The sequence below is a fragment of the Odontesthes bonariensis genome, chromosome 9 (assembly GCF_027942865.1).
Source record: "Odontesthes bonariensis isolate fOdoBon6 chromosome 9, fOdoBon6.hap1, whole genome shotgun sequence".
Taxonomy (NCBI): domain Eukaryota; kingdom Metazoa; phylum Chordata; class Actinopteri; order Atheriniformes; family Atherinopsidae; genus Odontesthes; species Odontesthes bonariensis.
The window spans coordinates 33288042-33576399 of record NC_134514.1 but is presented as its reverse complement, the minus strand read 5'-3'; the positions used below and the strand labels follow the sequence as shown (position 1 = coordinate 33576399).

At 41.3% G+C, this 288358-nt stretch overlaps 8 protein-coding genes across 16 annotated transcripts; 1 reads left to right on the top strand and 7 right to left on the bottom strand.

The window, feature by feature from the left end:
* Positions 1 to 11779: 11779 nt before the first annotated feature.
* LOC142388621 (unconventional myosin-Ic-like) lies at positions 11780 to 61635 on the bottom strand. 6 transcript variants are annotated; one of them, XM_075474087.1, is made up of 33 exons: positions 61534 to 61635; positions 61086 to 61328; positions 30101 to 30256; positions 29749 to 29864; positions 27792 to 27990; positions 27178 to 27258; positions 26642 to 26821; positions 25193 to 25291; positions 24389 to 24499; positions 23587 to 23658; positions 23300 to 23419; positions 22732 to 22805; positions 22419 to 22524; positions 21383 to 21463; positions 21205 to 21296; positions 20918 to 21012; positions 19300 to 19346; positions 19112 to 19192; positions 18503 to 18608; positions 17486 to 17603; positions 16934 to 17047; positions 16739 to 16815; positions 16596 to 16664; positions 16422 to 16506; positions 15968 to 16127; positions 15683 to 15766; positions 15504 to 15597; positions 15367 to 15422; positions 15158 to 15293; positions 14939 to 15009; positions 14744 to 14841; positions 14561 to 14660; positions 11780 to 14101 (listed from the first exon to the last, which is right to left on the bottom strand). In XM_075474087.1, exons 2-33 carry the CDS (start codon positions 61173 to 61175, stop codon positions 14075 to 14077), a joined length of 3195 nt encoding a protein of 1064 aa, XP_075330202.1. In that variant the 5' UTR covers positions 61176 to 61328; positions 61534 to 61635; the 3' UTR covers positions 11780 to 14074. The 6 variants fall into 6 exon arrangements, with proteins under 6 accessions (XP_075330202.1, XP_075330201.1, XP_075330207.1 ...); XM_075474086.1 differs by having other exon boundaries at positions 61459 to 61548; XM_075474092.1 differs by lacking the exons at positions 61086 to 61328; positions 61534 to 61635 and adding exons at positions 43041 to 43154; positions 57337 to 57676.
* Positions 61636 to 68449: 6814 nt separating this feature from the next.
* ywhae1 (tyrosine 3-monooxygenase/tryptophan 5-monooxygenase activation protein, epsilon polypeptide 1) lies at positions 68450 to 79007 on the bottom strand. The gene is made up of 6 exons (XM_075474076.1): positions 78778 to 79007; positions 77195 to 77394; positions 76370 to 76476; positions 73365 to 73571; positions 73008 to 73144; positions 68450 to 69623 (listed from the first exon to the last, which is right to left on the bottom strand). Exons 1-6 carry the CDS (start codon positions 78839 to 78841, stop codon positions 69571 to 69573), a joined length of 768 nt encoding a protein of 255 aa, XP_075330191.1. The 5' UTR covers positions 78842 to 79007; the 3' UTR covers positions 68450 to 69570.
* A 9726-nt stretch (positions 79008 to 88733) lies between these two features.
* On the bottom strand, positions 88734 to 103299 carry crk (v-crk avian sarcoma virus CT10 oncogene homolog). Its single transcript, XM_075474075.1, has 3 exons — positions 102728 to 103299; positions 101568 to 102151; positions 88734 to 91827 (listed from the first exon to the last, which is right to left on the bottom strand). The coding sequence occupies exons 1-3, from the start codon at positions 102945 to 102947 to the stop codon at positions 91690 to 91692; spliced, it is 942 nt and encodes a 313-aa protein (XP_075330190.1). The 5' UTR covers positions 102948 to 103299; the 3' UTR covers positions 88734 to 91689.
* A 3616-nt stretch (positions 103300 to 106915) lies between these two features.
* lrrc75a (leucine rich repeat containing 75A) lies at positions 106916 to 190724 on the bottom strand. Of its 2 annotated transcripts, XM_075474073.1 has the most exons (6): positions 190283 to 190722; positions 189382 to 189652; positions 174854 to 174982; positions 144110 to 144222; positions 109618 to 109891; positions 106916 to 108882 (listed from the first exon to the last, which is right to left on the bottom strand). In XM_075474073.1, exons 2-6 carry the CDS (start codon positions 189631 to 189633, stop codon positions 108277 to 108279), a joined length of 1374 nt encoding a protein of 457 aa, XP_075330188.1. In that variant the 5' UTR covers positions 189634 to 189652; positions 190283 to 190722; the 3' UTR covers positions 106916 to 108276. The 2 variants fall into 2 exon arrangements, with proteins under 2 accessions (XP_075330188.1, XP_075330189.1); XM_075474074.1 differs by having other exon boundaries at positions 106916 to 108810; positions 189382 to 190724.
* A 598-nt stretch (positions 190725 to 191322) lies between these two features.
* Positions 191323 to 211336, bottom strand: poldip2 (polymerase (DNA-directed), delta interacting protein 2). Of its 2 annotated transcripts, none has more exons than XM_075474071.1 (11): positions 211128 to 211336; positions 204836 to 204917; positions 204445 to 204542; positions 204242 to 204341; positions 201634 to 201709; positions 196899 to 197006; positions 195184 to 195320; positions 194891 to 194917; positions 194686 to 194811; positions 193272 to 193351; positions 191323 to 193104 (listed from the first exon to the last, which is right to left on the bottom strand). In XM_075474071.1, the coding sequence occupies exons 1-11, from the start codon at positions 211310 to 211312 to the stop codon at positions 192990 to 192992; spliced, it is 1134 nt and encodes a 377-aa protein (XP_075330186.1). In that variant the 5' UTR covers positions 211313 to 211336; the 3' UTR covers positions 191323 to 192989. The 2 variants fall into 2 exon arrangements, with proteins under 2 accessions (XP_075330186.1, XP_075330187.1); XM_075474072.1 differs by having other exon boundaries at positions 204836 to 204911.
* A 488-nt stretch (positions 211337 to 211824) lies between these two features.
* On the top strand, positions 211825 to 221870 carry vma12 (vacuolar ATPase assembly factor VMA12). Its single transcript, XM_075474070.1, has 6 exons — positions 211825 to 212236; positions 212413 to 212489; positions 216272 to 216361; positions 216609 to 216651; positions 219950 to 220062; positions 220309 to 221870. The coding sequence occupies exons 1-6, from the start codon at positions 212053 to 212055 to the stop codon at positions 220402 to 220404; spliced, it is 603 nt and encodes a 200-aa protein (XP_075330185.1). The 5' UTR covers positions 211825 to 212052; the 3' UTR covers positions 220405 to 221870.
* A 2719-nt stretch (positions 221871 to 224589) lies between these two features.
* Positions 224590 to 226550, bottom strand: sebox (SEBOX homeobox). Its single transcript, XM_075474262.1, has 3 exons — positions 226484 to 226550; positions 225751 to 225956; positions 224590 to 225324 (listed from the first exon to the last, which is right to left on the bottom strand). Exons 1-3 carry the CDS (start codon positions 226548 to 226550, stop codon positions 224626 to 224628), a joined length of 972 nt encoding a protein of 323 aa, XP_075330377.1. The 3' UTR covers positions 224590 to 224625.
* An 8976-nt stretch (positions 226551 to 235526) lies between these two features.
* Positions 235527 to 287131, bottom strand: smtnl (smoothelin, like). 2 transcript variants are annotated; one of them, XM_075474067.1, is made up of 10 exons: positions 287042 to 287131; positions 285758 to 286702; positions 249926 to 250007; positions 242327 to 242584; positions 242136 to 242198; positions 241970 to 242033; positions 241745 to 241891; positions 241533 to 241644; positions 238097 to 238248; positions 235527 to 236257 (listed from the first exon to the last, which is right to left on the bottom strand). In XM_075474067.1, exons 2-10 carry the CDS (start codon positions 286415 to 286417, stop codon positions 236131 to 236133), a joined length of 1665 nt encoding a protein of 554 aa, XP_075330182.1. In that variant the 5' UTR covers positions 286418 to 286702; positions 287042 to 287131; the 3' UTR covers positions 235527 to 236130. The 2 variants fall into 2 exon arrangements, with proteins under 2 accessions (XP_075330182.1, XP_075330184.1); XM_075474069.1 differs by having other exon boundaries at positions 241970 to 242030.
* Positions 287132 to 288358: the final 1227 nt, after the last annotated feature.

Here is a 288358-nt window from a genome sequence, read left to right as displayed (position 1 = left end):
TTGGTGGTCATCCTATTTGTTTTCCTGATTGGGAAAAAAATAATATTTGTACACTTGGTGATATTTATGGGGAGGAGGGATTGTTTACGTTTCAAAGCATATGTATAAAATATAATGTCCCGCGCACCTCCTTTTTCTTTTATTTGCAGCTGAGATCGGCTTTAAAAGAGATTGGTGTCCCTGTACAGGGCCCTCTCACACCACATCTGCTTCATACATTGTTCCACTCTGTGGGGAGCACGAGGGGCTTTGTATCAAAACTTTATTGGTTTTTGTTAAAGCATGCTTACAGTCCCCTGGCATTGGACGCGACGTGGAGGAGAGATGTTCCAGATCTGGACCCTGCATTTGACTGGGATAAAGTGTGGATTGGTGTGGGCTTGGCATCCAGAAACCCTGACCACCAGCAAATACATTACAATTATATACATAGGGTTTATTTAACTCCTAGGAAGCTTCATTTAATGAAGGTTATTAATGATCCTGTGTGTACTCTCTGTTCTTCCAAAGTGGTTGGCACGTATTTCCATATGTTTTGGGAGTGTACCCCAGTGGCTGATTTCTGGAAGATGGTGGCCACTAACCTCTCTAAGCTGTTTGATGTCAGTTTGCCCTGTTCGCCCGCCACACTTATTTTTAATGATTTGTCAAGGTTAGGCTTAGCATTAGACAAGAGAAAAGCTTTGTTGGCTGGACTTACGGCCGCAAAAAAACTAGTCGCTACACGCTGGAAACCTCCTCATTTACTATCTCGTCGTGTTTGGGTTTTAACATATATGGATATCACTTATTTGGAGTTGTCGACAGCTAGGGTCCACGGGGCTAAAGAGTCAGCGATAGAGGCTTGGCTTTCACTCTTATCAATCCTCCGTGGATTACAGATATAAGATGTGACTGAAATATGAAGTTCTGGATCCAGGGGATGGGTGGATTTTATTTGGGGTTGTGTTTTATTTTTGTCATTTTATTTAGTTGTCTATGTGTCTGTAAAAATGCATTTGGATTGGCATATATGTGAAAGCATATCTTATAATCTATTTTTGTAATTCACATGTGCCTGTCTATATTCTTTTGTAGAAATAAAATAAAAAATTGATAAAAAAACAAACAAAAAAAAACAATATGTTCAAGGCAATGGAATAAATATTGGTTTCCATATGTGGCGACCGCTGACTGGGATAAGGAATGAGATTAAATAGATCCTGGAACTTAGCCTGGTCTGGAGCAGGCTAGCTTCACAGAATAAATCTCCATGGTAACTTACGTCTTAACATATCCCACTTTTGTGCAACTGGATCACGGATAATTTGAGCCAGGATAGCCAACATATCCCGGCTTAATCCCTTATCTTAGTTTTGTGCAACGGGCCCCTGGTTTCCTTTGGTGTTTGCCTCACCTGCTGTGCATTTGTGATTATTTCCCTCAGTATATCTACTCCCAGCTTTCAGTTGATCCTTGTCAGATGATTTTCATGTTGCCTGTATGACTTCCCGTGTTTCTCTGTTTGTTATGCCTCAGTTTCCTCGAGTAATTAAAACCTTAGACACCATCTGCCAGCTTTTGCCTCACTTTCTTCTTAGTTCTCCACTTGCGTCCGCTCCTCCACTGTGACCGAGGGGCTTTGTAAAGTTTCCATTCTTTCTTACACACAAGATGTTCTAACATTGAGGATACCAAAGAATTAAGTGTTTCAGGTGTTATTTTGTTCCGCTCTGTTCTGAGGGCAGGCCAGTCCAGTACCCACTTCTTCCTCAGTCTTTGTTATGTGTGCAGAATGTGGTTTCACATTGACTTGTTGAAAAATGCATGGATGTCCCTGGAAAAGATGTGGTCTTGAAGGCAGCATATGTTTGTTGCAAAATCTCAGTTAACTTTTCTGCATTAATGCTGCCATCACAGAAGTGGAAATGAGCTTTGCCAAGGGCACTGATACAACCCCATACCATCACAGAGCCTGGCTTTTGGACTGGTTGCTGACAACAGTCTGGATGCTCCTTCTGCTCTTTGGTCCAGAGCACACGGCGTCCATCTCTTCCAACAAAGATCTGGATTATGTGGGAGAGCAGAGCCTTGACACTGCTTGAATTATACATTGTGCCTTGTTGTTGCTCGAACCATACATATTGTTTGAGGTTAGGATGAGCTCTCTCTAGATAATGGCGAAGATGTGGCGCCGGCCTCGGACAGCAGGTGCGGAATAGAGATTGGGTTTGAGCCACGTACGCACAGAAGGATTTAAGAGGTTGTCACAAACTGTGGTCATTGGGAATTTCCGTGTGTGTTGAAATGTACATGTCTTTTTGACCGTCTGTTCAATAAATACCCTAAAAGAGGCTGACCCGACAACTCTGACTCCTTTTTCTCCACAACAAGTACTGATTGGTCTGACCACAATTCACGTTTCCACTGTGTGATGGTCCACCCCAGATGACTCCGAGCCCTAAGAAGTGGATGCCGCCTCTGGACAAGGTTAACATAAGGCTTCTTTACTGCACAATAAAGTTTGAAGTGGCATTTATGAATGGAACTCTGGATTGTAGTGCTTGAAAAAGGTTTTTCACTGTAAACCCTTATCCAAGTGGTTCTATCAGCTATTGATGAATGACGGTTCTTGATGCAGTGCCTTCTGAGGGATCAGAGATCACGCTCTGAAATTTCTCCAGATTCCTTTAATGCTATTCTGCTCTGTAGAGGGAGAAATATGTAAATCTCTTACAATCTTTCTTTGACGAATACTGGGCCTCATGCTGGGCCTCTAGTACGAAACTATTTGTTCTTAAGTCGTGTGTACGAGTGATTTAAGATAACTTGTGCATTCACCAATTTTTTTCATAGTTGGAGTTTTCTTTCAGGTACGAACAGAATTTACGAGTGATCCAGACCTGTCATAGGAGTCACGTAAAATAGTCCGCTGTTATCCAATGAAGTTTGCTTGACTAATGGATTGTATATTTAATTACTTTGAAGCAATCATAAATACATACATTATACCCCATAATTGTGCTGACATTATTCTGTTGGACTTAAATTATGCACTAATTGAAGATTAATTTGACTGTATATAACAAGGTCAATGGGAAGTGTAACCAGCGGCTGACTTGCTACTTTTGGATGCCTTAGCACGTCAGGATTTTGGAAGAGAGTGATTGTTCCGAGGCCGTGAAGATATCCTAACGGAGACAGAGGAATGGCTGACATCACGATTTGGATTGCCAAGGACTGTGCTGCTGCAAATATGCAGCTTGCTAGAGACACAACTCCAGAGAGAAACACGCAGATCAAACCCAATTCCATCAGCACTAGTGTGCTGAAGGCCAGGTGGATGTGTCTCAATACAGCTGGGGGCAAACTGCTCTATTGCCCAAAGAAGGCATAACGAGGGTCTCCCACTACCTGAACCAGCCCAGGCAGACAACATGCCAGAAGACCCCTCATAGACCGCCCCATCAAAGTGCCATCATGATGAGGCAACAATTGATTGCACGGCTTTAGTTACAGTCATTGAGTGCCTGGCCATGGCGAGACGATTTTTTTTTTAAGCCATTTTCATATCAAACCATTTCTTCTTTATTTCTGTGACATTACAAACTACAGGGGACACGGAATTAACAGCACTTGTAATTTCTTCGGGTTTAGCAGGTCCAGGTAATTCCGCTGCTGACACTGCTAAAAATTACAGATTTTCCATTTTTGGATCTCTGAAAGCAGAACTTCAAGCCTGTAAAGTTGTTCTTTTTGTGCCTTGATGCTATTCTCATGAATCAACACTTCCTGGCACAGGAGATAGGAAGCGTAGCCTTAAATGGTATTATTTTGGGCGTGGAGTATGCAAATTTACTATCCTCGTGCACTTAAATACACACGGGTGGTATTCATCTTTTATGCAGGTCGTTTACACACTTTTCCAAAGTTAATAGTGTTTGTTGAATCTGACGTGGCGTGTTCATACCAGACCTTTATACGAAAAAAGTGAGAGAAATTTAGAATAAATATACAAAAATGTTCTTGCTTGAGGCCCATTGTTTTGAAACACTTTAATGATTTTCTCACATTTTTGGACAAACTGGAGATCCTCTGCCCATCTTTGCTCCTCAAAGACTCAGCCTTTTGTGGAGGCTGCTTTTCGACCAAATCTTGGTTACTATCCCCTGTTGACATCAACTGTTCATCTGAAATAAATCAGTGTAATGATTCTTTTGAATGACTTTCTACATAATTTTCATGTCAAAGTTTTGTGTGGATTTGATCAGCCTCAATCAATCTCCAACATGAATAAAACACTGAAGCACTTAACAGACCTGGACAGATTTAGCCACTAAAGAGGTCTTCGTCAGCAAAACTGAGCTGTTAACTCCAATTTTCAGTTTAATTGCTTCAGGTCCAGTCCTGAGGTGATCTGTGAGGTGACGATTTACGCTTGATACTTTAGGAATATGCAGCACAAAAGACTGAAATTATGTCTCAGAATTGGATTCTGATCCATGAGAGGTCTCTCCCGATCAAGTAATGATCTGGAGAAGGAGTGCATTTGCACCATCATGTCAAATAATTCTTGTCTTGTACAGAGCAGTGGTTCTCAATCTTTTTAGATCAAGTACCACACTCCAAGTACCACCTTTATGACTGATATTAAGTACAGAAGAGAACTACCATTTCTGCCCAGGTACACTTCAGACAAGAGGCAAGTTGGTTCCAAATGAAAATATTATTTATTGTTGACTGGTGGCAGCTACTGTAAAAGACCAGAACTGGTACCTAAACTTTAACACACAACTCAAGGGGAATCCGTAACCACAATCCTTATGTCTCTGCCCTCTCACACATGGACAGTGCAGGGAGTGAACAATATGTATACCAACCAGCTAATAAAAAAATACATCTGATCACTTCCAAATTGTGTGAAAAGTTGACCAGCACATTGGAAACTTGAGAGAGCCGTTACCAATGAGCATACTAAGAAGGATGCGCCTGCTTCTGTAAACACAGTCCTGTGATTATCTGGATCAGTCAGTATTAATGTCAGCCTCAGATTATGTTCTACATCCATCCTGCTTCTCTGTTTGCTTTTTAAGACGGTAAGTGCTGAAAAGGAACCTTACAGCCTTGTCTGAAAGCGTAGGATATTCACTGTGTGCCCCTATCCAAAAGATTTGATTGCTCCGTATTATGGAGCATTTTCTGAATATTTAAAATCAAGTCAACATTACTCAAGAAATTTTGGACCCTCCAGGCAGTTTTTGTTTGGGGACCTGTATTTCCTGTTACACTTCTTTGCTCATTGGGCATTAATAAAACTCTTCATCGACAGTGCTTCAATGTCCTCTTTTCTTTTTTTAAATGAACTTTCCTCCCCCAGCTCCACTTCACACAAGGCTTTGGGTGATCTTTGGTTTGGCTGCGGCTACACGAAAACGTTTTTCACACATCATCCAGCACGGAGCTGTTTTGGATCCGTTCATAGATCACATCATCCGGCCCGGAGCCGTTTTGTACGCCCCGGAGTCCACTGCTATCTGGGTAGCCTCTTGTACATGGGGCGCCTGCTGTATCCACTACGCCACAGACTGCCCCATGCTCAGACTTTTTATGGTTTCAGGGTATAACAGAACTTTTTTTTTAAAGAATTTTGTTCAATCAAATATTCGGGAGAGCATCTTTGAGGAATTTGACCATCTTGAATTTCATGACCGCAGTCAATCTCCTGACAAAGATTGAGTGATGCAACTGAGGGTTCCAAAACAGACAAGCAGCACCACTTTATGCAAAACTGCACTGGTTGAATGCAAGTGTACATAAGCCTGAATGCATTTGCACATCTTCCAGTTCACAAAATAAAACATTTAAATGAGAGGGAGAGAGAGGTGGGGGTTGGTTGACACGTGACAGATAGGAGTGATAAAGTAAGGACTGATACTGTAACGGCTACACGGAAACGAAACAAGTTTTTTTTTTTAAACGGGTACGAAAATTCTTGCAACCACACGGCAACGCTGCGGTAAAGACTCAGGTCCAGACGAAAACGGATGAAAACGATGAAACGATGCAGTACACATGCCACTGTGTCACGCCACGCTGTGAGACAATAGAGAAGTCTCACAGCGTCAACGTTTGACTGACGCAAAAACGTTTTCGCTGTAATAATGGAAACGAAACGACCTCGTTTTCAAACTTTCCCACTCTGGAACCCGTTCTCAAAAACTATCGTTTTGGGGTAGTGGGAACGCCGGCTCCGTGTGGCCGCGACAGCGAAACGATAAGAAAAAGTATCGTTTACAGTGAAAAACGTTTTCGTGTGGCCGCAGCCAAACCAAAGATCACCCAAAGCCGGCGGAAGTGTTTATTTTTCAAAAAAAAAAAAAGTGTATGCAAGATATGGATCTGGAGTTGCTCGACATCGAAGAACAGCTTCTTTTATTGGAGTTGGCGAAAATGCAAAGGAGGAAGCCACACAGACAACCGGAAAGGCACACCGAGGACCAATCACAGCCGCTTTTGTCTGCGCACTTCCGTTGGTGGTGTGCGTGCATCCGACGTGTAGTCAGGATTTTTCTGAGGTGCACGACAACGCGCGCAGAGCCTCTGCGTGGGGGAGTGGTCAAGATTTTGACGCTCGCAGAGGCTCTGCGTCCGAGCGTCAGAGGCTTTAAGAATCAGGCTTAAGGGTAGGCTCAGGAACAGATCCGCAAAACGGACCCGGATCGGGGTCCACTTGCACACCGGAACGGATCCGGAACAGATCCAGATCACGGATCCACACATTAAAGTCCAATTTATGCCCTACGGAACCGGACGAAATTCGTCTGTCCGGTCCATACGTTGCTCCCGGAGCTTCTGTTTATGCCTCCGTCCGTATTGCGCACGTCCGTAAGAAATCCTCTAGAGGGCGGTATATATTGAGTCATTGTCGGCCGCGGGTTTGAGAAACATGGCGTCAATTGAGGAAGTTGCAGTCATACAAATGTATATACCCCCTGACCACCTCACAAATCCTCTCCTCCATTACCTGGCATTTTTAAATCTTAAAAATTTTTAATCTCCTACTCTTCGTTCTTCTTCTTCCTCCATAACTTCCGGAGCCAACACGCTCCTGACTCTCTACTGCCCCCACGAATTCCTCTGGTATTGCTCTGTTTCGCCCGGAGCACAGTTTTGCATAAAGTGGTGCTGCTTGTCTGTTTTGGAACCCTCAGTTGCATCACTCAATCTTTGTCAGAAGATTGACTGCGGTCATGAAATTCAAGATGGTCAAATTCCTCAAAGATGCTCTCCCGAATATTTGATTGAACAAAATTCTTTAAAAAAAAAAGTTCTGTTATACCCTGAAACCATAAAAAGTCTGAGCATGGGGCAGTCTGTGGCGTAGTGGATACAGCAGGCGCCCCATGTACAAGAGGCTACCCAGTTAGCAGTGGACTCCGGGACGTACAAAACGGCTCCGGGCCGGATGATGTGATCTATGAACGGATCCAAAACAGCTCCGTGCTGGATGATGTGTTCTATGAATGGATCCAAAACGGATCCGGGCCGGATGATGCATTCTATGAACGGATCCAAAACAGCTCGTGCCGGATGATGTTTTCTATGAATGGATCCAAAACGGATCCGGGCCGGATGATGTGTTCTATGAACGGATCCAAAACGGATGCGGGCCGGAGGATGTGTTCTATGAACGGATCCAAAACGGATCCAGGCCAGATGATGCGTTCTATGAACGGATCCAAAACGGCTCCGGGCCGGATGATGTGATCTATGTACGGATCCAAAACGGCTCCAGGCCGGATGATGCGTTCTATGAACGGATCCAAAATGGATCCGGGCTGGATGTGGCACTAAAGGCCCATTTATGCCCTACGGTAAATACGGAAACGGACGCTTTCACCCGGTTCCGGGGGTCGTTTCATCCGTCAGTTTGTCCGTAGGTCAAGAGCTTAGCAATCCGGTGAGCTCCGGGCAAAACGGAGCAATACCAGAGGAATTCGTGGGGGCAGTAGAGAGTCAGGAGCATGTTGGCTCCGGAAGTTATGGAGGAAGAAGAAGAACGAAGAGTAGGAGATTAAAAATTTTTAAAATTTAAAAATGCCAGGTAATGGAGGAGAGGATTTGTGAGATGGTCAGGGGGTATATACATTTGTATGACTGCAACTTCCTCAATTGACGCCATGTTTCTCAAACCCGCGGCCGACAATGACTCAATATATACCGCCCTCTAGAGGATTTCTTACGGACGTGCGCAATACGTGCCCAGTAATATTGTTGTAATGTTTTAAATACTTGAACGCAGTTTTTCTAGAGAATATAATTGTTTTGTATATGGGATTATTCTCCATCGACTCTTTTGGGCTTTCACATGCGCGAGCCTACAACTACCCGGTGAGTTACATGCTGTTTATAAAGTTGTTTTGTAACGTCCCCATGCCAGTAATGTGAGAACCATGCATATGGTTTTGATGGTAAGGCTTGTGACTTTATTGTCGGATGGGTTATAAAGTGGTGTGACGTTTCTGCAGTGTGCAAGTTGTTGTTTTACGTGAAAGGGTTAGCGCTTGCCCCTTAGCCACCACGTATTAGCCTCGCATGACAGGGTGTGCGAACAGAGCGATCTCCACACAGGGAGCGCAGATTTGCACCTGTCTGTGTCCTACTATCAGTATTTGACAACCTCTAGCAATGGAAACACGCTTCAAATGCCCCGGAGTTCCCCTTTAAGCCTGATTCTTAAAGTCTGAAGCATAAATCAGGCTTAAGCCTGATTTATGCTTCAGGCGCAAAGCCTCTGACGCTCGGACGCAGAGCCTCTGCGAGCGTCAAAATCTTGACCACTCCCCCACGCAGAGGCTCTGCGCGCTCGTGCACCTCAGAAAAATTCTGACTACACGTCGGACGCACGCAGACCACCAACGGAAGTGCGCAGACAAAAGCGGCTGTGATTGGTCCTCGGTGTGCCTTTCCGGTTGTCTGTGTGGCTTCCTCCTTTGCATTTTCGCCAACTCCAATAAAAGAAGCTGTTCTTCGATGTCGAGCAACTCCAGATCCATATCTTGCATACACTTTTTTTTTTTTTTGAAAAATAAACACTTTCGCCGGCGCCCCCGAAGTTCTCGTCACCGCCCACCGAAATTCTCGCGAGGGGAAACTGCTGTGCGTCCCGAGAAATTCCAGACCGAGGTTGCAGAACCATAACATGAAAAGTGGTTCGCGACCAGAGCAAAGCAACATGTCAAGACGATAGACGCAGAACTATAATCCACCCTTTACTCGGCGCAACCTCGCTTTGACCCATTCTTACTAGCTGGTCGCAAATGGCGCAAACGGTCACGTGACCCAAAATTCCGCCACGCTCCCCCGTTGCAAGCTAAAAAATCCTCGCGCATCGCAAGGGCGCGCACACAACTTTTTTTCTGACTTCGCGCGAGCTCAACCGGAAACAGCTGACCAAGAGAAAGGAAACATGAACACTGCAGAGACCACGGTGACCGAGAGGGTGCGCCTCTACAAACATCTGTACGACACGTCTATGAAGTTACACTGGGACAACGTTGTCCCAAAGGACAAAGTTTGACAACGTTTGACAAAGTTCGTCTTGTTGCAAAGGACGAACATTCCACCTTCTCTTCTGTTTTTGCCAGCAGCCGCTTAGCTCTGAGATACATATACAGTTCTACACCCAGAGTAAATACATTCCGCATCAGATGTGCCAGCCTCTGCTGACGTGACACCACAGGTGGCATTGTGTATGCTTTCTTCGTATGCTTTTCTTCGTCCGGTTCTTCAGCTTGTTTCCTCAACAGTGACGCCCGCTGGTCTGGAGAGAACTGCAAATGTGACGCATACTCGGCGCAAACTGCGCTTATGAGCTGAAGGAACTGTGAAGGGGCTGGCGCTTTCGATGACGTCATTAATGGTTCTCGAGCCAGAACAGTTGCGCGGTTGCGCCGAGTAAGAATCAGGCTTTTTTTTTTTTTTTTTTTTTTTTTAATACAACTTTATTTTGCTTTACAAGATACAAAAATAGTGCAAAAACATGACAAGTATCATTAATAATAAATGAAGAACAAATAAGCATACCAATAAAAATACAAACATAAGTAGTTTAAATAATAAATGAAGAGAGAGAGAGAGAGAAAGAAAAATATATAGAGAGAATATACCAGGGGACATGAACAATGAGAATTACACTGAGTTAAAAATTTCAAATTGGGAGACTAGATTTATAGTTTTGATTGCTTTCTTATTATTAGAGGAGGAAATTGACTTAAAATATATCTGGAGTTCTATCATGAAATCTTAAAAATTGGGTTTCACTTTGGCAAATTTACATTTGTGAATGTAATATTTAGCAAGAATTAAAATGAGATTAATTAAAAAATATTCTTTTTCAGCAGGGGCATCACTCTTTATAAAACCAAATATTATATTTTGCAGAAGGAGCTTAAAATCACAGTATATATGATCTAAAATAAATCTACAGATATCTTGCCACAGCTTACGGGTATATTCACATTTCCAGAACAGAAGAATAATGGATTCAGTGTGAGTGTCACAAAAGGCACACTTCAGATCAAGATCAACAAATTTGAATTTAATAAAGAATGATTTAACCGGGTAACATCTATGGATAATTTTGAATGACACTTCTTTAACCTTATTAAGCACAAAGAATTTTTGAGGAAGAGACCAAATTTTATCCCAACATAAATCATTTACACAACTTTTCCAGTGAAAAATTACAGGAGAAACAGATCTGATATTACTTTGGAAAAGAGCACGAATTTTACAATTTTTCTTTTTGCTAGAAGAAGGGACAAAACATATTTTCCCAACTGGTGAGTTGATTACCTCAGTGAAGGGAGCATCAAGTATAGAGGTAGATGTGTTGCTTTTAAATAACATTATTACACCAGGTGGGATTGCATCAAAAATGATGGCAAATTGTTTTGGTGTTACGGATATTCCATAAAATTGAAGGAACTCCTCATAAGAAAATAAGCTACCATTGCTATTGAATAGTTGTTTGACCCAAATTATATCATTGTTGAACCACTCCCTTAAGAATAACTCGCCGGATTGGATGCCTAGTCTCGCCGTGTTGCTACTACAGTGGGTGTGTACAGAGGGGCGTGTAGAATGGCTCCGGGGGAAAGTAAATAACTTGTGATTTTAACCAACCGAAGTTTCTCCCTCTAAAAATTTGAGTTTTGGAGGGAAATTAATGTGTATAAATCGTCAGCAATGGAACATTATTTCATATTGCACCATGGATCCGGATCTGCTAGCGAGGAGAGCTGCGAGGAGAGCTGCTGCTGCTGCAACACAGGAGATCACATGATCTACTGTCATTGGATAACGCACTCCGTCTGCCGTGGCAAATTTGCATAAAGTTCGAGCGAGCCCAACTTTTTGACGTGCCGCAGGTCCCCCGCTCGCCGTGCCGGAATCCCCGCATGCTTTGCGAGCACGGCGACAACGATCGGCCGGATTTCTTTGAAAATGCATTGAATGCGTTGGATACGGCTTGACGTGCCGGAATAGTGGACGGCTACCGTAAATCCGGAACGGATCCGGTCCGGAGTCCGTTTGCTATCTGGGTATGGTCTTCGCTGCAGCTGGTTCCGGTTCGAGTCCAGCATCTGATGGCCCTTTTTGCTGTGTGTTATTCCCCCTCTCTCTCTACCCCCTGCTTCCTGTTTCTCTACACTGTCCTATCTAATAAAGACATAAAAAGCCAAAAAAAAAAAAAAAAAAGACTGAGCATGAAGGAAGTAACTCACTCAGCAGCCACTTATCAGTATGTATTAACTTTTTCAATTTTATTTTCCAATTTTAAGAATTTTAGTGTGTTGGCAAAATTATACATTTATTTGGTGCATATTGTAAGTCAGTACTGACAGAGGAGTGTGTCTGTAAATCAGCAATCATCAGACTTGGTTTGAATAAAGCTTGTTCACAGAGAGGAGAAACCTTTAGAAATAAAGACTCTGCTCTGACAGTCAGAGAGGTATTTCTCTCAGCACAAACATCTCATGTCACTGTCCAACAAAGGCACATGAACAAATTTGCAATGAGCAACATTAAAAGCTTTTTCTCTCCTTTCACATCACCAAACCTCACTTGACTTGAACTGCTCAATTATAACACAGAACACAAACTATATATATATATATATGTATATGTATATATATATATATATATATATATATATATATATATATATATATATATGTATATACATACATCTCCCCCCTGTAAACTAAATATTCAGCGCTAACACAATTATACCATATTATCATAAAACACAGAATCATATTTAATCAACAGGATCTTTGGTTGGTATGTGCAGCCGCACAGTCCTACTTCTCCACCCAGAGGAGGAGGAAAATTTCTATCATCGACGAGTTCGGGGAAAAGAAAAAGAATATTGGAGACATTTTCAGGCTCCTCAAAACCACTTTTGTCCACCAGTTTTTGGTCTCATATGCAGGCTTAAAGGGGTCGAAGTTAAACAGAGATTTTTGTTGTAGATTTGGTCTGTTGAAGGTCTGAACCAGGAGACCTGCAAAGGGAGTTACTGAAGTCTTTTAGTGTTGTATGACAGCAGGTTTCCTTCTCACTGCTCAAACAAATGTCTTTCAATAGGAAGCTGCAGCCAGAAAACAGTAAACTTCATTTAACCTAAAAATGAGCAGCTATTCATCTAACTGGTTCTGCTGGGACAGAAACTACACCTGTCAAGACAGAGTGGCATCAGTCTTAGTCATTTTGCTAAAGTCTTGGCAAAAAAGCGTTCTCAAAAATGTCAAATTACTCGCTTATGGAAGAAAAACATCTGCACAATAAAGCTCCAATCTAAAAATCACTGCTTTTGGCCTTCATGAACATTTGAGGTAGTACAACCTCTGACACATCAAATGTAGCTTGAAATGAGGACTTTTAGTTTCACAAGTAGTCTGAAATTCAGTCCCACGGGTTTGCCATTGTAAAAACTGAGGCTCTTTCTATGCTAAGGACAAATAAACTGCTCTAATAGCTTTTTGGCTAAGTTAACTCCTATTGGTCAAACTCCAGTTAGATGTAGACATCAGAGCAGTTTGGGAGCTGTGATTCTTTGGGACAGAAAACAGGCAGATGATGGAGGCAGCAGGAAAAGCAGAGGAAAGATGGACTGATGTCGTGGCTGTTAGTTACGTGTTCAACTCATTCTGGCATTGAGTATCATGAGTTTCATATATCTTTAAGAGCTCCTAAACAAGTATGAAAATAGTTAAGCAAAAAGGCAACAAGCACGGGGTATTAAGGTAAATGACTGCTGTGCTTTTCTATTCTTTCTTTTAACCTTTCTTCAGCCTCTACCACAAACACATCTCACATACTTTGTTCATCATTTTGCAGCATTCAGGGTTTAAACTAAGCCACACAAATGGCAGGTTTTTCATCGAACATCAGCTACGGTATTTATCCAGATGTAGCGAGTCACGGTGTGACAGGAACAGCTTTTTGAGGGCAAAAGCATCAAAGTGACTCCTCCTCTTCCCTGAAGTTCTCAACAGCCACTCTACATGCTGTCAGCTCCGATCTCCACACCTTCACCTGTCCCGGTTAGAAAAGTGCCAGGAAGACAATCAAGTCCATTAGTAAAGGGGAAAAAAAGGAAAGAAGAGGAAAGGAAGCGACAGGCAACAGCTTACCCTGATTTTCTTCGACAACTTTCTCCTTCTAATTAACTCTGATTCTAACTTTTCTATTCTAACCTCATTGTTTTCTTGTTCCCGAATAAAGCACGATAAGTGCAAGAAAAATGCACCACAAATATTTGTTATTCTTTGGTTTCATATATAAAATCAGAATATTCAAACAGCAACAGTATTAATCCCAAAAATATTATATATAAACATAAATATATCAATTAGTTTTGCTGGATTTTTATTTTTTTTTTCCTATATTTTGTGTTTATTCTAAATTGAAAGCGAAAGCCACCCATGTGGTTACAGCTGGTGTCTGATTGGCTTAGGCAGAGCGTGGTCTGCGGTCGTGTGATTGGAGGATGGCAGAGGTCAGGGGTTCCTGGTGTGTGTGGTCATCATCTGGAATTCAGTCTGGGAGCCGTCTGGAAGAAAGCCGCCAGGTCAGAGTTCAGCAGGACAGAAGCAGAAAGTAACACAGACAAACAGTAAAAATGTGCTTAAACCCAATCCCAAACAGACATTTCTGTGTGGTCACTGAGCAAATCGTACATGATGCAAAGTCATGTCAGATATAGTTATTATAAAAACATTAACTTTAAATAGAACAAGCACAGATGAGGGCTGCATTCCATGAAGAGGAAGTTCTGCTTTTATGCATGAATTACAACTTATCAGCATGAAGCAGAAAAGCTTCAACTCTTTAACAACATGTCAACCACTGGATCCTATTTAAAGAAAAAAATGTGAATGTGATCTGAAAATAATTATGTCTTCCAATCAGCTTTTATGTCATTTCAAATTGAACAAATAAAATAAAATCTGTATAAAAGTTGTATTTCTGTAGCTCACAGTTTATAAAAAGGATGACCAAGTCCACTTACCACAGACAAGTGTCCGTTCTTAGCCTTGGCCACCAGTAGTTCTGATCCAGGCGTGAAGTCTATGACCCCTTCTTTCCCCTGACCGGCTGTAAACTTTATACTGAAGGGACAACACAGCAACAGTGAGACAGTGGTAGCAGGAAACAGCATACACTAAAACAATCCGTCTGTTCTGCTTCTCACCTGCCCTGGTTGATGTTGACGCTGTTGATTTTGTCGGCGCAAATGGCGATCTTGGTCAAGGTCTCAATCACATGGTCGCTCTGCAAAACCACGTCACCCTGGGAGGAAACCACCAGGCGGAACAGTGGATACTCACAATCAAACAAACCTACATGAAAATGTGCAGGACCACTTGTGACATGCCGTTGGCCTCACCTTTTGTTTGTTGTCGTCACTGGGCACGTGCAGAACAAACAAGCCATCGCTGAGAGAGCTGACTGAGATTCCTGCAGGGAAAGAACATGAGTGATGTAACATTAGCAGAGCACCTGTGATGATGCTAAATCAAATAACTGGTCAAATATGTATGATTCTTCATATAACCCTGAGATTTGTTCTCCTTCATTTAACTCAAACATGGCACTATGTTTGGACCTTTCAGGGCTCCGTAATCGATGCGCTGTTTGAGTTTGCCCTCCTCTATGATGACGGCACTGTTGGCGGTGAGCAGTAGCTGGCGGGACCGAGCCTTGTAGCCTTTCCTGTCATACTTGGTGACTGGCACTGCATACTGAGATCAGAGTAGACGGAGTTCATCACACTGTTCATGGTGGACTCAAGACAACAACTTAGTGTTCACTGACCTTCATCTTCTCACTGCCCAGAGCCTGTAGCACCTTGGGGTTGATGTCCTCACCATCTGAGCAGAATCAAACTCATTTAGTTTTTTAAAGCGCACAATATGAAGTGCAATGTTGGAGGAAATATGTTTGAGTCTTACTGAGCCTCGTGCTCACGAACAGTTTGGGCACGCTTTGTGGGTAGTTGTCCTTCTTGTCCTTAAAGATCTCACTGGCGATCATCTTCTGCTCCATCTTTTCAAACAGATTGATGACAGTAAAAATGAAGATGGAAGCAACAAACCATACAGTCAGGTTACGAATATGGGACATTTCTCACCTGATGTTTCCACTCAGGACTGATCTTCTTGCAGTAACTCCACACCATGTTCTGCATGCACATCTTACGCAAATGCTCTGATGCCTAAGAACACAGATAGTGTTGTCACAGTACATCGAATCACTATGTAGTTGTATGAGTAGAAGTTACTAAAGCAGGTGTTCAGTTCATGCATTTGTACAAATTTTTGTTTTGTGATAATTATAAGTGGAACTTCAAGTAAATGCAAAACAAAAAATACAGGTATGATACACAACAATCCAAAAACATATGAACCCCTCCCACCTCAGTGAGAGCAGCAGGAGGTGTCGGCCAGCTCTTGTCCAGGATGTTCTTGGGTAGGTTCCTGCGCAGCTTCATGAGGAAGGAGTAACGCACGTAATCCAGGAAATACTCGTTCTCTGGACAGCGCTCCTTGTGGCGGTAAATGAAGCCTTTGATAAACCTGAGGAAAGAAACAACTTGAGGATTTAGAAAAGGTTGAAATAATCCAGAAAACACATGGAAGTGACCATCCAATTCATACCAATAAACAGTTCCTTCAATGGACACAAGTCAGGAAAATAACATCTGAGGTTGTGTTCATCAGATTAATATGAGGAGATGTAGACAAAGGGGAGATATGAAGTAAGATAAGGCTTTCTTTCCCTGATGTTTTCCAGTCAGATGTGGGCCTAAACTTATGTTCTAATGAAGCAGCATAGTCCATCATCTGCTGGTCAGCCTTGCTGGTCCATACCTGCGAATAGTATCAGCAGCCTGCCGTCTGCGCTGCGCCCTCCTTCTTGCCAGGATGCCCCTCCACCACGCCTGGATTGCAATTGCTGCACCAGACAACAGACAAGAAGTGCTGATGCATTTTGTTTGACATGGTAGTTATACATAAGATGCTAGTAAACGGTAGACTCCTCACCTGAGATTCTGAGTTTCTGATATTTGGACTTCTGGCTGTAGCCTTTCCATCCGGCCTGGAGCTTGGTGGCTGTGAGGTGACAAATAGTTAGAATCTGCAGCACCGCAGGTGTTAACATCTTAACATGACTCACTGATTCATACCAAGACTATGTTTCCTGGTTTCCAGTGCTTCCTCAGTGGCAAACAAGGTCTTTGGGAAACGAATGAAGATTTTGGATCTGTATGGTAAGAAAAGCCAAATATATCAAACACTGAGTGCTTTGTAACAGCGCTCTGAGAACAGAGTCAAGAAAAAGAAAGACGGCTCCTTGTTTGAAACATCTGTGTGCTGCCAACCTGCCCAGTTTGTACTCCTCAGGCTTGTATCCAAGGTGTTTGACCAGGGTGGACACTCCATCAGCCAGCTTCCCCTGCCAATTGGGCCACGTGTCTGGACATAGCGACTTGTACCTGCGCATGTGCAAGCCAAACACGACGTACACAAACACAAGTAAATACTAGAGCGTTCTCTGGTTCAAAGCCTGAGGTTAAGATACTCATCACTAAAAACAATTCACACATGAGCCTGCAATTACATCTGCACTGGCACAACACCATATCAAGGAGCAACAGTAAGTAGAGCCCTGGTGATAAGACATGTCAGGCGAAGAAAAACTGTTAAAAACATCTCTGATCACTAATTTTAATTCTTTCAAAGCAAAAACAAAGAATTGTCCCAGCCTCCAAAGATAAAAGATTTTCTTTGTCTTATGTGACTTTGTTCAAGATTTGAAGTGTTGTTCAGACAAGAGTCAGTGCGTGTTTCATGATTCTGCACCACAACACAAGAAAAAGTCATTATTGTTTGTGACTGGAAGCTGTGACAGACCCTGGCGCACGATACATCACCTCTGAAGGAAGATCTCGTAGCGCCGTCTGTAAGCAAAGCCGGCTCTCCTCACCCTCAGATTCTCCATCAGTCCCAGGTACTTGACCTGGTGACGGATCAACACCTCATCAAATCGACCTGGGGCAGACGATAGGGAGAGATCAGGGTCAAGTCACACTGAAAAAAATGGAACAGCCTGTTGGGAAAAATGAACCAGAGACCCAGTAAATGCTAATCAGCAGCAGTAGGAGTGACTGAAGACAGAGAAACAGTGTGAAAGCAACAAAAGGCAGAGTGTGGAGGGAAACAAAGGCCGAGCCGATATACTGACGACCACACGGAGTTACACTGCGGCTCCTGATGCAGCAGAAAACAAACTGTCTGGGTTAGAATTAGTGAAAGCACAGGATTAAAATTTGTTGGAAACAAATTATCTAATTGAAGCTGTTAAGCTGCTTCTACTGTGTTTACAAGAACTGTTACATTAAGCTGACAAGAATCCCTTTAAAACAGCCTTTATATGGGGGCATATAATAAAACAATTCAAACCTCAGGGAATATATTAAACTTAAATATTTTATCAAGGAAATCAGAATAATTTTCATTGTAATTTTTCCTTAAATAATATGCTTATTGAGCAAATTATCAAAGCCATAAAAGCATCCGATTGTTCAAATACAGACATTTGTGATTACTTAGCAAAAGCCAAACCACATTCATTCAGGTTTTCAAGCTGAAACGTTTTCATGCTGTAGGGATATCAACTTTTCAACATTAACAATTCATCAATAGTTCAACTTTACAATTAGCGCCAGTGACTGTATTTATCATCCCACCAAAACTAACTCCTTCTCCTGGTGTCCAGCCCAGGGATAAAAAAAAAAAATTAAAAAAAGATGAGGTGTTTTACTGCTGAAGTTCATTCATGACAGTTTGTTTATGAGGTTGAAATCCCTGACAGCACACTCTGGAGTTCTGTGCAACTTTTTTCTATGATAACAAAAATAAATATACAGATACAAATAAAGCAGTACTACCTGCTTGCTTGGAGTCATTGGGCTTGATGCAGCGGACGTACGACGGCTCCTTGGACATGAGGATCTCCATGAGTTTCGCCAGACTAGCTTTGAACTGGGTGGCTGCCTAGAGAGGCAGACAGAAACGGACAGAAAATGGATGAAAGCTGGTTAAAAAGGAAAGGAGAGATTAAGTTTAGAGGGTGGAAAGGGATGTCAGTCAGTACGGGAGTAGAAAAGAAGAGGTGAGGAGGCAGCTGAAGCCTGCGGGCAGAGGTGATGACCTAAGAAGAGCTATGTAAGCAGAGCAGTGGCTGACGCGACTGAACACTGGGCCCAGTGTGAAGGACTGGGACGCTAACTCGCCAGCCTGTGACAGGACCCCGCATCAGTGTGTGTCTGTGTGAGTGCTGTGTGTGCAGGGCATTCCTCAGTGAGTGGGCAGCCGCAGAGAATCCCCATTAGATAGCCCACTCTACAGCAGAGAGGGGAAACACAACACTGTTTGTTGTGCTGTGGGAAAGTAAGCTGGAACGCATGGAGGGATTTCTAAGGGTGGAAAACCAGCAGGGAAAACCTTAGAACATGAGGAGACACACACACGCACACACACACAAGAAGGTTTCTCACCGTGTCGGGACGTTTTTTGTCACTAAGCTCCTCCCTGTCAAAACACTGCGTCAGGATCTTGTTCTCTGACATACACATGACCTGCAGGTGCACACACAGCACATGCTGAATCTCCACACAAGACAACACAACATAGCCTTTAAATGTTGCAATGTGTCTGTTCCTATTTCATCCAAACTAAGTCTCACCTCCTTCAAGTTTCTGAAGAGCAGGTCATTGTTTTTGTCCAAAAATCCTGAGTCAAAAAAGAAGTTTTATTTTCATACATGTGACAAAAAACAGCAGCCCTCAATATCACCGGTCACTGGCAGATCAAGCGATCCTGTTGTTCTATATTCATATAATCAAAAGTCATTTTTCACTATGGGACATACCTACATAATATAGGTTACATGCCATTAAATTATCAGTTGATGGGGTTTGCTCTAAGTCCACATCCAACAATTTCTCTAAACTGCCCTGCTGCATTGAGGAGTGCAGTCTAATATTCATATAATTCTGTTCCCATTCTACTGTAACTCTCTAACTAATTTGAGGAAGCTTCAGTGTTGCTGTTTTTTTAAAATGTTGTTGAGTTTGAGACACTCAGCATGCCTGAACAGGTCTATGCTTTGTTCATAAAATCCTGTAAGCACTTTAAAAGATCATTCTTTCAACTTTCAACATTTCTACAGCACTTTACTTTGAGTTTCCACAGAGATTTATCACTCATTTTCATACACTATTCGACTGCAGACAAACATAACCAAACATCTTGTTTCTCAGTTCTAAATAGTGACTTCATTTTATCAACTTATTTGCTGTAAAGAAATATCTCTAGTTGTAGTTTGGTAACTAACTGAGCAAATGTAGGTTAGTCGAGGTGGTTGAAAACAGTCTTCAGTTGACATATGGAAAAAAAAAGGGTCTTAAATAATAACGTGACGCAACCAAATATATTGTTCTTTAAAACGGCTAAAGATCTAGCTAGCTAGCTAGCTAACTAACTAGATAATTCAGTCATAGATGTGACTGAGGATTTAAGGGTTTACTCCAGAGATTTGTCCAGTTTATTATCATACACCTAATAATTGATGTCCCGCACGTGGTAACTACCCTCCTCCTCTTTTTTCTTGCCATCCCACTGACAGACATTATTATGTTTGGAAGAAAAAGATATTTTCCCACACAATCTTTTACAGAGCTGTGAACCTCTCCCCATCTTTACTGACTCTCTGTCAGGCTTCTTTAATAATCATTCATGTTACTGTTGCCAACAGGCCTCATAAACTGGGAATGTTTTTAACTTATTTTGCCCTCCAGGTCCCAACTTTAAGAAAGTTTATTTATGACATCAGATTCAATATGAGGACAGATAATCTAAAAAATAATAATTTTTAAAAAAGAGTGAGTAATTATTTTGTTCACATTTCACCTATTTCACATTTCAGCAACCTAAGTTAAACTGACAATGAGCTTATATATAAGAAGGGTAAGAAAAAGTAGATAGGCAGGAAATTAGATCAGGTTAGGAAACTTTGACTGTTTGAGAAAAAGCCTTGTAGAGACTCAGAATAGCAGCTAATGAAAATAAATTCATCATGAGAGCATTTAAAGCACAGATAAGTGTCTTCGGTATTTTATTAACAACCTGCTTGACCTGATTTGTATGGATTTATTCATACGTAAGTGTTGATTGTAACATCCAGAAAACAGTGATGGTGTTTAGAACTGGAAAGGTGTGTGACATATGCACCCAAGTGCCAAATTAACCACAACATCAGACATAATAGACGTGCACACACACACACACACATACACACACACCGTTGACATTGTAGTTGACCTCTCCAGCGTAGTGCAGCAGTCTGAATTCCTCTCGGCCCATTACCTTCCGGGTCTTTCCATCAGCCAGCTTATGACTGCAGGGAGACACACACACACACACACACACGCACACGCACACACACACACACAGAGTGTGGATTCATCGGTCAGTCAAACAGACACAGAGTCTGTGGTTCACATTCTAAATATAAACAAAGAGCTTCAGTTTAAACACTGTGTGATCAAACTGGGATTGTACGAGGAGTGAAGGCGAGTATCAAACTAACGTGACAAAGTGTGCATGTCCTCCAACAGTGTTCTCCAGCTTCTCCAGGAAAGTGAAATCACTGGCGTCTCCAGGCCTCAGACATTCCTCATCCTGTGTTCAGAGGAAGGAGATAAATGGTCTTACAGGAGGACACCCAGAGGGGAGGTTAGCTCAGACGGCACATTGTGTCTCCTCACCAGGATGGAGATAATGCCTTTAAACTTCTCCTCCACCAGGTCACAGATGATCTTGTTGTTAAAATACTGGACTGGCTCCCACTGGAAAGACACAAATACTACTTTGGTTGGTTACAATATAAAAGAAGCTACCATAGTGAACATAATGACATTGATTGCTGAGGAGTCCAAAGCACAGCTGGGCCAGACAGAAAATGCATGAACAACACCGACATTACCAGCCTAAAGCCACCAAAAGCATATGAGCAGTATGCTTCAACACAACATCAAAGTGTTGATTTTAATCTGGACTCTCATGAGGATGGACAGCTGTTATAGCATCATATATCCAAACATCCACAAAATGCCAAGAATCCTGGCAAGCAGACACACCCCTCACCCTCTAAGATGTGAACACACACATGAACACAGTGCTCCACAGGCTGACTTTTAGCTCATGTTAGCTCTGTCACATAATTTCCACAGAAATGACAGAGGGAGCGGCCCACGGTCCTCATGTCTCCTCATAATGGACTCTTTGAGGGGCGAGTCCAAGTTTCTCCCACAACCTGTTTGCTCTCTGAACACATGCATTTATATGAGACTGAAAACAAGAAGCCCTTGTTCCAGTAAAGCAAAACAAAACAACATTAATGCAAGGAATACAAATGGGGAGTAGAGAAAAGGGTATGGAATCATCTTCCAATGCCGACCTGTGTTGACATGTACTAAACAGTTCTTAAACGATTTAAGATTTTATCTGAGAATGAATGGTTTAAAGGTTTGCTTTCTAATGGAGGGCATCTTGCAAAAGCTATAAGCCCTTTGTGGAAATTACTTTGAGCTGATTCAATTAATAATTTTACATTGCAAAACACCGCAATTAAAATCATGTTAGGATCTCTTTGGAAAGATCAAACTCTGACTGATGACAACGAGTGAAAAGAAAATATGTGGGAATATAAAGCAAAACAGACAGAAGAGCTGAAGGTGGCTTTAAAAAAGTGGAGAGGTGGAGAGTGAAGGAAGGGCGCTGAGGTAGAAGGTGGAGTCTGACCGTGATGCCCTCAGCCTCGTATTCATCCTGTTCTGATTTGAGGGTGAGTTCAATGAAGAGCTGCTGCAGCTTCTCGTTACAATAGTTGATGCAGAACTGCTCGAAGCTGCAACAGAAATCACATCAACTGATCTTGTGCCGAGAAAACCACAAGAACATCAATATGTTACTGATACTGGTTTGCTGCCTCACAGTGTTTTAACAGTATCAACTAACAAAGTAAAAAATAAACATTGTGCTCAACCAACTAACATTTAACATGTATCTATTTGGGAGTGCAAACCTCTCTATGTTTTAGTCTCAATAAGTGTACCTGTTATGCTGGAAGACCTCAAATCCATAGATGTCCAGCAGGCCAATAACAGAGTAACTCTTGTGAGAGTCGTCCTGTTGGAGAAGCAGAGCAAAACTCACATTTGGCTCCAAATACAAAGGACAACATTAAATCGAAAAAACAAGTGGGTGTTGTGGTTTAGTTGAAGTTCCAAGCAGGTTTTAGAAAAAGATTCTGAGCAGCTCTATTAAACACAATACATATTGTAGAGCTGAAATGTAATGATAAGAATATCTTTGGTATTAATTTGGAATTTAATAAAGGTTAATTAGTTACCACTATTATGTTACATTATATTATATCATATTATTATATACAGAGCTGCTCCCACAAGGTGGAGCTGTGGTAACAGAATAAAAACTGAAACTCACACAATTTAATGATTTGGTGTTATTCAGTAAGTTATTTCAGTGTGAGTGTTCATCTTGATTAGGAAACAAAAGCTGACAGCACACCAAGTTATGGGGTTGATCAAAGTGCGATCCCCATGGGTGTGTGTGTGTGCGCGTGTGTGTGTGTGTGAGTGTGTGTGTGTGTGTGTGTATACCGTGTATGCAAGAGAAGCATTGATCTTGTTAACTAGCCAGGTGAAGGTGCGTCCATAAACTGCCTTGGACAAAGCATCACGGGCTGATGACGCCTGCTCCAGGTTCAGTGGGCTCATTAGCTGATGAAACAAACACAAACACACAGTGCCAAGTGGATTCAGGCAAAAACAAAATAACAGTTACAAGTTATAATTTTGTCACACTGGACAAGAGCAGACATTACACAGAGAGGAAAGCTTTGTATACAAATGCTTATCACACAATGACAGTCTGTATCCAAACTTACCTCCTCTCCTTTGGCAATTATCTTTTTGTGTGTGAGTGCCTCTGTCAGCACCGTCACATTCACTCCTAGCAACTGGAAAAGAACAACAACATTAGGACACTAATAATCCCGCCAGAGACAAATACTCCAGCCCAGTAAACAGACAGACGTCATGCCAGTCAGCAGCTCATCCTGATTACACTTTCTGCTTATTATGTCTGGCATTTGGTATAACTGATGCAAGTCTGAGGAACAAATGAATGAAGCCTTCAAATAATCAAATCAAATGCTTTAGTTTATCAAAAGGAGACTGTATTTATCTATCTATACATATATATATTTGTACATAAAAAGTAATGCATAATCAGTTATAGAGAGAAGGACTTTAGCATAGAGTGCAAGCAGTGGTTACAATGTCCTGCCTGTGTCTTTGTCGGTGTAAGGAAGAGGACAGGACATCAAAATAAGCTCAACATTTTATTGCTTTTGGAAAGATCTTGTAACAAAATCAACATTAAAATGCTGAGCCAGTTTGAATCAATTCAAATGAACACACTTGAAAACTCGTGTGAGTGAAACACGAGACGATCAGTTCAGGGACCATTGAGTGTGCTTCTTGTAATCATAGTTCTATCATAATCGTTAAAGCTCCACTCTGGCACTGAGAGCTGCCAAAGCTTCATAATGCGTGTCCCTGGGTCTAACCTCGGCTGTATTTCCTCATGGGGACATTGAGTCGTTTGATAAATATGAACTCAGGTCCTCTATTTCTTAATTTTCTGTAAGTAATGTTTATCATAAGCTACTTGATGCTGAGTCTTACCCTGGCCAGGTACTTTATCTGTGTGTCTGAGGTGATGCAGGCACTGCCTTCTTCCCCACCATACTGCACATTGCCAAGGTGAAGCACACTGGCTATTATGTTCAGCAGCTCCTGCACAGACAAAACACAGTGGAAGGAGGGAATTAAAAAAAAAAAAACAGTGAGTAAGGCAGCAGGATAAGGAGAGAGAGAAAAAAGGAAAAGAGGAGAACAAAGGTGAAAGGATAAGAGGCAGCAGAAAAATAAGACCAGAACTTAAAGCTGAGGCTATCTTTGACTGATAATCCTCGCTTTGATTCAAATTAGGATAAGATAAGAACAGGACAGGAATGTAACAATCTGCAAACCAAGTACCACACCTGGTGTAAAATCTGTGAACAGTGTGAGATCTAAGAGAGCTCTGGAAGCAAGCCCAGGCTCATGAACATGTAGGAAGACTCCCACGCTGAGCATAAGTGAGTTCTAACTATCTAATAACAGCTACACACACAGTTCTGTCTAACCAACATCCGCAGTGAGACAGACAAAAAGCCCCCTCAGGCACATGCGTGCTCTGGTGTTTGTAAGGAAAGCTGTGCTTGAGACTGGTGCGTGGTTAATGCACATCGTCCCAGTGCTAATGATTATGCCAGCTTTATTTTGGGGGTCAACTTCAACTTTTGGTTTCAAGACTTTGGGAGTAGTTTAAGCAAGAAATGCTGCTTAGAATTGCCTCCCTATATATCCACTTCATGGAAACAGAGACCGCTGCTGCTATTCCCACACCACCTGAGGTGACAAAGCAAATATGTCGGGTATGCTCACCTCCACCTCATCCTCGTTGAAGCCAATCACAGTCAGCGCTTTTCTCACCACCTTCCAATCACTGCGATCATTTATGGAGCTCACTTTGGGACAGTTACCCTGTGGAAAAAACACACACACACACACACACACACACGCACACACACGCGCACACACACACACACACACACACACACACACACACACAAAACATTTGTAAACAAAGTCAAGCATTTTGTAAGGGCTAATTATTTTCCATACAGTTTAGCTTTGTAGACTGGACTAACACTGTGAACATGTCAGGCAAAACCCACAAAGTAAGTAATTGCTGGTTGCAGGTAAACACCCACTTATATGTGACGTAAACACCTATTTAGTTAAACACATGTGTAAGGTGTTTTTGTTCAGAAGCCGTTGGAGAGTTTGTCTGCACGTTCACTGAGAGGGAGATTTCAGCAAGTGCCTGAAGGCAGATTTCTCCCCTGAGGAAATTTCCTGCTGCTGCACTGAGAGTCCTCAGCTGAGAGCATACTAACACACTCGTACACAGAATTAGCCGGGTTTCCATTCACCATCGAAGTAAATTTGAAGTGAAATTGAAGAGCTGCAGAAATTAAATCGCAGACACTTCTCGATCGACTGGGTTGAATGCACAGTGTCACCAGAGGGTGGCAGCCTGTTGTATGTTTATTGTGGCTTATTGCACCATTGTCACAGTAGAAGAAGTAATTGTCCAAACTCGAAAAAAATACTGCAGTGGACATCCACGAGAGGAAAATGGAGAGAGCACTTCTTCAGGAATTACTTTCTCTGGGAATATTATATCATATCTGGGAAGACAGTGGTCAGTGGCATGAGTTTGTTTTGAAACTCAGACCTGAAACAGCTGGCAAGTCACATCAGTTTAATCTCTGTCAGGTTGGACGAGATTCACAAAGTTCTGTCTATAAGCAGCACCATGTGAGTCGAAGGGAAACAACATTTCAGTACACTGTATACTAGTACGTGGCTGTATTGACAAATAAATGCTTGAGTCTTGAAATGAGTGTATAGCTGTTCTTAAAGTTTCCTTTCACATCATCTTAAAATGATTCATAAACAGCAACGGAAACACAGAGATTGTTAAAAACACATGAGCTGAAGCTTCTGATGATACTTTTCGTGACATGAATGCAGTTCAATAATGATGAAGTTGAATTAACTGACAAACTTTATGTTTATGCATGTGGCAGAGGCTTTTATCTGAAGCGACTTACACTCATATCCCAGGTAGACAGGTAGCGTAAGGGGGTCTTGCCTAAGGACCCCTTCTGGAGGTAGTACCTTTCATGCAAGGGGTGAGGTCAGGATTCAAACTCCGGTCATCCACATGAAGGGCAGCAATTTTACTACTACACTATCCAGTCGCCACTGCAGGCCTGCACTGACCAGTGACAGAAACTTATTATTATTTGTGTATTTTATTCTTACTTTGACCAGGTACTGGTACTGTTGGGGGTTCCTCTCCAGGCCGAGGCGTCTCAGCAAGTCATCCTCTCCTCCCTCGATCAGCTGATAGAAAATGTGGAAGTTCCTCTCCCCATGATTCTGGTGGACAACCCTGGACTTCTCCAGCAGGTAGTTGATGATGTGGCCTCCCACAGGGGCACCCTGCAGACGGTAGAAAGACCAGGGGTGGAGGGGTAAGGAAGGTGAGGAGGAAGAGGAGGCAAGGGTAAGGCTTGGGTACTGAGGTGCCATGTGGGGTTGATAAAACATGCAGGTTCCACAGGGACATTGTTGTGAAATGATGACAAAAACATATAAAATAGAGTGTACCCACAAATGGGAGAAGTTCGAGGTGATGTATTTAACTGTGTTGAGTGAAATAAAGCATTTAAAAAATGCATGTTCTTAGCATTGCTGTACTACATTACCACCATCATATAGTTAATATGCAATGTTAATTATATTTCAAACAGAAACCTGGTTGAGTAGTGTTGCCTGAATAAATGACTGTTCCTCACCTTGAAGTCAAATTGAATGTCCATGTACTTTCCAAAGCGGCTGGAGTTGTCATTACGCAAGGTCTTGGCATTGCCAAAGGCCTGGAAGGGGGGAGAGTTGATAAAGAGAGGAGTGCACAGGTGGATTAAGGAACAGAGATAACAGGAGCATGTAGAGGGAAAGGTGTGATTAAGATGGGAAAACACAAGAGGGGAATGGAGTGAAACAAAGAGAATCCAGAGGTGTTACAATCCTTGTAGTGTTCGTCTCAGACAGTAGTGCAGATTACAGGGCATAGTGTACACACGCACACATGACAGCTTTAACACATCTGGACAGCATCTGCTGAAACAACCAGACACCTCAAAAATCACTTTGGTCAACTCTAGCTCCTTTCTGCTGCAGTCACTCTTCACCCAAAAACAGAAACATTCTGCTACTTTCTTTACAAAACCTTCCAAAATATCCTCAACTGTATTCTGAACAAACATGTTTAAAGATCATCCAGGTGTTTTGTTGGTCTTTGAATGGATTTTTAGTCCATTGTCAGTCCACAAGTCAACAAAAGGACATGAAACAAACAGAACGCTTTCTCTCAGAATGGACCAGATGGTAAAAAGATGTGTCTTCTCACCTCCAGGACAGGGTTGGACTGGAGCAGGCGGTCTTTAACGGTCTGCACCTGGTCACTGGCCGGACAGGTGACAGCGTAGTACTGCAGAATCTTCTTGGATGCCTCCGTCTTGCCGGCACCACTCTCTCCAGATATCAGAATGCACTGGTCCTTCCTCTCCGTCCTCATAGAACGGTAAGAGTTGTCTGACACTGCATAGCTGGAGAAATAGTGGAAGCACATGTGCTATTTGAACACATTATACATGAGGTCTTGTGCAGAAAAGAAAAATAGATTGGCAAGGGCAAGGCTAGCAATGTAAAAAAAAAAAAACCTGCTCAATAGGGTTTGCAAATCTAAGGCAAGACTTGTTTTAATGCAGCTGTCACAGTGAATCCTCCCTTCTTCATGCTTCTAATGTTCACTTTTCACTGATATGGGTTAAGAGGTGTTTCTGTCTGTATTTAGAAATCTGGTCAGTAGCACTGTTGAACGTAGTTGTATTATAGTATCAATCAATAGTTTGATACTAGTTTTATGGTACAACAACCAAGCAGTCAGGAGAAAAAAAATATTAATTTATACTAATTCAGACATTAGAATCATGAAGTAACCTTGAACTCAACAGTAAAAAAAAGAAAAAGAAAAAGATAACTAAATACATAAGGTCAAAGGTAATGTGCTTCATTTAAAACAGTGAAAATAATAAAAAATTAAAGTCACGATCTATGAAAAATAAAGTTGCTCTTGGAATTTGAAAAACTTGTGTTTGGAATGTGACATATGATAGTGTCTCTCAGAGGGTGTGTACATGCTAAGATATTTGAGTCTCGTTATAAATCAAAAAAGGCTAGAGGGAAATACAGTTACTTTTAGTTGCAGTATCATTCATCAGGCCTGCACTACTATCACCCCAGCTTTGTTGTTTCAGTGTGTTTGGACACATTTCTGACACCAGACTAATTGCTGAAAGATAAAGAGCAGCAGCTTGATCGTAACAGCATTGTGTATGCGTGTGTACTATTCATGTCTGATAGTTGAGGTTGAGAGGGTCATGTTTAGCTCAGAGGAATTCCCTCTCGAGGAAGGACATCTTTCTCCTGGTACCATCATCTGCTTGCTTTCCAGCTCTTCCTCATGTTTTCTCTCCATCCACCCTCTTCACTTTCCCAAAGTACATATCTTTCCACTCAAACGGAGAGAAAACATATGGCCACATTCTCAAGAGCTGAAGTAAAGAGGACAGAGGTGGTAGTGGTGGTAGTGTGTGTGTGTGTGTGTGTGTGTGTGTGTGTGTGTGTGTGTGTGTGTGTGTGCGTGTGTGCGTGCGTGTTGGGGGGTTCATTCCAGTGGCAACATTTCCAACACGTACTCTGTCTGTAGCAGTGACATCCTGCTGACTATATGACTGATAGATAGCAGTCATACCATGTGAGCATTCTGTAGACGGCTGACTCTGTGAGAGCAGCACACAGTGCAAATATTCCCATGCACTTATGAGCAGTGTAACAGTATTTGGAACAAAGTTATGTCATTCCAGGGAGAAAACACACAAGGCAAAAGTTAACATACATGCCAACAATTATTGATACATCCAGTGTTTGAGCCAATTAATAAAACATGTTCCAGCTGTACAACCAGTGAATAATTCCTCCCACCTGACCATTGATGCGTTTCTGTGGCTGTGATGGCCAATTTGAAAAGTATCTCACTAATTTAGAAATGTATTCCTACAACACCGTCAAAAACTCCTACTCTACTCACAGTGCAAATCAACTATTAAAGGTTTAGTCAGAGCTTGAGGCTGTTGCATGTTGTAATGACGCATCAAGCCTCTGGCTGCTACCCTCAGACTCAACCAACACCGGCAGAAACTACATCACTTGAGGATATTGATCAGCCTATAAGTGCAAATAGTTGTGCAGTGAATGTGTATCTGAGCTGTACTCTGTGAGGTCCAGAGAGGCTGTGCACCTACATGTGTGGTGAGACCTCATAGAAGTTGACCCCGCGATATCGTTCCATGTGATTCTTGGTGTAGATCTCCAGGTCTTTGTATGGGTTAACTGACACCAGCACTGAACCGATGTAAGTCTGATAAAAAAGGAAACATAACTGTCACATTACATCCAACAGACTCACTGAGTCACAGTTCTATATCAGCCCGAATCTACAAAACAATGTTCATGTGATTTTTCCTGATGATGAAAATGTACATTTAGAGAAAGCAGGGTTAATCTCAAATGTCAGTATGAACTGCATAAATCAATAAATCCAGAATCAGGGGGCACAGGTCAACACGTTTAACCCTCCTCACGACATTCACTCACATAGATGAGGTTCTCTTTGAAGCGTTTGCGCAGGTTTTCTATGAAAGCTGCTTCACTGGTGTAGTTTTCCAGCAGGACAAAGTCCTGCACGCCCACGCGGTCTCTGGCTGTCAGGGCCGACTCCATCATAGCCCGCACCCCGTCACTAGCCACCACCTGGAAGAGGACAAAGATGGCGAATGAAACAACGATACAACCAATGTTGAGTAACAGCTCATATGTTGATTAATTGCTTATCATAAAGTGTGAGCACCTCTATAAAAACAAATAATTTATTTATCTATTTTTTCTTCAATAATAAAGCTGAAAAGGACCAAATGATTTTTAAATGATGTCCTGATATGTAAAACATCCCAATTAAAGGAGGGTGTCCTTTATTTGTCACGACAGTAGTTAAATAACAGCACCTCACCATTAGGGTGGCATTATGTTTGGAAAGACTCAAACCCAAAGGCATTTCATTTAAAGTAATATAAAACAAAGAACAGGGGAAAAGAAATCTGAAAACATCACTTGTATTACCAAAAGATTCCCTCGTTTTTTTCCACCCAACAATAGAGGACATTCATAGCACTCCTGAGAAGAGTTATTTCATGTCTAAAAGCCACTTGCAGACCTCAAATTCATCCAACCGACAAAACAACATCTTTTTTACAACATCCAAAGTTTCCTTTACCACAGACTTTAAGAGATCTTACCACCTGTATGTGTATGTGTGTGTAGCGAATGTATCACTTAAACCAAAGTGAAACAAGCCACATGTTCAAAAATATACATGACAAATTTAGTATCAGAGGTGAAGTCAGACAGCAACACTTACATGTTTCAGCTCATCAAAGCGTTTGCCCAGGAAGCCGTGTTCTAAAATAGAAGCTTGAGTTTTGTGCATGAGACTGCAAATGTTACTGACATCCATGTTTAAGATGTACTGAGCTGGATAGAACTAAAAAAATCTATCAGCAGTGATAAAGGGTAGAGGAGGTGGAGGCCAGTGTGAGGACAGGGCAGGGCAAAGACACACACAAAAGTACAGCAGCTGTTGTTGTTATGTTAGGCAGTGCAGCAGTCTTATCCCTGAGGAGATGACAATAAAGACATAGAGTAAGATACAGAAGGCTTCAGGGAGGAGAGAACATATTAATTAGAGCCAGGTGAGTCAAGAGGGAAAATAATGAAGAGGAGGAAAAAAATCAAGCAGATGATATGATAGATTATGACTCCAGTCCTGCTCCATCACTCCATTTAAACTACTGGAGAGTTAACAATACTCCCTGAAATTCCACACCTCAACAACACAACACCCAGACCATTAAATCACTGCAGTGCTTGTGTTTTCAGTGCTGGGCAGGGACAAACGTGCACAACATCTTGTGTGAATTTCACCCAAGTATGCAGGAACATGTGAAATCCCTGCATCTAAAGAGGAGCTGTAGTGTCCCATTGAGCTTCATGTGTGAGGAGAAAAGAGGATGAGCCACAGTACAGCTTTAGGAAAACAGGTGACACAACAGCAGGCTCCTTAACCTAAAAACATCAGCCAATTACATTTGTACTCTTTAATGAAACCAACAACATTTATCTTTACAGCCTTTCAGAAAGGAAAGTTTTTGGCTGGGAAGGAGGCTGTTAGAGCTGACTCACCTCACAACTTTATACTCTGATGTTGACTCAAGCTTTCACCGACGGCCCCTTTTACTATTTAATTAAAGCTGTAAAATGACTCTGAGAGTTTGGACACATGTCCTCACAAGGGCATAAGAATGGCAAAACACCAACGTATAGACAAAAACGAATTTATGAGTTTCTGGTAGTACACTTCAGCTGGAACACTTATCCAAACTTGAATTTCAACATTGCTGCACATAAAAAAAATTGTGACAATCGCAGTAATAAACTTCATATACCAAGATTAATATCAAACCTCTATGTGTAAACATACTGCCATGGTGTTTGTTGAAATACAGCAAAATGTCTTATCATCAGCTGGCATTACTAACAATAGCTTGTTGCAAATCCTCCTGGTTTTCAAACTTGCAACTGGAACACAGTAAAGTTATTGGTCACAAACCATGAGATTTGAGTCCACACCTCTGGGTATTAATGTTTTATGTTAATACAACGATGAGTTCACATGTGACTTTTGTAAATGTGGCAACATAGCCCTGTCATCCATCCCTGTCTCTCCCACTCCTCAGCTCTCCCTGGATGCCATGAGCTTTGCTGACCTGCTGTTTCACACGTCTGTAGAAAGCAAAGTGACTGCAGCTGTCAGTGTGTATGTGTGGCATAAGATCAGAGTCTTTGTTATCAGTAATTGCTGCGACATTTGCACATTGCTCTTCTCACCTGTTCGTAAAGGCATGGTCGTATTTAGATCTCAGTGGAGTTTCTGCTGATCACGATTTGTTTATCTTATCAACTACTTCAATGATCCAGTCAGTTTTCTTCATCCAAATATGCTGTGGTTACTGCAGCTGGAAATCCAACTTCCTACCTAGCAGCAGACTTTTCTGGGATAGACTGCAGGTGTTCAGACCAAACATGAGGAAAATTTAATCTGCGAATGGGTTAAGTTACTGTAAAGGCAAAAAACTGACCTTCGTTTACCTTGCAGTGTTTCTGGTTTATTACAAAAACCTTTAAATATTATGGTGACTGGGAGGAAAGAAAGCAGAGCCTCATTTCCCCACATCTCCCCTCCTCTTCCTCTTCCATACATCCTTGTCTCTCATTCGCTTTTACTCCTTGTTTCAGTCTCTCTCTCTCCATTACTTCATTGTTCCCAATGCTTATTTCACTATTTGGCTTTCCTGAGGGTTATGCCACACTATGGACCTCCACCCGGTCTCAGGAACACAGAAAGTACGTGCCTACCCGGCTCCCACATGTCGTCATGTTTTCCAAATCTTGTGCAGCAAACAAAGCAGCTTGGAGCCAGGCTAGCTGGAGAAGAGCAGAGGAAGAGGTACAACTCTCCACACCAGTGTTGTAGGAGTTTTTTTGGACAACACTGTTGGTTGTTGGATTGACTGCTTTGATTTGGACAGAAATATCTCAGTATCTATCAGACAAGGAAGATATCTTTGGAAAGATGTTCATAGTTTAAGACACTGAACCCTTGATGATTTCTTTATATTGTGCCAAACTGAAAATGACATCTGTGGATTTGATTGACATGTCTGGATGGACTGTAATGAATTGTAATAACTTAGATTTTTCTCTGACCTGGTCATCTTGCCAACCACCATCAACCACTCGGATAAACTAGTTTGTCAGAAGACATTTAATCTCATCATCCCACTGCTACATAATACTTGAGTATTAAGACACAGTAGGTAATACAAGTTGTTTTTATAACTTTAATCCAAGTAGTGTAAATTGTTTTCTTTAAAGCTGTCACTGTATGCAGAAATATGACTTAATTCTGGAACTCTGTTAGAAAAGAAGGTAAACAGTATGAAATCTGACCGAGACCTCAGAGCTAACTGTTATAAACACAAACAAGAGCAGCATGCCAATGTTAATTTTTGCTAAAACAAGACCAAGTTTCACAAGAATTGGGTTGGTAGTTTTTGTATAACTTTGCTAATTTATAAGTTTGACATGTGGGAAACTGAACCTCCTTGGCGCAGTACCCGACCCAAACACACAATTGACATTACATCCTTCTTATTCCTATGCACCCTTTCCTCCTTAAAGGACCTCTATTCATTCTGATATAACAGACTGAACAAGTGACCGCATCTAAAAGAGGCAGAGAAAAGAGGAGAAAGCAGCCGGATTTGAGCATCCAGCCAGCCTGGGAACAAAGCAACACTCTACTTGACCTTTACATCGCCCTGCGTATGCTCACACAGCTCAGATGTCACATCGTTTATGTAAACCTCATCTCAGCTGCTGCTTTCCATGAGGCATACAGTGCACATTATGGAAGCATGGAGGGAGAAGGATGAGAATTTGAGACGTATCACAGAGCTAAACATAAAAAAATCAGGCTTGAAACAAGACAAGTCGGACAGCATTTCCACTGAAAATAATTATCCAGGTGGCGACTGCACTGTCTCGTGACTTGTTGGTAGATACTGAGCCCCGATCTGAAAGACGAGCATACCTGCTGACAAGAAGCATTCACTTTTTGGTCGAGGTTTAAAATCCATTAGAACATTTATGATGAATTTCAAAGTGTATTTCCATGGCAACCACATTTAAAAATGTGGCTGTGGCTGTGGATGCTTCAGATGTTTTATCTTCATCTTTCTTCATCATCAAAAACGTTCAGCTGAAATATACAATCTGCTGTTTCTCAACACGAGTTAATACCACTGACCTTCTGAAGGAGCAATGTTAGTCACTAGATAGTTACGCCCTAAATTTTAGGCCAAATCAAATGGTGGACATTGCCATACATTTGAGGGAATCAGAGGAGACAGATTAACATGAGTATGATCAAAAATGAGCACCAGCAGCACTGATTTATTATTTCAATTACCATTATGATAAGAGCTGTGCAAACACTACACAGGGTTCATACACTATTTCATCTGTTTTTTTCTCCATTGGCACTATGGCTCTTCATTGCTGGAAACTTTCTTTTGACAGCCACAGATTATTAAAGCTACACTTCCCCGGCATACTGTAACATCGCCCAGCATCACGCTAGACTGCGCTTGAAAACATTTCCACCCAAGACAACTCGTGACAATTTACATTTTATTACGGCGCATCAATTTTATTAAGATAATCGATTAAACACTACTGTAGATATATTCCATGACTTTTCCAAAACTTCTCAACAAAATATTTTTTTCCATAACTTTTCCAGGGCCTGGAAATTTATTTTTAAAATTTCAAAACTTTTCCAGGTTTTTCATGACCGTACGAACCCTGACTACAGCAGATCATACATTTTCCATAGGAAACTGGATTACTTTTGTATACACCTTTATTTATATACCACATTTAAAACAACTGAAGTAGACCAAAGTGTTTCACATAAAAAGCACAACAATAAAACAACAAGAAATAAAGCATCCCTCCGCTGGAGAGGAAGGCTAAGAAAAAGAGATGTCTCTTTAACATGTATTTAACAATATTTTCAGAGCTCTGAAGACATGCTCTCACGGGGTGAGAGGATCTGAAGATGATAAACCTGAAATTTTTTAACGAAATCTATTGAGTGGCCCTTTAAGAACTTCCTTAAAACAAATGTAAAGTCATGTTACTGGAGAGAACAATATATAGAAAGGATGAAAATATTTTTGGATTAAATAGTTCTAGAAGACCAAAGCTACAAACTGTATGTCAGTCTGCATGTAACGTATTTTTTGTGCATGGAAAAGATCCTGCTTACACATGCAAAAAATGAGAGATTATGAGCAGTCATTTCTGTCAGAGACGTCTGTTTCACATGATTTGTGACAGTTTTATGACAACCAAGTGAGTGGGACAAGTGGTTGCGATTAAGTTAGCTTCAACAGAATGCTTTGCCATTTTTCTACATTTTTCCGCTATGAATCTGTTTATCTGGCACAGATTTTTACTCTTCCCTCATCTGGTTCAACACTAGCTGGTAGAAACTAAGAAATACTGATCCGATTTTGAATCATGAACATGGCTCATGTGAAAATACAGTACAGCCATAATGAAGTGTGACACCAGAGGCTATGCCCGAGCTGATTAATGCTATGGTAGCTTTGTTGGGATCACAGGTCAACCCCAGATTTTATTAAACAAAGGAAGTGGTTGATAACTGGAAACTAATGTGTTCATGGGGGTTCTTATTAGTCAAAGCCTGACTTTCACTGAGATTTAAAGACCAACTACATGAAGGTAAAGCATACTCCATGTTTATACAAGTCTGTGCAAGTAAAACTGAAAACAAATTATACAATGTACATCAATGCTGCAAGCATTCTCCCATTGCTCATTTGAATTATTATCACCATGGCAACGCATGTTTATAAGGTTTATTTCTCTCTAACGATGGTGAAACTGTTCTACAGAGCAGTCAGACAGGTGGGACGAGCTGCTGAAAAATAAATAAATAAATCACCTGAAGACATGAGGGCCAGAATAACACAACTTGCAGCTGGAGTACTCGGTGTATCCATTTCAATCGCTAGCAAAGGGACAATGTCACCAATCTGGACTGTCTTAAGGATCACATTTTTATTGTTTTCTTTATCATTCTGTCAGACAGTGACATGTCTATCTTTTTGCAAGACTAAAAGAACATATATAATGTGTTCAAATCGGCTTACCCAACCGTAAAAGAAGCCTATTTTTAAAGCACAATTTGCTGCAAAATCCAAAGCAGAAACTCACTTAAAACTATTAATAACAAACCTTTGTGGAGGCTGGTTACTGCTCATTTATCAGTGTTGAGCAGGCAGATAAACGACAGCACATGTCTTCTTTTAAAGCATTCAGGTAAAAATTCAATTCTACTCGCCGAACACTCAAAATTCCAAGAATTGTTACCTTCCCTTTTTGAGTTACAAGTTAGTGCTTTTGCTTTTACTCTACAAGTTACATTTGACCATTAATTACGAGCCATATATCAGTCAGTCCACAAGAATCTGCTAACTAACTTACCCGACCCCAACGATACTCCATGTAGAGACAGCTTTGCAGTTTTTAAGTCATTAGTATCCATGTAGAATAAGTTGGTTTACTGAGGAGTTCAAAAGCTTTTTACTTCATTGCAACTGAGACTTGCTTCTTGCTGAGAAGTGATAAGAGCAGGAAGTCTAAACAGAGTGAGACAAGCCCAACATAAACTACCTACTGAGTTCAAGTCAAATGCCCTGTGGGCAACAATGACTGTGTCTGTGTCAGGAACTGTGTCAGGAATTTCTTCGTGCATTGCACCATTCTGACTTGTGTCAGTCATCTATCCTCCACTCACACTGCTGAGTGCATGAAAAACTCTGGAGATGGGGATGAAATCCTTATCAGTGCATAAGCTTGTGCAAAACATGGAGGTTCTCCTAAACAACTCCATCAACCACAATCCATTAATCGGCAGTTATAAATACCAAAAAGCTGATTTTTCATTAACATGCTCACTCTTAATTTCAGTGAATGCCAAAGAATGCAGCACAGCTACACAACAGCAGTGTGTGAGTGCCTCGCCCCAGGCCAGTGCAAACACACACCCACAAACACACTGATGAGGACACACCTTTGCAGATATCAAACAGAAATAACATCAACGTGACAAATACAGAGGCAAGATGTGCGAGGATGCTGAGATCAAGGATGAGACTGACTAAAAGTATAATATATATCAGACACATGTCAGGTGAGCGAACAGCCAGCCACACTGCAGGACTTCACTTTCACCTGTGCCCTTCAAGTTCAAGAACGCACCATTCAGGTTTGTTATGCAATCTGAATGCCACCGTGGGGACTCATTACTGGAAGAATGGCTCCCAAAAACTCCCTCCACCCCTGCAACTCTAGCCTGACCAAAAGTAATCTATGCCAGAGATTTTACCTCTTGCTCCTGAAAGTAAACCTGCAAGTCCAAACTTGTCTTCTAAGGTAACAATGAACCGTAAAAATGTGTCAACTTTTTCTCAAAGATGACCATGTGTCTGGGTGTCTTACCACAGGTCTGTACTTCATGGCTCCTGCCCTGCGTTCCAGCAATTTGGACAGGGCTTTTCTGTCTCCCACCGCTGTGATACTCCGGCTGTAAGAATGTGGCCTCCAGCGCTGCGTCACGACCACTATTTAGCCAAGAGTTTGTTTTTAGAAGCTCGCCCCTCCGTACTGAGAGCCAGCTGCCATAGCTTCTCCTCTTACTGCTGCTCACACTTCACTCTAACTCTCTTACTCGCCACCCGTTCACCCAGTTTTCTTCTCCCTCCCATCAGAGGAAACAGTTTCTCTGCTGGGTGACACACAACCCCCCTCCTTCCCCTTTTCTTTCAGTGCCTTTTTTCCCCAGTTGCCCCTTCCTCAATCCAACAAGCTCTTTCATTCTAACTCACTTAAGAAACTTAGTTGTCCGTTTTTTTTTTAGCCTTTAAAAGAAAAGAAATGTAACAAGAGATATTGTGCACACACACACACACACACACACACACACACACACTCATCTCAAACACAACACCTCTGGAATAAGAAAGGATGTATTTGCCCTGGGTCCACAGAGGTAAAGAGTGTGTGTTTGCATGTGATTGTGTTAAAAAGGGAAACTCTTAAAAAGGTAAATACAGAGCAAGTCAATAAAAATTAGCCATTCAAGCCTTTGATTTTTCTTTTCCTTCCCTCCTCCTTGCTTTTCTCTTCCTTCACTCCCTTCTCTCCTCTCAGATTTACAAGCTGAAACAAAACCCGGAGAGGCCCTCTCATAAATAGATTTCTTGATGCATCTACCTGACATACATTAAACACACACTCACACATACATGTATGCAGTGATACACGAGGGCTTACCATCATTAACCCAGTATCATTATAGAGTAATGACTCCAGACCAGTGTGGTATATACACACACACACACACACACACACACACACACACACACACACACACGCAAACACACAGACACAGCCGGCCATTGCAGATCAAAGGCCTCAGCAGTCTAATGCATCTGCTTGTTAACACTAATAACAACTGACATGTTACAGGCACGGGGTGTGTTGCTGTGAACAAAGACCAAGACAAGTTTCCACTACACTTGCTGGTCTAATACACTGATATCAAGGGCTTGTTAGAAGTTTGACGGTGATCAAAGTCTTAAAATTCTTTGTTAGTTAGTTTAGCATGTTCATGAGCATAAAAATAAATGTCTGCTTAATTGCAGACTAAGCAGAGGTTTTTTTTTTTTTGATTAAGGAAAAGCAAAAAAAGTGATAAAAAGGTTATTCAACTCAATTCTGTTTTATGACCCAGTAGAAGTTTGTGGTGGTTTATTGTCTCTGCAGATACACCAACAAATGAAGGATGTGAGGAGTAAAAAAAAAACAAAAAAAACACAGTGATAAGATCAGCACATCACCTCCACCCTCGCTCCTGTTCTCTGTGTAGGAATACAGGCATGTGAAATAAAAAAAGTACACACTTACAATTCTAAGTTTTTATTGTATCAGGTCAAAATTTTCTAAATTCACCTGGGGTCATAATTCATCGGGTCATAATAAGAGGTAAATACAACACCAGAGAAAGAAACAACCCATCATTGGCAAGCAAAAGCTAAGAAAAAACACAGAAGCAGAAGGTAAGTAGCAGCCAGGTGCTGCTGATCAATGCACCAATTGACTGATCATCAGTAGGTGTGAGCACCTCTATAAAAGCAGAAGTTTGCTGGTCTGGAGCATGCAGGTGCGTGTTAACACAATGCCAAGGAGGAAGGAAAGACATCACAATGATCTTAGAGAAGCAATTGCTGCTGCTCATCAATCTGGGGAGGTTTAGAAGGCCATTTACAAACTATTTGGAGTCCATCATTCCACTGAGAGAAAGATTATTCAGAAGTGGAAAACATTCAAGACAGCTGTCAATCTTCCCAATAGTGGACATTCCAGCAATTTCAAAAGCAAAAAAAAAACAAAGAGCTACATCTCAGACTCTACAGGCCTGTTAGCATGTTAAATGTTAAAGTTCATGACAGTACAATTAGAAAAAGACTGAACAAGGATGGCTTGTTTGGAAGGGTTGCAGGAGAAAGCCTCTTCGCTCAGCTCATATCAGCAAAAAAACACCTCACACCAAGTCTCAAGCATGAATGACTTCTTAAAATTAACAACTGGTAATCTTTTGTTTTGTTTTAAGGATTTCTCTTTAAATGCTTGATTTTCATGTGGTATTAGACATCTCCTGAAGAATCATTTTCAAAAGATTAAGTTGTCAACAAATAAGTGTAGCAAAAACACAGGAGGGATGGATAAATGGAACATTCTGGTCGATACTGGAGGAAGCAACAAGTTCAAAGAGAAGCGCAGCAGTAGGAAAGCCAGGTTTTATAGTCCTCATTATGGTGACTCGCCCTTCCTGAGGATCTATGAGAATACGCCTGGAAATCAAAAGAATTAACACTGTTTTGTATATCACATGTCTCTACACCTGAGTCAGGTGAAGTTCTGGTGAAGGTGATGTCTTTGTCAAGGTTATTCAGACTTTTCCTCTAATTACTTTTACTTGAAACTGCCCAACACGATTCTTCATGGCTGATTCAGGAGGTACAAAAGCTCTTTTCAAAACTTGTCAATGGAGCAAAAGAACTTAACTTTGAATCACTCCCACAGTTCTTGACAGCAGCGTACACCATTACATTATCAACACAAGTGGAATAGGCTGCAGCAGCACAAAGGCCAAGTTTGGTCATTTAGAAACAACACATGGGTCTAATCAACTTTTTTCAAAGAGAAAAGGGGCAGAGTAGAAGAGTGCAACTGGGGGACACTTACACGCTCTCCTTTACACTGCCCTCTGCTGGTCACCTCGTGACTTTAAACTAAGGGTTTTAAAACGTGGTCAGTGCCAGGAAATAACCACTACCTGTATGCTCAGTGGTATTAAGAGAAAACACACACTTCCTACTTGAGTCACTAGTGTCTGCATTACAGATTAAACTTGCCGTCTTTAATTCCTCCACCCAAAATCTCAGTGAGGTTTTCCAGACGCTCTCACTCTCTCCCCATCAGTGTGTTTCACTCTCAGCACAGTCAGAACTCACTGGACAGACAGCAGGAAGCAGCCAAAGATACAAGAGAAGATACAGGGTCTCAGCTGTCTTTAACACCCAGGCCAGCATGTCACTACATCCATTCATTTCTTCATGCGAGCTAAATGCCTCTGACTCAAACCACTTCTGGCAAGTGTGGGGACTGTAAAGGTGTGTGCTTCACTTTGTGTGTGTGTTTTATGTGTCTGCAGGTTCATGCTGAGGCAGCATGTCTGTGCTGAGCTGGAGGGAGGAGGGGCAGTATCTTGACTCAGCCGTCACACTTTAACCCGTCCTGTTTCTTATCCACACTGACGCCGCACTTCACTTGGATCTCAGCCTAAATTCTACCTGATGGCCCCTGCTCTCCCACACACATATACAACATATTCACTATCTCCTTTAGGACAAATGATGTGACATAAAAGCATTATGTGGGACAAAAATCCATGGAAACAATACAAACACTGCTTTATGCCTGCAGTTTGATGATGGGTGGGACTTTTCAAACACAGCACCATGGCAGGTGCATCCTATTCATTCCAAACTGTGATCACTGCAGGGTTAATCATTGCAGGGTTTACCAAGCTCTTTATGTGTGTGTTTGTGTGTGTCCTTCCTTGCTTCTTCGAGCAAAGCCAGTGTTGATTTGTCAGTTTTAGGGAAAACACCAAATCAAACATCATGTTGTTTTGGACATGGGAATTAAAAAAAAAAACACACACACACACAAATTCCCAGCAACGGCTTTCGGGCAAATGCACGTGATCTCGACTTCATGGGAAATCACAAATTGGAGCTTGGCTTTCTCCTCGAGCTCACCGCCTCTCCCTCCCCCGCACCCCTCCACTTAAATTCTTCTTTCCTCTCGCATTTCCTCTCCACCAAAGTTTGCTCTAAATTATCTTGGATATAAATAGAAATTTTCCACTCTTTGCATTGCCCATTGAATCCAGAAATAAGCTTGGGAATGTGTAGCCATGCAGCATTATACAGTACACAGTCATCTGCCATGAGAAGCTAACCCCACACTGCACTTTACTGCTTATCTGTTACCTGAAGAACACACATCAGCTTGATTGTCCTTTTAGGTGCTAATGCAGCAAGAGTATGTTTCCGGTGAGTAATTTTCCCTCACCTTGTTAAGTTACTTAAGTCTCTTTGACTTAGTCATTCAACCTTGAAGGGGTGGGGGTCACAACACAAATCAACTCAAGTGTAACTGACAGAGATGTCATCCCACGACTGCATTGCGTACGCAGCATCCTGGATGTGCTCAGTTGAACCAGGCCAAGCTCTCTGCTGGGATAGCTTTTGTACACAAAATCAAAAGCTGTGTCACGAGGCATGCAACACACAAACATCAAATATGCATCATCCTTTTTTTTCAAACCAGTTAATAATTTAATAGAATTGTATTTTCTGTACTATTATTACAGTATTATCTATTTTTGTTACATTCATGCAGTCACAGCACTCTGTGAGTGGGGTGAGCTCACTGTCAGTGTTGTACTATTGCATCACATTATGCTTAGCACACCCTGGACTGTGAGGTTGCACAGCACTTTTCAAGCCAAGCTGTAGAGGTTTCAACATCATGACTCCTACACAGTAAGAATGTTGATAGATACTAGGCAAAGATGTCAATAATATGACTTGGGATCCTCATTGTTGCTAAATAGCACCATTAACCAAAATCAGGTCTGATCTCAGGGAGGTAGGTCTGAAAATCAACAACAATGTTTGAGCAGCAAGATTAAGAAGATCATGTTTGTGCTGCTAACATGGTCAAATGAGAAGATGGATTTTTACATTTCAGATCAACAACACAAACACTCCTCTACAGTAACGTCCTCCATCAGAACCACATACAGTCTATATGGTGACCCCACCCGTCTCCCTTACAGGGCCATCTGAAACCTCAGTCCCAGTGGGCACAATGATGTTATAGCTGGCTTCCAACCAAGAGCAATACGCCTGCACTCCTCAGCTGACTGTTAAACGTCTGTTAAAGGAACACACCGAAATTGAGGGAATTTGTCTTGCTGGTAAAGCAAGCTGTTATGAGATGAGAGATTGTCAGGTGATCCCCCCAGAACTCCCCATTGCACTTGAGAGCAGCACTCAATGAAATACATTACAAGAAGGAGAAATGTACCATGAGTCAACTCAACTAAGGGGGAAAGGTTTGGCAACTTTAAGCCTCCCTCCAAGCAAAAAAAATTGTTGTGTGCACATTTTACACCAAGTGCAAACACACTCACTGTGAGTTCAGACTTCTTCCATGTGTTTCTCTGCTCGTGTCAGTGTCGTTGCATTCAGGCAGGCTTGGCTTTTTCCCTTCATATTCCAGTTTCATCCACCTCAACGGAGCAAATCTTGTAGTTGGTACCAATATAAGTAATAAAAAAAAAAATTAAATTAAAAAGCAAATAATACATAGTCTTTCACCCTGTCTTTTAAGTTTTATAGACCCACCAATGCAATCTGCAAGACAAAAGCCAGAGCAGAGTCAAACCCCAACTCACTGTCAACAAATGATAGAATGTGAAAACCCAAAACTTATTCACATGCACATTTAAACCATTACATGTCTGCTTTTAGTCACTGTAAGACTGTTACTCCACCAACCAATATGCACCCAAATAAACAAGACTTTCACATTAGCAAGACTGTTCTTTCTTCATCATGCCCCACCTTCAATCTTTTACTTTCCCTCTCAGCCATGCTCCTCGTCTTACTTTCCTTTTTCTGTGTGCCATTTCAACTTTAAGGTAAAGATAAACACAGTCTCCTGAAAACCGTTGTAAAGAATTATGATCTATGTAAAATTCAGGTTCTTCAGCTGTGATCCCACCCAATCTGGATGGCTCATTACAAAAGATTACAGAAATACTGTCTAATAGCACGATGGAAGGCAGTGAGTGATCCAGGGCTGACAAAGGAGGCACGGAACCAAAGAGAGCAAGACTGAAAAAAAATCAATGCAGGGCAGCTGTGATGTCAGAGCAAAAGAATGTAAGCCATGTGGGCGGGAAACGAGAGTCAGGAACCAGAGAAAAGAGGGCTGAAGAGTGATACGATGATAGAGAAGTATGAATTATAAAAAGAGGATGAGAAGCAGGAAGTTGGTTACAGATGGTGAAAGTGTCTAAGAGTGAAGGCTGAGTGTTATTTAATGAGGGCGAATGTGCAAATGCTTGTTTTGCTATCCTTGTGGGGTTTGAAACCTGGAGCCCACTGTACCTGTGGGTTTAAAACCCAAAATATGCAAAGAATTGTTTGAGGGGCAGAACTAGTTTAAAGTCAAGATAACATTTAGGCATCATGTCAGTGAAGAGTCCCTGCAAACATAGTAAGTCAATGTGTGTGTTTTTTTTAAATATAAATGGAGGTCTGTCAGCCAAAGGGAGGCTAGCACTAGTTTGACACAAGGGGTTTCCCAGGGGGCAAAAACATTCAAGCTGTTCCTGTTTCTCTCTCTGCCTCTATCTACTTAGTATACCACTCTCTCGTGGCCTCACTGGTGTGGGTTAAGTGAATCATCACAGTGGGTGTGTTAGTGTGTGTGTGTCCATGTGTACCAGACCATAGCACTGTGGAATGTTGCCAATGTACAATGAAGTAACAAAAGAAAAGAGCAGGTTTGAAAATAAGTTAATATGAGAAACTGAGCATTTTTTTTTTTTTTTTTAACATTTCACACACACCCTTTATGGAGGCACTCTATGTCCTTCGCACAGAGACACACCTACTTTTCCACTGTTGCAGCTCTTTGGTCATGCAGGCATTTCCCTAATGTCTCTGATGTCTGTCATAAAAGCAAAACCCTAAAGAGAACTGAGACAGAGATCCGGCAGAGAGGGTTTCTGTGTGAATGGAAGGAGAATGTTTCCATCCAAATCACTAGTAAGAGCTTTAGCTAACACCATCACCACTTGGTGGTTGTTGCAGCTGCCGTTATCAGTGTCACCTAGGCGTGGCACGAGGCTTCATGGAGAGGCTGTGTATGCACACATGAATGCATTAAGAGCAGGGTCCACAGCTGACATCAACCAAGGGACACATGCAGGCTTTTACGTGGCGCTGCTGACACAAACATGTCCATCATAAACACTGACTGAAAGTTGAACCTCGGAGGAAAAGAGAAGCTAATCAAATCCATGAGTGCGGTTTGGTTGGCCTTCTATGATACTATTCTCTGCATATTAAAAGAATAAACCGCTGTTTTGCATTAGCCTACTGGTGTGAAGTCAAGAGGACTGGTATCTTATCAACTGAGATCTATCTCTGGTTAATGATTAGCTCTCCTTGTCAGTCTTTACAAGTACACTGGAATTCAACCGGATTTCAACTCAATGCCTTTAAATTTACAGACCATAGTGTATAGTTGTAATAGCCAGGACTGGCCCTTATGAAGATAAACAGGTTGAAAAATAAAAATCACACACAGATTTTGCTGCAACGGTCAACAGGGCAGGTAGTGACTTGTAGAGAAGAAACCGCTTCAACTATCACTCCCACAACACAATGTAAATCACTCCTGCTTCTCCTCTTTTCTATTTTGAACTGCCACATTCTCCATGGCCCACCAGCTCAATCTGTCTTTATCACTTTTACCACCTTCATCTTTTCTATTCACTCTCTTACACACCTCTGCTCTGCCTCCTGTCCTGTATTGACAGAGGCATATTTATACTCAGCAGACCTTGTGTGGAGAAGAGCTTGTAGTAGTGTAGCTAAAAACAATGCTGCCTGCACTGTTGCTGCTCTATCATGACAAGTACCACCATTACAGCTACAACAAATACAGACTTCTTATAGACACAGCACCGAGTAGTCTGAGGTCTCAGTCACTTCATTTTCAGGCTAATAGTTTCCATTTTCATATTTATATACAAAAACTAAATCTGAAAACTCACCCTGTCATATTTCTGATGGAAACATGAATGAATTTGACTTAATAGTTATGCCTGAAATGAAGCCCATTTGCACAGCTATAACACATAGATTTAAAAGAAAAAAAAGATTAAATCACCTTGTTATTTGCATCTCTTAAAAAAACAAACACTGGAAAGTCTAAATATGCAGGAAACATGGCCGCAACAAGGGAGCTGTGGAAACTATAGAAAGGATTCTAAAACTCCTTCAAGAGCATAATTCAACTCAGACTGTGGCAGAAGACATTGGAACTGAAATTTGGAGCAACGACAAAGAAAATGGGAAGGATGTAAAAGGAAAAATGCAGGTCGACCAAAGAAGACGTCAAAGAGACGAAAAAACTCAAATTATGTCTGAAAATTGAAAATATCCAACAAAGAAATTAAAAACAAATGGGCAGAAACAGAAGTCAATGTTTGTGAGTGAACTGTAAGAAACCGGCTGAAGGAAATGGGATAAAAGTAAACCATCACTAACACCTAAAGAGAAGAAGACCAGGTCACAGTGGGCTGAAGAGAAGCAGTCATGGACTGCGGATGGTTGGATGAAAGTGATATTCAGAGATGAATCACCAATCTGCTTTGGACAAGGAGATGATGCTGGAACTTTAGTTTGGTGCAGGTCCAATGAAACGCAGAAAGATGACGAAGATGAAAACGAGCACATTTCCACCATCACTGATGATATGGGGTTGATATCAGGTAAAGGACCAGGGAACATGGCAGCCATTACCTCTGAAGGGAATGCACAGGTGGACTCTGACATTCTGGACTCTTTTCTCATTCCATCAATCCAAAAGAGGTTTGGTGATGCTGAGCTCATTCTTCAGGCTGATGATGCATCTCTCCACAGAGCAAAGAGGGTTCAGACCTTTCTTCGGGAAAGACATAGTAGCTCAGTGACATGGCTGCTGTACAAGAAAGTTGGAACCTGACTGATGAAGAATGTTGTTTTCCATCATTGAAGTCCTCAAAGAATTCAAGCTGACTGAAAAGACAGACGAGCTGGAACTAAGGACTAATTAGACTTTTTGGGGGTTCATTATTCCATCATTCATTCCACTGTTTCATCTGAAACAGTTATTCTGTCGTGTTCTCTGTGTTTTTTCACTGAATTAAAAAGTGTGGTCCGATTAATTCCTGTTGTTTTGAGCCTTCTGGGTCCCCCAACACAAAACTACATGAAACCATGTAGTTGTTTAGACTTCATCAAATGAATCAGGAAGCATTTCATCAGATTTGAATGATAGAAGAAAAATGGAAATATCAACATGCCCATAGTATTTGTAGAGCATTATAACAGCTTGGGCTAAATTTCCAAACAGTGAATTTCCTGTTTACTCTGAGCACTTCCTCTGTGCTGATTACGCATTAATACTAGCGGAACTATGGGACAAAACAAAACTAGATGAGATCCAATGCACATTACATCACATTGCTTTCTTTCCCTGTTTGATTTGTCCTGCTTTTATCAGTGTCCCTATTTTTCCTCTCGAATCTTTTCCATTTCATTCATTTTTCTTATTTTGCATACACACACTAATTGTAATGTTTTCTGGGAGCTAGATGTACCATTCAAAGAGGAGACAACCAATGATGAGGCTTTTTTGGGGGGGATAGAAACGTGGGGAAAACAAGTTAAAATTTGTCAGAGTGACATTGAGCACATTTACATGAAGCTTGACAAAAAAAAACTATTATTGTGTTGGTCTGACCAAAACTGAACAGTTAAAATGCATGTGAACATGTAAGCCCAATCAAAGTTTTTCAAATCAAGCTTCTCAAACTGGACTAACACACCCAGATAAAATATTTCCTATAAACACTCAGCTAGACTCAAATAGTCCTAGATGCTCTATCAATGCATCATATTTTATTTAAAACAGTAAAGTGTAAGTGTATATTAATCCAGCTGAACTCCCAATAAAGCTGCTCTCATATTTGTGTTTCTTTTGTCAAAAACTGGATCTGAAAAGCAGCCCATTAAGACCACGTGTCAACTGACAGTCACTTAAAGCATTTCCAGACTGTCGCTCCGCTCTAATAAAATCCTTATTTTATAACTGCAGCCTCATTGGATAAAATCACCATTCAAGTAACTTAAAGACCGCATCTGTGCAATGAATTCCGCTGTACTTACATGTGCCATGATCTCCCACAGAGGAGGTTAGAAGCAGCAGAATGTCTTGAACATTTTCTCACACAGTTCACAGCATCAGACATACTTCAGTCAATGACTCAATTCTACATGTAACAGCCTCTCAGAGGGCACCAGTTTCTTATCAAAGACAAATGACTGGAAATTTATGTGTGGGTGCCTCCACTGACTAAACGTGTTTCCAAATTTAGAAGCTTCAGTTACACCATCCTCTCATTTCCATCTACATGTCCACTTACACAGCACCAAACACTCAGCACCCAGTGAACATAATGAAAATAAGCACCCCATTGCTGTGCACACACACACACACACATTACTGGTGCCCAGGATGTAGCAGGTCATTTGGTTACAGTCAGCCAGTGATGACCATACAGCTACACAACCCTCATGACACACACAGTCCTAAAAGCTGAGCCTATGATGATGATGAAACGTTACGTACTGGGAGACATGACAAGTGTCTCAAAAATAGACACAGGAAGGCATTCTGTGAATGACGGTGGGGGCGAGAGTCTGGCGGCATGTGGGGGCCTGAGGGTATGAGAGGATGCTGCCATAACAACTAGCAGGAGCATATCTTAAGATAAAAGACTACTTTCATACATCAGCATAAGAATTTCTGAGTAATTTAGTGTGGGGTCCACAGACTCAGAATTTACTCATGTCGCACGTTGTTGAATACTTGTGATTATGAAGTCCTCAAACATAAACGATCTGATAAACAGAGACTTCCATTTTACATAAAGAGTCGGTGGCGTTAGCATCGTTCTGTGAATGTCCTGTGTAGATACCCCCACTGCCACACCCACAATAACTTAACCTCAGCGAGGCTAGATCTAATCAAACACACACACAGAGAGCGGACAGGGCTGTTGGAGTTTGTCAGATAGTAAAGGTGGTCATTTGTGTTTGTTTAAAAGGTATGCGACTCAGAGCAGTTTTGATGAGGAAAAAACATGCCTAACCTCAATTATAAAATTACTGGGAAACTTACATTTCACTTTTTTTTTTTACCTTCATGTAATAATTGTGTTAATTTAAAACGATTTAAGATGAGGCCGAAACAAACAAAAACAATGATTTCCAACTTTGGGTTAAAGTATTATTCGGCTTCATTTCAAATGTGACAAACTACTCTAAGATCATTTGGACAGCATGGTACACACCTGCAAGATCAGCAGCTTTCTGCAAGGGCCGGCCTGCGTGACAGGATCATGCATCATCGCAAGAGTGTGGCCAGTTGTTTGTATATAAGGCCCATAGCATGGCTATGTGGCCAAGAAGGACCATATTGACCGGTCAAATGTGAGGCTTTGCTTAAGATAGCATCATCAATGCAAAGGGAAATGCAGGCTGGAAAAATCTAATCTTACTAAAAATTTAAAACAGAAGCTCAGATCTGAGAATATTGAGGGTTTGATTTTTTATTTTCTCCAAGCCAGATTTTTTCATTTGGCCAGATGTTAATTTGTGGTTATTGTGACCACAAATTGGGGTGATGTCCTTGTTTTAGAAAATTGAGGGCAAAATGAATGGTGTTACAGTGCCGCCAATTGAATTCCAATTGGCTTGAATTGGACTTTATTATCTAAGTGCCTTGAGATGACATTTGTTGTATTTGGCGCTATATAAATAAAAATGAATTGAATTGAAAAATAAAAACATACGTGTGTTGGTCAACAGAACAAAAAGGAAGATTACAAAAGAAAATGGTAGTTAGTGATTCAACTGTCCATGATTTATCAGTAACTATTGAGTGTCTTTATACTATTGTGAAAATTACTGTTTATTGCATGCTTCTACTGTATTGTAGTAGATTCTATTTAATATGTGAATATTTAGTTGATGCTTGAAATAAAGACATTTGACTAAATGCTTTTGGTTCCAAACATGAAGCTGATAGGAACAGGAAATAATTAGAAAAGGGATAGAAAGCATTCAAACAACACCTAACCCTTTAGAAAACGGCTCAAATAAGGTTTTTCGTATTGGATAGAATAATTGTAACAAATATTTTTGGGGTAAGCTTGGACATTAGGACATTAACCTGAGGAAATCCATTGTACTCACATGCTGTTAGGTTTGTACAGCCCAAATTACACAGAGTCACATTAGAACCGACTCTGGACCAGGTGAACCCAAAGCTTACAGTAACTTGGTTATCATCAGTGTGTCACTGATGTGGACTCATAGTAACCATAAGAGCCAAGAGCGTTACTCTGCTGTCTGATGCCCAATGCATGCTGGGACATATGTGAGCATAGTTTACATTCATAAGCTTGGAGCAGTTCAAGGCCAGGAGGGGATGAGTGTTTATGGCTCAGATATCAGTATTAGACATCAGAAGCCTATTCAGTTAAAGGCTGTTCTAATCTCATCCATCCAGTGTTGTTTACATTCCTTCAGGCTCTGCAGCCTGCTGTAACTGCTTCATCCCTTCTGTATGTGCCTGCCTTTACTTTCTCACCACATATAGTTTTTCTTCTCACAGCCTCACCATACAGCTTCATCTGTACACTTTGTTTTCTCTACACATTTCTACCTCAACAGCCACCTGCTCAAACTCTTTTTCCGTACTGCTCCCTCGTTGACTCAGCCCAATTCTCTGTTCATGCCACATCTGCCTGTACTGGTATTGACATTACTCCTCTACAAGAAAAGACTCAGTTAAATATTAACCAAATGGTCCGGAATGAGAGAGGAAGTCTAACCTAAGGACACTGCGTCTTCACCATAGTACATATTCTAATTGAGCTTGGGTCATGCCTATCTTCTCCCGGCTCATTTCCAGTCAAAAGATTTCAGTTTCTCCAGATTTAGAAAAAAAAAAAAAAAGATAACAATTTTCAACTTCTGCCTTATGCTCGTCATCAAAGTGAACGCAACTGACCCAAAAAGGGACATGCAATAAATTGAAAATAGGAAGAATTGGTTGAAACTGGGTTAGGGCGGTTATTAGGTGATTATTCTGGATTGAATTATTTTCTAAAAGCAGCATTAAATGTTCCAATTTGCTCCAGAGTCGTCACCAGCCCTCACAAAGAGAAACCCACTAAATGAACCCCAGTTTCGACAGACACTGAGATTTGAGTTGAGCAGGTGGGGGTGTCTCAACTCTCACAGTAAAGTTAGGGGAGACAGTCTCACACACACACACACACACACACACACACATACACACACAGAAGAAAACTAAAGCTATGAGGTTTAATGTGCACTCTTTATGGAAGGTGTGTTTGCTCTGAATCATGAATTAATCCATTAAAATGAGTTAAAAAGCGGTTCTCCTCGTTAGAATGTTAAAAGTACAATTACGTATTTCTACAGGTGACTTAGGGCTATAATCAGATGGCGAACACCATTCAGGGAGAGTTTTCTTTCTCCTCAGCCCACCTATCCTCACCATGCATGCGAAGCAGGGCTGGAATACAATGACTCATTCAAATAAACATCTATTATTGGTCAGATTATTGTTGTAACATGGGGATAAGTACTTAAACAGTCATACTCTAATGACCCAGTATAAGACTCAACATGTTACAACAGGATTAGACAAACCTGCTTAACAGTACAGACCCGGAGCACACACTAACACAGACAGAGCTCCCCTGCCTCTGGCCCAGCACTGAGCACCGACCAAGTGCAAGAACAGATTAAATGGGATTACCTGTTATCATGTATCATCGGGTTAATCTGAGTGTACAGGTGAGTGTGTGTGTGTGTATACAACAGAGCAGGATTAGGAGGAGACTTGGTCAGCACTGTGGTAAATAAACATTATTGAGCACCTCTGGCCTTAACTGACATTGACTTGACTCTGCAGAACAAAGCCATTCAGAGAGACTGATGAAGTGGACTGTAACATCCTCTGAAACACGTTCAATGAGCTACTGAAGATACAGTTGTATGTCAGAAACCACGAGAATAAATTGAACTGTGTTGGTTACATCTCTGGCACCGCACGTCTGCAAAAAACTCTAAACTTCATTGCTTAGAATAACAGAAACAGATAGATGCCTCAGGTCAAAGACACATTAACTGTGACACAAAAGGAAAACGGGGAAAATACTTTCCTGTGTGGTGTTTCTGAAAGCTTTGTTACAAGCAGTCTAATTCAGGTCATTTGAGGACTTCCAATCTTTACCAGTACATGTACAAAAAAGGCAGTGAAGCTGGTGTGCATTTTGACTCATGTCCAGGGTGGTTTCCAGTCCCACAGCAGTCAAGGCTGTAATAGTGGGGAGAAGCAGGACACAGTCACTCATGACATTTATTCCTAGCAGGGCGGTGCTCACTGTACCACTGGGCTGGTTTCAGGATGTGGGAAAGAATTCTGTGGAATAGCTGAAGCAACTGTCCACAGCAGCAGACACCTCACGTTCTTTATGCACAGTGCATAGCCTCCATCAACATACACATAACACATATTCTGACTTGCTATCAGGCACATCTTTCTAATTACTTCCAATCTATTGGAATGTTTCTGCATAATTTCCAACTCACTCTGCATCAGTCTGTCAGCTGACACGCGAAGAAGCACGAGGATCCTTGGAGAACTGCAAAGTGTAGTGGTGCTACAGTAGAAAGGACAATGCCCTGTACTTCTGATGCTATATGTTCTTCCTTATTAACCTAACTAATATAAATAATTACTGGTATTAAGTCATAAACCTCATCTTGTGATTAAAACCTTAACCTCATCATGATGACTAATCATGACACTGCAACAGAGGTGCAAATACTCAGATTTTTCTCAGGTCCTCACCTCTGAATGACAAAATAACTAACTGAGTTCTTCTAATTCTTTCACAGCTCTTCAAAAGGCTTTCAATGTGAACACTTTGGCTGACACTTTAACTGACACTCATTTGAACTGGCATCAACAAAATCTTGACTGACACTGCAGCTTCTGTCGGGACTTGAACTTCACCTAAACTCTGGAACACTTCCATTCCTCCAGAGTTGACACTAAAACTAAAACTCTCCTTTAACAGTGTATGTATTTCAAATACCCCTTCAACTAGAGCCGCTCCATTAAATCAGAGACTTTAAAATCTGTCAACCACTAAATTCAAGCAACAGCAAGCACAGGGAAATTTAAAACTGTCGCTCCAGGTTTGGTTGCGCAAATGATGATGTAAAATTAATACATCGTGGTGAGATGACAAACAGAAAAAGTGAAAAGCGTGCTGAATTTTTTTTGTGAGAAAGTTGATGAATATTACTGATTTTTGGTGATGAAAAAGATAATGATAAGACTGATTAAAGAATTCTAGGTAGCGATGTTTAATTTGATTTTAGTCGACATTCTAAGGCCTCAAATATCTCCAGTGTCTCCAACACACTCCAATTTCAAGGCCTGACTCAGTTCACACCAGCAGCAGTCATCATCTAAACAACCTCCCACAGACACCACAAACTTCACCCACTGGATCCATTTCATTCCCTCAGTTTAATTATACTTACCCTTTTAATAAACCTATTCTTCATTTATCCAATAAATGGAATGAAAAAATAATTTATCAGTCCCAAAGAGAAATTGCAATCAGTTTGCCCACATCAGATTATCATCAGATATTCGTTTGTGTAAGTCACCCATCTCTGATAGAGTTCTGCATAAACCTGAGCCGATACCAACCTGGTGTTGCTGAAAACGTCTCTCAATACATGACTAGAAGACAATGTTTCATATGTGTGGTAATCAAAAGTTCAAAAAGCACTATCTGGAGAGGAAAGCTTGATTCAAAATCTAACCGCCATTTCATGTGAGAATCTGATGAAGTAGAGAATAGTGGTAAAATTCTGGTAAATTCTGGTAGTGGTAAAAAGATCTTGAGATTGGCCATCAATAGCCTCCCATAAAAATACATTTTGGCTCTAAATGACATGACTCTGTCCCTCCATGTCTTCAGAAATGAGTCCAAAGGCTGTGAATCCACTCGAAACTGCTGTTCCATTCGGACCTTATCAACCTTATCGCTGGCATAGTCTAATCCGATAGTTGAGTTTAATGTTATCAAAGCAAAAGTCCAAAGCCCAGGCCGTATCTTGATGCTGGGGTTCATACTGCAGTGACAGATGCCAGCTTTGAAACGAGATATGATTGACTTCAAGTGGGAGGTAATTATTAGCTGGCCCTAAGTTTGTGCAAAAATGCAAGTTTAAGACTTTATCTCCTGATCCATTCTGTAACAATAAAAATGTATATGCATTGCATTTTAAAGGAACAGTTTTGTCATTTCAAGCAAATGATGCTTTGAAGTCAAATATGAAGCAGCTTGATTTCACAAAAAGATGGAAGCTGGAGGGAAAAAGCTGCAGTGGCCTGCCTCTGTCCACAATAAACTGAATTTACTCGTGTACCGTACTAAATATTTAATTAAAGAATTAAATACCAGTTTCGAAGAAACACTCTCACAAAGATAGTGGAGCTCTAATAGTCTCGTTTTGTTGCCACTGCAGGGCTGACACAAGGCAAGAAAACTAAGACTCCAGAAACACACCAGCCAAGAAGCAGCTCCGCACATGACAACAATGAGTTTCAGCGCAGGTCAACTGTCCCACGTGACGTATACAGTTTACTGACTGGAGAAAAGGGACAGTCTGACACTCTGACAGCATCAATTAGAGTGGCAGCGAGAAAGCAAGCAGGAGTATCGCCTGAAAAGGCTAAAATACTTCTTTACAATCAATGAATGACTCACATTCTGTTAGTAAAATAACTATCAACTAGTCAATAACTAACCAGGCAGTCCCGTCTTGAAAACCAATGAACTTGAAATGAACCAACCAACTTAATTTTGGATTGGTGGAAATCCTTCAGCTTGGCACAGCAGGTGCTCTTTTTCCACTTGAACACTAAACTTTTCAACTTTTCAGGTGAAAGTTAACTTTATCTGAAAACAAAAAGCCAAATGACAATAAATAAATGTTTTTTTAAAAAGCTACAACCCCCTCAAAATATATGCAGTTGATCAGTGGCATGGCCACGGTCGCGCCCATCTTCACACCCACAGACCAGCGTTTCGCCCATTTCTTCCGATTATGTTCAAATTAAACGCCTTGACAGTTTGGTGACAAGCTTGACAGCAATGTCAAGACACAGCATGACAGCCCTAAGAGTCCCTAAGAGCCATGATATTAGCTGAAATTCACACATTTCAAATAAAACATTGTAAGGTCGGTAATGTGGAAATAACCCCCCTCTGAACATTTACTACACAGCCACATGTGACTGTTTGTCCTGCCGTGGAGGTGAGGGCGGTGATGTGGCTGACAGCCGATCCGGTGTGTCCTATGGGTTCCTCCCAGGAGCCACCTGACATGTAGCGGAGACTATATGACTGGAAAAACCTTCACCCTGTCAAAAGCACATCTACCATAATAAAGTTCTCAAAGTTGGGTCTAGGAATCATGTCCATTAATATCCAGGTCATTTGGGAAACACATTTGGTTTTACTATCAACTCTTTTCAATGCTGATCTGGAAGACAATCATTCTAGATTAGAAGAATCTATTGTTATGACAATATGGAGCAGTAGAAGACTGGTTAATCAGATAAACAGTCAAACAGCAAGCCAGGACCAGTAAACTGACTTCTTTAGCCCTCCTTGTGAAAGCTCCATGACAGAAATGAGAATGTGGGCAAGATAAGCTCACTGGCATTTGTTTTACCATCTATAATCATCGTAATCATCTAAAATAAACACATAGCTATCTCACAAAGCCTTGTAATGTGTTTGCATTTAGATAAGCAAACTGAGGCGAAGGGAGAAGACTAATGCCTGCAGAAACAGGCATTAATTTCCAGAGGGAAAAGCTGATTCTGACCCAGGACTATCTGTAGCCACTCTCAGCACAAGCTATGACTGCTACAAACTAGAAATATCACATAAAAGGGTTGAATAACTGCCCTTAGGTTTCTGCAGCACATGGCTCCACTGGAAAACACAGCTAAATGCTTCTCACGACACAGGACAGCTGGGGGACTGCTTTGGAAAAATGTATTGACAGCAGCAGAGGGACATGTTTTTGTCCCTGGTTGTATAACAGGGAAGAAAGTTCACAATGAACATTTTTGCAATAATTAGTCTCCTTGAAAAGCCACAAAGCCTCTAAACATTATACACAATTAAACCATGAAGGTGAACACAACACCACTGTCAGTGCTACTACCTTCATCCCTGACACACACTCATCACAAGCTGTCAGTTACACGAGCTTGCATCAAACTGGCAGCAGAGTGAGGAGGCAGATGCAGGCACTGGGAGGCCCTGACCTCCACGTCACCTTCAGGCAGCAGGTCAGCCCCTCTGAACAAATGGTCCCTAAGAACAACCTCCCCATGCAGGGTCCTTTTCCAAACTTCTCTCTTCTAGTTTCCCTGCATGTACATCTTTCTAATGTTGAGCACGAGGTTAGTCATTCCTCCCCACTGGGTGAGTAATCTGGCTAACTCATCAGGATGAAGGTCATCAGCTTGTACATCCAAAAATAAAAAAACAGAGACCACCAGAGTAAATGAAACGAGCAGAGTGAGAAAATAACGCTGGCTGTCAATCCAACATGTGTCAACTCATCTTGATTAACTCACTCACAGGATCAAATCTCTCGCCCCTCAACATCCTCTGACAAAAACAGGTTGTGCTACAGGCCAGGTGCTTCCCATGTTTACAAAGCACACACATTAACAGGTGGACTGGCTTGTTGACTCATCAACTACAGAGATGGGGGGCACCCAGCTTGTGTCCAGTCAGCTGAAGTCCGACCAGCTACAGACAACTACCCACAGCTCTGCTACACGTCAGCCACTCAGGGCACTGCACGGCTCCTGTTAGGAGGGGTCAGATTTACCTGGATGATCAGACCTTGTCACCAATAACTTTCAGGAAAAACAGCCCTCGAGTTAGAAGTTGATCCATGAATAGAATTACCAGGGGATCACCACAGTACGACCGCTGCTCTGCATCCAGCAGTGTGCTCGAACACTTAGAGACTTTACAGCACAGTATGTGAAAAGTCTGTGGGGTTTAATGAATTATCTTAGTCAGTTTTAGTTCTGACTGGCGTCTATAAAAAGACAACCCCGACCTGAAGGAATGGATGTTGTGGCCACACGCCCAATCAGATGGTGGTGAAAGGTCCACAGCCCTGCCTGCCCCAGCCTCAGTCCGCCAGCTGGCAGAACGTTTCTTTTTTCCATCGACAACCCGATGGGATACCGACTGACGTTTGGCTCGCGGTTTTCTCCACACGGCACACACGCGGCCAACTCGAGCTCACATGCAGCGGTGTCACGTATTATAAAGCAGACACTCTCAAAATGTTACTTGGAGCCTTGAACGACAGAACCATTTTAATGTCTGGTAGCCAAATGAACGTTCACAGACCAGTGAGTTGAACAGACTGCGCGGGAAGCAACTTTTTGTACTTCTTGAAGTTTGTGTACAGCAAACGTACCTTAAAACGGTCGAAGGTAAAAACAGCGTGCTCTTCTTGGGAGAAACTCAGCTCAGTCGCCCTGCTGTGGGTGTCAGCCCGGTCAGTGTGCTCTCTGTCAGCTGGTATCGCCTGCCGGGTTTGTCCTGACCCTCCCACCCACCAACACCACCACCACTGTGGGCTCTGCTACAGCTGTGGCTTCTCCCAAACTGCTGCCTCAGCACAGGGCTTTTCCTACTGATCACCCGCAGTCCAACCACTCACACTTATATCACAGGTTGGATTTAATAAAACTGTGTTCATCTGAAACAGACTGTCTGTGGTGGGCGGTTTTGTTGAGTCTGAGTTCCCCTAAACCCGCTATGGGAGTGGTGTGATAATTCCCCCCCTTCCTCTTCTGTCATTCAGGGCAGCACACCCTGTAATAACCAGGAAGTTCACAAAAATCCATCCCACAGCGATGCGCCATGTCTTCGTTCTTACTTTATCTGTTGGATGGAAACGCAGCTGTCACATCTCCTCACCACTAAAATAAATGAATGCTGGGCTAAAAAGTGCCTTTCTCCCTACACACAAAAGCCTACACGCCTGATATTTGTCCGCAATCTGACGAAACTTTAGACGAAACACTAGATGCCACAGGACTGGGTCAGGTAGGGGCAAACTTTCAATTTGTACAACTGTCGCGTAAGGATGAGGAGAGAACCACCGGGGTTCACATAAACATAAAACAAACATCAAATAATGAGTTTGAACAGAGTTCCCTTTCACTGCGGGTGTAGCCACCGTGGTAGAGAGCACTCTGCTCTCATCACCAGCCGCATCTGTCTGACAGAACTCTCACACCATCTGCCGTCAATAAAGGCGCAGTTGCACCTTCCTGCTTCCGCTGCAGGGCCTCTCCTCAGTCTCCTCCTTCACTGACAAGATGTGCTCTATTTCTATTTAAATTTTTTTACATATGTTTATTCAGTTAAAGTATTTGTCTCACAGTTTTTAACTGTCAACGTTTGAATTGAAAGGGAAAAGTGCCAGAATCAGGTTATGAAATAGCCAGCATGTGTACATTCTTCATTAAGGACACTACTCTTTGCTAAAACCCAACAAAATCCTTCCGTAATAACTGAAGGATATGATTTAATACGATTAAAAATGCTTGGAGGACCTTCACATCACACACATAGCTCAAACAGAAACAGTCTGTCAGATACCACGCAGTTATGTTACATGTTCACTGACCCTGTGGAGGTGACCTCTACCAGCTGGACAGCGGGGTGTCCAAGGCCTGCTGGACTGTAATATGGCTGCACAGCCAGAGGGGGGAGTGATCGATTCAGAATAAAACAACCTACAGCCAGCAGCATACACTGAAATACACACACACACAAATTGTGTCCTGTTGACAAGGTCATGTTAGTTACAGTCTAGTACTACCAGACAGAAAGGCTGGTTGTGACACCTACCCTCCACCTCCAGACCCAAGCATTTCTCCTGTCTCTACATTCACTTCTGTGGAGTCAGCGTCAGCCAATGTACACACAAAAGACACAAGCTTTCCATGTTTGTAACACCATATTTTCCTGGTTTAACATAACAAACTTCACCTAACCTCACTGGTATAATGGAAGGACAAGATCAACAAAACACTTGTCGAAACCGTTTTTGGAAGCTAAGATAATTATACGTAATCTTCATGGCAAACGTCTGATACCAAATGGCACAAGTGACAGTGTCAGAGACCCTAACATACACCTTTCACACAAATCCAGAGGGTGATCTGACCCTGAAGGAATGTGGGAAGGGGAACAAATGAAGCTGTGTACAGGAATGTCTTTGTCGTTTCCTCTCGTCCAGGCTACAGTACATTCCACACCTCCCCAATCATAACTAATGAGGGTCACAGCAGGCTACATTCACCATGTCACATTCCTTTTACTGTAACTCAAAATCCTGTCAATTCCTGCTTTAACTGTACCAAATGGTGCCTTATACCAAGGGAGGACTGCTCTTAAAAAGCTACTCCCTTCATTCCTTAGATGCTGTACATACATTTATTAGACAGCAGCTGTCTTTAATACTGCCATCCTACAGGAGCTCAGCACATACAGCAAGCAGCACAGAATGTTTGGAACAGCAGATGTTTGGTCTCGTTTCTGCCCTGAAACATCACTAAGGGTGTGTTCACACTTGTATTTTGGTTTTCAAAGCAGAAGTTTGGTCCTGGTTCACCTGGCCTTTTTTATATTAAACCACCAAATGGCTGATAAAAGACACACGGACAAGGTCACACCCTGAGTGGAGTTATTCTCTGACAAATATTTCATTTACAGAATTCGCAAACTTTCAGACAGGTGCTATGTGTCAGGATAAATGCACACTTGTTAGCTATTATGGTGATTTAACAGTGGAAATGTCCCAAAAACCTTTTTAATGTTTAACGGGAATCAAATAGAGCCAAGAGGCCCTATTTGATTCCCGTATATACACTGAGACTCATACTGTTAAACTGGCCTCCCTACAAATCTAACAAAGTAAACATTAAGATGTGTGACTGCTTATTTCATTTGAAAAAGAAGTTGATTTTACATATTTGCAAAAAGTTGGTCCAGGACTACAGTATAGTATTACAGTATTAGTCCTGGTTTATTTTGATGTCCATCTTCAAAATAAACCAGGAAAGTTCCAATATGTCTAGCCTTTAAGGTGAACTTGTGGAGCGGTTCTGTTGTGAGTGTTGTTATTGTGGCTCTTTTTTGGACTAAGTTGTTCCAAATATATCCCCTGATTTCTCGCAGACTGAAGCAGGGTCTTGCAAACTTAGCTGGGTCTTACTCATAATATCAATTCATTACTCAAGAGAAAAAAAGGCTTCTTTTCAAGATTGAGTTAAAATGGTATTTGACGCCCAACTTCACATTACAGTGTAGAATTACGATGTCAACTTGACATTTTTGGGAGAAGCATGGACGAGCTGTGAACACAACACTGACATGGTCAGTTTTTAAGCTGATACAACAAACTTGTTAGCAATCGGCGTCTAATTTACACATTTTTCAGATCTGCACTAGTGTTTGCTGTCATTTCAAATCACGACTCTGGCTTTTTACCTGCACGATGGTTCATTTTGTTCAGCAGCTGGTCACAAACTTGATTGATCTAAAAATGTTGCGATGAGCATGCAGTGAACAACTGGTGTTTCAAACACTGGCTTTGAAATACAGCATATCCCCTGTGGATGCAGATGGTGCAGAGAGCAGCATCTCTGCCTCTTTTACAGCTCTTTAATTGATCATCTAAGACTGACATTTAACCTGACTTTAAAAGCTGATGTTTTGCATTTTTACCTCAGTTATAGTTGCACTAAAATTTCTTGCTTTGATGTGAATTTCATCTTCAGTCATCAGTTTGAATCTACAGAAAAATAATATATATGGATGTATATGGAGCTGCTTAAGGTTATGCATTCATGGTTTGAAATTAAAATTTGATGATCTCTTGTCTTACTGTTTTTTTTTAAACAGTCAAAACGTTTTAAATTTATCAATGCGATTCGCTCAACTGAGTGTGAATTCTGAGTAATTTAGACTTGTTTAGACAGGTGCTGAATGTATCTGCTCCAGCTATGCAGGAGCATGAACCCCTATAAGTTCAGCTGTCATTAACTGCTGCTGTTAGAGCTGCATAAAACACAGGGAAGTGAATAATGAACAGAAATAAAATCTGACTTCAGGTCTGGCCTCAGATGTGGCTGCTGTGTTTGGACTGACCTTGCAGTTATGGCAGTAGTTTTCTCCATTCTTCCCTGGAGGAAGGATGATTTCCCCTGTCGGGATCAGCTGGATCCTCAGTTCCATCATTGTTCTCTTCTCTCCCGTAACTTCTTATCTTCTCTTGAGCAACCCTGTTTTGTGTTAAACTCACTATTCCTCTCCAATTGTTTTTAAGAATGTGAAATTGAGAATATTCCAGACAGAAAGAAAATGTGGCTGGAAGATCGTCCTCAGGGATGACTGAAAAGCAAAAATGTAATCGTCAAAGATCTTTACACTCATCACAAAAGCATCAAAGTACATGACAAATGTCTCCCCTAGATATGTGTAAAGAGTGAAACTTCATCTTTACGCATTAGAGAAATGTTACCTCCTGACATCAAGCAAAACGTAGAGACTGAGTGTTTTCAAGCTGTGGTGCGGAGCTTTGCAGTTGGGGTGTTACCTGTTGAGAGTGGAGAGTGTCAGTGAGGCCAGCTTCCCCTCACTGCCGCCAGAGGATGTTGCCTCTCTGGCTGAGGGATCATGGAGAGGATATGGAGCTCAGCCTGTCTCGAGATGGGTGTCACATGCAGAGGATATGAGTCTTTTGTCTAACAACTGTGTGTATGTGTCTTGGCAGTTAAAATGTGTGTGTTCATTGGAAGTTTTAAATACATTTGTGTCTTAAATAAAACAAAAACAAAGTATGCCTTTATAAGTGGACTCATTTTCTCAGACTACTATGGTTGACTTTCTCACTGTGATAATTCTGGTAGCACCATCTCCACCACCACACACACACAGGGCTGGCGTGTGTAAACAGCATCCTGTCTCAGACATTTTCAGTGGCCACCCAAAGATTTAGCATTTGTGATGCACATGCACAATACGTGTATGTGCATGACGGAACCCACTTGCATTTCCTAAAGGATATACAAGCCAGAGGCATGCGTAGCACCACATGCTTTCTAAAAGCAAATCTGGAACTTGTGCTCACACTTCCTGTCCTGAAGTACAAGATAAACAAGGGCCTTGACACTCAACACACAGTTATTAATCCAAAAACACATCATGCTGTCAGTGGGTTTTTTCCAGAGTAAGTTGCTCACTGCTGTCTGTGTGACAGAAAAACATAAACAGCTCCCCTCAGAGAAACAAACTTACATCACAAGGATGATCCTCCTGACAGGTCTGCTGAGACAAACCCCCTGCTATCAGTACTGGGTGGGGGGACAAATCCACTTAATACTGCACTTAATGCATTTAGCTCCATCATAATTTGTAAACTGAAATACATTCTAACTGTTATAAAAGCGCTCCATGAAAAAAAAAAAACAGCTTTAGGGCACAGCTTATGCTATTTCTGTAAAATATGAGACCGGACAGCATTCTGTTCCTCTGCTGCTCGTTGTTGTCGCTCTCAGTGCTCTGACTGTAAAAATTTTTACATAATATTAAAAGAGCTTTGAAGAAATGTTATTTCACTATTCAACAAACAAATGCGGTTCAGTATTGTGTGTATTGTGTGGAGTGGGGGAAGTGAAAGAGACACACATCCTTTGACCCCTGACCTCTGCTGGAGGTTTTCTCGACAGCCTGGCATCAACAGGAAATCTGTGGCCTTCACACACTGGCACACACAAGCGATTACACATAGTTTTGGAGAACATGAGACTTCTCTCCGTACTGTTTTTAAAAAAGAAACCACATGGTTTCACTGTGATTGACTTCCAAGATGAATGCCCTCTTGTTGTGTAAGGTAAATGAAAGTGAAATGAAACAAAGCAGGGGCTACGCATGGTCAGTCAAGGGGGTGGAAACAAATGTCCATGATGAGAACCTCAAACTCATCTGTAAAGTAACTCTCTGTCATTGACTGTAAGTAGATAATAACAGCAGAGGACATGAATTTATTGTTCGGTAGCTGTTAGATAAAGACGTATGAATGGACACACCTACTCATCTACAGGTTTTTTTTAATTTAGACAATTTTCGAAATAGTGGAAACCACCACACTTTCTCCTCAATGCATCACATTATAGTTCCTCTGTCCTGCATCTCACAGAGGTTGAAACAAAAAAATCCTCAAATTTGTACTCAGATGAGACCAAAGCACAGATTTCTACTAATAACCTAGTGTCCATTCTCAGTGTTTCTGAGCTCAAGTAATTTTTTCTTGTTATTTGCCTCCCACAGTAGAATTGTTCTTTGCAGCAATTCAACTGCGAAGGCCTGATAAAATCATGTAGACTCTGATATCAGGTGCTACTAATTAGTGATTTCAGAGGTTGTTTCCTATTTAACTCATTCTTGGTCTTAGTCTTCCAGATGAAAGGTCAGATGTCCTAGGATGGTCCCTATGAGAGGCAGTTTCATCATGATATTTGATGGCTTTTGCAACTGTACCTAAAGACACATTCTTGGATTCACATTCTTGGACTTTTCAATATTGACAGACCCTAATGTATTTAAGTAATGATGGACCAATTTCTCATTATTCACAACTACCCGATCGGCTCTTAACAAAGTGCAGATAATTACAAATGTTTGAGTAAACCAATGCGACATTGATCCATTTCAACTCATGATCTCAAACACATTGTACAAACACAAGTAGTATCATATTAACTGAGAAGCATTGCAAGTGAGAATAAAGACTGAATTAAAACCTGTTAACAGAATAAATGTTAGCTTTAACAAGAGTTAGCTGGATACAGAACTGGATTTTTTTTTTTTTTTAAATAAATTTTTGAAATACCTATCTAAAAGTTATGTATTACTGTTAAAAAAGCTTTTAAAAACTCTCCTACACCTGAAAATATCATGGTATATTTACAATAAAAATGTTTTTTCAGTGGGAAGTTGAAATATGTTCAATAATTTACAAAATTTTCAAAATAGACTGGGTATTAATTGAAACATTAATTGAATGCTCACATTATGTTGAAACAGGTGCTAAAAGTAATGGATCAGTACCTAAATTAGTCAAGACTGAAAGGATGAAATGTACAGGGTTACGTTTATGACAGTGTGTGAAAACTTATTGGAACAGCAGCCACTTTTATATAATTCATACCATTAACATCTAGTTCAAATAAGCACTCTTGGGACATTTTAGGTGGCGCAGAGGGAAGGAGACTTGAGATCTGAGAAGACTTGGATAAATCAGCCAGACGAGTTTGGCACCCTGAACCGTGTCACAGACAATGCCCCTGCATCCTTAACTCTACAGAAAACTACAATTCTGAAATTGGGTATGTAAATTGGTTTAACTCATATATTTCCTGGCAGATGCCCATGTTTATAAGTGAAATAAACTGTGTGAACAGCTTGCTGTGGTGCAAAGGTACTGTAACACAGACTTATATACAGTATATGTATTATGCAAATGAGCACTGCCGAGCAATCTGAGGGTATGGGCAGCACAGAGAAGTCTGTGGTTTACGGCTTCATACTGCTGTATATTTGTGGCGCAGTTCTGTAACCAGAACCCACATGGAGGCTCAGCTCAGACCAGATCAGACCAGGACTGAGCAAATCTCCCAAGTGATGCCTGAAAATAACCCTAGCTATTAATAACTGCTGTCTCTGCAGCAGGAGAGGAAGTTCCTAATATTTCATTGACGTTTGTACCCTGGGACCCACTCTGCAAGCGATAATCTTGCTGTGATAACAGAACACTGTGGCAGCTTCCAGTTTCCACAGGAAGCTCCAGAATGTTGATAAAGCTGCAGATGTTGAAGAGAGAGCCACTGACTCTTCAACCAAAACACACCCTTTGGAGAACAGTACAGTGAGTGGAAAGTTGCACTCTGTTTTGTACACCTCCAGCACTTCCCACAACCATCATATCCTGTGGAAATATGGATATATTTCCAGCATGAGTGATGCACAGTCTGGTTTGTTGGAACTTACTGCCCTCTTGAGGTTTCACATTACAACAGGATGCTCAGTTGAGGAGACACCACAAGGTGTTACCTGGCAGTAACAAATCCTCAAAAGGCCCATAAGAGTACATTTGTAACATTACGTAGGATCTGCTACAAAACAGCTTTGTGCTGCTCAGACAAATGTCTGAGGAATTGGTTTTAAGGCTGATGTACCTTGCCCACAGACAGGTCAGTAATATACAGTTTAAAATGTATTTAATATTTAATAACATTGAACTGTCAGTTGAGTTTTGTCAAATTCATCTTCAGAATTTGCTGAAGCTGGATATCTCACCCATCAATAATTTTAAGCTATTTAAGTCCTTTTAGTCCTTACGGATCATTCAACACCTAACCCACTGCTTACCTCTGGCTTTAGACATAAACTGGCTTACAAATAACCTGCCATGTGCTCTCAGACAGATACATGGTTTGTGTCAGTATGTAAGGATTGGTGCAGCGTGTGTACACTAAAATGAATCAAAGTAACCCTAACTACCTCTAAGATAAAACAAGAAATGTCTTTGTTGGACTAATGTGTGAAAAGCAGAGCAAGTGTGCTGTGTTGTATTAAACTGATGCAGAGCTCAGACCGTAGGAAGCTGAGATGATACTGATTCACAGTTCTGCTGCTGACCTCAGTGTCTGGCAGCAACCGTCACTATAAAAGGCAGATCAAAGACAGATGGGCAGAGATTTGGCTTCATTTCAGGACCAACTTAAGTAAAAAATAATAATAATTTAAAACTTCGGTCTCAAATTAAACAAAATAAAGAGCATCTTCAAGTCAATTTGGACTTCAAGACTAGTGACTAAAGACTGCATTTGGATTTTAGCTTTTTGACTTCCAAAAGACAGGACCCTTACACCAAGCCCAAACACGAAGATATATTCCCAACAACTTAACATTTAATTCCCAACAATCTCCAGAAGTTGGAAAGAATGAAATATTCATTTTCTGTTGTGTAAAATTGAAAGAAAATAAAACTAATCTACATTTTATACATTTAACTATTTTCTTATGATAGAGCTACATTTGGTAAAGAGTACATTGTGACTTGTGTGAGAGCCAAAATTTAAAGCTTCACATTCAGAGCTGACTTGTGACTTGCAAAACATTGCTTGGTCTTACCTCTGCTGGCGGAGCATAAACATGAATGCTGACACATCAACATATTAAAAGATAATGTATTCTACTATAGTGTGATCACGGACATAACCACTTTTGAGATGATGAGTACTCTGTTAAGGCAGGCCACAAACACATTTTGATTTGCTAAACTGGATATAGATGAACTACTAAAAAATGACTTACATGCCCAATGTAATGATAGTTTATTGTTATGAGTAGTGTTTGGTGTCTGATCCACTATAACACAGCTGCCAGCCATAGTGTAAGAAAGGAACATTAGCTACAGAAGCAGTAGATGTTTAATTTATGACTTCTCAACCCCAAAACTTAACTAACATCAACACTTTTCAACATTTTGAAGTGTTGTCAGAATCTCTTGTAGGTGACTGGTTTGACCTGCAGAGGGCAGTCATGCCTTCATGCCCATCTCCACCAACAGCCTCTACTCAGGAAAACATGCTGTATCTTGCACACTTTGCTCACATTACAAATTCTGTTGTTTAACAGAGAATAATTCAGCTGGCGAGATGAAGAGGCAGGTGGATGGCATTTCACATTCACACTTTTTTTGTCACTTCTTGCCCAACTGCAAGTCACCATTATCAGATCTGGCCCCCATGCCGAGGAAAGGAAGGCACAGCAGTTTCACATAATGATCCTAAAAATCATTCACCATCTCTTACAAAAGCAGACCAGTCCACTAAATATGACCATCAATATTTGAGAATCTGACATTCCTGCAAATCACACAAGATGACATCACAGGATTATTAGGATGACTCCTAAAGGGATCTTTGATTGACACTTTGAGACTTTTCATTGAAATCATTTTCGAGGTCCTTTAGATTTGAAGATGTTTACATTTCTTGTGAACTTTTGGCCTGCTACTTTAGTCTAATAAAAGGCTAGTGGACCATCAAGTCAATTCAGGAAAATAAATATTCACAGCAAATGCAAAGTATGTAATGCATGTACGTTGTTGTGTCCTGGTACAGGGAAGACATGAGTAAGAGTGCACCGGTAGTGTTAGCTCAGATGTTTGAGCAGGTTACCCACCTCCGTGTGTGGAAGCGTCTGTAAACAGGACATTCAACATGGACTCTTCCCCCCTTGTGACGGCCAGATCAGTGCTTGGAGATCTGCTTAGAATACAGACGCTACAGTCTGATGCACCTCTCACTGTAGGAAGGATGTCACTTTCACTGGCTGATGGTGCTTACTGCCCGTTTTCTGTCTGACAGGCTCCTCCACTTTCAGCTGAGAGTCTAAATAAAGGCCAGCCAGTTCAGGCCGTGATGGCTGACGTAAGAGTGGCACAGAGTGCAACTGCAGCAGATGAAACTGAAACTGAGGAGGTAAAAGGTTAAGACACCAGTGTGAACATGCATGGGTGAGGGCTTGGAAAAGAAATAGGGGTACGGAGCAGGGTTGTACAAAATTCAGAATTTAATTCAATTCAAGGAGAATTTGAATTTGAAGACTCCGCCCTACAGGATGTTGAATTGAATTTGAATTGGAATTACAGGAGGTGGAATTTAATTAATTGCAATTCTTTCTTCTCACATATCAGTGAGAATGTGATACTTTTAAACATACAATTTTCTTCCAAATGGAAGTAGACACTAACATAAAGCATAGATTCCCTTAATATTGAACAATTAGCAATATCTTCATTTTCAAGTAATCATGTTATATGTACTGTAAAACTTCATTGTTAAATACACCTTAATTATGTATCATGAATTTCTTTGAATTTGATGGAATTCCAATTCAACTTCCTGCAATTCGAATTTGAATTGCAATTCCGCTTCCTGTTTGCAATCTCAATTCAAATTAAAGAACTGAATGGCAATTTAGGGGTCATTCTCAATTTAATTCTGAATTTTGTACAACCCTGGTACGGAGGGGTCGTATGATCACACACAACCAAGACTTTGTCACATTCAAGGCGCTTCCACTAGAAACGCTGGTCACACGGCAACTCTGTTCATGCCATTAGACCTCTGACCATCATCTCCATCAGCTGCTCACACAATAAGTGTAAATACACTCCAGAACCAAGGTATGTTTCACGAACACTACAAACAGAACTTATGCATTCATGATTATACTCGGTTGCCAACTCAGATGTCAGTAGCAACATCTGCTCTGTGTGGTGACAGTGCGCAGGGTTTAGAAACCTGCGCATTGTGCGTTTCGATCGTTAGAACAAGGCTGTAATACAGGGCCAGTTAAGGTATAATCAGTAAAAAAAAAAAATAATAATTTAAATCACCGCCTGACAAAGGTATGCCTGCAAAACAACAACAACTAACAACTCAGTTTGTATTTTTTTTAATTTAGATTGTTTAATGTTAATTTCATGCTGTGTTTCAGAAAGAACAACACAGATTCCCTGTCTGTGGCTCCAGTCAGATATCCAGTAGTACAAATCAGCTCCAAATTACACATAATGAAGGAAAATCAGAAGAGCAACACAGAAAACCACAAAAGAAAAAAAAAAATCTCTGATCGTAGAGGAGCTTCAGTAAAAAGCAGGGGAGTTGGAGCAGAAAGTAAGGTGTGGATTCATACAAGCTTTCGAGCTCTCCGTCCAGGAGCGGGGCCAAAATGGGACTCGTCTGTTACACAAGAAGGAGATCGCCCAATTTTTCTTTTAGTAAATTAAAACCACCAGTGAGAGATGAATCAGCCTTCAGAGATTCAGCATGTGTGCATGATTACAGTATTTCAGCACATAATACAGTCCAAGGACGACTACAAAACATGACGATAGAATCACTATGGTGTAAAAGTTAAGCACTTCTTTGCCCCACATGGATATCACAATTTTTGCCAACTTCCTCTGAAAAACTACATTAACAAAAAGGGCACCTGTAGTTTTTAAACTGCCCATAAAATGGTAAAATAATCTGCTTGACATTTCACTAAAAACAGATAAAATAGCTCCCATAACTAATATTCAACATTATCAGTAATAAAAGTTAATTTCTGTAATTACATTAAGAAAAAAAATCTCAATACATCCAGCAACTGATAAAAATATTGAGGAAAAAGCACAAACAAAAATACAACAATGAAAACAAAGATAACATTTTCAGAACTGCTTGTACCAGGACAAAAAACAGCTAACAATCCAGGGACCTCCGTCTTTATCTTTGTCTTTCTAACATTGTATTTCCTGTCTCAATTAAGTGGTATTTATTTGACTGATGTAAGGGCTAATACAAAAATAAAAAAGAAAGAACTTGTTAACTCCGTGGCCCTGCTGGGCCTTGGATGTGCAGAGGTGATGAAAAGGAACAGGAAGGGAGGAGGAGCAAAAGAAAGGTGACTCGCCAAAAGAGAGGAGGGGGAGGATGAGGAAGACAAAGGTGGAGGGACAAGGAGTGATAGGAGGGGGGAGGGTCTCAAGTAGTTGGCTGTTGGTGGCATAGTCTCACTGGGCCTCGTCCTCAACGTCTTGCAGTGCCTCTTTGTTCTGTTCTTCACCTGATGGACAGAAAATCTGCTGTTAGCTCGTAAAACAACTCAAGTTTTAATCTTCACAGACCTGCAGGCAGGAGTACAAGGCGACGTACACAAGTGGAACGCATCAGAAGTGGCAGGTGTCAAGTGCTTGTTTGTTGTTCAATTATGAGTACATTCTCTCTAGCTAAACCACTGGATTATTCTTACTAATGCATAAGAAGCTTCATAATATGAGAGATGTCAGTGAGGGGGTTTTGAACTAATTTGTGTTGTGTTGGGAAGCTTCAATCGCAAACTCAGAAAAATGCTGTGGACTTCAGAAAAACCAAAACTTCAGCTAACCTCTGTAGCTTTTTCTAATTAAATCCAATTGTGTTAAAAATGTTGCAGAAAATGGCGCATGTGGTTAAGATTAGCAATAATAAGGCACCTGTAGGATCGTCAGAATTGACAGTTTTTCACAAAAAAACAAAACAAAAACAAGTTGATTTGCCAGTCCTACAATAACAGTACCACCTTTCAAAACTTTTGGGAGGTAGGTAAAAAAGCAGCAGAGAATACACAGAAGACACCACTATTTTTTGTAGTGAAATGATGTTATTCATTTAAATCACCTGGAAAGCAGCGTAAAAACAGAGCATAGTGGGAGGAAAATGCAAACCAGACAACAGATGTCACACAAAAACTTTGAGATGCATTTACGTCAACTAATTCGACTCCGTGTTCTTACAGGAAAATAAAGAAAAAAGAAATTCCATTAAAAGCTTCTGACCAGCACTTTACTTTGGCTGCACATGTTGTAACTGCATGTGGACACACAGTGTGCAAGCAGTCACACATGCCAAGAACATGGTCTACATTGCTGACTTGGTGTAAATACAAGTCACATAATAATAATACAACAGGCAACCATGTCAACGCAGACACAAACATGAGTCAAGCTGAGCTGAACTATCCAAACTCAATGGCGCCACTTTTCACAAGACTGTGGTGGAAGATCAAAGATTACAGCCTTCTACCAAAAGTTCAACCATCCCGATGAATGATTGACAAAGCAACAGGTGAGTGGACTCAAATTACGTCATGAGTGAGCTGGTGCTGAGGGGTGAAAAAAGGTAGCCACACACACAGAGCAAGGCATGGCTGTGCCACACTTACAAAGTACAGTTAACTTGGGAAATATCCTTTAGGACTCTACAGCAGGGGGAATGAGAGAGACATGAGAAATGATGAGTCGATGTAAAATAACCAGTCTGGATGCTCAGCAACTGCTGGAATGAACGGAGGGAAAAAAAAAAAAACTAAATCAAACAGGGCTCATTGGTTTATTGTTTTTAATATGAGAAAAATATTCTTTACCTTAGATGATTAATAGTCTCTTTCAGACGAGCACTCCTTTTTAAGAAGCCGACAGCAACTCAGTGAGTCAGCTTCTTTTCTGATTGGACAACACGGACACTTTTCCATAGAAGCTGCAATCTCTGTCAAACTTGATTACAATTAGCCATCCATCACTTTCAATATGCTACAAGTTTGAGCTGCACGCAGCAGCAACACCAGACGGGCTCAAACACGTGCGGGACGACCTCAATACGGTCCATGATCTGCTTTTAAGAGGAATCCTACAGATTATGTTTAAAGATGAGCCAACTGAAAACATTAAAGCATATTCTGATGTTCCCTTCTCTGCTGGATCTATAATTAATGCTACTTTTGACATCTGTCCAAGTGAAGAAAAAAAACTAAATCTTGAGCACAACAAACCATTGTGGGAAGTTGATTAAGGATCTTTATCTTCTATCTCAATAAACAACAAAAAAAAAGTGCTCCATCCATCAGTTTTACATAACCACAGTACCCTTGTTAGTCTTGTATCGAAATGATGCAAAGCATTATGACTGAAAAGGTATAAAAATATACTTTTAAAGTTTTTTTATTACTACTTATTGATGTACAATCTGCTGCCTAATGGAGGCTTAAAGAAGATTAATGAAAACTAATGCGATTGTGTGCTTTACTTAAAACTGGTGTGTGTGTGGGGGGGGACGTTTCTGCGCAACTGCCCTCACTCAACATCTCCCTGTGAGATGCAAAGAGATGTTACACAGGTAAAGACAAGCCTAGCTAGTTAGCCAACCTGGATATCTGAACAGCACAGTACACAGATGACGTATTAGTTCTTTTTTCTTTTATATATATATATATATATATATATATATATATATATATGTCTGAAAGCGGCTAATGTCTGTTACATGTAGAGAAAGAGAAACCCACCTAAATAATCTTTGAGGTTTGAAAAAAACCCAATTATAAATAAAAATTATAATATTGTTATTCCTGCAAACATAGCTGACAAGCAGGTGGCTAGCTAAACTTCATCAAAGAACATCAGGCCGTTTTAAGACAAAACTACAGAATCATCTCGTAAAGCTAACATCAGCTCAAACGGCTGCAATGAAACTGTGGACAGTAGCCAATCATGAAGACCTCAGATCAAATGCAGGAGATGTTTATTAAAAGGGGATGACTAAACTGATTCCAGTTCAGCCACACATTCACTGTGTGGACAGGAATACTGCAATGAACTGATTCTGCAGCTGGGCACATGCACCGTGAGCACCATGAATGCAGTCCTGACAGAACTCTTTTTTTTTTTTTTTTTTTTTTTTTTTAAACCTCCGCTGCAGAAACACAAGGTCATTTGATATTATTTCTTTGAAAATCTAAGTTATTGAACTTCTGCTAGAAAAGCACCTTTCGACCAGAAGACGGTAACCTCTGATCATCTGTGGCTTTGCAGCTTTCTAAAAGCTGGAAAACAGCTTAAGCAAGCATAGCATAACAATTTGGCCAGGAAATATATACATGATAAGCACACAGCAGAACTGATACTACATAGACTAAAAAAGGAAAAAAGTATTAATTTACAACATAGCGGTCGGAACTCGTAACCCGTTACACCTGTGGTCCAGCACAGAGCTGATAAAAAAAAAACTAAAAACCAGACCAGCAAAGATGTCATAAGGCCCCATGGTTTGCCTTATAGAACGAAGGCTATTATGACTTCAATCGAGGAATATATCACATGAAATTTGTGGACAAGGACATGAAAGTAATTTCAAAAAGTGAAGAAAAGCAATACATGCAAGACATTAGAGTGACAAAAAAACAGAGGATCAATCAACCTAATCACAGTCTGACTATATGTTATAAATCCACAGTAACAGAAGAAGCTTTTAGGTGGGTAACGGCATCAGTGTTAGTCAATCAGTGTCAACAGCTACTCCCAGAACAAGAGGCTCTGTGGTAAGAGTAGTGCCGCTATAGGAAGACTTCTGAATTAGATTACAATATAGACACTGCACTAGCGTTTTGAGGAGGATCACAGTGTAAGACTCTCACCTTCTCCCTGCATATCTGAAGTCCATAGTGTCAGGTTGTCACGTAACAACTGCATGATAAGTGTGGAGTCCTTGTAGCTTTCTTCACTCAGTGTGTCCAGTTCTGCGATGGCATCGTCGAACGCAGCCTTTGCCAACCTGAGAAAACACGCTCTTTCTTAAATAGCTTCAACATCTACGTTTGAGTGGAAAGTCTTTTTTTTCCCCATTTAAAAGTGTTACCGGTTATTTTTCAAGCTAAAATTTGGCACATAATCAATACATTAATGCCTGCCTATTAAATAAAAGAGTAAAGCTCTGCTTTACAAATGGACATTAGGAAACAAACACAGTGCCACTGTTTTGAGGAGACAGTCACCTGCAGGCGCGGTCAGGTGAGTTAAGGATCTCGTAATAGAAGACGGAGAAGTTGAGGGCAAGGCCAAGGCGGATGGGGTGTGTGGGTGGCAGCTCTATCATGGCCAGATCCGTAGCAGTTTTGTAGGCCACCAGACTATTCTCTGCTGCCTCCTTTCTGTTGTTGCCAGTGGCAAACTCTGCCAGGTACCTGTGGTAGTCACCCTTCCTATAGAAGGAAAAAAATAAAAATAAATGAAAAATCAACTTTCACAGGTGTACAGAGAGATCATAATTCAGTGTCTGAGCTTTGATGATCTTCATGCAGCCACCTGTTACATGTGAGCTTTTAGTATGAAAGCCTATGTAGTGTCAGATATCAGCACTGATAATGACGTTACCTTGAAGAAAGTCACACTTCTTGACACTTCTCGTCAGGACACTCTTATTTAAAACCGAAAAAACTACAGGTCGACTACAGGTTTTTAAAAAAACATTCCGACTCATTCATTGAGGGAAACATCTGAGAAATTGTGATTCCTCTAGTTCTGCCACAATAACCTACAACATAAAAAAGTCACGATTTTGTCTAAAGCAAGCTGACCTTGATCGCTTGTAAAAAAAATTGTTTGATCTACTGCAACACAAGAAACAAACAACTGAAAAGCAGAGAAACGGTGACACTGGTCCACTGAAAAAGAAAGATGACCGGGTCAATAAATGATTGTGTCTACAGCTACACAGAGTAAAGTGCAATAATGAATGAGAATGGTTAGAAGCACTGTATCTCTCTTGTTGAAAATATCAATCATAAGATGCATTAAAAATCTGTGGTTGTAAGAGTGAGTCTTCGCTTGAAGTTCAAACTTTAGCTATTAATAGCCACTGGCTCCAGAGCCTACCTTAATCAACTTGACTCCAATGGAGTGAAGGGCTACGAATCTTAGACAATACATAAAGTTAATTACTACGATCCACTGATCGTGGTAACACAGTGACAGCTATGGCTGTCAACTGACTCATGTCTGTGGGATCATCAAGGAACATAAATGCACATTCTTAAAGCCAATGATAATTAAGTCCTGAGTTAATATTTGCAAACGTATTTCTTATAGCAATAACGAGTGTTACCTAAATGTGACAATGTCAGGATGGTTGCATGTTTACAAAGTGTCATCAGCCCTGCAGTCAGAAGGCAGCACAGTGGATGCAGCAGCACCTTCAGTTACAGAAAGTTGTATTGTGTTTTAAGTGTTTTGTAACATAATTACTTTCTGGCACACAATGTTTTATTGTGTTCTCCAAAACCTCACCAGGCTACTGGAATTTTTCTTCCATTCATGAAGCCCATCTCAAAATGAAGTATTACTAGTTATATAACAGATCCATATGATAATAAGTTTCTATCAAATCCCACTTAATCTAACGTAAAAGAAAGCAGAGGGCATCCATTTTCAGTTTTGTAGCGTGTAGACAGCCACTGTTTGCTCATGTCACAGCTTTTTGAATGACTGACTCGGGCAGTGCAAGTGTGTATAATAAAGAAGGTGCAGGGCTCTTCATGCTTCAGAGGGAGACTGCACAAACTCTGCAGATACACTAAGCAAGCACAAATAAATTAACCAAAATGTCAGAACAAATTGTGAGTTTTGTGCCTTCTTAACTCGTGTTGAGGAGCTTCCGCGGTGATGTGTCAGTGCGAGTGTATATCTGTCAATATGTTGCTGACAATATATCGCTAAGCAAATGCAACCAGGCACATGATGTGATCCAAGCCGTGGCAACTGACTGGCATGGAGTCAGTTTTTTCTGAGTCCGATGGACAATTGTGCTGAAAACCAGCTGACCAATCAATAAGTGCATTTCTATTAATAAAACTACTGCCACTGTGGTGGGACGACAGCCAAGACTGTAAGAACAATGGACCTTGTTCACCAATATCTTAAGAATTTTCTTAAATTCTGTCTTAAGTTGCTCTTAAAAAAAATGTTCTTCAGAAAAGTCTTCATCAGATTCATGAACGTATTTTTAGACCATGAAATTGTTTGCATCTTTGCTCTGAGATTGATGAATGCCAATCTCATGAATGTTCATGGGACTGAAGGGCCGTGTGCACACATCAAGCATTCTTTTAAGATGCCTATGGTGCGCTCCATTGTGGTGCGAGCACATGTGTGCATCTGATAAAATAAAACCTACTGGTGAGTCTGAGGGTTGGTCAGTGGAGGTGTAAGCCAGGGAGCCAGGGCATATCCTCGATCTCCCAATAAACAATAACAAAAATCCACTGTTGTAGAAAATTTTAATTATCAAAAGATATGGACCAGTCATCAGCTGCTCCTTTTTCATGCTCACGGAGCTGTTCTATAAGATAAAGGAGTCTGTGCTCCTCCTGGGAAGCAGGAGACCACATTCATTAGTTGGTTCTGAGAGTCCAAATGAGTGAGACATTTACGGCATGATACAGAATGCGGTTAAGGTATGGAAATGGATCTGGTGAGAGTGCTTTAATGTGCACGTGTGTGCATTCTATGGCATCAATGGTGTTAGGAAGACCAGGAATAGAATTAAATCTCGTCATGACTATGACTTGTTCTTCAGCTGCATGTGGACAGTTTATGTTTTGTGATTCACTTAGTTGCTGTGTCAGTTGATTTACTGCAGCCATGATTCGCGGGAGAGCGTGGCTGATGGACGGCTGCGAAAAAGTGCACAAGTAGGACTTAAGAACAAATTTGTTCTTAAGAACTGTTGGTGAATGAGGCCCAGTGTTTGGCGAGCTTGTGGCCAACTGACCATATTGCGTCTTGTTACTATCGATTTCAGAGTCTTGTTGTAACAACAAACATTGCTTTGTCATGATGTAAATATACATTTAATGTCATCCTAAATGACAGGACCGCTCCTGGCTTCTCTGTTAGTTTTTTTCTTTAATTTGTGAGTTTACATCTGAACTTTGAACATGTTCAGCCCTCAGTGTGTGCACCAGAGAGGATTTATTTGTTTATCTGGGCAGAAGGTCCTTACATTTTGTTGTAGAAGACCTTAGACTCTCCCATGACAGCAGAAGGGAGAAGGTGCCTTTCCAGTGCATCCAGAATGTCACCACAGATAGACTTCAGTTCCTTCTCAACCTGCCAGAAAAGAGTCAATCATGTATTCAGTCGGAAACATCACTTACTAATTAAACTGTCCTTCAAAAACAAATTCTTCTTCTTACTGCTGCTAGGTTGCAGATGGCAGAAACAATCTACATGGCGTGAATATAGCATTTTGCCCACATTCACAGAGGTTCATGTGGACCATCCACAACCAGAAAAACAGCCATCTCCACATGGATAACATGGACATTAAGATATCCATGAATGCTGACATCCACTGTAGCTATTTTATTTGGACCATTATCTCACTCTTTAACCATGCCCACAACAATTTATATTTCCCCTTGGATTTCCATCAGGGGATACTGTATCCCCTGATGGAAATCAAGGTGCACTCATCTATGCATACAATTAGATGGCTGACTACAGTCCAGCTGCCTCTCCCATCCCTAACACACTCTGGCCTCTCCCAGAATGATAACAGCTCTTATTTCCCTTCATAAAAGCAAGAGAGAGTGGAGGGAGGACGAGCCAGCTATGACTCAGATGCAGTCTGTCTGGTGCTCAATGGTGTGCACCATTAACAAAAGCTTGTGATCTAACATTCACAAAGCAAATCTGAGATGCTCTGAAATAAGAAAATTATTTCAGAAAACAAGGCACTGAGGAATAATTAGAAAAATTCAAAGTCTAAACACAGATTCTAATCTTGATCATATACAGTGTTATCAAAAGACTTTGAGTGCTTTACCGTTTGCCTGTATTCCCGGATCATCTTCAGTTTCTCTTCCCCACCCTTGCTCTCTTCCCTCTGTTCAATACTGCTGATTATCCTCCAAGAGGCTCTTCGAGCACCAATCACATTCTTGTAGGCCACTGATAGTAGGTTCCTTTCCTCTACTGTGAGCTCCACATCCATGCCTGCCACTTTCTTCATAGACTCCACCATCTCTGTCGAAGAGACAGAAGTAACACGGTTTTTGAGCATTTAATTTTGCAACATTTCATTTTAATCTAATTTCTACCACATCAAAATTGCATCATGATGGAAGACTTAACAATTAGATGTGAAGTCCGTCATTGTGTTGACTGACCACATAACAGTAAAAAAAAAATGGAACGATATGATGTCCGAAGTATAAAGTACTGATTCTATTATTGTCCATTGGATCTAGCTTCACATAATTACTTCAAATACTGGTATATTATAAGGATCTTTGTCTAACAAAACCTTGCATAATGAATAAGGTATTCTGGTGTCCAGAATATCGGGTCATATTTGAGAGCTTACAGAACATGAGACAGGTTTGAATGTGACACTACAAGCCCTAAACCTCCACCAAACTACAAACAAATACTCATGACCATCATTGCTGGCTAGTGGGGTAAAGTGGGATTTGCTAATGTAATTTGTTCTATATCTGACTTTTCCCTCACAAATGTATCCTAAAAGTTCATCCTTCTGCAACATGTTAATATATGGTCACTCACTGCTGAGAAACACCAAGTATTCGATGACATTCCAGTACCGTAACCATTTAGAGACTAAACCATAAATCCTTCGAGGTAGTCTGGGTCCAAATCTCATGAATGAGTCATGGTGCATTCACTTAACGTTACTGGGCAACATATGACCGGTGACAAAGCCACTCGTCTAAAAACAGCCTCCACAAGGCCTGTAATGGTATGACAGTGACAGGAGTGTACGAGAGATGAAGAGGGAGTCATTTTCGCCAATCGATCTGTGCAGCCTCCTTGCAGGGGAACACCCCACCAAAATGAACAGCTGCCCTCCCACTAACACAGCAGGCTTCAAACAGCTACTGCCTCAGTGTTTAAACCTACGTGCATCTGTACCAGAATCACACAGAACTTGTCAAGTTACTAGAATTACAAAGCCAATCACGTCATATTCAATGTTGCTCATGGTTGTTCCGAAGAAGTAGCTCAAGTCTTCAGCTATAGAGCTAGCATGGTGCAGGGGAGGTAACTCCTGACAGCTCACGCTTCACTAATCCGCCATTTTGTTGTAGCACCAGCGCTAACGTTAGCCAGTGTCTACCACATCCTTACAGTTTCAGTGCGACAAGGACACCTCCTTGCACTGGTTATTGATTTTACGTCACGATAGTTTCTTGTGACAAACAAGCATATGTCATGTCAATAAACAATTAGCTCAAAAACAGCTGTGGTGGCCAGGTTAGCCTATTAGCTGGCCACAGCTAACACTAACACTGCTAGCCCTGCTCTGTTAATGTTAGCTTGCTCACACAGGGAAAAAATCCGAGCGGCTAAGATGTCCCACTCCGAGCCGGTCCTTAGATTGGGACTTACCGTCATATCGCTCTGCCTGTTCGGCAAGTTTAGCCTGATAAACTAGGTCTTCTCGTTCTCCCATTGTGGATCAAGATGCAGCTAGAGTAGCAAACTAACAAATCAACGTGACAGATCTTTAGTGGGAAAACACGGTGATGTGCCAGGTCTGTCGGTGGTTCCTAGAAACCAACTGGTCGTTTAGTGGCGTTCCGCCCCACCAGCAGCGCTGTGTTAGGTTAGAGTAAAGATGGCAACCGGTCTCATCCGGGTACTGAGCATACGCACACGATTCACCAAAACGTCTTCCAGTATGTTTTTATTTCATAATTTACTACAACCTCGTTCAGGAGAGATTACACGGTTGAATATATATTGAGTTTGTTCGTGCCACCTGACGTTTAAGAGTTGCTCCGTCAGTTGTTTGAGGCCCCAGTATAAAGTTCAAATAAATTAAAAACAAGTTATTCAGTCTTTTCAGAAATTAATAAAACACACAAACTGTTAAGAAGCAGGATCCAATATCGTGCTGTAAGAAGATCAGAACCGCACAACTGTCTGTCAGGACAATAACACTTTGTATTCAATTAAGTTGGAGGAAATAAACACCTGGATGAGAGAGAATTTTCTACAATTAAATGAAGACAAAACTGAGATTATTCTGTTTGGTAGCAAAGAGAAGAGGGTCAGCGTTGGTAAATATCTTGAGACTTGGGACCTTACAATCACTGACCAAGCTCGTAACCTCGGAGTGTTGATAGACTCACATCTGACTTTCAGCAACCACATCAAAGCTGTCACCAAGGCAGCTTTTTACCATCTCAGAAACAGAATTAAAGGTTTCCTCTCCCAAAAAAGACCAGGAGAAACTCATCCATGCATTCATCTCCAGTAGACTCGATTACTGTAATGCTCTTTTAACTGGACTTCCCAAAAAGAGCATAAACATCTGCAGCTCATCCAGAACGCTGCTGCTGGAGTTTTAACTCGGACTAAGAGAACTGAACACATCACACCAGTTTTAAAATCTTTACACTGGCTTCCAGTCAGTCACAGAATAGATTTTAAAAGCCTGCTGATGGTTTACAAATCCCAAAACGGTTTAGGCCCAAAATACATAGTGATTTGTTCAGAGAATATAAACCTGGCAGAGCTCTTAGATCCAAGGACTCATATCAGCTGGTCCAGTCCAGAGTCCAGACTAAACATGGAGAAGCAGCATTTAACTGTTATGCTGCAAACAAGTGGAACAAACTGCCAGTAGAGATTAAACTTTCACCAAATGTAGACATTTTTAAATCCAGGTTAAAAACATTTCTTTTCTCATGTGTCTATGCATGAAATCTGCACGATATCTTTTAATTTATCTAGACTGTTGCTTGTTTTTAAATTCATTTAAATGATTTTATTTGTTTCTCTTTATATTCTTTTATGTATCTTTAATGCTTCTTCGACTCCCTGCTGCAATGCTTTTATTTTATGAAAAGCACTTTGAATTGTTTTGTACATGAAATGTGCTATACAAATAAATTTGATTTGATTTGATTTGATAAGTTCAATTAAGTTTTATATAGAGAGCACCAGATCATGATTTAAGATACCTCAAAGATGATCAAATTCATCCTGTTGTCGCGAGTTCCGAGTGTAAAACTTGTCTCCGTGTAATTTCGGAATGAAACTGCAGTGTCCTTCAGTCTCTTTCCCGCTTTTTAAATCCAACCTCAGCTGCAGAACACATTTAAAGTTTTTCTAAACCGCTGAAAATAATAACACGGGCTGAAACTTTTGACAGAAATCCGTAAAGATTCGTCCAAACAGTCCAACTCAAGCGAATCACAACCCAATTCATTGTAATAAAATCATAATCCAATCAAACGAAATTAATCAAAAATTCCAAATTAGTCCAATTCATACAGAGCCAGTTTTAAAAAATTGTTGACTGGGTAAGGAAACCAATAGATTGCATAAAATTGATCCGGTCCAACATCCTGAGCATGCAGGAGGCAACGGTAGGAAGAAAAATCCCCCTTTTAACAGGAAGAAACCTCTGGCAGAACCAGAACTAGGAAGGGTGGTCACCTGCCTTCACCAGCTGTGGGTTGAGAGGACAGGAAAGAGACCAGGTATACCTGCTGAGAAAGAGAAACATGTTAAACAACAATAATGTCATATGTACATGGAGAGTAAATAGAGTTGCATTATAGGAGGTCCCCCAGCAATCTAGGCCTATAGCTGCACAACTATGGGATGTTTCAGGGTCACCTGAGCCATCCCTAACTATAAGCTTGATCAAAAAGGAAAGTTTTAAGTCTAATCTTAAAGGTAGAGAGGGTGTCTGCTTCCTGAACCCAAACTGGCAGCTGGTTCCACAGAGAGGGGCCTGATAACTGAAGGCTCTGCCTCCCATTCTACTTTTCGAAACTCTGGGAACCACAAGTAGACCTGCAGTCTTAGAGCAAAGTGCTCTGTTAGGAAAATATCCAACTATGATATATCTGTGGTATGATGGAGCTTAGTCATTAAGAGCTTTATATGTGAGGAGCAAATTTTTAAATTCTATTCTGAATTAACAGGGAGCCAATGAAAAGTAGCTAAAACTGGAGAAATATGATCTCCCCTGCTAGTTCTCATCAGAACTCTGGCTGCAGTATTTTGGATCAGCTGGAGGCTTTTCAAAGAATTTTCTCCAAGAATTTTGACAGCCCAATCATAAAGAATTTAAGTAGTTCAAACAAATGCATGACGCAGTTTTTCTGCATCACTCTGAGACAGGATGTTTGAATATTATTAATATTACGAAGGTGAAAGAAGGCAGAAACCTGCTTTATATGTGCGTCAAATTATAGACTCTGGTCAAAAATAACTCCAAGGTTCCTCAGTGTAGAACTAAAAACCAAGGAAATGCCATCTAGAGTAACTATATAAAAATATATATTATATATTATATATAAAAATAATATACTATATTTTTGTTTTTCCTTAATTACAAAGAAAGCTACAATCAATGGGCCTCATGCAACAACCGTTCGTACGCACAGATTTGTTCTTAAATCGTGCGTACGATTTATTTAAAGTAATACTATGTAACATTTCTACCTTAAAATAACAGCTTGAAAAAAATTGTGCGGCTAGAATGAGTTTTAATATTACGATTGGCCTGTCTCCTATGCCCTTCGGAGGTCTGAGTTGGAAAAACTGCGCCATGTAACTTTGCTGGACCGGCCCGGGAGCTGAGCGGAAGTACTTCGACTTGCTTTCTGGCACACCTACCGCAAAAACAAATAGACCCCTCTCACGCTCCCAGGTATAAGGCTAAGCTAGCGCAACATTGTCAGTACGATCATCATGGCTGAGGCACCGAAGAAACAGAAGAAGACGTTGACTGATGAAGCAAGGAAGAGAAAGAGAGAGGCCGACAAAGCAAGAGACCGGACTAGAGTTGCTCTCGGAACAGCCTGTAGGGGGAGCTCCATAATGGGCTTTTTGAGAAGTTACATTGTATTGCTTTAAAGCAATACAATGTAACTTCTCAAAAAGCCGGCTTGGAGGTAATGTACGGTTACACTGTCGTAAATACAACACCCTTTCGCTTTCACGTTTCACGTTTGTTGACAAACCGGCGAGGAGTCAGAAGGTGCAAGCTATGTTGACCGAGAAGGTAAGAGTAATCAAACGTACCTGGGAGCGTGAGAGGGGTCTATTTGTTTTTGCGGTAGGTGTGCCAGAAAGCAAGTCGAAGTACTTCTGCTCAGCTCCCGGGCCGCTCCCGGGCCGGTCCAGCAAAGTTACATAGCGCAGTTTTTCCAACTCAGACCCCCGAAGGGCATAGGAGACAGGCCAATCGTAATATTAAAACTCATTCTAGCCGCACAATTTTTTTCAAGCTGTTATTTTAAGGTAGAAATATTACATAGTATTGCTTTAAGAGAATTTGCGCATTCACCAATCTTTTCATATTTTACGTTTTCTTTCAGGTACCAACAGAATTTACAAGGGATCCAGACCTTTCGTAGGAGTTTCGTAAAATAGTCCGCTGTTATTCCAATCAAGTTTGCTTGACTAATGGATTGTATATTTAATTACTTTGAAGCAAACATAAATAAATATATACATTATACCCCATAATGATGATGACATTATTCTGTTTGACTTAAATTATGCACTAATTGAAGGTTAATTTGACTCTGTATATATAACAAGGTCAATGGGAAGCGTAACCAGCGGCTGACTTGCTACTTTTGGATGCCTTAGCGCATGTGTGCTCCGAGACCGTGTAGACAGACAAATGGCTGACATCGCGATTTAGATTGCCAAGGACTGTGCTACTGCAAAAATGCAGCTTCCTAGAGCCACAACTCCAGAGAGAAACACGCCGATCAAACCCAATTCCACCACACGTCCAGGTCCTCACCATCCTTGGATTTTTGGCCACTGGAACCTTTCAGAGGGAGATTGGAGACAGATCGGGTGTGTCCCAGTCCTCTGTGAGTCGTGCGCTCCCCTTGGTCTACAAAACTCTCATCAGTTTATCACCCATGTTACATCAAATTCCCATACACCGCTGTCCAAGAAGTACAAATTAAGAGGGACTTTCATGCCATGGCTGGACTGCCAAACATAATCGAAGCTCCTTCTACCTGAACCAGCCCAGGCAAACCAGAAGGTGTGGTGCCAGAAGACCCCCAAAGAGCCATCATGATGAGGCAACAACTGATTGCACGGCTTCAGTTGCAATCATCGAGCGCCTGGCGAGATGTTTTTTTTTTTTAAGTATTTTTTTGGGCTTTTTATGCCTTTAATGATAGGACAGTTGGAGAGAGACAGGAAGCAGGGGGAAGAGAGATGGGGAAGACATACAGCACAGGGCCGCTCGGTGCGGGAGTCGAACCGGGGCCAGCTGCAGCGAGGACTATAGCCTCTGTACATGGGGCGGCTGCTTTAACCACTACGCCACCGACTGCCCGGACGTTTTCTTTTTTAAAGCCATTTTCATATCAAACCATTTATTTTTTATTTCGGTGACATTACAAACTACAGGTGACACGGAATTAACAGCACTCGTAATTGCTTCCCATTTCTTCGCTGTAGCAGGTCCCCTAATTCCACTGCTGACACTGCTAAAAAAGTTCTGAAAGCAGAACTTCAATCTCAGAGCCCGGTGCGTTCACACCAGACGCGGTCGGGCGACGCGATTACATACAAAGTCAATGCAAAGACGCGATTAGACGCGGATTCGAGCCGGCGGCGCGATAAGGCGCGGTGGGGCGGCGCGGTGAGGCGCGGTGAGGAGCGGTGAGGCGGTGCGGTGATGCGGTGGCCGCCGCGCGAGTGAAAATATGCGATTCGCGCGAGTTCAAAAAATCCAACTTTGGCGAAATATTCGCGCCAGACAGCCTATCAGCGTTGAGATTCTGGACGACAGTGACGTGGAGACAGATGGACAGGCGCTGTCTGTGACATGCAGATGGGACTGCAGATGGAAATTAGCTTCTAAGCTACAATCTGGTGCAGGTCATCTCTTTACTTTGTAATTAATGTACTTTGCACATGGTCCCTGACAAAATAAAATAAAAAAATTAAAGTACCGATCCTCCCGAGCAGGCCACCAAACTGGGTCCCGGCGAGCCCGAAACACCGCTGGAAGCGGCCGCCACGGGAGGATCGGTGCCGTGATCTCTCGGCGGGACGCCGGCTGCAGGCGCTCCGCAGCTGGGCCGCGGCTCCGTTTCAGCTGCGGGGCGTCTGTGGCATGGTGTCCTGCCGAGAGATCGCGGCGCCGGTCCTCCCGAGCGGGTCGTCGGGCTGGGTCCTGGTGGGCCTGGGGTGCCGCTGGAGGCGGCCGTCATCCAGACGGAACTCATGGAGGACCGGCGCCGCGATCTCTCGGCCCAGCTGCGGAGCGCCTGCAGCCGGCGTCCCGCCGAGAGATCACGGCACCGATCCTCCCGTGGCGGCCGCTTCCAGCGGTGTTTCGGGCTCGCCGGGACCCAGTTTGGTGGCCTGCTCGGGAGGATCGGTGCCGTGATCTCTCGGCGGGACGCCGGCTGCAGGCGCCGGTCCTCCCAAGCGGGTCGTCGGGCTGGGTCCTGGTGGGCCTGGGGTGCCGCTGGAGGCGGCCGTCATCCAGACGCAACTCCTGGAGAAGGCGATGAAATTATCCGAGCTGAATGCACCACCGGATGATGTCACTGATCCAGACACGACGGCGTGTGCGTTTCAGACGAATCTCGGACTGCCACAGCAGGTACAAGGACGCGATCAGCCATGGATAGCCCCTTGAGCTATTCACTCGTTTTTTACTCGCGCGAAAGAGGCGTTTGAGGCGATGGAATTTAATTTACACCTGCGGCAACGATCGCGCGATGAAGGCGGTGCGAATATTCGCATCGCGTTTGGTGTGAACGCACCCTATTCTTTTTGCGCCTTGATGCCATTCTCATGACTCAACACTTCCTGGCACAGGAGAGAGGAAGCACATCCTAATATGGTATAATTTTGGGCATGGAGTATGCAAATCTACTATCCTCTGCACATAAATATGCACGGGTGGCATTCATCATTTACGCAGGTCGTGTACACACTTTTTCCGAAGTTAAGAGCGTTTGTTGAATCTGGCGTGGCGTGTTCGTAGAGACCTTCGTACGAAAAAAGTAAGAGAAATTTAGAATAAAAATACGAAAATGTTCTTGCATGAGGCCCATTGTCTTATTCCACACATAATTCAGATAATCTTTCATTACACTTGTAGATGGGAAGAGGTTTTAGTTAAACAGAGATACAAATTGTGGCAGATGTTTCCAGCTGTAATTTTCTTTGCAATAAAAGTTTTTCTATTATTTTCTATTACACAAAGTGTGTGTTCAAACATGTGTTTTATTTTACAGGTATGTCAGATTGTGCTTCATCACTCCAGTGAATATATCAGGGATATCAAAATTCAAATTCAAATTCAAAAATACTTTATTTATCCCAGAGGGAAATTAAATGTTGATGTAACTCAATTAAATCAAGGAGTTATTATAGATGCTGATGGCTGTGGGCAGGAAAGATTTCCTGTAGCGGTCCGTTTTGCATCCAAGCTGAAGAAGCCTTTGACTGAAGAGACTCTGTTTTCCGATAACATGGAGTCTCATGGAGAGGATGTTCAGGGTTGTCCATAATTCTCTTGATTTTATGCAAAATCCTTCTTTGCATTATTGTCTCCAGAGGTTCCACAGTCGTCCCCAGAACAGAACCAGCCTTCCTTATCAGGTTGTTGAGTCTTTTTAGGTCCCTGGTTCTGATGCTGCTGCCCCAACAGATGATGCAAGAGGAAATGACGCTCTCAACAACAGACTTGTAGAAGATCTGCAACATCTTGTTGCAAACCTTGAAGGACCTTAGCTTCCTCAAGAGGTACAGTCTGCTCTGTCCTTTCTTGTAGATGGCTTCACTGTTGTGTCTCCAGTCCAGTCTGTTGTCCAGATGAACACCAAGGTATTTATATTCCTCAACCACCTCCACTTCTTCTCCCATGATGGAAACAGGGTTTGATCTGACCCTGTTTCTCCTGAAATCTACAATCATCTCCTTTGTTTTGTTAACATTCAAGATGAGATGATTGTTCCCACACCATGCCACAAAGCGGTACACCAGCTCTCTGTACTCAGCTTCTTGTCCATCTCTGATACACCCGACAACTGCAGAGTCATCTGAATATTTCTGTAGATGACAGGAGTCTGACTTGTACTGGAAGTCTGAAGTGTACAGAGTGAAAAGGAATGGTGAGAGTACAGTCCCCTGTGGTGTTCCTGTGCTGCTGATCACCTGGTTAGACACACAATTCTTCAGTCTGACAAACTGTGGTCTGTTTGTCAGGTAGTCATTAATCCAGGTGATTGTTGAGGCCTCCACCTGAGTCTTCTGGAGTTTAAGACGAAGCAGATCAGGCTAGATTGTGTTAAATGCACTGGAGAAATCAAAGAACATGATCCTCACAGTGCTGCCTGCTTTGTCCAGATGACAGTGGGTTTGTTGAAGCAGGTGTATGATAGCGTCTTCAACTCCAACTCCATGGCGATAAGCAAACTGCAGGGAGTCCTGATATGTGCTGGTTTGCTTACACAGGTGGGTCAACAGGAGTCTCTCCAGGACCTTCATGATGTGGGATGTCAGGGCAACCCATATAAAGCAGGGCATTATATGAATAATGGCAGACTTTTCTGGCTGATTTTTCTCTTTGCCAGAAATAGTATCCCCTCTCTATAATGGACAGTATGTGTGTCAGCATCATGTTTTTAAAAACAAAACAAAAAAAACAAACATATTTTAGATCCTCCTTCATTATATGAGTACATGTGGGAAAGTTTAATCCTCTTTATTAGATTTGGAGGGGATAAAATGTTTGGCAGATTGGATTGCACAGTTTGCGAGAAGCTGTATCCCTGTCTATAGCTAGAGCCTCCCTAGACCATATCCTCACCAACCAAAGTGTCCTTATCTTCTCGTTCTCGATTAATTGAAATTAATACAGTTTGATAACATATACAGAAACAGTAAAGCATGTATTTTGCAAAGACCTACAAGTGAACTTGCAAAACCTCACTGACAGAATATCAACACTCAAACAATTCATTAAAAGATCTAAACAAGCTATTTTTTCAGTTTATGTGGGTGAAATCAAAGCATAGTTATGTGGATCTAACTCTGAGTGGGTGTGTGCCCCCGCGTATTGGGGATACACTTCTTATTAGGGATAACTACCTTGGCACAACACCAGAATTTTGAGACTCAAAACAAGAAATTAAGAGATTAGAAATTTGTATTTCAAACTTTTGAGCGACTAACTCAGAATTGTGAGATTCTAAAATGAAATCTAAGATTGTAAATTGGACTTTGAGATAAATCTGAGATTGGTGATACTAAGTCAGAATTTTGAGATTCCAGAAGTGTGAACTGAATCGCACAAAGAGGAAGATGCGTCCCTGTTTCAGACAATCCCTCCACATACTCACGTGTTGTACAAAGTGTACCGACTGAAAGAGAACTGATGTCTGATTCTATATGTGGCAAAGATGTGAAAGGAGCATTCAGGCTGTTATCAGAGAAAGGTGCAAAAGCCACAGCTGTGTTGCTTTGGGGGTGCATCAGTGTCCATGGCATGGGTGACTTTAACATGTATGGAGCATCATGAAGAGGAGAATCAGACAACCATTGACTGTTGAGCAGCTGAAATTTTGTATTTAATAAGAATGATCACAGATTCCTCTGAAGAACTGCAACATTTAGAATCCTCAGTTCCCAAAAGCATTAACAAACGCCATTAAAAGGAAGTTGATGAAATTCAATGGGAAACACGCCCGTTTGACAACTTACTGAGTGTGCTGCTGCATCCATTTCCAGATTTGTTTCGATGAAAAAAATCTCTTTGGACTTGTGTCTGTCGAATCAAGGTTGACACTAATTAAAAAAATTACAGATTTCAGTTTTTATTGCTTCTTAGAAAAACCTCCCAACCTTTATGGAAATGGGTTTTGTAAATGAGCCAACAGTTGAAAAAGTAGAATAATGCTTGAATACTAACTTCACTGTGTGTTTATGTTTACACCTGAAATCTAATATATTTGACCCAAAAAGACCAATAAGAAAATCATTTTTTAAATTTTTTTTTGCAGGCCGCACTGTAAATCTACATTCTTATATAGCACTATATAAGCTTCACATGTTTGGATACACTCCAATTGGACACTTGATTCAGTGTTACTAAAAATATGACAGTACTATGAATGGCAAACATTTCTGTTGCTAGGCAACTGCCATGAGCAGCATGAATAAAAAAAAAAATAATAATAGTTTAACCATGAAATGTGGTTACAACTACAAACATAACAGGTGCCAGAAAAGTCAACTGTATTTGAAGCGATGTTGTTTTCTAGTTTTTCTCAATTCATTTTCATCGTATTTTAAGAGCATCAAAAAACTCCAGCACATAAAACAAATCACTTGTCATGGGTTGATTTTATTTACTAGTATATTAACACGTTACATGCTACAGAAAATAAAAAGGTAATCTTAATTGTCTTGAAAGAATATAGTGTTATAATAAAATGGCACATTTCGATCTTACATCATTTCCACTGGCATTGTGCCATCCATTTCTTTATATGAAAGGAAATGAATGACTTCATGCAGTGCTACTAAAAAAATACTTCTTGGTGGTTTCATTGGCGACACAGTTTATAGGTTGATTTATGGAGCTGAGCACCTGCTGTGTGCAGTCTAAGTGACAAAGAACCTGGTTTGATCATAACTACACAGATAAAAATGGACTGTGTTAAAAACTAAAAGCTGGCACCAAAGAAATTTTACTCTACTGGACGAGATTCTTTCCAAGAATGTCACCAAATGTTTTCAGAACAGTAAAGCTTGGGTTAAAGAGGTGCGCAACGAGAAAATTGATAGTACAGGCAGGACAGAGCACATGAGGCAAATGTATGAGGTCAGAGACTTTTGTGAGGGTGCATCCAAGAAGATAATTACCACACTAAAACAGAGAGCAAACATCAATGTAAACTCCATGAAAGCAATAAGTGCACTCTGGTTAAAATCTAACTTCACCTTCTTTAAGCTCATCAGCACTAGCAGAACACGCTTTCCCATCTTTCTGAATGCTGTTGCAGTGCCACCTACAGGTGACATGCTGAGCTGAGCGTGACATCCGAATGGAACCCTTCATTTAGAGGAGACTGCGAGTTCTCTCATTTTAAGTGTCATCTCTGGTATGGGTATGCACTACATACCAAACCTGCTTTAATTCAAACTAGTATGTGTTATGATACATGGGGTGATGATTGTCAGGTGATCACAAGCAGATTGAGTCTGAAGAGAAAATAACCTTTTGGAGGAGAGATACACCATCAACAAGATTAAAGAAAGCAGATGGACTAGATAAAACCGCTAAGAAGAAAAGCCCATCTTGGCTTCTGCATTGTGATTGGACAAGATTCTGAATAAAATAATAGTGAAGGATCAAATGAGAACGCACAAAAGGAAACCGGATGTATAAAAATAAACTGACTGGTGCAAGGTGGTAAAGAAGATTATAAAAGGCTTCAAAACAATGACAAGTTTTGGACACACAGCAGTCTGATTAGCTAAGGTATATTCAGTCAGCTGAATGGAGAGCACTAATATGAGAGGACAGTACTAACTAGCATTGTGGAGACTACATTCACTCTGTTCAACTTCAATCAATCATGTACATCAGATGCAGAATGAGAACACACGTGGTCTTGAAGGGGCGAACAAATGTGCCCAATCTGCAGTTGGGGTCAGTTTAATCTGCACCACACCAAGCCACTCTCTCCCAACACGCAGCAGTAAAAAATATGCACCTCTGGACAAAACCAGCTAAGGAAAATTTCAAGGACAACATAAACAATATTTAGCATGAAATGATAATCACACAGTACATCATTTCATAACAATATGTTCTATTTATCTTACAAAAGACTACTTGGTTGGAAGCGATGGGTGGATGGGGGCTGAGGTGACAGGATGTAGTGTTGCCTTTTTCGCCACCTATTCAACCGTCTTGCAGTTTCTCTGGGTTGCTGCTGGGTTGCCGCTTGATGGCTCCAACTACATAAAGTTGCTCCTGGCAGCTGGTCTAGACTTAGGTTTATGTTCTCCAGCTGATACTTGGTGAAAAGAAGGGGAGGACTGGTCCTTGACAAGAACTGTACACCTGCTACGGCTATGTGCGACTATCTCTGTTATTCATCGAGTCGGCCTTTTAAGACGCAGCAGCTGCATTCTGAGCCCTGCCGCTTCACTCTTTCACAGTCTTCGGTTCACTCAAATAATGCTGCATTCAGGTCAAGGAAGATACGATGTTTTCCAACTGCAAAATAGCATATACCTCAACTCAGGCCAGAGAATACGGTTCACTCCAGTTGGTTGTGCAGAAATCATTCAAACCATCTGTTAACTTTATTCAGCCCTCAAATCTTTAAAATGAAAGGCTGATGTTGAAAAATAATGTCTGTCTGGCTGACATTAGCTGTGCTCACTACATGCATGCACTGTGAGATGAGCAGATCAGGATTAAAGGAATACTTGGGCATTTAGAAAAAATTGCTTGTTTACTTGGAAACAGATGAGAAACCCACTCTGATGCTACATCCTGCATGCAGTTAGCTTAGCATCAAGAATGGAAACTGGAGCTGGCATTACTCCGTCCAAAGGTAACGAGAGGTAAGTTTGTATTTACCATCCTGAAGTTAGAGATACCAATCTTCTATATAATTCAGTGCATGATAGGAAATAAGCATTTTCAATTGTTGAACTCTTCTTTAAAACAAGGGAGTTTACAAATAATTCAATGATGGCACCTTAACAGCTTCAAAGAAGACAAAACACATTAACATCGTCAGTGCCCAGCTCATTGCTGTATTCCCATGTGACATGGATGCAGCACGAGTGACCATACAGAGTTGTTGCTATGGTGATGGCTGAGGACAAGGATGAAAACAGACAGCTCTGAGCAGTTATCTACTGGCTCAGACAAAGAAGGAGGAAGTGGTTGAATGCTGTAGCAAAGAATTTGCTTAGTGAGAGTTGATATTGTGTCCATGGAGGGGACATTGCAGAGGGTGGTCTAAGAGCTGGAGTCAAATCCATGGAACAGGAGGTTCAGTTAATCTATGCTGTTGCTACCAGTCAGAGCAGAAGAACAGGTATGATGATTGAAACAAGTACAAACAGATCACCTGGGTCTATCGAGGGCTTGGTTTGTTCTCAGTGATTCTCTGAAACTGTACTTGGTGCAGGTAAAAGCTTGAGAACACATGAAGGAGGAGAAGGGGGGGTGTGACTGGAAGAGTGAGGAAGAGAGGAGGAGCAGGGGTGAGGATGGGTTTAATACTAGTGTCCAAGTAGCCCAGCTGTCCGCTCTCAGCTGAGTTCGTCTTCGGCGTTGTGCTGGTCCAGCAGTTTGACGTGTGTGAAGGGAAAGTGGCCTCGCTTGCCTTTACATTCGCCCTCCCACTGGCCATTCACGTTGATTTTGGTCACTTTTACCATGTCGCCCACCTGGGGAGGGAGAGGAGAGAAGATGTGAGAGGCCAAAAACATGAACAGCAGAATCAGAGACATTGACATAATCCATGTTACTCTCAGAAGTCATGTTGGCAGATCAATCCAGTGACAGGAAAATAATCAACAATTGAGGAATCATTTCAGTTATTTGCCATGAAAAAAGTACCAAAATTCAAAAGCTCCTACATTAAATTTACTGCGTTTGTTCTGTTCACTAGCTTAATTTCTTGTTAAATTGTTTAGCTTGTTGACTGTGAAGATTAAAAATGTCTTTCAGAATTTCAATGGACCCATGTTCATATCTTCAGTTTGCATTAGTTGTGGGACTGCTGTTTGGTGATATCATGTTTAATGACAGTTGACCTGCGCAGGAAGAGGAGTGGCTGGTCCTATGTCAATGAACCTGAGCAAACAAGGACTAACAGGCAATTCCAAAGGTCAAGTCAACATGGACAATGCCTGAACAGTCAGCACTGGGTCAGTCTGATACTAATGATGACAAAGCCACCTCTGTTACATGTCTGACTGACAGCATTTGCAGGATAAGATTTCATGTATGTAAAAGGACATGTATAGTGGTATTTAATTTATTTGCACTTTGAGAAGTTGAACAATAGACATTTAAATAAACATATCTGGAAGGCTCCAGCTACAATATATAGTCTTTTCTTGATTCATTGTTGCTTTTTGGAAAAAAAATTTTTTGAGAACCCTGAAAACCATTTGTTCAGTAAACTGACTTCAAATTGAATAGCCAATGTTGTCAGATCTCAGAGAAAGAGACAAGGAAGCAGATCCATTGAGAACAAGCAACTTACTCCTAAAACGGAACAAGTCAACCACTGTGAGGGAGACAGGCCATAAATTCTTACATATTCAGGCTTAATGTTAATTTCTAATTTCTCTCATTTCTACCCCCCTGTAGAATTGCCATCTAACCTGGTGGAGCGGTTGGAGTATCCCTATGATCCTGAGAGCTGTGTGGTTGGGGATGTTAACCCCTGATAGGGTCTCCCATAGCAAACTAGTCTCAGGGAAGGGGTCAGACTAAAGCTGGATTTACAGTTGACGCGTCGCTCACGGCGCAGCCGACCTGTGACTTTTGTGGTTGCAGAGTAGCGGTAACCTTCACGTAGCAGCGACACCTCTGTGACGGAGAAAATTGCAACTCCTGGCGCATCGACATCGACCCACTATAAATAGCCGGCACGAAATGGTGACGTCATCAACACCGCTCGTGCAAGCTGACGCAGCAACCATGCTAGAGGCTTAAAGGGATACGCCACCCCCAGGCCAAATTAAGTGTATCCCCGCATTCCCGAGACATAAATAAGTGTGTGGGAGCGTTTTCCTGGCGACCCAGGCATTGTCCGAATCTCACAGCACTGACCACTGCTTGGTTGCGCGTAATACATACATGCTAGCGTCGCCAATCGAAATATTTCGCCCAACGTGAATTAATTTACTTGATTTACCTTCTAATTACTGTGTGAGTGGTGTACTTTCACATCGAGTGAAATGACTGTGTAAATCAACACGAAAGGCTTGGTTTGCTCATGTCGGTTTGGGAACTAGTTTCCGGTGTGGAAAACACAGCCGAAGCACACTCCCCGCTACATCATTGGGAATTCCCACCCCCTGGCTGCTTCACGCTGGTTTGTTTGAGGAAGTCGGAGGTGGGGATTCCCAATGACGGAGCGGGGAGTGTGCTTCGGCTGTGTTTTCCGCACCGGAAACTAGTTCCCAAACCGACATGAGCAAACCAAGCCTTCCGTGTTGATTTACACAGTCTTTTGCACTCGATGTGAAAGTACACCACTCACACAGTAATTAGAAGGTAAATCAAGTAAATTAATTCACGTTGGGCGAAATATTTCGATTGGCGACGCTAGCATGTATGTATTACGCGCAACCAAGCAGTGGTCAGTGCTGTGAGATTCGGACAATGCCTGAGTCGCCAGGAAAACGCTCCCACACACTTATTTATGTCTTGGGAATGCGGGGATACACTTAATTTGGCCTGGGGGTGGCGTATCCCTTTAAGAGTGATTTGCAAACCTCGATGGAGCAGCACCAGTGTAAAGGTAGCCCTTTCGCTCACCCTTGAGAATATCAACACCGAGGTACTCAGCCAAGGGCTTGAGAGAAGACACCTTGCTGGCAAGCACCTGGGGGCCAAACCATGGCTCCTGGGGCTCGGCCCCAATAAATAACAGGAAACCACCTTCACGTGTGCTCCCCAGATGCAGGGAGGAAATTCGAGTCGGGTACGATGTGAGCTGGCACTCCTCACTGGAGGGGAAAAGCCTGAGCTGGTGTACGAGGTGGAGCAATACCAACTAGATACAGTTGGGCCCACCACCACACAAAGCGTGGGCTCTGAAATCAAACTCCTGGAAGAGGGGCTGGACTCTCTCATAAACCTTAGTTGCCAAGGCTAAAGGCATCAGGCAGGTGCGGGGATTCTCTCAAGCCCTAGGCTGAGTACCTCCGTGTTGAAGTTCTCCAGGGTGAGCGAAAGGGCTACCTCACTGTGGCTTCAAGTGGCAGGAGGGAAGGTTGTGACTGTGCGTATGCATCAAACAGCAGCTTTAAAACTACATGCCACATTTACCCATTCACTCACACTGATAAAACGTATCTTAGTCCATATAGGCTACACAGTAGCTTCCAAGCATTCACACACTGATGGACGCATCAGTAGGTTTATTGGTCTATCTTTGTTCTAAGATGGTGTGGTGGTTAGCACCGTCACATGACAGCTAGAGGGTTCCTGGTTTGAATACCAGCTAGGGCCTTTCTGTGTGGAGTTTGCATGTTCTACCCATGTATGCGTTGGTTCTCTCCAGGTACTCTGACTTCCTCTCACCGTCCAAAAACATTCATGTCGCCCGTGACTCTAAATTGTCACTAGGAGCGAGTGTGAGCATGGATAGTTGTTTGTCTCGTTCGTCTCTATGTGGCCCTGTGATGGACTGGCGAACCATTCAGGGTTTACCCAGCCTCTTGCTCGAGGACAGCTGGGCCCGAGATAGGCTCCAGCTCCCCGCGACCCTGAGTTGGATTAAGCAGGTATACTATATGGATGGGTGGATGGATCTTTGCTTCAACCCCCACCTAAGGTCATAGATCTGATTAGTGACTACAAGAATGAGGTCACGGATACAAGCGGCTGAAATGGGTTTCCTTTGGAGGGGGGCTGGGCTCAGCCTTAGAGATAGGACAAGGAGCTCCACCATCCAGATGGAACTCGGAGTAGAGCCGCTGCTACTTCACATCAAAAGGAGTCAGCTGAAGTGGTTTGGGCATCTGGTTAGGATGCCTCCTGTTCGCCTCTCTTTCGAGCTTTATTAGGCACGTCCAACTGGGAAGATGCCCCGGGGCACACCCAGGACTCGCTGGGGGGATTATATATCCCTTCTGGCCCCTTCTAATACATTTGCATCACAAAATCGTTTTGCATGAAAAAGTCAGACCTCGCATCGCTTGGCGCTATTTTTGCCTCCCTTGATATCAATGTGTCCAATGTAAACTGTGCAGACCGAAGAGCAGACCGAGCACTCCCCTGCTTCCGAGCAGTAAACACCGTAACAGGTGCAGCTATCGCTAGGTGGCTGGACGCATTGATATCAAGGGAGGCAAAAATAGCGCCAAGCGATGCGAGGTCTGACTTTTTCATGCAAAACGATTTTGTGATGCAAATGTATTACTCTTTTGAACGCATATTGTTTTGACAAGCAAGACGCTTTATTTGTTTAGCCCCAGCCAACTAGCCGGACTACCTTTGTCAGCTCCATAACTCGCCTGGAACTCGGCTCACAGGACGCAGCGGGGGGTAAGTCAATGTTCATAAATTATATTGCTAATATTGGATGTCATACAGCTTCATGTCAAAAGAGGCGAACTATCCCTTTAAAGTAAAGTCAGTATAACATCATTATCATAATTATTTTTCAGTTCATATAGATCACATTATTGTTGCAGCTATGGCTGAGTTACTTTTTAATACAACAGGGTGGTTTAAGAACCATTCAAATTAAAATGATCAGTAAATATGTATTTATTTTTAACAATCTAAATGTGTGAGTGAATTGTGAAAGGTTTTCACTCGTTTATATGAGAGCCTTTCACCAGTGTGTGAGGATTAGGATGCATGCAAGGTCTTCAATATGGTATGTGAGAGTTTGACTTCATAAGTGTGTATGTGAGGATTTGAGTTGATGTGAGCATTTCATTGGTATGTGTGTAAGGTTTTCAGCTTAGTATGTGAGAGAGACCGATAACTGATATTTGTAGGTAAGCTAATTCTGAATAATGTCCCTGGCTCGCCTAGCCTGGGAATTCCCATGCTGCTTTGCGCTCGATTTCATTCTCACTGCAAAGTCAGCCTGGAAACCACCGCCCTTATTTTTGCTAGAGTTTGGGAACCAATCACAGAACGGGGGGGGCAGCAAGACGATGACGACGTCTATGCGCTACACCGAAGCTTGTAGAGCGTTAATCCAACATGACAGCGGACACAACGTTACCGTTCAATGCAGCCTTAGAAAGTGTTTCGGAGTAGATTCACCCTAGGGTCATTTGAACCGTGACATCCAGCCAAGTAGCCCACCCGAAGTTTTTCCGATATTGGCTGAACATCAGCTGAGTTACCGAGTTATCCCGGATAGCTTAGTACAAGCGCTAACGGACCCTGGCAGTATCTCCAAAATTACCACACTAGAATCACATGTCATGACACCAAACTTCTACAGTTGTACAAATATGGTCTGTACTCACAAAACGATGCATTTGGAAGTTTGTACATAGTCCAGGAGTTTATTATTATCATCAACACAAGCCTGATAGCTTTTCTGCTGCTAAAGCTTCGTTGACGTCACTTCTGGGAGCCGGGAGCTTCAAAGTAAGATGAGGGTTGATCTACTACTGTAGACAACAAAGCAAGGCTGCTCAATTTCTCCATTATTAAAATAAATTCACAACTCTACAACATAAAAATTCATGTAGAATATAGCATATAGGCCTACTTTGTTAAATTTAAGTAGCTTAGAGCGCAAGTTTACTTTTATTTTCCATTTTTTTCTTCTTCCTCGTCGAATTTCTGTCGTCATCTGGTATAAGTGATACAATTGGCTATGAATCGCGCGCAAAGCAGCATGGGAAGAACCTGACGTCATTTGATAGACATTCGTAGCGCCCAATAAACGGCTCTAGGCATTCGTAAACCACGCCTCAAATACGAGAAAACGCACACCTAGTTCCCAGACCACCATCTCATCGAGATTGTGGACGCGTCAGCCAGGCTATGGCTCGCCATGAAATCTCATCTTTAAATCCACTCTCTCTGCCCTACTTGGCTGTATGTTTTCCACACTGTGTCCAACAAAACTTCTCGACAGTGTTAGCAATGTACAATCAATGACGTAATTTTAATTTACCTCATTGATGTTACCTGTGTACAGAAGGAGCAGACGGAGCAGGAATGAGACAGAACTCTCAACAAATGACCAAACAATGCCATTTTCGTGACAATCTACAGGTATAGATGACAGGGATACGAGACATACTATACTGGCAAACAATGGTGACTTCATTTTAAACTGATATTAAACAAATGGCTTGATAGAAACCAACACAAAATGAGCTGCTGTCTTCTACAGTCAGTAACCTGGAATACTGATCAGAGTCATGTTGATTTTACATTAACTAACACTGGCAGCTTATCTATATGATGGAGTGACTAGTTCACTGTCGTTAACATTAGTCCAGTTGCTGTAACAGCAGCTCAGCTGGAACAGATGAACGTAAATAGCACTGGAAAACTTTATTGGTCCAGGAATTCTGCCAGTATTTACTGCCACCTCCTCCAACATGTCCTTATACCACGAGCAGCCCATTTCTTCATCTTCATTGTTTTGCATTAAGCTGGAGGCACATTGGAATCAAGAGGCTTGCCATCTGTGAATGTTAGCAGCATCTCTTAGCTCTCGGCTTATATTAGCATTTGAAAATCTTGGTTTGGCATTAGCATTAGGCCTCAGGTAGCCAGCTTAAGTGGTCAGCTGCCAGATAACAAATCAGAGGTAATTTTATAGCTTTATTTATGTGCTAATTAACTTGTCTGCAGCAGTCAGCCACAACACACGGGCTACTTATTTCACTTGGATGGCAGAAAGCTGTGTTTGTTTCATACTTTATGCAGCTCTTATTGCAAACATATTCTAATAAGCAAACATATTCTATGTCATAAAACAACGAGAGATGCTGCTTGATGTCAAACGAGTACTTGACAGTTAAAGTGCAATCCCCTCTTCTGCTGCCTTATTAGGTAAACAATTTTATCTAATTTAATAATTACCGGCAATTAACAGATTAACAAGTAATCATTAACGTCACATTCGATTTGTCCTGTAAACCCATTCACTACAGTATCTCCAAAGATCTATTGACTACCTCACTGGTCAATGGATGGCACATTAGGAACAACCTCAGAAAAAAAACAAAGGAAGACAAACAGTTCATGTTTTCAACTGATGGGGCGATGTCAGACTAAGAATACAGTGCAGTTCTTCACCTCTAACTTGCTTCAACAGAACATGTCCTGCTTAATGCTGTAGAACTCAGAGAACAGGAGCAACAACTCATTTGTCAAACAAACTTCTCATCATCTCTTTGACATTTTAAACACTGAACAATTTGAAAGTTTTACCAGACTGAGTGTATATTAATACAGCTTTGACCACAACTCTGTAATGCTGGATTTAGTACTAATTTAGCAGACAACCACCAAACACTTAAAACCACATGAAACTAATTAGTTAACGGAAGTTGGGCTTAGTTATCCAAGATAAAGGAGAGATCTTCAAGATCAGCGAGTATTCTGAGACACTAAAAGTAAGTTAATTATCAACGGTTGATTGCTACTATGCTGAGTCTCTAATGGCCAACTAGAGTGAAGAAATCAGACCACTTCTCTTTAGTCAAATAAAAAAAAAAAGGAATGGAAACAACCTTTCAAACTGAGTCTGGCATAAATTAAAGTGGTGTGACCGACCAGCTGTTGCTGGTCTGAACCAGCAAACAATAAACTCAAGACAGACTGAAGTCTTCCCAAATATAAAGACCCACATATTACTAAAGATCATAATGATTCCTGAAGAAAAGCTCTCTCCATTTTCCTAATGCAGATGTCCACCACAGTAAGAGCTCTAGTTTTATAGGTTCTAGTGGAGAACTTCTTCTTCTCTTGAATTATAAACACTAGCAAGGTATAGGGTGACCAGATGAGGTTGGCGCGCGCGCGCATGCATATGCGCGTGCGGGCTGACTTACATGTACAGTAATAAAATGCTTTGTCGTCGGTGTTCTAGTGTAGATTGGGTATAATTGCAATAAAAGACGCACACTCCGGTAATATCATGGCAAGTTCCAGTGTATTGGTATAACGTACACAGTCCAAAATTCTGGGGTTCATAAAATTAACATGAAAGTTAAAATTAACTTTAATTTTTAACATGACGAACTGAACATACAAAACATCAAAACGCATTATAACATCAGATTCTCCTCTGTGGGAAACGCCAAACTCCTTCCTGCACACTTTACAGAACGCCTTAAATTCATCTGTCAATGCATTTGTAAGCCATGAATATTTGCCCTCCCATTCCTTCCTGTACCTGCATTGTCGCTTTTGTTTTTTTGCTTGGTGGTGTGGCTCTTCGTCTGCCATTTCGCTAGCTATTGTGTGTCAGTGAAAGTGAATTTTCGCGCCGGTCATTGTTCGCGCTTACTGTTGCAATGGAATGGAATTAGAATGTCCTAAAGATAACAAAATAGATACATTGTAGCCGGGGCAGCACGCAGCCACTTAACATTTGGGGCTGCGCAAGCAAGCAGCCTCTAGGTGGCACAGACGGCAGTAGCATTAGTTTGAGATGTGTCCTTTACCTGGTGTTAAAAAGTAATTATTTGGCATAAGTTTAATTTTCGGGACAAGTACAGCCAGATTCGGGATTCGGGACAAAAGCTTAGAATTCGGGACTGTCCCGAAAAATTCGGGACATCTGGTCACCCAGGCAAGGTAGCTTTTACTGCCACCCTTTGGCGACACTACACGGTCTTGTTTATTTGCTTCCAACCCATCAATGGAAACATGTCTGATTAACATTTCTTATTTGTGGCTCTTCAAAAGTCTTCTTCAGATTTGCTTTGCTAGTAAATAGAACAAGAGGCAAAAATCTATTCAAATAAATACGTTTGCCAACTAAACTGACAGTTGAGCTGGAGAAAGAAAAATCATACAGCAGCAGCAGCAGCAGCAGCAGCTTCTTTTTTTTGTGGGTAGACAAAAAAAGACAAACACTGGATCTGTACTGGTGCCTTTAGCAGTACTGTGCAGCAGTATGGTAGGGAAGACAAAGGAAATTTAGGCTGGTCCACCTCCTGATTCCAGTCCTGGCTCAGCTGGATTTTTGGCTTCACAGAGACCAGAGGAAATGGTCCTGTTCCCAAACACAAACTATTTCCTTCCCCCAATGATCTGCTCCGTGGGAGCCCAGCTCTCACTTCCGGATAGTTTCACACCACAACCACAGTGCAGTCAACCGCAGCCAAGAGCAGTTTTCATATTTTGGTACGTTTACGTTCAAATCGGGTTAAAAGACAGAGTTCCCTCAAATCAACAACGTCCACATAAATGAAGCCAGCCAGGCTGTTAACAACCATTATGGGCAAACTTCAAGCAAGTAAACCTGTAATGTCAGTGGACAGATCTCTGCAGACAACAAATTAAATGGCTAGTTCATCAAGAAAAGTGAGAGCTGGCAGAGCAGTTTTTTTTACAATGATTCCTCTTCACACACCTCAACAAGTATAAGAAACAACCATGAGCACAATGAGGAAGGACAGTCAAAGAATGTGAACTCAGTCTTGGGTGCTGTTTACACATACCCGGGTATTTTGATAAACGAAGACCTTTCCCTTCGTTTGTGCCTTCCGTATATACACAAACGGAGTTTTTTCCTCCGAAAACGAGGCATAAAAAAAACTCCGGCAAAAGTGGAGATTTTTTAAAAACTCCGTTTAGCGTTTGTGTATAAACTGGTTGAAAGAGACAAAAACGGAGTTTTGGGCAATTGAGAATGAGGAGTTGTCGTCATAGTACAGAGCCCCGCCCCTATCCGCCATGTTGGCAGGATGCTAGCGTGAAAACGCCATTCTCTCCGTTCGTTTACAGTGTACGCGTGTTTTTAATTCAGTAAGTTTAAACAGTCCGGAATTGCAAGAACATGCCTGGAAATCACTGCTGTGTGAAGAACTGTACAGTACCTCACATAATACGTTTGGGAAACATAGGAACAACGAAATACATTTTTTCGAAGTTCTTCCTGTCAGCGGTTCTCTAATAGGCTTCTGATTAGCTTGTGTGGAATTCTCATTGTTCTAACACTGCCACCGTCAGGCTTGGCGTAATTTAACAGCTCTTGATAGCGTTTTTATGCTGATCAATGTAGACGTGTTTTTTTTTTTTTAAACGGGGCTGTGTGCACCTAGTTATTTTTGCAAACGAAGGTTAGACAATATGCGTTTATCAAAATACCCGGGTATGTGTAAACAGCACCTTGATAAGCTTAAAGGGATGGTCCTACATCCTTCTTCCTAACCGCCTCCTGTCCTCCAGAGCATGCCAAAAGAATGCAAGCGGTCAATAAAAACAGTACATAAAAATAATTTACCTCTAAGGCCAGGGCAGTCTTGTCGTATGCATTGGGAACCCTCTTCTGTATGGCCCTGGCATAGACAGGTCCATTCTGGAGATTTGGTAGAGGGGTGGGCTGGGCATACTGACTGGGGTCTCCAAGCAGCGGAGGGCAGGACTGGGTTGCAGACCCATCAGAGTTCCCGTGCACTGCCATGCCACCAGACGGTCCCCCAGGCACGCCAGGCCCCGCCACCGAACTTGGAGATGCTGGTCTGTACTTCTCCACGTACGGCACTGGGATCATCCCTGTTCGGCTTTCTGAGTTCTGGGCATTCCACCACTGCTCTTCTGGCTTCTCCAGAACTCTTAGAATATCTCCCTTCCTAAATGGAAGATCCTCCTCGTCGTTGCCGGGGAAATCAAAAATTGCTCTGACATACTCGTCCTCCAAGCGTGTTGGGGGAGCTGGACCGACACTCACGAAAGAGGCATGTTTGGATTTGTTGATGGGTTCTATCAATGTGGTGGTATCCAAATAGTGGATTTTATAAAACTCAAGCAAAGCATGAAGAGCATCAAACTCCTGGTCACCAATACGGAACCTTGGATGTGCCAAACCTGGTCAAAAATGAAGGAGGAAGGAAGAGGAACTCAGAAACACAGAATTAACTCCTTTCGTACTGAAACACTCGACATGCTGTCTAATGTGTTCAAATCTGGGAGCTGTGAACTCAGGCTATTTATGCTACCAGGCATGACAGTGGAGGTGATTTCCAGAATGAGGAAATATTTTAGTTTATTTATGATTTTCCCCAATTTGTTGGGGAATCTTTGTTCCCATCAACGTAATCTGAGAGGGCACAAAAAAAATACATATGGAAAATATCATTGCTGCACCAGGTTAGAGCTTACATGAACAGTGTGTTATATGAAAGCTCAGCGTTGGAACCTATTATCAATTTACGGTTTCACTGCACAATGTTAGGCACCGAAGTCATGACCAGGTTTATGTGTGCCTTGAACTGGGATTACGCTAACCTAAAACACGCCTCACTGTGTCTGGCATGCATTAATTCACCATACTGGAGAGTAGAAAATGACCTATTGCGCATCTTCTTTGGTGCAAGTCATGCAAGAATGGTCACATCAGCACCAGCTTACAATCGGGCCCCTCCACGCCCCCTTTATTCTTACCTGGACCGGACTGTCGGTTGTTGCTTATGCTGTTTATTATGTAATGCGAGACTTTGGAGTTCTCTGATACCGAGAGCACGTAGTCACCGGGGCTGGTGATGGAGTCCCGTACCAGAAACACGCCGTGCCTCTGCCCCTGCAAAAGAGACACAGCCTCCTGCCTGCTCAACCGACCCCAGTACCAACTGCCACGGTCCTCTGCATCAAAATTTCCGGCCATGATAACCACTCCAACGCCGAGGCTTCACCAGGCCTTCCCTGCTCTCCCTCCCGTTGTCCGCAAGCAAAGCCTTCAACTCATACAAAAACTTTAGCGCCTAGAGCACGCTGAGTAAACAGGCGACATCCGCAGCTGGCCGTTTGGGCATCAATTCGGCGACACACAAGATAAGCCTCGAGGTAAACAAAAAAGAAAAAAGAAAAGAAAAAAAAGAACTCTTATTTGGTTTGTGGTTGGACTTCACAACTACCAATTATAGAGTTGGTTTAAGAGACAGAATTGCAGCTACAAACCAGCCACCGATGACAACTAACTTCAAAAACTGAAATGGCGGATACGGGAAAACAAAAAGGCCCCCACTCACCGGATGTTACGTAGTAATTACACGCAGAACGCCCATGTGCGTCAAGCTAAGTCTAAAATAGCAGTATAAAACTTCCGTTTGGAGCAAAACGTTATGTTTAACGGACACAGCTATCTATCTAGTCGCAGGGTACACCATGGACAGGTCGCCACTCTATCACAGAAAACTTATTTATGTTGAATAGAATGTGGACGTTTTTTCTGTTTTAGAGAAAGACACTGGTTGCATGGTTTTATATGGGTGACATTCAGCAAAGTACGTATCTACAGCCTAAGAGCTTGAAAATCAACATAGCCTACTGTATCTACTCTTGACGGCCAAGTTCACGGTGTTAATGGCTTGTTATTCAACTTCAGACTCACCTCGTTGGTGCGACAGATCAGGGAAGATTTTTCCTCTAACAGATGAATAAAATCTTGCAATGCAAAATGAACGCAACGTGTTAGTTGCAATTGTTATCATTGGCCACTAGGTATCAGTAAAAGATGAATAAAATATTCACTCTCATCAACATCAGCATTGTCACAGTTGTGGTTTGATATAAACTCTCAGAACCTTTGTCTTTGGTCGACATTTTAAAAATGTAATTATATCTGAAAAAAAAGGCAACACAACACAATTCCCAAACAATCATCAAAATTCAAAATTACTTCACAGACTGAAAGGCAGCTGCTTAGAGGATTACATAGCTAGATTGTTTGGGGAAGTTTTCAAGTGCCAATATCAATATTGCTTTGAATTTAGCATTGACTGACAACGAGCCATAGCCTTAACAAGCTAATTACAGTCTGATACTTTGGTAAAAGTTACCTGTGTTTTCTCAGACACAAAACAATATATATATTTATATATATATATATATATATATATATATATATATATATATATATATATATATATATGCTTGGCTTCCTTTTCTCTTCTTTTCACCCTAAAAGTGTACAAAATAAAGAAAATAAATCGATCTTACTTAAAATATTGAAAATAATATCCTATGATTAAGGCCTTTTGAGATCAGTTCATCTTCAACTCAAATGTTTCCCAGCTCCAGAAATTTAGTTTAGTTTGTGGACAACTTTGATATCTTTTAAACATGGATCATAAAAAGATAAACTGAATTGAACTGGACTGATTTGATTTGAACTGGATCATAACTATGGGCTCTACTTTTATTTAACTTGTTTACTTTATCTGTAAAGCACTGTGGGATGACTTAACATGAACTGGTGCTATAGAAATCCAACAATTGTTTGTGTCAATATTTATTGATTGAGTTATTATGGTTGCTATAGGGAGAAAAAAAACTTTTAGTATTACTTAAATGTGAATGACTCAATAGCAAGAGAGATTTTGTGACAACCTCACAATTCCAAAACATCAGTTCATGTATACTATAATGATATCATACAAAAGAATCAAAACAGCTGTGCAAAGGCACATTTTACATAATGTTAACCTGTTAGTGCAGACAAGAAATGGCTGTCTTGGTGTGACAGCTACTTCTGCTTTTGGACAACAAAGTAAAACAAAGGCTGGATGTCTTATTTCTTTTTTCTTTATTGTGGAATTTCTTGGTTAGATCCATGGTAAAACAGCAATCATAAGGTTTTACAATTAATCTGGAATTGAAATGAGTAAACTTTTAAAGTAATCAGATAGACAAAGTGGAAAAGGGGTAGTACAGAGAATATTATAGAGGGATAACATACATTGAGCAATATACAGAAAAAAGAACCAAGGATAAAGAAAAGCTTCAAAGTGACATGCTTCAGATTCTCTTTTCTCTTTTCACATCTCACAATATATCAGCAGAGTCCTTGAGCAAGACACCCACATGGTCTTCAAGTGATCTGGTCACTTAAAGCATTTATATACCCTCCTGTTCTGTAAGTCCAAGGTGAAGACCATGTAGGTATTACTGTAACATGTGAGTACTCGTCATTCTGCTAGTGTGGTGATGAGCAGAGAGAACTGACCAGAGTGCTAAAAAAAAAAATTAAAAAAAAAAAAATGTAGCTACAACTTTAATTTTACTTTATAGAACGGACACAAATGTTTGACTAACAAGGCAACTGAGAGGATTAAGCCATTTTTCAGTATCATTGGATATCACTGGATTACTTTTACAGGGGCAGCTGTAGTTCAGGCGACTGTAACTCAGGAGGAAGAGCAGTCACCTGCCAATCAGAAGGTCAGTGTTTTGACTCTCGGCTTCCCTCAGCCACATGTCAAAGTGTCCCTGGGCCTGGTAGCCACCCCTACCGATGTGTTCACTAGTAAATGAATGTGTGAATGTCTGGAAGAAAGCACTGCGTAGCCTATACAACTATATAGACTAAGATGTCTATGGGTGTGTGAGTTGATGGGTGAATGCAGCATGTAGTGTAAAAGTGCTTTGTGTGGTCAGCTATACTTGTAAAGTGCTATACCAGTACAGACCATTTATCATTTCAAGATCAAATGTTTCAATTAAAAGTCCACGTTTGTTGATATATCAGGCTAATTCAACTAGTGAAACTTTCATTTATTTGCCATGACATTACCTTAACATTAAAAGCAGACATATGCACAGCATCAGCTCATCATAACACACTTCTGATCTCTAATGTTTGCAGTCTGATGCAGGCTGCTCACAGCCATCACAACAGTGATCCTGAATGTTTGACCTTAAGAATCAAACCCAATTCACTGACTGCATGCAATCACTCTCAGTGACAGCAGATGGTATACAAATGTTCACACCTCAAAGTGATGCATTGATCCATACATAATGTCAAAGAATAGCTTGACAAAATAAAAAAAATAATAATAATGTGTCACCTCTGTCAAAAGGATTCATTATGATTTGTAAAACTGATTTGACAGACTCAATGGAATACTAACTTATAGTAAAGGAGGGTTAAAGGGAGGTTTCTCTTTGATATTAGTTTTTTGAGCAATGCCACTAAAAATCAGCTGGTATTAAAGAAGAGGAAGGGGACAATTTACTGTGTGGAGTGCTTTAAAATTACATGTCTGTTAGCAACACAATGTCATGTTAATTCCATAGACCACAGCACGATTCTTGTGACACTATAAGGACTGAGTGAAATAGATTTCTGAAAGGCTTGAAGCAGACTCGTAAGACTTTACTGGACAAAAATATAAGTAGCCTATGTACATACATATATATATTATCTTCTTTTTAGTTTTTGGTGGTGTTAGTTGGCCAGGTCTGAGACCCTCAGCATTCTACAAAATGTTTTCATTCAGGTTTGCTTTATTTCTTCGGCATTTATCTGTTCTGACTTGTCACCCAAGCGGCACAGAAACACAGTACCTCAGCATCATGCTGTCATCACCATGTATGACTGAGGAGACACCTTTTCAAAAACCTATGTCAAACAGGTGTAGTAACTTCTTAATTATTTTATACTGTTACTTAGCTGTGTTTCTGTTATTCTGTACCGCTTCTCTAATTAGGGAGTATTCTATACAGCCAGGAAAATGAAATACAACCATAATGGAGACTGCTGTATGCAGTTAAAATGATCATCCAACGGCAGAACCTAATTTCTTATTGACACAGCTTCAAACGAGACGTGGAGAAATACTTATTTAACACTTTTTTCTTCTTTACAATGAAGCTTTATTCTATTCCCATTCATCTCTGAACCTCAAGTCTTCTTTTCTAGGGCAATAAAACCACTCCATTTCAGGCATCATTAGAAAATAACTAATTAATAGTGACATTCAGCTCATAAAATCTACTCTTCCAAACCAAAAACACAAGAATAAGTTTTTATTCACTGGTATTCTTTCTCTTGTAGCTTATCTACACAGTTGCAGCTGGACAGATAAAAACAATATATGTATCTATATTTATATATAATGTACGTCCAAAAATACAGTTTATTGTTAAAGCTTTTCATGATGGACTAAATGTGACACATGGAGGAAAAAAAACAATCTGGGTGAAAACTATATACTGCATAAAGAGATAATTTGAGCATTTTATAACTGAATGTAATCATAACAATGGGTTTTACATAAACACAGTGTTGTGAGCATGTGATGTAGCGTTTCATGGAGTGAAGCATGACCTGGATTATGTGAAAAAGGCTACTAAATATTTCATATTTGCTTTGGGAAGTATGGCATTGACATGACCACACTGGCCTTTTGTACATAGACGCCACATAGTCTTTTTCCTTGCCAAATAAGATTCTCTTTACACTTCTCACTCAGCAATCCAACAATCATCAGCTCTGTGCAGCACTGATTTCTTTATCAGCTCTTTCACTTGACTAATTTCCCCAGCTCTACACCACTGTGCATTTGTTCATTTCTTAAGCAGGAACAGATTTCCACAAATGGCTTCACCTTTCATTCCTGCTCATCCTCTTATCCATCTGACCAGCTGTCAGTGCTGTATGTGGGAGGGAGATGTCTTATACAATTTCTACAGATACACATCTCTTCTACTTTTTGGTAAAAGCATTATTTAAAAAGTTTAGGTTAGTGTTACTGACTAGTTAGTGTTTAACTGTCTAGTTTGGTTTATCTATAAGGATACACTTTAAACCAGTAACTTGAGGTGTTACAGGCACATGTAGGTACTACCAAGATTAACAGGAGGAAGGACCTCATTAAAGATTAACATTCTGTACATAAAAGCCTCAAGTGTTCTGATAAATCAGTCTATTCTATGCATCCTCAGTCACAGATCTTTATGACAAAATGCACAGCCAGTGGGATTGGCCTCTCATGTTACATCTGGGCTCAGCTATCATTGAAGGCTGTAGTAGATGGTTGGTCACAAATCAGATCATTGGAGGGAGTATCAAGTGGCATGTTTACACTGATTACATGCAAAGCTGCAGCCTCTTTATTTAGTTAGCCACAGTCTTCTGTAACCTCCCTCCACAGGACTGCATACAGGACGGAAAAACACAGGGCGGAAAAACACAGGGCGGGGTGCAGCAATCAGGTTAAATGCTCTGACTGCTCAGTCAGGTCATTTTCCGCCCTGATTGGTTCAGCTGCTCCAGAGGAGTGTTGTGACTGGCTGGAGCAGGACAGGTGGGAGGAGTGGCTCTGCGTGTCATCGTCATCCTCTGCCATCACCGGCCTCCTCCTCAGCCGGAGGTCTCTCTGCTGTGTCTCCATCTCTTTCTCATTTTCCTCTTGCCTCTCCTTCCTCCTCCCACCTGCTCTCCTTTGCTCCCCCACTGTCCACATGCTCTCCTCCTCATCATCCTTTCCCTGTATCTCCCTGTCAAAGTCCAGCAGCTCCTCCATCATTTCCTCTATCTCAGTCTCTCCATCCAGCTCCTCCTCCACCTCTGACCGGAGTTCCCCCATGCTCTCAGTCCTGTTGGTGTCGTCTGTCTCCTCCTCCTCCTCCCCGAGACCCCTTAGCCTTTCGGGGGGGTCGCTGACCTGGCTCTCTCCAAACTCCAGGATGGTGGGCAGGTTTCCCTGCTTAGGACAGCGCTTCCTCAAACTGACCAGGAAGGGCTGCGGTAGCGAGAAGATGTCCACATTGTTACCTAGGTCAATCCACGTCACACTCGGGAAACTGATTGGATCCTAACATAGAAAAAGTTGATATATTAACTGTAACAATACGTTCAGCAACTCAGTTAAACTGTTTTACTTTGAGGAGGGTACTGCAAATAATAATACAGAAACCAGCACTCACCCTATAGGTTTTAAAACAGAACAGACTGGATAAAGTGATTCAAAGCCAGAAATGTTTCCAGATGGAGGTCTGAGTTTCTACTTCCTAGTTTAATTTATGAGTTAATTTCCTCTTTGGAAAAGGTTTTGTCAACACTTGAGACATTTATAACACATTATGTTATATATGTGTGTTTTAAATATAGTGTGTTTTTGTAAACATCCATCTGACTCAAACTTATCTGATCCTTTCTTGTAAAGTAGTTTGTAACAATAATAAAAAAGTGCTATACAAACAACATTTTACTGATTTTACTCTCCATCATTGGTCAAATAATTTCTTATTGACGTGCCCCAAGGAAATGAAAAATGGAAAAAGAGCATTTCTTTTTTCTCAGTGCTGACATTAAAGAGTTGATTTAGAAAGTCTTTTCAAAATTAATACTTTTCCTTTGCTAAATATTAACTTTCTGGCTCCAGTGAAAGATTAAGCATCTGGTTTAAGCAAAAAAAAATATGTGGTTGTAAAAAATGATGGGGGGGATCCCAAATGTTTGTTCTCATTTACTTTCAGTAACACTGCACTAATTAATGCACTATTAATCAAATATATAGAAATAATGAAAAGATAGACAACTTTCTGACCTTTAAGGCATCAGTCAGCTCCTTTAAAACAGCTCTGGTCAGCCTGTTTCCGTTCAGGGCCAGGGTCTCCAGGTGTGGTAGCGCAGCCAGGGTGGGGAGAAGCAGGAGAAAAGCCTCATCTGTCAGCTCAGTGAAGCCCAGCTCCAAGCTGACCACAGTGGATGAATGACGCTGTAGGTGTGCACACAGGCGCTCCATGTCCCGAGTTGACAGAGGTATGCCAGAGAGATCCAGAGCTCCGCTGGACAGGGGGGCCGACAGCACTGCCTTCAGACTGGAGACAGAAGTGTGAGAAAGTATTTAAACTATTGCTCTTTAGTTTTGGCTGCAGTGAGAGCTTACTATCTTAAACAGTCAGTCACCGCCCCATCTTATCAAATTGACAACCTCAGCATGGCAATATGGTGATGTTGAAGTTTCTGTTTTTGAATTCTATTGCCTACAAGAATCTGAATCTGTGCAGGTCTAGCACAAAGCAGGTCAGAGGTTTACTCTGAAACTACTGACTGCCGTGTAGAATGTAGGTTTCAACTATTATTATTCGTTAACAGCTAAATATTTATCTGGTCATGTACCAGAGGGACTTCATAGGAATCTAGGACAGAGCAGACCAAAGCCAGGCAGTGAACATAGGTCAAATTAAGCTCCCCAACAATGTTTGACTCACTCTCCCACCGGTCATAGACTGTCTCTTTTCACTGAGTTATATTTTTGGTTTGATTAGGAAGGGCAAAAAAACTGCCACGGAGCTATCAATGTCAGCTCAGATTTGGTGAGGACTCTAACTCTTCCTAAATTTTTACATCTCTGATCACCTGGTTCCTAAACACTGTCTGAATTAAGAAGGGACATGTTATGAGGAGGGCACATGTGGTACCCCAAGATCTTTGTATCTTGAACTTTTTGATGAGACACAGCCAAGGATGTTGTTCAACATTGCTAAAAAAATCCCTGTGTTGGATCTGAATTCTTGTACATTTGAAAATTTTTATAATACAGCACCTTACTGCTGCCCTCAAATAATGCTTGTCTTCCTTTACCATTTACAAGAGGCCAAACATTAAAAAAAAGTCAACCATATGCCAAAAAAAACTATTAATCTGCTTCTAATTCATTTCCAGTGTTAATTAATTTCCATTAGTTTCCAGACACATCGCTTCTATGCTTGTCTTCCATAAAAATATAAAAAATGTAGGTGCAATCTCTTTTGTTATTACTTACATAACCAGTTATAATGTCACAAAAATTAAACTCAAGTAGAGGTTTTCTGATAACATGTGTAATTGAAATAAGTTACAAGAACTATTTAGGGCATGCTACTGCAATAGATACCTTTTAGTGGAAAAGTAGAGCTGGTCACAATGTAAAAAGTTGGAGAGAACATGCCATAGAAAATGTGTGGTAATATTCTACCTATTATCAACAAATAACTAAACAGTCATTGTTGTCCAGACACTACAGTCTACCTAAATCGATCACACCTCGTTCTAGTGCCACATGCTCAGTCTAGCACCAAATGTGTACTAATCTGCTGCTTAAAATAATACACAAGAGAGGTAAGATGTACACTACTCATTCGTCAGGGTGGAGGTGACAGGTTTGCCAACACAGACCCCATATATTTGAAACGGCTGAGGTCAGGAGATTTGAAATGCCAGTCTAAAAACTTTTTCTTATTCGGAGGCTTCTTCATTCTACATCCAGCTGGGACTTGCATTTGGGGTAATTGTCCTGTTGGAAAACCAACTAACTGTGTCCAAGCATCAAACTGTCTACTTGCTGGATTGGCGTTACTCTGAAAATTTCTGAGGGAGGCTTGCAGTTCCATTTGCTGCAAAGCAGCCTCAGAGCATGATGCTAACGCCACCATCACACTGAACAGATGTTACAGCATTCTTAAAGTGGAATGAGGCATACTTTCTGGTTACCAAGGCCAAGCAACCCAAACTGTGTCTCATGTGTCTATAACACTCTCTCCAGCGGGCTTTCCCTTTGTTGCTGTAAAGTTTATTCAAGCTTGTAAGTGTTGATTTGGAGTAGGGATTTCTTTCTTGGATGGGAGTCTCTGTACCCTGACTGTAGACAGTGGTTTTCCAGCAGCTTCCAAATTGTCGTAAGCCTGAACTTTAATGCTTCCAGGTTTGTTCCTGACCATTTGGACCCTTTTTCCCCATTAGTGGAAGACAGTTTGTGCCTTCTCGAAGACCTTGGCAAAGCGGCTTCTTCTCCCAAAGACTTATAACGACTTTGGACTTTCCAAGTGTACTGTATGTTGGTGAACCAGTGAGTGCTGTCTAACCCCAATGTGGGGACAGAGGCCACCAGCCTAACTAACAGGAATTGAGGTGAATGTGGCAACCTAAAAGATATTTTCAAACTTTCAATACTATTCTATTTAGACCTAGTCCCACAAATTCTTGTCTTTTCATTATAATAGATGATCACTGAAACCAGTGTAGAAAGGACATTCGTGTCCAGTACAAGTTTACGTAAACCTCTGACTAAAACTGTATATTGATGACACAGAACCTGTCGATGAGTTTCACTGACAAAGAATAACATATGGAAAAGATGAACACATTAAATTATTTGTATTAAGCTCCAGTCAACAGGTGCTTTGTTTGAAACCAGTGTTGAAACTCATCAGAGCTCAGGTGAAGCATGCTACCGTATTGTATTTTTTTCCATCATCACACAGCTTAAATGCTTCATTACAATTTCTCTCTTTGAGTAACACAGCAAAAGAAATGCAAATCTTACAGGTGGACAGAACATTGCAATTCTGCCCTATCAGGTCTACTAATAACTTTATAAATCTGTAACAATCGATTCAGATCTCACCAAATAATTATTTTAGTATATCTATGGTATAAAATATTTAATTCTTTCTCAATAATTTGATCTGTCAAGTAAATATATAATAAATTGTTTCAATGTTTTGTTATTAGTCCAGCGAAGAGAGTTTCAAAGTTTAGGAGCAACAACCTCAAAAGCAGCATTTTCTTTAGTTCTGAGCCTGGATCGATGAACAACCAACAAATCCTGATCAGAGGACCGCAGAGTCGTGTTGTCTGAATAGGGCTGCAGTTGATCTTTGACATTTGAAGGAGCCTGACCAAGAACTTTGAACTGGACTCTGATGTTCAATGTTATTGTTCAAGCTTATTTGAAAGTACAAATGCTGTCATTTATGCAAGGGGGAACTTGGCTGTTTTTATGATAGCGACTGTATCTAAAACAGAGAGGCAGTGGTCATTAAAAGACTGTACTTACCTATTAATATCAGTGTCTGAAGACAGAAACTTGACAGGGCTCCTACAAAAGGCAGCAAAAAACTTAAAGGCTGACAAATGGTTGAGGATGCGAGAATGCAAGAGTGAGCACTGAGTGCTGCATATTAGCAATCAAGGGACTTCTGCCTTGTATGTTCAAGTAAATACCATCAAAAAAAAAGGGCCAGCGATTCCAGAAAACCCACATTATAATTTCTGCAAGTTGACTGCAGTCAAGTATGCAGACTAAGAAGTCTGCTAAAACAACCAGATGTCATGATCATGCTTGGCTGTGTTCTTGTTATGGTTTCTGGGCCTTAGGTGGGGCTGAGCAGGTTTTTAGGAAATCCGGGGGAGAGTCTGGATTGCTCCTGCCTTCACACCTGTTCCTCGTTTGTCCTCATCAAGACACAGTCTTAAGGAGCTGCAGGAGCAACCAGTCTTCGCCAGATTGTCTCACTTAAGCTGGGCATACACTGTGCGATTTTTTCAATCGCGGTATTCAGCTGCTGCTCAAACTGTACGAGTGAATCGCAAGGGTTAAAACGTCACAGCTCACGATTCCTGTTCTCACACTGTACGACCCGATGGTCTGATGCGATCTGGCTGCTCACACTACACGACACGTCGGACTCGGTCGCTGCCATGCTGTTCTGTTGTCTTCTTCTTCTTCTGTTGACAATTTTCTCTTCCGTACCTATGTTCGCGCATGCGTAGTGTGTGACAGGATGAGGTAAATCGGCTCGTGCAACTGCTTCAACTGTGCGAGAGCCTCACGAGGGGCGACCAGGATTTCAAACAAGTTTGATTTTCATCCGATCGATCGGGAGGTGGTCGGGAGGGCTTAATCGTTTGTCGTTACCCCATGTATACTACACGATGCGAGACGCACGATTGAGCCAAAACTCGGCCCGATCTCCAAAATAGTCGCACGAGTGAAAATCTTGTCGACATCGGGCCAAAAATCGCACAGTGTATGCCCAGCTTTAACCAGTGGTAATTAGGCCGACTCCTGTGGTCCATAGAGAGTTATTTTGTGGTACTTAACTTCCCTTTTTGTTTTTTTTCAGTACCGCCACCATCCTTGATTCTCCTCACTCTGGATTCCCATGCTAAGGACTTAGCATTTATTGTTGGATTCCTATGCCGCCGACTCAGAACCGCAGTACCACAGCCAATATACTCCCCTTCCGTTCTGGATTCCCACCTGGACCTAATAAGAACTGATCACTACCTTCATCTGGACAAATTACCTTATCGGTTCCTTACTAACAGCCTCCCTCCTCTCTCAGAGTTACTTTTTACTTACTTTCATGCTCAACAATCACGAAAGAAAGGTGATAACAAGGTGATACTGATGTCATAAAATGGAAAAAGAGGTGTCAAAGGACCAAACTGATGGTTTTACATGGTTGTATGTTATCTGCTTTGAGATTCTATAAACATTCTATAGGGGCTCTTGCTTAGAACAAGGGTCTCTTGACATCATACCCAAAGGGCTTGCTGCCCTAGGCTTAATTGTCAGTCCATTCCTGTGTGTTTTACTTCAATTCTAGAAGCCAACATTAAGAATAATTGTTTATATATCCAATGTTTTAACAGAATTTACAAGTTTTTGGTCATGACCGGTTCTAATGTGTCTTTGTTAGCTCAACCCGCCCAGTCTCACAGAAAAACTTGAAATAGTTACGTAACAGAATTTTTTATTCATTCTTATGATGACATCTGTTTTCTTTTCTTTTTTTCCATGACATCCAGTACATCTTTAATAGTAATGTATTTCAACAGGAGTGTGTGGTCCTTGTGTCCAGCACTTTTTGTATGTTTAGCCGAGGGGGTGGAAAGTCTGCCATTAATCCAGTAATAGGATATTTTGAAGTCATATGTCCCTAGAGGGTCTGCTTCAAATCTCAGAAAAGGAACTTGAGTCAAACACAGAGAGGAGACCAACTCTCCTTTCCATATAATCACTGGTTGTTGTTCAGACAAAAATGGATGACCCCAGTTTCAAGCAGGGGTGTATTTCACTGTCTGTAGCGTGGGATTCTGGTCTGAAGCCAAACACATCACGAGCCCTCTCAGCATCTCATCTGCTTTTCATTTGCACACAACAAACCAGGCCTGTTTTGTTTATTGCTTTAAACTGAAGAGGGCAGACTGGTGTTGGAGGCTGTGCTATAGATAAAGATGAGCCATTGGGAAACAGTCCTTGTAGTCCATGGAGGAAACACCCCGTGCCTGTATCACATCAGAAAATCTGATTGAAGATAGCCCTCAGTTTTAGATATGTGTAATTCTACTATCCTAATGTCATGCAGACCCAGATGTGTTTTTCTTTCCTTTTGAGTGTAGAGAAACAAGGGAGGAAGGAAGGAAGAGCTGAACATTTGAGGAGGGAATATGGACTGTAATGATTAGATCACTAATCCCAATCCTTGTGTAATGGAGAGCCATGGGCATCACTGCAGCAGCTGTGTTAACTAATTAGCACAATTCTGCTAAGACAGGAAGAAATGGTCTGTTGCATAGAGTTGGCTTCATACACATACCTCCAAGGGCTGTTGTGGGATGTGGTTTGAGACCACTTACCCAATCAGTGAGGGGCAGCTTCATCTACCTCAGTGTATTTTTTTCACTTTAAAGGAGTCCATGTTTTTATATGTAAATATGTCATGTATTTATATTTTTTATTAATGTGTGGAGGAAAAAGATGGGAAAGTCTTTGTCAGTAAAGGTTGTTAGAAACCTGCCATAATCAAGACGGTACCGTGTGTTGTGAACTTCGAACGTAACACTATGTGTGAAAGTTGAAGTATATCTTATGACAACTTGAGGTCAACATCCATCAGTTGGAGATTAAGATAAGAGATAAACTGCTTGAGAGCTTTCCCAACTGAACCGAATGCTAAGTGGGTCAGGGTTAGAACCAGACCCAAGACTCCAATCTTCGAATGGCCATTATCCTGGTCTGAAGTGGTTCACCACTTCAATCAGTAGGAGTCATCGTTGGGCAACGACATTGCAACCCTGTCTGAAACTTTCCAATCTTGTTTTATCTCTTCTCTTTGAGGCCCACCTGATGCTGTTGAGGTCCCATTGTCAGAGTGGGCGGTGATATCTTTATCTCATAAGAGTGTTCCACAGGGTGCTCGTCATTCATGCTTGAATGGCTGGAATTGGACCAAGCTAAAGGACACCTACTAAACTCCGGCCACTGTTCTCTCTATCAATACTGATTGTCTATGACTCTAGAATCAGGAACGTGCGCTTCTTTAATAAAGTCACACACTGTTTCCCTGGTGCCACAGCCTCTGATATTCTGAAAAAGCTCCCGGATTTAATGCCATCTCTTCCATCTTTTATGATCATGATCCACGATTTGGATGGGTGGTGGGGGTCTGGATTGAGGGTTCAAGTCAGATGTAGAAACAGGCTTAATCTGAGAAATATGGAATGTGTGATGAATTCTTAGTACAGTACTGCTTTAGAGATATAGGAAGACCAGTAACAAAATCTAGAGTGATGTGAGACCATGGAGAAAGACTTCTGCAAGAAGGCGAGAGTTCAAATACCAGGGTGACAGGTGAGATGAGATGAATGACCCCATTGCAGAACCTGAAAGCACATGGAGGTCGGAACGTACAACTTATTTGGATGATCACCTCAAGGATCTGGTTTTCCCTGTTGAGCTAGCCTAATCTTGGTTTCAACGAACAACTTATTTGGGGGATCCCCTCTAGGATCTGGTTTTCCCTCTTGAGCTAGCCTAATCTTGAGCCCCTTTCACACTGACGAATAACCCGCATTTAATCCGCGAATTTAGCGTGTCCGCTGTTGCGTTCACACTGCCGACCCGGGCTGCCGCGTCAACTCGACTCACCTTTCGACCCGCGTCGGACCCTAGTCTTTTTGCCGAGCCGAGTTTGGTGTGAACGCAATCGACGCGGGTCGGACGTGGGCGTGGCGTGACGTGAGGAGTTTAAAAGACAGAATGGACAGCTGATTCAGAACAACAGCGACAGGTGAGGACAAGTTTCACTCGGTTTTAGCCTACATCAAGTTCGAGACATTTTTTAATATGGCAAACTGGGGAGACAAGGAGGTCCGCGAACTCCTCAGCCTCCGAGCAGAGGACATTATTTACCGCCACATTTCGGGGACTATAGTGCTCTTGTATTCTCTGCATATGTTCTTCGGCGGCATTCCACGTTGTAACCATCCGCACCCCGTGAAATAACATCTCCATGAACTGCATATACAATTGCAAAAACGAGTCCTCAAGGTGTATTTAACCCTACCTCCGACGCATGGCTTATGCCTACGTCATTGTACACGCCCAGCATTTTATGTGTTTCTTGTGACGCTCTGCCACTAGGCAACACCCCCTGAACTCGGCTTCAGGCGACACGGGTCACCTAACACGCCAAGCGTTCACATTGCTCGACGCGGGTTGAAGATGCAATTTGGACCCGCTAAGATAGCGGGTTGCAGTGTGAAAGGGGCTCTAGGTTCAATCTCTCCAGTTAACATTATGACAGAGGTCAATACAGGGACGCAGGGTACTATCCTTCTTGGCCATGAAAAAGAAGCTTGCCCCGAGAGAAGAGAATGACGGACGAATAATGACGGCTGTCCAGGAGTTGGTGATGTACTTCTACATGGCAGCTTGCTGGGGACGGGCAAAGTAATAGAGCCTGGTTAAGGGGATTGAAGGGCTGGCAGAGAAAGAGAACTGATGCATCAAGGTAGCCGCTATAAACAAAGTGGGGTAACATAATTAGGAGTAGTTTTGCTCATCAGGGCCCCCATGTTTACTGATAAGTGGACTGTTTTAATAGAAACAAATGCTTAAAGGGATAATCCGGCGTAAAATGCACTTTAGATCAATTTACGGGATGTTGGGAGTACATACGTTGAGTTGATATTGGTTTGAAAAAAAAAGACACCTTATTTCCTTATTGTGAATATCTGTCGAATATCCAATATCAAACCAACTTCACCATGGTCTTAAGCGGCAGCTGCAGCAGCAACATTTCCGGAAAGGTACTGGCTTGATTAAATTAATCCTGGACTCTATATCCGACCACATGAAGACCTCGGGACACTTCGGTTTGGCTTTAGGGACCCTCTACTCACTACCACGTAAGTGTTATGTTGTTTGGAGCTGTAGAAGAGGTATAAAAATAGCGTTTTGTAGCGGCGATACTCGATGCCCTCATCACTTCCAGGCTAACTACTTTTGGCTAAAAACGGTCAAATCGAAATTCTCAAAACACATCCGAATGACATGATGATTTTGATGTCAACTCAACGTATGTACTCCCAACATCCCGTAAATTGATCTAAAGTGCATTTTACGCCGGATTATCCCTTTAATACAGTCTGCAATGCGATGCCCTGGTTGCCGGCAGTACAAACACTCACCCGTCCGTAATTGCTGTTGTCTCTTGTCTGGGGACATACAAGTATATCCAACTTGCATGGACTCCATGGTAGGTGGTTATGGAGGCAATTCCAGGGTGGTTGAGGGAGTACAGAATTAAACAGATGTACAAGATGAAGGGAGCTTTTGTTGTAGTGGTGGGTGACACATTCTTTCGTGTCTTTTCTCACGCAGACCGTTATCTATTTTTATGGGCATGGAAATCAGAGAATTCAGATCAGGAGAGTGATGTAGCACAAGCTAATATTTGAGACTTTCTGACAAAGAATTAACAAATACTCCCTGTAGAGCTGCATCATTCCAGCCAGAGTCGGCAGTGAGGGTGCAAAATATTCTGCTATGCTCCGTGAGCATTGTTGTAAATAGAGTGACATGACATGTCTGTGCGTTAAAAGCTTCTGTTCAAGCCAATGTTCTCGCTTGCAACAGTACCATAGTATACAGAATCTTGGATTTGTCTGAAGAAAATGTTACCAGTCTCTCTTTGAAAACCCATGGGCACTTTGCCATTTGTCCAAAAGGGTTCAGGCTCAGGCATATATGATTCATGGGGTTGAGGGATGTGGACAGGAGTCACAGCAGGAGTCAGTTGTGGAACCAGTGGAGTAGCTGTTGGATTTAAAGAAGCATTCTCAAGATCTTTCGTATTCACTCTCTGCAGAATCCATTTTAACCTTTTGGCCAGTTTGTACTGTTACGGTTTGTTATCAGAGGTAGGACCCTTGACCAGAGTCCTAAAGACTGATATTCAAAGAATTTACTCACCAAGTGTCAAAGATAATCAAGTTGAAGTTGCCAAAACGGAGACTTGTGGATGATGCAATCCACAAGGAAGCGGTGAGGAAGGTGACAAGTTTTTCTAAAGAGCATCGATTTACAACCATCCAGAGGAGATGGCAGTGGTGGTGCAGAGTAGTGAGAAAACAGGTGAGTGACTCCAAGCTGGCTGATGTCTGGCGAATTTTCCACAGGCGTGCGAAGAATCTCTGGCCTGTTCAAATCCAGGCTAAGTGTTTCAAACAAACAGAAGATCTAAAGTCAAAACAGGTACAGTTTGCTAGAAACGAGATGAGGAATAAAACAAGTTTATCTTTCAAGAAATCTTCACAAAACACAGGACTCAAGGTTTTGGCTGTACAATACCACATGAAAGCATACGAACTGGTGGCGACTGAAGACCAGACACAGGCTTATAACGAGGAAGACAGTGCAGTCACAGGCGAGTCAAATGAGCAATCAGGCAGCATTGGGTAGCCACTCCCATGGGAAAGGAGGATCAGGTAGAAAAAACAGTAAGAAAAACAAAAACACAGAAAAAAACCCACAGATCCTAAAGGCCTCGTTATGCTACTCCGTCGCGATCCGTCAATTCGACTCCGTGGTCACGCAGAGGGTATTAAACCTTTCGAAGTTCTCCATCGGGATGTCGGATACGCAAGGCAATTCACCTCCCGATCAGAAGGCGTCGCTACGCTAGACGACCCAATCTCGCGACGTCTATCGTGAAAGTCGTTGATTGATTGTTTACCTTCCGGGCTCTGTTCCACTCCTCGCAGTGAATGATGGCGACCGAGAGAGAAAGACTGTTGGAGTTGGAGCTTATTGATATTGAAATGCAAATAATTTTGATCTAATGTTTACCGACACACAGTAAACTTTCAAAAATGGCGGTGTTGTTGTTGTGACAGGAAGGAGCTAAACCGTAAAAAAGTTATTCCGGAAATTTTGTTAGCCGACCAATCCCAACCCTTGCGGTCTCCGCAAGTCTCTGATGCCTCGACGGATAGATAGGAATTTTGGCCGACGCACGCAAGCAACGGAGAGCGTCTCCGGGAGGGTATCCGTCGACGGAGAGTAGCCTTTCCCGGATGACCATAAATCAGGCTTAACACAGGGACACTGTCATTGTCTTAATTTTGCATCTTGGAGTATGCCTCTTTTGCCATGGCTCATCTTACAGAGCCTAACTGTATTTCAACCCAATTTTGGCATTATCCTATCCGTTTCTTTCTTGATGCTTCTCTCAAAATGATCTGATATATATACCATCTCAACAAATCCACCTAATAAATGCTTTTTTTCACTGCTTAATACCTTCCTCTGAAAGATCTGTAAAAAAGTGAACAGTTGAAATAAAAAAATAGAAAAAAATAAAGAAACTGAAATTCAAACTGAAATAACTTTTGCTGCAGTTTTTATTTTGAATACATATATTTTTTATTTTCAAAGTTAAAGTTCAAAATTAGATTTTCAGTTTCAAAACATGTTTTTTTCATTTCAATATTTGCTTGAAATTAATAGACATTTTGACCCTGAATTGGCTCCATACACCAACATTAACTGATGCCATAATGAATGCTGGTTAAATTTTTTTCTGCGAGCCACATTTATCATGAAAGAACAAGTCTTGATCATACTGACTTATTCATGCCATTTTTATGTAATGCCAACTCCAACCAGCAAATGTTTACCCTTCCTTAAAAAGATTAGCTCATCCCTTACTGCTGATCATCACTTAATCCTCCAGTTTACGCATCAGCAATGAGTGAATCCTGTGCAATAAGTTTTGAAAGTATGCACGTTATGGCGTGCTGCCTCAGTAGTAATGCTCAGGTTGGTATCTGTCTGAATTAAACATGAACTATCCCTTCATATCAGAGTCAGTAGTACCGAATGTTAACAGTATTGATAACCCTGCTGGTATCTAGAAAATCCTAATGATGCTCATCCATGTCTTCATGTCACCTACCTAACTGTCAGGGTTTCATCCACTATATCACCTAGTCAGCTGATGTGTGTCCCTTCTTTGTCCTCTTCTCCTCCACCATGTAACAAGTATGGTGACAGATGTAAAACCTTTTTCCTTTAGCCTCTTATTTGAATAGTTTTGCAGAGGTTCTTGCAGGACAGACGTTGTGAACACTTAGATTTATGAAAACCTCCCTGCATTTTCAAGGGACATCATGGACAATTATCTTGCTCTGTTTTATCAAATCATTTGCACTCAGGAGCTGTTTCTAAGCAGAGTCAAATTCAAAGCAATCACTGCAGCATCTTATTACACTGATTAGGCCAGTTTCATCCAGAAGGGATGTGAAAGGGTAACAGCTGCTGGCAGGTTCATGCACAAGAAAATACTGCAAAAACATGACTCTCATTGGACACCACTTTTCCCAGCTGTTGCATCATCTGAGCAAGCATCAGTGCTATTGTTCCATCTTGTTCAGGCAGCACACATGGGGATCTCTGTTGTGTACTTTACCAAGTGGCTGAATCCTGGATATTTGCCAGATAATTTGTTTGTATGTTCAACATCATCTTATTACTGTATACTGGGATAAATTATGTTACATGACTATAGAAATATCATTAAGTACAAATGCAATCATTATATAGGTTCTTTGTTCCGACGCATTGATTATTACTATGAAAAGCACGCAAGGAATTCAGCAGATAATAATATTTACCCTTGTTTCAACGAGCACAGAAAGAACTTGGTTATACTAAGCTGAGCTGAGCTATAGTTGCAGTTCAACATCCTTGTCCCAGTATACATGCACAGGAAGGATATCAATTGAATGAATCGTATCCAACAGTGTAATGCTGTGGACTGTGTGAGAAAACCTTCAAGACATTCTGCTGCTTCTCGCTTTCTCTGTGGGAGATCATGGTATACGTAAGTAAGGCTGAATTCACTGCACAGACGTTGTCTTTAAGTTATTTGAATGGTGATTTTGTCATGAAGACTGTTAACCCTGGACTATTCCTCCTCTGGAGTTAGTTTTAATAAGGGGGCTTAAAAGAAGGGAACTTCTAGTAGGAAATAGGGCACAATGTTTACTACTTCATTACCCTGGCTTTTTGAAGCTTGATGGGAAGTGTCATTTACTTTCACCTTTTCAGATTGAAATGCTGAGTTCAGTTGTTGGTGCTTGGCTTAATATGTGATCTGTTGTTTGGATTTATATAAAGGCTACTTTAGTCTTTTTTTTAGAATGGTCTCTTAAGGTACTGAGGGCAGATGATACTACGTTGAGTCTGTGAGTCAGAATGGTATTAATATTGCTTTGAATATTATGAAGGTTACGTTGTCATCTTGTGAAGTTTTCAATAATTGTGTGGGTTTTGTGGTTTTTAAGAAGCTTACGTGTGCACACAATGGCATTTTGCATAGTCTGCCTTCTCAGTTACAAATTGTGTTTTTTATACTATTGGTTGACAGTTGACCACTACATCTTCTAGATGATTACAAACTGTGACTGGAGCATATAGCTTTTCATTCACATACTTTCAGAATACACCAAGATCAACAACAAAGTGTCTTTATACGTCAGACAACAGTGAGGCTCAGTGGGTAATACTGTTATTCACACAGCTAGAAGAGGTCACTGGTCCTCTGGGAATAAACATGAATCACAAACAGATGACGTGTTGTATTGTAGAAGAGGCTGTTCTAGAAATGGAAATGGCAAAACATGAGGCCTACTTTATCTGATTCAAACGTGCCTATGTATTCAGCCATACAACTGCCTTGAGAGTGTCCCAACCGTGGCTCCATGACACAATATTGCAGCTGGGTTTACATAATAGATACAGATAGGGAAGGTTACATTTGGATTTCTCAGTTTCATGACAGTGCTTTGTATGACTGTGGTGCATAATGCAAGAAAAATGATCAACTTTCTAAACCATTATGGTTTGTTTACCTTATGAAAGTTTCCAACTTTTGCATCTTTTTAGTATTTTCAAGGGAGAGGAAGGTACAGGACTTGAGACATGAGCACAAATAAAAAAGTGTCAGTGTCTTCTAAGGCCATGGAGCAAATTATTAAGACTTATTGGAAGAATGATACTGAATCGTACTGGAAGTTGTATCTTTTGCTGATCTTACAGTGTTGTTGCTGGTTCGGTTAAGACCTCATGTGTTTTTAGAAATGGGTCTTTGATTCTTTCCTGTGTCGTTGTTTGAATGCTATGAACACAAAAAGTCATTGTAAAGTGTGAAATGGCCTCTGGGTTACTATGCAGTTCAATGAGGACAGACAGAAGTGAACAATTCTGCATCTGTTATAAAGGGCAGAGAGAATGATTCAGAGGATGAGTCAGGGGGAAAAAGATTAGGATTAAAATGGAGAAAGAAAATGAGTCCAAGTGCTTTTGAAGCCAAGAGATTAATTTTGAAACTTCATTATCCCCTGATTGTAAGTTATAGCCCGCATTAATAATTCATGACCGAAGTAAAAGTTTATATTCTGGCCAGAAATTGGAAGCAGGCAGCTCAAAAAAGGTCGATAGAGAAAAAAAAATTGGAATAATTGTCTTCTTTCATGATGACTTCTCGCTTGAAGCTGTTCTTAAGGGCAGACGGAAATAGCCCAAAAATAATCACAAGGTACTCAATTGATACAAATTCCTAAAAATCTCATATATGGGCAAGGCGACAAGATTTGTACTTATGTCTTACCTGCAGTAGACAGCAGTCAGAGTGCTCTTACTTGGGAGAATCAGAAGCTTTTCTAATGGCTCAGTTAAAGAACAGAGACCTGGGGCCTCATGTACAAAGACTTGCGTGGATTTCCTACTGAAACATGGTGTACGCTCAAACCCAAATGCCCTCCTACACACAAAAATATCCGGATGTATGAATCTGTGCGTACGCATGAATCCAAGCACAATTCCTTTGTACATCCCAATCAACGTGGAATTGAGCGCACATGTCGGAGTACCCGACTCCTCCCTGTTCACGCACCTACTTAAATATGCAAATTATATTTAAATGAGCCCTGCACCTACGATTCCCCTCTCTGCACGATCAGAAAATAAAGAAAAAAGAATGAGTAAGACGGAAGAAAAGAACTTCACGGAAAGCGAGATAGAGGTGCTACTTTCTGAAGTGGAGGCCCGCAAAAATTTGCTCTTTGGCGCGCTGTCTTCCAGCAGCAAACGTAAGAGGAGTGGATGGGAGAGCGTGTGCGAGGCTGTCAATGCTGTGGGGTCTAAGAAGCGCACACAAGCAAAGGTGAAGAAGAAGTAGTCCGACATTAAGGTGGATGCGAAGCAGAAACTGGCTGCCCACTGCCGAAGTGTGGCCAAAACAGGTGGGGGGACAGGAGAAAAGGGGCCCACCCTGTTTGAACAGAGAGTCAGCACAACTATGGATGATACTGCTCTCTCAGGGGTGGTGGAAGCACATGTGGGTGACTCTGATTACCCCCAAGGTAAATATCGATGTTTTTATGTAGCTTACAACAAACGTGTTCATACAGTAACCTTGTGCAGAAGTGTGCCGGGGAAAAGGTGAGGCTGATTAACACTTTACACACAGAGTTATTAACATTTTCAAAGAGACAATCAGGGGCTTGTTAGAAAGATCCTAAGCTGTAGTTTAACCAGCAAAAAAACAGCAAGTTACGAACTTTAACCACCAACTAGTAATGATGCTGTGAAGACGGGATAGAAATTGAGGGGGGGGGCACATGCTCAATGCACGTCACGGGGAATAATATTAGGACAATTACACGAATAAAGTTACTCACCACTGTGCCAACTTGTAGTCTGTTCCCAACAATACTGTTACTTACTCAGAATGTATGAATCATGCATTGAACCAGGCCACCTCGCCACAATGTAGGTTAATTGCATTTGCGCAGCACATATGATCTGTACATTGATGAATGAAAATGTTTCCTGTTGACATATACAAATTCATCATGTGATGGTGCTTTTATAGCAATGTGTGTGCAGTCGATAGCTCCGATTACATTAGGAAAACTGGCCTTCGCTTCAAATTGTGCTTAAATGTTGGCCTGTTCAACTGCATTGTATGGGAATTTGATATACGTGGCTGAGATGCAAATAAGCATACAGATAGGTCAACTGGCACAGTCCCAATCGGTTGGCCAGCTCCCTCTGGAATGCCCGGTTATTAGGAACCCCAGTGTGCACATCACCTGTGGGCACAAGCAGTGCATGGCTCTTCGCTGTGTTGCACTCCAACACCGGACGCAGCTCTGCACACAGTTCCAGGAGGATTGCCCTCAAAACAGCGGATGAGCCAGTTGACATCATGTGCCAGCAAATCCTCTCTGTCTCTGAACACACGCTCTCTTCAAATTGCACCATTTGCAATGTCTTCCATTGCAGAAAAAATAATTTCACATTCCATATGATTATCATTACATAAATGAATGTTTACTTCATTTTTGTAGCATCTATCACAATATAAACTTATTCATTGAGGCTTTTTGTTTTTAGATTTATTTTGGATTATGGCTTTTTCAGTCCCTTCCTACAGCATTACGCTAATACATTGCTAGGGTTCCAAAGACTGTTTAAAAAACAGCCAACATACCATTATCCATCTGTATATCTGCATCTTCCTCGTGATCACCTCTGTATTCTGTACAGGCTCTCTGTTCATCCATTGGGAGATTAAGCAGTAGTTGCTCGTCCTCCATCAGTAGCTCCGATGCTGTCTTTGACTGAGCTGTTATCTCTTCTTTGTAATGAGTTTGTGATATTTTTTTTTTCAGGAACCTTTCCTTATAACAGAAGCGAGTTGATTGTCTGTTGATTGACCGTTAGTTTTTTTATTCAGCAGTTTTTGTTCAGTTTGTTTTTCCAGAACTGAGTCCTCCAAATAAGACCGATTGCATTTACTCTACTTCACTGACGCATGTTCCATTGTCACTTTTAGCAAAACTGCGCTTCTTCTTTGCTCATATGTATTTAATGATGGTTCAAATAATGTTTCTTAGATGGCTAATGATTGATTAAGGGAGTGTCTGCATCCCATTAGGGCTAAAAAATAGAAGAGCTACAGTAAATCAGGTTTGTGCACTTGCGTATAAGTTCCTTGATAACTAAGATTTATAAAAGAGAATCATATAGTTTTATAGATCTGTAAGGAGGAATATATATGCACAATTCTGCATTTGTGCTTCCAGATAGTTTCATGCATTTGGTCACAGAACTCACCTCATGTATATATGAAATCCAACATGCTGGTATTCTGACATTAGAAAATATGTTGTTTAAATATTACCAAGGAAAGAAAAGAAAAACTGCACTTTTTCCATTAGAAATGATACGTCTTATTGGAAATTCAACACACACACACACACATACACACACACACACACTTCTTCACTAATCAGCACACAAAGTCAACTAGCTGTTGACCATCATGTAGCAGCTAAAGACCCAGACACTGTATTGCGCTCAGGAGTTGGTGGTAACCCTTGTTTTAGATGCTGTGGATTACAAGTTGGCCTTCGTAAAGCTTCCGCTGCCTCCCCATTCTTTCATCAGCACTTGACCTCAAAAATCTTGAACGTCTCTCTTCAGTCAGTGCTTGCAACAAAGAGAGCAGTGATTGTGTGTGTGTGAAAGGATTGGTGATGGCAAATCAAAAGTCTCATACAGGAGTGAAAAATGGGTTACAAACTAGTAATGATATATTTCCAATAATTCTCTGTATGATAGTGCTTTCTGCCAAAACATGCAATTTATTAAAATATGAATCATGATGCTACAAAGTTGCTTTAGAATATCAGAATGTAATTTAATGCACAAAAGGTAAACATAATGAAGGTATTCCTCATACCATACCAAAAAAACTCCAGCTCTATTTAAAGATATACAGTTCTATATATCTCTTTCCCCCTCTATATCCAATAGGGAAAAAGTTTAGCAGTCCAGCGTTGAACTGGACCAAGTTGTTAAAACAGTTCGATGAAAAGCGGTTGCTGCACATGCACCGTCTTTAGCTAACTCTGCTGGAACAGTACCCTCAAATATAGTTTATCCACTGGACTCTTACAAGATGCATACTCCTCAGCACGAAGCTGGCTTTGTTGGTTCAGTAGGATGGAAGCCAGTGGGCAGAGCTCAGAGGTTGAGGCTTAGCAGAGGAGGTCGAGTGATCTTGAGAGGTGACTTAAATTTGACTGGAAAATTAGAACAGAATGTGGAACTTTCAATCAAAGGGGAACTAAAAATAAGGGTGAAAATTAAAACACTCAACCATATGTTAAAACAAAATGGGAAAGGTAAGAAGGAATAACTATATTTAAGGAAGAATTAAATGAAAAAGCTTATTTAAATGGGGGGAGTTTATTTGGAAAAACTTAACAAGGTATTTTATGAAACCCTCACAGAAATTTCACTATGATAGAAACCTTGCTTGTTACAGACAATGTGAAAACCAAAATGCATTATCTAAGACTGCCAGAGACAGATACAAAAATGCCCTACTAGATGTTTTTATTTTGAAATGTCACCAGGAAATAGAACTATATATTTAGGGGTATTTACCTCAAGAACTGCAGAAAAGAGATACATATTTAATGCTGGTGGCCAGAAAATAAATCTTAGAAGGAAACAGTTATAACATAAGAATAGAAATCACAATGGACACTTGTAGAATGTCATAGACATGAGTATTTGTAAAATTGCACAATTTTGGAAAAAATTATTTACTCTGTAATCTTGATTTGTGTATATATTAAATATACATAAATATTAATATGAACTATAGAATGCACCTTATATAGGTGGCTGTTTGATGTTCACATTAGATAATAAATAAATTAAAAACAACAACAACAAGGTAAAAAACAGAGTATCACATAGTTGCTATATATATCACCAATTTGCGGCTTTAGATTAATTAGAGACCATTGATTTTCTCTGTCTTAATTCGTCATGTCTCTTGCACAGACACAAAAATTTGAATATATATACATGGTCTAATCTGCTTCCCGCCTTGTTATGATGGAGGGGAAAGGCAGAAAAGAGAAATGAAGGGGACAGAAAGAGCAGAGAGGCACAGACAACCTGAGTCAACACTCAAATTCTCTCTGGTGGCTGTCAGAGCACAGGCGGGAGGCCGCCAATAATTCTGTTGATGAGGCAGCAACTGCCAGGCAGACAGCAGGCAGGCAGAAAAACAGACGCTCAAGAAAAGCTGCAAAAAGAAGACAAGACACAAGGTGTGGCAGCATCTGAGCTAAAAAAAAACAATGTGTGTGTGTCTGTGCGTTCATGTAACAGTCTGCCATGAGTTTCCATGGCAAACAATGTTGTTGTCAAGCAAAACCTTAGCGAGACCTCATTATTTCCCTGCCAACATCATGAAAGCTAAATGAGCCATTTGGATAAAGCAAAGAGATGCAAGACCCAAAGGTGCCTACACACTCACACACACACACACTCAGAGATTCAAGTCTATGGCCAAATGATCAACAGAGGCAGTTGTTTACATGCTGATGAAGCTTTTGGCTTGGTGCTCCTACAGACTGGTTGATGTACAGGAGTCCGTCCTGCTGCTCTGTTCAGTGCAAACAATGAGGATGCCACTTTATGTGATACTTCTTAGCTGCACCACATTGTAAACTAATGTGTAGTTGCATTGTAGATCATAGCTGTAGTAATCTGCAATTATAAAGCTGCATAGATTTTTACTTTTTGCATTTACAGTGATAACATGAAAGGTGTTGATTGGAGTGAAAAAGCCAGAAAATTTTGACCTTCTTCAGCTTTATTTTTGTTCAGTTTTGTCTCTATCAACATTACATAGCAATGAGTGTTTTTACACCAGAAGCAGTATGTTAAAACAGGTTTTTTTCAGTGTGGATACACTTGCTAAAAAAGTCAAATCCTTTTCCTTTGCCAATAGCTTGTTCACCCTTACTGTTCTGGTGTTCAGTAGGTTGCATTCTATTCAGAACCAGTCCGGTAACTACCACTACCTGCCTGGTACAAGCTTCTAAATACCACAGCATGTAGGGATGGCATTAAACTATATGCTGCAGGTTGTGTCAGACCCAGGATTAGTCCTCATCAAACTGGGGCCCTGAACAAAATTTTGTTTTAAGGCTCCTTCCCAGGTATATACACATCAACAACATGACCATTAAAAAATCCTGACCAACTGCCATTTAATATTATCACTTTTATCATTGAACAAACATGTAAATCAATTTGTCTCAATAGATAGATGTAAAAAAAAAAAAACCAATCCCAAAACAGGTTATAAATTAACACTCAAACTGAAACCAGATGCTTTCTATAAAAAACTAACTTCAACCTAATTAAAATTTGGAAAAGAGAAATCCAACATACAAACAGATTTAATATAATTTTGGTCATAATGCTGCAGTACAGGATAAAATTGTTTTCCTGAATGAAGTGAGGTGGAAAAAGAAAAATCCAGCTGGCGACCAGATGACGGCCAATCATCTACCTACAAACACCTTCTGTCAAAGTCAAGATTCTGACATGGTCAGACACACAAACTCACACAAGGTTAACACGCCAAACTCACTGTGCATTTCCATGCTCACCAACGAGAAAAAGGGAAAGACCTCAGGGTTGTGACTCAACATACCCCCCTTCACATGAAGCCCAAGCAGCTTCTTGTTTATTTTTTTCCCCCTCTTTCTTGATTCTTTTAGTGTCCATCTCTTCACCAGCAGTCGTGTTCTGCTCTGTGCAGTGATGGGTCACATGTTCAATGTCAATCATTGCAGCACTGTGTGCTATGTGGTAAATGACTGACCTTTTCCCTCAAACCCACTCAGCTCATGTGAGTAAGGGCATACAGGTATCGAAAGCGATAGCTTGGTACCATCAGTGTGCCAGCAACACAGCAGACAATGTCATTGCTCCACATTTGTGCATAAAATGACACCCCCATTGCATCATAAGGATTTTTACTAAATAGCTTTAAATCTAAGTACAAAAAAAATATTACAAAGCAAATATTTTCCAATCTTGCACTAAACACACAGAAATAATAACATGATAATATGTTTGCTCAAGGAGCTGCACGGTGGTGTGGTGGTTAGCACCGTCGCCTCCAAGCAAGAAACCCAACATTTCTAGGGTCCATCCTGGCTGGGGCCTTTCTGTGTGGAGTTTGCATGCTCTCTGTAATGAAGGTAATGTTCATTACGGACGTTGGGTCACATGAGTAATGTCTTAAATAACGAGGCACAAACAAATTGTCATGTTTTATTGAATATGTATTGACAGCATGTGGGTGTGCAGGTCCTGTGTTGCCCTCAGCAGGGAAGGAGGGGGGACCAGGCCTGTAAAAGGGAAACATCCAGTTTGTTAGTAGCCTGAAGGCTCTGATAAGTATACATTTAGCTGACGGATGTGAAACTGTGAATATGCTGTCTTGTAATTGAAATGTGTGTAAGTCACTCACCTATGTCTCCTCTCCAGGGTGCTCGGGCAAAAGAGTTCCTGCAGCAGTCTGCAGCATTTGTACGATCCGGGTCATACCATGTGCTGATTGGTGTAGGGGGGAGTGCACCAGAATCAATGATAGGAAGTATAATTGATGGATTTAGTACTATTGTTTCAATATACTAGGAAGTATAACTGATTGTTTTTTATAATAGAGGGAAATGTATTTTAAGGTTTTTGTGTGTTGTTTTATGGGGATGGATAATGGGAGGAGCAGGAATCCCTTAGGGGTTCCGTTGGTAGAGCCTGAGTAAAATATAAGGCTGCCAGTGGTACCACACTCGGGAGAGCTTCCCGATTGTTAGTAATGCTGCTAGGACCACAGTGCTCCTGGTCCGGAGTATGCGTCGATGTCCAAGTCTGTCTGATATAAATGTTGGTGAATAAAACACTCGGTTGGTCCAGCACGACCTCTGCCTCAAGCCTCCTACCTTGCATATCCAGTCGCTACATGCCCATCCTCACACTCTCCCTGTGTATTATCTCCAGGTACTCCAGCTTCCTCCCACCTCCCAAAAACATTCATGTCATTCGTGACTCTACATTCACCCTAGGAGTGAGTGTGGATGGTTGTTTGTCTTGTTTGTCTCTATGTGGGTCTGTGATGGACTGGCGACCTGTCCAGGGTGTACCCCACCTTCTGCCCAATGACAGCTGGGATAGGCCTCTGCAATTCCAATGTAGCTTCCCTGTATTGGGCTGCATAGGCTATCCAGATCACCGATTTGAATCAAAGTTTCAACTCTGATGAGGCTAAATTGCCCACAGGCCATTACAAATTCTGCATTAAAACGTCCTGTGCCACTCCTTGCTAGATGCAGTATGAGACCATTTCTAAGCTTTGAGTATTCCCAAGAGCACAGAAGCCTCAATAACTGTAGCATGAATTAAGTTTAAAGCCATAGATTTTTCTTTGAGTTTGAGTCAAACATCTCAGCATCTTAAAATCAAACAGTCTTTTATGGTAGAGCAGTTGGAGGGCAGCAGGTGCTGTTAGGAGATGCACCTTCAATTTATATGGTGCACTACTAACCAGAGCATCCCATATTCATTTACAGAAAAGGAAAGAACATCAAGTTTATATTCCACTCAGAAAGTAGGGATTCAGTCAGTCTTGCTTTGCCAGCTTGCACTTACAAGCTTTTCAGTTCATAAAGAACCATTGGAGCAAAACCTGCAGCCTAATTGTGGTGTCATACAACTGCAGTTTGTTTTGAGAGAGCTTTTACTCAGCAGAAACGCAGTGTGGAAAAAGATGCTGCATGGACTGATCAAACACAGACACAGGTACTTCTCATTTCCTGACAGTTTAATCCCAGTAACTAATTGACAGGGCTACTAACATGTGGTGGGTTAAAGATCATAGAAGATGTGAGATATGTTCCCCTGTGCCAATATCTGCATCCGTTACTTAAGGCTTAACTACCAATCTTTCTTTAAACTATCGGGCATTTTAGCTTTATAACGAACATCTATTTAAAGCTGTAGATGGTATTCACTTTCCATTAAAACTCTGAATGAACCTGTAAAAGAACCGTTACTGTAAAATAATACAGTGCTATCCGTGATGTTTAGCAGTAAACCAGCAGGTGTAGAGCAAATGAAAGAAAAAAAATGATAAAGCACTGCGCTTGGTTAAAGTGAACAGTGACTGTGTCCCTTTGTTATGGCCTGACTGCACCAGCAATTCTTTAATTGATTCCAGAGTTTGAACATAATCCTTCCTAAGTTCTTGCCTGCTACTTTCAAACCGATGATTGATTAAACCCTACCAATGAATCTTAGAAATTTCTTAAAGTAAGGAAAGATTTGTCCAAAAAAAGTACACAATTTACACAAAAATGACACTTCAAAGGTTGTAATTAAAGATGATTGTAGCATCTCAAAAACACAGACTGAGCACTGATTTGAAACTCCTTATCATCTTCTGACAATAATTTTCTGTCATAAATTCTGTTCTTCAGTGTTCTTATTAAATTACTTAAAGGATAAGACCGTTTTTTTTACATTGGGCCCTTGATTTCACATTATAACATGATGTTCTACTCACCCCTGCTTGTTGTTGGTCATTTGGAGCTGTTCCGAAGATATTCGAGAGGCGTCTGGCTGCTCTCTTGAGATATTCGGCCATGAAACGGTTTCCTATGGGCAAGCTTAAACAGGCACAAACTATGCTGTTTATAATGTATTAATTACTCTACACTAGCACTGATAACGTGGAGGTGCGTCGCTTCCTTAAAAAAAATCCGGGTTACTAATTTTGAATTTTAGCCGAATTAATAAATAGGCAGCAGGTCTGTGGGCTGTCTGTGGTAGTAGCACGATGATGAAGTCAGTAACACCCACTTTACGACAAAAAAATCTAAATTACAGTAACCCGGATTTTTTTAAGTAAGCGACGCACCTCCACGTTATCAGTGCTAGTGTAGAGTAATTAATAAATTATAAACAGTATAGTTTGTGCCTGTATAAGCTTGCCCATAGGAAACCGTTTCATGGCCGAATATCTCAAGAGAGCAGCCAGACGCCTCTCGAATATCTTCGGAACAGCTCCAAATGTTCAACAACAAGCAGGGGTGAGTAGAACATCATGTTATAATGTGAAATCAAGGGCCCAATGTAAAAAAACCGGTCTTATCCTTTAAGGGGCAGACACCTCCCCTTTCCCCTGCACATCGGAGAGACAGCGGTGGAAGTGGTCTCCAGCTATAGGTACCTGAGTGTACCCATCGGCTGCGGAGTATTAAAAACAGGACCACCAGACTGAGGAACAGTTTCTACCGAGAAGCTGTGAGACTGTTGAACTCTGGAGGACCCCTGTAGTCCCTGCTGCCCCCCAAATTTTGCACAACTCTGAACACTACAAATTGTCTTTACTGTCACTTTAATTCTACTTGCACACTACCTCAATGCTACAGGGGTCCGTTTCACAAAGCAGGTTCAACCAACTCTGAGTCTATTCCTGATCTCTGAGTTGATCTACTCTGAGATAGAAAACCCTGAGTTTTCGGTTCCAGAAACGGTGATTTGAGTGAGTTTAATCAACTCTGAGTAGGTTCACCTTGAGTTTTGCGTGTGCGCCACAACTTTAAAAAGCCAGCATCAATGGAGCCCCGATTCGACGAGTCACCATGGCAACGGGGAAGAGGAGGGGCTACGTTTTTCACCAACCTCGAATTGGAAATATGCGCTCATACGGTGAGTTTCAATACGTTTTTAGAAATAAGTGCAACACCGTTGCAGCAGCAAAAGTGTAAGTTTAAAGCAATACAATGTAACTTCTCAAAAAGCCCACTATGGAGCTCCCCCTACAGGCTTGGAGGTAATGTACGGTTACACTGTCGTAAATACAACACCCTTTCGCTTTCACGTTTCACGTTTGTTGACGAACCGGCGAGGAGTCAGAAGGTGCAAGCTATGTTGACCGAGAAGGTAAGAGTAATCAAATGTACCTGGGAGTGTGAGAGGGGTCTATTTGTTTTTGCGGTAGGTGTGCCAGAAAGCAAGTCGAAGTACTTCCGCTCAGCTCCCGGGCCGCTACTGGGAGCTGAGCAGAAGTACTTCGACTTCCAGCAAAGTTACATAGCGCAGTTTTTCCAACTCAGACCCCCGAAGGGAATAGGAGACAGGCCAATCGTAATATTAAAACTCATTCTAGCCGCACAATTTTTTTCAAGCTGTTATTTTAAGGTAAAAATGTTACATAGTATTGCTTTAAATGTAGTCCTTTGCAATCACAATAATATTACTGGGGAAACTGCTTGAATGGTAGCAGTTTAAGATGATCTCACCAAACAGGTGAGACCTCGGCATGCAGGTACCTCATTTTGATCATGTTTTACACTGTAAAATAAATATTAAGTGGCTATTTGACTGTGCAGTTATTCTATTCCCAACATAATGCTGTTTTCACACACATAAACTATGTCTTCTCATCTATATCATGTTCTGTTAAATAACTAAGCCTAATTAAACTAACACAGACTTCTACTGAGCCAACAGAAAGAAGGCAGATGCCCGTAAAACGGGTGGTGCCCAGCACTGCCACCTCTAACGGAAGGCCAGTGGCTGAGGGAATCCCTTGGAGGGAATCCACCCCCAAGACACGAGTGTCTTTATAAAATATAATAGGCCTATATATATATTTTTAAGCCTATTCATACAAATATTTATTTGTCTTTTATGTCTTTTTTTTCTTTTGTCCCAACAAAATTATGATGGTGCCGCTCAAAAAGATAATTGTCTGTAAATGCAAAAATCTATGCGCGGTCTGATAACCATCTCCGACGAATATTTATTTCTCTGCGCAATAATGCTGCACCTTCATCCACGGATCGTTGTCAAAAGGACATGCCATGTTCGTGAAAAAAAGTAATCTCCTACTGTGCCTAATGGACTTCTAGAAGTAGAAGAACTCGCTCTGCTGACTGAATGAATGAGGAAATCAAATGGCGTGTGTGACTGAAAGAGGGCGGAGACAGAAAGAAACTCAAGGTTTCTTGAGGAAAACCTGGTCCCGACCAGGTTAGGTTCAGAGAGTCTGTTACTACGGTAACTGACCGCGAGGTTAAGTTACCTCTCTTTGTGAAACAGGCTAGAGTTACCCCTCTTTCTCAGGGTTGAGTTACCTCCCTTTGTGAAACGGAAAACTCAGGGTTTCCCTCATTTCAGGGTTAATCAACTCAGAGAATGTTTCTGCGAGGGTGGTGGGATAAGCAATATATAGTATAAAAAATAGACAGCTAATAATAAACAGAGCTCCAGTTTAGAGTAATTCAACAAAATGAAATTAAATAAAAAAATTACATCACAGGAAACCATCCATTAATTAAATTTTGTGTTTTTGGGTTGTGTAACTATTGCCTGAAGACTAGTCTGTGGTGATACAGACTAGTCTTCAGGCAATAGTCACATCAAGGTCAGATAAAAAGAAAAAAAATCAGAAAATTTTTTTGTAAAAATTTGGGCTTTGGGCGAGATTTACATTACATGAGGACCAGTAAATTCACCCCCCCAAAAAAGGTAATTGCAGCTGGAATGATAACTGGGTGAGAGTGAAAAACATATCCATAAATGTCTCAGATGGGATTAAAACCACTAACATGACCCACTAAACCTGCACAGTCAGCTGAGGGAACTAGAAATAGAATGAAATTGTAGATATTTTCATGTGCAGAGAAACAGTTTTCATCCTTTTTCTTGATACTGGGAGTGCTGATGTAATAGAATAGAATAGAATAGAAAAATACTTTATTCATCCCCCAATGGGGGAAATTCAAATTAGTCAAGTAGCTCAATTTTTTTTTTAATATTTACAATGATTGTATTAACAACAACAATAATAATACCAATTCTAGTAAAAATACTACTACTAACTAATAATAATAGTAAATGACTAAATAAACAAATAAATAAAAAAATCAATCAATCAATTTGAGAAGAACTCAGCAGTCACTGTTAAAAAGCCTTATGGCTGTGGGAACAAAGAACCTTCTCAACCTCTCAGTCCTGCAGCGCAGAGACATGAGTCTCTCACTGCAGCTGGTCCTCTGTCCTGCCAGAATGCTGTGGAGAGGATGTTTATTATTCTCCAAAACAGAATACAATTTCCTCCTCATCCGTTTCTCCACCACAGCACCGAGAGGGTCCAGCCTTCTGCCTACAACAGAACCAGCCTTTTTCACCAGTTTGTCCAGGCGCCAGTGTTGTGCCAGTTCACAGCTTTTCTGAACTAGTTCAAGTTCAGTTCATACATGCTCAAAGTGAACAGTTCACGTTCAAAGTTCACAATTTTAATTCTGAACTAGTTCAAAGTTCAGTTCATTTTACTTTTTTCGTGAGATATTCAAATAAATACTTTTTTTCACACTACAAGCTAGAAATCACTATACGTTCTTTGAAACTGCTCATTGTAGACATTTGCTCATGACACTGCAATTGTGGGTTTCTTACCAGGTGATGAAACTTGCAGCAGTACAGACAAGGTAGACCAGTTCTATACTTAGTGCAATGAAATCTACCAGCATTTAATTAAAAAAAGAATATATAATATGAAATGCCGTCGGGGTCTTGGTTTGCAAGAGTGTAAAATTGTTTTAAATGTTCATAAGGAGAATCGGTGTCTGTCTCCGTGCCATCACTTCCACTAGCCTTTTGTTTTTAATTGCAGCGCGCTCTCTCTCGCTCGCTCGCTCCTCCAGCCCTCCGCGCTCTCGTCGTTGCATGCTACGCGGCGTTGTTATGGCTGCCCCGCTCTGCTGCAATTCATCACAGGTAAAGTCGTGCGGAAGCCAGTATGTTATTAAACTATTCTCAGCCGGACACTACGTTGCCCGCAATGCATTGCGCACACTATGTCAAAACCATTTCTGTCTGGTGATACATGATTTAACCAGCGAGAATACAGGAGGGAGGAACTTTCTCTCGTTGCGTTTCAAAAGAGAAAACAGATGTCACTCAGTTTTCAATGGAAAACAAAACGTTCATTTACAGAGATGTCTGCCGTTCATGACACATAATGTGAACTAATTCATGTTCAAGTTCTTTATTAAAAAATGTGTTGCGTTCAGTTCAACATTCACGAAAAAATCAGCGTGTTCAATGAACGCGTTCTTTTGAACTCGTTCACGCACAACACTGCCAGGCGCCTACAGTTTTTGTCTGTAGTGCAACTCCCCCAGCAGACAACAGCATAGAACAGTGCACTCTCAATGATAGTGTGATAAAACATGCACATCATATCACTGCAGACATTGAAGGACCTGAGCCGTCTCATGGCCCTGTCACTCTGTTGCATATGGCACTAGCGTATGCCAGCGTATGAAAATTATCATTCATACGCTGGTATATGCTGACATACGCTAGGGGAACGTTAGGCATAGGTTGTATACGTTTCAAGCACGCTGGCATACGTTGGCATACGCTGAGGCAGAAATAAATTTTTGAACATGCTCAAAACGTTTGTGCGAGCGTATGGTTAATACGCTAAGCATACGCTAGGCATACGCTGAATACGCTAGAGGTACGATATAGGTACGTTACTGATCGAGAACGCTGGACATAAGTTGCCATACGTTGGTATGAAGGTGTCCCTTGTCATCAGCCAGACGGACGGAGATGGAGGCGGCAACTGACATATCTGAGGCAACCGACGATTCACGGGAGCGGTCGGGAGGAGGAGTTGGGGATCTTGATCGCTCAGAAGCATGTAACTCATCAGCCGCAGGTGCATCAGGCATTTCAGCAAGTTTGGGTGAGAATGATTCTTGTGTTTTTTTGCCTTTTCCTCGACCTCGGCCTCGGCCCAGGGCCCGGGCAAACGACGATTGCTTCTTGGGAGGCATGATCGAGATGAATGTCTCGAGAGATGTTGATAGCGCGTCGTCTACTGCAATAATGGAGCAATGTGGAAAGGCTGAGCAACGTTACCCTCTCAGGCTTTATCTTTATTTTGCATGTATATGTATATGTTGCCCCTGGCAACCAATAGCATCTCCTGCCAACATGGCCGACCGGCCGACCGGAGTCACGTGACTCCTCATTCTCAATAGGTGCGTTGAAACGTATGCTGGGCATGCGCAGTTCATATGCTACTCATACGCTAGTCATGCGCAGAGTACGCTGGTTATACGTTGTTCATACGCTGACATACGCTGGCCATACGCTGACATTTGCTAACATTCGCTGTCCATACGCTGTCAATACGCTGTCAATACGCTGACCATAAGCTACTCATACGCTACTCATAGGTTCAATACGGTAAGTATACGCACAATTCTTTATTTTCAAGGACTTTTCGTGCGTATGAAAATTATATTATTAATTTTCATACGCAACTCATACGCTTCTCTCATACGCAACAGTGTGACAGGGCCATCAGGAAGAAGAGACGGCTCTGGCCCCTCCTGTACACTGCTTCTATGTTGGCAGACCACTCCAGTTTATTATCCAGCACCACCCCCAGGTATTTGCAGGTCTGAACAGTCTCTATCTCCCCTCCATCAATGCAGACTGACTGGTATAGGGTTTTAGATCTCCTGAAGTCCACCCCCAGCTCTTTGGTCTTGGTGGTGTTCAGGAGCAAACAGTTCTTTTTGGTCCAGTCAGTAAAGGCCTCCACAAGGTCCCTGTACTCCTTCTCCTCTCCACCATGCACACATGCCACAACAGCCGTATCATCAGAATACTTCTGTATGTGGCATGACTCTGAGTTGTACCTGAAGTCTGATGTGTACAGGGTGAAAAGAAAAGGAGCCAAAACAGTACCCTGTGGAGCACCAGTACTGCATTCCAGTGTTCCAGAAACACATTTCCCCATCCTGACATACTGTGGTCTGGCAGACAAATAGTCTATAATCCATGATGTCAGGGAGGGGGCCACACCCATACCTAGCAGCTTGTCTTTCAGTATGGGAGGCTGTATGGTGTTGAAGGCACTGGAGAAGTCAAAGAACATGATTCTCACATATGAACCAGGCACATCCAGATAAGCATATGCCCAATGCAACATGTACAGAATCGCGTCTTCCACTCCAATGTGTTTCTGGTAGGCAAACTGTAGGGGATCAAGAGCCTCAGCAACCTGCAATCTCATGCGACGAACAAGGACTCTCTACAAGGTCTTCATGATATGAGATGGCAAAGCCACCGGTCTGTAGTCATTCAGCTCCACCGGTTGCCCTAATTTGGGCACCGGTATGAGACAAGAAGTTTTCCACAGTACTGGGACTTTTTCCATCTGAATGTTCATATTGAGGAGCCTCTGAAGAGGAACTGCTAGTTGACCAGCACAGTCCCTCAGAAGCCTTGGACAAACTCCATCTGGGCCTGAAGCCCTCCCTGACTTAAGTCTCCTGAGCTCAGCTCCAACCTCCTCTATAGTTAGATACAGAGGTTGTAGCAGAGGGATGGCGACAGGAGTGATGTTGCTATCAACCATAGAGATGGGGGTGGGGGCGCAGTTGGACAGAGGAGGGCAGGTGGTGGGAGTTGCTGCAGAGGTGGAGGTGCAGCTGGACTGAGGAGGCCAGGCGGTGGCCAATATCTAATTGGCACAGAGATATATGTGTTTGTCTGTATCTGTTTGTAGGAAAAAGCATTAATGGTGTGTGCTCCATACATCAATCTTAGATTTGTACTGAATTAATATTTCTTTGTAAATATACTCCTGCACTGGAATGCAAGCTGTTTGAGAAAGGAGGTGACACCATGGTGTTTATTCTCACAGCTGAGGAGAGATTTTTATTCCTATTGATTCTTTTTTCTCACAGCAGTCAGTTTTCTACCATCTCTTTAACTCTCAGTAGTGATGATTAGTGATGGGCATCCGTTAGTAATAACGGATCCCCCCACTGACATGACCACTGCAGCTACCACATCCAATGGGTGTCACTCTTGCCTGCATTTAAAACTTGAGTACGACATAATGGTTATTATGCTTATTATTACTAAGCTATTATGTCAATTCTATATGATGGAATATGCAGAAAGGTCTATTGCTTTATAGCGTACTCAGGTCATCATGTTTTTGAAAAGTAACTAAGTAAAGTAATCAGTAAAGTAACTAATTACTTTTGAAAATAAGTAATCAGTAAAGTAACTGGAACATTTGTTTATTTTATTTTTTATTATTATAACAACTATTATAAATTTCATAAATAAATTCATCATATAAAACAGGTTTCTAGGACTGCCTTCTTTCACCTTCGTAATATTCATAATATTAATAATATTCATACATCCTGTCTCAGAGTGATGGAGAAAACTACTGTTTGAACTACTGTAATTCTTTACTATTGGGCTGTCCAAAAAAAATCTCTGAAAAGTCTCCAGCTGATCCAAAATACTACAGCCAGAGTTCTGATGAGAACAAACAGGAGAGATCATATTTCTCCAGTTTTAGCTTCTCTTCATTGCTCCCTGTTAAAAATTCAGAATAGAATATAAAATTCTTTTCCTCACATTTTATTATTTTTGCCAACAGAACACTTTGCTCTAAGACTGCTTGTGGTTAAAAGTAGAATGGGAGGCAGAGCCTTCAGTTATCAGGCCCCTCTCTGAGGAAACAACTGCCAGTTTGGGTTCAGGAAGCAGACACCCTCTCTACTTTTAAGATTAGGCTTAAAACTTTCCTTTTTGATAAATCTTATAGTTAGGGATGGCTCAGGTGATCCTGAAACATCCCATAGTTATGCAGCTATAGGCCTAGACTGCTGGGGGACCTCCCATGACGCACCTCTCCTACTCTGTTCTCTTTACTGTCCATGTACATATGACATTATTGTTGTCATTAACTTGTGTTTCTCTTTTCTCAGCAGATATCCCTGGTCTGGTGTTATAGTGTTAGTTTCTCTTTCCTGTCCTTTCAAACCCCAGCTGGTCGAGGCGGATGGGGATCCTTTCTGAATCTGGTTTCTTCCTGTAAAAAGGGAGTTTTTTTCTTTTGCCTCGTGCACAATTGCCTCATGCATGTTGAGATCAGGGGATTGGATCGAAGAAAAGTTAGTTTGTTAGTTTTCTTCTTCAAATTGGCTTTGTATGAATTGGACTAAGTTGGAATTTTATGAATTAGATTTGATTGGATTATGATTGTGTTACAATGTATTGGATTCTAATTGTCTTGAATTGGATTGTATCTTTGTATTCATTTGTTGTAATTTGGCGCTATATAAATAAATTGAATTTAAAATTGAATTTTAAATTCAAATTAAGTCCAAAGTAAATACTTGGCAACAAGCAGGGTTGGGGAGTAACGGATTACATGTAACGGCGTTACGGTAAAAGGATACAAAATAAAAGTAACTGTAATCCGTTACAGTACAAGCAAAAACGATGTACTCAGATTACAGTTACATTCAGTGAGAATGGGGGTTACTTAACAGGATTACAATTTGTGCGAGGTTGCATTGACAGAAGTAGAGAGCGGCAGGGTCGGACTGGGGAAAAAAATCGGCCCTGGCAATTTTCCCCGGGACCAGCCCCCCCTCAGTATTAATTAGTATCTCCAATCTAATTAAATAAAAATAACAAAAAGGAGCACAGACCGCTCAGTCAATGGCATGTACCCATAGAAAAAATACACACTCACTCGCACAACCTGACTATCGCCTGCTAACAACCATGATCAGTAACCTACACAAACCCAGACACATAATGGCTCGGCGGCCAGCAATCGGATAAACCAATGAAGTGAATCAATCCTGTGAAAGAATGAAAACAAGTGAATGAAACCTGCACTCACCCATTATGAAGTTAACTCTGCCAGCCCCATACTCTTGCCCCTGCTCAGCCAACTCCTTGACGTCGGGTATGGTTGGTAACGTTACGGCGGCTAGCATTAGCAACGAGGCTGCTAGGCTTGCTAAATCGGTAAGCATTAAGCATCAAAGCTACTGAAGAAAGCTAGTCTATTTAGCTACGTTATATTATCATCTTTCTTCTCGGCTATAAGTTAACCTTTGTTTACGGCCACTGGCCCTAACCTGACGCGCTAGCTGTCAAATCACCGGAAGTTTTCACCGGAAGTACTGGCGCACACACACAAGCAAGGGTGTGCAAAGAAAAATAAAATGTGATGTAAAAGTCTTACTTTGCTTATTTATTACTAAAGTAGAGCACTTCATTGTCATTCCACATGTATTAATGAAATGCAGTTTGGCATCTTATCAAGTATAACGCGTGTAGATTGTATAGCATGCAGTATTTAGAGATAAAATGCAGTTATTTACTAGCCTGGGAATTCCCATGCTGCTTTGCGCTTGATTTCATTCTCACTGCAAAGTCAGCCTGGAAACCACCGCCCTTATTTTTGCTAGAGTTTGGGAAATATCTCCAAAATTACCACACTAAAATCACATGCCATGACACCAAACTTCTACAGTTGTACAAATATGGTCTGTACTCACCAAACGATGCATTTGGAAGTTTGATCATAGTTCAGGAGTTTATTATTATCAACACAAGCCTGATAGCTTCTCTGCTGCTAAAGCTACGTCGACGTCACTTCAGAGAGCTGGGAGCTTCAAAGTAAGATGAGGGTTGATCTACTACTGTAGACAACAAAGCAAAGCTACTCAATTTCTCCATTATTAAAATAAATACACGACTCTACAACATAAAAATTAATGCAGAGTATAGCATATAGGCCTACTTTGTTGTCAATTTAAGTAGCTTAGAGCGCAAGTTTACTTTTATTTTCCTTTTTTTTCTTCTTCCTCGTCGAATTTCTGTCGTCATCTGGTATAAGTGATACAATTGGCTATGAATCGCGTGCAAAGCAGCATGGGAAGAACCTGACGTCATTTGATAGACATTCGTAGCGCCCAATAAACGGCTCTAGGCATTCGTAAACCACGCCTCAAATACGAGAAAATGCACACCTAGTTCCCAGACCACCATCTCATCGAGATTGTGGACGCGTCAGCCAGGCTAGTTATTTACAGCTAGTGTAAGGAAAGATGGTTAATAGATATGTGCAGAATAGATCAATTACCTAGGGAAATGCATGTATGTGCAGAGAATGTATAATGTAGTTATGGCAGTACAATGAAAAGAAAAATAGCATGGTATAAATAAATGTGATAAATAAAGATTGAATCATACAGATAATATACAGATTATCCTATACCATAAATAGGTAAAAGTAATCCAAAAGTAATCCAAAAGTAATTAGTTACATTACTTTTTTTAAGTAATCCAAAAAGTTACACTACAATTACATTTTAAACAAGGTAACTTGTAACTGTAACGGATTACATTTTTAAAGTAACTTACCCAACACTGGCAACAAGTAATATATACATATAATTTTAACCAATAAAATCAGTGTCAGATTAACCTTTATAACATTAGTGATCTAAATTCAGTATATTCATTCAGACAGACACAGGAATAAAAGTATAAAACCTTTTTGAGTCTTAACACAATTCTGTAAGATCGGCATTGGATCTCAGCTACAGAAGCAAATGGATTAGCAACTTGCTTTGGCTCATTTGCATATTATGGAACACTAATGTATATTAATCAAATCCTGTCAGGATCTCACAACTTTCATATGGCTGCGGTATTTAAAAATGAGGTTTCTGCATAATGCAGGTGTGAGGAAGAGGAATGGGGAGATAGCTAACCACTGAAATTCAAATAACCCCATCAAAAACAACTTAAACTGGGTTTTTGATTAGGACTGAGAATCATACTGAAATCCATGTGAAACTACACAAAATAAAATGAATTCAGGTAATAATGTGTGCATAGAGACATAGAGAGGGGCACCATATGAACGTAAAAAGAAACAAGCAAAGTGAGAAAGATTTAATCTCCAACAGAGTATGTGAGGAAAAAATAAAGAGGCAGAGACATTTGAAGATTTTTTTTTTGCCCATAGGGGCAGCAGATGATGGCAATTTGGTGACATACTGAGATGTTAACAAAACCAGAGACACATACTGCACCAGTAGATTCACGTGCACTCACAAACACACACACACACACACACACGTATACACACACATACACAGCCTCTCACCAGGCCTGAGGTTTCCTCTTTAGCAGGCCCTGTCTCCTCCACTGAGAGTGGGGGCTGAGATGGTAGGTCAGCTGTCGACAAACCTTCTCCATCGCCCCAAGAGAGTCTCCCTCCTGTTGGAGACACACAAACATAGGCATAAATCTATCAGTTCAATTACAGAGGACTGCAAGGAGACAAGAAAAACACTGCTGGTGGCCTTCATATTTACAGTGTCAGTGACATGAACAGCTGGTTGTATGTTCACATGTTTCCACAGAACTAATTTGGTTTTCCCACATACATCTGACAGTTGTAATGCTGAGTTTGTTAGCTGGGTAACCAAAGTATCTTTCTATTAACACACCAATAATCATACATTCTAACAGGTGTCTATAGTGAGATGCTACTTCAAACTGCAGACAGCTGCTGGTGTATTTCATGCTCTACTTGTAGCTCTTCATAAATATGTGATAGATATTCACATTTACATGTCACACAAACACCAGCAGGATAGGCTGCCTTTATTTTATTTAGTTTTATCGTTGTTGTTTTTTTTGCTGTTTAAGGTTGAGAACATGTAGTAACTGACTCTCTCCATAACATTGACTGTTGTGATCAGGAATTTTTGACGGATAAGAAAATGGCAATAACGAGTTGCTGACATTAGCATTAGCATACTCTGTCCTGGCTCCAGGCATGATGGTCCATGTGGACCAATGTAGTCCACAGCTTTTGTGCTCTACTTTTAGTGTAGTATATGACAAGACCAATGAAGACTGTGCTGATAATACCAGTAATACCAGCAAAAATCCCAGTTGGATTGCTGTATAATTCCAAATATAAAAAACAGACATGCTTGTGAACCACACCAAAAGACGAGTTAAAATTTTGCTATATGTGATGAGCTATAGTTGAATTTCGACCAACACCACCTTGAACTTAACCACCCGGGGCCTTTTTTCTTGAAGGTAGACATATATTTCAGCCCTGGTCTGTGGCATTTCCACTAAGCTCTAAGGTTCAGAGTAGATTTAGCCAATTAAGTCTGCTAAAGTCTCTGGCTCTGCTCTGTGGCTCTGGCTGTCTGTGTTCGCTGAGGTGTCTTTCGTCCTTCTCAACCAAAAGGACAGTAAAACCAAAATTTCTTACACATTTCTGGGGTGGTGGATGTTTTTATTAGAATAGAATACAAATAGAAAAATACTTTATTTATCCCCCAATGGGGGAAATTCAAAATTATTAGTATTAGTATGATAATACAACATGCTAACATGTTTCAGGTAACTTGTTTTTGTAGATTATGATGCATTGTCTTTTATTTGGCTTCTTAATGAAGAACTTATGGCTTCTGCCACTACAGCTTCTAGAGCTACAGATTAATATTGTGGGTCTTAAAGAGGGAGAATTATCTGCTCTCCCTCTTTATTATCTATTGTAACGTAATGAAATGTTAAATGTTAAATTGGCGATTATACGGCAAGGTTATTTACTTGTTTTTGTCTATTTCAATGTGTTTTCTGAAGTACAGAAATTTTGTACTCTCTCAGCCACTGTAGATTTAAGAACTACATATTTCCTAAGAAAAGGACAAGCTGAGTCAGACTGATGCCACTTCAGACTCTCTTTGTAGGATTACTGTCCAGATCAAGCTGTGCCTATATGTCTAAACTAGGAGAGACCATCACATAGAATGCACTCTCACACTCTGTCCTAAGGTCAAATTAGAATCATCAGTTAACCGAACATGCATGTTTTTAGACTGTGAAAGAGGCCTGAGTACCTAGAGAGAAAACTAAGCACGCATGGTGAGAACATGCGTGCTTAGCTGAGATTCAAACCAGGAACCCTCCAGTTTTATATTAACAAGGGCAATTAAGAACTATCCAATCCATTTTTTCTGATTCATGAAGTACCAAAAATGTCTGATTTCCTGGACTTTAAATACTGTAAATTTATTTGAAGGTAGCTTACCAATGCCACATTAAAATAATGTACTATTATCATTTAGAATAGAATTACTCTATATAACAATAGATGATGATGCTTGAATCATCTCATATCCCAAATATCCAGATATGTATAAGATTGTGGTCTAAGGGAGAGATACACACCCCTACTTATTATGCTATTTTTGTATAAAATTTTATTTATTCAGCATTAATGTAAATTTAAGACAATCACACAAAAAGTGAAAGGGGACATCAAATGGAAAAGTTACAACATGGTTCAGTGTTTAGTACTGTCACACTTATGGATTACTGGAGGAGCGGAGTCAAGCGCAGACAATGGAAAAAAGAGCGAAGTGTCGATGGTGGATGGTATTGTTGGTTTTAATTAACAGAACTGAGGCAAGAAAACACTACAGAGAATCCAAGGGAAAACTGAACAACGTGCAACATTAAAATGATCGGACAAAGGAACAACTGAGAACCAGGTGTATATATGCAGAGGGAGTGATGAGGGGGGCTGTCATTGGGCAAGAGGCAGGGTACACACTGGACAGGTACACAACAGTAATGAGACAAGATATTTTCAGATGTGAGAATTTTATCTTTCAAATCAAATCAAATCAAATCAAATTTATTTATATAGCACATTTCATGTACAAACAATTCAAAGTGCTTTACATAAAATAAAAGAAATAAAAGAATTTCAGCAGGGAGTGTAAGAAGCATTAAAAATACATAAAAGAATATAAAGAGAAACAAATAAAATAATTTAAATGAATTTAAAAACAAGCAACAGTCTAGATAAGTTAAAAGATATTTCATGCATAGACACATGAGAACAGAAATGTCTTTAACCTGGATTTAAAAATCTACATTTGGTGAAAGTTTAATCTCCACTGGCAGTTTGTTCCACTTGTTTGCAGCATAACAGCTAAATGCTGCTTCTCCATGTTTAGTCTGGACTCTGGACTGGACCAGCTGACCTGAGTCCTTGGATCTAAGAGCTCTGCTGGGTTTATATTCTCTGAAAATATCACAGATGTATTTTGGGCCTAAACCGTTCTGGGATTTGTAAACCATCAGCAGGCTTTTAAAATATATTCTGTGACTGACTGGAAGCCAGTGTAAAGATTTTAAAACTGGTGTGATGTGTTCAGATCTCTTAGTCCAGGTTAAAACTCTAGCAGCAGCGTTCTGGATGCCTTGGTGACAACTTTGATGTGGCTGCTGAAAGTCAGATCTGAGTCTATCAACACTCCGAGGTTACGAACTTGGTCAGTGATTGTAAGGTCCCGAGTCTCAAGATATTTACTAACGCTGACCCTCTTCTCTTTGCTACCAAACAGAATGATCTCAGTTTTGTCTTCATTTAATTGTGGAAAATTCTCTCTCATCCAGGTGTTTACTTCCTCCAGACACTGACACAGTACGTCTGCTGGGCTGCAGTCGTCCGGTGACAGAGACACATAAAGTTGTGTATCGTCTGCATAACTGTGATAATTGATGTTAAAATTCTGCAATATCTGACCCAAAGGGAGCATATACAAGTTAAACAGAAGAGGTCCAAGAATTGACCCCTGGGGGATTCCACAAGTCATGGCCACTCGCTCAGATTCATAGCTGCCAATTGTAACAAAATAACTCCGGCCTTCTAAGTAGGACCTGAACCAATTAAGGACCGCTCCAGAAAGTCCAACCCAGTTTTCCAGCCTGTGCAACAGGATTCTGTGATCTACAGTATCAAACGCAGCGCTGAGGTCCAACAGAACCAGGACTGAAACATTACCAGAATCAGTATTCAACCTAATGTCGTTTAACACTTTGACCAGAGCTGTTTCAGTGCTGTGATGACGTCTGAAGCCTGATTGAAAGTTATCAAGACTTCCATTTTCATTCAGAAAGTCGTTGAGCTGGTTAAATACAACTTTCTCAATAATCTTAGATATAAAAGAGAGACAGGTCTGTAGTTGTTCATCATAGAGGCGTCTAGAGTTCTCTTCTTTAGGAGTGGCTTAATGCCAGCTGTCTTTAGTGACTTGGGAAAAATGCCTGATGCCAGTGAGCTGTTAACTATTCGTAGGAGATCACTTTCTACTGAGGTAAAAACAGTTTTTAAAAAGTCGGATGGTATTATGTCCAGAGAACAAGTTGTTGATTTCAGATGCCCAACTGTTTCCTCTAGGATTTTTAAATCTGCAATATTTAATTGTGACATAACGTCAGAGTTATTTCTAGGTTTTAGACACAGATTAGTTTTCTTGTTTGTCTGTGTTGCGTGAATGTTTTGTCTAATCGTTTTGATTTTTTGGCTAAAAAAGTTGGCAAATTTGTTGCATTTCTCAGTGGAGAGGAGGTCTTGGTTTGACTGTTTAGGAGGATTTGTGAGTTTTTCAACCATAGCAAACAGAGTTCTCACTGCAGTATGAATTTAAATTAAAAATATAATTTGTCCTTGAAATTTCTTTCTCCAGGGTATTCATAATTGCTTAATTTATAGCCAGGACAAAGCAATAACTTCTCTAGGCTTCCCTGCTGGAAGAAATTATTTGACTTTTACAAATGCTGTCTACTAGAAAATTGTTTTTCTGCTTTACAGTCCAACATGTGCCCCTGAGCACTGAGTAACAGAGAACACATCCAGCCACCTCACAGTTGAGGAAATACTGAATGCCTTTAGTGATACAACTTTTCCCCCCTCACCATCTGTTTTTGACTCTGAACCAGGGGATCTGCAAACTTGACTCATCACCTGAATTAATGTGTTTCAATATCGACGGAAGCCTTACATACACATGCAGTTATGGTGTGTTGGAGGATGACACATCAGGGAGTCAAAAACTATGTTGTTGAGTGTAAAATGGTACAGCACACTGGAGGAGATTTTCTACTTACCTTTTTTCTGAGAAACGCTTTATTTTTTACATTTTTTTCCTTGCTGGTTTGGATGCTGTGTTGCTGGAATGATATCTGATGTTAAACTCTGGCACCTTTTAACATTTGTTAGGATGTATAACCATGACAACAGGAAATTTGTTATTAAAGCCCAAGTAATCCCTGGTATAAGACCCCTCGATGAGTGGCAGAGCAAAAAGAAAATAGCAAGGAGAAGGATGCTTAAACCAAATCTTCCCTTGATCATCATGAGAAATACAAAATGACTATCAATTAGAATGGATGAGGTCAGAGCCCTGACAAAGATGCAGCAAGAATATCAGTTGTTTCTGCTGCGTCTTGTTCATCTATGAAGTCTAGTTGAGCTGTTTTGATGATTATTTTGTCAGTGCATTTCCATGCAACAGACCTTCAATATCAAATTATTAAAAAACGCATCACCTTTTGATTACAGGATTATTTTTAAATTAATACGAGTATTTTCTCGTGTGAACAAACAAGATTTCATTAACAAATATATAAGCCCAAAGCAGAAATGCAATGCAGTAAAAGTGAATACGCCTATGATTGCTAAAAGGCAAAAGGCAAGGAAAACAATAGTGACAAGAGTTTTATTTTATAGCAAAATCCGTATTTCTTTGTGTTTCTTTACAAGTTCATTTAAAGACGTTTATGGTTGAAACCTGCCTAAATATGGATAGATATGAAGGACAAAGCAGTTTTAACTTGGTTTGAGTGAAGGAATTTATTTTATAGTAAAATCCGTATTTCGTCTTATTTCCTCGAAACAAGGTTATTGCTGACCACTAGTGTGATAACACAAGAGTGTTGCTGGGGAGAGGGATGTCTGCATTTCCCTTTTGCAACTGTTGCCGCTGCAACCCAATCTCAGATAAACAGAAGACAAGGGATGAATGGGTGAGAATTGCGGTGTCCATCATCCTTAAATGATGCGAAAGCTCTGAAAAAAATACCGGTAGATGCCCCAAGAATATCAAGGAAGATCATTCTAATGTTCTGACAAAAATAAGACACTGTGAAGGAGATTTCATAATGTGAATCATTAATAAAGTAGTGAACCAGGAAGGTGGCAGTGTGATCTTCCAGGAGGATATCAACTGCCAAAAGATAACTACCCAAAGCACACGGTCAACATTATATCAGTGCTTCTGAAGGAGAAAAGGTTGCCTAACTTTTATCCCACAACATTCCTTTGGGTAGGGGCAGGATGCTATATGTTTAACTCCCAGAAGGCACCAAACAGAATGCACATGCACATATATAAGAATGCTTTGTGGCACACATGCAAACACACACAGGAATCATACTACCTTTTCCAAAGCTATCTAAGCACTGTGTCTGTGGTGGCAAGTTTAGATATATTAATCTGTTTTTATTGTTCACACAATTATATTATGTACTATAGACCATCTGATAATCTTTGTGACTCATCAGTGTCTGCATATCAAAAGTAAAATCCTTTATAGGACAAGTGGTAACTTAAAATCATCTCAAAACCACTCCTGCATTCTAAGTCTACTTTTTTAGTGATGATTCTTTTATTGCAGGGGTTCCCTACCACCAAGTAGTCAAAAGAGAAAAGAAAAAAAAAAAGAAGGAAAAATAACTTGAATCAAGCTTTATATTTCATATGGTACTTGTGCTGTAATGATACTGAACGCAGCATTTTATGCTGTATTGATTTGAATACAACATAGGCTTGTGTCACATTCACTGAAAGATGTAATATGTAAGTTGCCATCTCGCACCACTTTCCACTGATTCAGTGATATTGTTGAGTTTCATGTTTATTCACATACAGAGAACACACAATGTTTATATATTCGATGACAGTATAGCTACAGTGTTGAGAAATAGCTCTTCTAATGCAATATACAGTATATAAACATGCTAACTGACCATGTGGTAGTAGTCCTTTTTTTTTACAGCTACTGTCATACCTTCCCAATCACCACAAACTACACAACATGTTCTTAGAATGACAACAAGTCCTCCTTGAAAAAACAGGTTGGGTACAACTCTTTTAGTGCAGATATGTTATTGAATTTCAGACGGATTATGCATTCAAGTGATTTAGTCCCTTGGACGAAAAAAACGTGGCAGAGGGACATTCCCACAGTACCAAAACTACGTATTTCTATTCCTTTGGGGTATTTTAAAGAGAAAATTGAAGCAACAACACAAAGACCATGATGATACTTAGACATGAGATTGAGGCTGCGGCTACACGAAAACGTTTTTCACTGTAAACGATACTTTTTCTTATCGTTTCGCTGTCGCGGCCACACGGAGCCGGCGTTCCCACTACCCCAAAACGATAGTTTTTGAGAACGGGTTCCAGAGTGGGAAAGTTTGAAAACGGCCTCGTTTCGTTTCCATTGTTACAGCTAAAACGTTTTTGCGTCAGTCAAACGTTGACGCTGTGAGCCAATTTTAACACTTCTCTATTGTCTCACAGCGTGGCGTGACACAGTGGCGTGTGTACTGCATCGTTTCATCGTTTTCATCCGTTTTCGTCTGGACCTGAGTCTTTACAGCAGCGCGTTGCCGTGTGGTCGCAAGAATTTTCGTACCCGTTTTCAAAAAAAAACCTTGTTTCGTTTTCGTGTAGCCGTAGCCTCAGAAGTACTGGTGTCACAAATATTTTACAGAGCAGAGACTTTTGTTGTGAACTATGTTTACAGGATCCCAAAGACACAAAACAACTCTATGCCTTGAGTTCCTGCTCACTGGTAGTTGGGCATTTTGGTTTTACATCAGTGGTGTGTATCAAAGCATTAAGAGTTATCCAACAAAACTGCTTGGGAAAAAAGACAGAAAAAACACTTTTTATAATGTTCGATGAAAGATCAACTGCTGTGGGACCTAAGGGTCCTGTTTTTATCAAAAAATGTATCTCCGATTGTCTTTTCCTGAGCTTTTTTCCTTGACCTTATTGGTAAATGGCATGAGGTAGAGTCTTTGATTTACTAGTTGGTCTAAGTCCCTAGTCCTACATGTGTCCATGAACTTTGTGGAGTGACCAAAATAACTAGATCACAAATACAGAGACACTGTTGGAGGGATTATATTTGGAGCTGTAAAAAGTTGCTGGAGGCAGAGACACAGTATTCTCCATTTCCCTGTTGCTACTGAAACTCTGAAATGGACCAAGTGCTTGGAAAATAAATGGATGGATGAAAGCTGATATAATGAAAGCTGAGTAATAGCATGTGTAAATCCTATAAGAAAGTGACTTATACCCCATTGAAAAGTCATTAGAATAAGTGGAGAAACAACTAATCACTATCAATGCTAAACAAAAGTTAAATATGGGAGAACACTAAATGTATCAATTTTTTTGGGCAAGATAATATCAAAGTTATGTTAAAGAATGTTAGTTTTGGTCCAAAATGACATACACTATATTGCCAAAAATGTTCACTCACCCATCCAAATAATTAAATTCAGGTGTCCCTTCCATGGCCACAGGTGTATAAATTCAAGCACCCTAGGCATGCAGACTGCTTCTACAAACATTTGCGAAAGAAAGGGTCGCTTTCAGGACCTCAGTGAATTCAAGCGTGGTACCATGATAGGATGCCACCTGTGCAACAAGTCCAGTCGTGAAATTTCCTCTCTTCTAAATATTCCACAGGCAACTGTCAGTGGTATTATAACAAAGTGGAAGTGATTGGGAACGATAGCAACTCAGCCACAAATTGGCAGGCCACGTGAAATGACAGAGCAGGGTCAGCGCATAGTGTGCAGAGTCAATTGCTACAGACCTCCAAACTTCATGTGGCCTTCAGATTAGCTTAAGAACAGTGCATAGAGAGCTTCATGGAATGGGTTTCCATGGCCGAGCAGCTGCATCCAAGCCATACATCACTATGTGCAATGCAAAGTGTCAGATGCAGTGGTGTAAAGCACGCTGCCACTGGACTCTAGAGCAGTGGAGACGTGTTCTCTGGGGTGACAAATCACGCTTCACCTTCTGGCAATCTGATGGACAAGTCTGGGTCTGGGTTTGACAGTTGCCAGGAGAATGGTACTTGTCTGACTGCATTTGCATTGTACCAAGTGTAAAGATTAGTGGAGGGGGGATTATGGTGTGGGGTTGTTTTTCAGGAGCTGGGCTTGGCCCCTTAGTTCCAGTGAAAGGAACTCTGAATGCTTCAGTATACCAAGAGATTTTGAACAATTTCATGCTCCCAACTTTGTGGAAACCGTTTGGGGATGACCCCTTCCTATTCCAACTTGACTGCGCACCAGTGCATAAAGCACGGACCATAGAGACATGAGCCGCATTCGGACTGTAGGAACCTTTGGCAGTTCCTATAACCTTTTAATCCACAGGGCCGTTTTCTCCCGCATTCGGACATACAGGAACTCGGGACCATCGCCCTCAGTTCCTATAACCATTTTAGCTCCTTCTCCGAGGCTGGGTCTTTTCTGGGTTCTATAGGAACACATCTGACGTAGGTGTTTGGTGGTCAGTAGCTACGCCCCATGTCATGCTGTCACGGCTGAAATGTTTACTCATACGACACAGACACAACCTGCGCGTGTTTAACAAGTTAAACTCACACGTTGTCTCCTTTGTCTGCGGCGCTCTGCTCTCCTTTCTTCCTTCATGAAACAAAGAAGCATCGCCTGCGCTCGATCCTGACTGTCTGTGTGCTCTTCCAGCCTCGATGTTAGACGCCCGATGTAAGCTCCATCAGCTCTCCATATTAGCTTCTTGGTGGTGTTTTTTTCTTCTCTCCTTACTTTTCGCGGGTTTTGTTTTGTTTTGTTTTGTTGTTGAGTGTGGCGCTAAAGTAACACGTCACTGTCGCAGACGGCTGCGCCGCATCAGTCCCGACCTGGTCCCGACTCATGTGCGAATGCAGACTGAAACAGTTCCGCTGGGAAAGGACAGTTATCAGAACGAAATTCGAGGAGGACCGTTCTTACAGTGCGTTCAGACCGGACGCGGTGCGAATTTTTCGCGTGACGCGATTACATACAAAGTCAATGCAAAGACGAGAATAGACGCGAATTCGAGCCAGCGGCGCGAATGACGCGAATTAAGCGAATACCACCGCGCGAATGACAAGACGCGAATTCGCGCGAGTTCAGAAAATCCAACTTTGGCGAAATATTCGCGTCACGACAGCCTATCAGCGTTGAGATTCTGGACGACAGTGACGTCATGCGTCCCGGGATCTTTTTAATTGATTTATCTGCCACTCACCGGAGACAGATGGACAGGCGCTCCGCAGCTGAAATGGAGTCGTGTCTGGGTCAGTGACATCATCCGGAGGTGCACTCAGCTCGGAGAATTTCACCGCCTTCTCCAGGAGTTGCGTCTGGATGACGGCCGCTTCCAGCGGTATTTTAGGCTCACCAGGACTCAGTTTGATGACCTGCTCGGGAGGATCGGTGCCGTGATCTCTCGGCAGGACACCAACTACAGGCGCTCCGCAGCTGAAATGGAGCGCCTGTAGTTAGTGTCAGTTCCTCCAGGCGCATCCAGACGCAACTCCTGGAGAAGGCGGTGAAATTCTTAGAGCTGAGTGCACCTCCGGATGATGTCACTGACCCAGACACGACGGCGTGTGCGTTTCCGACGAATCTCGGACTGCCACAGCAGGTACAAGGACGAGATGGTACTTATATCAGCCATGGTTGATAAGAGAATGATGTTTACTCGCGCGAATAACGCAAAACTCGCGCGAGTAAAGCCTGATTTATACCTCTTTTAACTGCCCTTGTGCTTGCGTCTTGCGCTTGCGTTAACGGCTCGAAACGTTTATGCTTCATTTTGCTTTGTCGGCGGTTGCGTGTGCTGCATGGCGATTCACCGCCAGGACAGTAGGTGGAGCAGCGGGTTTTTTCAATGACGACCTTAGAGAAGCCTACTACGATGAAAGGAAATTCACCGCCAGGACAGGCGGTGAACGCCTGCCAGGACAGGAAATTCATGCTTCTTCTTCGCTTTCTACCTTGGCGTTTGAAAACAGCGGTCTTTTATTAGGTGATGAAACCGGATGATGAACACGCCGCCGGATGTGATGTAGATAGTGGCTTGCGCTCGCGTCTTGCGTGAAGTTTAGAAAATTGAGGTGACACACGCAAGCAAGGGCTTGTGTCGCGTCTTGCGTCGCGTCTTGCGTCGCGTCTTGCGTCGCGTCTTGCGTCGCGTCTTGCGTCACCGACCATAAATTGAGCTTAACGTGACGCGAAAATTCGCACTGCGTCCGGTCTGAACGCACCGTTAGAACGGCTCTGTCCGAAAGCGGCTATGGATGAGCGAGTTTGGTGTGGAAGAACTTGACTGGCCTATACAGAGTCCTAGCCTCAACTCGATAGAACACCTTTGGGATGAATTAGAGTGGAGACTGATGTTGGCCTTCTCGTCCAACATCAGTGTCTGACCTCACAAATGCGCTTCTGAAAGAATGCTCAAAAATTCCCACAAACACACTCCTAAACCTTGAGGAAAGCTTGCCCAGGAGAGTTGAAGCTGTTATTGCTGCAAAGGGTGGGCCTATGTCATATTTAACCCTATAGATTAAGAATGGGATGTCACTTAAATTCATATGTGTGTAAAGGCAGATGAACGAATACTTTTGGCATTATAGTGTATCTGGATGGATTCCCACCACAGAGAAACAATTATTTCTGTCTCCTGTCCCGACGACCAGGGGTGGAAAGTAACAAATTACATTTACTCACGTTACTGTAATTGAGTCCTTTTTATGAGTAATTTGTCATTTTCTGAGTAGTTTTTGAAATGTGTAATTTTTACTTTTACTCGAGTACATTTTGACCCAAGTACTTTTACTTTGCTACATTTGAAACCCCTCACGTTACTGAGTAAAACAAATATTGATGGTGAAAAATGAAATGCGGGCGGAAATTTAAACAGCTGTCCCGGAACTGAAAGTCAATTGCGTGGCCTTGCCTTGCGCGCGCCCTTTCCATTGTTAAATAATCTGGTGTGGTGGATCTAGTAGGCTACATGCGCTTTGGAAGATGGCTGTTGCTAACCTAGACGTGGAGACTTTGGAGGAGGAAAGGTCCGAAGACGAAGAGGATACACATTCTGGAGGAGACGAAAGGCAGAAAAACCCGTGGCCAAATTTAGAAAAAATATTCGTTTTCAAACGCACGAAAGGCAATACTGTGATTATGCAGTGCAAGATGTGCCTGCCAGCCAAAACAGAGCTTTCGGCTTTCAGAACATCGACTTCAAACTTACTTCTTTAATACACCTCAAAATCGATTAAAACAACTTGTACTGAATTTGATTCATGACTCATCCTTTTTTGCATTAAGAAACTGAAAGTAATTAAGTAACTTTTACTCAAATTACATTTTAAATGAAGTAATTTTGTCCTTTACTCAAGTAAATTTTGAGATGGGTAATTTTACTTTTACTCTGAGTAGAATTTAGGCAAAGTAAAGATACTTTTACTTAATTACAATTTTTCAGTACTCTTTCCACCTCTGCCGACGACATGCATTATACTCTTGAAACAATGACAGGGCAGTGTCTGATGTGAAAGATAAACGAGCTTCAGTACAGATGCAGTGATGGAAAAGATTAAATGTAGTGTGTGTGCTCTCTGTATCCTGTCTGTTTGACAAAGCGGTGTTGGGAACTATGAGAAATTAATAACTTGTATCACTTATTACACACTTACACAAACATAGTTAGTTGATGAGCAAGGGTGTGGTTCATTTTTAATTAAATTGCATTATGTAATCTCTGTCCAAAGCTTTGAGAACTCCAGTAAATAAATCTCTCTGCACCCATCTCTGCTACTGAATTAGAACGTCAATATTAGAAGTTTTAGAATTCAAAGAGAACAAGAACAGGAAAGTAAAGACAGACTTACAGATAAGTTGAGTAGTGAATCATTGCAAATCACTCTGTCAGCAGAGCACAATTGATATAAAAGCTTATTTGCTCTCTGAACTAAATGTGTTGACCTGTTAGTACTTCTTTTTGGAAATTTTCTTGGACTAGTCATTTTGGATGTACCTAAATAATCAAAACATCCAGTTGTCATTTTTGCCTGTTCCTGGTTTTAAAAAGTGCTTCAATACAGTTTCTTGTCTTCAACGGACAGTATCTCCAATCTTTTAATGCTCTTTATTATCATGTAGAAAATTAATTGTTGTGATGTGTGAAGATGTGAGAGACTGAGATGTAAATAAAGATGTGAACAGCTTGGAAATCATTGTATGTTTTATGTGGATATATGAATGAGTGGGCAGATATTTGTTTGTTGCCTCTCACATTGGACAATTGTGTAACTTGCTATGCTTGATGTGAAAGCTTGATCATTGTGGCATTTCTATCCAAGCCACAAAAATTCTGTTGTTTAAAAAAAAAAGAAGATAGAATGTGGTTTTTATTTGGAAACAATTGTGAAACCACATTTTTAATACAGCTTTAATACAGAGGAACAGGCTTGAGTTTGGATACTCAGTGCAACATCTACAGGGCATTTCACTGTCAGGTTTCTTTAAAAAAAATAATAAAACAAAAAACAACATTTGATTGCTTTTAATGGTTAAAGGGGAGAATATCAATGTATCAAGTCTCCATACAATTCTTATGGAACAAATTGGTTATTTATAAAGAGGTAGGGAAATGGTTGCTTTTGATTTCCAATGGATTCATAATTTGAGGTATTAAAAATAAAAAAAGATTAGTCATTGGCACAAATGAGTAAAAATTAGTAAAACCCAATAGGTAATGATTACAGAACTGAGGCAATGCACTAGTAACAGTAATAGCACAATGAACCTAAGCAACAGATTGGTTAACAGTATCTACAGTTTTATAGTGACTTAGATTAGCAAATCAGGCCCACACTCTGAACTTAATGACCACAGCAATGCAGGATGTATACTTACTGCAATTTACTGGTTCAATTCATGATAATTTCCATTACACTTTCTATCCTTTCATATGTTTAAATGAAAGCAATTGTACCCGATAATTTTAATAATTAAGTTAAATTATTTAGATGACATATGATCTGAGTTGCACTCGAGACACAGGAGCTATCCTTCTACACTGAAGTCATGCTGCAGGATGGATAGACATTGGACTTTCTTTATAAAGGCTGCTTTGCTACTGCTGTATGACATCAATGTATAAGAAAAAGTGTGTGTTTAGCAAAGGTGTGGGATGTCTGCAGGAATGGATATTTCACATATTTCTGTACCCTCAGAACGTTCTGACACCACTCACTACATGACGTTTGCTTTACTGACGACTCATTAGGGTGAAGGGGGACAGCTGCTGATGCATCTCAAGCACTACATGAATGCTGTGGTGCCTCATAATGATGTGCCAGATATTCACAGCTAGGGGTGGCAAAAAAAACAAAACACCAGCAGGATACGTTAAATCATCATTCATTCAATCAAATCAGATACTTTTGAAGTAAATAATTTCCCTCTTTGAATTAATTAAATAGTATTCAGCTCAGTTCAATACACACCAAATGCAAGGTGATGGTGATGTTTTTGATTGAAAACATGTAACTGAAATCTTTCCACAAAACTGACAAAAAATTTTAACAGTAACTTTTTTTGATTGTATTACATTAATTTACGCGAGCATGAACTACAGCTGTAACTATCTAATAATCTTCCATGTAAAATTAAAGGTGGGGTATGAGATGTTTTCTGGAGCATTTTTTATCATATTGTCTGAAAACCTCCTCACGACCACTGCATGAAAAGAGGGATTTGTGGATGTATGTGGCCCCTTACATGTCCGCATATGTTAAGCCCCTGCATTTGCGGTGGTAAAAGTGAAAACTTGGCCCAAGTTGTCGCAAATTGACCTGGCAACTGCTCCCCCATGCCCCCCTCCCCTCCCCTACTTAGGAGAGCCTTTAATATGTAAATGCCAGTGATCAGGTCAGGAGCTGCCACAGTCATTTTCAAGTGGGGTGGGGTGAGGTGAGGTGGGGGGTGGGCAGGCCTGTTTCTACACGTTCATCACTATCACCTCCAACTCCAGCCAAGTTTGTTGCTGTGTTGTCTTGAAAAAGAAGAGGTGCACGCTGTCTGCTGGTGACAGGTGATGCATATCTGTTTTTTTTTCTCCCAAACACCTCTTTTGTAATACCGCTTTTTGTGGGCAAGATTCAAGGATTCAAAGGTTTATTGTCATGTGTGCAGTTAGAAACGTGTTTCCCTGAACAATGAAATTCTTTTCTTTGTTGCCCGCACTGGATGTCCAAATGTATAATAATAAAGATAAGATAAAGATAAAATAAGCATGCAACAGCAATATTCTAAAAGGTTTCTTAAATAAAATAGAAATATAGAAATAAAAATATAGAAATCTGGCCTGTATACATAATGTGCAGTAGTGCGCTCAGTGTTTTATTGTGTATGGCTTAATTCGGTGTCACAATGGTCACAATATCGCCGAGGTCTTTTCTTTGTCCTTGCAGAGTCCATTTTTGTGTCAAAACAGTGCAAATTGCCAGCTGTGGTCAGACAACATTAAATAGCAAAAGGACGGGAGGTTGTCTCGCGAGTATTCCGTGTAATGACGTGTACGCATATGATTGGTGGAGCTTAACGGCTCGCATAAGCTCTCGTTCAATCACGTATGAGAAACATTGTGTCGTGCAGTGTAAACAAAAAGTTTAAGGAGCAGATCTGGCGGCAGAAAGGCAGACAGAAATCGCTGAGGTCCAGTGCTGTGAAAACTGCCCTGGTTTGCGGAATACAATGGCTGAAAGACGACTTGCTTTCAACTCCCCAGCAACTCTCTGCGGGTCTACAGGTTTGTGTGTTTTTTTCTACTTGCACATGACCATTTGATTGTTTAATTTTAGTCTTGTTGACACTGTACAGCACTTGGGACAGTTCTCGCTGATTTTAAATGTGCTGTATATTAAACTTACTTACTCACTTGCTTACAGGCAGATCAAATGAAAGTCCTGTTGAATGCTATGACCGGGATGTCTCGTATGGTGGCCAGCACTGTGGATACGGTCGTGGAGAGGGTTCTGGAGGGAATCGACCAGAGATTCGCTAGGTTGGAGGCAAGATGGCCGTCGAGAACGGACTGGAGTTACATTCCAGAGAAGTTGAAGAGCGCACCCCCAAGAGAAGGCGGATACAGAATCCGAAAATCGCGGTAAGAGTAGGTTGTTGACTGTGGCTTTAGGCTAAACTCAACTTAATTGTGTCCATCACGTGAAAACCAGTGTGAGTTGCTTTATTTAAAAAAATGAATTTCGTGTTTTCAATTTATAGGAAGCAGTTCGCCGCCTGCATAACTCACCGTGGCATTATAATCCAGGTCAAGGGTAAGAATAAGTGAATGTTCTCCCAATATCTAGTTGAGTTGGACCCGATGTTACGTTACGTCAATGCAGTTTTTTTTAAAATTTTTTATTAACCATAGGCCTGTTGTTTTTACAGGCTACTGTCACCTCACAATATGGATGTAACGAGTCGCTTGAAGGAGGCGGTGTCAAACAGTCCAAACTTCAGAGAGGTAGACGGGGACACTATCGAGGGTGAGCGGCGCTGACTTTTACCACGGCTCTGGCACTGACACTTTTAAGCACTGGTCATTTTATTCATTCCTCTTGTTGTTTTTTTCAGCTGCGTGACGGACCTGTGTGCTGTGCTACAGGCGCATCTTGAAGCCAACCCGAAATACTCTCAGTCTCACCACAGAAGAGTGAAAGAGAGTAAGAACATATACGCTGTCAATATGACTTTCGTTACTTTATAGACAAGTTGTCAATATGCTGTGCATGGATAGACTATGTTTTGATTATTTATTGGTTATTCCAACAGCTCCCAGAAGCCAGCTTCTGATCCAGGATGAGGACGTCTGACAACTCCCGCAGACCCTGCAGGGACCGGAGTAATGCGAAGAATGCGGATTCCAAATGGCGGCGTTTAGGCTTATTGTGTATATTGTAGGCTACAGCAGTGTGTGTGTATATAGTTTTCAATTCTTTATTATCAATATGGTTCTTATTACAATGTAAGCTATGTACATTGTGTGGTGTGGCAATAAAAGCGCTTTAAAAAAAAAAGTGTCCTTTTTCATTTCCTCAATAGATTCACGTCATTCATGCCTGCATTAGCCTAGTCATAGTGCAGCTTATAAGAATGACGTGAATATATGAAGTACACAAACATCCCAGGAATATTAGTAATCATAATCACAATTATTAATCATAATTGCTGAGTGATATGCCCATATAAAGTATGCATATATTAACCTTATTGGCCAATGGGCGGTCAGCTTTACAGGAGCTTTTTTATGTAATCACGTGCCTTTTTCGTCCAATACCAGCGAGGCCAGTGAGAGGTCCAGACACTCTCACAGCGGGGTGCTAATCGCTGGGCCATTAGCACCCCGCTGTGAGAGCCCGCCGCGAGTCGGGTTCGTTTCCGACGATTTTCTCGCTCAACAAACTTAAAGTTTGTCTGCCTGCAAGCGCCCAGGTGCGTCCGAAAATTAGGCAAATTCGCGGATGTTCACTGCCGTCCACAGTGACACAAATCCCTCTTTTCGTGCAGTGGACCCCATTGCACCCACTAAAATAGAATGTTTGGGAAAAAAAAATATATTTTAGTCCATTGTAGAGGGTGTAGCAAGAGGAAATGTCTGACCAATAGAAGTAATAATGAGAGTTACTTCTATTGGATTCTGACACGCCAATCAACCGTCAGCCCCCCTCACCCCTCCCCCTTGCGCGTTCACAGACGCGTGACTCGTTTATGTTTTTTGAAGGCGTGGTTTCGAGGGGTGGGCTGAAGGGAGAGGCAAGGTTGTGTATTTTCAAAAATATAGCTTGCAGGAACTGTTTTTCCAAGATCTCAGACCCCACCTTTAAATGTAAAGAAGAAACACTTTATTTGTCCCAAAAGGAAATTATATTAATGTTGTGGAAATAATCCGTCTCCTGTCTCATTAAATAATAATGAGACAGGAGACGGAGGTGAGTAGAGTCCGTTTACTCTCCACAAAACAATAATAATAAACAACAACGGTAACTCTGTAACTGGCACCGTAACTAGGCAACATGAATTGTGCTCCGTCATGAGTGCAGAGGGTCACCGCCATCAAGCTGTGAAGAAGGAGACGTTCATTCAGTTGGCTACCTTTTTTTTTTGACTCAAGTATTGTCTAAAAGACGCAAGATCATACGTGTGTGACGCTTTGCTTTGCGGTAAGACGTTGCATCACTTCCTGTTACCTTGCTTGTGTACTGTGGAATTTCTTGCTCCTCTTGGATAACTGATAATCACTTTATTTCTATCTATAACTTACACAATTTTGCATAGTTAACTCTATAGCTTACCGTTCTGTTCTACACTCCTACAGATCTTTAATCTTTATTCTCACTTTTTAGCAGTGTGTCTGGTTCTCTAGCTTAGCATGGCTACCAGTTCTCTCCCTCCATCTCCTGCTTTCACCTGCTCCGTGTGTCAGATGTTTAGTTACTCCTCTGCCTCCTTTAGCGATAATGGTACATGTAACAAATGTAGTCTTTTTGTAGTTTTGGAGGCGAGGTTATCTGAATTGGAAGCTCGGGTCTGCACTGTTGAAAATCAACCGATAGCGAGCCAGGTCCCTTTAGCCAGTGTGGAGCCACCTAGCGTAGCTAGCTCAATTAGCCTCCCCCTAGCAGAACCTGAGCAGCCAGGATTACAGGGTGGCTGGGTGACTGTCAGGAAGAGGCATAGCTCTAAAGTCAAGCCTGTTGTTCACCATCGACCTGTCCACGCTTCAAATAGATTTTCCCCACTCAGCGACCACACGCTGAGGACAAAACCCTGGTAATTGGCAGCTCTAGCCTATAGTCAGAAATGTGGCATTAGAGGCACCAGCGGCCATAGTCAAATGCATTCCAGGGGCCAGAGCGGGCGACGTAGAATCCTATTTAAAACTGCTGGCTAAGGATAAACGTAAATACGGTAAAATAGTTATTCACGTCTGCAATTACGCCAATCGGAGGTCACTAAAATCAATGTTGCATCAGTGTGTAATTTTGCCAAAACAATGTCGGACTCCGTAGTTTTCTCTGGACCCCTGCCAAATCTGACCAGTGATGACATGTTTAGCCGCATGTCGTCCTACAATCGCTGGTTGTCTAGATGGTGTCCAGCAAACAACGTGGGCTACATAGATAATTGGCAATCTTTCTGGAGAAAAGCTGGACTGATGAGGAGAGACGGCATCCATCCCACTTTGGAAGGAGCAGCTTTCATTTCTAGAAATATGGACAAATTTATTTGTCACCCTAAAACATGACAACCCAGGGTTCAGACCAGGATGCAGAGTTGTAGTCTTACACACTTCTCTGCGGCTTCCCACCTGCTGCTACCCACCCAATCAATTAACACAAAAGGAGCAAATCCTCTTTATTTTAAATTAAACCAAAAACTTTAACTGAACAAAAACATCAAACTATTAAATGTGGTTTGCTGAATTTCAGATTTCTCCTTTCGAAGTCTCTGTTAGTGAATGAGTTGATTTGTGATCATCATATTGATATATTTTGTCTTACAGAAACCTGGCTGCAAAAGGAGGATCATGTTAGCATTAATGAATCAACTCCCTCTGACTGTTTAAATGTTCATGTTCCTGGAACCACAGGCAGAGGAGGAGGAGTGTCAGCTATTTTCAGATCAGGGTTACTAATCAGTCCCAGACCCAAGATTAGTTTGAGCTCTTTTGAATCTCTGATTCTCAGTTTTTCCCACCCAAAGTGGAAATCACAGAAACCTCTTGTGTTTGTTGTTGTGTATCGTCCACCTGGCCCTTATTATGAATTCTCAGAGTTTTTATCCCAGTTAGTGCTGAGTACAGATAAAGTCATTGTAGTGGGTGACTTTAATATTCATGTAGATGTTGAAAATTACAGCCTAAATATGAACTTTAATTTTATATTAGACTCTATTGGATTTTCTCAGAGTGTTCACAGACCGACTCACTGCCTTAATCACACCCTTGATCTTGTGCTGACTTACGGCATTGAGAGTGAACAGTTAACAGTGTTCCCTCATAACCCTGTCTTATCTGACCATTTTTTGATAACCTTTGAGTTTACATTACTTGACTATACAGTTTCTGAGAAGAAATTTACATTTAGAAGGTGTCTATCAGAGGATGCTGTAAACAGATTTAAAGAATTAATTCCATCATTCTTTTCTTCACTGCCATGTGACAGAAGACGACTTCCTAAATTTTACTCCAGCAACACTTGACTCTCTTGTTGACAGCACTATAGTTTCAATGCGTACAGCACTGAGATGTTGTTTTTTTTATCAGTGATGTATCATCAAGTACAGCAGCTTTAGAAGTATCTTTAGAACCTGATTTGTATTTAGACGGCTTCTGTCCAGTTGATCTCTCTGAACTAACAACAGCAATAGTCTCTTCTAAACCATCAACTTGTGTTTTAGACCCAATCCCAACCAGACTGTTCATGGAGGTTTTCCCATTAATTGACACTTCCATATTGGATTTGATGAATCTGTCTTTGTTGACAGGATATGTACCTCAGCCTTTTAAGGTTGCTGTAATTAAACCTTTACTTAAAAAACCTACTCTTCATTCAGAAGTGTTCGCTCATTATAGAGCTATAGCCAATCTCCCTTTTATGTCTAAAGTTCTTGAAAAAATAGTTGCAGCTCAGCTTTGTGATCATTTACACAGAAATAATCTGTTTGAAGAGTTTCAGTCAGGATTCAGAGTGCATCATAGCACAGAAACTGCACTGCTGAAAGATACCAATGATCTCCTCTTAGTCTCTGATAGTGGACTTGTGTCTGTGCTTGTCCTGTTGGATCTCAGTGCTGCATTTGATACGGTCGATCACAGTATCTTATTAAAGAGACTTGAACATGTTATTGGGATTAAAGGAACTGCATTAGGCTGGTTTAAGTCATATTTATCTGATAGATTTCAGTTTGTTCTTGTAAATGAAGAATCTTCCTCACACACCAGAGTAAATCATGGAGTTCCTCAGGGTTCTGTGCTTGGACCGATTCTTTTCACTTTATACATGCTTCCATTAGGTAACATTATTAGACAGCATGGCATAAATTTCCATTGCTATGCTGATGATACCCAGTTGTACTTATCTATAAAACCAGATGAACCCAATAGGTTGGTCAGACTACAAGCATGTCTCAAAGACATAAAGACCTGGATGACTCAGAACTGTCTGCTTCTAAATTCAGACAAAACTGAAGTCGTTATCTTTGGACCTGAGTGCTCCAGGGAGAAATTGTCTAGCTATATAGTTACTCTAGATGGAATTTCCTTGGCTTCTAGTTCTACAGTGAGGAACCTTGGAGTTATTTTTGACTTTGTTGGTTAAGCAGCCGCCCCATGTACAGAGGCTACAGTCCTCGCTGCAGCTGGCCCCGGTTCGACTCCCGCACCGAGCGGCCCTGTGCCCTGTGCCGGTCTTTCCCCTCTCTCTGCCCCCCTGCTTCCTGTCTCTCTCGAACTGTCCTAACATTAAAGGCATAAAAAGCCCAAAAAATACTTAAAAAAAACACACATATAAAGCTCTTAATGACCGAGCTCCATCATATCTTAAAGATCTCATTGTAAGATATTTTCCTAATAGAGCACTTCGTTCCCAAACTGCAGGTTTACTTGAGGTTCCCAGATTTTCTAAAAGTAGAATGGGAGGCAGAGCCTTCAGTCATCAGGCCCCTCTCTTGTGGAATAAGCTGCCAGTAAATGTCCGGGAAGCAGACACCCTTTCCACTTTTAAGACCAGGCTTAAAACTTTCCTTTTTGATAAATCTTATAGTTAGGGATGGCTCAGGTGATCCTGAAACATCCCATAGTTAAGCTGCTATAGGCCTAGACTGCTGGGGGAGCTCATCTGTCACACCTTTCCTCACTTTACTCTCTTTTTCCCCTGTTTAATTTCTCAAATGACATTATGTATATGTGACATTATTGTGGTCATTAACTCGTGTTTCCCTGTTCCAACAGATATCCTTTGAATGGTGTTACAGCGTTTTTTTTCCCCTATTTTCTTTCTTCTCAAACCCTAGCTGGTCGAGGCGGATGGCCACCCTTCCTGAGTCTGGTTCTGCCAGAGGTTTCTTCCTGTTAAAAGGGAGTCGTTTCTCTCCACAGTCGCCTCAGGCACGCTCAGGATGGGAGATTGGACAAGTTTCGGTGCAATCTGTTGGTTTCCTTAGCTAAGAAATTGTTTTTGAATTGGCTCTATATGAACAAATTGGATTATTTTATAAATAATTATGATTACAATTAATTGAATTCCAATTGGCTTGAATTGGACTTTATTATCTAAGTGCCTTGAGATGACATTTGTTGTATTTGGTGCTATATAAATAAAAATGAATTGAATTGAATTGAATTAAAATAACAGAGACTAAAAGAAAATGTCCACGTAAGGGCTCAGTGTATTTGTAATGGTCTGATGTCTTAAAATACACACGTATGGAATAACACAGTGGCAGGTGGAAGTTAAGCCAACAGTGCAGGAAAGTGTGTATTGTGTTGGAGAAAAGTGTCCTTCCAACATGGTCCCTCTGCATAAAAGCGATGAGTGTTAACTTCAAGCAGAGAAGGTTGTATGTTAGGTGTAAATGATTGCTGAGAATACTCATTGTGCTTTTATGGCACTACATGATGGAAATTTCCTCTATTTAGTAATGCTGTGAAACAGTGTGTGTGTACGTATGGAGTTGCAGTTGTTAGGGGCAGCGACAAATAAGGTGTAAGGGTAAAAAGAAAAGAAAGAGAACTACTAACTTACATGACTATCCTGGCACATCACACTTTAATTTGAGTCATAATTTAATGCCAAATGAACCCCTTAACATTCCTACGATATTTGCCTGAAACTACTAAAAAAAAAAGCATACCCAAATCAAATTGAAAGCTGTTCTTGAACCATTTGGAGTAGAGGCCTGGTTGGGGTCTCTTTTGAAAGAGAACACTGAATTTTCACCCACAACAGTCAGAATATTGGTAAGTGATACTGTCACAGAGTAATATGAACTTGAATACACTGAAAAAGATGGATTTTTATGTCCGCCTAATTTTTCTTCCCAAATATGTGCCTTAAAAGTGACTTTAGCATAGGGCTGCAGAGTCAGACTGGAAAACACAATGGGCCTCATGCAAGAACATTTTCGTATTTTTATTCTAAATTTCTCTCACTTTTTTCGTAAGAAGGTCTCGTACGAACACGCCACGTCAGATTCAACAAGCGCTCTTAACTTCGGAAAAAGTGTGTAAACGACCTGCGTAAATGATGAATCCCACTCGTGAGTATCTAAGTTCACGTGCACGAGGATAGTAGATTTGCATACTCCACGCCCTAAATTATACCATATAAGACAGTGCTTCCTCGCTCCTGTGCCAGGAAGTGTTGAGTCATGAGAATGAGATCAAGGCGCAAAAAGAACAACTTTAGGGGCTCTTAGACTGAAGTTCTGCTTTCAGAGATCCAAAAAGGAAAATCTGTCATTTTTTGCAGTGTCAGCAGTGGAATTACAGGACCTGCTAAAGCGAAGAAATGGGAAGCAATTATGAATGCTGTTAATACCATGTCACCGAAATAAAAAAATAAATGGTTTGATATGAAAATGGCTTAAAAAAAACCGTCTCGCCATGGGCAGGCGCTCGATGACTGGAACTAAAGCTGTGCAATCAGTTGTTGCCTCATCATGATGGCTCTTTGATGGGGTGGTCCATGAGGGGGGTCTTCTGGCACCACACCTTCTGGTCTGCCTGGGCTGGTTCAGGTGGAGACCCTCGTTCATGGCGCAATATTGCCATGAACGAGGTATCGAGACACACCCACCTGGCCTTCAGCTCAGTGCGCTCCACGACAGCACGGGTGTTTTGATGCGTATATGTGTCTTGTGCTCCAATTATGATTGGCAGTCCAGCCACGGGATGAAAGTCCCTCTTAATTTGTACAGCCGCTGGTTACGCTTCCCATTGACCTTGTTATATACAGATTCAAATTAACCTTCAATTCGTGCACAATTTAAGTCAAACAGAATAATGTCAGCATAATTATGGGGTATAATGTATATTTATTTATGTTTTCTTCAAAGTAATTAAATATACAATCCATTAGTCAAGCAAACGTGATTTGAATAACAGCGGACTATTTTACGAAACTCCTACGACAGGTCTGGATCACTCGTAAATTCTGTTCCTACCTGAAAGAAAACGTAAAATATGAAAAGATTGGTGAATGCGCAAATTCTCTTAAATCACTAGTACGGACGATTTAAGAACAAATCTGTGCGTACGAACGGTTCTTGCATGAGGCCCATTGGGACTACAGCCTGAAGTCTTATCTAGTCCCACTTCAAATGTGACTGTTATACAACAAAAAATGACTTTTTTGTACAGGTTTTTCTAAGGATAGGACCAGGGTGCGACAAAACTGTGCCATTTGGAGACCCTTGGAAAAAAGGCTGCTATTCTTGAACGCTTCAACATATAGTCATGATCTTGGGCTCAAATGAAAGGTTACACTTGGGACTGTCCTATCCCACATCAAGATCCACTGTCAGTATTACTGACAAAAAGTAACGGAAGCACAAACACATTGTTTCTATAAACAGAGCTCTGTGCATACAATAAAGAAAAGTCCAAAGAAATAGTATGGTCTAGAATCTAATTATTTCAAATAAAAAAAACATAGCAATCAATCAATCAATCAATTTATTTATAAAGCACATTTTAAATAAACACAAAGGTTACCAAAGTGCTGTACATTAAAATAAACACAATAAAAACATCATAAAACAAAACTGTGCACATAAAATAAACAACCTAGACGGTGGTAAAAGCCAAAGAAAAGAGGTGTGTTTTAAGACGACTTTTAAAACAGGAAAAGGAAGGGGCCTGCCTAATGTGCAGCGGCAGCTCATTCCAGAGCCTATTGGCAGCAATAGAAAATATTCGGTCCCCCCTGAGCTTCCGCCTTGTTTTAGGAACCCTCAGGAGCAGCTGATCAGCTGACCTGAGGGTTCGACTGGGTGCGTAGGGCTGCAGAAGCTCAGAGAGGTACACAGGTGCAAGGCCATGGCTGTCAAACTTGAGGTACGCGTCCACTTTTACCCCCAGATCACTAATAACAGGTTTGGCGTACTGCGCCAGGGAACCGAGATCGATTGAGGGGGACTCAGAGGTGCCACCAAAGACCATCACTTCGGTCTTCTTTTCATTAAAATTTAAAAAGTTTAGAGCCATCCAAACAACACTGCACCGGCAAGAAATGGTCCAGATTCAGATTCCTGCCCCCTCTTTTCCCTCAACCACTTGCTTTTCTTTTAATTTACCTTTTCCAGGAGAGGGGGGATGGGGCTCCTCTAAACTTTTAATTTGTTCCAATCTGCTTTTAGAGAAAGTAGCGGGTGGGACCCAGTCCTTGTCTGAATTATCTTCAGATGTTGTATTATGTAAAACAAAGAAAAAAACATAGAAATGTATTTTATAATACATGAAAGACTGAGCTGTTTATCTAATAATTAACACTACTTTTTGCTCTTTTTCGATTTTCGATTTGCTTTATTGATGAGAATGCTGCTGAGTGGTAATGCTGAGTCCACAATTTTCTTCGGGAACAATAAAGTATCTAACTATAAAGTATCTATCTATCTATAAGTATAATAATATTAAGTAAAATAACAATAAAATATAAATAATACTTACTTGTCGAGAGCAACGTTTCCCTCTTCAGATGCTTCTTCCAGTCATAATTACTGTCCTCCTATGACGTCAGAAGCATCACTTTCCCGTTGTAGATAAATCTCCAAGGCTTCCTCGATACTGTATTTTGTTTTTGAAGTCCATTTAGCCATTGTCACACCCAGGGAATGGAGGATGCAGGAGCAGGAGATGTTATATCCAAAGCTTTTGTTTTAGGAGCAGATGTTCTCAAGTCTCTCCAGAGAGAGAAACAAAACAGGCTATAGAAATATTATTTACTTTGTGGACGTAAGACTTGTTGTAGACTAACTATTTTACTGGAGTACATTTACTGGACCCTTGTCAATGTAACAGGATCATTTTTGTTAGAATACTGTGAGGCTTCATAGGTGAGTTGGGCAATTTTTTGTTTTTGCGACTGGTTTGGCATAAGTGTTTACTGTGTCTACAGTTATGATTGTATCCTAGATTGCCATACATCATTCGAATCTCAAGACCCTTAGCTTTCCAACGGTATATAACATGTTACATGTATAACATGTATAACATGTATATATAAAGGGGAGCTGAGGAAAACTCCAGATTTGTCCTGAAATATGCAAATATGCAGGACATAGGAACGTTAAGGGGTGAATACAGTTTTATATTAGCAATTTCTAAATGAGCATGCATCATGTGAAATATTTACTTATATTGAAGACAAACTGAAAATGATTGCTTAACTTGACAGTATCTGGAAGTTTTCCAGGTTTACTGATTTGGTTTACTTTCACAGCCCTCATCACATTAGCTCTGATAAACCCAGTCACTGTTTTGTATCCAGCACAACACAGTAGACACACAAATTCCCTTTTCTGACCTAAGATTAGTTTCATTAATGTCTTCATTAATCTGTTAAAGCAAAGGCATTCATTCTGACATTGATCATTTTCACATTAATGTTCTTCACGATTTCAGTCAGACATACCTCAGACAGAAAGATACATAACTGAAGTCATGGGGATTTAACTGCACTACACAAATAATTATCAGTTTAAGAAAAATGTTGTATATTCTTTCTTCACTTGAGGAGCATTGTCTTCATATTTGCTGTATGTAAGATTCCAAAATGCTATTGAATTCTTTTTAGCCCCACACAATTCTTGCATTGCATTAAATAAAATGGCGGTGGATGAGAACAGTTGAATTATCCTATGTAAAACCATGGAGTTGGAAAGTTTGGACAGTGCTTTTTATTTAATTAATCTGTTGGATTTCCTCTAAATAGCCAATTATACTGTATGTCAGATTAACCCAAAGCTTTTGTTTGGGGTCTATCTTTAAATATGGCTACAGCAGTTCAGACTTAAGCCATGTTGAAATGGTCCAACCTAGTAGAATTGCCATCACAAACTATAGAAAAGCCCAGGAGGGTCACAAACACATGAAACTGAGATGTCTAGCTGCAACTGGATTAATGGAAAGCACCGCATATAGAAATAGAAATAGAAATAGAAATAGAAAAATACTTTATTCATCCCCCAATGGGGGAAATTCAAATGAATCAAGTAGCTCAAAAAATTATTAATATTTACAATGATTGTATGTTAACAACAATAATAATACCAATTCTAATAAAAATACTACTACTAACTAATAATAATAATAAATGACTAAATAAATAAAATAAAAAAATCAATCAATCAATTTGAGAAGAACTCAGCAGTCACTGTTAAAAAGCCTTATGGCTGTGGGAACAAAGGACCTTCTGAACCTCTCAGTCCTGCAGTGCAGAGAGATGAGAGGGTCCAGCCTTCTGCCTACAACAGAACCAGCCTTTTTCACCAATTTGTCCAGGCGCCTACAGTTTTTGTCTGTAGTGCAACTCCCCCAGCAAACAACAGCATACAACAGTGCACTCTCAATGATAGTGTGATAAAACATGAACATCATATCACTGCAGACATTGAAGGACCTGCGTCGTCTCAGGAAGAAGAGACGGCTCTGGCCCCACCTGTACACTGCTTCTATGTTGGCAGACCACTCCAGTTTATTATCCAGCACCAACCCCAGGTATTTGCAGGTCTGAACAGTCTATCTCCCCTCCATCAATGCAGACTGACTGGTATGAACTTTTAGATCTCCTAAGTCCACCACCAGCTCTTTGGTTTTGGTAGTGTTCAGTAGCAAACAGTTATTTTTGGTCCAGTCAGTAAAGGCCTCCACAAGGTCCCTGTACTCCTTCTCCTGTCCACCATGCACACATGCCACAACAGCCGTATCATCAGAATACTTCTGTATGTGGCAACATCACTCCTGCAGAGGTGGAAGTGCAGTTGGGTTCAGTAGGCCTGGTGGTGGAAGCTGCCGCAGAGGTGGAGGTGCAGCTGGGCTCTGGATACCTGGTGGTGGAAGCTGCCGCACAGATGGGGGTGTAGCTTGGCTTAGGAGATCTGGCGGTGGAAGCTGCTGTAGAGGTGGAGGTACAGCTGAACAGAAGAAGCCTGTTGGTGACAGTTGCTGCAGAGGTGGAGGTGCAGTAAGGCGGAGGAGGAGGCTTGGCGATGCGGGTTGTCGTTGAGATGGAAGTACAGCTGGGCAGTGGAAGCAGTATAGAAGAAGCAGCTGTAGTGGTGGGGGTGGAGGGAGCAGTAGCAGAGGTGGAAAAAGCCACACTATCAAACCGGTTGTAATATTGGTTGAAAGTATTGGCTCGGTCCACATCACCTTGCACAGACTGAGAGTTCTTCAGTCTGTATCCAGTGATGGTCCTCATGCCTCTCCACACCTCCTTGGTGTTATTGTTCTCCAGGTGTCTCTCTACCTTTTTCTTGTACTCCACCTTAGCTCGACATAATGTCTTTTTAAGCTTGTGTTGTACACTCCTCCGCCTTTCTCCATCCCCATTCTGGAACGCCCTCTTTTTCTGGTTCAGGAGGTCTTTGATGTCACTGGTGATACATGGTTTATTATTTGGATAGCACCTTACAGTCCTCACTGGAATCACAGTGTCCCTACAGAAGTTAATGTAGTCTGTGATGGTGCTGACCCTCCTGTCCATGTCAATGTCTATTTCTTCTTCCTCCAGCAGTACAGCCCAGTTTGTGACATCAAAGCAGTCTCTCAATGCATCACTCGCCTCTGGTGACCACTTCCTGAAAGATCTGGTAGTAACAGTAAGTCTTTGTACACAAGGGGCCTCATGTACAAAGACTTGCGTGGACTTCCTACTGAAACATGGCGTACGCTCGAACCCAAATGCCCTCCAACGTCGGATGTATGAATGTGTGCGCACGCATCAATTCAAGCACATTTCGTTTGTACATCCCAATCAACGTGGAATTGAGCGCACGTCGGAGCACCCGACTCCTCCCTGTCCACGCCCCTACTTAAATACGCAAATCATATTTAAATGAGCCCTGCACCTGCGATTCCCCTCTGTGTACTTTCAGAAAATAAAGAAAAAAGAATGAATAAGATGGGGAAAAAGAAGAACTTCACGGAAAGCGAGATGTTGGTGCTACTTTCTGAAGTGGAGGCCCGCAAAAATGTGTTCTTTGGCACGCTGTCCTCTGGCATAAGCAGCAAACGCAAGAGGAGTGGGTGGGAGAGCCTATCCGAGGCTGTTAATGCTGTGGGGTCTGAGAAGTGCACACAAGCAGAAGTGAAGAAGAAGTGGTCCGACATTAAGGTGGATGTGAAGAGGAGACTGGCTGCCCACTGCCGCAGTGTGGCCAAAACAGGCAGGTGGGGGGGTGACCGACTCTGTTTGAACAGAGTCGGCGCAATTATGGGTGACACTGCTCTCTCTGGGGTGGTGGGAGCACATGTGGGTGACTCTGATTACCCCCAAGGTAAATACTGATGTTTTTGTGTAACTCACAACGTGTTCATACAGTAACGTGAAGAAGTGCGCCGGGGAAAAGGTGATGCTGATTAAGACATTTCATTACATTTGCAGTCGATAGCTCCGATTACAAAACCGGCTCTCGCTTCAATTTGAGCTTTAATGTTGGCCTGTTCAACTGCATTGTGGGGATTTGATATACGTGGCTGAGATGCGGATAATTCTATCCCACACGGCTGGCATGGCTCGGGTCAGGGTAAACTGGCACAGTCCCAATCGGTTGGCCCTTTGGAATGCCCTGGTTGCTCGGAACTCCAGTGTGCACATCACCTGTGAGCACAGGCAGCGCATGGCTCCTCGCTGTGTTGCGCTCCAACGCTGGCCGCAGCTCTGCGCACAGTTCCAGGAGGATTTCCCTCAAAATGGCTAATGAGTCAGTCGCCATCATGTGCCAGCAAATCCTCTCTGTCAAGTGAAAACACACTCTCTTCGAATTGCACCATTTGCAAAGTCTTCTAATACCGCTAAAGCATGCGTTGCACCACTTTGCGCTGCTTTTATATCCACTCTTGTAATTGCAGACACATGGGTGTGTTAATTTTTTATCAGTATTAACTGTTCATGTATCTAAAATGTGCACATCACTGTCTGAGGACTAATTGTTTTCACATTTATTTATTATAACAGTTTTCCAACATCACCTTAGGTGTCGCCAAAGAATCAACAGCTGTAGAAAAGTGCGTACGCCAGCCCTGAAGTTGGCGTGAGGCACCGCACATTTCCACGGTCATTTCACTCTTGATACATCTGATCGTTGACGTGAAAAGGTGCGTACGCCACTATTTTGTGCATACGCACCCTTTGTACATGAGGCCCCAGGTGTCTTCATTTGTATCTTCATTTTTATCACTACTACTTCTTCCCTACATTATTCACCTAATAAGGATGCCGTCACTGCCTCTCCTCAGTGACATACTGGGCAACATGAATGAACAAACACAAGGAGGCTGTGTTTGCCTCAAGGACAAACACAGCCACTTAGAGCACTTCCATAATCTAATAGTGTGAGACATAATGAGTCAGGAGATCATCTGATAGCAGCAACACAATGAATCACATCAGTCTGTGTGTGTATGTGTGTGTGTGTGTGTGTGTGTGTGTGTGTGTGTGTGTGTGTGTGTGTGTGTGTGAGAGCGAGAGCGAGGAAGCATGCACAGGCGTGTACTGTTTTCAGCAATAATTATTACACATGCTTCATGTTAGACAATTTCATTTACTTTGTGTGTGTGTGTGCGTGTGAGGTTAAGAATTGAGTTGTGATGGTTCATGAAGGGAAAAAGCCAGGGATAGTGATGTCCTACCGTCTTGGGGCAGTGAACACATCGTGCCAGGCTGATGATCAGGTCATGTGTGATTGGATCAACCAGGTTTCGGAAGCTGGCGTAGCGATACAACACGTCATCCAGAGACGTTGACTCCATGCCCAGGTCCTACACACAAATGAGATAAGACCATCATATCCTCACCAATAAATTGGTGCTCATAGGCAACATATATATGTAGTTTATCTTTCAAGCACTTTTAATGCACATGGGAGCACTCAATATTCTTTACATGAATTCAAAATAATGAAAGGACAAAAACAAATCAAACACCGAAAGGTACATGTATAGCTCAGTGGTAATTTATAAAACTGATTATGGATATAATACATATTTTTTTTCTATTAAAAAAGCTAAAAATTCAATTCATGCACATTGTTTTGAGTATAAGCTGGTATGTGAAAAGTTTTTGAAATTTTAGACTTCCTACTTTGTAAACTCACTGATCACCTCGGAGCAATAAATAAAAGCTTGCAGCACAGCATCCTGCTGTCTGACGGTCTTGCCTGCCGGTGAGGCAAAAATGATCATGTATGAATGGCAGCATGGCTAAATCTTCAAAACATGAAAGACAACCCCATGAAAAAGTATGCAGTAGTGGGTTAAAAAGGACAAATTCAAGGTATCTGAAGAGTATTACAATACTGCTGTCACTGATTATATTGTTAAATCTGAGCAAATGCACTGGCTGTTTATATTACAGCTAAGCAATATGGACGCACACCATTTGTTTAAACTGAAGTCACGGATGACATTAATAATTCATGTACGTATGTCTTGGTATGTATGTGTAAGTGTGTGTGTGTGTGTGTGTGTGTGTGTGTGTGTGTGTGTGTGTATGTGTGCTATGTATGTATGTATGTATGTATGTATGTGTGTGTGTGTGTGTATGTATGTATTTATAGATAGATTTTCTTTTCGAACATGTATAAAAAAAATGTATATAACTATTTGTACATACAAAATAAAGAAAAAGAGAAATTTAAAACAAAAATTAAATCACATAAAATGCTAATACATAACAAAACACCGCACATTGTTCAACATTCATCCAGGTGCAAACATAGGCATAAAAAAAACTTCAGAATCTAAATCCCTGTAAATATATTTCACAATATCAATATTGGACATATATAAGATGTTGCCAGTTTGGCTACTGGTTAAGAAACAGGAAAACTGGTTGAAGACAAACATGTTTAGTTATAGCCGTGGGTGAGGTAGAAAAGGAAAGGCGACAGGCTCCCTTGACAGCATCAAGCTGCTTATCTAATGACATTCTGCCAGTTAGATTATAAAACATTTTGACATTTGGTCCTGGTTCTAACTGTATACAAAATGGAAGAGTTCCCCGTTTGAAGCCACAATAATGCAGCAGACGTCAGGGTAAATTGACCAACAGATGTTGAATTTTCTCGAGTACAACATTTATTTCCTGCCTGATGGTGACACAAGAGAAAACAGCATTCATGCTATGGGAGTTATGAATGAACACTTTAATAATTTTGTGCATTTATTTTAATTCATGCTGTCAGCAGAGCTCTGCAGTGCCTGCTCTGCTCATTCTGTTGCACTCATTTTGACCATGGTTTCAGAGAACACATATTCATATCTTTGGTAATGTGAAGATGTGCTCTTATACAAATCGTTTATAGAATCAATCAATCAATTATGAAAATGACTAAATGACACACGCTGACCAGTTCGGGGAAAATCAAACACTACACATTGTGTATCTGTCCCTACAATCAAACCTTAAACTCAATAACCTAAACAAAACTGTTCCAACAATATAATAGTAGCTGTAACTTAAACCTAACATAAATAATTCCCAATTGGCTCACAATCAAAAATTCAGTTAGGAACTCCCGATTAAACCAACAAAATGTTTCCTTTAGCAAAACAAGCCTCAATTACTACATAAAACAACAAAATAAGCCATGTTTTAAGATAACTGGATGAAACTGGACAAATTGAGAAAGTTGCATCATAATAATGTGTTGTACATGTGAATAATACCTCTTATTTGCTGATTATCACAGTGCTTCTTTCATCTGAATGGTTGAAGTTGGCATGTGACTATAGTAAACAGATGTCATCCTGGAACATCCTGTCTCAGAGTGATGCAGAAAAACTAGTCCATGCATTTGTTACTTCAAGATCGGACTACTGTAATTCTTTATTATTGGGCTGTCCCACATGTTCTCTGAAAAGCCTTCAGCTGATCCAAAATGCTGCAGCCAGAGTTCTGATGAGATCTAACAGGAGAGAACACATTTCTCCAGTTTTAGCTGTTCTTCTTTAGCTCCCTGTTAAATTCAGAATAGAAATTAAGATTCTTCTCCTCACTTATAAAGCTCTTAATGACCAAGCTCCATCATATCGTAAAGATCTCATTATAAGATATTTTCCTAAAAGAGCACTTTGCTCCCAAACTGCAGGTTTACTCGTGGTTCCCAGAGTTTCTAAAAGCAGAATGGGAGGCAGAGCCTTCAGTTATCAGGCCCCTCTCTTGTGGAATAAGCTGCTAGTAAATGTCCGGGAAGCAGAAACCCTTTCCACTTTTAAGACTAGACTTAAAACTTTTGATAAAGCTAACAGTTAGGGATCGTTCAGGTGATCCTGAAACATCCCATAGTTAAGCTGCTATAGGCTGGGGGGCCTCATCACTCACACCTTTCCTCACTTCACTCCCCCCCCCGTTTAATTTCTCAAATGATATTATGTACATGTGACATTATTGTGGTCATTAACTCGTGTTTCCCTGTTCCAACAGGTATCCTTTGAATGGTGTTACAGTGTTTGTTGTCCCCTCTTTACTGTCTTCTCAAACCCCAGCTGGTCGAGGCAGATGGTCACCCTTCCCGAGTCTGGTTCTGCCAGAGGTTTAAAAGGGAGTCGTTCCTCTCCACAGTCACCTCAGGCACGCTCAGGATGGGAGATTGGACTGAAGAGAAGTTTTTGCAATCTGTTGGTTTCTTTAACTAGGAAATTGTTTTTGAATTGGCTCTACCTGACTGCACCTCTACCTCTGCTGTCACCAACAAGCTTCTTCTGTCCAGTTGTACCTCCACCTCTGCAGCAACTTTCACCGCCTGGTCTCCTGAGCCAAGCTACACCTCCATCTGTGCGGCAGCTCCCACCGCCTGGCCTCATCAGCCCAGCTGCACCTCCACCTCTGCGGCAGCTTCCACCACCAGGCATCCAGAGCCCAGCTGCACATCCACCTCTGCGGCAGCTTCCACCGCCTGGCCTCCTCGGTCCATCTGCTCCTCCACCTCTGCAGCAACTCCCACCACTAGCCCTCCTCTGTCCAGCTGCACCCCCACCCCCATCTCTATGGTTGATAGCAACATCACTCCTGTCGCCATCCCTCCGCTACAACCTCTGTGTCTAACTATAGAGGAGGTTGGAGCTGAGCTCAGGAGACTTAAGTCAGGGAGGGCTTCAGGCCCAGATGGAGTCTGTCCAAGGCTTCTGAGGGACTGTGCTGGTCAACTAGCAGTCCCTCTTCAGAGGCTCTTCAATATGAGCATTCAGATGGAAAAAGTCCCAGTACTGTGGAAAACTTCTTGTCTCATACCAGTGCCCAAATTAGGGCAACCGGTGGAGCTGAATGACTACAGACCGGTGGCTTTGACATCTCATATCATGAAGACCTTGTAGAGACTCCTTGTTCGTCGCATGAGATTGCAGGTTGCTGAGGCTCTTGACCCCCTCCAGTTTGCCTACCAGAAACACATTGGAGTGGAAGACGCGATTCTGTACATGTTGCATCGGGCATATGCTTATCTGGATGTGCCTGGTTCATATGTGAGAGTCATGTTCTTTGACTTCTCCAGTGCCTTCAACACCATACGGCCTCCCATACTGAAAGACAAGCTGCTCAGTATGGGTGTGGCCCCCTCACTGACATCATGGATTATAGACTATTTGTCTGCCAGACCACAGTATGTCAGGATGGGGAAATGTGTTTCTGGAACACTGGAATGCAGTACTGGGGCTCCGCAGGGTACTGTTTTGGCTCCTTTTCTTTTCACCCTGTACACATCAGACTTCAGGTACAACTCAGAGTCATGTCACATTCAGAAGTATTCTGATGATACGGCTGTTGTGGCATGTGTGCGCGGTGGACAGGAGAAGGAGTACAGGGACCTTGTGGAGGCCTTTACTGACTGGAGCAAAAAGAACTGTTTGCTCCTGAACACCACCAAAACCAAAGAGCTGGTGGTGGACTTCAGGAGATCTAAAACCCCATACCAGTCAGTCTGCATTGATGGAGGGGAGATAGAGACTGTTCAGACCTGCAAATACCTGGGGGTGGTGCTGGATAATAAACTGGAGTGGTCTGCCAACATAGAAGCAGTGTACAGGAGGGGCCAGAGCCGTCTCTTTTTCCTGAGACGGCTCAGGTCTTTCAATGTCTGCAGTGATATGATGTTCATGTTTTATCACACTATCATTGAGAGTGCACTATTCTATGCTGCTGTCTGCTGGGGGAGTTGCACTACAGACAGAAACTGTAGGCGCCTGGACAAACTTGTGAAAAAGGCTGGTTCTGTTGTAGGCAGAAGGCTGAACCCTCTCGGTGCTGTGGTGGAGAAACGGATGAGGAGGAAGTTAGATTCTGTGATGGAGAATAATAAACATCCTCTCCACAGCATCCTGACAGGACAGAGGAGCAGCTGCAGTGAGAGGCTCATCTCTCTGCGCTGCAGGACTGAGAGGTTCAGAAGGTCCTTTGTTCCCACAGCCATAAGGCTTTATAACAGTGACTGCTGAGTTCTTCTCAAATTGATTGATTGATTTTTATTTATTTATTTGTTTATTTTACCATTTAGTCATTTATTATTATTTAGTTAGTAGTAGTATTATTATTGTTGTTTTATTGTTGTTAATTCAATCATTGTAAATATTTTAAAAAAATGTTGAGCTACTTGACAAATTTGAATTTCCCCCATTGGGGGATAAATAAAGTATTTTTCTATTTCTATTCTTCTATATGAATAAATTGAATTATCTTGAAATCAATTATGATTACAATTAATTGAACTCCAATTGGCTCAAATTGGACTATATTATTTAAGTGCCTTGAGATGACATTTGTCTATATAAATAAAACTGAATTGAATTGAAACTGAATGTGTCCTGTCACCTGGAAGGATTTTTTTGTTTTTTCAAAAGTGCAAAGCTTTTTTGTAGTTTCCACAGAGGACTTTCCAGATTATTAATACAACCACAGCATGCATCAATGCATTAGCATAGACTAGTATGCAGCTGTTATTTAAAATGTTATTCATAGGTAAATTGTCCATACAAATTAACGTGCATATACATTTCAATCTGTACGTAGTGTCTGCAGAAACATTTTCATGTGTATATGTATGTGCTCGTTTTGTGGACAAAATAACCAGTTCAGTGTCAAAAGGACCGACCATTAGAAGAAAAAAAAAGAAGAGACAGAGAAGCTCAGTCTCCTCCATAAAGCTATAAAGCTATGACTCACTGAAGTTTCCATGCTGCCTATTGTTCTATGTAGGAGGAGCAGCAAATACTTACAGCAGCTTTGAATGAATGAATAGCACACAAACATGTATTTGTTTATATATATCAATAAGTCCTGTAATTTTCGATCAGAAAATGCTGTCATTACTTGCAGCACAGCATGAGAGAGACCATGTAATCATATGTTCTGACTGTGACCAGGAGACACAGACCTGCACTGTTTCCAATTTACCTCAAGTGGTCAAAAGTCTTTTTGCAGTATTGAAAGAACACAGTGGCACTATACACTCCTTTTTAGAGCCCAATTAACCATACGGCCAGGAGTTTCAATAGCATTAAAATAATTGTCTGGTTTGTTTTTACATATTGTCTTTTGACAATATTTGGATTGTAAATTATGAAAAAACTAATCACTAGACTTTAGGCAGCAAGAATTGATTAGTTGTTATTTCATATTCAGAGCATATATATTTTATATATACATGTTTAGAGAGTATATCAAAGATTCAGACAGAAGAGTTTTAGAAGTCCGACTGTGGCATTTTTGCATCCAGCAAGTTTTTACAAGATTCTGATTAAAAACCTCAGGTTTAAATTAGAATTAGACTCATTTCTGATGAGAAATAAAACCTTAATTCATCCTTAATCACAAAATTATATTCAATCCAAATCAATAACATTTAATTAATTCTTGAAGGGAAATTATATCGCAGTAAAAATTATTAAAGATATGCTACTATTAAAAACAAGAAAGTTGAAGTGTAGCACAAAGAGCGGTGTGATTGAAGCTTGGCAACAACTGATGATGTCACACAGAGCGTTGACAGGCTACACAGGTGAGCTCTCTTAGTAGACTACATGGAAAAACTCCCAGCCAACAGTTCAACAACTGGGGTGCTTAAATTTGAATAAAACAAACATGAGGGCTGGGGAGAACCCTGGATACGTGAATCAGTTCTCTGCTACAAGGATAGTGGAACAGAGTCACCAAATTCCACTTCTTAATTCAGCAACTGATCACATAAAAATCAAGCAGAACGTCACAGTGCTATGGCCAAGCTGATTCTTTATGTTTTTTAATACCGTGAAGTTGAGTTGGTGAAGGTATACTCTGTATTACACTTGTAATTTCTGATATTGCGCAGCGGTAAGCTATTAAATTCACCTTTAACTCAGAGCGCTGCCCTTACAGCCACAGTTAACAGATTGTGGAAAGTTTGTTTACAATTTTCAAGTGGAGTAACTATACTTTTGAATACTATCATGTTCATGTTTCACTTTACGCTGATGCCAGGTCTGTTTGGCTGTGCATTTATACTACAACTACACCCCCCAGTTGTATTTCTTCCCACTTTGCTCCAGCATGAGATGACAAGTTGATAATTGTAAAGTTTAGTAGCAACAGAAAAAAAATTATATCAGCTAATATGATCAGATAAAGCGCAAAGTGTTGTGAGCAACAATGTCAAAGCTGAACTGAGGTCACTACCTCCACGCCTGATGACAGTACTCCAACTGTCATCAAATAAAATTTGTGATTATATTGACATTGGCTTTGGTATCAATAGAATTCTAATGATACCGAGTTCTATGTTACAGGCTATGTGGAAACTTATTTAACACGTCACCAAGGCAGTGGTCAACCTGCAACTCTTGCATTCTGTGATGTAAAAAGCAGCTAGTGGAGTCACTTTGAAGAAAGCAGTTCTGACAGTGTAACATCAAAGTCTGGCATCTGATTAAGATTTTCTGATACTGTAGACAGTTCCATCAAACCTTTTGATTTATTCTGATTGGTGTTTCCTAACATAATAGTGTTTCCAGTGTACCTACATTGAGCAATATTTTCAGTTTAATCTTTAGTGATACACAGACTGACTTATGCATTAAAGTGACAGTCATTCCTGTTATTTACTGTATGGAAATGCACCCAGTGAAAATGGTTAATTTAGTTGCTTCGATATCTTTTTTTTATATTGAAAAATGTCACTGTGTCAAATTAAAGCAAATCAAAGCAATACAATTATTTTTTGGTTTGTACAAGTGTGTGTGTGTTTAGTAAGAGGCGCACATACACTATGGGGTTTATCTGTTTGTTTAGCACCTAAAAACCTTAAAGGTCCTATGGCATGAAATTTTCACTTTTTAAGGTTGTTTAACATTAATATTAGTTCCTCTAGCCTGCCTGTGGTCCCCCAGTGGCTAAAAATGACGTGGGCGCCGCTTATGACGTGGAGGTTGTTTCCACCCAGAGCCCATATATGGCTATGCCAAAACGGCCTTTCCCCGCCCACAGCTCTTTGGCCAGCTCATTGCGCTGTACATGGATGTAAAAAATCTGTTTAGAGCTCCTGCATCAGAACCTCTAAAGAGCCAGTGGACAGATTTTGTTTTTTTCTGGGAAAGTGACGACAGAACCGAAGAGATTTGTGTATGTGTGTGCCAAATATTTCACCGACGAATGTTTCCAGAACTTGGGCTAATACCGAGCCCAAGGGAGAGCCCAGACACCCTGCGGAGGAAACTCATTTCAGCCGCTTGTATTCGGGATCTCATTCTCTCGGTCACTACCCACAGCTCGTGACCATAGGTGAGGGTAGGAATATAGAATATGGAATATTCTGGCTCAGCTCCTTCACCACGACGGAGCGGTGCAGAGCTCGCGTCACTGCAGACACAGCACCGATCCGCCTGTCAATCTCCTGCCCCATTCGTCTCTCACTTGGGGAAGGATTTCATTCCCGATAGTAACTGGGCTGTTGGAGGTGTTTGCATGCCCATGAGATGGTTAGCTCGCTCATTTTAGACCAAAACCCCCTATTTCAAGCTTCCTGAAGAAGAATGAATCCGCAAATTCAGTGCATTTCATCAGGATAATGATTCATTCATGGTTCCAGAGTCAAAACGGTCAGTCTGTCTGTGTCGTTAGCTCTGCAGCTAATAGCTCGGTCACTGTCGCTAATGTAACGGTAAATAACATGAGGTATGCGAGTGGACACCTCATTTACTGTAACGCGAGTGTTGTGTACTTATTTGTTGTTTTGATAGCCGTCCTGCTGTTGGTGTTATGGCGCGCACGATATCTGCCTTTCCCCTGATTGAAATGACTCGCGCTACGTGCATATTTGCAAACCAGAGCAATCAGATGAGAATGTCAAAATCCTCACTCCTGCTTTCCCCTTCACGCACGCCTTTTTTGCTGTGTCTTGTGTAGCACTTGCTTGATGTTTGACTGTGTTAGGAGAGTTGTTCAGTAACTAGTTCCTCATATTGTCAAAGTAAGCTCATATCAACAGGTTTCGCTAGTTTTACGGCATAGGGCTGCCGCGCCATCTACGTGCCATAGCGATTCACAAAACATTTGCGCAAGGTACCACTGGTGTAAGTAAGGCCACACCCCCACTAAACAGCTCATTCTGAGGATCCTAAGGAAAGCTCATTTTTGGGACTGGCTGTAATTCTGCACCAAGGCAGAATTTTGGGGAAAAAAACTCAGATACAGTATTAGGGGACCACTAAAGCCTATAAAAATATATAAAAGCCTCCATTTATTTTCATGCCATAGGACCTTTAACACAATATGAAAAACGAAAAATAGAAATTAACATTCCCGCTTCCTCATATCTGAACCCTACCATGTGAGGTAACATCCAGCTAGCAGTTAAACGTATCTACAGAGCGCGTGTGTGTGTGCAATGGTTGTAACTGTTTTTAATGTCAAGATGGGGGAACAAAAACCTGACTGGACACCACTTTATGGAGAGTTCCTATAAACGTAGGCACTGCAATTTTGTACAAAGTCGTTTTTGAGGTTAAAGACTTTTTTTAAGGGTGAAGGTTTTAGGACCAGGGTGAGGGCATTCAGTTGCGATGACTGAGTTAAGGGTGAGGGGCTAGGGAATGCATTGTTTCCATGGTGGATCACCACAGAGATAAAAAACAAATGTGTGTGTGCCTGAGGACATGACCTGCAGTGGTAAAGAGTTTTAAAGAAGTGGAACAAATTGAAACAGAATCAAGCCAAGTTCTTTCTTATCATTTATGTATTTTTAGCTCTTCGTAAGTTCAATTCACCCTCAAGGATGGTAGTACATTACTAACAAAAGCCCCCTCGTGAAATACACATGACATGGACTAAACAAAACTAAAGTAAATTTCCTTTAACACTTAGGGGTATTCTATGTTCAGTATGAAAGGACACACTCACAGCAATTTATGCCAAAAGCAAAATAGTGTGGGCTTTTCTTTCATTAGAGGGCAACACTCTGACTAATTAGAGCGGTCAACATCAAAGTGGTGGTCTGAACCCAGCTGAACATGAACAAAGAGACAGATATGGCAAACGCAACAGCTCAAGTGGAGGCTTTTTCATAAACTAAAGGTAACAGCATCAAGAGCAGGAAGATTCTTTAATGAAGCAGATATTGACATTCAATAAAAACCCCACAGTTGCCAGACAGTGTAATCTACCTCGGTTGTGATGGGGGTTCTTCTAACATGTAACTATTTTTTAGTAAAGAAATGTTTTTGTCACAGAAATCAGAGAAACCTATTCTGGTTGTCCATGTGTTTAATTGAGGAACTGACTGTCCCTTTTAAAGCCTGGTACAACCACACAGATGTTGCCGACTATTCCAGCTGAAAAAACCTCTTTCAGGTCGAGGCAGGGTGCAGCCACGTTGGTACAGTAAACTAGATAGACTGATCATGGTTATAAAAGGACAGCTAGATATCGTCGGGCAATACAGCCTCATTTGATATGCAAAGCTATAATTCATATAGTAAATTATGTGCATGTTCTATTTAGCTGACCAAGTTCTACTCTTTAATCATGTCCTTTAAAAGCTATTCAAAGTGTCCTGTTGCTAACTGCAATAGGTTTAAAGTCAAACTATATTTCAGCCTAAGCTTTCTGAAGTACCAAATGCAGGAAAACATGTCTGGAAATAGGTCTGAAAAGGCTAAATGAAAACAACTCTGTCTGCATTTCCTGGTTCATGTAGGTGCCTAAAATTATGACCTTTATACTTTGTCAAATATCTGCCTGTATATTCATATAACGAGTATAAAAATAATGCACTGTATACTTCCAAAAATTCTGACCACAGAACAAAAAAGAATACACTCCTGTATTCTAATAATTCCACAATGTCTCTTTGTAGAGGCAAAAATTATGAGTAATTTGAGAGAACATCTGTGGGTCAAGAGTCCTACATCTTAATTTTACCAATACTATATGTTCAGTATATTTGTTTCAACTATGTGTCAAGCTACACAATTCCATTCCTCTGGGCTAAATTGGCCATTTTGGGAATAACACACGACCACTTTCCATCCCACAATGACACAAGAAGTCTGAACTCTTCTGCATGAGGTGCAGTGTGAGGGCATGTGCTAAACAGGGACACTTGTTGTTAGTTTATACAATTGGTCTGTCTTTTTTTATTAATTTTTTTTTATTTCCTGGGTTATTTTCATTGTACTAACACATGAATTTGTCTTTTATTAAAAAAGTATATGTGAAATCATTTCTATGCTGCCAGATTGATGTGAGCTCACTGGAGGATCTCCCTGTATCTCAATGGTAACCGAGGTAGGCTGTTATGTGGGTTGTACCCCACCTCTCGTCTAATGGCAGCTGGGATAGAGGATGTGAAGAGGATGTTCTGTCAGTCTTTCACAGACAAAAGATCAGGAAGGCACCCGGCCCAGACGGTGTGTCACCCTCCTGCCTGAAGGTTTGCGCTGACCAACTGGCCCCCATCTTCACCCGGATCTTCAACAGATCCCTGGAGCTGTGCGAAGTCCCCTCATGCTTCAAACTCTCCACAATAATCCCGGTCCCCAAGAAACCCACCATCACAGGACTGAACGACTACAGGCCTGTTGCCCTCACATCTGTAGTCATGAAGTCCTTCGAGAGACTGGTGTTGGCGTACCTGAAGGACATTACAGACCCCCTGCTGGACCCCCTGCAGTTCGCCTACCGAGCGAACAGGTCAGCGGATGATGCCGTTAACATGGGACTGCACTACATCCTGCAACACCTTGACTCTGCAGGGACGTACGCCAGGATCCTGTTTGTCAACTTCAGTTCGGCGTTCAACACCATCGTCCCAGCCATCCTCCGCACCAAACTCACCCAGCTCACTGTGCCCTCCTCCACCTGTCAGTGGATTACAAACTTCCTGACTGACAGGAAGCAGCAGGTGAGGCTGAGGAGCATCACATCCAGCACCCGGACCATCAGCACAGGCGCCCCCCAGGGGTGTGTGCTCTCCCCACTGCTCTTCTCCCTCTACACCAACGACTGCACCTCAAGAGATCCGTCTGTTAAAGCTATGGTAGGTAATCCTAGAGAGCTAGCAAGAGAGCTAGCAAGATTCGAAAGTGTCCACTCCTCTAAGCTCCACCCCCCCCTCCCCATTCCGTCAGTGCTTCATCCAAAGCCGGTGGAACCGCATGCGCACATGGAGCAGGGAGCCGGCAGAGGGGGGCGTAGGCAGAAAGCAGAGGCATCTGATTGGTTTTTTGTAGGAATCCAATCCCGCTGATCTCGGATTGGTCAGCTTTTTCTCAGTCCTGCAGCTGCAACAGAGGTCTGATTATATTCGTCCCTTTTTCTAAATACATCTTGTATAGATTTCTCTCAGGATAGACGGACCATTTCACCCAGTATTACAAAATGTGTTTCTGAACAGGATTACCTACCATGTCTTTAAACTCCTGAAGTTTGCAGATGACACAACGGTCATCGGCCTCATCCGGGACGGTGATGAGTCTGCATACAGACGGGAGGTTGAGTGGCTGGTCTGCTGGTGTGGTCAGAACAATCTGGAGCTGAACACACTAAAAACAGTGGAGATGACAGTGGACTTTAGGAGAAGCCCCCCCACTCTGCCACCCATCACCATCACCAACAACGCAGTGTCTGCTGTGAAATCCTTCAGGTTTCTGGGCTCCACAATCTTTCAGAACCTGAAGTGGGAGACCAACACAGTCACTACCATCAAAAAGGCCCAGAAGAGGTTGTACTTCCTGCGGCAGCTCAGGAAGCTCAACCTACCTAAGGAGCTGCTGATCCAGTTTTACACCGCCATTGTTCAGTCTGTTCTCTGTTCATCCATCACCGTTTGGTTCGGATCAACCACCAAACAGGAAAAGAACAGACTGCAACGGACAATAAGGTCTGCAGAGAAGATTATTGGTGTCAGCCTGCCCTCCATCCAGGATCTGTACCTGTCCAGAGTCAGGAAACGGGCAGGTAACATCTCTGCAGACCCATCACACCCTGGACACAAACTGTTTAAACTCCTCCCTTCTGTAGCGCCTTGCGCTACAGAAATCTGTACGCCAAAACAACAAGACACAGGAACAGTTTCTTCCCTCAGGCTGTCTCTGTGTTAAACAGCTAAAACCGGACTTCAGTGTATCATCCTTGCAACATGCACCAATTTGCAATTCTGATTTAATCTTGTTCTATGTCTATTTTTTGTCTATTTTTTTTAAATTGTTGCACTAAAGAGAGTGAGGTGTAACCGGAGTCAAATTCCTCTTGTGTGTCCACATACTTGGCAATAAAAAGCGATTCTGATTCTGATATGCTCCAGCAACAATCAACTGGATTAAGTGGGTATGGAGGATGGATAATAAAAATAATAAGAATAAGAATAAGATTATTATATAGCTATAGCTGTTATCAATGCTTGTGTTGGTCAATACCATGTATTCAAAAAGAATTCAAGTGTCGGGTTTATTGGTGTCATTTGAATATAATAGAATAGAATACCTTCATTGTCCTTACAGCAGAACAAAGATGCTACATGTACAACGAAAATGCAGGGGCTACTTCTGGTGTAGACAAGTACAGGCAATACATATCAGTGTTATGGAGAGAGGTCAGTTATAACATGTTCTCAACCAAAAAAAGAAATTGTGCTGTTTGCAATTTCAGATAAGGCACATACGTATCCTCCCAGCGTTCATGTGAAAAGTAACTGTGAATAAAGGTATATCATTTCAGTTTGACAGTAAGTCATTATGCAACAGTTCTGTCTTCAAAATCGTGGTTAGTGGCGAGGACTTTAACTGCACTGGCTCATTGTGAGTGCGCCACTTTCCAAACAGGAAAGAGTAATTCTCCTCCTCTGGGGTGTCCTGCCCTAATCACACATCAACAGAGATGGTTATCCCTCAAAGATGTGTCTGGAAAAGTGCCTCTGTATTAACGTTGTTTTGCTCCACTGTCTGCCATTAAACCAGGATTCGTAATGAAAATGGGGTTGATCAGTAAATGGTTACAGAAAGGAGCTGATGGAAATCTCTAAAGCCCAAACTAGAAGGTTTGAAAGCTGTATGTGTTTAGGCCTGATTTGCTGCTCCCTGTGGTTTAATCGAAGGAGTTCAAAAGTGAACACTTGCAGCGTATTATTTCTGTGCAGTGTTGTCTCTTTACTCACCATCTTCTTCAACCTTTTTTTTTTTTTTTTCTTGTCACAACATCAAACATATAATCACACTGACATTTGATCATTTCACTGTTAGCACAGACACTCTCCTTTCCTCCATTTTTTTTGTCGCTCTCCAACTCCTCCAATCTAACTGGTGGTATTTTCATTCCCCTGCCTTCCTTTTGTGTCTCACCACACCAGATTCTTGCAGTCCGTTAGCCATTTCCTTCTCTCTGTGGCAGCAGCCAGCAAAGCACGGCTAATGTCTTAAGAGACCGAGAAAGACTGCATAACATTGTCCACATTATAGCTGTGTAGCATAACAAGTCTGAACATAACAGGACCAGCCATACAGGAAGGGAGGAAGGGGGCATAAAGACAGTCACTGAGTCAGTGAGCTTGGCTTTTGTTTCAACATCCCCACTGGCATCACCTAAGGCATTAACAGCATTAATGTAAAGGATAGACAATAAAAGCAAGCAGTGATGAGAGGCACTGTGACTCTTAAAGGGTTTACTAACTCATCAACATTCACACACACAAACAAGCAGCTACCTGTCGGAGTGACTTCAGCATCTCCGTGGCCTCGTCCTGCTTGCCCTGCCTGGCCATCAGCATCATCTCCTGGATCATTCCAATACGGCGCTGGTAGGGAGGCGGTGGCGTCCCGCCACGGTTCAGTCGATCTCCTGACTTCAGCATAATGGAGGCCAAGATGTCTCCCTTCTCCTTGGTAGGGGTCCGCTTCCAGCTGTGTTGAGGACTGGCTCCTTGAGGGTCCTGGCCTTTGGTTTGCTTGGTACCCATGGTGCTACCTCAGTGCGAACTGTATAATAAGGATGTCGGTCCCACAAAGCAATCATGCAGACGCAGCTTTGATTTAATTTTTGAGATACTTGCTCATTAAAGTATCAGCAGCTGATCACGTCCTTGTAATGCATTGTCAGTTTGGGGTAAAGTTTCAAGGAACATAAATACTATACCAAACTGATGGTGAAAAAAATTAATAAATAAATCAAACAAAAGTGAATGTGAACAGGGTACAAACCATACTGTAAACTGTGGTAGTTTTCTGCTCTAAAAAAAAGACTTGCCCCAGCAACTGAAGCTCAGGTCGGGAACAGCTCACAGTATGCTGCCTGCAGCATGGCCGCACAACACGGACACAAAAGTCAGGGTGTAGGATACACGATGTAGGTTACAGTACGGACCGCGGCCCATCTCAGCTACCTATCCCGGACACAACTTCAAAATATTTTACTTACATAGCAGATAACCCTGTGGATCTTCCCTGTGTTATTCCCTAAAACAAAGCCCTCTGTCCCGGGCTAAAGGAGGAGCAGGCAGCCAGTCGGATGAAGTGCTGCGCGAGGCAGGGCATTGAAATGTTTACCCTACAGATCACCGTTCCTCCCTCTGCCCAGTCCTTTATCGGCCGCAGGAAGTCGGGCATTACCTGCAGCAACGCAGCCTCCGTCCTCCTCCAAGGTTGAATCACCGCTCGCTCAGCAGCAGGAGGCAGCCGCCTCAGCGTGTCGATCCACGGGCTGCCGAGAGGCTGCAGCTCCGAATGCTGGACTTTTCAGGAGGGGCGAGACTGTGGTATCCCCTTGCTGGAACTGAATTATGTATTGCATCTTCTGTTCAACTGAAAGGGGGCGCGCAGCGAGGGCACGTGAGCACAAGTCTTCTATTCGTGATGGAGAGAGGCAGGGAAGGGCTGAGAGCACGAGCACCGCCGAGTTTGCAGTTTCTGAGCTCCAATGGGGACTTTGCGCTGATTTCCATGGTGAAGACATGGTTTTAATGCTGCGCCACTGATTAACAGACGGGGGGGTGTGCGTTTGTACATATTGATAGATATATACAATTCATACGTTTTACAATATTACAGGCTTCCGGTGAAATCATCGTACAGCTTAGGCTACCGTCGATTAAAAATAAATCATGGAAATCACAATGAAAGACACTGCTAGCTTATTTACCTGCAGTAGACCACAAAGGCACAAGTTATTTCCTCAAGAAAATTGGGCCGTTGAGTGGACTGTGATTTATGAGTGATTTGAAAACCTGCCTTTCACTGTTCATCTTAAGCATTCGCGTCTTTTTCTATTTCGACCTCAACTTGTGAAGTCATGATTGTACCCTCATCATTTAAGAGGCTCGTATAAACTTTCACAGTTTAGTCGGGTTTTGGCGACGCAGGCAGAAACGGACCAAAGGGACAAATCCGTTTCATTAATTAGAGAACAGGGGGACATGCATAATGTTCACTGCAGTAAATGTGCTCGTGTTGTGGGCAGTGAGCAGGAAAAACACCGCACTGACATCTGGTGGTGACTGTCTGAAACTAAAGGTTGCAACTTCCAGAGATCGAATCTCTTTTGAGACTCTCTATAAAGACGAACTGAATCATTTCTTAGTTCTGTCAAAGTGCAGGTAACGTCTGGGAGTCTGACAGCGACACATAGAGCAACCACAAGTATAACAAGATGCGTTTTTCAAAAGATACATTTTATTTTTGATTTTGATACACCTATTTACAGTATTTCAGCCATCATTGTTGCTTCAAATCACTTAAAACGTTAGTTCTTTCACCTCACTTATTAAGAGAAATGTTAGGTGCATAACTCTGGTCTTGCAAAGTCAAACGGTCTCCTCAAACAGGGAGATTGGCTTTTAGCTGTCAATTTGCACAGCTCATAGGCTACAAGAAGTTCACAGCCTCTAATTGTTTTGTTTTTTTAATCCTAAAACTGAACCACAGTGGACAACAACAAGCAGGGTTGAGTAGAACATCATGTTATAATGTGAAATCAAGGGCCCAATGTCAAAAAAACGGTCTTGTCCTTTAAAGTATATAGCACAGCTGTGGAAACAGACTGCAAGGTGGACACAGGTAGTGCGCCTTGACTAATGCAGCCTAGACAGCTATGGTGCTGCATTTTCTTATCAGGGTCAAACTTTCCAACATCTCAAACTTGGAAAATTGATTGTTTTGTAATATACCAAATGTCCTGCAGTGTAGTTAATTCAAAGCAATTTACTTAAGTATTATTATGTCAATACCCAGTTATAGTAAGACAGCCAGCTCCAATCTTACACCAGTGTTCAGCTGTCTGTTGATGTTAACACTCCTTAGTTGTAAGCAATGCTTTTTTTCTATTTTTGTTATTTGTCCAACAAGACATAACCGCAGCATGCTTTCAGCATCAGGCTGTGGGAAAGCTGCTTTTCATAGAGCCCAGGAATCTTTAAAGCAGTGTTAGTGTCAGTCCCGGATGTGCAGCAGGACATATGAAAAAGTTGATTCCAAACAGATAAGAATTAAAGATACCATGCATCACAGAACACCTCTTCTCACAGACTCAAAGCTGGCACAGATACCACTGCTTTATATTGACATGCAGAACTACATTTTTTTCCATCCCCATTTAAAGACTTGGATTTATTTAGACATCAAAATACCTATTTGCTACCGATTAATGATAGCCACTGTATTTCACAGTTGTGACCTTGCAAAAATTTCATGTATCCATCATCTGTAACATGGCTCTCAGAAGTCAATTACAACTCAGCTGAAATGTGTAGTTTGATTTTTAAACAACATGAAAGAAGAAACGGGTCCAGAATCAAAGTATCCCCATACACCAAAATCTCTTAGGAACTAGGTGTTTTGCAAATGTAGGTTAGGTGATTGCTCATTGGTCGACTTGAAGTCCAACAGAAGCCTTTATATGAAGCTCAGCTGGAGTTCCTCCCTCTTTTCATAAACCGAGCTCGCTATTAAATACAAACAAGCTGGTCAAAATTTTGGCTGTCGCATATCAGGACAACTCCAGCTCAGTGTGGCAGCAGTAATTCCATGTTCCACTCCACTGTAAATGTCTCTTCAAACACAAACTCATGTGAGTATGCACAGAACAGCAATGATCTCTATACTTACATCATTAAATCAGTGACATACTGCTGTTTGGTGCATTCTGACAAAAAACAATACAGGCCAGCATTTGGATTCTTTAGATACTGCAGTATTTTCCCTTTGCTTAACCTGACTGACACTGAATGCTGAGGCAGGGTAATAGGGAAGGACAATTCTAGATAACCCTGGTAGGACAAGGATTGGAAGGGTGTCCGGTGGCCTCACAGATGAGAAGTGACAGTTAGAAAGTGTAACCAGCAGGGGGCGCTTTGTCATCTTTGTTGCTCTCCAGGGAGAAAGGAGGAATGCGAACATCAAAGTGGGAGCCATCAGTTCTTTCAATTCGAAATGTCCCCCTGAATAAAAATAACACAAATGAGTCACTTAACATACTATTGCAAACAGCAACAGAGCCCGAGCAATAAAAAGATGACTGAATCTAAAAGTGGCATGATAAGATATACCGCTAAAAGCAAAACTATTTCTGATACACAATGCGGGATGTGTGTGACCACAGACTCACCACATATGACCACTGGGGGCTTGTAGAGACACATGGCTGCTGTACTGGAAGGCTGGTTGTTCTTTAGATAACACTGGTTCCTGTGATGGCACACAATATATTTAGTCACACAAATTCATACCAACACTGCTCTTCAAATATGAGACACTGAAGGAGAAGATTTGGTAGCAGTGGCGTCGAGAGACCTGGTCATTCGGGGCTTCAGCCCCGAATCTCTCTGGACTGACATAAATAAAATATGTATAATAAGAAGAAGAAGAAGAAGAAAAAGAAGAGCTCCGTGGACCACACTTTGAGCGGTGATAGACTACCGCTGCTGTCATCATGCAACTTTGTAACCGCAGGATTCTGACATGCCCAAATATGGACATGTTGATTAATTTCGTTGCGAAATGTATACAATATGTAACAAATAAAGGTTTCCCATCATGCAGAAGGGGTTTATTCCACATTGGTTTGCCATTTTGTCTGAGGGTGACATTGAAAGTAGGCCTAAGATGGACATCAGGAATTTTTTCAGGGGAAAGGGGGCAGAGAGACAAGTGGAGACTGAGAGCGTTACGACACAGTTGGTTCCTTCTCAGTCCTTCTGGGTTGTGTTAAAAAGTAGGCAGGCTCTTCATTTGGTGATGACCTCTGATTGGCTCGAGCCATCGACTGTGGCTCGAGTTACTCACTGGAAGCAGTAGGGCTACTTGTGAACTCCGAGATGTGGCCCCCTAGTGGCCAAAGCTCAACTCTTAATTGTGTAGCAGCCGGTCATGAAGTGTGTTAAATTTTCATTTTAACACCCCCTTTTTTAATTTTTTTTCCCAGGGGAGAAACCCCCGGACCCCCGTTAAAAATTATTTTCATGTCTGGGCTACAGCCCCGAATGTTTGCTCAAGCTACAGTTTGGTAGCATGTCGTTTACACTCTCTTCACTGTGTTCGGGTTATTAACGAATATAGTAACTACAAATATAGTGAATGCAGCTATATTTGAAGGCTTTTAAAAACAAAGCCGACCGTGAATCTGATCATTTCAGTGGTTTTTATTGAGAAACTTTAATTACATTTTTAAAAAGGAGAGACTAAAGTTTGGAAATGTGCATTTAAAAAAAGACGAAAAAAAAGCTTCTACCTGAATTTAAGCTTTTTTTGCCTGTTCTTATTTGTATTTTTGGATATCAGTAATATTGTTTCTTTTGTTTTGGAGAGGAGTTCGTTGATGCAAACCAGATATTTCCTGCTGTTGCTGCATCATATTTTGTTCAAGCAGATGTAAAGTGTTTATGAAGTTATTCACTAAGTATTAAGGGGAACTTCACCAACCATGGCCTGGCACGATTAAAGTATACCTGCACCCCTCACTTATTTTAATAAAATATCCCGTTAGGACACTGCATGTGTGTGCGTTTTGTTTCCATGCTAACCCTGCCCACGACGCCTCGTCCTCGAACTGTCTCCAGGGTTCCTGACAGGCTGAAGATCCTCCAGTGCCTCTCTCTCAGCTGAACCACCTCATTGCCTAAATTCTCCAGACGGATACAGTAACGCCACTGCAACACGACAACACACAAAAACATTATTACTACTTGTGGTCGCATTAACTTTCTACTTTCCCTGCATGCTACTTACCCAATAAACATGGGAGTTCTGGGCCTCCTGAAAATGAGAAGATATTGCGGTTACATCGGAAGAAGACAAAAATAAAAAATAAAAAGAAGCTGCTTTTAGTTAAAAAAAAAAAAAACAACAACTAAAAAAAACATGTAACTCTAAAACATACTGCAAGCTTGCTGCAGGTTAAGTTCTAAACAGGCAGATGCAGATTCCACTAATGCAACACAGACCAGCTGTGAACTGGTGTGACTCAGGATGTGCTGACAGAAGATACAACAGCAACTTAAAAATGTCAAAGATTCACATACCCTCATGCCCATGTAGAAGGGAATGACCGTGACTCGGATGTTTTCTGTAGTCTCCCTGTGGACGTCTGACAGCTCCAGCCAGGGGTGGTTCTTCTCCTGCCATGCCTTCAGGGTGTCCCTGGCAGTGAATGGAGGAGCTAAGGCACCCAGAGAAGGACAATACACACCAAAAGTTACTGAAAGCACATTTCTTCCTCTCCTCTGCACTCCATCAATTGGCATGTGGGTGAAAGCTAGGATGTGCAAGTGGCCCTGACAAGACACAAAATTCTCAAGCCTTGGCTGTTGATGGCCAAAAAAATCTAATATAGTTACTGAGATGGTCAACACAAATAAGTTCAAGACAACTTTAATATACCACAGCACTAACTACGGACAACAATATTAACACCTATAACAATAAAGTTTTCATAAAACTTATTTGCATGTGAACTCATAATCCACACATTCTGCAGGCGGACCCACGGGTCCGGCAAGTTCTCAAGTTCACGTTCTCCTTTCTTTCTGACTTTCTAACTACATACTGCAGGTGTGTCCTGGCTGCTGTCAAAAATCTGCACAACTGTTCTACAGAGCAGCTTATAATGACAGTTGGATAATAAACAGACACCTGTTGTGGGAAGAGAAGGAATATATCTGGATAAAACGGGGTTCGGTTTGTGTTGTTAAAACAAGGATTTCTTTGCAGGGTGGCTCTTATGAGTGGTCTGAAAACACTCTGCCCTGCGCAACTCTACTACAAAGATCTGAATCACATGTCAAACTACAAATAAAAGTTCTTCCCATACGAGGCAAATGCATTCCATTATGGTTCTGGTGGGCAGCTCAAATGACTTATAAAAGAAATTCAAATCTTGTATCAAAACCAGTCCAAAAAACAGCAGCTGGAATTGTTGTGAGGATACAGATCTAGTTGACACCTAAACGTATACTCCATCTGAATTAAATGTATTTATTATTTACAAAATCATTATTTAAACAAAGAATATCGTTACAACAATATGAAAAAAATACTTTCCTCCATCAGTAGAGGAGCAAGATGATCAAAGTGGGAAACAAAACGACATGATGGTCATTCATAAAATAACGCATGTTAATGGGCCGGGACCTGACACCAGAGGTAGGGATATTTCAGGTCCCCTCAGTTGTTACTCCTAATGTAAAGCACAAGTGGAACAAACCACATGCAGAGACCATATTTATCCAAACAGACCATCAGACTAAGCTCCTACAGAGTGATATTTTCAACTTAACAACTGATCAAAACGTTTACTGCACCTTTACAATCTGCCCCAACACCCAGTCTGAATGGACTGTATCAGATCTTCCTATTTTGAAGTAAATGACGCACTTTCATTCTTATTACAATACATTACGGTCATTTTGCAGACACTTTTATCCAAAGCGACTTACAATAAGTGTGTTCCACATCGGTAGGCAAAATAACTGAAGGAAAAGTGCATTTCCTTCAAAAACCAAACAGCTAAGAGCATAACTAGTGCTAGAGTAAGTGCGGTAAATTAGGTACCTAGACAAATGGGAAGACAATTTAGAAAACAAAGACAATTTAGGAAACAAATAAGTGCGTAAGAAGCTAGGACGAAACAGGTGATGTCCTAAGAGGGCAGATCTGGGTAGTGTTTCCTGAAGATATGTCTCTGTGCATTGTAAAGGGTTTGTGTGAAATATTGTGCTGACTCAAGAATGGTATTTACATTTTGTCGGGTTGTACAAGAGGAAGCGCTCAAACAGTTCATGCTGGATTGGGACCTGCTCTGCAGAGTTATAGGGTAGGATGTCCTCATGGCTCACATAGTCCAGCCCTGAAGAAATGGGGGAACAAAGACACAGGGTCACATGGAAGAGAGAGAGAAAAAAATAACAAAATAGGAAGTTTAATGTTCATGAACTCTAAACTGCTCATATTCAGTTTTTGATGGAGACGAAAGACAGCTGCTGTGACATCTCCACCCATTTGTGAACTAAACTTTTAAAGCCTCAAGTTTGTCATTTGACTGTAGCTGTGTTGGTTTTTAAACAGGGTCTCTGCAGGTTTCAACAAGTCAAATTTAAGACTTTTTTAAGACCATAATTAATACAATTTAAGACCCATTTCACATCCATACTGGCAAGAAGGAGGCTCGGAATTACTTGCAAATAGGGGTGCAACGGATCAAAAATCTCACGGATCGGATCATTTTTCGGATCAGCAAAAAAATAGAGAAGACAAATAAACATGTTTTGTCTTTTTGTTTATTAACACTTTTAAATGATTAAATTGAAATATATAAAATCAACTTAAAGTGCACAATTAACATCTTCTTTTCAACATAATCAAAGAAAAACAACTTAAAGTGCAACATAAAAACACATCGATAGCGTTTGTGATCGCTTTAGCCCGGTCGGATTGTGAAGGAAGGGGCTGCTTAAATGCCGCGGTGATGAGCGGTTGTTGAGCCGCTTTCGGTTTCACTCCTGTCAGTGAAACACCGGGGTGATGTCGCTGCAAATGCGTGGCCATGCTCGATGTGTTTCCACTGTTGTGTGGCTTTCTTGTGCCACAGTGCCTACACACCGCCACGGTTTTATCCACCAACCTCTTTCCTTCTTCATTAAATTTGACAGGGAAGCCAAAATGCTCCCAAACAGGGGATTTAAATGACATGGGGCGTTCAAGCTCTTCTGTTCCTCCGCTCGCCATGACCACACTGTGTTGCAGGTTAGGGGTTTTCTTTATGTTAGCTATCGCTATGTCAGCTACGTGTTATGTCTGTGTGGTAACCTAGGCGACAGGTTTGTGTGGCAGCGCGAGTATATGGAAACAGACGTAGCACTAGAGGCAGCAGTTATCGTTACAGTAGTCACCGAAGTCTAGCCTACTTTTAGGGCGTATTCAGACCAGGAAAGTCCGATAGTTCACTTGCTTTTGTCGGAACCTTTTTTTTTTTCATTTTGGTGCGGTTCGCTTTCAGACTGTACATTTCAGTAAACGGATGTTTACTGAAATGTCAACAAAGCCACGCGCCCTGAAGTCGTTCGGCTATTGGTCAGAATCGACACGCGCAACACAAAGTGCTAAGTTCAAAAGTGAATGTAGTCATGGACGCTTTCCGTGCCGTTATTGCTTTTAATATAATCAAAACTATATGTTTTTTCAACGTTTTGCTATTTTCACAACTGTGTAATTACTATGCTGCTGTACAAGTAATTTATCAATAACGACGACAAAGGGCAAGGCGGCTACAGAGGATAATGCTGATGTGTGCTCTATTTTTTATATTTCTTCGGTCTAGAAATATTATTTTCGTTAGCTTTACCACAGCCGGTCTAGTAATTAGAAGAACGACGCTCTGTTCTGTTACCTAGCAGCAGACAAACGACGGATGCTCCCGAGGTACAAAAAAGCAAAAAGTCTGGGATTAGGTCCGGTCTGCTTTCACACCTCCAAAAGATCCGCACCAGGGTTCGTTTGATCCGGACCGAGTCCGACCTTTCAGCTCGGTCTCGGTCCGCTTGTTTGGTCCGGACCAGAGTTCGGTGATTTGTATTCAGACCATCCCAAAAGGTCCGAACCAACGAAAATCTGGTCCGTTTGGTCGTTTGGTCCGGACCAAACGAGGTAGGTATGAATACGCCCTTATTTTCCATGCCCACTGTTCTACATGTTGTACGCTGAGGACAATAAATCACAAACGAGCCATAGGACTGTTTGCTTATTGAAGAGGGAACTGTTGCAGACTTTTACCCAGAGCGTGGAAAGTAGCCCTGTCCCTGGAACTAGCAGGAATTGTAACGGCTGTGTGAGGACTGAACATGCGCACAATTTTTTTTTTTTCATAAATCAATCCGCGGATCATGTGTGTGCCGAATCGAAATAATTGATCCGAACGGATCACGGCTCAATGATGATCCGTTGCACCACTACTTGCAAAATATATGAATTTATTTGTCGAACATCAGCACGAACAGGCCCTTAACTTTGGAGATCAATGGCGCATTTCCACTAGCTCGGCACGGCTTGATACGGCTCGGTTTGGTTGCGTTTCCATTACAACTGAGTATCACTTCGTGCCTCATCGACGTGGGTGGGGTCGTCTTAACACGGCTGCGCGACCAGAACAACAACAACAAATTACGAGGAGGATAGCATGGAGGTCATCGAGGCGCTCGTGTTGCTGCTCACCCTGTGGCTTTTTGTCACACAGAAGGCAAGAGAAGAGAGCCAGAGAAGACTCCTGGCCGCCAGAAAAAACAGTATTGAAAAGTGACAACACTCATCGGCCAATCAGTGGAAGGCAGTCGGCTGACGTCACGTTTTAGTAACGCTTCGGCTCGCTTGGAACCAGGGCTGAGGTGATACCAAAAGTCTACCCGGTTGCAGGTACTGCGTGCTAGTGGAAACACGCAATAGCGCGCCGAGCCGAGCCGAAGCGAGCTAGTGGAAACGCGCCATTAGGTCTCTCTTGATGAAATCGGCTAATCCAAATCGCGCGATGTACACCGTCTTGTCTTTTCCACACTTAAACGTTTTCGCCACTTCAGAATCCGGGAACATGGTCTGGTACAGCTCATCAATGTTCTCATTGCCAGTATATGACTGGCGCTTAGCTACTGTGTGAAGAGTCCAGAGCACCTCCACTTTTATTGCGGGCGTAGACCCAAACGCTGTCCGGAGGTCAACTGGAGTTGTAGCAGACTGGGTCGCGCTGGACCTCGATGCTCCAGATCCTCATGTGGAATAATACTGGCTGATGGAAAGCATTTACTGCGGACATTTTAAGACCGCTTTATGCTTTTGCGATTTGGCGTGGGACTCCAATGCCTTGTTGCAGTGTGCTTCATAAATATTTCCATGAACTGGCTTCAACCATGTGGTAAATTGTTCGTTCTGAAGCCACAAATTGTCAAATTTACATTGACCCATCTTAAACAAAACGTTAACTGATCAGCCGCTCCTCAGTTACTGAGCTGCGAGCAACCACGAACAGCATACTATAGCAGGTTGTGCTCTATAAATTCTGACAGGGCTGCAGAGGTACTTTAGTTCCGTAATAGCGTCCTCAAATATCGAAACATTTAAAAGAGAGACTGAAGTTACATATTTTTTTAATTAATTTTTTTTTTTAAATAAAAGTCACGTCAATACATTTTTAAAACCTTTCAGAATCGTATTCAAGACATTTTATGAGATTTCAAGAGAAATTTAGACATTTTAAGGCCTTAAATTCAAATGATTAGATTTTAGACTTTTTAAAAGGGATAATCCGGAGTAAAATGCACTTTAGATCAATTTACGGGATGTTGGGAGTACATACGTTGAGTTGACATCAAAATCATGTCATTCGGATGTGTTTTGAGAATTTCGATTTGACCGTTTTTAGCCAAAAGTCGTTAGCCTGGAAGTGATGAGGGCATATCGTATCGCCGCTACAAATCGCTATTTTTATACCTCTTCTACAGCTCCAAACAACGTAACACTTACGTGGTAGTGAGTAGAGGGTCCCTAAAGCCAAACCGAAGTGTCCCGAGGTCTTCATGTGGTCGGATATAGAGTCCAGAATGAATTTAATCAAGCCAGTACCTTTCCGGAAATGTTGCTGCTGCACCTGCCGCTGAAGACCGTGGTGAAGTTGGTTTGATATTCGACAGATATTCACAATAAGGAAATAAGGTGTCTTTTTTTTTCCAATACCTCCCAAGCCTTGTGACCTAGTGAGTGTAGTACCAACCACACACACCTTTTTGTACACCAATTGAATGCACACTCTATTTTATATTAATTTCTGTCAAATATCCAATATCAAACCAACTTCACCACGGTCTTCAGCGGCAGGTGCAGCAGCAACATTTCCGGAAAGGTACTGGCTTGATTAAAATCATTCTGGACTCTATATCCGACCACATGAAGACCCCGGGACACTTCGGTTTGGCTTTAGGGACCCTCTACTCACTACCACGTAAGTGTTATGTTGTTTGGAGCTGTAGAAGAGGTATAAAAGTAGCGTTTTGTAGCGGCGATACGATATGCCCTCATCACTTCCAGGCTAACGACTTTTGGCTAAAAACGGTCAAATCGAAATTCTCAAAACACATCCGAATGACATGATTTTGATGTCAACTCAACGTATGTACTCCCAACATCCCGTAAATTGATCTAAAGTGCATTTTACTCCGGATTATCCCTTTAAGACCCCGCAGATACCCTGTTAAAGCAAGAAGTGATATAAAAAAAAAAGGGAGACATCCTGACTGAAGTCCATAAGAAAACATAAATAAATCCTAAATACAATGAGTTCAGTGAAAATATTGATACAAAGCAGAACAGAACCATCAACACAGACTTCTATTTAGAAGTGATATCACATTAGAAATATAAAGAAAATGTCAGAGTGTTCGAGATTCTTCAGTAAAGAAAGAGCATCCTGACCAGTTTTATTCACAGCTGCATACCTGGGATGGCGTACAGAGCTCTGCTGTCATCATGGTTGGCCAGAAATGTCACCGCCTCAGTCTGAGATCTCTGAGACTGTCAAAGACAAAACCAACTCAGTCACATGGGGGAAGCTTCAGACAATATGATTTTAGGGGCTTACATGACACTGGGAAATGGGGGGACCCTGGCAGGCACACAAATTAAATGAATCATTGCGTTTTAAAATGCTGCAAACATGTTTGTTTCACTGATGTCGAACTAAATTTAGCCTCTTAAAAATGGACTAAAACATACCCAGATAATGTGGATGGGGGGGAAATCCCTCCTACATTTTGTATCTTTTTTGTAAAAACGGTAAAGTGTAAGTGCATATCAATACAGTGGAATTCCCAATAAAGCTGCTTTCATTTGCATATATCTTTAAAAAAATATATATTTTTTTTATTATTATTATTAAAACTGCAGCCTGAGCTGTCAAAATCATCATTAAGGTAACTTAAAGACAGCATCTGTGCAGTGAATTCAGCTGTACTCACATGTAATGTGATCTCCCAAAGAGGAGGTTACAAGCAGCAGGATTTCTTGAACATTTTCTCACACAGACAAACTCAATTCTGCTCCTATGTATACGGTCTATACTGCACGTAGGGATGTCACGAGAACCGATAATTCGGTACAAAGTCGATGCCACAATCCTAAAAACATGACAGTACTCGTTTTTCTACAGTACCGAGGATGAAATTCCTCCGGATGTAACGTGGGCACCATATGCACCTACAAGTGTTCTAGTGGGCCATTAAATGCCAAAGGAACACGGAAGATGGCAACTGCAGCGACAGCTCCGTCTCGACTCGTCGAAAAGAAAAATAGTAAGAGCCGTGTCTGGAAGTACTTTGCGTTTGAGGTGGATGATCAAAGACTAGTAATAGATTCGCAAAAACCTATATGCAAACAGTGCCAAACAGCTTTTCAGACGAAAGGAGGAAACACTTCCAATTTAGCGAAGCACCTCAAAGACAGACATCCAAATTTATTCACAGAATTCAAGGTGAGTGAGTTTCAAGTCATGTTAACGTTAACTTTGCGGGCAAATTCACACCCATTGTTCTCCGTTGAACAAACTCCCCATCCCATAGATATGAAACGTATATCACAAGAAAAAGCGGAAACAGAGCTTTGCAAAGAGTATCTGTACATACAGAAATAATCCCATTATGAAGACAACAATCAAACAGAATAAAGTTATGTCTTTGCAAAGTACAGCTGAATAAGTTGCAAAGTCCCCATCACTACACAATGCACCGTATATCAAAATAAACAGCAGAACGTACTGAAAGTATCCCTTGTTTCTCTGTGACAACGCGAGTTATCCGGTTTTATAGATCAAATAATGTAAATGCTAACATTGCAAAGACTAAAGTTGTGTTCAAAAGACGTGCGCAGATCACCTGTGCGCCGGTAAGCTAAAGCTACAGTGCAAATGCGCGATAGGCACTAAGCAGATATTTTTTCAAATTACTAAGTCAAAGAATATCCCACTATTATGGTTCTGATATTGCCTGATCCCAACTCAAATGGATGAAATGTTAATCATGGTTTACCTTTATTTATTACTTGAATGCTACATGCCACTGTTCTTTTTTTTTTTTTAAATGTTAATAGTGTATTCTTTTTATTCATTACTTGAAGGCTACATGCCAGTGCCACTGTTGTTTTTTCTAAAGCTCAACTCAACTGTACATCTAACTGTAACAGTTGATCTCAACAAAGCCACCAGCTGTGAGGTAAACACTTCCACTTTGTCCACTGCAGATGAACACAATGATACGACGATTCTTACAGAATGAGATGATACAGTCAAGTCGATAAAAATCTGCAACTACTACAGGACTGAATCAAACATTTCACACTGCTCTCAAAGCAAGTCTTAGTGTGTAAAAGGGACTGTAAGACCTTTATCAAACAGCTGCCTGCCTCTATGTAGTTAACTGCACAGTCAACCAATGGTATTTTTATGCATTCATTCGCATACATTCTATTTTAGTCCATGGCAGCACAAATGACTAGCTGTTTAACATACAAATCGAGCATGAAATGACTTCTGTATTGACAGGAGGGAGTTGATATGTATTCTGTGTTTGTTTGAGACAGAGGGGAAGGAATAGTCAGCGTAACTATCCATAAATTTTCATCCACTAATCCGAGATTGGGTCGCGGAGGCAACATGTCCAGGAGAGAAACCCAGACACCCCTCTCCCCAGCTGCTCCTGGGGGATCCCGGGGCGTTCCAAAGCCAGAAGGGATATATAATCCCTCCAGCGAGGCTGGGTCTGCCTCGGGGCCTCCTCCCAGTAGGACGTGCCCAAAAGGAGGCATCCTAACCAGATGCCCGAACCACCTCAGCTGACTCCTTTTGATACGGAGGAGCAGCGGCTCTACTCTGAGTTCCCTCTGGATGGCCGAGCTCCTCACCCCATCTCTAAGGCTGAGCCCAGCCTAGCCCCCCTCTAAAGGAAACTCGTTTTAGCCGCTTGAATCAGCAATCTCGTTTTTTATTATTGTCCACAGACATTTTGGATATAAATTACACATGTATGTGGTCCTTAATCTGAAAACATAACTTACTATGTGAGGACAGTCTCTTGTGTCAATGAGGACTTGGTAGTAGGTGTGAGTCTTCCCCTTCACTTCTTTGGAGCCGTGGGCTCCTGGGGGCTCAGGTTTGCTGAAGATGAAGATCACAGATTCAGTTTGTCTAAACCATCCCACTAAACCCCAAAAGCAGGAGGATGACCTTTAGGTATAGTCCTCTGGAAATGAAGGGTTACCTGTCAGACATGGGTGGGGTGATGTCTCGATCATAGAGGCGGGCGTGCCAAGGAAACAAGACTATGCCTCTGTAGCCAAACACACTGTGAAGAAACAGCTAAAGGAAGGACAAAAACAGGGAGGAAATGGATAAATCCCATTGAGATTATATATGAAGGATATTTAATACAGCAATAGTTTGATGGGATTACAGTCACTTGGCAAAATGTGTGCTACAATAACAATACTAAGTAACAGATTTATCACAACTGCAAAACAGCTTAAATAGAGCAAACAATTTATGTTAGATTAATGTTCAAATATAAAACAAGTCTAAAATGTATATAAAAAGGAGAAAGACAGAGGGAGCCCGAGCTAAACCAACCTCTTAGCTTCTGAAAAAGGTCTTACCTGTCCAGTTTCATATTTTCCATGCTGCTTCACAGCTTCAAACATTCCAACAGTCTCCAAAATCTTCCCTTCAGGCCTGTTCCTGCCAAGTACAGGCAAGACCATTATACACTGGAGCACATAGGTGTTTGTCTATTGTGCAATAGATGAGGACAGTCATCAAAATCTCATGATCAACACCTCTACTTGTCAGGGGGTCAGACATATCACTGGGCCTCATCTCCATGTCTTTGCCATCATTATCACAACAACAAACACATTCAATGTTCTTAACCACTGACAACAACAGCTGGTCACTTCAAATAAATAACACTCGTACTTGTGTGCAACCCCCAAAGCTAATCTTCAAAACAAAGATGAAGAGGGAGGGATTAATGAGGTGGATATAGAGACAGGGGGATTTAATATTGCACAGTAAGTTGGATTCAGGTTATTTTTGCGAGTTTATTGCACAAGAGTAATCACAAGATAACCTGATTTTTCAAAAGTGGTTAAAAATCTGGGTGTTTAGATTCCACATAAATAGATCGAGTGAAGGTCAGAAATGTTCTCATACTAATCTGCACCAAAATATTAAGTGAGACTTTGGCTGCAAATTATCCGAACGTCACAAAAAAAATAATGCTGGACAAAGTGTTAAAGCAGCTACTGTTAACCATAGCCCCTTTCACACTGCGACCCGCTACCTTAGCGGGTCCAAATTGCACCTTCGACCCGCGTCGAGCAATGTGAACGCTTGGCGTGTTGGTGACCCGTGTCGCCTGAAGCCGAGTTCAGGGGGTGTTGCCTAGTGGCAGAGCGTCACACGAAACACATAAAATGCTGGGCGTGTACAATGACGTAGGCACAAGCCATGCGTCGGAGGTAGGGTTAAATACACCTGTCTGCATCAAATTTTTCAAACAAACGATGGCGGGACACCTTGAGAACTCATTTTTGCAATGCAGTTCATGGAGATGTTACTTTACGGTGCGTCTTGCTGCGTGGGAAACCGTGCTCTCCCATCTTTCTCGCTAGCCCTTCCTGCAGAGGTCCATCCTTCACCGTCCCCGAAATGTGGCGGAAAATAACGTCCTCTGTTCGGGGGCTGAGGAGCTCGCGGACCTCCTTGTCTCCCCAGTTGGCCATATTAAAAAATGTCTCCAATTTGATGTAGGCTAAAACAGAGTAAAACTTGTCCTCACCTGTCGCTGTTGTTCTGAAACTGTCCATTCTGTCTTTTAAACTCCTCACGTCACGCCCATGTCCGACCCGCGTCGATTGTGTTCACATCAAACTCGGCAAAAAGACTAGGGTCCGACGCGGGTCGAAAGGCGAGTCGAGTTGACGCGGCAGCCCGGGTCGGCAGTGTGAACACAACAGCGGACACGCTAAATTCGCGAATTAAACGCGGGTTATTCGGCAGTGTGAAAGGGGCTCTTGTTAGGACGCCAGTTAGATTTATGGCTGAATTTAAGTGATTTTTATATTTTTGCTTGAAATGGTGATTCTGAATCATCTGCCCAACTCTTAATTCATCCTGAACTACCAGGAGGGATACATTTCTGAAAACTGTAAAGCAGGGGTCTTCAACCTTTTCCAGCCCGAGGACCCCTTGGACGAGAGACAAACAGAACAGGGATGTAATTAATTTTTCTTCTATGGAAACATGGAGATGTTGTCTCCCCTGACACACTCTCATCATCTTTTTGTTTTTTTCAGGAAGCCTTCCATCTTGTCATAAAGCTGAATGGTGTGTGTGTGTGTTGTGGCCCTGCATAGAACTGTTAAGTCGGTTCAGCTCTGAAAAAATGTCGCCAGATATGCCAGTTTAGTGAGCCAGGCATTATCATTGAAATGCGCAGCCAGCTCCATGAGGTTTTGGCCCGCTAGAAACTTGTGGATTGCTGTGCGTAATTCAAAGACGCGTGCCAATACTGATCCACGGCGAAGCCATCTGACCTCAGAATGGTAAAGGAGCGGATTGTGCTCCTCTCCTGTAGCGGCGCAAAAAGACACAAAGAGGCGGGTAACGCACTCCTCTTGATAAAATTGACAGCCTTCACAACAGTGTCCATAACATTGGCAAAGTCGGCACTCATTTCTTAGGATTCCCTGTGTAGCATGCAGTGAGTCCATACCACTTTAGGGGCGACTTTTTTGACAAGCATCATCAGTCTAATCTTTTGATTTGGTTGGAAATCCCCCCCCCCCCCCCCCCTCTTCATCTGGAGTCATATTATAGAAGTAGTCCTGTTCTTTAATGTGCACTGACTGTGTGTGTTAACATGGGTCGAAACACTAGCTCTTTCTCCATATGTGCATGTATGCATCAACACATAAATGATTCAAATAATCAATACAAACTTTTAATTTGGGCTGATAGAAGTATATAATATGTCTCCAAAAACCCATTTTTTTCTGAGCCTGTGTTATTAAGTTTTAAGCTCTCCTCAAAGACAACATTTATTTTGTGTATTTAGAATAATTCAACTACTTATTTTTACTTAGCATCAAAACTTATCAATGTTCCAAATATCCTACACTACATGTAGTTTAATAATAGGATAGATTATGTTTTGTGGATTGTTTTCACATGTAAAAATACACATTTTAGAGCTGTATTTGCAATACCTCGAATGTTTTTGCTTTAAGTTCTCATCACTGTCAGAATTGACCAGCCTGAGCCCAATGTCAGGTTTTCTGGGGATTCTTTAGAGTTTGAGGACATTTCCAGCTTATTTGTCTATGTCAACAATTTGGCAGAAAGCTGTTGTCAACCTTTTTTAAGGCTGAAATATGCCTGTGTCCTACTTTATTCTCTATACTAATAATTCAGTCTCAACCCTGTTATTCAGTGGGGTCCGGTTGATGTTTAAACAGCTTTACTTGGTTACCATTGCTACAATTTTTAGTGATAACAAAAATAAATGTTCAATACCAGATGCTGTAAAACATATGGGTGTCTTTTATATGCAAATGATAACTAATAATAACCTGCATAAATTCTAACATAAAACAATATTTATCAGCAGTCAAATAAGAACTATATCCCAACGTAGCATAATTTGCAGGAATGTGCCGGGACACACACCGAACAGTGTACCTGGCACCAGTAGGAGACCAATACAACATTTTTGAGGTCGTTTCTACTGCTACAAAAGACAGAGACATCAATACCCTGTGGCCTGACATAATCACATAATCATCATCATCTAAATTTAGCAAACCCACTGCAAATTGTGGAGCCTGAGCAATTAGCTACATCTGGTCAACAACTCTCCTTCCCAGTAACCACTCAAACTATCCATGTCACTTTGCTGTATACCTTCAGTTCGCGAGGAACAAGACAGCCTGCTTTCTTTCCAAAGAAAACTGCACATGGGAGCTAGTCTCACCCGTCTAATTTCATCCAAATATATTCAGGGATGTCCCCGTCTCTAAAATGCACCCAGAGGAGAGAGGAGGCTTTTGGGAGGAGCTGTTAATGAGGACAGGTTTGTGTATACTTTGCTGAAGACTTTTCAGTATCGTCAACATCAGAAAACAGAGCGTCACATTCATCCCCGTGTAAATTAAAGTTACACATAGTTGCAAACAAATTTAAAGATTATCTCATAAATAATTAAATACAGTGGTAGGCTAAAACGAAACAATGGTTTATTTAACTGATGTTGGTTTAGAATGATGAAAGAAAGGATGACTCATTTTGTTAAATATCTGTCTCCTCCCCTCCTCTCCTCATATCTTTAGTGGGAGGGACTGAAGGCCAGAAATCGACTCGCTTTTTAATAACCGGTTCAGGTAAGCAACTTGCTCTGTCAAGGGTGTAATTATTCACATACTTGCCAGTGTACTGTGCCTGTTACTGAAGGATTCCACTAGGGGGGACACCAGATAACTCATTACAGACAAAAAAAAAAAAAACACACCATGGATACCGTCTCAGATCCATTTCTCAAACATTTTTCTCTGTGCACACGTTTTCAAACAACTACTGATCTCTTGCAGCTATTTTCACAAGTATATTTGTCACTTTGCAGTGGCAAAATAGGGTGGCCCTGAAGTGCAAATCACAACGGCAAAAGAGAAACGACAACTGCAAGAGAAAACACGAGATTAACCAAATTGGAAAAGGTAGGTACCCTCGGGCGACATGAATTGTCGCTGATTGGATTGGTGGTGGTCCTTCCTTTGAACAGGAAGGACTATGGTTTACATGTTTTCAAAATATGAGCACTGCTAGTGACAACGTATGCGCTGCTATTAAAGAATATTTTGATGCGACTATCCCGTCTTACATCCGTACTTCTATCCCGTCTCTCGATGTTAACAAAAAGGTCTCAAAAGATATTCGATATAAGACGTCCAATCAGCAACGATTCATGTCGCCCGAGGTTACCTACCTTTTCCAATTTGGTTAATCTCGTTGTGTTTTCTCTTACCGTTGTCGTTTCTCTTTTGCCATTGTCGTTTCTCTTTTGCCATTGTGATTTGCACCTCAGGGCTACCATAGGCAAAGATACATCATAAAGATACAAATAATAGCACACTTTCTCTACGAGCTTGTCTTGAAAACTTCCCATCAATGTTACCGCTGCTAATCCTAAAACCCAACATCCGGTCAATGTTGGCCATACACTGCCTCCAACTGTCACCTACATATTGCAGTGCGAGAAGGCATAGCATTTATTTCTAAGGACGTGCCCAAACTACAATGAACAAACACAGGACACGCAAGGGCGTAAGAATAAACACGCATCCTGTAATTAGAAGCAAGTTTATTCCTGGCTTAAGACACAGGAGGAGGTGGGGTATCAAGCACGTGCAAACTGGGAATTGGGATAAGGGGTCATGGTATTGTGCATGCTGGGGTAAGCCTTTTCATACATGGATTTTCTACAATTATTATGGAGGACATGCATGTGGACACTGAACTTTTTGCAGTTCACACAGCCAGTTCCCAATTCTTGCTGCTTCATAAGAAGGAGACGTAATTTGCCATGATTATTTTACTGTAAATAAAATATTGAAATTATTTGCAGCAAAATGCCCCGACTCTATGCATTCCAGCAATAACATGTTCCTAACAGCGGTGGTTGACATTTGTCATAGAACAAGAATTCCCTATACATTTTATGGGGGCAAATCTCCCTTGAATATTTCTAGATGTATTACAGACGTTTCTCATATAAAAACACTAATGGATGCTCATACATCCAGAGAGGGAAACACCGCTGACAGATATAAAATTGTAAAAAATATAAAATTAATAAATGAATAAACTTTTTTACTCAATATTTAAATAACCATATAACTTTATTTCATACTTAAGATTATTATGCAGACTTGTGGAATTGTAAACTGACGATATTTCTGAATGATCTTACCTGATTTGTTGAAACGTTGTGCGATTCTGTTCTCTATTATTGATTCACTTTGAAATTAAATTTGAAGTTTTACCAATAGTTTTTTCACATGCACAAGTTTGGGTGGCTATTTGCTTTTTCAAAGTACATTCAAACAACTAAAGACAATTTAGGATTGCATTTACATTACAAAAAAAAGTAAGGGACAACTTACAGAACAGTCATTCTGCCAAGTATCAGTGCTTTACACAGGATTTACAGGAACTTTGCAACAAGAGGGCTAGTAAAATATTAAGCAGTGCAACATCGGTTTGGGAATGAGGAATGATGGGCAAGGTGAGTTTAACTTGTGTTTTAGGTAACAAAAACTGCGCCTTCAATCAAAGTCTTTCCGGAAAACGTTAAACATCGCAACTTCTATGTTAAGATAAGTTGTTCAGTCCCACAACGTCAAATGTTAGAGAATCTGCTCCGCGCATTTCTGAGACCGTTAAGAACACTTGCAGTTCGTCGTAAAAAAAAACATTTCAGCATTAAAAATCACCAATTTTGTGTTAGTTATACTTAAAATGTTCACCTCTTAAAATAAGGGTATTGCGCTGTGGATGCGTACTTCTAACATGTTATTTAACATGTGACGACTTCACTAGCAGGTTGGGGGCAGCCAGAACATACGTTGGAAAGTTGTTGCTCAACCCACGCTGGCTAGTGAGCTTACAAGCTAATGAGAAACGTAGGACAAATTACATTTTTATGTTCTGCTGCAACATATCTGCTAACAAACCATACCAAGCTTATAATGCAGGCACCGTCTTAATCCACCTGTTCACACAACAGAAGTGTCCAGAGTATTACCTTGTGGGGCCATCTTGATTAACGTCTACTTAGCTAAAGTCTTTAGCATGTTAGCTTCGACAGAGGAGGACACTGAATGCGTCTCTTACCGTGACGACATGAACCTCCTTTGCTGAACACCACCAAGCACCCCACAGGTTCGGCATTGTAACCGTGGTTTGTACGCCTCAAACCCGCTGCTGGTGTCAGCTACACTCAGAACTCTCTGTGTGTGTTTCCTGTTATATTTACTGACACTGCTCAGCAAGCCCCGACGTAATGCACAGGCCGCCATCTTTCCTACATTCACTGCTATCACGTTCTCACACGCATGTACAGCTGGGCACTGATGCTGCTTTCAAGAATCGTTGGTGAGGTAGTAATAACGAAAATCAGTTGCTGAACATCGTCTAATGTAGTTTTCCACACGGATTTTTGGCATCTCAAACACATATGAATACTGACACGGTTTTATACCCTTTATTTTCACGATACCAATGATAGCTAGTTGTACAAAATATATTGCACTGGAACGACTTCTTAACTTGGTAACGTCATGAAAAGCTTAGAGGAAAAGGAAACCCACAGTATATGGGACCTTGAAGGTACCTAAAGTGCTCATGTAATGAGAAATATTAATGGTGAATTATTTTAGGACGTATAATATTACCACCAGCTTATCAAATGAAAGTTCAGACTTTATTTATTATTTTAATCTTGGATGAGATTTGACGAGTTTTGAAAAAGCCGCAGAACTGTTTTGAAAAATCTGTCGGAACTGGTCACGTGAGCAAAAGCGTCATTCGTCACGATGAAAAATATGGCCGCTTGCATCAATGGATTTGTTGCCCTTAGCTGGAAATAATCAGTTGAGTTTAACACACGTTTTGACGCAACACATCAGTATCTACCAACGAAAAACTAAACGTACATAAATCTCGTTCTTCACTCGAGCAGACTGGACAAAAAGTTGTATATGGAAAACAGTATTTCTTAAAGTTACTCTACTCGGTCAGTGTTAGCTGGATTCACACTATGGCATCTTCATTTGTTGTTGGGGATACATTCAGAAAGAAAGTGACAGGGTTATTGGACAACACAAACTCATGCCTGCCGCAAACACTGAGGGAAGAACTGGAGGAACTTTTGGAAAAATCCCAGCCAACAATCCTGTCCTTCAGCACCGCGAGAAAACTGAAGAAATACCTTCAAGACAAAGGTGAAAACCTTTTCCAGGTTTAATGTGTTTGACAACTTGCTGCATATACTTTCATTAATCACTAAACATGTATATAACCATGTGTCATTATAGTAACATTGCAGGCTTACCATTAGGAATTAGTCAGTCGATCGTGAAATACTGCCTAACTCTTCATTCTGACCGTATTCCTCCAGGTCATTCTCCAGGTCAACTCCATGAGTTTCTGGAGGACAGCTTTCTGCACCTACCTCAGGTTGTGAAGCCTCCCAGAGTAAGAACAGTGATACAAATAATTTTATTTTCATCAGAGCAGACAATAAAACATGCACATCCAAGCCGGGTAAGGAGACAGGTGCTAGGCCAAGAATGTGTAAGAACCGGGACGAGATGGCTTACCAACTGCAGGGCTCCGCATTTGGCCGCTTTACTGCACCAAGGTGACGTTCAGAGCACAACATCTCTTCATAGGACAGAATTAACATGTACTGTGCCATCTTAAATCAAATTAATACAAAATACAAAGATACAAAATCAATCAATAATAATAAGACGGGTTAGAAAACCTCTGTAAAGAAATCTTTGACAAATCTATGTAAAACATATATATGTCAACAGTATATATATATATATATATATATATATATATATATACGTATATATTAATTTTATTTATCTATTTTTTTCTTTGTATACCAACTACAGAGGACTGCAGTAGTGGTAGATGTAGTCATTCCAAGCGACAGCAACATCAAGAAGGACAAACACGAGAAGTTTGAAAAATACCAAGAGTTGAGGGAGGAAGTTGAAAAGATGTGAGGAGTGAAAGTAACAGTGGTGCTAGTGCTAATCGGAGCGCTCGGGGACGTGGCCCTCCAAACTGGGAGAAGGGCTCCAACAGATCCCAGGGAAAAGATTAAGATCAGATTTATTGTCATGCATACGTACACATGAAATTTCTCCTCCGCTTTTAACCCATCCAGGTTGGAACCTGGAACTCACGCACAGGGTCACACACTCATAGAGATAAATTAAAGGGTAAGGCTATTTGCACCCCTGGTACAATTAGCACTGTTCTATTGATACCCCGTCTGGTGCAAATAGCAGTGAATGCTATTCGTACCCCGGTGCACTCAGCAATGTGTTCTATTGATACCCCGTCTGGTGCAATTAGAAGTGTATGCTATTTGTACCCCGGTGCAATTAGAAGTGTATGCTATTTGTACCCCGGTGCAATTAGAAGTGTATGCACCGGGGTAACTTCAAATAGTTTAGCCTCTCCAAAACCGGCGCCAAAATGCCTCTGACCAGGGCTCTACGCTAACTTTTTTTCCAGGAGCACTCGTGCACCTAAATAAAAAAAAAATGCCTCTCTTCCTCTACACATATTTGATCTTGATCGCGAAAATGGAAACATTTCTCAAAACATGGACTTTCTATTCAAACGTGAGGTGATCAATAAAGGGATACCAATGCCGGAGGTCAAAGGTATATGCTTCAAGCAACAGGGCATAAGATATCTCGATCTACTACTCGCATTCAAATTGAACCCAAGGATGATTATGAAAAAATAAACTGAAATGGCAGCTAAAGTTTTGTTTCATGGTTGCTTTGGTTATATAGCTAATAATCATAACTTTAAGCTTAACGAAAAATGGGAGAGGTGATTTAGCATGAAATGATAGCTAGTTGAACCACTGTCTCCCGTATGGAGGGTTACGTCGCTATCCATTAGGCCAGAGATGTCCTCAGCTAAGAGTTAAGAAAGACATCTATATTTCAATTTAAAAAGATATTAGTGCCATCAGAATTCTTCGCTTTCTGATGAAGAAAAAACTAATGTCCGCAATGGCCTTTGTGCTCACGAGCAAGGTGTTTTTGGTGGTAATTCACGGGGTGTGAAGAATCACAGATCTATAAAGAACCTTCTTTATAGATCAGTGGTGTGAATAGTGTAAGGCTATTGTACCAGGGGTGCTAATAGACATTCAGAATAATGTATGCTATTTATAGCAAAGTGTGCTATTTACACCCTGGTGCACTAGCTAATTGTTGCAATCAAAACTTCCGTTTGAGAACTGAATTGTTTTTCAAATTGCGCGCCTTCTCTGCAGAGACGTTGGTATGCGCACTATCACTTCTCACTGCCAAAACGCATCGGGCAAGAATCGAACTCGGGACTCCTGCATCTTTACCGAAATCGCTTACCACTACGCTAGTTGATCCTATAACATATCTGTGGTGTGCAGGTAACTTTATAGTTAATATGGCTGAACGTCATGATCGCGAAATTTCTAAAAACTAACAAACTGACGGTTGTAATGTGTTCACTGAACATCGATTATGAAAATAAAACACAATGTTTCCATCTAGTTTTTAATTGGAACAGAAATTAGTGCCGAAACCTAGCAGTATTCTTCACTTTCTGATGACGAAAAAACGGATGTCCGCCATGTTTTTTTGTGCAAGCCAGCAGCTTTTATTTTGGTGTTACGTCACAGGGTGTGAATAGCTCAGCTGTGTGGCCAAGGCTATTTGTACCAGGGGTGCAAATAGACACTCCGTAAATTAAATTAGTCAAAACAGTCATCCAGCATAATGCATGTGAAAGACATCCATCCATCCATATTCTATACCTACTTAATCCAATGTTGGGTCGCGGTGGGGCTGGAGCCTATTCCAGCCATCATTGGGCGAGAGGCAAGGTACAGGGTCTGTTAGTCTTTGTTTTAATGCTCCTGTATCTCCTTCCTGATGGCAGCAGGTGGAACAGGTTGTGACCGGGGTGTGAGGAGTCTGTTAAAATACTTTTTTCTGTCCTGAGGCAGCGAGAGCTGTGCAGCTCGTCAAGAGAGGGTAGAGGACAGCCGATGGTCTAACACAATACACTGTCACACAGTACACTATGGATCAGATCATCACAAAGAAAGGCTATGGATGCCAGTCCCAAAGGGAAGCAATCATCAGCCACCTCCTCTATATGGATGATATCAAGATTTGAGCTAGGACTGAGCAACACATTAACTCATTGATACACAGTGCAGCTAAATGATAGAGGTAAGATGATCACAACTGAAGGGGCTGAACTGCCAGAAGGCAACATAACAGAAGTTAAGAACAGCTACAAATACCTTGGGGTCCCACAGGCAAATGGCAACCGTGAGGAGGCTGCAAGGAAGTCAGCCACAACCAAGTAGTCCAAGCCATCAACACATATGGAAATAGTATATAACAGTAGTACCAGTGGTAATCGGAGCACTGAGGACCTCTAAACTGGGAAAGTAGCTCTAATAAACCCTAGGATCTACATCAGAAATATCTGTCCAGGAAAACTTTATCCTGGGGCAGCTAAGATACTGGATAGAACTCTCAAGCTCCCAGGCCTCTGGTAGAGGAACTGAGTTGGAAGAAAGGGTAACCATACACAAGGGGGCTGAATGGGGTGTTAATGTGTGTTGACAAACTCTTGTAAAGTTGTAATGTAGCAGTGAGAAAGACATGGTGGAAATCTCCTTGGACAAATGCATTGGAGTGTTTGTATCAACAACTGAGCTGATGATGTTATGTGAGGCGTCAGCAGGTAACACAGGTGAGCTCTATCAGTAGACAACATAGACAAAAACTCACATTCAACAGATCAACATCTGGATACAGAGACACTCCTTGACAGTAGTATGTCAGAGATTATATGACAACCTGTTGTTAACAAGCACTGCAATCCCTCCTGCATATCGATTATTGGCTCCATCTATTTTCCACTGCCAGGAGATGGTAAATGATAAATGGACTGTACTTGTATAGCCCTTTTCTAGTCTAGCTGACCACTCAAAGCGCTTCTAACACTACATGCCACATTCCCCCATTCACACACACTCATACAGCAGGTCTACGTCTATACACACTACGTACTTTCTAATCATTCACACTTCTAATCATTGTAGATGTAGCTCTCTTTCTGCAACTTTTAACAGTGTAATATGTTTGTCGTCCTTTTAAAGCAATACCATAACTACGTGATTAAAAGAACTAAACTGTGACGCTTTCCTCTTATTTTAGAATCCTGAGTTGGTCGCACGTCTTGAGAAAATCCAAGCAAAACTTGCCAATGAGGAATACAATAGGATGACCCGTAATGTCAACACTCAGGTACATTTTCAGATGTTGATTATGAAACATCTCAAGACGCTTGACATCTTATATTTCACCAACTGAATATAAAGGATAACTTTGATTTATTCTGTTAAGGTCAAGATTTAATTACATGCTATGAAACTGTATAAGGTACATTTTCGGAGCTCACTGTACATATTTTTGCATTGGGCTTCAGAAAAAAGAAAAGAGATTTATGTAAATATTTCAATATAAACAATATAATGTTATTCTTTGTTATTAGGAAATCAACCGAAATGGAACTTTGGCGGATTTTGGACGGGAAGGTTAGTGCTACACATATGCTAGATGTGCTGTTTGACATCTAATAACGAGTTCTATTCATTTCAGTTTTATTTATATAGCGCCAAATTACAACAAATGTCATCTCAAGTAATTTAAAGAATATAGTCCAATTCAAGCCAATTGGAGTTCAATTAATTGTAATCATAATCCAATCAAATCCAATTCATTAATTTCAAAATAATCCAACTCATTCATATAGAGCCAATTCCAAAACAATTTCAAAAGGAAACCAACAGGTTGCACCGAAACTTGTCTCCAATCCAATCTCCCGTCCTGAGCGTGCCTGAGGCACTCAGGAAGGGTGGCCATTCGCCTCAACCAGCTGGGGTTTGAGAAGACAGAAAAGAGGGGACAACAAACACCATAACACCATTCAAAGGATACCTGTTGGAACAGGGAAACACAAGTTAATGACCACAAGAATGTCATATGTACATAATATCATTTGAGAAATTAAACGGGGGGGGGGGTTAAGTGAGAAAGGAGAGATGAGAGATGAGGCCCCCCAGCAGGCTAGGCCTATAGCAGCTTAACTATGGGATGTTTCAGGATCACCTGAAAGGTCCCTAACTATAAGCTTTATCAACAAGGAAAGTTTTAAGCCTAGTCTTAAAAGTGGAAAGGGTGTCTGCTTCCTGGACATTTATGAGATCTTTAAGATATGATGGAGCTCGGTCATTAAGAGCTTTATATGTGAGGAAAAGAATCTTAAATTTTGTTCTGAATTTAACAGGGAGCCAATGAAGAGAAGCTAAAATTGGAGAAATGTGATCTCTCCTGTTAGATCTCATCAGAATTCTGGCTGCAGCATTTTGGATCAGCTGAAGGCTTTTCATAGAATAGGTGGGGCAGCCCATTAATAAAGAATTTCAATAGTCCAGTTTTGAAGTAACAAATCTATGGAGCAGTTTTTCTGCATCACTCTGAGACAGGATGTTCCTGATTTTAACAATATTACAAAGGTGAAATAAGGCAGTCCTAGAAACCTGTTTTATATGTGCGTCAAATGATAAATTCTGGTAAAAAATAATGCCAAGGTTCCTCACTGTAATGTTACCTAATGGAAGCATGTATAAAGTGAAAAGAATCGGTCCAAGCACAGAACCCTGAGGAAATCCATGACTTACTCTGGTGTATGAGGAAGATTCTTCATTTATAAGAACAAACTGAAATATTTCAGATAAATATGACTTAAACCAGCCTAATGCAGTTCCTTTAATCCCAATTACATGTTCGAGTCTCTGTAATAAAATACTTTGATCAACCGTATCAAATGCAGCACTGAGATCCAACAGGACAAGCACAGACACAAGTCAGCTACCAGAGGCTAAGAGGAGATCATTGGTAACTTTCACCAGTGCTGTTTCATACTACGATGCACTCTGAATCCCGACTGAAACTCTTCAAACAGATTATTTCTATGTAAATGATCACAAAGTTGAGCTGCAACTATTTTTTCAATAACTTTAGACAAAAAGGGGAGATTGGATATAGGTCGATAATTAGCTAACACTTCTGAATCAAGAGTAGGTTTTTTAAGTAAAGGTTTAATTACAGCAACTTTAAAAGTCTGAGTTACATATCCTGTCAACAAAGACAGATTGATCAAATCCAATATGGAAGTGTTGGATGTTGTGATGTAAAGGGAAAACCTCCATGAACAGTCTGATTGGGATTGGGCCTAAAATACAAGTTGATGGTTTAGAAGAGACTATTGCTGTTGTTAGCTCAGAGAGATCAACTGGACAGAAGCTGTCTAAATACAAATCAGGTTCTAAAGATACTTTTAAAGCTGCTGTACTTGATACATCAGTAATAATAGTGGGAAGGATTCCATTAATCTTCTCTCTGATAGAAACAATTTTATTGATAAAGAATCTCATGAAGTTATCACTACTTAGAGATAAAGGAATACCTGGCTCAACAGAGCTCGGACTCTTTGTCAGCCTGGCTACAGTGCTGAAAAGAAACCTGGGATTGTTCTTATTCTCTTCTATCAATGATGAATAATAAGCAGTTCTAGCTGTACGAAGGGATTTCTCATACGTTATTAAAATATCTTTCCAGACTAATAGAGACTCTTCTAAATTAGAGGAACGCAACTTTCCAGCTTTCTTGCAGTCTGCTTTAAAGCACGCAGCAGTGAATTGTACCAAGGAGCCAGCCTCTTCTGACTGATTACCTTCCTTTTCAGAGGGGCAACATTGTCCAGTGTTGTACGCATTGAAACTATAGTGCTGTCAACAAGAGAGTCAAGTTTTACTGGAGTAAAATTTAGGTAGCCATCGTCTGTCATATTTGCACATAGTGAAGAAACTAATAGTGGAATTAACTCTTTAAATCTGGTTACAGCATTCTCTGATAGACACCTTCTATATGTAAAATTCTTCTTAGAAGCTTTATAGTCAAGTAATATAAATAAGTTACTATACTATAAGTTATCAAAAAATGGTCAGACAAGACAAGGTTAGGAGGGAACACTGTTAACTGTTCACTCTCAATTCCATAAGTCAGCACAAGATCAAGGATGTGATTAAGGCAGTGAGTCGGTCTGTGAACACTCTGAGAAAATCCAATAGAGTCTAATATAGAATTAAAGTTCATATTTAGGCTGTCATTTTCAACATCTACATGAATATTAAAGTCACCCACTACAATGACTTTATCTGTACTCAGCACTAACTGGGATAAAAACTCTGAGAATTCAGACAGAAACTCAGAATAAGGGTCAGGTGGACGATACACAACAACAAACACAAGAGGTTTCTGTGATTTCCACTTTGGGTGGGAAAAACCGAGAATCAGAGATTCAAAAGAGCTCAAACTAATCTTGGGTCTAGGACTGATTAGTAACCCTGATCTGAAGATAGCTGCCACTCCTCCTTCTCTGCCTGTGGTTCGAGGAATGTTAACATTTAAATAGTCAGAGGGAGTTGATTCATTAATGCTAACATGATCCTCCTGCTGCAGCCAGGTTTCTGTAAGACAAAATTGATCAAAATGATGATCACCAATCAAGTCATTCACTAACAGACTTTGAAAGGAGATATGTAATATTCAGCAAACTACATTTAACAGTTTGATGTTTTTGTTCAGTTAAAGTTTTTGGTTGAATTTTTTTTTTTTTTTCAAACATTGTTTATTGATTGGGGGGGTAGCAGCAGGTGGGAAGCCGCAGAGAAGTGTGTAAGACTACAACTGTACATCCTGGTCTCAACCCTGGTTTGCCATGTTTTTGGAGTTGACTTTTGAACTTGTTTCCCTCTGTTTTCCATTCAGTGCGCTCAGTCAAAGCAGCAGTGGTGACCGTTTTCAACTTCCTGGTTACTGTAGTTGCCGCTTTTGCCTGTTCTTACATAGGCAGTCAGTACTTATTCACTGAGACTACAGCGGTAAGGCAACATTCAATGTCAGATGTTCACTTTAAACTAAGCTAAGCCCACGACATTAGGTCATTGTGTTGTCTCCTGCAGCAATCTTAACAATTAAGAGTATTTCAAATTTATTGCCAATACAAAGCTGATCATATTGGAGACTGTGTTTTGTGATGCTTTTCTATCAGTTGAATTTCTTTTAAGTTATGTATTTGTGTTCTACTAAAACTAACTGAGCTATTGTTTCTGCTGTTCGTCTTCCAGCGGGTGATATCAGCTGTCATTGCTGCATCTGTAGTCGGGCTCGCTGAGCTTTATGTTCTGGTCCGGACCATGGAGGGAGAACTAGGTGAACCGTAGCACCTTTGTGCAAGAAAAACTTTTAAAATTTGTTTTCTGTTTCTGTCAGGAGATTATTTTACAAATTGATGAAGCATTTCAAGAAAGGGTTCCTAATTAGTTCCAAGTTGTTCTTTGACATTCCTCCCCCCTGCTAAATGCAACTGATGTTTTCTTATTTGTTTCCTGTTACTTTATATTTCATATTTCTCTTAAAACTACGGCCATGGATATATCTATAAGGCCATGTCTGTAAAATTAATGTCCTGATTCTCCCCACTCTGTTAGACGATAAAATCAGATTTGATAGATGTTATTGTTGTTTAATGAGACCCATCAGAAGTAGTCAAAATGAATCCTTCCATCTAGCATCTCCTCCCATATAGAGCACTTTTCTCCCCCCTCATCGTACCAGTTAAATTCAGGAAATATTAGTAAACAGATGAGAATTCTGATGTAAGTCCAATGTTGGAGTGTGTTTTGTTCTTATTTCTACATATATGATTTATCTGCAAGATTATGTTTAGTGTGTCTACTATGGCAGTCTAGATTGAAATATCTCAACAATGACAAAGTGGTTTATCATTAAATCTGAAGCAGGAATTCATAGTCTGCACAGACTGACTTACAGTAATTACTGTGCTCAACACTTAACTTTCCAGCGACTACTGTTACGACACTAGTTGCCAAATACACACTTTGTGTTTGTTTTAATTATTATTGTAGTTTATCATGTTGATAGTTCCCTCAGATCAAGTGAATAACAGTGGTCATCTTGTTAGCATTCAAAAACATACACTGACAACAATGTTGCATACCAGAAATCCCCACTTGCAACTATATTTGAAGACAGTGGACACCCACATTAGGACAGTGTGCCCACACTGCTCAGGAATACATTGAGATACATGACAAAGACATATCAGATCTGCATCCCGCAGTTCAGCATCTTTAAACTTGGAGAGAAATTAAGTACAATGTGTGGTCTACCTTAAGAGAGCTGTGCATAAACCAATGCTGCAAAGCTCAATGAACTGAAGCAAAGAAGAGTGGGCCAAAATTCCTCCACAACCATGTGAGAGACTGATAACGCCATACAGAAAACCATTACTTCAACTTATTGCTCCCAAAGTTGGTTCTACAAGCTGTTGGATCATGGGGTTCACTTAGTTTTTCCACCCACTGCTTCTGTGTTTTGTCTCAGTTTTTGTTCGATAAATAATGACACAGTGTAATATGTCATGTGTTGTTGATCATCTGAGTTTGGATTGACCTCGTTTTAAGACCTGGTGAGTGCCGGATTTTTTTTTTCTTCCTTTTCTGATACTTAAAACTGAAAATTGTGTACTTCCTCTATTTTTGGAACCAAAATCAGTAATATGGTTACAGGTGTGATAATGATTATCCTCTGATCTGTGTTAACCACACCGTTTCTGATTTGAAGTGAATTATTGAGCCACCCAACAAATAAAAAAACAATGACAGTAGCTTTGATGTATGATTTTCTTGCTCTGAACAATATACCATGAATTTTATTTTAAACTGATCACATATGACACAGAATATCCCTTTTCACTGATTCCTTCTCCAGATATGAATTTATGTTTTTGTATATCACACTGTCCCACTCTTGTCAAGTCCTGTTATATTTGTAGATGGATTAAAATATATAACTACATCTGGAATACACAAAAGTATCTTCCTAAGATCTGAGATTTGACACCCGGATTAAAGGTTTATCGAAAGATTATTTGGTATTAAAGATGATTATGATATGCTGAGATCTCTGTCCAATGCTGGACGCACAGTGGGCACTACTGTCTGTTATATTTGCCTTTGTATTATACCACTTGTAATATTTTAGAAGTTAAATCCAGGCTGAATTACAGAGGCTGTAAGCTGATAGATCCTGAGCTCTAGGTTTAATTTGGTTCTTATTTTTATTCCTTTTTTTATTCTATCTGTCCATCTAGATCTCCTGCTACTAACAGTCCAGAGAGATATAAAAAAATATATATTTTGACTTAAAAAGTAATTATTTCTGTCATGGTATCTTACTACAAGCAATCATTCTAATCGGGATGTTTTGGAAGATAATACTCTTGGGTTGTAGCATTAAACATGCCAAGGTTCATCTTAGAGCAGGAAAACACAAGCTGGGCTCATATCATCTTCAGCTTGTGATATGATGACTTCTGCTTGTCATTTATTTACTGATGAATGCTCAAACAACAGCTCCATTTGTTCCATTAATTTTCCCCAAATAGTTTGAGGTGTTTCTACCAAGGGCTGCACGGTGGACTGGTGGTTAGCACTGTTACCTCACAGCAAGAGGGTTCCTAGTCTGAATCCCACCTGGGGCCTTTCTGTGTTCTCTCCTGGTACTCCGGCTTCTTCCTGCTGCCAAAAAACATGTATTGGTGACTTTAAATTCACTCTCTGAGCATGGATGGTTGTGTGGTCCTGTGATTGACTAGTGGGTATAGAAAATGGATGGATGTTTCTCTCAAAAACACTACAGTTGGGCAACTAAATACCAACTTTGTATAAGATGACCCAGAAAGTTTACATTAAATGAGAGGGACTATTTAATAGTCTAAATAAAAAGCCAAGTGCCATCTGGATAAACAAACAGGATAGCAATTAAGTGTTGAAAATAATATCTTAAAGTAGAGGATAAATGTTTGACATGATTTGTTGAAAATAGCATAACTGATGACAGTTGATTATAATATATTCCTGATTGCTACTGAAAGAGATAGAGAACCAGGTCCAGAATTCCCTGGAAGATCAGGTCTTGTATATTTATGGGACCTTCCTGGACAAATAAAAGGTTATTAGAGAAATGAATAGAAGTTACATTAGTTACGGATTTGTGTTTTCATAGCTACTATCAAAGTTGCCCTGTCAGTGACAATTGAACAGGTGAAATTACTGGCCAATGGGTTGAGAATGTTATGTTAGCTAAAAGTAAGGAGTCCTTCATTTTAAAAAGTTAGCATAAAGTTGCCTATTTGATGATGGTTGGATAGAATAAATTATTAGACAAGTTTAAAAAAAGTGAGTAAATAAAATTCTGATGAATTTGGGTGAGTAAAGATGTTACTAAAGGTAAACTGTTAATGACTACTAAACTTGCTGAACAAGTTATTATAAAAGTAACATTAACTGAAAAAACATGAATGAACTGGTTGAAAATATTTTGTTTGGAGTAGCCATATTGTTGGCAGGTAAAAATGTACATCGACAGGTTGAATGGTTTGAAGTTATTTTGCTTTATATTGATGGATGAATAATTCAAATAGACTATTCAAATGACCTACTGTAGCGTAATCAATACATTATCTACTGAATTATCCTCCTTCTGCAAACACCAGCCTAAATACCCACGGTTCCATTCCATAAAAAATGTGAAAGAAAATCCACTTTTATTAATCATAGCATAGAATAACAGCCAATCCATTTAAAAATAAATCGGTTCAAAGGAACATATCTGGAAAATAAAGGCTTGTGTGGAAGCAGGAATTTTTAAGTTCTCCTGATAAAGGTTGATAGTTAGGAACAATTCATCACTTCAAACATCAAAATTCATTCAGACAATTATTACAAAACATACTGTGCTGTACTTTCATTTTTGATTTTATTTAAATTTTGTTGATAATACACCTCAAAATTGATTTATGGGTTTTCATTGTTGTCTTTCATTATACGTAATGTGAGAATTCTATTCATAACTAAATAATTGTTTGTGGTTAAACATATTGCAAACAAGAGAAATGTTGTATTATATGGGTCTCAAAATGTATGAAGAAGTTTCTAAACTGCCTTGGAGTAAAACATTTGTGTGGGTACTTGTGGGTGTATGATTTCTTTACTTTCACCCATTCTTCACAAAATACAGTTTGTATTCTAAGACAAATATATTATATTTGGCTTAAGAAATAAATACATATATCAAAATCAAAAATATGTGGTGTCACTAACAATTTCCCAAGGACTGGGGTTAATTATAACAATTTATACACTAAAACAGTAAAATAACATACAACATGAAAAACTATAACAAAGGGAAAACAGAACTCAACTATTTGATTAGAATAACGCAAGCTTGCCTGGCATATAATCAGCTCTGGTAACACAGCACAGATTTAGTCCGCAAGGAGTGTGACAGAAATGGGACATTAATTGCAACAACATTGACTCTTAATTCTTGTCACTGTCCATTATCCTCATTTAGTGTCATTAGAACTCTAGAAAGTTTGTTACAATAGCAGCATTATAGATCAGATCTGAGATGTATCCCATAGAGGTCTGTGGTCCCATTTGTGGGTGATGATGATGGTGGTGACAGTGGTGGTGGCCCTGTCCCTGGGTTACCTCCCAGTACACTGGTTGAGAATGGGAAGGGACATGGTCTACTGAGCAGTGACCTCCACGTCCAGAACTGCCTTCATACATCGCCTGATGGTTTGCAGACGGCGCAAGGTTCTGGGGCTTGGGATTCATGAAGGCCTGGTAGGAGCAGGTGGAGGCAGGGTGGTGAGCCTGCTTGCTGATGGGCAGAGGATATGAGCCAGGAATAAAACTGGTGAGCGATGGCCCAAAGTGCTGCTGCCTGTGGGGCTCCTCCCAGAGAAAAGACTCTGTGGGTTTTGAGGAGCTGCCGTTGGGCTGCTGGTGAAGAGATGAGGAAGGTGGTGGTGGGGATGATACTGGTTTGCTGTAGATTGGGATCCAATCTGAGTAAATTTGTGGCACATCCTCAAAGAAATTACTCTGATCTTGCCTCAGTATGTCCGCCAGTGTGGTTGTTGCTGGGTATGTGGAGGTCCCAGGTCCAGGAGAGGGCTCTACAAAACCTCTACCTTCCAGGACAGGCTTGGTGGACTTGGCTAGTCTGCCAGTCTTAATGCTTCTTGCTCTTCTGTTCTGGAACCACACCTATGGAAAATTTAATGTTTTTTAAATGCCTTAAGGCTTTAAGAATTATGCATTAAGGCTCATAAGATGTGTACAGGGCAATTGTATGAAATAAGATGTTTTGCAAAATTTTTGCATTACTTTTTGTAACTTTGGTCTCCAAAATTACCTTCAAATACAGAATGGGCCTACGGTTAAATCTGCTCTGGAAGTAACAGAAAACATCTGCCATGAAAAAAAAGTTGTCTGATAGAAACTATCTCTGATAGTGATCCAAAGCAAAGTAGCCAGTTGGAAAACAGAGAGCCTACTGTTATTCATAGCATCACTTCCAGCCATAACACACACTGCTGCTGCTTAAATCAGCTCATACAGCCACTGTAAACGAACCAAGAAGACACGGGCCTTAGTGAGAGTTAAGCTGAAGCTCCTGATCAACAGCCTCACCTGTATCTTGCTCTCGGGCAGGTGTGTGTGCGCGGCCAGCCTCTCCCTCAGGGTGATGTCCGGGTACGGAGTGACAGCAAAGGCCTGCTCCAACTCAGAAAGCTGGGCTCGACTGAAAATGGTCCTCTTTCTTTTCCTCTGACCCTCCATCAAACTGACGGTTCTGTCCGGCTCCGGAGAAGACACGGTGCTCTCATTCTGGCCATCTGTCCGTTAAAGTAAAAGCGGGATAACAGACGAATGAAAGAAACATCGACAATAAACTGATCATTAGAAACAAAAAGGTCACGTGAAAATTAAACAAATTAGAATGACAAACACCAGCGTTTTTATTCAAATGATTTAAAATAATCAGAATATGATACGAAATGAAAAAAATATTATTATTGATGTTGTCTTGGCCTTTAGTACTATTACTGATAATAATATTAATAACAACAATAATAACGGTCATAATAAAACTAAGAAGAAGAAGAATAGGCTAATTGTTCAAGGAGGCTATAGCCTACTGGATTTGTGATTTGGATTTTTCAGCAGACAGTGAAATAGCCACATAAACTTAAAGTTGATCAAAATAAAATAAAAAGTCATGACGTTGAAAGAAAAAAAAACATGCAACTCACCTTTACAGGACTCCTGTCGTCCAAATAACGACCTCAAATCCATCAGGTCTCTGCTTCTGTTTGAGGAAAGAGAGCTTCGGGTCCACGAACAGAGTAAGAACCGCACGTACAGTTGCGCTGCTTGGCCTCCACTGCTGCTGACAGTAGAGCAGGAGTCAGGAGCTTCTTAAATCTCATCAGATCAGGTGGGACACACAGCAGACCCGAGCGAACTAATCCCCAGTTATTGTTCTTCTTCGAATGCTTCCACTGTATTCGAGCTGTTTGGCGGATGTGACACTTGATGAACTTACTCACAATCACGATTGTCTTGAATTAATTAATTTCAGATAGCCTATAGTTTATGGACCTATTTTCATATATCGATTTTACACACTATTAATCCGCTGGGCAAAATATTCCATGTTAGATTATGTAAATAGAACAGAAAAATCAGTTTATGATCAACACATATTAAATATTCCTGACACGCTGGTTATTCTGCATTTTTCTCTGAAGTAGATCATGGAGGTTCATTAATCTCCTGTACTCTTAATGACCCCTCACCAACGCAGAGATTATTATGAACCTATGATATTTGAGATCAACATGACATCAACATGACGTTGCCATTGCGTGCAAATTGGACGCCACTTCAGGCACATTTTCACGTCATAATTTGGTCCATGTATAATCTTTACAGGACTTTTTCTGTTGTCAACAACACATTTGTGTCATGATCCATGATTTTTGTGTACTGATTTTCTGCCTTTTGGTTTCTTTCTCTCTGGTTAACTGTTTTTTAGACCCTTGGTTGAATCTCTGTTCTGTGTTCTTGGTTGGTATTTTGTTTGTATTCTGTTTTAGTTTTCAGTCCTCAGCATTTACATTCTTGTTCCTTGTCATTACCCTAGATGTCCTCAGTTGCCCTGGTCTCTTTTACACCTATCTCTTGTCAATCGTTCATAGCTGCAGTCACTTTCTCACGAGTTCCCCTCAGTAGTATGCTCCTTAGTTAGTCTCAGTCTTTCTCAGATCCTCGCCGTTACACTCAATATTAGCCATCTCCATAATTCTGTTCCTCTCTCTGTATGTTTTTTTGTCATTTGTTTTCCAAGATTAGTTTATGATTTCCAGCTCAGTCACACTTTTGGTTTCTTTCAAAGACATCCGTCAATCATCCTTCAGCCTCCAGACTGCTGTTTCCTGCATTTGGGTCCTCATAACCTTTCACCACCAACATAACAATTTTAGTAAGTGGTTACATAGTGATACTACATTTTTATCACATGAACTCACCTGGATTATATTCCCCCACAATTCAATTCAATTCATCTTTATTTATATAGCGCCAAATACAACAAATGTCATCTCAAGGCACTTAGATAATAAAGTTCAATTCAAGCCAATTGGAATTCAATTAATTGTAATCATAATTATTCATAAAATAATCCAATTCGTTCATATAGAGCCAATTCAAAAACAATTTCCTAGCTAAGGAAACCAACAGATTGCACTGAAACTTTTTTTTTTTTTTTTCGGTCCAATCTCCCGTCCTGAGCGTGCCTGAGGCGACTGTGGAGAGAAACGACTCCCTTTTAACAGGAAGAAACCTCTGGCAGAACCAGACTCAGGAAGGGTGGCCATCCGCCTCGACCAGCTGGGGTTTGAGAAGACAGAAAGGGGGGGCACTGTAACACCATTCAAAGGATATCTGTTGGAACAGGGAAACACGAGTTAATGATCGCAATAATGTCACATATACATAAAGAGAGTAAAATGAGGAAAGGTGTGACAGATGAGGCCCCCCAGCAGTCTAGGCCTATAGCAGCTTAACTATGGGATGTTTCAGAATCACCTGAGCCATCCCTAACTATAAGCTTTATCAAAAAGGAAAGTTTTAAGCCTGGTCTTATAAGTGGAAAGGGTGTCTGCTTCCCGGACATTTACTGGCGGCTTATTCCACGAGAGGGGCCTGATAACTGAAGGATCTGCCTCCCATTCTACTTTTAGAAACTCTGGGAACCTCAAGTAAACCTGCAGTTTGGGAACGAAGTGCTCTGTTAGGAAAATATCTTACAATGAGATCTTTAAGATATGATGGAGCTTAAATTCTATTCTGAATTTAACAGGGAGCCAATGAAGAGAAGCTAAAACTGGAGAATATGATAGAATAGAATAGAATAGAAAAATACTTTATTTATCCCCCAATGGGGGAAATTCAAATTCGTCAAGTAGCTCAACATTTTTTTTAAATATTTACAATGATTGAATTAACAACAATGAAACAACAATAATAATACTACTACTAACTAAATAATAGTAACTGACTAAATGTCAAAATAAACAAATAAATAAAAATCAATCAATCAATTTGAGAAGAACTCAGCAGTCACTGTTATAAAGCCTTATGGCTGTGGGAACAAAGGACCTTCTGAACCTCTCAGTCCTACAGCGCAGAGAGATGAGCCTCTCACTGCAGCTGCTCCTCTGTCCTGTCAGGATGCTGTGGAGAGGATGTTTATTGTTCTCCATCACATAATCTAACTTCCTCCTCATCCGTTTCTCCACCACAGCACCGAGAGGGTCCAGCCTTCTGCCTACAACAGAACCAGCCTTTTTCACAAGTTTGTCCAGGCGCCTACAGTTTCTGTCTGTAGTGCAACTCCCCCAGCAGACAGCAGCATAGAACAGTGCACTCTCAATGATAGTGTGATAAAACATGCACATCATATCACTGCAGACATTGAAGGACCTGAGCCGTCTCAGGAAGAAGAGACGGCTCTGGCCCCTCCTGTACACTGCGTCTATGTTGGCAGACCACTCCAGTTTATTATTCAGCACCACCCCCAGGTATTTGCAGGTCTGAACAGTCTCTATCTCCCCTCCATCAATGCAGACTGACTGGTATGGGGTTTTAGATCTCCTGAAGTCCACCACCAGCTCTTTGGTTTTGGTGGTGTTCAGGAGCAAACAGTTCTTTTTGCTCCAGTCAGTAAAGGCCTCCACAAGGTCCCTGTACTCCTTCTCCTGTCCACAACAGCCACAACAGCCACAACAGCCGTATCATCAGAATACTTCTGAATGTGACATGACTCTGAGTTGTACCTGAAGTCTGATGTGTACAGGGTGAAAAGAAAAGGAGCCAAAACAGTACCCTGCGGAGCCCCAGTACTGCATTCCAGTGTTCCAGAAACACATTTCCCCATCCTGACATACTGTGGTCTGGCAGACAAATAGTCTATAGTCCATGATGTCAGGGCGGGGGCCACACCCATACCGAGCAGCTTGTCTTTCAGTATGGGAGGCCGTATGGTGTTGAAGGCACTGGAGAAGTCAAAGAACATGATTCTCACATATGAACCAGGCACATCCAGATAAGCATATGCCCGATGCAACATGTACAGAATCGCGTCTTCCACTCCTATGTGTTTCTGGTAGGCAAACTGGAGGGGATCAAGAGCCTCAGCAACCTGCAATCTCATGCGACGAACAAGAAGTCTCTACAAGGTCTTCATGATATGAGATGTCAAAGCCACCGGTCTGTAGTCATTCAGCTCCACCGGTTGCCCTAATTTGGGCACTGGTATGAGACAAGAAGTTTTCCACAGTACTGGGACTTTTTCCATTTGAATGCTCATATTGAAGAGCCTCTGAAGAGGGACTGCCAGTTGACCAGCACAGTCCCTCAGAAGCCTTGGATAGACTCCATCTGGGCCTGAAGCCCTCCCTGACTTAAGTCTCCTGAGCTAAGCTTCAACCTCCTCTATAGTTAGACACAGAGGTTGTAGTGGAGGGATGGCGACAGGAGTGATGTTGCTATCAACCATAGAAATGGGGGTGGGGGTGCAACTGGACAGAGGAGGGCTAGTGGTGGGAGTTGCTGCAGAGGTGGAGGAGCAGCTGGACCGAGGAGGCCAGGCGGTGGGAGCAGCCACAGATGTGGAGATGCAGGTGTGCTCAGGATGCCTGGCAGTGGAAGCTGCCGCAGAGTCCACACATGAGTCTGGTGTGTTGTCGTTCAGCCAGGACTCAGACAGACAGATCAAACTGCTTTCTTTATACAGCCGTTGGTTCCGCACAAGCGCCTCTAACTCATCACACTTGTTAGGCAGTGAGTTAGCGTTTCCCATGATCACCGAGGGCAGAAAAGGTTTGTACCTCCACCTCCTGTTGTGCCTCTTTGCCTTTAGTTTCACTCCAGCTCTGCATCCATGGTACAGCTTTTTAAGCTCGGTCGGAATTGGATGTTTAATTCCGCGTCCAATCCTTGACAGTGCCAACAGTTCTTCTCTTGTGTACATAGCTTTAGTAGTAGTGCACATTGTCAAAAAAAAATAATTAAAACAAAAAAGCAGATCAATAAAAATAACTAAAAATGTTTAGATAGAAACAAAAAATGGAAAATGACAAATGATCATATAAACGATGAGAAAATTGAGACTTGCTGCCGATAAGGTCGGCGCATAGCAACCGAATCTCTCCTGTTAGTTCTCATCAGAACTCTGGCTGCAGCATTTTGGATCAACTGAAGGCTTTTCAGAGAATATGTGGGACAGGCCAGCCCAATAATAAAGAATTACAGTAGTCCAATCTTGAAGTAACAAATGCATGGACTAGTTTTTCTGCATCACTCTGAGACAAGATGTTCCTGATTTTAACAATATTACGAAGATGAAAGAAGGCAGTCCTAGAAACCTGTTTTATATGCGAGTCAAAAGATAAATTCTGGTAAAAAATAACTCCAAGGTTCCTCACTGTAGAACTAGAAGCCAAGGAAATTCCATCTAGAGTAACTATATAGCTAGACAATTTCTCCCTGAAGCGCTCAGGTCCAAAGATAACGACTTCAGTTTTGTCTGAATTTAGAAGCAGACAGTTCTGAGTCATCAAGGTTTTATGTCTTTAAGACATGCTTGTAGTCTGACCAACCTATTGGGTTCATCTGGTTTTATAGATAAGTACAACTGGGTATCATCAGCATAGCAATGGAAATATATGCCATGCTGTCTAATAATGTTACCTAATGGAAGCATGTATAAAGTGAAAAGAATCGGTCCAAGCACAGAACCCTGGGGAACTCCAGGTCTTACTCTGGTGTGTGAGGAAGATTCTTCATTTACAAGAACAAACTGAAATCTATCAGATAAATATGACTTAAACCAGCCTAATGCAGTTCCTTTAATCCCAATAACATGTTCAAGTCTCTCAAGACCACAAGAGAGATAGAATCATGGCATGTATGTGTTGGTATCCATCTGTGCTGCTGATGTGGAGAAGATACTTAATCCTTATTTCAATAAAGAGTCAATAAATTTGTCAGTGAAGAGAATTTCAGGAGACTGCCAATAAAGAAAGACAATGAGAAATTTCAGAAGCACCTGAATATTGAAGTCACAGTTTCAAAGGGTTCATTTAAAAAAATAAAAATAAATAGAAATAATAATATTATACCAATATACAACTTATATATACAGCTCAGCACAACACTAGCAGTTTTTAGAATTTTTTTCTTCTTCAGTCCTTTACATGCTTTACATTTGCACCGCAGTTCTGGCATTTCTCAACGGTTTATGTGAGGAGCTACTAATGTGCTACTAATCTGAAAATCCCCCTCATGAGCTGTCACCTTACCGTGGGGGGGGGGGGGGGGGGGGGGGGCAATGAGTCTGGGAGCTATGTTGGACTTTAAGCCCCTGGTAGGGTCACCCAAGGCAAACAGATCCTAGATGAGGGACCAGACAAAGAACAGTTCATAAGACGCCCATGACGTAAAAAATTATTGAATCACGTTATCCTTTGCACGTACGCGGGTCACCAGGGCATCCCCCTGGAGCCAGGCCCAGGCCTGGGGGCGGGGCCTGACAGTGAGCGCCTGTGCCCATAGGGGCGCAGCCGAAGGCGGAGACCTTAGCGATCGGATCCTCGGCTACTGAAGCTGGCTCTTGGGACATGGAACGTCACCTCTCTGTTGGGGAAGGAGCCTGAGCTGGTGCCGAGGCTGAGTGGTTCCAGCTGGATATAGTCAGACTCATGACGCACGGCTTGGGCCAAGAGGGGTTGGACTCTCTTTCACTCTGGAGTTGCCCGTGGTGAGAGGTGAGCAGGTGTGGGCCCCGGCTGTGTGCCTGCACATTGGGGTTTACCTCGGTGGAACAAAGGGTAGCCTCAATCCGCCTTTAGGTGGGGGGACGGGTCCTGACTGTTTTTTGTGCTTACGCACCAAACAGCAGTTCAGAGTACCCACTCCTTTTGGAGTCCCTGGAGGAGGCACTGGAGAGTGCTCCTGCAGGAGACTCCTTCGCTCTGCTTGGAGACTTCAATGCTCGTGATGGACTTTCCATAACAAACACCATGTTCAGGCATAAGGGTGTCCATATGTGCACTTGGTACCAGGACACCTAGCCCGCAGTTCGATTGACTTTGTGGTTGTATCGTCGGACTTGCAGCCATATGTCGTGGACACTCGGGTGAAGAGAGAGGCGGAGCTGTCAACTGATCACCACCTGGTGGTGAGTTGGCTCCGCTGGTGGGGGAGGATGCCGATCAGACCTGGCAGGCCCAAAAGTATTGTGAGGATCTGCTGGGAACGTCTGGCGGAATCCCCTGTCAGAAGGAGCTTTAACTCCCACCTCCGGCAGAGCTTCAACCATGTCCAGGGGGAGGTGGGGGACATTGAGTCCGAATGGACCATGTTCCATGCCTCCATTGTTGAGGCGGCTGACCGGAGTTGTGGCCGTAAGGTGGTCGGTGCCTGTTGTGGCAGCAACCCCTGAACCCGCTGGTGTCGGAAGCCGTCAAGTTGAAGAAGAAGTCCTATCAGACCTTTTTGGCCAGTGGGACTCTGGAAGCAGCTGATGGGTACCGACAGGCCAAGCGGAACGCAGCCTTGGCGGTTGCTGAGGCAAAAACTCGGGCTTGGGAGGAGTTTGGTGAGGCCATGGAGAACAACTTCCGGACGGCCACGAAGAGATTCTGGTCCACCATCAGGCGGCTCAGGGGGGGAAGCGGTGCACCGTCAACACCGTGTATGGTGCGGACGGGGCTCTGCTGACCTCAACTAGGGACGTTGTGAGTCGTTGGGGGGAATACTTTGAGTACCTCCTCCTCCGGTTCCCCTTTAAAAAGGGGGAACCCCCTCCGGTCCCCCTGGTGTGTTCCAACTACAGGGGGATCACACTCCTCAGCGTCCCTGGTAAGGTCTATTCAGGGGTACGGGAGAGGAGGATCAGTCGGATAGTCGAATCTCGGATTCAGGACGTGCAGTGTGGTTTTCGTCCTGGCCGTGGTACAGTGGAGCAGCTCTACACCCTCAGCAGGGTCCTCAAAGGTGCATGGGAGTTCGCCCAACCGGTCTACAGTTGTTTTGTCGACATGAAGAAAGCGTTCGACCGTGTCCCTCAGGGAGTCCTGTGGGGGGTGCTCCGGGAGTATGGAGTAACCCCTTGATAGGGGCTGTTTGGTCTCTGTATGACCAGTGTCAGAGTTTGGTCCACATTGCCGGCAGTAAGTCAGACGTGTTTCCGGTGAGGGTTGGACTCCGTCAGGGCTGCCCTTTGTCACCTATTCTGTTCATAGGACAGAATGGACAGAATTTCTAGGTGCAGCCTGGGTGTTGAGGGGGTCCGGTTTGGCGACCTCCGAATTGGGTCTCTGCTTTTTGCGGATGATGTGGTTCTGTTAGCATCGTCGGGCCGTGACCTTCAGCTCAGGTTCGCAGCCGAGTGTGAAGCGGATGGGATGAGAATCAGCACCTCCAAATCCGAGACCATGGTAATCAGCCGGAAAAGGGTGGGATGCCCTCTCCGGGTTGGGAATGAGATCATTCCCCAAGTGGAGGAGTTCAAGTATCTCAGGGTCTTGTTCACGAGTGAGGGACGAATGGAGTGGGAGATTGACAGGCGGATCGGTGTGGCGTCCCCAGTGATGCAGCCTCCTTCTTCACCACGAGGGCGTGGTGAAAAAGGAGCTGAGCCAGAAGTCGAAGCTCTCGATTTACCGATCAATCTATGTTCCTACCCTCACCTATGGTCACGAGTCGTAGTTAGTGACCGAAAGAATGAGATCGCGGATACAAGCGGCCGAAATGGACTTCCTCCGCAGGGTGCCTGGGCTCTCCCTTAGAGATAGGGTAAGAACCTCCGGGAGGGGCTCGGAGTAGAGCCGCTGCTCCTCCACATTGAGCGGAGTCAGATGAGGTGGCTCGGGCATCTGGTTAGGATGCCTCCTGGATGCCCCCCTGGTGAGGTGTTCCGGGCGCGTCCCACTGGGAAGAGACCCTGGGGAAGACCCAGGACACGTTGGAGAGACTATGTCTCTCGGCTGGCCTGGGAAAGCCTCAGGGTCCCCCCGGAAGAGCTGGAGGAAGCGGCCGGGGACAGGGACGTCTGGGTTTCTCTGCTCAAGCTGTTGCCCCCGCGACCTGATCCCTGAAGAAGTGACAGATGATGGATGGATAATCTGAAAATCAATTGACCTGTGCAATGTACACAGAATGTAAGAAATATTAGACATGTAAAGGAGCTTTGTATTTGAAATACAAAACCAGATTGCACTAATATTTTATTAGACCAGAGATGATATACTCTGGTATACTCTCTGGTAGAGTGTTTCATTTTAAATACATCTCTAGCTTGAGATGACATTGTTTGATTGACTTCGAGGATGTGTACTCTGAAATGAAACTGGTCCGTGGAAACAACACTTTACTTCAACATTAATCTGTTAGGGGAATTTAACTCATATGAAATGTAACAGGGATCTAATTTTGAAAATCAAAACTATAATCCCGGAGAACTGTGGGAATGACACAATGTATTGTTTTATTTCTTACTATTTGTAACAATCTTCAATCTGAAAATTACTGGCCAAATGTGAAATATCATTCTCAACTAGGGACCTCATAGAGTAACAGTAAGATGCTGTTACTTCTAAAGCTGCTCTTAAACTTGACTACCGTAATCCCCTGTGTTGACCGCAGTGGTAAACAACGTTGGCCGTTAGCCCCCTGCATTGCATGGGACTTTTTCTATTTCTCTGATTTTTAGTGAGATACTGTGTCATTGAAACTTTGAGAGATTTTGGGTTTGGGAATCCACTGCATTTTTGTAACCTTCATCTTCTCTTTTCACCCGTTTTTTCCAAAGTAAAAAAACCCAAACAAACAAAATAAACCTGTATCCCCCAAGTGAAAAATAAATGATCTGCATTTATGTGTACAGGACATTTTATTGGTTTATCTTTTCCTCATAACCCCATTAGCACAGTATCACACAACATATTTGTACCACTCAGCTGCTTATCACATATAATTTTATTTCTATTGACATTGTGTGAGATGTTCTAACAGTGTGCCTTGATACATCAGTTTAAGTTTTCAGTGACTTATACGAGACATACCACTTTTCCAGTGGTGCAAAGATTTGATGAACATTCACTTTCATACATACAGCAAGGCAATATTCCCACTCTTATATTTTCAATAAATGACACTAAAAACCTAAATAAAAAAAATAACAAAAAAAACCCTAAGCTTTGGTATCCTTGTGTACATAAATCCTTTTCATTATTCTTCATACACAGTAACAATCACTGTTGTAATTCCCCAGTGAACAGATGGTTCCTTTGTACAGAATAAGAAAAAAGTATAATAATCCACCACTAGGTGGACCCAGTTCTCTCAAAAGTTCTCCTATACCTGCTCTGGGTTTAGCTCAGCTCGGACATGAAAGAAAAAAAAGCTGACAGCTAGTTTAACTCTGCTGTAGACTTATGAGCTTCACTCAAATTTGCGCAAGTGGTTGTAGAGTGACTGGACGTAGGTGAAGACACACATGGGGTCTGGTTTACGACCCATGATCATCATGTCATCTACCTCAATGAGCCGGTCACAACCCGCCTTCAACCTGAAGACAGCCAGGGACAGACATAGACAAGTCAGAAGGGAGGAAGTTATGCAGAAATCTAGAGCACAAATCTGGGCAGTGGAACTGCAAGCATCCATGAATACTTGAGTTGAAATGGATAAAAATGTAAAACCAAACCATTTAAAGGGATAATCCGGAGTAAAATGCACTTTAGATCAATTTACGGGATGTTGGGAGTATACGTTGAGTTGACATCAAAATCATGTCATTCGGATGTGTTTTGAGAATTTCGATTTGACCGTTTTTAGCCAAAAGTCGTTAGCCTGGAAGTGATGAGGGCATCAGTAGAGGGTCCCTAAAGCCAAACCGAAGTGTCCCGAGGTCTTCATGTGGTCGGATATAGAGTCCAGAATGAATTTAATCAAGCCAGTACCTTTCCGGAAATGTTGCTGCTGCACCTGCCGCTACAGACCGTGGTGAAGTTGGTTTGATATTGGTTTGAAAAAAAAAGACACCTTTTTCCTTATTGTGAATATCTGTCGAATATCCAATATCAAACCAACTTCACCACGGTCTGTAGCGGCAGCTGCAGCAGCAACATTTCTGGAAAGGTACTGGCTTGATTAAATTAATTCTGGACTCTATATCCGACCACATGAAGACCTCGGGACACTTCGGTTTGGCTTTAGGGACCCTCTACTCACTTGTTTGGAGCTGTAGAAGAGGTATAAAAATAGCGTTTTGTAGCGGTGACATGATTTGCCCCATTCACTTCCAGGCTAACGACTTTTGGCTAAAAACGGTCAAATCGAAATTCTCAAAACACATCCGAATGACATGATTTTGATGTCAACTCAACGTATGTACTCCCAACATCCCGTAAATTGATCTAAAGTGCATTTTACTCCGGATTATCCCTTTAAGGTTTTTTATGTCAATGTCATGGTATAGAGTTTTTTCTCTATAAGTCTAAAAGTCTTTTCTATTCTATTGTATTCTATTCTATTCTAGAGTATTTCCTACTCTGAAATAGTAGGAAATTTTTTTTATGGAAAACAACTTTCTTTCGCAGGTATGTTTAATTGTTCATTATATAAGAGAGGATAAACACTGAATTAAATTTTACAGTGAGTGAAATATCACAAAAACAGGCCCTGTCTATGCTGCAGGCCTTTGTGATGTTGGATCTATAACATGGAGCCTGTATGCATTCTGCTACAATACCAAGAACTCTGCAAAGACATGGAGTCAGTCAAAAGGAATGTGTACCTTTAACCAAATATGAAAAAAAACACAGAAGGAAAAACCTAGCAATTGTATTTCCAGAAAGTATTACATTCCCTTAAGTAAACTAATTCTATAGAGTTGTAAAAAAAATCAAGAGAGGCATCTCAACATGAACCATTCAACATAAAAAAACACATGCTGTTGATGCACATAAGGCCAATTAAACCAAGGCCAGATTCAGAAAACAGGCCAGTTTTTCTTTTTATCATAAAAAGAACAATGACAATATTGGAGGAAAAGTTCAAGATTTTGTGCTGTTCATTTTGGATAGTTTTGACTGTTGTCAAGCATTCAAATGTTCAGATCAAAGCTAAAGGCACCAGCTCCTTGATTTACTCCAAATCAAACCAAATCCACCTGTTTTCTCTTCATATGTTAACAAAACTCCTGTGTCAATGTAAAAAACAAACCCATTTGTCCTCTCTCATCTCAGTGTAAGAAAATGAACTACTCCAACATCCATTAACATCTAGTTTTTGTCTGCAGTATAGGGAAAATGAAGAAATGCCACTAATTGCAGGGTCAAGTGTATCTGTATCATATCTGAATAAAATCTCTTAGTTTTGATATTTTTACATTCTTATCACTCACTCTGCAGTCCCAAAGGCCAGCTCAAAATTGTGTTTGCGGTTGGCAGGACACAGAGAGCTGTAGTCAAACTCGGTGGGAAAGAAGGAGTGGACCAGGGCACAGAAAGCCATCCCATCGCTCCAACTGGATGAGAAATTCTGGATGTCTATGTTCTGCAGAGAGACACAGAGAGAGAGGAAGGAGACCCACTGAAGAGTGTGTGCTGGAAGAACTGATGCACTGAAGTATGTAACATTACACAAGTTGTCTGGCAGATTGTTATATCATGAGGCCATCTACCCACTCACTGTCTAGTCCATACTGTAATTATGATGGGTAAAACAGACTTCCTTCTCCTTTCAGTCTGACACATATTTTTGAACTTTATTAGTCTGGAGTTTGCCTTGAATAAAATGCAACATGACAAGTAATCAGACGTCATTTATTTTCCTGGTACGTGCGTGTGTCCATGTGTATGTGTGTTAGTTAAATGTTAATAATATGTTTACTTGTCCATAACTGAATCCATATGGAGCAGCTGGCACAGATTGCCGTGAATGTACAAGAGTGCTGCAATGTGTCAGAATACTGAACCATGAATTAGACTTTCTCAGTCTTGTGTGCTTGCCCCCAAAATACACACAGAACAAACCTGTTTTCACAAGTACACTCACTTGCATGCTTTTCTGTAGTTGAGAGGTTAACACTTTAACACTTTAACACTGCTGTGAGTCAACAGGGTAATGGATGGATGAAACACTAAAACGGTTTTAAAATAATTAAAGATAGATTACCAAACAGTAAATACATTTAGTACAACTACGACTTTTTGTGTTGTCAACAACACATTCGTGTCATGGTCCATGATTTTTGTGTATTGATTTTCTGCCTTTTGGTTTCTTTCTCTCTGGTTAACTGTTTTTTAGACCCTTGGTTGAATCTCTGTTCTCTGTTCTTGGTTGGTATTTTGTTTTTATTCCGTTTTAGTTTTCAGTCCTCAGCGTTTACATTCTTGTTCCTTGTCATTACCCTAGATGTCCTCAGTTGCCCTGGTCTCTTTTACACCTATCTCTTGTCAATCGCTCACAGCTGCAGTCACTTTCTCACGAGTTCCCCTCAGTAGTATGCACCTTAGTTAGTCTCAGTCTTTCTCAGATCCTCGCCATTACACTCAATATTGGCCATCTCCGTAATTCTGTTTCTCTCTCTGTCTGTTTTTTTGTCATTTGATTTCCAAGATTAGTTTATGGGTTCCCAGCTCAGCCACACTTTTGGTTTCTTTCAAAGACGTCCGTCAATCATCCGTCAGCTTCCAGACTGCTGTTTCCTGCATTTGGGTCCTCATAACCTTTCACCACCAACATAACACTTTTAGTAAGTGGTTACACAGTGATACTACATTTTTATCACATGTGCTCACCTGGATCATATCCCCTAATTGAGCCACATTGACCACAGGACCACAAGAGAGATGGAATCATGCCATGTATGTGTTGGTATCCATCTGTGCTGCTGATGTGGAGAAGATACTTAATCCTTATTTCAATAAAGAGTCAATAAATTTGTCGGTGAAGAGAATTTCAGACTGCCAATAAAGAAAGACAATGAGAAATTTCAGAAACACCTGAATATTGAAGTCACAATTTCAAAGGGTTCATTTAAAAAAAATAAAAATGGAAATAACAATATTATATCAATATACAACTTAAATATACAGCTCAGCACAACACTTGCAGTTTTTAGATTTTTTTTTTTCTTCAGTCCTTTACATGCTTAACATTTGCACCGCAGTTCTGGCATTTCTCAACAGTTTCTCTGAGGAGCTACTAATATGCTACTAATCTGAAAATCAATTGGCCTGTGGAATTTACACAGAGGGCTGGCTTGACCGCAGTGGTACATAACATTGGCCGTTAGCCCCTTGCATTGCATGGGACTTTTTCTATTTCTCTGATTTTTAGTGAGATACTGTGTCATTGAAACTTTGAGGGATTTTGGGTTTGTGAATCCACTGCATTTTTGTAACCATCATCTTCCCTTTCCACCCGTTTTTTCCAAAGTAAAAAGCTATTAAAGCTTTTCATGTGCTTAGCTATTTTAGCCATACGAAAAAAAAAACTCATAAAAATCAGAAAAACGTCCCCGCAAGTTGAAGATAAGAGAGCAAAGGAAAGAGGACCAAACATCAGAACATCGGAACAACATGCTGATCTCCTGATAACATTGAGGGTGCCAAGCCAACAGCCATCTCAACTCTCTCTTTCTAAAATGTTCTAGGGAGCACATACCCGAAGCAAAATTGGTGGCTTTTTGGAAGTGTTTTCCCTAATATAAGCAACGCCTGTGGTCAGATCCCTTCTAATCAGTCAGCAGTCATTTTCAGACACTCTTTTCTGGACTACGTTAGTTTATCCTTGGACCTGTGAGAGCATGTGAGAGGTTTTCATCCTGACTTGCATAGACAGTTAATCTCATACACACATTCCTAATTATTAATTTAATTTTTGGGGGGTGGTTTGGGGAAGAGGGTTTGATACGTACCTTCTTTTCTAAATTTTGGTAAGAAAGCAAACCCATTAATACAAAACAAATGACATTTTTTTGGGCGGGCAGGGGGTGCTGTGAGGTTTATCATTCCAGCGCTAGGTCAGCAGCTTGCAGATTAATAAGCTTCGACTTACATGAAATTCTTTCCATTTGATGATTAATTTAAAAATCTCTGCAGACATTTCAAATCAACTTAAAGACTTGACATTTTCTATAATACTTTACTTATCTTTAAACCTCTGACATGTCTGTTTTTGTTAAACTTTATATGGCCTGGGAGTTTATGTGCTGGATAAACAGTTGTTATGGGATACTTCACAAGTTTAGGAATATCACTGCATTCATTAGTTATTTTGCCCCAAAGGTGAATCCAAAAGTTTAACAGCTGGAGAACATCATTAAAGGGATAATGTCGATTTATTACCTTCTTGCATTTTGCTGCTCTTTTGCTTAAAACTGTATTGCACAGCTTCAAACATAAGCTGGTCTGAAGCTAATCAGACCATTAAAACATTGTGGCTTTTTTAAAAATACAAGCAGACATACTACATTACATTACCATTCTTGAGCTTTGGGAGGTCAGTTTCAGGATATAGTGAAGTTAACTGTTGTCCAGAGTGACTGTCCAGAACACATGGATAATCGACTCTGATTTTGCACTGGAAAATGATGGGCTATGGTATGAAATATGTGCAGTTTGTGGTAAATGGGCAAACTTTGAAAACAGAACTTGTAAGGTGTAACCAAAATTAAAATCCAACAAAATTAAAAAAAATGCATAAAGATGATCAACTCATGGAAAATACAACTTTAAATAGATTTTCAATACTATTAATGTTTTTACATATATGCAGTGATACTAATAAATTAAATTATAGCTCTTTTTGTCAGACTGAAATAAGTGTTATACCTGGTAGCCGATGGTCTTGGAGCGGCACCACTCCAGTAGAATCTGCTTGATACTGCTAGCACTGGACACCCCAAAACTTTGAGAGCGCTTCAGTGTCACAGCTTTAGGGTGACTGTGCAGAAAACAAAGGAGGCAAGAAAGATGCAAAATACATTTGTATTCATGTACCATTGTTCCTGTGTTGCTCAAATACAGTACTGTGTCACATTTACCTGTTACTGGCCTCAGAGTCCAGTCTTTCAAAGATAGATCGACGAGCCTGTGCGCCAATGTTCCGAGGAAGAGTCTGTGATCTTACCAGCTCCCGCCTCCTCTCTCCCACCTGGCTGAAGGATTTGTCACTTCTTAGATAGATGTCTCTGCAATATGCACAAGTGTCAAACAAAGCAATGCATATTTCATCTGTCCTGAAAGTGTGTGCTTCACCATGCACTCACCTCTCCTGCTGCAGTAGTTCTGAATATGTCACAGACTTAGCAGCAGTTGAATTTGACTTCTCTGCTGAAGAGATTCATGAAGACATTCAAAGAAAGCAAATCATATATGTTACACTGTTTTGTATGTGTTTTATGTATCAGGGTTTTGTATTACACTGCAGCTCACCCAGAAGACTTGGAGATCCCAGAGCTCTGGTAGGTGTAGGGGTCCATGTTTTCACAGAAGATACTGATGGAAAGAAAGACAAAAAAAGTGAGGGGATCTTCCAAAAATAAAATGCAAATTAGGCTGCATTTTATGTTTGAAAGTGGGGAAAAATAGGATAACTGATTGATTGACAATTTTTTTTTAGGCACCTGCTTGAACTCCAGACTCTTCTGTGGGTTGGGGCTTGAAGGTGCTAGGAGCTGTCTGGCAGGTGGACAAGGCCTCAGAGTCTGGAGAAGGCAGAGAACCAACAGGACTGCTTGCAGAGATTTGACAACCCTTTATTTCTGCTGTCTTGGTTGATGCTGTGATCGGGAGGTGGGGCATCCGTGTGGCAACGGGTGGTATGTGTTCATGTGGATAGTCAGTGGGTGGGGAGATCTTTCCATGTACCAGCCCTGCGTGTTCTGTTGGGAAAAAAATACTTTTCTTCATTTTGGTGTAAGAAAACACCCCTTTTGTAGCTGAACCCGTTACTGTCTGTTATTGGGTTGCTTGGTTCCTCAACTCCACTGAGCGACAAGAGTCACACAAAAAATAGTGTGATCAATGTGCAAGCTTCCTGCATGTTTTCCCAAATATAGATATTTTTATATGTATGAATATATAAATATTATATGAACTGTTTATGTACATATATGCGTATAACTCTCTCTCTCTCTCTCTCTCTCTCCAGTATATAGATAGATATATTTATATCTATCTATATATGTATATAGATAGATATGAATTTAGGTACCAAGGACAGCCTTTTTTTAAAATCAATCTAGATCGTCTATTTACCATAATAGGATATGCAAGTAAAAACTAATTAACTGCAGTCTGTTTAGCATGGCAGCCTTTTTGTTACATTTTTGGAAACTACAAACAAAGCTAACCCATACCATCGTTAATCCTACAGATGTCAAAGGTTGATAAAGATCCTCCAGTGAAAGTTAAGACATCCAACTGTGTTATCAGACTTTGCAGCGCCGATCCCAACCAATTAAATTATGTTACTGTTTAAAATCGCTCCCCATGACCCTGTTTGGTTTATATACAAACTCTAAGTGTGTCTGTTTCCTGATTCGTCCTGCAGATGCTTACTCTACTTGCTCTCTGCTTGCTTTGCTTATTTTATTTATTTTATGCTGATTTTTCCCTTTTTTCCATGTGAGCCTATCTGCGATAGCTTCTGGACACTTGTAAATCTCTGGGATTAAAGTGTTTTTAACAGAAACAGCAACATTTTTTATAGTTCTTTATCTTCAGCGCTCCGTGTGCGTGGCCTACACACAGCTGAAGCCTGATTTACAGTGTCTGGGCACCTAGCACTCAGCTAAAGCTAAATAGCCTGGAAAGGTGCTAACTGTTAGGCTAACTAGCAGCAAGATGCCTCCCTTCTCCACATATGACTACTACAGCCTCCTGCAGAAGATTGCAGTACTGGATACGAAAATTCATTGCTTAGAAGTAAAGGTGGAGGTAAATGGACTGTGTGGAAATGAAACAACCTTGCCATTGATTCAGAATAATGGAGACGAACAAGCTAACACACAGCTAAGGAGCACAGATAACACGACCAAGAAAGCAGACTCTGCAGCACTCTGTGAATAATAATCGTCCCTGGAACTGTCTCGGTGCAAAACCAAAAAGTAAATCATGTCTCCTGGAAGTGGTAAGATGTATCGCAGGCAGAGCACAGCGAGCTGAAATATGTGAAACTGACTGGCCTTCACTTCCTACGAGACAGAGGAGCTATTCTACCCCTGTACATGGGAGGAACCAGGACTGAACATCCGTGAATGGGAAGGTTAACAACAAACCTGCAAAACAACTGAGTGTGAAACTGCAGAACAGATTTGCTCCACTATCGAAGGACTCTGGATCTCTATTGGATGACCATCCATCCCAAAGCAGCAAGGGAAGGACTGAAAACCTGTCAAAAAGTAAAAGGCCACAGGGAAACCTAAAGGCTGGGCCTGAAACTCTGATTGTGGGTGACTCTGCCGTAAATGATGTACAAAGGATGTGCGGTAAGAACACTAAAGTCCTCTGCTTTCCTAGGGATATGGTCAAACGATTTGAAGGAGAGAATTCCTGAAATTGCAGATGAATATCCAACTGTGACAAACATCGTTCTGCATACAGGGTCAAAAGATGTGTCCAAGCAACAATCTGAGGTTCTGAAACGGGACTTTATTGGATTATTAAACACTGTGAGCTCACTGAATGCAGCTGTATTCATCAGTGGACCTGTACCACCCATCAGAGGAGGAGAGATAAGATTCAGCAGGTTGTTGGCACTGAATAAATGGCTTTTATGTGTTGACCACAGTGCATTTTATTAATAATTTTAACATTTTTGGGCAATGCAGGCATCTTTTTAAGGCAAATGGATTTAATCTTAACAAGTCAGGGGTGAAACTGTTCACCTCAAACATATTTGACTTCCTACGTCATCCATCTGTGCTCGGTGCCAAGACTGAGATAAACGAGGAGTTATCTCAAGCAGCAGAAGAGCTCTTCTCTTCTCATAGAAAGGCACAAACAAAACCCAGCCGAAACCTTGAGGAGGAACCCCATCTGCCCCCACTTGAGAAGAGCTTCGGAAAGGAGAGAAATCAGAGGCAGGAAGAGGGGTCCTTAATTGCCCCCAACCCTCTCAACAGCACCAATGACCAGGACCAGGGACCAAGACCTTCCCCAGCTTCATTGAGTCGACCCCTACTGGTTACAGTTTTATCAGCGAGGCCAGAGTGAGCAGAAGAGGAGGAGGGGTAGCAGTCATTTAATGAATCATTTCAATGTAAGCAGTTATTTCCTGGAAGTTTTAAGTCCTTTGAATATGTGGCTGTACAGCTGAATGTTTACAGGCCCCCCAAATACTGTGCAGACTTTTTTGATGACCTCAGTGAACTGCTGTCTATGTTCTGTGTTGATTTTGACTGTGTAATTATTGTTGGTGATTTTAACATCCATGTGGACAACACTCAGGACAAAGGGACACTGGACAAATTTGGGCTGACTGAGCATGTAACAGAGGCCACGCACAATAGGGGGCACACTGTAGACTTACTGATCTCTAAGGGTCTGAGCATTTCAAAGGTTACTGTGTCTGATGTGGGCCTGTCTGATCATTCCAGAGTTTTCTTTGAGAGTACGATTTCAGTGCACACAAATGTCTCAACAGCAGTGATCTCAAAACGGTGTATAACTGAAAACAGTAGTGAGATCTTTAACCAGGTTATCTCTTTAACACCTGACCTGTCCGGGGGTTCAGTCAATGAGCTCGTCAGTAGCTTCAATGCTAAAATGTTAAATGTTATGGATGCTATTGCTCCCATTAAGGTGAAGGTTATCTCTGGAAGGAAGAAGTCTCCATGGCGAGAATGGGAAAAGAGAGTGTCGGAAAGCTGACCGCAGATGGAGAAAAACAAATCTCCAGGTTCATTATAACACCTATAAAGATAAACTTCACTCTTATAATTTACAACTGAGGAATGTGTAGCAGTCACAGTGCCGTGTGGATTAAGAGTTTTTCAAACTTTGACAAAACCAACATTCCTGTGGGGGATGTTTACGTATGTGGATAAAAAACAGACCTTCATTTTCTTTCCACAAAGGAAAGAGAGACAGAAAACTGCCTAATTTACAATAACCTCCGGCCCTTTGAAAGCTTTTTGGGAGTGAAAAATAAGCAACAGACACTTGCCATAAATTGGAATAAGCTCTAACGAACAAAGAACTCACTCTTGGAAAAGTGGGACACTTACTATCTTATCTGGACCATAACTCGAAAGTTGACACTTTAACACCCCTTTTCACCAGCAAACCGACCAGATGGCTACACACGAACTGAGAAGACTTCACTAAGACTCACTTTTAGTCGAACCTTAAAACTATATTAAATGTGTTTGATAACCGTATACAATTTCTTTCAGGTTTCCAGCTTGATCACAAGACGCATATAGAGACAATTTGTACGATTCTGGCTTAAATATTGACGAAGAAACAAACTTGTTGGAAAATGCCCAACCTGCCTGATGGAACCACATTGCCCCCTAGTGGTCTGCAGTGTTGATTAGTTGAACGTTTAAATTCCCGAGGACTCAGTCAAATGGACGAGATATATGCAACAATTTAACTTTTAACAATGTCCCTTCAGTATCTATTTGTCATTTGTTTGGTGTCCCCATTGTTAACACAGAAAATTAACATTGTGTGGTTCGCTATTCATGTGTCACGATTTTATAGATATCCATCTGAATTTTGAAGTCATAATTGTCTTTATCATGTGTGTTATTTTGATGTCTTTATATCACAAGTCTATGTTATATCTTTAATCTGCATATCTTAACAAGATGTGTTTTCAGAATCACAGAGACAAATGTTCTATGAGACAGAGTAATGGAGAAACACAGAGTTTCTTTGTCTCATCCAGAAATCCCCACGTAAAACAGATCATCTTACACAGACACCCAGGCAGACATTCACCACAGTTCAAGCATATCATTGGCTGAAAGAATAGTGTAAGCTTACGTCATGCACCCGCCTCCGAGAGTCAAAACCCAGAGCCCGCGAAAAACACGCTCTCTTGTTGTTTTCCAGAAGCACGCTCTTGTTTTCAGAGAGAGAACAGGTCAGAGAAGAACAATGGAGAATTGATCAGATGAGTTGCTCAGAGAGATTTGAAGAGCACGGAAAGATGAGAGTATGAAGCCCTCCATGACCAAAGAAGGACCCAAGGAAAACGAGGAAGACCCGAACAAAGAAACAGATTGAAATACTCTGAAGATGCACGTTTTACGTGATTTTGTTCGTCCCTCGCCATCCATGTCCTTCTACGTCGCACGTCCTAACCTCCGCTGTTTCACGCCATCATCACCTTTTCTTACCAAGAAGCCAACTCCAAGCAACCTTTTTATTGATCTTCTGTGAACTTAAGTTCACTTCATCAGAGAAAGCAGCAACGGACCAGCTTTGACATTTGGAGGATCTGATCATCCCACAGCAAAGCCCTCGGCACCATCATTCCCTTCTCCCGGTGAAAAGAAGCAACTAAAGTCAGCCACCACAACCATGGCCCAGAGAGCGGAAGAGAAGTCCCCTGGGACCCCCGTGGCCGCTGCCGTGTTCCGAGCTGACTAAGCAGAACTTCAGCACAGTAAGACCGGCCCGTTTTCACCTTAAAGTGGGTTTGATGGATGTCTCGAGGCTTTCACAGAATGATACATTAATCCGAAATGTCAGTATTTAGCGTCAAATAGTCAGCCAACCTAAACTATTTGAATACATCCAGTATCTCCCCATTCCCCATATTTTATTTTCCATTCACTAAGTGTCTTATATAATCACCCATATTCAATGCATCTCCTGTTTGTTTTAAAGGTTCATGTTTTGGTCATATCATTTTAATAAATAGTTCATATATCTATATATATGTTATAATCACAGATTGTGTCGTATGCTTTCTTTACGTAATGTCTGTCCAACCAAACGAGAACTTCACGAAAGTAGCGAGATATGAGACTGATTATTAATTGATTATTAACTGATTATTAATTTAACATACCAGGATCGTAATATTCCAACAGTTTTCCTACCTGACTGTAACGTAAAGTTAAGATATCGGTAGGTGGTGCCCTTAATTCGAGGTTTAAGATAAATCCTTATATTTGATATATATAATTGCCCCGGTAACGCTACAAATGCAAGAAAGTCCTACTTCTCTGACATCATCACCAAAAAACGTCATAATGCTTGGGCCTTATTTGCTACAGTTGACAGGCTAACAAATCCTCCTGTGTTAGTGGCAACTGAACATTCCACCATGGCCTGCAACGACTTTGCCAAATTCTTCGCAGACAAAATCCAAAATATTAGACAAGCAGTTGGTACATCAGCAGCAGGTTCAGAAGATGTATCGTGTCCACCGAAAACCGGTTTAAACACCATGACACAGTTTCAACCCATTAACAGCAAAGACCTGGTGGACAACTTACGTCAGTTGAACTCCTCCTCTTGCTGTTTAGACATCCTGCCAACAGGTTTCTTCAAAAGGGTCTCAAATATTTTTGGAGTCAGACCTGTTACTGATCGTGAACTTGTCCTTGATGTCAGGTGTGTTTCCAGAGCCACTAAAAACAGCTGTAATTAAACCTCTGCTGAAAAAGGATAATCTTGACAAGACACAAATGAACAACTACAGGCCCATCTCAAATCTCCCATTTTTAAGTAAGATCATTGAAAAAGCATTTTTTCAACAGCTCAATTACTTTTTAAGACAAACTAACTGCTATGATACCTTCCAGTCAGGTTTTAGACAGCACCACAGCACTGAGACTGCTCTGATCAAAGTGTTTAATGACATATGTCATGTGAATACAGACGGTGACAAAATGTCAGCCTTAGTTTTACTGGATCTCAGTGCTGCATTTGATACAGTTGACATATATTACTCAAACGACTGGAGAACTGGGCAGGTCTTTCCGGAACTGCACTAAACTGGTTCAAAACATACTTAGAGAACAGGAAGTACTTTGTGTCAATAGGTAACTTTACATCTGAGCAGACAAGAATCACATGTGGAGTTCCCCAAGGTTCCATCCTGGGACCTCTTCTGTTTAACATCTACATGCTCCCACTGGCACAGATTATAAAAAACAACAAAATAAACTACCATAGCTATGCAGATGACACACAGATATATATTACAATGTCACCAGGAGACCGAAGCCCTGTACAGGCTCTTGGTAAATGCATTGAGGAGATTAATGACTGGATATACCACAACTTTCTCCAGCTAAACAAAAAAAAAACTGAGGTAATTGTCTTTGGAGCCAAAGAGAAATGATTACAGGTCACCACAGAGTTTCAATCTACCTAAAAACTACCAACCAGGCCAGAAATCCGGGTGTAGTGATGGACTCAGACCTAAATTTGGAAAAACACATTAAGGCAATAACAAAAACAGCCTTCTATCACCTTAAGAATATATCAAGGTTAAAAGATCTGATGTCTCAGCAGGACCTGGAAAAACTAGTCCATGGATTCATCTTTAGTAGGCTTGATTACTGTAACAGCATCTTTACAGGTCTACCAAAAAAAGCAGTTAGACAACTGCAGCTTATTCAGAACTCTGCTGCTCGAGTCCTCACTAAGACCAAAAAAGTGGACCACATCAGTCCAGCTCTGAGGTCTTTACACTGGCTGCCTGTCCATCAGAGGATAGTTCTATGCTGGTCTATAAAGCTCTGAATGGTCTAGGACCAAAATACATCAGTGACCTCCTGACTCAGTATGAACCTTCCAGACCTCTCAGGTCATCCGGATCCGGTCTTTTATCAGTTCCCAGAGTCAGAACCAGACATGGAGAAGCTGCAATCAGCTTCTATGCTCCGCGTGTCTGGAACAAACTCCCAGAAAGCCTCAGGTCAGCTGAAACACTGTATTGAAGTCAAGGTTAAAGACACACCTATTTTCAGCTGCATTTGAATAAAGCTCCAAATCTGAAGCTTGAGTTTCAAAACTTAATCATATTTTAACTACTGATTTTATCTGATTTTATCTATTGTTCTTATATCTTTCTTTTTTGTTTAAGATTTAAATCGTGCTTTTTATTTCTAGTTTTAATGTCTCTGTAAAGCACTTTAAATCACCTTGTTGTTGAATTGTGCTATACAAATAAACTTGCCTTGCCTTACCTTGCCTTGCCTAAGTGTTGGGATAGCTTGAAGTGTTATGATGTGACACCCTTGTGTAATTACCTGTTGTAGCAGGGTGTCCATTCTCCTGTCCAGTGCATACTGGGACTGAATCGACTTCTATTGGCTCTTCTCTCTCAATGCTCTGAAACACAAACAGAGTCATAATCAACAACAAACAAGCAGCTTTCATTGCTTTAAATGGGATATGTAGTCATGATAGATAGTTTTTTACTGGGGACTTGAATTTCCCTGAGGGAGTCATCCCAAGGGATAAATAAAGTTGAGTCATGGGGCAAATAAACGTGAAATATTTACTTTTTTATTTTAAAAAATAAATATGGACTTCGTCTGTAGTGTGATAATTAGCTTACTACTTTGATGTTTATAATAACCTAAACGTTTGAGAATTAAGCAAGTTATGTCTTGAATGTTTGAATGTTTCACCATCAACACAATGTTGTCGGCGAGAGAGCTACCTGTGGTAAAATGGCGGCCATCTGCGGACGTTCGACTCCGTTGACAGCAACGCGGACGAGACATCTAGCCATTCTATACATATCTATGGTTTACACACTTTTTCCGAAGTTAAGAGTGTTTGTTGAATCTGACGTGGCGTGTTCGTACGAGACCTTTGTACGAAAAAAGTGAGAGAAATTTAGAATAAAAATACGAAAATGTTCTTGCATGAAGCCCAATGTATGCGCTCCCCAGATAGCAGTGGACTCCGGGACGGATCCACCGTCCTGATCAACCGCTCACCCCGCCTCCACACAGTGTTCAGCGGACCCGTTGCGGACTCTAGGCGGATCCGCACATTGTACACGCTCTTTTCAAACCTCGGCTTCAGCTGCATTCGGAGTTGGGCAGCGACACGCCCCGCCTCCAAACAATGTACTGTGAAACAGCAGAAGCGCTGCACACTCTAGGCGGATCCGCACCATTCTTTGTTACAGCGTCATTCGAAGTTGGAAAGCAACAGCGAAACGTCTCCTTCGGCAGATCGTACACTGTAAGTAAACAGGGCTCTCAAGTCTCACGCAATGAGCGTGAAACACACGCATTTCAACAAGTTCACACGCTCACACGCCACACATGCCATTTCTCACGCTGAGAAATTATCAACTTCATCGCACAGAAATTCTAATGGCCTATACTATAAACGAGTCAATGGCAGGTTACTGTGCGCTTGTACAGCTCAGAACTATAGCTCTGGTACAGCTGTCTTGATTTAGCAACCCATCGGCAAATCACAAAATAGAATTTCTCAGCCAATCAGAAAACAGAATTTCTTGTTGCCGGGTGAGGTCTGAAATAGCTTTCAGCTGCAAGCACACGTTCCATGAATGCACAGCGGACATAACCTATTATGCTCTGAATGCATGCAGAAGTTGTAGACGAGCTGGAGGTGGAAGAGAACCGTCAGGATCATCAGCAGGTCATTTCTTCATTTATTTGAATCTTTTATTAGTTACTATAGTTTTCCTACTCCTTGTAAAATATCAATACCTGCCGATTAAAGTGTTCGTTGGAGTAGTAGGCTTAAATATTCAGCACACACCTTTTGACATGAGCAACTTTATAAAAAATATGTAGGAGTGTAATTCGGCTTCCGTGGTTAATTTTTTTTCAAAGGTGACTGGTATGAGCAGATTCCCATGGCTATCTACAATTGCCAAACTGGTATTAGTTCTGCCACACTGAAATGCTGATGCAGAGAGGGTTTTTTCCATGGTGGGGCTCAATAAAACCAAGACCAGGAACACGTTGGCTCTGAATGGAACTCTGTCATCCATCATGACTGTGAAAATGGCTGACATTGAGCCACAGTGCTTTAAATGGGAGCCCCCAATATCAGTCATCAAGCATCAAAATCTGCCACAAACACTTACAACAACACTCATACATTTTTTTTGTTTGTTAAGACTTTGCATACCTAAAACAATTTATTTTAATATATAGCAGAATTTAGTGTAAAAGTGAAGATTTGTGATTTTGGTATAAATAAAACAATTTCTTTGTTCTTTAAGTAGCTAGTTTATGGCGATGGGATACTGAGCCTAACCTAAATCCGGAAAAGATCCGGTCCGGATTCCGTTTGCTATCTGGGAAGTGGCAGAATTTAATTCGCTGTGTCATTTATAAGCTCTGCTTTCCTCAGCCCTTTCAAAACTTTCCAACTAGACTCTTCTAAGACACAAGACAAAATTAAGAATGAACCACTGGTTATAAGAATTGCAAAACATTACCACCTCCATCCATCCTTTCATTCATTCACTCACTTTCCATACCTTCTTTGCGTGGGGTAAGGAAAGAGAAAGGTCACGGGGTAGCTGGAGCTTTTTCCAGATACCATTGGGCAATAGGCCAACACAGAAACAAATCAAACAACCAAGCATGCTCACGTCAGTTGTAATGTCAATTTAGAATCACCAGTTAAGGGTTAGGGTTAAAGGAGAACTGCGGTATTTTCAACATTAAGCCTCTTTTATGAGTCGTCTGCAATGTTTTAGAACCCCCCTCACCGCTTTTTTGAATTTTACTGCTGTCTCCGGTATTTGCCTAATTTTGATTCATCTCAACCTGCTTCAGAATGGCAAGTCATATGCATGTCCAAAAAGGTCCATAAAAGCACCATAAATGTCCATTTTCAAAATCATCAACTCACCGGAGTGGTTACTGGTGTGCACTGGTAATCCATATCAAATTTCGTTGCGAAAAGTTGCTTCTGTCGTGTTTTATTTGGCAGCTCGTTCATGCTCGAACTATTTTCTTAGCGGTGGCGGAGTAATATCAACGAACATCCAGTACAAAATGTCAAATAAAACACGACAGAAGCAACTTTTCGCAACGAAATTTGATATGGATTACCAGTGCACACCAGTAACCACTCCGGCGAGTTGATGATTTTGAAAACGGACGTTTATGGTGCTTTTACGGAACTTTTTGGACATGCATATGACTTGCCATTCTGAAGCAGGTTGAGATTAATCAAAATTAGGCAAATACCGGAGACAGCAGTAAAATTTAAAAAAGCGGTGAGGGGGGCTCTAAAACATTGCAGACGACTCATAAAAGAGGCTCAATGTTGAAAATACCGCAGTTCTCCTTTAACATGCATGTTTTGTGGGATGAAGCCAGAGTACCCAGAGAAAATACACATGCACAGGGAGAACTTGCAATTTCCACACAGAAAGAACCCAGCAGAGGTTACAGCCAGGAACCTTTCTGTTAGGTGAGAGTACTAACAACTACACCATTGTGCAGCCCCCTCACCCCACCCAAGCTTGGAGGTGCTTCTTTTGCCACTTGGGGGCACCAGAACACAACATTAAAGTATTATCAACTCAGTTTGTTTAGACTAAATTTTGCTAGATTTGTCAACACATCCAGTATTAATGCAGCAATATTAGCATTAATTTGCTGTCATGTTTTTGTCCACTTCATTAAGACGAAGCATAGTCCGCCTCTAAGACTCAAAATGAGTCTTAAATGGAAGGTTTAGAATTAGTTAAAATTTTTCTTGTCTATACAGTGTAACAGGCTTTTTCTCTCTATCACACACATTCACACACTGAAGGAGACATCAGAGGCAACGCTGGGTTCAGTGTCTTGTCGTAGGACAGTTCTACGTGTAGCACAGAAATCGAACTATGGCCTTCCGATTTATAGTCAACTCCTCATCTGTTTTTGTTGTGTCATTCTTTATTAAGATTAAGATTAAGATCGGATTTATTGTCATGCATACACACAAAATTTGTCCTCCGCTTTTAACCCATCCAGGTTGGCACCTGTTGACACACACGTGCACATGGTCACACACTCAGAGACAGATGCCAACCTGGAGCGATGGGCAGCTATTTAGCACCCAGGGAGCATGGGGATACGGTGCCTTGCTCAAGGGCACCTCAGCAGTGACAAGGAGGTGGACTGACACCCCTCCAGCTATCAGTTCCACCAATGTTTTTCAGTGGCGAGAGTGGGAATCGAACTACCAACCTTCCGGTTATTGGATGACCGACTCTAACCACTGAGCCACGACCGATATTGATTGATTAATTTATTTCCACTATTTGATCTCTTTTGAGATTCTTTTGATCTCATCTGTGCCACTGTGTCTGTTAATCATGGACAACAGCTGGACACTGCAACTAGAAACATGATCAAAAATTAAGTTAAATGATTTCAAACAAAAACAACCAGCTGAAAGATGCCAAAATGCACTACAGAGTACAGGGGAGAACCATGATTATGTTATGTTTGTGTTTGTACACCCATGATATCGTTAAACAGCACTATCACAACTTGATTTTATTACTTGAATCTAGCAATGCTATCTTTAAACCCAGCAACAACACAACTCTCCAGAAAAAAAAAAAATTCTGTTACGCTTGGATAACGTGTTTAAAAAAGTGAGTTTAATAAACACAACCACATCAACACCTTCAGACCTGAATCTTCTCCAGACAAAAGGATAAAGTCTTTAAAAGGGCAAAAAACCTAAAACCGCAACAACATCCCCTCTACACACACACACACACACACACACACACACACACACACACATATATATATATATATACACACAATACAATATACTGGTCTTGCTGTGAGATTACACACTGTGCTCACTTTAAGAGGCTGCTGGGAGTGTAATATGTGTGTGTTTAACTGAGCTCACCATACAGGAATGCTGGTGAACTCTAAAAAAGGAGGTGAAAAGAGAAGCTGTGTGTGTGTGTGTGTGTGTGCATGTGGAGGAGCTTTGTCAATTCATAGTGGTGTTGACATACTTAAAAAAAAAAGATTTCTGCAAAAAAATTTGACAAACCATAGGGTGAGGAATTGAGAGGGGAGTTATTTAATCCTGCATGATGGGAAATGATGTAGAGGAATAGTGAGGTGGGGGTAGAGAGGTGCAAACAGCTGGCTATGCAGTGGGAGGAGGGAGACAAATTACAGAATGTCTGGTTTTGGGTGGTGGTGGGGGGTCAAATGATACCAGAGGCAGTGCTGAGACTCCAGTAAACTCTCTGGTATCTCAAGGTCTTCTTTGCTGGCAGAACATGCTGCTGATCCCTGTGTTCTCCACACACTCCTTATAGCACAAGGCTGACTAGAGGCCGGTAGACATCCAGCGTCCATCATATTTATGTATGTGATCTGTTCAGAAAGTGTTCTGTTCAAAAATTAATTCTGTTGTTACATTTTTTAATAGTATTCAAACACTTAAATACAACGTTATACATATTTCCATATTATAGTTATCATTGCACTGATTTAGTATTGCAGATTTGCTTTCTATCTTTTATCATTTTTTTGTCAATGATAGTCCCAATAAGTGAACTCATACCAAGAATCAGTGTCAGGAATAAACCTGATTTCCTTTCAAATTAGGAAACGTCTGAATTGGTCATGTTATTGGCAGACACGTGTTCATCTGTGTTTGTTCCTTTTTTTTTGCATTAAGTTTCATCGTAACATTTTCCTGTATTCAAAAAAAGTTAATCAGACAATGTTGAAGCTTAGAGAAAATAGTCCAACTGCTTAGTCTGCTCTGCTGACAGCAGCACTTATTGTTTAAGTGATATGTAGAAGACCTAAAAATGTACAGAAGCAGGAATGCACATATATGCAAAGTTTGTCTCCCATAACAGTCTATAACTTTGCGACAGAAGATGTACGGAGGCAAAAGATACCTGTTCTCTCCTCAGGAACAGACATAAAATGTTTGCAAAAAATTGGTGAGACTGAGCAAAAATTATGGAAACACTCTTAGTATTAGAGCAGAGACAGAGAAAGATGAAAACTTCAAGGCAGAAATTCAAACAAATAAAAATGTTTCCATCTATACTGGCCTTACTTGTCTATCTTTTGAGTGCATTCACATTGCATTTGAGTGCTTTTGAGGTAAGTAGTGTTCAAATGTCCTTTCACAACAAGTATAATATGAATAGAAATATAACCTAAATGGTTATTTGTATACATTCCAGAATTGTAGAAATTGCAACCTTACTTTGTGTATGTATATATATATATATATATATATATATATTTTGTGTGTGTGTGTATAAACACTGTTTATTTGTATCGAATGAAGAGCAACCTAGATTTAATCAAATTACATCAACTGGAGTATTTCCATTCTAAAACTGGCAACATTTTTTTTTACTGTGAGCACTCAGCGGACACTTAGAATTATAATGCTAAATAATATTGGCTGTTGCTTTGGGACTATGTTACTGCATGGAAACCTGTCTGTTTAACAGCAGGAGGTATGAGGGTACTGGGTTAGAACCATGAAGACATTGTTAAGAGGCATCTTCATTACTGAGACCCTAATAAAGACTCTATAGGTGCGGGGATGAGGCATGGATAGGTTGAGCTGGCTGCTGGATGGAAGTATCTGATGAGAGTACACTGCAGGCTGCATGAAACTGTCTGGGAAAAAAAGGATCATGTATTCTAGCATGCTGCATATGAAGTGGAAATATCATTATTAGGTTAAAGCATTAGCTCTACATGAGAGTTGCTAACACCCAACAGTGTGACGTTTGTTACCCTTCTCTTTGTGCAAGTATATGTGTGTAAGATAGCGTGAGTACTGAACTTTCATACTCTTTTTTTTTTAAAAATTGGCATGTTTTGTTTTGTTTTTTCTAAATCTATAGTACTTTTTAAAACCTGTAGTATTTTTTCATTTTTTCTTTTACAAATTTCCTTGAAGTGTTTTTTAAGTGACTGGAATAAAATGTGGCCATCTAGATATGAAGCCAGAAGCACGTTATCATGTTTAACAGCTACTGTGAAGCTGTCAGAGGAACGTTAGTGACCATGAACTCCTGCTTTGTAATTTCCTCCAAGTGGTCTGTAGAGGAATCCTCTCTGAGGAAGAAAGAGGCACTCAAGCCACCTGTTCTTCAAACACATTCACACAGTCTGCAATTTGTCTGCAAGAAAATTCTCAGCTGAATGCTGTGAAACTGTAGAAACACAAAAGTTTGTGTCCAATTATTTCTACCATTTGCATAAAGACAAAGGTGTCGGTGTTTAACAAATGGGGGGAGGAGGGTTCATTTGTAACTGTCCTTGAACCGTTGACAGTAACATTGATCCAAAGTTTTGCCAAATCTGGTGGGACAGGCGATGGGATGTTTGAACTCCGGGATCACTTTTCTCTGGATTGCACAATTAAAGTGATAGTTCGGAGTAGAATCACCCTAGGGTCATTTGAACCGTGACATCCAGCCAAGTAGCCCACCCGAAGTTTTTTCGATCTTGGCTGAACATCAGCTGAGTTACTGAGTTATCCCGAATAGCTTAGTACAAGCCCTAATGGAACCTGGCAGTATCTCCAAAATTACCACACTAAAATCACATGCCATGACACCAAACTTCTACAGTAGTACAAATATGGTCTGTACACAAAACGATGCATTTTGAAGTTTGTACATAGTCCAGGAGTTTATTATTATCAACACAAGCCTAATAGCTTCTCTGCTGCTAAAGCTGCGTCGACGTCACTTCCTTGATCTGGGAGCTTCAAAGTAAGATGAGGGTTGATCTACTACTGTAGACAACAAAGTATATGCTATATTCTACATGATTTTTTATGAATTTTTATGTTGTAGAGTTGTGAATTTATTTTATCAATGGAGAAATTGAGCAGCCTTGCTTTGTTGTCTACAGTAGTAGATCAACCCTCATCTTACATTGAAGCTCCCAGATCAAGGAAGTGACGTCGACGCAGCTTTAGTAGCAGAGAAGCTATTAGGCTTGTGTTGATAATAATAAACTCCTGGACTATGTACAAACTTCAAAATGCATCGTTTTGTGAGTACAGACCATATTTGTACTACTGTAGAAGTTTAGTGTCATGGCATGTGATTTTAGTGTGGTAATTTTGGAGATACTGCCAGGTTCAATTACTAAGCTATCCGGGATAACTCAGTAACTCAGCTGATGTTCAGCCAAGATCGAAAAAACTTCGGGTGGGCTACTTGGCTGGATGTCACGGTTCAAATGACCCTAGGGTGAATCTACTCCGAACTATCACTTTAAAGTCCCCAGCCAAGATGAGGGCAGCATCTTTGTGAGATGCTTGAAAGTTGGTGATCACCTCATGTAGCTCAGATAGAGCAGCGTCCACCTGGGGTTGGATGTAGACAGCGTTCGTGATAACGAATGTAAACTTGTGGGGCAGATAAAAGGGGAAGTATTTATTTGACAGAAGCTCCAGGTTGGAGGAACATGCAAATTGTAGAGACACCATATTCCCCCTTGTTACACTAGTTGTTGATAACCATAAGACACACTCCAGCTTCTCTTGATTTTCCAGACGCACTCCTTCTGTCCATGCAATGAATCATGAATGAATCAGCTTGTTGAATGTCGTGGTCGGGTGGCACCGAGAGGAGGATAATGTTGCAATCCCATGTGTCACTTTGGTACTTTATCCTGGTTCAGCGTTAATCCAGTTTGTTTTGGCTAAGAGAATGCTTGCTCATCTGACTGCCTCATCTGACATCGGGATTAATAAAAATAAAGTATCTATCTATCTATCTATCTATCTATCTATCTATCTATCTATCTATCTCATTTCCTTCACTATTTTACTCACACCCTGTTCACTTACACCCAACTCCCTCAACAATGAGACAACAGACTTTGCAACAAATCCTCTACATCCTACTTCCCCTGGACATATCCCAACTTTCTATTCTTGCTGCTCTGCTTCTGCCCCTAACTCTACATACCTAAGCTTTTTCCTTTCATATGCTTCTATACTACTAAGTCCTCCCAAGGAACAGTCAGCTCTATAAAATAGATTCTCATTCTACTCCTAGACCACAAGACTATATCAGGCCTTAGATTTGTAGAGACTATTTCCTGGGGAACAACAAGCTTTTCTCCTAAATCTACCTGCACCTCCCAATCACAAGCATCCTCGAAGCTGCCTTGACTCCTTATTGTCTTATTAACTTTCTCCCCCTCTTGAACAAACTGAATTGCCACTCTCTTCACCTTAGACCTTCCTAAATTTACCTGCCTTCATTTATCTTCAATACCTGCAGCTAAGCTTCTTCTTTTTTTTTCTTTTTTTTAAATGTGTTTATTAATTTTCCTTTTTCAACATAAACAAACACAAAACTCCAACACAACACTCAAGCAACACACAATGACTCAGTTACACACAATCAGTATCCATATCGATAAAGTAAAAAAGAAGTACATAAATGGGTAAAGAAAAGAAAAGAAGAATGGGTGCACAACAATGTGTCCGTTATTATGACTTTCCAGAGAATTCCTGTAAAAGAATGGAAGATACATTGGGATCCAAGTAATTCAAATAAGGTTTCCAAACCTCATAAAATTGGTTGGAGTTTGAATATGATAGGCAAGTCAAGTATTCCAGAGGCACTAACTCAAACAGCACTTTATGCCATCCCTTAACATTTGGTTCCTTATTGCTAATCCACTGCAATAAAATATTCTTCCTCGCTGCAAATGTAAGAATACAAAACAGTCTTTGATTTGTTAACCTTACACCTTTAGCAGGAAGGCCTAATATAAGAGACAATGGGTCCATCCCCAGCTTTAATCCCAGTATCTTTTCAATTTCTGTTAGGACATTAGACCAATATTTTCGCAGCTTATGGCATGACCAAAGACATTTGGCGAATAAAAGGGGGGATAGAGGACATCCCTGCCCGGTTCCTCTATGTACAGGAAAGTTGTCTGATCTGAACCCATTAGCGAGAATGGCTGCTTGAGGTTCATTATACAGGACCTTGACCCATTTTATAAAATTATCCCCTACACCAAATTTATTTAGACAGTAAAACAAGTATGTCCATTCGACTCGGTCAAAGGCCTTCTCTGCATCCAAAGAGAGTACCAAACCATCAATTTGCTGATGCTGAAAAACCTGAAGGACATTGAGCAGCCGTCTAACATTATTATTTGAATTTCGTCCCTTTATGAAACCAGTTTGGTCCTCCTTTATAATTTTAGGTAAAAGACCTTCAAGGCGTGTGGCCAGGATTTTTGCCAAAATTTTTCGATCTACATTAAGAAGGGATATGGGCCTATAAGAGGCACAGGATTCTGGACATTTCCCCTTTTTCAAAATGAGTGATATATTTGCTTCTCTCAAAGTCTGGGGCAACTCATTATTTGAGAATGCATTGTTAAACATACTAACTAAAGGTTCCACTAATAGGCCAGAGAACTCTTTGTAAAACTCACAACTGAACCCATCAGGCCCAGGAGCTTTCCCATTCTGTAGAGTTTTTATAGCATTAAAGGATAAGACCGGTTTTTTGACATTGGGCCCTTGATTTCACATTATAACATGATGTTCTACTCACCCCTGCTTGTTGCTGGTCATTTGGAGCTGTTCCGAAGATATTCGCGAGGCGTCCGGCTGCTCTCTTGAGATATTCGGCCATGAAACGGTTTCCTATGGGCAAGCTTATACAGGTACAAACTATGCTGTTTATAATTTATTAATTACTCTACACCAGCACTGATAACGTGGAGGTGCGTCGCTTACTTAAAAAAATCCGGGTTACTAATTTTGAATTTTAGCCGAATGAATAAATAGGCAGCAGGTCTGTGGGCTGCCTGTGGCAGTAGCACGACGATGACGTCAGTAACACCCACTTTACGACAAAAAAATCAAAATTACAATAACCCGGATTTTTTTAAGTAAGCGACGCACCTCCACGTTATCAGTGCTAGTGTAGAGTAATTAATAAATTATAAACAGCATAGTTTGTGCCTGTATGAGCTTGCCCATAGGAAACCGTTTCATGGCCGAATATCTCAAGAGAGCAGCCAGACGCCTCGCGAATATCTTCGGAACAGCTCCAAATGACAAACAACAAGCAGGGGTGAGTAGAACATCATGCTATAATGTGAAATCAAGGGCCCAATGTCAAAAAACCGGTCTTATCCTTTAACCACCTCTTGTCCCGAAATGGGGGAATTAAGAATGAGTGTATATTCAGATGGTATGGTGGGCAAACTGAGCTGAGCAAACAATTTGTCCATTAGAACAAACACATCACTTGGCTGCTCAGACATATAAAGATTATAGTAGAATGATTTAAATGTGTCATTTTGTAAGCTTGTTATCATATACACGGTTGTTTTGGGCATCACAAAGGGCTGCAATAATCTGTGACTCTGCTCTCTTTTTTGTAAGGTATGCCAAGTACTTCCCAGGTTTATCCCCATGTTCATAAAGTTTTTGCCTAGCATATCTAATCTTGGCTTCCTCATCTTGTGTTAGCAAATTTTCTAAAGTCGCTCTAACTGCAAAAATTTCTTTCAAAATAATGGTAGATGGAGATTCGATATAGGTACTTTCTTTAGCCTTAAGCTCAGCCATTAACAAATTTGACTTTTCTCTTTTTTGCCTCTTTTTACTGGCTGAGAAGGAAATAATTAACCCTGTAGCGTAAGCTTTAGCAGTTTCCCATAGAATGGCAGGACTATCTGCAGATTGGGTATTGATGGAAAGAAAGTATCTGAATTCAGTGGCAAAGTAAGTAGTAAAAGCATGATCTTTCAAGATCGATGTGTTCAATCTCCAGTATTTCACTCCACTGTTTATACCCTTAAAGGTAGGGTAGGAGATCCTGGATTTTGAGTCCAGCGAAGCTGCATTTTGAAAATACACAGGTCAAAAGTCCCAACCCTTTTCTTCACTTTCCCCCTGAAGCCACCCCTCTAGAGTACATGAACGCGCAATGCTTGTTCACGAGCACGAAGATGCACGAGCGCTGTTCTGACAGCAAGCATCGATCGTTGCCGTATTTAGTATTTAGTATATGCTAACTATACGTTTAATAATGCTAGGTGCTAGCCAAGCTGGCTCTAGTTTAGCTTCCTGCCAAGCTTCTGGACATGCGTAATTCGTTCACGAAGAAGGGTACGCGCACAGGGGGAAGGGGGGAGGGAGGAGCAGATTGCAGTTTGATAGACGCATCAGAATCCAATCATCGTTAACGGTCCGTTCAGTATGATTGGATAGTGTTTTTCCTAGATTGTACGTTCTAGAGGCCACTAAAACTTTTAATTTTTGTGTCAAAACTTTTAATTAATTGGTTGCAATGGGGGTGTGAAGAGTATTTCAAGCAATATGTAAAAAAATGCTCCAGAAAAAGAACCCCTACCCACCTTTAAGGGAAAGATCCAGAACCACCTCGGCATGGTCAGAGATCAAAATACTGCCAATAGCGCAGGATAAAACTATATGCAGAGAAAGCCCTGACAAAGAGAAGTAATCGATTCTACTGTGACAACCATGAGGTGCAGAAAAAAAAGTGTAAGCTTTATCTGTCGTGTGGGTTGTTCTCCAGACGTCAACAAATCCAAGATCCTCACATATAGAATAAAGTGCTTTAGCTTGTGAAGAGAGGGGTATAACATTAGGAGGTAGTCTATCAATAAGAGGATTTAGTATGCAGTTAAAATCTCCACCCACAATACTTTAGCACTTTAGTTATAAAGTCAGGAGGATGTGCAGGTGGGTAGTACACATTCAATATAGAAATAATTGTACCTTGTAAAACTCCCTTGACAATAACATATCGACCATTTTTATCTTTGACACAGTCCAATATTGAAAACTGCAAATCTCTTCTCATTAAAATTGCCACTCCTCTACTTCTTGAGGTGAACGAAGAAAAAAACACTTTTCTTCTCTTAACAGGATTATGAACCCCTTTAATATTCCATGTACACAGACGCAGCTTGTCACTTACCATATTAACTAATACGACCCTTTATACAGAAAAAGTACAGGAAACATGCAACTAAGAGCATATGAGATCACATGTGCGTTCACTGAGTCAAGAAAAACAAACAATAAACAAAAAAAAGAACAAGAACTGCTGTACAGAATAACACAGCAGGAATAGAAACGTTCAAGGGGGTTATCCCTGCCACTTAACCCACAGGGATTACAAACCTTCCTCCGCGGCAAGACTAGACATTGAGTTGCCTGTGGTATGAAATGCACTATATAAATAAAGATTGATTGATTGATTGATAGAAAACTTGCCATCCAATCCTCATTCAAAGCAGTGTCAGTGTTAAACTACACTACACCACACTCTGCAGTGATAATCTTAATTCACAAAAAATAAACCATCCAAGCACACTTACAGTGGCTATCATTTGCTGCCCAATAAAATATAAAGTGCATACATAAATCGAACAGGGGGTATCCACACCCCGTATTGTTATCGTAACATGTCTCAGTCAGATCAGTATGTCAGTGATCCGAGTCCGCTTTTTATATTGTCAATCTGACATACCTTAGCGTCCTCCTTCTAATGACAGCAAAATGGCATCCTTCGGAGAGTCAAACCGTCTCTGCTTTCCATCCACTGTCACCCTTAAGATAGCCGGATAGAGTAAAGCATAATCCATGTTCAATTTCTTCAATCGGGATTTAGCGTTGTCAAAGGCCTTACGTCTCTGAACCACTTCAGCCGAGTAATCGTGAAACTTTGGGCTCTCTGGGTGTGGAGCCGTCCCGGTCGCGTCCGCGAGATCCGAGTCGTTGCGCAGCATCTATCACCCGCAGTTTGTCTCGAAAGTTGTGGAGTTTTAGTATCAGTGGTCTTGGACGTTGATTTGGACTGGGTTTCGGTGCCGAGGATCTGTGAGCCCGGTCAAGCTTCAGTCGACCGTCTTTTGTTGTTATTTGGAGGTATTCGGGGATCCATTTCTCCAAGAACTTTACCGGATCAGGTCCTTCAGTATCCTCATGCAATCCAACCATACGGACATTGCATCTGCGGCCTCGGTTGTCAAGATCATCGATATGCACCAGCATGTCGCGCACTTGTTTTTCAAGAGCCATTATCCTAGCCTCTGAGGATGTAGCCGTAGTTTCAACATCGGCCATTCGCTCTTCAGCTTCTGCAACACGCGTGGCAATTGCTTGCAACTGCGAGGTCTGCTCTCTAATACCTAATACCGTGGCAACCTTGGTGTCAATGACTTCAGTGAGGTTGTCAGTTATCTTATCCAAAGCTTGGATAAGACCTGGCTACGTAGCTCCTGAGTTAGCATCAGTTAGCTCACATTCATCGCCAGGGCCCGAGGGAGAGCTGGTTTTTGACGTTTTTTTCTGCCTGATGTTTGCAGAAAATAAGTGTCCAGGCTCATGATAGGATACCTCCTGACTGTGCGATAAGAATATCGCACAGTCATAGATAATTCACACATAACCTGGTAAATGCCACTGGAGCAGTCCTATTGTGGTGCTCACTCTACGCCGCCATCTTGTGCCCCCCGCAGCTAAGCTTCTTAATACTTGGTTATGTCTGCTTGTGACAGACTAACCTTACAGCCTGACCAAATATGCTTTAGAGTTGCTGTACCTGAACATAATGAACATAGCGGGTCTCCATTTACCCAGGGTTTTAGGTTCAGGGGAGTTGGCAGTACATAATATGTTGCCCCTTTTAAAAAATCTAATACTACGTTCCTCTATACTCCACAGCTCTTTCCAATTAAGCTTTTTCTTCTCTACACCTTCCCAATTCAACCACTGTCCCTGCTTAGTCTAAGCCACTGCCTTTGTACCCCTTAACACTTCCTCCTGCCTACATACCTGCTCAACAACTAGCTTTCTCTTCTCCTTGGGACCTGCTCTACTCCCCACCGGTTTGTCTGGGCCAAGCCCCAAGCCTCCCCGGCCTATTTGAACAATCTCTGTATGTCTAAGAGTTGCTTCTGCCTCCTGAGCTGCCGTTCTTGGATTCCATTTCCTCCCCTTGGTTAGGTTTGGAACCACCTTACTAACAACCACATCTTTACTCCCAGCTAACAGGAGCTCTGTTCTAACTTTAGTACATTTAAACTCCTCTACTAGACTAGATACTGGGAGCTGGAGTATGCCTTTCCCATACAGTGCCACAGTACTAAAACATCTAGGAACACCTAGCCACTTCATAATGTAAAAGCTAACTAATCTTTAAACTAATCTGCAACAGATATTGGAATCTCATACACAGACAGTGGCCACATCAGCCTAGGAAACAATCCAAACTGCAGACACCAGAGCTTCAACTTTCCTGGAAGCCCTGATTTATCTATTCTATCCAGTCCCTCAGCAACATCTTTCCGAAACTGCACTGCCTGCTCTCCATCATTCAAGTCTGCCTGGTACCACCTACCTAAACTCTTTACTGACTTTTCCATAATTATTGGAATTCTTTCTTCATCTATTACAAACTTTCTATCACTTAATTTCCCTCTACTTATTGAGGTACTTAGACTTAGACTTACTAGGTTTGACTTTCATACCAGCCCACTTTAGATTTTTATTAAGTCTCTCAAGTATTCTCTTCATACATGGCACTGTTGTTGCCACCAACGTCAATTCATCCATGTATGCCTTAATTGGTGTAAGGCGCATGCCATCCTGACGTCTCTCTCCACCTACAACCCACTTGGAAGCTCTAATAATTATCTCCATCGCTATTGTAAATGCTAATGGAGAAATTGTACACCCTCCCATAATGCCCATTTCTAGCCTCTGCCAACCTGTTGTGAAACCTGCTTTACTTAGGTACAGTCTAGTATCCTGAAAATATGCTCTTACTAAGTTAACAACTACTACATGCACTCTAAAATAATCAAACGCTTTCCATAAAAGGTTATGTGGCACTGAACCAAATGCATTTGCTAGATCCAGAAATATAACATGCAAGTCTTTTTTTCTCAATCTTGGCTGTCTGAATCTGATACCAAATCATGCTAGTGTGCTCTAAACACCCTGCGAAACCTGGTATTCATGCCTTCTGCACAGAAGTATCTATTAAGCTATTCCTTTCAAAATAACTAGCTAATATCTGTGCAACTACACTAAAGAAAAGTTTCTCCTCTACATTTAGGAGAGAGATCATCCGGAACTGACTCAGGTCCTACCTCCTCAACCTCCTTAACCTCCTGTTAGACCACATCCATCTTCATGGATGTTTGGATCAACATCCAAAGAGCCAAAGAAACATGATTAAAAGCCAAAGAAAAATAAATTAAAGCCAATAAGACAAAATTAAGTTACATAATTACAGGTAAGAAAAACAGATTAGATCACTCAAATTAATACCACCAGCAAAGCCAAACAAGCTGCTGCGTAATAGGCCTTGTTCAACATTGTGCATTACAATATCTAACAAAATAGTTTTTCAGTCGCTCAGTAGAGCACTGAAACATCACTAATCACTCACTGAAAGAGTTTCTGAGTCCCTTAAAAACACTGCATGGGATTGCCTTCAAAGTGCAGTACAACATAATTTCCCTGTGGAGAAGAGTCTGGGGTAGGACCAATAACTAACCCAGTAGTTATATTTTTGTCCTCGACAGATATGCTGCCCCCCCCCAGCAAAATGCAGCATAAAAATACACTCGTTAAGATGGCTTGATAAAAGACATTTAGAAGCCTTGAGCTAATGTCAAAGGATATGAGTTGCCTTAGAAAGAAAAGTCTTGACTGAGCCTTTTTCATTAAAACTTCAGTGTTCACTTTCAAAAATGAAATGATTTTTGAGCAGAAACATGTGGCTGTTTAGTGTTAAAAATACTTGCAAAATATATATTTTTTAAAGTATGATCCTAACAGAGCTGGCAGTTGTATCAAGGTGACAGTTGTGAAGCATAAAAGGTACCGAGCATGGCTAGTCAGCACAGACTTTCAAGGTGAGTGGATGGACACCATCAGGGCCAGCTTAGTTACATTATATTACATTACGTTACGGTCATTTTGCAGACGCTTTTAACCAAAGCGACTTACAATAAGTGTGTTCCACATCGGTAGGCAAAAGAACTTCAGGTCACAAGAAATCAAAAGTGCATTTCCTTCCTAAACCAAACAGCTAAGAGCATAACTAGTGCTAGAGTAAGTGCGGTAAGTAAGGTACCTAGACAAATGGGAAGACAATTTAGAAAACAAAGACAATTTAGGAAACAAATAAGTGCGTAAGGAGCTAGGACGAAACAGGTGATGTCCTAAGAGGGCGGATCAGGGTAGTGTTTCCTGAAGAGATGGGTTTTCAGCCTGCGGCGAAAGATGGGCAGCGACTCAGCTGTCCTGACATCAGTCGGAAGATCGTTCCACCATCGGGGTGCCAGAACAGAGAAAAGCCGTGACCGTGTCGATCGTGTGCAGGGACCGCTGAGTGATGGGGCAGCCAGGCGCCTGGAGGCCGCAGAGCGAAGTGGTCGGGCGGGGGTGTAGGGCTTGACCATAGCCTGGAGGTATGAAGGAGCTGTTCCTTCCACTGCCCTGTAGGCTAGCACCAGAGTCTTAAACTGGATGCGAGCAGCTACGGGGAGCCAGTGTAGAGAACGGAGAAGGGGAGTGGTGTGGGAGAACTTGGGGAGGTTGAACACCAGACGAGCAGCAGCTTTCTGAACAAGCTCCAGAGGTCTGTTGGCAGAAGCCGGGGCGCCAGCAAGGAGCGAGTTGCAGTAGTCCAGGCGGGAGATGACAAGAGCCTGGATGAGTACCTGTGCTGCCTTGTCGGTGAGGAAGGGGCGAATCCTCCGGATGTTGTAGAGGAGGAATCGGCAGGAACGGGTCACTAATGCGATGTTTGGCGAGAACGACAGTTGGTCATCCAGGGTCACACCCAGATTCCTCGCGGTCCGAGTTGACGTCACCACGGAGTCATCCATGGTGATGGCCAGATATTGCAACGGGCAGCCCTTCCCCGGGAGAAACACCAGCTCAGTCTTGTCCAGGTTGAGCTTAAGGTGGTGTATCGACATCCACCCCGAGATGTCTGCCAGGCACGCAGCAATGCGTGCCTCCACTTGGGTGTCAGAAGGGGGAAAAGACAGAATCAGCTGGGTGTCATCTGCATAGCAGTGGTAGGAAAAGTTATGGGAGTGGATGACAGAACCAAGAGATGATGTGTAGAGGGAGAAAAGAAGAGGACCCAAGACCGAACCTTGCGGAACCCCAGTGGTGAGCCTACGTGGCTTCGGCACAGACCCTCTCAGTGTTACCTGGTAGGAGCGACCTGTCAGGTAGGATGAGAACATGGAGAGTGCAGAGCCAGAGACACCCATTCCCTCCAGGGTAGAGAGAAGGATGTGGTGGTTCACTGTGTCAAATGCTGCAGACAGGTCCAGGAGAATCAAGACAGAGGAGAGAGAGTTAGCTCGAGCAGTTTGGAGTGACTCAGTTACTGCTAGGAGGGCCGTCTCAGTTGAGTGGCCCACCTTGAACCCGGACTGGTGGGGATCCAAGAGGTTGTTCTGGTGGAGGTAAGAGGACAGTTGTTTAAAGACAAGCGCGTTCAAGAGTTTTGGACAGGAAGGGTAGAAGGGATACCAGTCTATAATTCTTGATCTCTGAAGGGTCAAGAGCTGGTTTCTTTAGAAGAGGAGTGACTCTGGCAGTCTTGAAAGCAGAAGGAAAAGAGCCTGATGTCAAAGACGTGTTAATGAGGTGGGTCAGGTAAGGAAGAAGATCAGGGGCAGCAGAATGAAGGAGAGGGGAAGGGACTGGGTCAAGGGAACATGTGGTGGGGCGGCTGGATGTTACAAGGGGAAGAGAGGGGAGAGAAGTGGGACAGAGAGGGAGGTGAGGGAGAAGGTGGTAGAGAGGGAGGAGTGGGAGAGCGACAAGTGTGGGTGGTGTGGACAGCTGGGGGGTGAGGGAATTTATTGTTGCACAGTTATTGGCCTTAATACACCTTAAATGCTGATGAACCTGTAACCTTTCTCTTAGTCTTCTTGGGTTCTATCTAATCAACTAAGTTCGACTAAGGAGACTGGCAGTAGCACTGAAGCATGAGAGCATTGATCTCCACCTCACATAACACACAACACAAAATATGGTATGAATGTTTATATTGAAACGTTCAGCTTTGTTTTTAACGGGAAATGTTCAGTTTTGCACCCATTAAATGAAATACAGTTCTTCTTAAAGCAAAATAATAATTCACAGAATGAAATGAAATTAGCTGAAACAGGTAAGTACTGGTATAGAAAATAATAAAGATAAAATAAAATAAAAATGTCTCTTTCCCCTTTAATGGGTTGAATTGTCCTTTTTATTCCTTGTTTCCACTGTTTGTTTCAGTTTACTGTCCTTCAGGATCCTCCAAGGAAAACAGTTCTTTAAGTTCCTTTGTCAGTTTGTTTTTTTGGAAAAAAATGTAAAAAAAAAAAGAAAGAAAATACTGAGATCTCAGAAAAGAAAGTGCAAATAAAATGTGTGACTCCTCAGGACTGGGTCCTGTCCTACCACACCGATGCCCACACTGGTCCCGATGAACCATGAGTCTCCATGCGGCAACAGTAGAGGTGTGGATCACAGTTGAGCGGAGAAATTCGTCCCTCAAAATAGTTCCGAAAAGTCTGGGAAACACTCGTCCGAGTCGCTCCCGGGATCGGTTTCACTTCCAACAGGTAAGTTTCTCTCCACACTCAATCTCTAACGACAGTTTCAACAATATCAGCACTTTTGGCCGTCGAACAGGGACACTTTTCCTGCGGCTGCACGAGGCTTCTCCTTTTCTTTCTCTTTCTCTCACCTTCTCACACACGAGGCCCGCAGGTGATGCGTTCAGGTAAGCTCATAAATTCTACTACTGGACGAGAAACAACTACATTGCAATGAAACTATGATTCATTTGAGGAAACTGGTATTTCTGAGTGTTGTAATTCTAACCAGGGTTACAAACCTTTTTACTACCAATAGTTATACCTGGGCAACAGTCAGAGCTGCTCTGCATAAGAGAAGAGAGAATATACTCATGAAGTGAAGAAAAGTTATATTTATTGAACCATGCAAAGAACTGATTAGCATAATTTACCTCTATCCCCCCAAAAGAGAACACCAGCATTACTGATCCCATATCCAGTAATAGACTTTATACCATTCCAGCCCTCTTGCTCTACGATTGGACATAAGTCCTCCAACTCTTTCTTTATATTTTCGTCTGCCCTGTTTGATAATTACCTTCAACTCCCTTTGAGTATCTTTCATCCTGTCTTTATCGCCACTGTAAAAAGCAACTTTCTTCCAGTTAACAGCAGCTTTAACCTTGCTTGTCACCCACAGTTTGTTGTTTGGGAAACTCAACACAGTAATTGGTAACTTTGTCAGCGATACTGTCCAGATCTCTGTCTCTAGTCAGAACACAGTCCAGTCAGTGCATTCAAAGCATCCTCCTGAAAATCTGCAGGCATCCTCTGACCAGATGTGCACAATTTTGGACATGATTTTCCGCTGTTTCCATATCACTAGTGAATACCTGGACATCAAGGATATAAAGTTATGATCAGACTAACCCAGTGGAGGGAGCAACTTAGTAACAAAACTCTCTTTGACATTTGCAAACAAGTCAATATTTTACAAGGAACGCTGTAAGTCATGTGTGATTCTCAATATTGCTTCTGTGGCCAACCTCCTGTTACCTGATGGGGGAATGTACACCAATAGAACAATCACATGAGAGAACTTCCTGGGTCAACAACTCACCACAAAGTAGCTCAATAACTGGGTCACAAACTCTCTCCTTTACTGTCCAGTATGACACCTCTGGTCATCATTAACATACAGACAAATTACCTCACCTTGCTTTTTTCCCATTGTGGAGGGGGCGTGGTGCATCAGCTGCAGGAGAGAGGTGTGGAAGGGACTCAGGGAAGCAGCATCAGGTGAGTGATTAGTACACCAGAAACCAATTGTCTAATCACTCTCCCCTTTTAAAAACAGTAGCGAGCTGGACCTGGGAGGAGAGGAAGGAGACACGAGTGGAGTCGGACGCAGGAGCTGGGAAGACTCCACATGAGAACGAGCAATCGTGTAAAATAAAGCATTTAAAATTGCCGAGAAAGGCTTGCTGTCTTGCTGAACGAACCCAGAGTGGCACAGAACTGCCACACCCATCTTTGTCTGATCTCTGCCCATCCTCTGTAGTGTAAAGCCTTCCATCTCCACATGCAAATCCGGTATCCTGTCTGACAGCCACGTCTACGAAAAAGAGAGTAAGCTGCTCCTTCAGTACAGGCAATCATATACCAGGCAAGCTGCCAACTCATCCGCCTTGTTAACTAGGCAGCAGACACTCCCCATAGTAACAGAGGGTAGAACAGGGGGGTTGTGTCCCTACCAGCTGTTTCTTACTCCCTTACCATCCTCTGCTGCCTCTCCATCTTACTTTTGCCTTTGAATCCCAATAAGTTGACACTGGGATCCAAAGCTCTCGGTGCAGAGAGCTGCTGCTGAAGAAGCTCCTGCCAGCTGTATGTTGTTACAGGCAGGCCTATCTCTCTCCTCACTTGAAGTGTTTGCACAGCTTTCCAAACAATCAATGTCCACAGCCACAGAAGGCAAACAAAACCTGATTATTAAATACAACCATAATCATTTTGTTAAGGATCAATCATACTGATAATCATGAATCAAAGGTCATTAAAAACACACAAAAAAGACACATAAATCACATACACCCAGAAATACACTGGTAGCAGAGTTGCCAGCAAGGGGGGTGGTGCCAAAGCAATAGGGTCATCTGGGAGGGGCTTGTAGTAGAGTTGCTGCTCCTCCACATCAAGACACCTTTTAGACACGTCCCTGGTGAGGTGTTTTGGATATGTCCTACTGGGAGGATGCCTTGGGGCAGACCTTGGAACCACTGAACAGACTATATATTTTGGTTAGCTAGGTAACAACTCGGTGTCCCCCCAGCAGAGCTGAAGGAGATGACCCTGACAGAGAGGTCTGGGGATCTCTTCTTAGACTGCTGCTCATCCGGGGGAGTGACCCAGACTTGGATAAGCAGCAGAAAATGGATGGATGGACATAAAAAAAATCACCTATTGACAGAATTTCTAAAAAAGCAATTACAATAATGTTATATAAAATCTGCCTTTGTACAATGTAGCTGAGATGTTTAACTGAAAGTTTAAGGCCACTCTAAATTTCCCTGTAAAATCACTTGCCACTAGGTGAGATGTGAGTCAGTGTAGTGTATAGTTTGCCCTAGAGCCAACATAGCAAGATAAAGTAGTAGCCAACAGTGCAAGTAGCAAACAAACAAGCTGCTGGCTAACAGAGCATAGAGATGAGTGATGGTGTAAACACAATCATTTCAATAATAGCAGAAGTCCCTCACAAGTGAATATTACCTTCGCCTCTACCCCCTCCCACAATAAAACTTTGTTTAATCAATAGCGAAGGAAGAGCTGGTTGGTATGTCTTCTTCCACCTGTTTTTCCATCTTGCTCCAGCCTGACATCCAGAGCACTTTCTCTTCAAATTGATGGGGATTTGGTGTCTAATTTTGGACCTACGTTTGGGCATTTGGAAAACTTAATTAGCTACTCTCGTGAGTAAACGACTCTTGCGTTGGCATGGCAACTCATGGAGCTACTACTACAACTTGTAGCCAGCTTGATGCAGCCCATTCGGAACAGGTGAGTCTGCCAAAATACTAAATGCTAAAATAGTTACTTTCCATGGTAACTCGTTACTTTTAAAATGCTTTAATTTCATTACAAATCCAGTTACTTTTTGGGAGAAATAACTAGGAACTATAATCAATTACTTTTTCAAAGTGTCCAATGGCCTGATGAACTGTGTTCACAGATAGTGATTTCTGGAAGTGTTCCTGAGCCTATGCAGTGATTTCATGGCAGAATCGTATCTAAATGCAATGCTACATGAGGGCATGAAGATCACACACATCCAATTCTGATTTTAAGCTGTTTCCATTGTGCACAGAGATTTCTCCAGACTCTCTGAATCTTCTGATGATATTATGTACTATGATGGAATAGTCAATGATTTCACAATTTTACATTCAGGAACATTATTCTGAAAATGCATCACAGTTTACAGACACAGTTTTGTTTGACACTTAACCTCTGCCCATCTTTACTTCTGCGAGGCTTTGCCTCACTAAGATGCTCTTTTTAATATCCAATCATGTCACCGACCTGTTGGAAACTAATCCCATAAATTGCAACATATATAAAAATATATAAATACATATGCAGACATCCCAAGTCTCCCGGAAGTTCCGGGAGTCTCCCTGATATTGAAAGTTAATCACGGATGCCCGCGAGTCGGATAAAATATCCCGGATTTTAGACTATGCGAGGGAGTGTTTTTTTTTTTTTCAATGCGAGTGAGAGCGTGCAGGCAACACAATAACTCGTGCACCATGCGCGTTTCGACTGCGCAGGCACGAGAGAGAGAGGGGTGTGGGGAGAGGTGTGAAACCTGTGCGTATCTGTCCAAAGCGTTGCTCTGATCAACGAGCGCTCAGGGCGACTGCTGGTCAGAAGGCGCGCTGATTGGTTTAGTCAGCAAAATAAGCCAATAACGTTTGGTGTGGGAGGGCTTCGATTTACTCTCCGACAGTCACCTAAGTTACCACTCAAAACTGTGCATCCTGCCAAATGGCAGAGGGTGAATCCTCGAGTAAAAAACGAAAATATAAGACTCATTTTACAGCAGAATATACTAAAGTGTATCCATCTCTAGTGAAGGTGAAGAATGATGACACTGTGGCGAGGTGCACTGTATGCAATAGTGACTTCAGTATTGCCCACAGCGGACTTATGCCCCTTTTCCACCGAACATTTTTGTACCAACACAGCTCTACACGGTCCCACTCTACCCTGATTGGGAGCTTTTCCACCGCGGGTTGAAGGTGGGACCCGTTACAATTTTGAGCCCCGGCAAGTACCTGCTTCAGAGGTGGGTCTAGTAGGTACTAGTCGGTGCTAAAACGTCACGTGATCAGTGCTGTCCACTGATTGGTCAGGTGAAATTACGTCATACACGCAACGAAGCTCGGGGAGCTTTATATAATCACCCGCCGTATGAAAACACACCTGCGAGAGCAACAGAGAATAAACAGAATTGCGAAGATGGAAGACCAGAGAAGGAAAGCCAACCCATGGACAGTGAGCGAGGTGCAGACCTTTCTGTGTGTGGTGGCCGAGGACCGCATACAGGAGGAACTGGATGGAGCAACACGAAATGAGAAGCTAACCATGGCTATCACCGGAATTCTCAGCAGTACCGAGACAAGCTGAAGAGTGATTACCGGCAGGTAAAGGACCACAACAGCCGGAGTGGGTCAAACCGAAAGACATGGAAGTGGTTCGACCAAATGGACGGCATTTACGGTCACCGCCCGGCGAACGGCGTGGATACGGCGACGTCTTTGTTGGAGGCGATGGGAAATGGTAAGTGTTGTTCTTATCCCCTTGGTGCAACGCTTATATCTTAACAAATGCATGTTTTATATCGTAACAAATACATGTTTTATATCGTAACAAATACATGTTCAGTCTTTAACTTGTGTAAAAAGTTACAGTCTCATAAGTTGTTCTGAGTGAGCTAGCAAACAACGCTGTTTTGGAAGGCTAGCACAGTGTCTCACCTATGCGGTTACGTGTATGTGTTTCGTATGTTCACACTTTTTTTTTTTTTTCCCCTCAAGACTCGGTTTGTGCAACCGTTGAGTGTTCGGTTGCTGAGGTCAGCGAAGATCCTCCAATCCCGCAGGCTTCAGAACCGACATTGGCATCGCAATCTGCAGCTGAGGCAACAGCTGCTATCTGCATTCCACCGGCACCAACACTGGCGTCACCGCCTGTATCTGAGACAACTCCTGCTGTTTACTTTTGTACTGTCTTTTTTAATAAAGAGCTTGGTTTAACTAAACAATATGGATTGTCAACTGCATTACACATTACACTCCATCTTGTGTTTACTTTTGACTAACCGCGGCGTGACACTTTGTAGTCACCTGAAACCGACGTCACGTTAGTGGTGAACGGGCCGACTCCGCCCACTTCCAGGCCACAGTTTGGGTGGAAAAGGAAATGTTACTGGTGCCGTGTCGTGTAGTGTAGTGTCGGGCTATATCGAACCGAGTAGAGTAGGGCTAGCTTGGCGGTGGAAAAGGGGCATTAATGACTGTAAAACATGTGGAGGTAGGCTAAGTTGAACGCGCCATCATCTGCATTGTATTTCTTGTTCGATAAGCATTGTTCGATAAGCATCTCCCTGAAATGAGTTTTTGGAACTTGGATGTCTGCATATGAAAATGACCAATTTGCTTCTCAGCAATTTTTTGAATAAAAGTTCTAAATAATTCATCATATTCTTGCTGTATTGTTAGCACCCATTTTTGTTTATCTATGCTGGTACTGTGGGAGGTTTTGGTGTCTCTTGGTATTCCTGTCTTCTCACCCATAACCCTATAGTACAGGGCTACCCAAATCCGGTCCTTGAGGGCCGACGTCCTGCAGGTTTCAGATGTTTCCCTGCTTCAACACAGCTGATTCAGATGAAATGGAGCTCTTCAAAAGGTTGTTAAACCAGCTGAAGCATCGATCTGAATCAGGTGTGATGGAGCAGGGAAACATCCAAAACCTGCAGGACGTCGGCCCTCGAGGACCGGATTTGGGTAGCCCTGCTATAGTATGTCATCCATCACCTAAAACTGATTTATGTACTGCTGTGGATTTCTCCAAAACACTGCAGTTGGAGTGCAGTGAAATGAAAGCTGTCAAGTATACCAGGATGGGTTTTGGTGACGTAGTCTAGGAATCAAAAGCTAAAATTTATCAACCCCTGAAGCAGACCAGTTTTACTGGTTCTAGAGGTCAGCAAGGGTGAGCAGTCCCACCGGCAGCAAAAAAACACCCACCGACCCCACTGGCCACCCAGTTATTAACCTGTTTCCACAGAGATGATGACGGGAACACGGCCTATTGTCTGGAAGTCATTACGAGAGTCTGGGGTAGCCAGGGAGTGGCTGCATACCTCTGTTAAACCCTTAGTATGCACACACACACACACACACACACACACACATAGCTTGCCCTCTTTTCGGTTGTGCCCTGCTTTCACTTTATTTTTTCTATCCTTCAACATCTATTATAATCACTAATAGCTTACCTTTACATTAAAAAATATTACAAAATAACCTTAATCTTCAATATGGAGACACAGTGAACAACAAGAGTGTAGGGATTTTCTAATATGGGTTGGTTGAAGTGATACATTTATCCAAAGGAGGTTTAAATTTGAGTTAAGATTCAAAAGCCAAAAGATATATTTATGCAAGTTTTGGCATTCAGGAAACTATTTTCTGTATTAATAACCATGAACCCCCCGGTTGGTGTCAGAAATCTAGCCATTCAGGTGCTGTTTACACATACACGGGTATTTTGATAAACGCATATTTTCTAACCTTCGTTTGCAAAAATAACTAGGTGCACACAGCCCCGTTTTAAAAAAAAACACGTCTACATTGATCAGCATAAAAACGCTATCAAGAGCTGTTAAATTACGCCAAGCCTGACGGTGGCAGTGTTAGAACAATGAGAATTCCACACAAGCTAATCAGAAGCCTAATAGAGAACCGCTGACAGGAAGAACTTCGAAAAAATGTATTTTGTTGTTCCTATGTTTCCCAAACGTATTATGTGAGGTACTGGAACAGTTCTTCACACAGCAGTGATTTCCAGGCATGTTCTTGCAATTCCGGACTGTTTAAACTTACTGATTTAAAAACACACGCGTACACTGTAAACGAACGGAGAGAATGGCGTTTTCACGCTAGCATCCTGCCAACATGGCGGATAGGGGCGGGGCTCTGTACTATGACGACAACTCCTCATTCTCAATTGCCCAAAACTCCGTTTTTGTCTCTTTCAACCAGTTTATACACAAACGCTAAACGGAGTTATTAAAAAATCTCCACTTTTGCCGGAGTTTTTTTTATGCCTCGTTTTCGGAGGAAAAAACTCCGTTTGTGTATAAACGAAAGGCACAAACGAAGGGAAAGGTCTTCGTTTATCAAAATACCTGGGTATGTGTAAACAGCACCTAAGTGTAGAGCAGCTCTAAGAGGGAGATGGGGGAGGGGTTTAGGAGGGGGGAAGGAGTGATAGGAAAGGAATATAGAAGGTGGGTGGATGAAGAGGAGATACAGAGATTTGTCACTTTTATCAGTAAATGTCTGGGCTGGTTTAGTCCTGGTGAGTCTATGCATACGGTGGTAAAATCTCTTTAACATTACTGTCTTTAATATTGTAATCAACAGCCCTACACTCTTAATTTTGGGATGCAACCCTGGGTTCCCACTTAATTTGCAAAGCTGTAAAAGTGTGAGTGTATTCTGGAAACACTTGCTCACACATTCTCATTTGAATCTGTTGATTAAAGCAACAGTATCTGGAAAGTAATTACACCAACCTAATGTCAGATATACTCGGTGTGAAGTAGTTATGACTTTTTAAATTTCAAACTACAAATTAAGCAAAAATCACGCAATAAAACATCTCTGGAACAAATTCAGAAATGGTATCAATATCTATTAACATCTCTTTAATGGTGCTAATAAAGCATAAATGAAATATACTGGATCCACGACTGACTGGATTTGCCGACTGGAATTAGATGTTTCTGGCTCATTCCAAAGGTGTGCATCAAAATCAAACCACATTAATGAAGGCTTAGACCGCTGCCATCTTTGCTTTGTCTTACTCTTACGGTACAGTACATATATGATGGCAATGTTTGCTGCCACAGATCCCCTTTGTCTCTGTTCTTTGCAAGATCTCTAAAGGAGTTTACATTTGCTCAATATTAGCGATTGTCTTTATTGCAATTTCACAGACCTTCAGAAACTGTTTCAGTTCAGCAAGTTGATGAAAAATAATCCATCTATACCCGCATAATCCAATCAAACGTTGCAGGGGAGTGGGAGATAAGTTGAAAAAGACAGTACAACTTAAAAACAGAATTTCCTGCATGAGTGTCACAACACTGATGACTGGAAACTAAAGCTGTATCGGTGTGGGGTCAGAGTGAAAACATCATAACTATACCATGTTTGAGCTCTTCAAAATAAGAGCTTTTATTCTTTCCTGAGATTGGGTCAACTCATCATTTATAGTATCAAAAGGTAGCTGCTGCGTTACTTTTTCATAATCCAGAGGAATTATGCCAAATGTAGAGAACACAAAAGGTGCACGCAAGGCAAAAAGGACCCTTTATGTTTTAACCTTTTCCAAGACATGTCAATAAAAAAGGGCCTTTGCATGTGAACGCGTGCTCCGGCAACTACTTATATTAGTGTCATTCAGTTTGGACTTGAATCAGTACATTTAAGTGCTCTGAACCCACAATCTATCCATCAGTTTAATCTTAGACTGATACCAAACTAGAAACACTGCAGACTAAATGCTTCAGTGGTCTGCTGATTATACAGATCGAGAGTTGGAGTTAATGTGTGCACAAGGAGGGATAGAAGGAGAGAAGAACACTGACGTGACGGAAGTCTAACCTGATGGAATTTGTACTAACACAAATCATCACGCTGTAAAATAAAAACTTACTGCTCAAAACTCAGACAAATAGAAAAGCTTGCAGTTTTGAGAGCCACTGTGATATTACTGTGAAATGCACTCCAATAATTTTTTTATAATTACGGCAAAAAAGAGAAAAAAAAAAGGGTTCAACAATGGTTAGCTTCAGTCTTAGATCATTGGTAGTGACAGAGCAGAAGTTCCTCAAAATGATTACCCCATTTCCCATAAATTCTGCTGCTAAAATCTGTTGAAAGCAGTTTTGCCTTTCATTCTTTCCACTGTGTGACACCACCAATAACAACCTTTGCAGGGTTTGTAGATGAGTCCTAAAACCAAAATGTGCCAGATGATGATTTATTGATATGTAATTGAGCACTGTCAGCACCTTAAAGTGAAAACGTTCGTCTCAGCCAGTAAAAGCATCTACAAGTGTCCAAAACTCAGCTGTTGTATTTTGATGAATGACGTAAACGGTGGATTGATATAAAACTCAAACTCACCTTGTCTTTTTGTTTTGGTAGTGAACATTTGGCAGCTATTGAACTTGCCTCTTCTAATCCGTTTGTTTCCTGCTACTTAACACAAACGCGAGAGATGTATTCTGTGTCAAATTTACTGCAGTGTTGGAATCTGGAGTGGTATAGGTATGTCTATGAAAGTTTTCTGAAGGCAAGAGAGAAAATTAAAGTACTGTGTTTCTGTAAAAGAAAACAGAACCGGAGACATACATAGAATAATTAGGATGAAGATTTTATCCAAAAAGATTTAATCTGTATGAATTAAATTCTGACTGGTTCTATAGGCCCTAAAAGAAATTGACTTATTATTGATTATTTGGGACTTTCAGATTAATTTAGTCAGGGTCACTTTCTTCAGAATGATCATTCTGACCAACTGCAATCGGAGTGGCTATTTAGTGATTTATTTTTGGCAGTAAGGCTCAGTTTTGGGACCTCCCTGCACTTCCATGTGCCAAACTTGAAAGCTCAAGAGACAGCAGCAACAAGGACTCCCAACAGTATATTACAGGGCAGCACTGATAGAAGACATGATCTTGATAAAAATCAGACTAGTTTGAAAAGGAGGAGCTGGGGAGGAGGCGGGTTGCAAAGCAGCTTGCACATGAAGCAGTGAGGGTAGCCAGGCTAGCACAGTTTAGACAGAGCACTCTGTATGTGATTGTGGGCTGGTGGTGATAGAATAGAATAGAATAGAAAAATACTTTATTCATGATATCAGTTGATGCACTGATTTGTGGGAAGAGCTTTACTGAGTAGCCTGCCTGAACAAATGTTATTCTGGATTTCAAATTCAGTGTACCGTCAAGGTGAACACATTGCTTTAAAGAAAGCGGGTTATTGAGGGGGAAAACAAAAAGGGAATTGGACTACTGCCCTGGAAAAAGCTAGTCACCTTGAGTTCAGTTTTTCTCTAAATGTGAAGCTTGATGTCTAAAATTGCTTGAGGGGACAAAAAATCCTTAGCTTACAAGTAAATATTAGTTGAGGTGAGATAAGGATGGCAGGTGAGGACGGGCAAAAAAAGGAATTTGCGGTGGAATGAAGAAGAGGGCCAACTCTGTAATCTCTCCACACTTTATGAACTCCAAATGAAGCACAATATCCTACACAATGGTCCATTGAGACGGCTGCTTTGGCACTTGACGACAATGGTGCTGTCTATAAACCTGTGTGTATATGTTTGTGTGTGTGTGTGTGTGTCTGTTTGTGTGTGTGTGAGAGAGTGTGTTGGTGATTAGAAATGTGGAACAGATTTAGGAACAGAAAAAGAAGAAGACGAGGGGACGTTTAGGGTTGAGGTATTTGTCCTAATCCTAATCTCAGCTCATTCTTGCTGCTGAGAACCATTGCCTCTTTACAAACCCACAAAAGCATTCCAGATGGAAACATCCAAAATCACAGAGTCTTACACACAGCTGTATTTTTATTCAAGCATTTTTATGTGAATTCCACTATAATGAATCAGAAAGAGACTGCAAATTATGACAAAGCTTGACGTAAATTGAAAAATGTTAATCATAATCTTGAACAAGTAGATGGTGAGGAATAAACCTCTCCAAGGAAAATACATCAAATATATTTTAACTCAGCTTCATGTTTAAAGAGAAGATCATAAAAAGAAGGCTTCTTTTCTCATAGAGTTCATTATTCACAAAGATATGCGCTGCAGGTGTATTCCTGATCTGAATAAGAATACAATGGAATACGGGAATACATATGCAGGTGTGTTTTGGATGTGAAATGAGCCTGTGCAGCTTTTGTAACGGCCTGGCAGGTACCACAGTAACAGCTGGAGCAAGCTGGAGGACAGACACGCCTATACACATCTCTCCGTTCCTGATAGCATCAACTCAGTCTTGAGCTGTTATGAATGCATGCAGTGTATGTGTGTGTTATGTCGGTAAGGCCTGTTTGAACAGCTAACTGAACTTTATGTACTGTATCTTCCTCATCTCTAACTGACAGACAGATGAGGATGTGGCACAGAGAGCCAACTGCAGTTATGACTGCAATTATTACATTATGGCAACAGAAGAAATGAAAATAAAAATCCCATGAAGCTAATTAGGACAGCGCAGAGCGGAGAAGCAGGATATATACAACAAACTTTTGTGCACACATGTGTAGTATATCACATTATTTTGAGATCTGTGATGTTCTGAAGTGGTGTGTTTAGCTGAAAGCAGGGGATCTCCCACAGCAGAAACACAGAGAAACAAATGTATCCTTGTGACGTTTTTGCTCTGACCGCATGATTTCACAGAAGTTCTCATTCCTTCCTTGTATCCATCACATAGTTTGGTAATTACAGATGCAGGAAGAATGTGCCTTCATGTGTTTTAAACATTATTGTGAGCATTATAGAATATTTATGACTTTTTATACTGTAAATTGTTAGCCTGGCTGACGCGTCCACATTTCGATGAGATGAAATCGCGCGCAAAGCAGCATGGGAATTCCCAGGCTAGTAAATTGTATGAATACATAGTAAAAACCATAACAAGATATGTACAATTATTAAAAACAAAGTATATGTAAAAGATTGTTGGCTTATTTTTCATTTAGAAATAGATCTGATTCTCTTTGATAAAGTGTTTACAACTGAACACAGTCCAATGAAAATTTGTATACAGTCATTTATTTACCAAAAAATATTAATGTAAGTAAAATCAATCTGTAGAAATACTGACATTATTGGCCTCAGAAGAGGAAATTCCTCATTTAGCAGAAATAGGTTTGCAACAAAAACTAAAGTAAGTGAAGTAGCTTTCAATTTTTCCCAATTGTGGACCAAACATCCTGAGCTGATGTCTGCTAAAACTGTCAGCATTCAGACAACTGCAGATGTGCTGATGTGTGCATTCCATACATGTGCAGTATTTCCAGAAAATGGTACCTTGCGCATGTGCAATGTAAATACATAGACAATTCTGTGTCAGTTACACAGATTTTCTCACAGTCTCTCTTTCTCTCTCTCTCTCTCTCTCTCTCTCTCTCTCTCTCTCACACACACACACACACACACACACACAGCTGATTTATGGCATAAGTTTGCTAAAATGTTTGACAGCTCTTCTTGAACATTTCCTCAATTATAAAATGTTAAAAGGAATTCTGTTTCAAATTACCCCTCAAATTGTGTGTTTTTTTTTCTTTTTTAAGCCATTTTTTAGTTCAGTAGTGTGCTTAAGATCACTGTATTTAACATTACCGCGATCCAATGTGCTGCATTAATTTCAAACCAGTCTCACAGCAAACTTAATCATGTCCACAGACACAATTTCTCCTGTTTTTCTTTTCTTTATATCAGATACAAAATAACTTCATAGAGGGACACCTTGTCCCTACATTTCATGAACTAGTCACATAACATCTGGTGCATCACATTTAAGAGGAAACAAAGTACACATTTGAAAGTTGGAGGGTTTTGTGTTAAAACAGACCCTGTAACAACAGACCCTGTAACAACAGACCCTGTAACAACAGACCCTGAATGTAATGCATGGTGGCTAGAAAAAATGCACAATGTATGTTCCATATAAAAAAAAGTTCTCTTTTGTGAATTTTTCACATTTTGTTTGTTTGGTTGCTGTTTATGAGACTGGGCTGTAATGTTATGAAGCAGTCTATTCATAACCTGTTCACAATCTTTTCCTAACTCTAAACAATTTATTATGGTTCTTAACCCGAACCAAGAACTTTTAGTGCCTAAATCGTGTTACCTAAAAGGGAGATTGGATCGAAGAGAACTTTCGGTGCAATCTTTGGTTTTCCTTAGCAAGGAAATAGTTTTTGAATTGGCTCTGTATGTATGAATTGGACTAATTTTGAATTTAATTAATTGAATCTGATTGGATTTTGATTTGGGGCTGCACGGTGGTGTGGTGGTTCGCACCGTCGCCTCACAGCAAGAAGGTTCCAGGTTCAACTCTCGGCTGGGGCCTTTCTGTGTGAAGTTTGCATGTTCTCCCCGTGTATGCGTGGGTTCTCTCTGGGTACTCCAGCTTCCTCCCACTGTCCAAAAACATGCATGTTAGGTTAATTGGTGTCTCTAAAATTGTCCTTAGGAGTGAGTGTGAGCGTGTGGGTGGTTGTTTGTCTGGTTTGTCTCTGTGTGGCCCTGTGATGGACTGGCGGCCTGTCCAGGGTGTACCCTGCCTCTCACCTGATGACTGCTGGGATAGACTCCAGCCCCCCCGCGACCTGGCCGACGGATTCAGCGGGTATAGAAAATGGATGGATTGATTTTGATTACAATGAATTGGACTTTAAATGTCTGGATTGGGCTTATTGAAGTGCCTTGAGATGAATTGAATTAAACTTAACCCTCCAGCTGTGTTGCCTAAACCTAGCCAAGCAGAGGGTGAAATATTGAACAAAAGTCTCTTAAAATGAAACCACGAAAGAAAATATTAGTCATGGCACAGTGCTCTTGAACTGGACTCTCATGTTTACAGGTCCGGTAACTTTCCTCCACAAGGCCTTATCTTTGCTGATATGTCTTTTTACCAAAATGTAGGTTTTCAAAAATGTTCTTTTTAGCCAAAACTTCCTTCGAAGCAAGACAAGCTAAGAGAGGATAGATGGATGCCAAATCCATGTCTCTTATGAAGCACCCCAAAGTGACAGTAAGACTCTATTCCTGGAAATTACTCAGAAACCACAAAGCAGTAAAACTTGTCTCGAGCTGTCTGGTTACAACTGAAGAAGTGATGAACTGTTATGTAACTCAGACTTTGAAATGTTCCTTGGTATAGTTAAAAATGTCATATTTACATAAAGTGGGTGTACGTGCTTGCTTTTAGTTTCACCTATCAACCTTTATATTTATTTAGTTGAGTTTAGAAAGAGTTTCACTCAAAAAGAAGTTGGAATTTTCTCATAACCAAAACCATTTAATCATTCAGGGTAAGATTATACATAAAAATCCTGGAAAAACTGGATTTGTGTGGTTTGAGCAGGACAAAAACAACAATGACCAATCAGATCCTACATTTCACAATGCTGATTTCACATATTTGGTGGAAGTCTGAAAAAACACTCTCTACACTTACCTCACTGCCCACGAGCCTCTTGACTCATATTACTGTACTTTATAAATCCTTAAGTATCCTGGCTGAGGGCTATTGTGCAAGAGCAGTGACAGAGACAGTGTCTCCCATCACATATCCACACATCCACAGCACAAGAGTACTTTCAAACTCACAATTTGTTTCTTTAACACAAGAGCTATTGCATGAGACTATACAGTTTGATTTTAGCAGATGACATGTGTTAGCAGTGACAGTGTCAAAAAGGAGGTCAACATGATAATACAATAATTTTGTGAGCTAAAAGTAATTAATAGCCAAAGCTTAGCTAACAGCTAAAAGACAGCCAAACCTAATGGCTTATGGCTGGAATAAATAAGAAGACATATGGATCAACGGTTATCATAACTAAGTATTAGGCCAAAACTTGTGGTAGTCAATGCTAATGGAGAAATATGTGATATAGTGACAAAAAAATTTAGATTTCATATGTTATTCCATAAAAGTAAGTGGTTTTAAAAATGATGAATAGTAAATATACAATGATAAATAATGAGTATCCATTCATACATACATACATACATCAATTTTCCATACCCACTTAAACACATTCAGGGTCACAAGTGGGAAGCCTATCCCTTCTACCATCAGGTGAGAGGCAGGGTAAATCCTGGATGGGTTGCTAGTCTAGCACAGGCCCAACACATAGATGGACATAGCAAACAATCAGTGGGTTCTACATGATGAGATTAATTTGATTATAGCAATAGTTGGGTTATGCTCCTTATTTGAGCAAGGGTAATTATCCTTGGATATATGGCGTTGAATGAATCGAATCATTGGCACAAAGCATGCCATACCCCGGTACGATGGTGGCGCTGTACCCATTTCAACTATTGCTAATAGAGCCACTTCCGGTTGACTGCTTCACCACCAACAACAACAACAAACTCAGGCATTCGAGAAAGATGGCGAACGAAGAGCAAGATGAAGCTACGTCCCTCTACATTTCGTTTGTAATGAGCTGCTTATTGCACAAACGCAATGCACAACGGTGCATTCTACATCGCGTTGTTTGTTTCTTTCTGACGGCGGCGACAACAACAGTAATATTGTCTCTTTTGACTTCCGGTTTACGACTCCGGGTAAAAATCTCGAGCATGCGCAAAACACAAAGTCCAATTCACCACGTGCTACACCCGTCTACAAGCACGTTTAGTGTGACTTTCAACCGAGTTGTCCCCGGGTCTTAATCTGATCGCGAGTAACCCAATCTGATTCTATTCCTTGTCAGATTAAAGTGTGTACATGAATTTAATAATTCAGTCTTATTGTAATTTAATCCGATTTTTACAGTGCCATGTAACGCCACTGAATCACATTCACACCTAAAGTCAATTTAGAATCACCAATAAACCTAATATGCATGTCTTTAAAGGAGGTCGGAGTACCTGAAGAGAACCAACATGCATGGGGAGTCCATGCAAACTCCACACAGAAATAACCCAGCTGATATTAAGTTAAAAAATAAATCTTTGAAATAGTTAGCTAAAAGCAAAGGATCAAAAGTTGAAACATTTACCTAAAAGTTGCTCATAGATTATTGAAATAATCGGTTATTGCTGATTAATAGTTAAAATACAGTAGCGAGATGTTACAGATGAATAGTTGGAAAAGTTTAAAATCATGCATGAGATAAATCTCTCAGTTTCCAGCTTCTGAAAGCCTAGGTGTTGGTAATTCAAATGCAATTTTGAGAGTTATTCTCTAAACCAGATTGAACCAAACATTACATTTTTTCGATGGTAGTATGACTGATGGTGTTAAGTAACACATTCAAAGGGAATGTACTGTGTGATGCTTTATGAAAGCACTTTTCTTCTGTGGGTATATAGTACATCAGTTTGGGAAGCACTTAAGGACTTTGTATAACTCATAGATAAACTTATGGTACTCACATTGGTCTTGTTGTACAGAGCAAAGGTGGCTCGGCTGGAGAAGCGGGTGATGGAGGGGCTGCTGCTGGACCCTGGGCTCATCACCATAGAGGAACCTCTGGAGGCAGCAGGAGGACTACTGGAGCTCGGGGAGGATTGGAAGATCACAGGGGGTGAAGAAGAGTTAGACTGATTGCTGATGTCATTGCATGTCTGTGTTTGGCTTCCCAAATTGGAAGTCTGGATGTGGATATGAGTCTGGCTCTGGGTGTGAGCCTCACCCTTTCCATAGATCACCTCCTTTGCATCCTGGTCATGTAGGTCATTCTTGTGGTTCTGACTGTGACTGGAGTTACTGTTCAACAACATGCTCCTGTCACACGTGATGCCACTCAGGAGCTCCACTTGTCGCGTGAGAACCTCCAGCTGACTCCTGAGCTGCCGGTTCTCCTGCTGAAGCTGAGCCACAGCTCGTCCAAGGGGGCCACTCAGGTTGGCTGTCTCCTCCAAACGACGTTCCATACCAGTCTTAAAAGTAGTGACATCAACATGGATCTTCCTAATTGCATCCCGGAGTGTGTTCTCACAACGGGCTAGAGCTGCACATACTGTCTCCCCCTCTGGACAGGGAGATTGTGGGTGACACAAGTCTCCCATCTGAACCAGGGTTGGAGCTTCCATTGGCACAGCTGCTGCCACTGATGACCTTTGGTGTTTTTACGTTAATATGTTTGAGGGAAATCCGATGCCTACAGGACAATGTCTTTGGTCAGTGTGCTGAGGATTTAGCTTGAGGGGGTGGGGACTGATTACAAGACTTGAGAGGTTAGAGCTTGCAGAATTGGGGGGTGTCAAAAGTCTGTTCTGCGTTATACTCCCTAAGCTTCGTCCAGAGAAAGGATGTCCTGTAGTGCGTTATCTTTGGTAAGCTCTGCTCTTCTAGAACCAATGACTCAAAGCTGTCTTCTGAAAGTACAAAGGAGACGAGATTGTCAAACGCTTAAAAGATCCACTGATTTTCAGATTGTAAATTTTTTACTCTATGGGCACTCCAGGACTGCAACACTGAGAGATAAGGCTCTGCTAAATAATTTAACAATCAATTTGAGAAAAAAAACAAAAAACAGTTGTGTTAAGCGCAACAGATCAGACTGAGGAAAGCAAGAAAATCTGTTCTGAAAATCAGAGAAAATCCACAAGAACAGAAGAAAAACAACCATATACTACAACTTGACAGATTTCCATTTTTCATTACAACTATAAAGCACAAAAGAAAATCTGAACTCACAGTTCAAACTAACCTACCTAAGCTTTGCTCTCCGGTACAGCTCATCGGGGTTTCCTCAGACCTGAACAGCTGTATGATGTCATAGTGTGTGCGAGCTCGGCTGGCTTTCTGGTGTGTTTAAACTCTCAGGGTTGATCACGCCTTTCTTCTGCCCTGGAGGAGGGAGGAGAATGGGAAGTATTACGGAGGAGGGTGTGGTGGAGTGGAGAACTACCATAGAAAGAGTTGTAAATGTGAGGGGAGGGGGAATGGAAGGCATGCTGGGTAACTTAGTTTTGTGTAAACTCTGAACGGGACCTTTTTTTTATCTCCTTTCCTATTTATAAATCTATCATATTCTATGTTATCATATAAAATAAAGTAAAGGATGAAGCAAAGGTAAAGATAGAACAGCTACTGAAGGAATTATTTTGTTTTTGAATCTATCATTCGACTGCATTGTGGCATTGAAATTATATCAATGCAGTAAAATTAAGATGAAAATAAGTAACAACATTGTCATCTTTTTAAGCAGCTAAAATAATTGATTTTAATATTGAATTGAACACTATTCTACATTGACTGTAGGCATTCATGGATGGATGGGTTGAACACTTAAACAAAATGTGAATTCACAGAGATTGACCCACATTGTGACCTGAACCTTCAATTTTTCAACTCTAAGCTTAACTGTCGGCGTCTTTCAGCTTATTTTTTTTGTTTCACGGACAGCAACTCTATGGTCTTACATACTCATTTCTAGAAACAGCAACCAACTGTTTTAAATGAAAAAACTCAAGGCCATATTTTGCCATATTCCATATTCCCCGTACCAGTGAGTAGACAAACCGTTCCATCATAATGGTGAACATCGTAGAGCATTTATCCACAGAAGAACCACATTTTTGGACACACCAAAAAAAGAACTAAAAGGAGGTTATATTGGATTTACATTTGTCAGAGGTCAAACAAACAAATCCAAATTAATTAATGTTGCTTTGACAGATGTGTAATTATATTTGTATCATGTTAAACACTCTAAATGAGGTGTTAATGTCAATGGGGTTTTATAGTCTGTCTTGCTGGCCACCATAGTTGAAACAATAAATAAAAAAAATCTAATTGTGTGGCTGATATTTGGGATGAGACTGACTGAGGACTGCCCCCCTTTCCTGTGTAACTGGACCCCAACAGAGCAAACATTCCACACCAGATAGCTTGGTGTGAGTGTGTGCCAATGCAAAAGACAGACTCATACTTTGACACTCCACCCTCCAGCTTACTGTCAACTATGTGTGTGTGTTACAAAGTGTGTGTGTGAGTTGGGAGAGAGATAAGGAGGGGTCTCATTAACA

Coding starts and splice junctions, on each gene's coding strand:
- smtnl (XM_075474067.1), bottom strand. CDS start 286,417: ATGGAAGCTCCAACCCTGGTTCAGATGGGAGACTTGTGTCACCCACAA. Junction 242,585..249,925: donor TGGACACCCTGCTACAACAG/GTAATTACACAA, acceptor TTTTCCCAACAG/AACACGCAGGGCTGGTACAT. Junction 236,258..238,096: donor CTGGCCTTTGGGACTGCAGA/GTGAGTGATAAG, acceptor GGCTGTCTTCAG/GTTGAAGGCGGGTTGTGACC.
- ywhae1 (XM_075474076.1), bottom strand. CDS start 78,841: ATGGGAGAACGAGAAGACCTAGTTTATCAGGCTAAACTTGCCGAACAG. Junction 77,395..78,777: donor ACAGGCAGAGCGATATGACG/GTAAGTCCCAAT, acceptor TCTCTTCGACAG/AGATGGTGGAGTCTATGAAG. Junction 69,624..73,007: donor TTCAGATATGCAGGGAGAAG/GTGAGAGTCTTA, acceptor TCTGTCCATCAG/GTGAAGAACAGAACAAAGAG.
- poldip2 (XM_075474071.1), bottom strand. CDS start 211,312: ATGGCGGCCTGTGCATTACGTCGGGGCTTGCTGAGCAGTGTCAGTAAA. Junction 204,342..204,444: donor ACCCCACCCATGTCTGACAG/GTAACCCTTCAT, acceptor CTTCATCTTCAG/CAAACCTGAGCCCCCAGGAG. Junction 193,352..194,685: donor GACGAGGCGTCGTGGGCAGG/GTTAGCATGGAA, acceptor GTGCCATCACAG/GAACCAGTGTTATCTAAAGA.
- lrrc75a (XM_075474073.1), bottom strand. CDS start 189,633: ATGGGTACCAAGCAAACCAAAGGCCAGGACCCTCAAGGAGCCAGTCCT. Junction 109,892..144,109: donor AAGAGGAAACCTCAGGCCTG/GTGAGAGGCTGT, acceptor TTCTGTCTCCAG/TCTGAAGGCAGTGCTGTCGG. Junction 108,883..109,617: donor AGCTGACTGATGCCTTAAAG/GTCAGAAAGTTG, acceptor TTTCTATGTTAG/GATCCAATCAGTTTCCCGAG.
- sebox (XM_075474262.1), bottom strand. CDS start 226,550: ATGAGATTTAAGAAGCTCCTGACTCCTGCTCTACTGTCAGCAGCAGTG. Junction 225,957..226,483: donor GGAGGCCAAGCAGCGCAACT/GTACGTGCGGTT, acceptor TTTAACGGACAG/ATGGCCAGAATGAGAGCACC. Junction 225,325..225,750: donor TGCCCGAGAGCAAGATACAG/GTGAGGCTGTTG, acceptor AATTTTCCATAG/GTGTGGTTCCAGAACAGAAG.
- LOC142388621 (XM_075474087.1), bottom strand. CDS start 61,175: ATGATGGAACTGAGGATCCAGCTGATCCCGACAGGGGAAATCATCCTT. Junction 24,500..25,192: donor TCAACGAGGATGAGGTGGAG/GTGAGCATACCC, acceptor TTGTCTGTGCAG/GAGCTGCTGAACATAATAGC. Junction 14,842..14,938: donor GTGACGACAACAAACAAAAG/GTGAGGCCAACG, acceptor GTTTCCTCCCAG/GGTGACGTGGTTTTGCAGAG.
- crk (XM_075474075.1), bottom strand. CDS start 102,947: ATGGCCGGAAATTTTGATGCAGAGGACCGTGGCAGTTGGTACTGGGGT. Junction 102,152..102,727: donor CAACCGACAGTCCGGTCCAG/GTAAGAATAAAG, acceptor ATTTTTGACCAG/GTTTGGCACATCCAAGGTTC. Junction 91,828..101,567: donor AGACTGCCCTGGCCTTAGAG/GTAAATTATTTT, acceptor CTCCCTCCCCAG/GTGGGCGACATGGTAAAAGT.
- vma12 (XM_075474070.1), top strand. CDS start 212,053: ATGGCATCTTCATTTGTTGTTGGGGATACATTCAGAAAGAAAGTGACA. Junction 212,237..212,412: donor GAAATACCTTCAAGACAAAG/GTGAAAACCTTT, acceptor GTATTCCTCCAG/GTCATTCTCCAGGTCAACTC. Junction 220,063..220,308: donor TATTCACTGAGACTACAGCG/GTAAGGCAACAT, acceptor TTCGTCTTCCAG/CGGGTGATATCAGCTGTCAT.